The 243793-nt window shown below is 40.4% G+C and overlaps 9 protein-coding genes and 1 long non-coding RNA gene across 18 annotated transcripts; 4 read left to right on the top strand and 6 right to left on the bottom strand.

The window, feature by feature from the left end:
• Positions 1-1218: 1218 nt before the first annotated feature.
• sez6l2 (seizure related 6 homolog (mouse)-like 2) lies at positions 1219-18314 on the bottom strand. Its single transcript, XM_051388400.1, has 19 exons — positions 18176-18314; positions 17338-17418; positions 17019-17147; positions 16714-16929; positions 11423-11556; positions 10499-10691; positions 9599-9784; positions 9328-9511; positions 8757-8920; positions 7847-8041; positions 6122-6260; positions 5192-5388; positions 4858-5052; positions 4201-4395; positions 3909-4100; positions 3688-3726; positions 2883-3000; positions 2658-2769; positions 1219-2573 (listed from the first exon to the last, which is right to left on the bottom strand). Exons 2-19 carry the CDS (start codon positions 17393-17395, stop codon positions 2544-2546), a joined length of 2676 nt encoding a protein of 891 aa, XP_051244360.1. The 5' UTR covers positions 17396-17418; positions 18176-18314; the 3' UTR covers positions 1219-2543.
• A 65-nt stretch (positions 18315-18379) lies between these two features.
• On the top strand, positions 18380-23813 carry asphd1 (aspartate beta-hydroxylase domain containing 1). Its single transcript, XM_051388401.1, has 6 exons — positions 18380-18476; positions 20175-20636; positions 20903-21109; positions 21908-22115; positions 22571-22684; positions 23007-23813. The coding sequence occupies exons 2-6, from the start codon at positions 20184-20186 to the stop codon at positions 23114-23116; spliced, it is 1092 nt and encodes a 363-aa protein (XP_051244361.1). The 5' UTR covers positions 18380-18476; positions 20175-20183; the 3' UTR covers positions 23117-23813.
• A 1722-nt stretch (positions 23814-25535) lies between these two features.
• On the bottom strand, positions 25536-31616 carry cabp5b (calcium binding protein 5b). The gene is made up of 6 exons (XM_051388398.1): positions 31335-31616; positions 30083-30113; positions 29842-29985; positions 29097-29206; positions 28816-28963; positions 25536-27731 (listed from the first exon to the last, which is right to left on the bottom strand). The coding sequence occupies exons 1-6, from the start codon at positions 31383-31385 to the stop codon at positions 27703-27705; spliced, it is 513 nt and encodes a 170-aa protein (XP_051244358.1). The 5' UTR covers positions 31386-31616; the 3' UTR covers positions 25536-27702.
• A 330-nt stretch (positions 31617-31946) lies between these two features.
• LOC127356561 (phosphoinositide 3-kinase regulatory subunit 6) lies at positions 31947-42407 on the bottom strand. 5 transcript variants are annotated; one of them, XM_051388394.1, is made up of 20 exons: positions 42207-42407; positions 41974-42066; positions 41278-41390; positions 41047-41115; positions 40807-40942; positions 40647-40716; positions 40194-40380; positions 38947-39094; positions 38754-38846; positions 38281-38644; positions 37497-37593; positions 37279-37398; positions 36515-36622; positions 35628-35733; positions 35462-35535; positions 35278-35368; positions 35110-35162; positions 34893-34993; positions 34626-34803; positions 31947-33696 (listed from the first exon to the last, which is right to left on the bottom strand). In XM_051388394.1, exons 1-19 carry the CDS (start codon positions 42220-42222, stop codon positions 34659-34661), a joined length of 2184 nt encoding a protein of 727 aa, XP_051244354.1. In that variant the 5' UTR covers positions 42223-42407; the 3' UTR covers positions 31947-33696; positions 34626-34658. The 5 variants fall into 5 exon arrangements, with proteins under 5 accessions (XP_051244354.1, XP_051244355.1, XP_051244353.1 ...); XM_051388395.1 differs by having other exon boundaries at positions 31947-33502; XM_051388393.1 differs by having other exon boundaries at positions 31947-34803.
• Positions 42408-42504: 97 nt separating this feature from the next.
• On the bottom strand, positions 42505-53949 carry LOC127356560 (phosphoinositide 3-kinase regulatory subunit 5). 3 transcript variants are annotated; one of them, XM_051388391.1, is made up of 18 exons: positions 53779-53949; positions 50276-50390; positions 49621-49721; positions 49457-49525; positions 49199-49337; positions 47301-47370; positions 47009-47183; positions 46741-46912; positions 46516-46584; positions 45562-46415; positions 45235-45360; positions 44528-44659; positions 44259-44352; positions 44080-44156; positions 43878-43971; positions 43680-43762; positions 43452-43570; positions 42505-43284 (listed from the first exon to the last, which is right to left on the bottom strand). In XM_051388391.1, exons 2-18 carry the CDS (start codon positions 50382-50384, stop codon positions 43137-43139), a joined length of 2631 nt encoding a protein of 876 aa, XP_051244351.1. In that variant the 5' UTR covers positions 50385-50390; positions 53779-53949; the 3' UTR covers positions 42505-43136. The 3 variants fall into 3 exon arrangements, with proteins under 3 accessions (XP_051244351.1, XP_051244350.1, XP_051244352.1); XM_051388390.1 differs by lacking the exon at positions 53779-53949 and having other exon boundaries at positions 50276-50703; XM_051388392.1 differs by lacking the exons at positions 49457-49525; positions 49621-49721; positions 50276-50390; positions 53779-53949 and having other exon boundaries at positions 47009-47178.
• An 8898-nt stretch (positions 53950-62847) lies between these two features.
• On the top strand, positions 62848-106871 carry LOC127356372 (netrin-1-like). The gene is made up of 7 exons (XM_051388057.1): positions 62848-63107; positions 63282-64326; positions 88587-88775; positions 93858-94007; positions 95796-95849; positions 98059-98133; positions 104267-106871. Exons 2-7 carry the CDS (start codon positions 63312-63314, stop codon positions 104584-104586), a joined length of 1803 nt encoding a protein of 600 aa, XP_051244017.1. The 5' UTR covers positions 62848-63107; positions 63282-63311; the 3' UTR covers positions 104587-106871.
• Positions 106872-116174: 9303 nt separating this feature from the next.
• LOC127356373 (uncharacterized) lies at positions 116175-126925 on the bottom strand. The gene is made up of 3 exons (XR_007881975.1): positions 126877-126925; positions 125958-126026; positions 116175-117097 (listed from the first exon to the last, which is right to left on the bottom strand). It is a non-coding gene; the product is annotated as an uncharacterized LOC127356373 (long non-coding RNA).
• Positions 126926-133628: 6703 nt separating this feature from the next.
• Positions 133629-195227, top strand: LOC127356371 (ubiquitin carboxyl-terminal hydrolase 43-like). 2 transcript variants are annotated; one of them, XM_051388055.1, is made up of 16 exons: positions 133629-134605; positions 140224-140376; positions 155395-155492; positions 162301-162393; positions 166449-166584; positions 166929-167073; positions 175342-175504; positions 177874-177985; positions 184763-184866; positions 187821-187898; positions 188016-188145; positions 190284-190626; positions 190748-190906; positions 191292-191465; positions 191988-193130; positions 193614-195227. In XM_051388055.1, exons 1-16 carry the CDS (start codon positions 133979-133981, stop codon positions 193622-193624), a joined length of 3669 nt encoding a protein of 1222 aa, XP_051244015.1. In that variant the 5' UTR covers positions 133629-133978; the 3' UTR covers positions 193625-195227. The 2 variants fall into 2 exon arrangements, with proteins under 2 accessions (XP_051244015.1, XP_051244016.1); XM_051388056.1 differs by lacking the exon at positions 133629-134605 and adding an exon at positions 136883-137192.
• Positions 195228-204821: 9594 nt separating this feature from the next.
• On the bottom strand, positions 204822-206343 carry LOC127356357 (melanin-concentrating hormone receptor 1-like). Its single transcript, XM_051388033.1, has 2 exons — positions 206126-206343; positions 204822-205870 (listed from the first exon to the last, which is right to left on the bottom strand). Exons 1-2 carry the CDS (start codon positions 206301-206303, stop codon positions 204840-204842), a joined length of 1209 nt encoding a protein of 402 aa, XP_051243993.1. The 5' UTR covers positions 206304-206343; the 3' UTR covers positions 204822-204839.
• A 1312-nt stretch (positions 206344-207655) lies between these two features.
• Positions 207656-241282, top strand: LOC127356358 (growth factor receptor-bound protein 2). 2 transcript variants are annotated; one of them, XM_051388034.1, is made up of 6 exons: positions 207656-207837; positions 209400-209653; positions 229397-229494; positions 234890-235012; positions 235586-235754; positions 237762-241282. In XM_051388034.1, exons 2-6 carry the CDS (start codon positions 209576-209578, stop codon positions 237954-237956), a joined length of 663 nt encoding a protein of 220 aa, XP_051243994.1. In that variant the 5' UTR covers positions 207656-207837; positions 209400-209575; the 3' UTR covers positions 237957-241282. The 2 variants fall into 2 exon arrangements, with proteins under 2 accessions (XP_051243994.1, XP_051243995.1); XM_051388035.1 differs by having other exon boundaries at positions 207662-207837; positions 237771-241282.
• Positions 241283-243793: the final 2511 nt, after the last annotated feature.

The raw sequence follows: 243793 nt of genomic DNA, 5'->3' as shown, positions 1-243793 counted from the left end.
TTTATTATTTCCTACTCTTACTGTTTTTATACTGGTTTTTTTTCTCCATCCACTTTGCTGCTGTAACATTGGATTATGGACAAATAAAGGAATATCTTATTTAATCCTCGGTGGAGTTTATGTTTATGTGTTTACAATCTGTGTATTTAGTATGCACTGCCCTCCAGTGGTCATACTGAGGAACTGCAACACATCTAAATCTCTAAATGGGCTCCTTTCTTCTTTTTATTATTATTTTTATTATTAATATTAATATGTACAACTCATTGCAAATAACAGCAGTAAGATCTTCAGTCTACTCTTCTCTGAGGAACCGCACCATTAAAGTTATCTCAAGCTAGCGTCAATACAATAATCAGAGCATGCTACCACTTCCGGTACATACTTTCAAAATAAAGTGGCCAAACTAAAGCAAAGGAATTTACATAATTGATCATGAAAAAATCCTCTACTGGTCACTATAGACTACAACTACACATTCTTCTGTGGGATTACCAGCGTTGACAGTGCTAATATCACTATTTGTAACTTATATATGCACTTTTTATTAGTGTGATTACTACAAATATAAGGAGGAGCATCAGTATCGAAAATAATTGTATTGATAACGAACTAGAAGATGTAAAGGTAGCGTCCATGAAACCACAGGAGCATGCTGATACTTCCGGTGATTACCTTCAAAATAAAATGACCAAACTAAAGCGATCAATTTACAAAAATCATGTTCATTGTCCTATTGTGCTGTATTGTCATATTTTGTCTCTGTGCCGACTACAACGCCACATTCAGTGGAGATATTACATCTCTATTACTATTATTATTGTTATTATTATTATTGTTGTTATTATTATTATTGTTAGTAGTAGTAGTAGTAGTAGTAGAGTATCAATAAGGATTTTAAAAGTCATGTTGTTCTTTAATGACTTGCTCACACTTGCGGTAAATACTTTCAAAATAAACTAAAGCAATCAATACGAATAGAAATTACCATTAAGTAAATAATAGTACATATAAATCAGGGCTCATCACTAATTAAAAAAATTAAATAGTAATTTGCAAATCATATTACAGTCAATCTGTATTTTGTTAGCTATCGAAAAAGCCATAAAACCTCAAAATGATCTCCAAAACGTCGGCATTACTTTCCCATTGTGCTATTCCGTATCAATACAGTATATGTTTTGTGTATTTGGACAAATAAAAGCTAATTTCTACAAGTTTTACACCATTCAACAGAGACTTTATTTCCAGTTCAGCAAATAATTTACTGCCTTCAAAAGAGTGTATTCATATATGAAGCAAAGAAATGCTACTGATGATAAGAGAAGAATTAAGTCTACAAAGCAACAGTCTCCAAGATCCTTCATTTGGCACAGTGAATGAAACTACATTCACCGTTCAAACAATCAGTTGTAAATAAATACATAATGCATCACAGCAAGCAGCCAAGTTTGTAATTTTTCATCAACATAGTGCATACAACATCAAATCTGATAACGATGATAACTGTCAATAACTATAATGATAATGGCAAGATTGAGCAGAAGCAATATAATTTACAATCAGTGCATGCTCTAAGCATAATGACATTCATGTCCTCACCTTTTCGTATATGTCATGTGACACTGGGTGACAGTGCACTCCAGAAACAGCGAAGAATAAAATAAACACTGTCTTTGTAAACAGTATTGCAACAACAGATGAAACACTTAGGGACATTAAATTATTTAACATTATATTTTGGCACTGAATTTTCATTACATATATAATGAAAATATATAACCTCCCACCACCTTGTATAAGTGTATATATGAGGCTTATATATATAATTTAGTATATATATATATCAACCTCAATCAATATTAAGTCAGATATTTACATTCAATTTGTGTGTGTGTGTGTGTGTGTGTGTGTGTGTGTGTGTGTATTACAGAGAGAGAGAGAGACCAAGTGAGGAAGAGAGAAAAAGACTGTTGATATCAAACTTTTTCTCATGATAGAAATTGAAGTATTCTTCCCCCTTTTACTGTATCACATTGTAAAATATAACATGAGCCACTGTAAAAAAAAAATTAAATAAAAAAACATTCAGTGTGTGCTGTATGCTCATGATTGTAATGTTTAATAGTTACTAATAAAGTACTGCCAAGTTCTCTAATGTTTTGGCCTCTTAATCATTTTATGTAATAAATAAATCCATATCCCTTCACCCTTCCCCCCTCTCCTGTTCTAATGCCTCCCACACTGTTATTTTTCTCTTTGCTGTCAATTTCTTACCCTTCATAAGGCACCAGTCCTAATGATACAGAAAGTTGGACCGTGAAGTAGGACCCATATTTGGCAGACCATCGTATCAGTGCAATAAATCAAAATAAAGCAGATCCACAATTAATAAGCCAGAAATACACTGATGGTAAAACAGAAAGATAATTAAAAAATAACCATAAAAGGGGAGTGAGGCCTTATAATACCAAGGAAATTTGTTTCCCAAAAGAATGTAATCCTTCTGTGGTGTTTTTACTCTCACCAAGACATTTTCTCCTTTAAATGGATACTTCATACTCCCGTGTGTCCTGTGGTCAAAGTAAGAAATCAATCAGTAAAAAAATCAAGACTCGGAAATTGACAAAATATAAAAGTATTAGCCGTATACTCACCCCCGCCTCATAAAGAGGGTTGTTGAAATCGGACTCCACTGTAATGGGACTGTAGGAGTGTGTGTGAGAGAGAGACTTCCAGAAGAGTGGCTTCCATTCTAGTCTGCATATGCTGTGAGAGAGAAAATACAACAACGTACAACAACATGAATAAAGGCTGCAGTGTTCAAAGAGTGTTACACTTGTACAGATGGATGAGTGTGTGTGATTCACTTTGGTACTTACTTTGTATAGTACATGTAAATTCCTCCAATCAGGAGGATGACCAGGATGATTGGCAGAATTATTGCCAAAGCAATGTTCTCACTCAGGATCTGATGGGACGGCTCGAAGGACTGGGACACTGTGAAATAGTCAAAAAGTCATCACAAAAAGATTTTAGTGTTTCTGTTCACAACGTTCTCTGGTTATTAATCAAACATGCCAAACACATCAGAAATAGGCTGTTAAATCTGGAGAAACTCTACATTTTTAGTACACCAATTAGCACTTACATCACATTTACATATTGTGATTGTCTATCTATCTAAGACTGTTGACTGTTGTTGTATAAAGTGTACAAAAAACAAAAAGACATGTTTATTTTTGTACCAGCGTCTATCACAGCGTCACTCATAACGATGGTGACAAAGTAAGGAATTCTAATTCTTCATGTAGTGGCTTTAAAGGTCCAGTGTGTAACATTTCAGATGACATATTGACAGAAATTGAATATAATATTCACAGGTATGTTTTCATTAGTGTTTAATCACCTGAATATAAGAATCATTGTGTTTTTCTAACCTAAAATGAGCCAATGTTTCTACAGTAGCCCAGAATGGACAAACCAAACACTGGCTCTAGATAGGGCCATTTGTGTATTCTGTGGCCATCATAGTTTCTCCTACACACTTTGGAGGCTGAGCTGCATTCAGAGGGGTTGAAATCTGCAACTTCACCACTGGATGCAGCTTAATTGTAAACACTGGTCCTTTAAATATCATGTTTGACTTTAAACACATCACAAATAGGAGCAGAGAAAAGAAACCACCTTCTAATTTGTGATCATCCAAAAGCTCCTCATATGCCACTGTGTGAAATGAAGATAAGAGAAAGAGAAATAAAAGATTATAAATTACACCTGGAAGTCCTAAATGCACCTTCATCTCATCACCATATCTTTATGTTGATCTCTAGTCTGGAGCATAATAACTTAATCAACAAATGCTAAGGTCCAGAGCAGTGTATATAAGAGACCATGAAAATCTTTACCTTTGCAAAAGGGCGGTGGGCTGTTCCACTGAGAGGGATGGCCGGGAACGCAGCTGATAATGACCTCACCGATAAGTTCATAGCCCTCGTAACAGAAGAAACGCAGAGTTTCTCCTGCCTGGTAGCTATGCTTGTACAAGGTTTGGTAACCATTGTCAGGGACACCAGGGTTTGGGCACGGGTCATATTTCACTGCTCAGAGCACACAGAGGAGGACAGTCATGAATTGGCAGTTAATTATGGTAGTTAAAATCATAAACAGATAGCCAAGGTAGCAGAGTGCAAGACTTACAGACACATTTTGGGCTGCGGTCACTCCATTTTGGGGTGCCAGTGTCTCGCCCATGGCAGGAGATTTGGCTGGGACCTTCCAGTTGATAACCCTGGTTACAAGAGAAACGGACAACCGTTCCAACTGCAAAACCTGCCTCAGGGCGCACCGAGCGTGCTCCGTTCACCACCTCTCCTGGATCAGGACACTGCTGGACTGTGGGGGGAGAAGTGGGACACTAGATATGACAGCATTTAACCTGATCCTGCCATTGGTCTTCATTAAAATAGTTAATAATAAATAGAAGACAAAGATCAGAGAAGCAACATAGATAATACATTAATACAGCTCTCAGGTCTGTACAGTTATGATGAAGCTACAGCTATATAGCAATATATTATATTATATATGGGGTACTTCATGCCTGTATTAGATAACAATGGTATAGAAATAGCAGAAAACGAGGAAGATGTGCAACGACATGCAACAAAGGTGGCAAGAAACAGAAACAGGGGGAGCAGCCAGCCTGGCTCTGTCCAACATAAACATCCTTCCAACATCTATAAAACTCAACAATTAACATAGTATATCTATTTGTTTCATTCTTACAAAAAATAAACCAAAAAACATACATCATCTAAATAACCTTTGCATACAACGGTCACATTTCTTGGCTACCTTTAACACATGTAGGTGGGCTGCTGCTCCAGGAGAGGTCCCACTGGCAGGTGATGATGTCGGAGCCACTGATGTCATATCCCGGTTGGCACTGATAGGTCAGCACACTGCCTCTCACAGGGGAGGAGTGGGACGAGCTGATCCAGCCAAAATCAATTTGAGGGAGGGTAGGGCAGGTGTCGTTGGGCTCAACCTCTGCACGCCACAGAAAGAGAGAAATGAGATGAGATTAAAATGGATTGCTCATGATCTTCTCTTCAGTAGTGACAGACCTCAGACCTACAGATTTTCACACTTACATCCATGAAACCAGTTACTGAAGGAGTGTACTTACCACGATAATGAATGAGGAATCCCTGACTCAGGATGAAACTGGAATCATCTGGATCACTCTGAAACTGAATGGTGACCTCTGACCCCCCAGACACAACCTGGAAACGCTCCCTGGAACCCAGGTATTGTCCGATCACATGGGACATGAGATCACGTCCGTCGAAAACGGTCAGCACATCAGTGTGGCGGATATTTAAACTTAAAGAAGGAAAGACGAGAATAAAAACGAGAAATTTGATTTTACTTCTGTTTTTTAAGACGAGCAGGGGCATTTTATCAGTCAGTACACAACACAGAGAGGAAAAGGCAGGAGAGATAGAACATAATATAAAGCTGCAATATAATATTATCGTTGTTGGAGGAAAATAAAAGAGAATAACATGAGTTGGATTGGATCTGTGGTGGACGCATGAGTTGATTTTGACATCTGAATTCTAGTTAAACTGATGTTTACTTATTTAAGTAAAAAATATGTTGTTGATGTTTAAGCTTCACTGTGCAGAATGATGAATGTGCAGAGTTGGTCCTGGTCCAGTAAGCAACTTGTACAGTGTGATGTATAAAAGGCTCCAGTGCACATACACTGAGAACTGACTTTACAGTGAAGCAGCAGGAAAACTTTAGAAATGAACAAAATTTGCATATTCATAGTTTCTGTAACTTTTAATTAGGCAGGAGTTGATTACTTTTTAAGGGTTATAATGTGGAAGTTATACTTTTTTATGTTTTGTTCCAAACAGATTTGTATATTTGTCATAATAAATGTCTGGAGGGGACCTTTTAAGATTTTTGCAATTCATTTGGCAATCAAATGAGTGATGACCCCATTACTCTAAGGGGAAATTAATTACACAGTAAGTCAGAGCGCAGTGATTTTGCAAACAACAAATACCATTCTGGAACAACATCAACTTAAATTTGCAATACTCACATCTGGACATCCAATTCAATGCGCTTCTCCTCATTTCCATGGATCTGCCAAACACAGTCGAGGCCCTTGGAGTAGCTCTGGGGCCAATCAGGAGATAGGATGGTACCCGAGGCCTCGGTCAACTCCCCCCCACACAGAGCTGACAGAGCAGAGGAGAGAAACCGAGGTGAGGACGTGGATTGGAAGACAGAGACAGTGATGAAACGGGTGATGTAATAACAAGAGAAATTGGAAAACAAAAAACAACTGGAGAAAAAAAAATCTATTAATGAAGGGAGAGAAAATAAATAAAGACTTTAGTGGGCACTTAAAGAATCGAGATGTGCTTTTTGTTTCCATGGCATCATTAAAAACGGTAGTTAGCTCTTTTGTAGCTTGTCTATCATTCTGCAGCTATTAGGCAGATCAATTATAGAATAGGATCAATTAAAGAATATAAAGAATGAGCGCTTTGACACTATTACCATATTACTTCACATTTAACACAGCATCTTGTAGCCCTGGCAGAATAAACCCCCAATATAAACAGCTATAAAGGTGTGTAAGTCGGGAGGTGACAACTCTAGGGTGCAAATTGCAGCGATAGCAAGCCAAATGCAGCGCTTCTGTTGCCATGCAAACCCACAATTTTGCCACTGAGAGCACATTCAATTAGATTTTGTTTGGAGGAGCACCTCCTATTAAAACACCCACACATAAACACACACAAACACACATACACACACAGGCGTCCAGCTGTGAAGTGAATCCAGGATTGTTCACAGAAACGTGATGGAATCAAACAGCGCATGAAAACAGTTACATCCTATACAAACATAGTGGGCAAATGTGAGCAGAATAACACTATCAGGACCGAATACTGGGAACCAGGTTTGCTTTTGCCATTTGGGAGAGATCTATAAAATATTACCAGTCACAGATACAAGCGCTCCCGACCACCTGCTGATCCCTCATCATTTAAGCAGTTGAACAGTTTCGAGAAAGACAGCCTCTCCACTCATACGTGGATCCTCAAGACATCCATTAAAGCTCCGACCTCTTCACCATACAGAGCACTCGCGTTACTGATCTCCCTCTACCCACCTCCCTATACATTACTGTGTGTAAGCTAAACACCACACAGCATATGGCTTTCAGTCTGTCTTTAACGCTTGGTTGAAACTATAGCACCTGTGTTTTCAGTCAGTCCCTGGCCCCGGAGCAAAGTCTCTGCCAGTTTTATATCTGCCACAGTCTCTCAGTTTTCACAGCACGCCAGCAAACTCAGCAGATGACACAGCCAGCATGGCTGTAGTCTTCATGCTACAACATCTTGACACTTCAGGCACACATCTCAACACAGTTCAGATTGAATATCAAGGAATTACTTTCTCACTTCACGCAAAATCTTACAAATCTCTATGTGTTAAGAGTAGATTTCGCTTTACTTAAACCTACAACAAAGAGTTTTTAACTGGTTATGAAACAGTTTCCATTTAATATTGATGATTCTATATGACCTACATAAACACACAAGACCATCAGCGAGAAGACTGGCTATTTTTATATAGTCATTCTGCCAACAGGTCAGATTTGGTCGGATTCCCCTTGAAATAATAAAATGAGGTGGTGGAAACGCTTTTGCTTCTGCCAGAATCAGCAATAAATGAAAGTTCCTTGTTGCTGCTTTAAATAAAAAAAATAAATTATTCATTGCTAGCATGAAGGTTGAATCCTGAAACGTACCTTTGCACACAGGCTCGCTGTCATTCCAGTGGGGATTGCTGGGGTCGACACACTCAATCGTCCCAGAGCCCTGTTCCATGACAAAGCCTGGAGAGCAGGTGAAGGTAACCGTGGTGCCCAGCTGATATGTGATGTCACTACTGCTGAAATTTCCATGGGGTATGTATGGCTCCCAGCAGTGTTCATCGTCGAAAGCTAAAAGAAGACAGAAAAAGAAATTAGACGCAGTGAGTGCACGTGTATATAAAAGTGTTTTCCCATTCTCTGGATTTTGTTTTTGTATTCTAGTAGTTGTTCTCCTGCTTGACAACATTAAGCAACCATACACATTTAATTGAGGAGGGAGTGTAGCTTTTCACTTGGGATGACCCAGAATCTCCTCTTGGCTAGATAAAGCCCAGGTGTAAAACGCTAAAAGCTTAAGCAGTGAGCATCTCCAAAGCCTAAAATAAATCCCACTGAGGCATGAGCACACTGTAAGGACTTAATAGGCTCATTATGCTCCTTTATAAAAACAAACTAATGAGAAGAAACCCTTGGTTTTCAGGAGGGCTGTAGTCCATTCAGCTCCCTTCCTACTTCATATATAATATATAACACATAAAGAAAAATCTATAATTTATCAAGATTAGAAAGGTCAACTTTGGAGGATTTTTTAGATTAAAATAACCTGTAACCACTCACCTCCAAGGCTTTTGAATTCTTATAATTGTTGATTTCTAGCAATTCTATAGTGAATCATATCTAACTTATTTTCAGGCAGAATGCTGACCCAGCTATTGAATATTATACAGTAATGAGGTTAGAAGGATGTACAGCTCCGCCGCTGCCTTTGTGTTTCGCTGAATAAGGCAAAGACGTCATTTAAGGAGAAGGATGCAGGCTGAGTATCTGAAGCCTCTCTGCTCACCCTCGTATCGCAAGGCCAGAAGCAGAGGGATGGAGGAAGAATCAGCTGTGAGCTCCAGGTACAGTGTGGAGCTCTCACTCAGCAACCCACGCTCTGGGACATCATCCAGGTCTGAGTCAAAGAGCGGTGAAGACAGGGAAGTGTTTCCACTGCGCACAATTAACCTGAGAGGAACAAAACACAAAGACGCCCGATGGTAAGCTATTTGCATTATGGGTAACAGAGAAAGAAGCATACTGGGAATAAAGGGTAGGATATCAGAATAGCATAAAGGTTAAAAAAAAAAAATTGTCTATTGCCTGTCAATCCTAAATCCAGTAGCTTTAGGGATGTGACAACGTACAACGTGACAAGTACACTTTAATAAACCATAAAAACAAATGAAACAATATTCAAATGAGTTATAGGGAAGGCTGCTCTGATTTGACTGTAAACTGTATTTGTCACCAAACAGAGCACTGGTGATGATATGTGCATTCTACAAAGTTTTAAATCAACTAGCGTACTCTCTGCAGTCCTAATAACCGAAACAGATTCTGTGACACACAAACCAGTGGAAACATAAACTTACTTATCATCATCCTCATCCAGTGCAATCCTCTCAAAGTGCAGGTGGAGTCTGTGTCCCTCTTTGGCTTCTATTAACCAGTGGCAGCTAAGGTTATTTCCATTACTGTGGTTGCTGACAGATGGAGGGGGTGGAGACAGTATCCGGCCCACTGTTGCATTACGAATCCACCCTCCACAAGACACAGCTGAGAAAAATAACATCCCAACACATGAGTTTCCAAAGACTAGCCAGTATTGTAACACTTAATTCAAATCTAAATCAGCTGACTGACCGACACATTGTGGCTCAGGAGTGCTCCAGTGTGGTTGTGTTGTGTTGACACAAGTAGCCACCTCATGGCCGCGAACCTGGAAACCTGGATCACAGTGGAAGTGCGCTTGACCTCCGGGATGGATGTCTGTCACTGTCACTCCACCGCCCTCGGGAGACAGAGGAAACGGGCAGGACAGTAGAAAGGCTGTTGATGAAACAGGAAGGAAATTTAATTATTTTTTAAAATGGAGGATCAAAAGTTGAGGTTACAGGTTATTTTCTGAATTATCATAAATTTCCAGCACTCTTCTTGTTCACAATTTTCTTGTGTCACTATTTCTGACCTTCACATCACCTTCACATTCTATGAAACAATCAGCTGGAGGTTAATTGATGGATAAATCTTTGTGACGCTGTCGTTCTGGCTTTCCCTTCATCTCCCACATCACCGCCATGATCAGCAGATTGTCGCAGGTGATTAGGCTGAGCAGGTGTCATCTTCCACAGGCTGTCTCTCTCTCCACCAACACAGGCATCGTCTATCACCATGGGTCCTCATTTTATGGAGATTCTACTGAAGTCTAATCACCCAAACCTCTCTCTGTTGCTTTCTTGATTCCTAATAAATGGTTTTATTCATTTGTAATTTATTTCTCCACAGTTTAGAGCTCAGAGTTGTTTTGCGAAGGTTAGGGATACAGACTGAAGAATGTGCAGAACTGTAGTCCGTTTCTTGACAATTTCTATTGGAACCAAATCTACAATAAATATGAAGGTTTGCAGGTTCTCATCCGAGCCACATAGCAAACATCAATCACTAAGTTTATTATCTCACTGTTAAACCAAAAAATAAATCCAAGGTACAAATAAAAGTCCTGGTATTTCTACTTATCTTATGAAACCTGAAGGGTTAATTTACCTTGATAATGGAGGCTGAACACGCCATGGTTGTTCTGTCGGAGACTGCGATAGTGTATGTACACCTGATTGGTTGTACTGCGAATCACCTGACCCTCTCTCATCAGGGTCTCATTGGCTAAGAGCTCTGGTACCAAACCTCCATACCCCATGATCGTCAGGGACTCTTTCTTAGAAAGGTTCACCTTCCTCACCTAAGGGGAAGAAAGAGGAAACAGTGAGATGCAACCTGTTCTGGCAGCTGTCTTTAATAAATAAACTGATTAATAAATTAAATTACTGATCTACAGCCTTATCTAACTCATGGCACACTGCACTGTTAGGATCTTTCTATGCAAATGTTGCTCCTTTAAGATAACCAACTGAAAAAACATAAATAGCTCAAACATTCCCCTTGGGCCTCGTTAGCTAAAAGTTAAGGTGTGTAGCTGATTGATCACACTGCTGCTCTAACATAGTAACATTGTTACTATTAGAATTACAGTGTACTCCCATGTGATTACTGCTGCATGTTTTTCTAAATATGCAGTTAATTATAAATGGTTTACAGTCTCAACATACACCACCAAACTAACCACTATTTATTAGATCGAAATTGTATCACGCTGGCTCGAGCAGTTTCAAAATGTGTATCTAATTTGCCAGATATCTGAGATCACATGAAATACAAGATCTAATTAGGTTTCTACAGGTTAGGTTTCTGTCATAGGCAGACATTTTCTGAGATTTTCACTCATAGATTAGCTATACTTTCTTTCAAAAAAATATTCTCATTTTTATACTGTGCGTATACTCCTGTCAGCAATTAGAGTATACTTAAGCACAGCCTCAGCTCAAAGAAGAAATTAAAATTGACAAATTCAAAGTGGAAAAATGTCTTTCGAAAAACGTTGTTTATGGACTCATATGAGATCATGTACATTACCTGAATTTCCACTCCATAACCTGCGTACACAGTAATGCTGTAGGTGCATTCAAGAGGCGAAAAAGAAGACGTTGATGCAGGATCTGGTGACTCCACAACATCCTCCATTGCTGACAAGGTCGCATTGCATTGTACTGTGAAAATAGAGAAAGGGCAGGAGAAGAAAACTTAAGAATGTGTCTAGAAATAAATCTAATGCTTTTTAAATTCACTTCATACAGGAAACATTTAACAAACATACAGCAAACTCACATTAATATAGTTAAGTTTCTTTGCTCAAGGGCTTCTTGGCAGTTTCTGAGTGATGAGAGATCATAGATTGCTTTTTTGATGATATTTTCACACCCTGTCAAAGGATTTTTGGAATCAAGGTGCACCGTGCAAAGGCCAGTCAACATTCATGTAGCCCAGTGGCCTTGCGGGATGGTGACATATTTACATTGCCAAAGAAAGAAAGAAAGAAAGTGCACTTTTGGTACAGTGGGAAATGAGATGGCATTAGAAGAGATTAATGCATAATAATAATGATCTCTTTTGTTGGTTGCATAAGGTTATATTTGGCTACATTTGTTCAGGCACCAAAATTGCACAGAAAAAAGCAGATGATGTTGTTGAATCCCAGGAACCAGTTTTATTTTGGATGAGGATAAGTGGGAGCGATTGCTGCTGAGAGCATTCAGTGTTGTGAAGATGAAAGAGAAGTTACAACGTCTTTTATTGTACACTGAATGTCGAAGATGCCTCCTACACTCCTGATGATCTACATTGCATAAACCTGGGAGAAGTCCTAGTTATCAGCAAAATGTTATATGAAGCACATACAGTAGCAAGCACAATATTTGGTGCTGGTTGCTCACAATTTATTCAAGGTTTAGCATTAATTGAGGTATGTGTACTTTTGCTGGAATTTAAACAATTATATGGAAGCTGGAATACTGACAAGAGTTATAACTATACAGGTCAGACTCTGCTTGGCTGCCATTATTACTATAATCAATGTATCTGTATTTCTGGTGTGCATATAAACGCATTTACTGTTTGAGGAATGTATAAAAACAGACAATAATAACATGCATAGAAGTGTTTTTGTGATTTTTGGGTGTGTATCTCTCAATGTAAAAAAGCACAAAACACAGAATGGTCCTGTGCTGTTCACGTCAACGTTCAAGTAGGTCAGTGGTGAAAGATGCAAATCATAGTAATCCTTGACATCATAATAGCCGTGCACTGCTAGATGTGACACACCTCCTACAGTGCAAATCATCAAAATATCAAATGGATCAAGGGAAACATCACTGAGCTCCAGGAAAATCCCGCTGAAAGTTGTCTATAGTTTTATGAAGTTGTATGCAACAAATGGTTATAGCATCCTTTACTCCAAAGTAACAACTGCTGGACATGTGTGCATTGTTGGTAAGAAATGTTTTTGTTGGACTGTTTTTTTTGTTTTAAAATGCATGACCAGCTACACTCATTTCCACCTATTTTCAGACACATTTCTCTGTACAGATTAACAGCCTGAATGTTTGAATGTGAGGGTCATTTGCATGCAAAATGAGTAGGCTGGATCACTTCGCCTTAGACTGGTCTTGCCTGCTGTCTTTATATTGGTACTGTTGCGTATTGGGAGCCAGTCCCTAACAATGGATGTTGTGTACAAGAGCAAAACTCTACACCAGTGATTAATTAGGGGTATTTGTATCACAAGGGGACACTTCAGCTACTTCTTCTACTTCATGGAAAGATTGTGGAATAGCTCAGCTAATCTGAAAAAACATTGAAATTATGATTTGGTCAAAAAATGTTCACATATATATTAAAATATATATATATTGTGAACAGACGGCGCACTGGAATAACAGCAGTATCTGCTGTATGTGAATTGCCTGTGGCCTGAGAGGTCACAGGTTATAACGGCAGGCAGGGTCCAGTAGTGGCTAGAGTCAGTTAAGTATTATGGGTCTCTAGGAGCCTTGTTTTTACGACGACGCCACAGCAGTTGCAGTGATAAGGGTCGAGCTGTACCACACGTTCCCTGTAGGATGAAATTAGAGTTATTGCACAAGGTCAGACTGGCTGTCTCTCCACATAGAAGTAGTGCAAGGGAGGGATCATTCAGAATTGGGTTGGCATTGCACTGTGCTTGTATTGCTGATCTTATTCTCCTCCGCAGGGCCTCAATAAATTCTACTGTGTAAGTCAAGATCTCCTGAAATCTTCTTTGAGTACGAGTGGTTTATCTTTTAACTTTTTAAGTTTTCCATCACAAATATAATATAATATTTATAATATACAATATATATATTAGCGTGAGGTTTATCTTTAGTATTTATTGTCACAATAACCAATAAAGCAACTACAGTAAGTATATTACTACATATATCTCAGACAAGGAAGGAGCATCACATTTCTGCCTCCTCTTTGTGCCTGTGGGGCAGTGAAATAAAATATGAGCCTGATAATAACAACCTAGCTTATCGTCACTAAGGGGCAGTATGCAGTTGTCAGTAAGAGTACACCAATTAAATTGGTAACTGTTACCAGTGAGTACTGGCTGAAGTGCTGCCTTGGGTGAAGTAGTGAAGTGTTGGACTGCCCCGTATTAAAATTATTTTTGACTGCATCACTGACTAAAACTGGCAGAATCAAATTATTGACCACCACTTGTAATGGCATCTGGAGAGGAAAAGGCTTTACAGTCCATTGATGGTCCATTTAACAGTCAACAGCACAAAAAAGTATTAGCTAGGAGCATCAATAAGAGGAAATACTTTTCACTTATATGGTAGATTTAAAAAAATTGCCATAAAGTAATTGAGTTGAGTGTTGAGCACGCAGACAGGTAGGAGTAAATGAAAAATCCAGCCACTTAAAAGAAGCACCTACCTGCAATTGTAAACGCAGACGGGATTGAGTGTAGCAGATACACTTGTGTGTTGTCACATAATTCTTTCATAGAAGACCACATATAATAAGTTGTGTTCACCGCACATATTGAGCATTTCAGAGTTTAAATTGTTTTCAAAAAAGATAATGCAATAGTTTAACAATTTGGGAAATAAGCTTATTTACTTTCTTGACATTATTCTTCTTTCTTTATGGTAAATATAGTAAGCAGCTGGTAACTTAAAGACGGGAGACAGTGGAAAACAGCTGGTCTAGCTCCGTCCGACGGTACCAGCACCTCTAAAGCTCGCTTATTAACAGATCATCTTGTTTATTTAATACTCTGTACTCTGGGGGGTTGTGTGCTGGAATATTTCTCAGTTGGGGCTGGTAAATTTCCTGGTATCCCTTCTGGTTGCCCGCTAATTGGTTCCAGACAAGTGGCAATCTCCGTGCCTGGCAAATGAAGCCAACACGGGAAGTGGCAAAAAACATGAGTTTATCCAACGGCCACGTGAGGCTGGCTACAGAAGTGACTCAATCTCCAATGGTGACCCAATGAGCCAACTTCACAACAGAAATAATGGTGCGAAAAACAGTTCGGTCTCTATAGCTAAACTCCCTTTCATGACAACTGCACAGGGGAGAATCTTTATATAACTCACCTGTTTAAGTTATATCAAGGCTTAAAAATAGCGCATAACAACTATTATTTGTTTATTTTACTCTTTGTTTCTTGTACAGATGAAACAAAAAAGGTATAACATGTTAATTAGTGAGCTTTTTATTACCCCTGGACATGGCCAGGCTAGCTTTCCCCCTGTATCCAGTCTTTGGGCTAAGCCAAGGTAATCAGTTGCTGGCTTCATATTTACCATACAGAGAAGACAGTGGTATCAATCTTCTCATCTAACTCTGCAAAAAAGCAAAATAAGTCTGTTTCCAAAAACGGAATGATAGTACGATTGTGTGAACATAAAATTGCCTTGCAACTTGGAGGGTGTTTTATAGCAGGTTAAATGACAACTGACCCACCTCCTACCCCCTCAATCATATTTCCTCCTGTAATGGTTTCTTTTATTTCATGACCAGAATGAGTAACAGCTCTCATTCAGCTGCAGTGAGAGATGCACAGGAACACCAGCCTAACGTTGTTTCACTTAAGTCTATTTCTGACAATCATTCATACAAGGTGCTATTCTGTTCTTCACCACTCCCTATTAGTATTCTGGTCACGATGCCATTGTTGACTGGCTGATTTGTCAAATTAATACTTCTCTTCATATGATATTAAGACCATAACAGTGGTTATATTAGTGTTTATGGCTTCACTCGGTTGCTCATTATTCAGTTAATAAGTTGTTTTCATGCTCACTAATTAGATGAATTTGTTTGTTGTAATTGTATCTAAAAGACAAAACATATATTTTGACTTTATTCTCAAGAATTTTCTGGATACCAAACTTTTCATGTGACAGTGTAAAGGACACTAACAGTGAATGTGTTGCACGGCAATAGACACATCGCATGTACAAACTTTTTGCCCTCTTGTATGTTTCATATCTCACTGGTTTCAAAATAGCATAAAATGGCATCAAAATATTCTGTTTCTTTTTATCTCCATACAGTGACTACTTCAAACAGGAAAGCAGGAGTGCACTTCTTCATCACCATTCAGTGTATACACTCCAAAAGTCTAAAGCATGAATCCTGAAATGTAGAGATACGAGGAGCACATTATTTTTGCAGAAATAAGACCAGAAGCATAAATGAAAAATGTGTGTTCTTTAGACTGTTCTCAACTCATATTGTTAGCAAACATATATGTTCAAACTTTAGCAATAACCTAACAATCTGAAATTAACTGATAGGGAATATGTGACAGAATGTCACTGACACATTATTAGCAGGTAAATGGTAAATGGCTGCATTAATATAGCAGGTAGCTATGTTGACTCCATAGCTAGCCTAGACTTTAAACAGTAAAGACTGGTTATGTAATAGTGTTGCAATTTTCTTAAAAAAATATAAAGTACATGTCCATGTTTTTCTTTACAAGTAGCTCACATTGTACTGTAACCTGTTGATGTTTTATCATGAATATTTTATGACAGCATGTTTCACGTTACCTTGTCTGTCAAGATCTCCTTGTCACTCTGTCTTCAGAGCGAGGCAGAGAAGAGAAATGACTGAAGTCGCGATGGGAACCAAAGTCATTCAGTATGAATTAGTTGTCAGTGCCGGCGCCACCAAAAACTGAGCACCTCTAATGCCGCAGGTGAAATTCTGAATTATTTGTTCAAGCTTTTTTCCATATTTCTTTATCTGAACTATAACTTCATTACAGCAATCACACCGATAAACAACAGAGACTCAGAGGAAGCCAGGTGGGGGCATGCAAGTACCTGGCATGTGCATTGTGGTTATGGTGGTTGTGGTGATCAGAGTGGTGGTCGTCTCCTCCTCTACGGGCAGCGAGGACATGGTATTCCTTGATCCTGTCTGGCTGGCAGCAGAAGAGGAACTTAAAGCTGTGGTGAGCAGCCCTGGTGATATGACTGTCGCTGTCGCCTCAGTCTGCCCAAGCCCGGGCACAGCCTGCGTTGGGTTGGTGGTAGTACCTGCCGAGTCCAAAGGTTCAGTTTAATGTAATCACCAACATTGTACTGTAGCTTCATTAGCTAAGCTTTAAAAGCCTGTGTTAGTGTACCTGTGCCTGCAGAAGCATCTCCTAAGTACTCCTTACTCTGCAGAGCAGCATGGATCAGGTCACCCAGAGGGTAAGAGTCCGGGGTTGATGTTGGTGGTGTATCAGGCTCAGGAGTCATAAAGCTCATACCTGAAAAAGCCAGGACTAATTATTTTTTGTGTTATTATGTATAAAAACAAGCATAGTTGGCAGGACATGGCAAGCAAGCTGTTGTTTTTCAAGAGGTAAAAACAAAACACTCTGCATTAGTCCATGATTGTGGTGGGACAACAAATATGCATGCATTAGAGGACACAAACACACACACTCGTACGGTTACCTGAAACTAGGTGGATCATGGTGACAGACAGCATCACAGCAAGGCGTGTGAACCCCATGGCTTTGGATGAAACTGAATGACCTGAGGAGGTTAAAGTGAACAGATTGATTAGCAAACTGTTATGTGATCACGTAAATGAAACAATTACTGTGCCCTGTAATGTAATTGCTTATTAGTATCTTATAATTACTGCAGGTTGCACACACATAACCCATGTTGGCTGGAGTGATAATGAATAACACATTATTTGTCATATGATTTAAAATTCCATCCTAATTCAGGTACTGAGCATATGTTTACATCACACAGGCCACAATGACTCGGATTAGAGGATCATTGCGATGTGATACTGTAAAAGCTTAGCTCAATCAATCTGGAAGATACCCGTCTAGCTTCTACCATACAGACATGACAATTTAAAGTTTTTTTTTTTTTTTTACAGGTCTAGGAAAAGGGAGCAGGTACACATCGCACACGGTATAAGGTTAAACGTTCAGGTTTTACCCCCCTGCATTTTCTCACCCAAACCTGCAACAACATGCCCGAAAATGCGCTATTCTAAAATTCACCAAACGAGCCGACCGTCTCCGCAGGTAGACTCTGAACATTGTTCTATCATCAACCTGTTAATGTGGTAATGTGTCAAAAGGACTTCTTCGAGGCGTTTCCTCGATGAAATTAGCAGCCTGGTGTGTGACAAAATGATGGGGCTATACGAGGCAGCATCACTCGCACCTCCCCCGGCCCTCTTTGTGCGGAGGACGATATTTGGCATCAGTCATCACTACAGTGAGACCGACAACCGTCTCAGCGACGTTGAAAGGTGTCTGCCGCTTACCTTTATCTTCCAGGCTGCGTCCTGTGTTCTGTTACTCGGACTGTATCCTGTTGCTTTAGGCCCCGAGAACACGGCGGGGTATGTGCTGGTGAGATGCCCCTAGCTGGTTGCCGTGTGGTTGACGCATTCGGCTATGATGTGAGGGCATTTGTGTTGAAGCTTCAGGTGCGCCCTAGCGGCCGCACGCGGTAACTGCAGCGGCGCGCGGGAGATATCCACATTTTGTCTGTGGGCGCTGGAGGAGCTGTCCACCAGCACGGTGCTGAAGTGTGTCCGAAACAACGCTGCACGGTGTATCAAGGTAATCAGACAGAGATGTGAGATGCGGCACGCAGTGTATGTTTGCTCATTTACAGGCCTGCATGTGCCATATGGTATGCATGGCGAACATTTTCGTGCCGTGGTTTCCTGTAATGGGTGGATGTGTGCGGTACATGGAACATGAGCCAGCTGAGCTGTGGGGGCTGGTGCAGAGCAAAAACAAAATGAACGCTGAAGCGACTGTTATAAAAATGACCCAAGTCCACAATTTATGGAACACCTTAATGATGCGTAACCGTGCTGTAGCCTAATAGGTGTTTCCAGTGGGCAGTATCATCACTTAGCATGTAATTGATTGAACTACGAAACGAATCCGTTGAAATAAGCCTATTAGGAAAGAGCCCTCCCACCCAAAACACACCCGCACGCGTGCGCATGCACATGTTTTCTACTTGTGGGAAACAGTAAAAAAAAAAAAACTCTATCTGTCTGACTCTGTATATTTCACAAGCACGCACGGCACACTCACAAATGCACACTCGCACGCACGCATACACACACACACACACACACACACACACACACACACACACACACAAGGTAGGCTATCTTTAATGGGGTGTAAATATATTTTCCAGGACAGAACTTGGCCTGCTCTGTTATCTTCTGCCTTTTTACTGCCAGTCATAAAGTCACAGTTGTGGCAGAAATGTGATTTATATACAATCCGAATACAACATTTGGTCCACTTTGGCACTGGTTACACAGACAAATACATGTCTGTGTCACAGGGGCTCTATGAATTATTTGTACACTTTACATTTGAAGAGATATACTACCCATGTTATGTTATTTATTATCTAAACTGGTTTTAACACTGTCATCATCTAAAATTACATTTATTCTCCCAAAAGTCAATATTTATATAAATGACCAATTGTATTAATGTCAACAGCAACAAGAGTGCAAAGTAAGAGAATGGAGACAATTTGTTTTCAACTAATAGGAAAGAGAGCATTATTATTATTACAGTCAATTACAATGAGTTGTCTGTTCATAATGCCAGAATCATAATTAGATACAAGTTGAGGCTGACAGAGAAAACTATAAGTAAATAAGCAACAAATATCATCCTTTCATAAGGGTCACTAGAAAAACACAAAGAATTCAGATAATTAAAAGGGAGGAACAAACATTATCAAAATTAGTAGCCCAGGTTGAAGACTGTAGATGGAAAGCATCAGTATGATTTCAGAATATTACCTGCTGTGAAATCTTTAGCTACATCCACAGCTAGCATGAAGTCAGTCTCAGAGGCAACTAAACCAAAGGGTCAGTGGCTCTGTGATGGATGGCAACCTGTCCTAAATATTTCACTAATTTCTTCCAAGTGCATGCCGGGATAGACTTCATTGTGACCCTGAAAGGGGATTAAAGTAAAGAAAATAACGAACACTGGGGTGTTTGAATCCAGCACAGTGCATTATTCCCCTTAAGCTTGTTGGCATATATGAGCCGCTCCTTCTGTACTTTGTCAAGCCACTACTTTGTTTGGTTTTGTGTATATTCAGAAGAAATCCCCTTAATTAAAAACAACACCCTTAAGTCTAATGGTTTGGTGTGTAGAAAGTCTGGAGTCACCTACAGAATTAGGCCAGCAGAAACTCAGTTTTTAATTTACGCAAATGCTTCATAATCTGAGATTGTTTATCATAATCTCACTCTGTTTCTCTTTCAGATTTAAAGGATGCACTGGTCAATGACCACACTGCCCTTGCCTCCATATGTTGAGCTGGGTGTTCATTCGCTGAGTGGCCTTCTGTGGACTCTACTGCTACTTTTTCTGTGGCACTGTTATCGGATTGGCTCCGACCTGCCAATCCCAGGCCACACACATGCTGGAAAGCTCAAGTCAGGCTCAAGGCGGTCCATGATGTCCCGTGGTGGTAGCTGTGCTGGAACAAAGTGTAATGCACGATCTAAGCTGTTGAGAAGTGATCAAATTTCTCCATTTATTTCCATGGAAACAGAGGAGGATGAGGAGCAGGGACAGGGCTACCTCACTCCAGTGCTGAGTCATGCCTTGTTCCCAGCCCAGGCATCTGCAGAAGCCAAGAAACTGTACGCAGCGCTGCAAGAGTATGCCAAGCGCTACAGTTGGGTGGGCATGGGCCGCATTCATAAGGGCCTCCGTGAGCAGGTACAAGTTTATTCCACACAAGCAATAAGCTGGTGATTCCTACGTAAAGTAAATATTGTGTATATTAGTTGTTTATTAATGTACTACAATGAACTGCATTGTGGTCGGTTTGTTTTCAAAGCATACATAACTGCATAAAAGTAATCATCCTAAAACCTGATTTGGTCTGAAAAAATTGTTCAACTGAAAAAATTGTTCCTCCAAATGATAGCGGAAGGAAACATTGTCAAGAACAGATCAGTGATTTCTCATTTTTCTCCCCATAGGTCAGGCTGAATGATCACTCTGCTATACAGAAGCCTCATCTCTTCTTCTTGCCAGATGTCCCAAGTGTTCCTTTCTTCCCACGGGATGCTCATCGGCATGACATTGAGGTCTTAGAGGCCAACTACTCTGTAATCTTGGCTGAATTCAAAGCTGTTTACCAGCGGGGCATTGACCCAAAATTAGGCTGGACCTATCTGGGACCAAAGGTACACAATAAAATTGTTCCAGCCCACAATGAGTCAGGGGCAGAGCAAGCATGCTTTGTATGAAATAGAAATATAAAGAATATAAAAATATTGGTTGTGCAAAGTACTGTGTGAAAGAAACTGGCACAATGCTACAGCTGAAACCAACTGTAGCATTGTGTGGATGGAGAAAGAGGGTCATTTTTTCTTGTGTTACAATTGATTCAATTCAACATTAATTTGAATATCCTGATATTTCGGTTGCAGAGCTTTAGTTTCTTTGCACTTAACAATACTACAAAGCTTGTTATTACTTATGGAATCAATCTATGGAATAAAACGTTTTAAATGTTATTCAAATTTGTATTAAAATAAAGTTTCTAAGTTTAAAAATTACACCAATGGTCCCCTTTAACTTAAAACCTTAACATACATAAAATATCAAACACTGAAGGTCTCCACCAGTTTGTTCCATAACTGCACAGCCAAAGTGTTTTGATTTCAGGACACTTCCAATTTCTTATGTACAACATTAATAAAAAAAAACAATACTCTCTAGGTCTGTAAGTATAGTATAGGCAATTGTCATTTATTGGATTGTACATAAGGATGGTTCAGTCAACCTCAAGTGAGCCAAATAAAAATAGTCTAAACAAAAGTATAATTTATGTATTGATTTTATTGTTAGCATTGTTCACATTTTCTCAATTTAAAATCCAAGCTCTGATATAGGAGGATACATTGATTGATGCTGTTTAATTCTAATGTTTGTGTCTCATCTGAGTCTTGTGTGAATTGTGTTCCCACTGTCTGTTTTAGGGCCAGGCAGTGTTTCCTCTGTACACTGCAGGTGTCTCTGTGGCAGGAAACTGTCGCTCCTGCCCCTGCACCTACAGGACACTTCTCTCTCTACGTACTTTTATAAGCAGCAACTCACTGGGATCTGCTGGATTTTGGCTGCTGGGACCCGGAGCAACGTTGGGGAGCTCATATGGACCCACCAATACACGCCTACGTTGTCATCTTGGTGAGTTAAAGAGTTACACTAGTAGTTTATCAGCATTGATCTGCATCTTAAGACCAGTCCTTGACCCTTCCAAAAAAATCTACTGAATCATACTTTAGCTTTACACACTATACTGGAATTAACTGCAGAGCAATCCCTAGCTTACATGAAACTCAACAATATGAACCGGAAAATGATCATATTATATGACCAATTCAACTAATATGATATTGATGTCAGACTTTACTTAAAAAGAAAAGAAAAGAAAATGACCGGATAAAATACTAAACCACTGCATAATGTGGTACTTTGTGGGTCAGGGTTGAGGTTCATTTCCCCATAGTCTATTTTGTGTAGTGATCCGTCTGGCTATAATCCTTTAAACATCGACAGGAATAGAGTGCAGTGCCTTCTTAGCTGAGGGATAACACAATATTTTTGTTTCCAAAGTTTAAAAACAGAAATCACTTTTGTAGGTTTGCAGACTCCACCCTCGTGTGAGCTGGTGGTTGGAGGGGAGCCTCAGTGCTGGTCAGAGGGACACTGCCTCCTGGTTGATGACTCGTTCCTTCACACTGTCTCCCATAAGGGTTGGTGAATCACATACAACTTTGAAAAAATATTTTTTTTGTAATTTGTGACCGTATATTGTATTTCTGGGTGAGATAATGGCATTTATTCATTTATAAAATGGAATTTCAGTGAAGTCAACACAATATTTTGTAAGATTTTGTAATACATCAAATGTAATGGGAAACAAATGCTTTTTACATTCTACTCTAATTCTCATTATTAAACCAAGCACAAAAAAAAAAAAGCGATGCAATGCATTTACCTCTATTTTTAAGTGATTCCATTTATTGTTGTTCTTCCCAACAGTTGAATCTAAATGGCTTGTTTCTATTTCTAAAGGACCTCCAGATGCTGGACCCCGAGTCATTCTGAGTGTGGACCTCTGGCATCCAAATGTGGCTGCAGCCGAGAGACAAGCTCTGGACTTCATGTTCAGCCCCGACCTCTGAATGTGCTCCTGCACTACCAATATACAGCATGCAGGGATGCCTTAAATTAGCCCTGCTTGTTGTGGGTCATGCATCTCATTCCAGTCGATGAATCACTGTGTGAATCTGCCCTAAGAATTACACAAGCCATCAGCCACGCTTTCAAGTGGTGTTTGATTTATGGTCTACACCAGGAAGTGCCACATGAATGCGTCAATATGGATGGCGTTAGACGAGGTTACATGCTAGACAATTAGGCCGCAAACTACGAACTGACATCACTTGAAAGCACAATGAGAGCTAACCTAAGAAGAGCAGATGTAGTGTTAACTATTGTAAATCGTATTACTATGCTAGTAAATGCTACTTGCATGTGAAACATATCTATCCTGATACTGGTCTTTGTTTTGAGCTGCTGATGCATGTGCTCATGTTATGGTTCAACCAAAAAACTGTGAAAACATGAAAATCATATAAATGTAAATTTAAATTTATTTTTGTTTTCCAAAATGAATGCCAAACTTATATAAACTTTTACATACTGTGATTAATTTTACTCTTTGTTTTACTATCCTCAATATATGCTTGTATGTTTCTATCTATAAATCTATTTCTTGTTTATTTATATAATTGGTTGTTTACATATTGCACACATCAGGGTTTTGCCAGTTCTGTTTTTCTTGGAATCTAAATAACAAATAAATAACAAATCAATCAATGTTGACTCAGTGTATAGATTAATAGAGTGATAGAGTTATACACTTTTGTTGATGCAGTATGCATGGAGCAGAGCTGATTGTTTTGAGGACTCAAAATACTAATAACTAGTATTCAAGTATATTATCTTTATTAGAGAAACTAGCCTGTTGACTACTTAGTTTATTAAAAAATAAAAAATGAAATTTAAATGTGTTCATTTCCCATAAAACTCTCAAATGGTCAGTAGTGTCCGTTGATTTAAACACACTAAAACAACATTTTGAAAATACATTCTGGTTCATTAAGCTTGCTTTAAGCTTTTTATTTTTTATTTTTTGGTTACTTTTTTCAGTCAGTAGATGAGAATTAGAGTGGTGATTTTGTCTTATCTGCCATCTGTCCATCTAAGGGTCCCATGATGAGGATTATAGAGTCTGAACTAATCCACCCCAGAGAGGCAGATTATTCCTGAGATTGTTTAGATGTAGTTGTATGTATGTTGGTTCATGATGTATGATTCGTTCAACACTTGACAATCATTCTATGAGCTGTGTGGGACTAAATGGGAAGCTTAAAATCATTGACAAATTCACAAGCAAATAATATAACAACTCAAATGTTGAGAATAACTGTCATAGGTTAGCATTAAGGTATGACAGTCTTAAAAAAAAACCTTGTCTTAAATTTGCTCAACTATCCACCACATCATCACAGGGCAAGGTTATGTACCTTGCTGTGTCACTGCAATATTTTCAAAGCAGCGATGGCATTTGCAAATCCCTTGCACGATGTTTTATATCTTGCATTAACACTGGTCACCACATAGGTTGATGGAGCAATATTCTTTTGTTTCACAGCAATTGTATGTTATCACATTGATTCTACAACACACATCAATGTTTTTCACTGACAATCTTGACATTTTACTATGGCCTCAAAAGACTGTGACCAGCACATTTACTTAAAAGACAAAAATAGCTATTATCACTTTCAACAATTTTCATGTTGGCCTTTTGTTATGCAACAGCATTAGTGACCTTAGAGGGATTATTTTTCAGTGAAAGATGCCAAATGAACAAAGTGGTTGGCAAATAAATCTGTTATTATTATTATTGTTGGCAATGTGCCATTCAGAAATAATATCAGGCATCCTTGCTAAAATGTGGAATAATCTGCTTGGTAAATACAATACTCTATTAATTTAGGTTTAGTTAAGATGTATTTAATAAGGCATATGGGCTTGTCTATTATGGTAAGTACATCCCATAAAGGAGCAATACTCCGGTAATCAGTTGTACTCAAATATTACTCACATTAAATGTTTATTATGGAGTTTTATTTTTGTTTTTTGCACACTCATGCCCCACAAAAAACACATGGATTAAATTAGTATGTGCCACTGAAGCCCACAACTCAGGCTTGAACAACATGCTGGTCAAATTTTGGCTCGAGTGCCAGACAAAATCATTACAGATGATCCTCTGGGACCTCATAATATCTACGCCAACCTGGAAGGCAGTATGTTGTTCGAGAACAAAGTGTTGGATAGATGGACAGACTGACAGATTAACTGGCTGACGCAATCTGCAGTTTTTCATAGCTTATTTTCCTTTTTTAACAGCCTTATTATCAAAAATGTATTTTCTCATAAATGCAGGTTGATCACACACAGATCTGTAAACTCCTAGGTCTCTGTGAGCTAAATGTATGTGTTGATGTTTGAAAATCACTGACGTAAGCATTAGTACTCATACCTTTAATATTTTGATTTAACATTTACATACCATAGTTTAATGACTTCATAAGCCCTGAGCAAAATGTCTCTTTGCAAGATCAAGCTTCTTGATCACAAATAAACAATTTATTATCAGACCTATTTGTCACCCCTGCTGCAACAAGTGGAGGCGGAGGATAAGGGTTAGACATTACATGTAATTTACAATGAAAAAAAGGACAACTAACAAACATCTGAGAAATAACTTGCATTTCATTTTTATCTAAGTATGATCATACAAAAAACTTCCAGCAAACACATTTATGAATACACTATTGAAGAAAGTTCAAGCAGATGGTGGACTGCCTTTACACCCTGTTGGGACAGAGGCCTGGGAGGTGAAGAAGTGGCAGCAGAGGACACTTGGGCCTGCTGAGATCCTGTTCTCCAGGTGCCACTGGGAGGACAGATGGTTTTTATGCCAGGGTCAAGGCTGCAGTCACATCAAAGGGACTGTGTCAGAGTCAACCATTACTTTTGGGAGGTCAGTGCTGAACATTCTCAGCTGATTGATAATGTCCTCTTATTTGTTGCAGACACTCCTTACAGTAGGTGAAGAGCTACACTGAGGAAGATCTGTTGTCACTGTCCACAATCAAAATACTAAAATGGGAAAATATCAACTGATCATCCTCAGGAAGAAGCATGCACACAGTTCATTTTCTCTCCCAGGTCATCCACACATCATTATCTATGTTCGATAAATGCTATGGGTTCATCTTCCTTATTATTTTTTCCCCCAGTGGAGTTAAGATGGGTGGGGTTTGCTCAACTGTAACTTATAAAGAGAAGCAGACCACTCATTGGCTTGTCCTCAGCCCACACCTGTGTCCTTGTAGAGTCCTGCCATTCTACTGGTTATTATATTTATGAGTGTCCGACTTTTAATTAGTGTTCATGTCAACATCTTAGTTGTAATTACGACTGGGAAGCTCCAAAATATCTGACTTAGTGCTTAGTAATATGGAAGTTCCTGACAGGTGGACACCTCATGTCAGCCAAAGTCTGTTCTTCAATATAATTAAACCAAAGTTTAATGAATATAGTGCTATTGTCAAACCACAGTATTCTTAAATCCTTACATGATCAACTATGTTATCATACAACAGTCTTGAGTTGTCAATATACTTGTAAGTCATAAACATGAGTCCTTACCATCCATCCCATAGGAACTTGGCATGAGCTTCATATCCCACAGACCAGTAAAGAAAAAAGAATTATGTTTTTTTTTTTTTTTACATCCATATAAGGGTCATTCAAGATCCCAGATCCCAGCACCTTTGAGACAATGTCCAGTCTTAAAATAGGGAGCAGATATGGAGAGGGTTGTGTAGTTTACCCAAAGTAATTTATTTCTGTGCTCAGACATATATCACTGTGCCAGTTAACTAGACTAACAGTGCTAAGTCTTCGATCATCCAGGTGTTAGTCTATATTCTATATATATATATATTTATATATATATATATAACTACTTGTATTTATGGAGGGAAGAAAGAGGGCAATGTCCAGTAAAAGATACTCATATCACACACACACACACACACACACACACACACACACATACTTCCAACATGTAACATTATAGCATGTTTAGTAGTTCCCTGTTCCAAATGTAATCCAGATGTTCAGTCCATCAAAAGAACAACACATTTTTACCATTTGCTTTTGCTTTAGTTCTCCAAGGCCAACCCACAATGCAGCACACTCATCATCTCCAAATTTCCAAAATGTGCTTCAACTTCTGCTGACATGCAAATATCACAGACACCTCTAATTTCAGATATTTATTTGTTCTTCCTCTTTGAACAGTCAACAATGATGTGTACACTCACTGCCCTGTGGGACAGGTCTGGGGGATTCAACAACAAACCTTTCATATTTGCTCAACTGAACATTTGGCAGTTTAGAGCTACCATTTAAATTGTAATGATTTCATATCATCAATCTTAACAAAAAGAACAAACGTTTTTTACTTGAAACTAAGGAGCTCCACACAAGTGTGTCTGAAGCAGATGCTAATTAAACAACAAGAAGAAAAGGTAAAATTAGTCATAAGAAGTAGGCTATCATCAGCATACAATTCAATAAAAAAATGCTCTCCAGTCACAGTCACCCATTCATTCTGTTGTCCTCATTTCTGCGACATCATTTTAACAAACTCTGTAAGAGAATGGACAAGATACTGATTAGCTTAATTCTTGTAGGTTTGTAGCAAACACATAATGATAAGCTAGAACTCCAAACTACATATACTTTCTGCTTCCCCATTCTACCTAGCAAATTACAAATATTAATATATAAATAAAAACAATAAGAAAACTGGATATTTGAACAAAAATCAAATAACATTTGACAAAACAAATTATTTTAACAAAGGTTTTTTTTATCATGGCAGTTGTTAACTTTGCAAGGCAGCTGGTCTCACAAAATCCCAGGATCACATCCATCTTGCTAGGTTTCAATCAATGTGCTTGTGTCCAAACCACTGTGGTTAAGACCAATCAGCGTCCTTTGAGGAACTACTGGCAGCTATGGCATGGGCTAGGGTCATGGTTTAAAGCTAGGTGTGTGTGGACGACTTGTGGGGGAAGTGACTGTTTGTTCAGTAGATGCTGCTGGTTTCAGTTATATCAGCAGTGTATTTCTTCATCGAAAGAAGAGCACAGAATGGCACTGAAGGCTTTTCTCAATAGAAAAGATGTTTTAGATGTCTTCTCCCGACTAACTTTGGTAGGAGTTTGACTATCTTATATGATCTGTTGATCTGATTGGTTGAAGTTCACCCGTGAAAGATGGTAAGAGACCGATGGTCCATCCAATCACCAGCTAGTATTTTCTTAAAGTGCCTGCCCTTTTCCTAACAGTTTACAACAACAACTTCCCAGATGGATCCAAGTAACAAACCATCTGGGGCAGTCAGGCTAGTTGTGACTTGTCATAGCAGCAAAAGCACAGGTGAAAATAATAACAAATACGGCTCAGATGCCTTCAGGTGTGAAGACACACTTGTGAGGCAGCTACAGTACCAAAGCCCTGTTATTTTCTTATTTTCTTTATTTGTCTTTATTTAACAACACTTTTAAAACCGCAGCTATTTATATTAACCAAAGATTATTGATTCAATTAATGTTACTTCAAGGCAATAAAAAAAGACTAAATTAGTGTGTGTGTGTGTGTGTGTGTGTGTGTGTGTGTGTGTGTGTGTGTGTGTGTATGTGTGTGTTTATATTTCCTTGTATCTCACCCTCAAAGTCAACTGTTCCATCCCCGTTGTTGTCAGCTTCTCGGACCACTGCCTCAATTTCATTTTTGCTGGTTTGTTCTCCTAATAACTTTATCATGGCATGTCTCAGCTCATCAGATGTGATAGAACCATCACCGTCTATATCAAACTGTAGGAGAGAGGAGAAATATATTATATTGCAGTCATCTTTTTGCCAGATTTCAGTTTTTACAGTATGTTCATTTAATATCCACCATGGGGTGCCAAAGACCAAAAGGAGAGAATAGGTATGTTGAGCTCACCTCTTTAAATGCATCTTTAAGTTCCTTCAACCCAATCATCCCTGCTGTTTCAGCCAGAAGTTTGGGGGTCATTAGTTCCACAAAATCTTCAAAGTCCACCCGTCCTCCCACTGTGAAAAGACAAATGATATAACTATAGGCAGACACTCTTGCTGGCCAATTATCTTTGAATCTATTTGAACTGACTTAATTTAAAGTCTCAGTGGGGTGAAATGCTGACAGTGTTGAGTCAGGTTTCATAAATGTTCATAGGATGGTTCAGATTCAACAATGTGATATACAAATACATGATAACTAAGATGATTATCTGTGCCTTGCTGTACAATTTATGTGAACCACTCACAAACAATGAGTCTACAGACAATGTTGGGAAGGCTTCTTTCAAGAAAGAAATATGCACGTATTGTCTCCAGAGACACGCCTGAAAAACACATTTCCGGAAACTTTCAAAATGATAGTCTTGAAGATTATATTTTGATGTTCTAGCAAAAATAAAAATAGTAGTTTATTAGTTTTAGTAGTTTAGTTTTGTAATTCTCTAAAACATACAAAACTGGCTTCAAAATGATTTTGTTGTATCTGTCTATCCTTGTGTAATGCACTGATTAAAAAAAAGGGAAACACCCATATTACAACGGATTATGTTTTTAATCACTTTTATCAGCCCAACATAATCTTAGTAATGAACAACAATGGAGTTTGACATATTTAGTTATTTCCACTTAAATTACAGGACGTTACTCACAGTTCATGTTGATGTTCTGGCTCAGTTCTATGAGCTCCATTTCAGTCGGCATGTAACCCATGGTCCTCATCAGGTTCCCCAAGTCTTTACAGCTTATTAAACCATCCTTGTCTTTATCAAACTCTACAAAAGCTTCACGCAACTCTAGAGAACATACGGAGACAAAATTTAGAAAGGTATGTGCATGCAACATTATACAGCACTCTATATCGGTATCAATATATCTGAAAGCAGCAGTTACCTTCAATCTCATCTTGTGTCAGAGCTCTTGTCTGCAAAACAATAATGCCAAGGACATAAAAGTTAGTGTGTTTTATACACAGTAGTATATATGGTTATAGCCACAGTTATCTACATTGTGTATACAAAAAATAAAATCTAATTTCTCTATCCATACATAAATATATACATATGTATTGCAGATGAAATGTGTAATAAACACACTCAACACACTTGTCGAAATGGTGAAATTGCCCACATATCACAGCTAGAGTTTTTAGTTTTAATTTAGTTTAGATGCACTTCATTTTTACCATTGATCAATATGTCACATTCTTCCCCCCAAAGTTCTCTAAATGACACAGTATGTTCTCACTGTAACTCCTGATATTAAGATGTTTATTGTTTTGCATAGGCTTTTAATTTCTGTGCCTCTATAATATTGTTGTGCTTATGCATATATACTGTACATATACAAGTGACAATATAATAATATTGTAAAATAATTCAAATCAAAGACCAATTCTGAATATGTGAGTGGGTTTATATTTCTTTAGCACTGTCCACAGAAAGGATGCTGGACTATAATATATTACATCATATATAATATATCATATATAAATCAGCCTGCTGTTTCTGATTCACACACATTCATGTGTATTTCTGTACATTCTGTGAACACGTGCTGGCAATAATATCCAGACACATTTCTGTTCATGTGATTCTAACATCTGTAAATATGACATTTGTTAAATCCTTGCTTATATATGTTTTTTTTAGGGCAGATTCCTTATAAATTTCAATTACTGGTCAAAAAAGAGTACAACCTATGCAAATAGGTTTTCATATATATATGTGTGTAATATAAGTACTGAAAACAAATGCATCCACCTAATGCACCAGCTAAAAAGTTTGCCCTCGCACCTCTACTCCACGCAGAGTACTCATCTAAGCTTCTTTTCCCATTAACCTCAAATAACACCATATAAGAATGACAATAAGAACAAAATATTATTTGTGTCATAAATGTTTAACAGATGAAAGTAAGATTTATGTTCCTGGTAAACCAATGAAAAACACAATAATGACATACAGTATAGATATACCTAATTCATTAGAAATTTATAAAACTCTTAAGCTAAAGACAGGTAAAAACAGTAGAAAATACAAAACAAAATAAGAAATCAAACAAACAAAAACACAACAAAAATTTAATAAAAACGAGCATAAAACCACGACCTGTACTGTAAAACCCTAAAATCATTTTGACTCACATGTCTCCTGGTTCCTCCTCTGAGAAAGATGCAGGCTTGTTTAAGACTCATGATGAAAACCTTAGTTGGGATCCTGGGCTTCTTGGATTTGTGAATATCTTTTTTATTTCTATATTGTTCAGTTTAGTCCTTCCTGTGCGAGCATGTGTATGTGTGTAAAGCGTGATCAGCAGTGATCTGTGTATGCCAGAGAGGAGGGATGAGGTCTCATATGGATTATCTCTGCAGCTTTGGTCCTGAAAAGCTTAATGCTGTACATATACACAATTTCATATACACATTCAGACATTTCTGTTGTTTTTAAAAACCTTTTTAATAAAGAATATCGGTAAATGCATCTAAATGTCATAAATGCATTTTACTGTCATAAGAATAATTTGTTTACTAATGATTCAAATAGCTATCTCATCTTTCAAACTTTATTCATCTGGAAATGTAGAATAAATATCTGTCTGCTTATTGTTTGCACTCCTTGTTGACTCCTTTAATGTGGTGCTAGTCAAGTAAATGACTGCCTGGATAAAGCTTTCTATCCGTCATCACTAAATTAAACAAAACTGAATACAACAGATGTGAAAGTGGAGAGGGAAAAAGTCTAGTCTTAGAGCCACATACTGTAGTAATTCCTTTAAATATGTGGAAAAAAATAAACAATAATGTTATAGCCAGAAGTTCTGATTAAAATGTGGTATTAATCAAAACAATACAATGCTGTATAATCTCAGCATGCAAGTTATCTCATTATCAATAAATGACTGCAGCACATACATCATCAGCCTATTATATGCTTTGTCAAAATTAGAAGCTATTAGAAGCTATTCTCTTCTCAATCGACACACAGTGATCACATTTCAAGCTGAATAGTTTGTTGTGTTGCATGAGAAGCCCATGAATGAAATTAATGAGCACATGACCAATTTGATTCCAGAAAAAAACATATTCAGTGAAAATTAATTTCCAATAGTGAATTTATTCTGTCTGTATCCCCATTATCTGATAGCATGATCCAGATAATGCCATGAAATCAGTTTTTGCACATTTTGTATGTTGTGTATGAACAACACTGATCCTGTTCATGTATGTACTCTACATACAGACATATTTGATTCACACACAAAATAAAACATAATTTCTCTTGCAATGTAAGTGACAGACTTTCATGAAAAAAAAGTTTAATAAAGTGGTATTTATCTTCTCTTTTGAGTTACATCATCCATTTACATGGAATATATTGGCAGAGTGAGGTTTTGAATATGCTCTGTCCACTTAAAGAAACATTATGAGATAAGAAGACCCAGTAGCATGTTAAACAGGAAGGTGGTCAGAGTCCATGTTTGCTGAAAAACACATTAAATTCAGCTTGACATATTTTAATCTGACAGATGTATTTGAAATATATCAAATATATCAATAAGCCCCTCCTTTACCAAATCCCAATGCAAATCCAGAGCTTTTAGAGGATATACTTCTGGCGTTGCACTGACAACCATGGAGAAATGCACACAGCCTGTATTCAGAATGATGCCTTCAAATGAGCCGCCAGGACGTCCATAAGGTTGTGATGTCACAATTATATAGCCACCACCATCAGTCACGCTCCCAGCACGGCCCACCCTAAGCTACAATCCGCAAAGAATGACGCTGTAAAATACACCAATTGCAAATGGTGACCCCAAATGAAGTGTGTTGCTATTTGCAGCATTCATGTATGACTGGATTATTCGAGTAACCCACTGATCCAATAACATTATAATATAATTCTGAGTCTTGTGCTTGTTCTTACGGTTGATCTTTTTTTTTATAGCCTGTCAGTGTCCTCGTATATGCAAACTGTCTCACTGAGAGACTGACAGTATGATCACAGCACACTGACCGTTCACTGGTTTAATATTCAACATGTTTTCCTCCACAGGTGTGAAGTGCCATGACAAATACAGATATGGACACAATGGATGATGATTGCAGTAAATGCAAACAACTCATTATTAAGTGCAAATGTGAAGTGTATCAGTCAGTAACATCAGTGGTGTAGATGTGAGTGTGTGAGGAATGTGAGATGTAGGCGTTGGTGGGGATGGATCCAGATGAGAGAGAGCCAGAGCATAGCTTTTATCCTTTGGGATTGCTTGGCCCAGGTGCTCCAAATGTGGCTGGATGCTGCATGGTACCTTTGAGGACACATAGGAAAAACAGTAACTTGTCCATCACATCCGCAGCAGCTGATTAGGCAGGGGCCGTCACAGAAGTGTGAACAATAGACACAGTCAGAACTCTGTGACTGTGCAGCCTGGTCAGTGTCTGACTATCACCTGTCAGGTCTCCTATTCTCTGGGCAGCTATCCCACAGGTTGGATCAGACAGCCTGCAGGGAAAGGACTGGAGTGGATCAGAGGGCAGGTGTTGGATGGAGTACATATTACAAAGATTCACTGAAAAACAAGTTCAGTATTGACTTAGACAGCCTGAAGACTCTGCTGTGTATTACTGAGCCAGACAGCCACAATAACACAAACCATCAGTAGACCTGAATACAAACTCTGTCTGAACACTCAGAGGAGGAGCTCTCAGCCCACTAATGATTTCAACACTAGTTCACAGACACAGACACAGAATTTATTTTAAATAGACAGCTGTATGTTCTTCCACAGTGAAAACTACACGATTCTCTTCTTCTGTTACAACTGAGAGCATGATATCAAGTCTTTATAACAGACTGAGGAAGTTCACTCTAGGCTATAAAAGAAGGATCAACTGTAAGCATAAGTACAAGACTCAGCATTATATTATAATGTTATTGGATCAGTCGGTTACTCTAATAATCCGACTGAATCCCATCCGTGACAGGCATTAGGAATAATTATATAGAAATAGCCAGTCTTCTCGCTGATGGTCTTGTTTGTTTATATAGGTCAGAGGCATCAGTATTAAATTGAGACTGTTTCATAACCAGTTAAAAACTCCTTTTTACGCACATGTTTTGATCTCATATTATAAATCGTTACCATAAGAAGAAGCATGAGCTAAAAATTACAATAACAAAGGCATTTTTTTTTTTTTTAATTACATATTTTTCATTGTTTATAACTTCTGCTATTGTATATTACTAAAACAATGTGTTTTACTATATTGTCATTCATAATTATACACTAGTCTCTTCTGGGTGTCAACAGCAGGACTCACAGTTTTTGACAAATATATTATAAACACATACTAACATATCTGCTTACAACTAGTCTGAAATAGTTACCAAATGTTCTGTCACTGACCACTGTGTAACACACAATAACTCACACATGTATACATGAAGTCGACAGCTTGTGTCCCTCAGAGGTTCACACCAGTGAAGGTGTTGATTGGCAGTGACAGGACTTTGTTCAGATACTTGCTCAACGGCAGCTCTTGTTTGCTGCTGACACCTGACCTGGACCGGATGTTGCATCCTGGGTCCAAGCAAGGAGAGATTTCTATCCTGTTAAGGGATGACAGTAAATTGTATTACACTTTAATTTAGAGTACAAGAAAAATTATTATCAGAAATGTTGTAGTGTCCTAAATGACCTTTGGACATCAGTGTATGTCCTGCAAGAGTCCTTGTCCAGGCACACAGAGAGTGTTCGATGCTCAAACGTCTTGATGCTGATGTTTCGGGTTTGGATTGTCTATAATCAAAACAGAAAAGGTTTAGTACGTTTAACAATTTGCATTAAAGGTTCAGTTACTTCAACTAAATAATCTAATTAGCCCTTTTCCCAATTAGAGATAAATAACTTCTTACTGTGTTGTATCCTGGGTTCACACTGTCAAACCTGACAGAAAGGTAATCCTCACCTGCACAAAGTGACAATAATTACTGAACATTTGTTGTTCTTTGAAGGCTTCTCCTTGCATTAACATAAATCTGCTTTTTAATTTATTATAAATACAAATCCATAGAAAGGTTAACCTGATGTTACAGTTGCCGGCTCTGATGTGATCACCACGCCATATGTCATCGGTGCCTCTCCATTTACAACTTCTCGTTTGCTTAAAGAGGTCTGTTGAGGAGGTAATAGTTAGCCTAAATCCTGCTGCTAATGCTAAATGGAAAGTATTACAATATTAATAATGACCACTAAAAATGACTATACCTTTGTATAACTGACTGAGATGACCGCCCCAAGGACTTCTACTGTTGACTTCTTTCGGCGTGCGGAGGGCTCCTCTGTCAAAGACAACACCTTATTTTAAGTGGTAGTATCTTTACACTCACACACACACACACACACACACACAGAAAGAGATTCAGAAACATACTTGAGGACTTTTCTTTAAGGTGCCTGAACTCTGGGATATCTGCCTCCAGATGAGACACAAACACATCCTCCACCACAGAGGTCACATCACAGCTGGAACAGGTCATCTAAACATATATGGTATTTCGTCAAAACAGGAAGTACATGTGTAGCATCAATAAATCAGTGCCGCATTTGTTTTGACACAGCTAGAAGACTCTACCAGTATCTACCAGACTCTACAGTGCAGTGCGCACAACCAGTAATGGAAAAGGTATTACATTCTTTACTTAAAGCTGCATCAACCTATTTTGTTTGTGGGGGTAGTGGAACTTGTGTTATGGAGTAAGCTGGAGTTGTGTCTCTGTTCACCTGGTGAAGTCCAATATTCTCTCCCTTTAGCTGTTTTTGTCCTCCACCAAAGAAAAATATCTGTCTCTTTAGCAGATAGATGTTCCACTTTCTCCACCAGCTAGATCCTAACTTTGTTTGCCGTTAAGCACTAGACAGAGTGTGTTCAGTGACTCTCTGAGCTTATTGGCTGAAATCAGCTGCCTGCTGTGGCTGGAAACGTGTCTGACGAGAGCAGAGTTGAAAAAATCAGAACGATAAGCTAAAAGAAGGAAAAAAACCTCTGTAGAGTTAAGAGAAATCCCAGAGTTGGGTGTTAATTGTCTTTGGGTTCACCACTACATCCGACACCACTCATCAGTTTTTAATATAAAGAATAATTGATTAGAGCAGCATTAAATAAAAGTAGCAACAACACATTATATGAACACAACATTATGTCTTTAACAAAATGTACTCCTACTCCTGTGTATTTCTGCTGCTTCAGTGGAAGCTGTGTCTTCGACATTTGCATGTATGTCAATTTTAATATCTGTACACGTGACAGTTGCACTGTACCTTAACCGAGTAGATCGGAAGGTTAACTGGCTGCGTCCCACAGCGTAGGTAGTAACACAGGGTGTCCAGTAGAAAGAGGTTTTGCGATGGCTCACTGTGATTAGAGTGCTGCAGTAGACAGAAGGAGGAAAGTATCAGATGAACCATTCTGCTGATCTTGTGTTTTATAGGACAACTGTGTAGGATTTAGTAGCATCTAGTGGTGTAGTTGCAGATTGCAGGTTCCTTATTATTATATATTGTTTTTTTCTATGCTGTTTTTTATTTAATGTGTATTTTCTTATCTATTGTGTTGTGTTGTGTTGTGTGGAGCTGCTATGTAAATTTCCCCAGTGCTGGATCAATATAGTCTATCTTATCTTACTTGCTGCAAAAATGCTAACTAGAGCCAGTTTTTGGTTTGTCCATCCTGGGCTACTGTAGAAACATTGTAGTTCAACATGGCGCCTTAATGTAAGACGAGACGCATCTTCTGTAGGTAAAAACGGCTTATTATGGTAACAAAAACACGATTCTTATTTTCAGGTGAAAACATATGAAAACATACGTATGACTATTATTATTATTATTATTATTACATTTTTGGAGTAATGGTGTGGCGCTATGACAATGCTGGTCACTGGTTTGGCCTCAGCTATTCGCTAAAAATCTGCATGTTAGCATTGTCCTTGTTAGCATTAGCATTCAGCCCAAAGCACTGGTGTGCCTAGAAACAGCCTCACAGAGCTGTATTGCTGCAGACTATTGATTAAATCCACGGTTACCATTCTAGCCAGTTTGGAGATTTCAGCTTCCAGACTGTTAATGTTGCTGTTGTACCATGGATCCACTGTTCCCAATAAGGAGGCGAGTGACCGTCTGCCTTCCTTCTGACGTGGGCTATCCTGTGAGGAATAACAGGCGTTGCAGGGTCATATAGAGTCTTCCACATTTATACAGTACATTCAATCACTGTTGCTTTGAGTGACTCAGTGTAACTCACTGGTAGACTGAGCGAAGGCTCCACATCAGTGACTGGGATGTAGTACAACTGTAGGTTCAGTTTCTTGGTCAAAATAAGACATTTTGACTCCTTTTCTCTGTTGAGAAATATGTGAAAAACATTAATGGAAAGCTGAATCATTCACAAGTACACACACACACACACACACACACACACACACACACACACACACACACACACACAAACAGAAATTAGAGCTTGAACGATATATTGGCATATTGGCCAATCCAGATATATCTGTATCAGCATGTGTTATCCAATGTGCGCTGATATGAAGCCTACTTTCATTTTTTGGGGGGGTAAATGCAGAAAAAAATGCTTGTGAAATTATATTGGTGTCACTTAAAATTTTGTCCAGCAGAGTGCCATGTGAGCGAGCAGCAGAGACTAAGAAGGAAGAAGCAGCTTTCAGCAATGTCAGCAGGAAGTGGTTGACAATGTATATGTTAAACTCTTTGACATATAATATTTAACTTAAATATTACTTAATAATTATTTGTCATCTGTTTTAGAAAGCAGCTTTTTGAGTCACTTCACATTATCATATTGGTGCAATATTAGTGGAAAATCCACGTAGAAAAGGTCTATATTCATTCCAACATCAGTTTGGTCATATTGGTTGCCGCCATATTGGTACTCAGTAAATTTTCTTTTCTTCTACTCGTTGGGCCCTAATGAAATTAAAGAAAAGGTTTTAGTAACATACACCACTTTGCTGTAGCACTATTGGGAAGAGGGTATTCATTAAAACCCAGCTGCTCACCGAATAGAGTGATAAGCCCGGGAAAGTCTTCCCAGCACTCGATCGTCTCCCATCACCACTACCCGCGCTGTGTGACGCCTCCTGTCTTCTTTAAGGACAGGAAAGCTTCCAGGAAATGCTTCTATCTTCTCCCTCATTAGGCTCAGTTTATCTGCTGGCTTTATGTTCTTAAAGGCATTTCTCCGATTGAATGCTGGCCCAGGATTTCTGACTGGAGTCTGCTCTCCGTCATCAAAGTCACTCTCCTTTAGATCTGTCTCTGTGCCACTGTACTCAGATTCAACTGAATGTCGCTTGTTCTTTACTTTTCCATCAACACCAGAGTTAGGGCAGCAACCCAGGGCGAAGTCTGTCAGTAGATTCCCTTCAGGAAAGATACATTTAGTTTACATTTTTACTGCAGCAACTGGATCCCTTATTAACAGACATGTAAAGTAGTGGAAGTTTGTTGTTTGTTTGCCTGACTGACTCACACAGATCCTCTTCATATTTCCACATGAGGAAGTTGATCTCTGGAAAGGGCATCGCAGGGCCGCACACAGTACCGTGATCTAACTTGGTTATTTCTGTGCAAACAATGTAAAGATAACACAGCAATCCTGTCAAAATGATCTTATCCCTGTTATTATTAATCTGTACAACAATAGCAGAGTGCAGAACACACACCTTCTTTGGAGGCAGTCAGGATGTCTCTGTATATGTCTTGTAGTTTGCTCAGATAGTTTGCATGACCACCTGCACCATGCTTTATACTCTGCTCAACAGCTAGAACCACTTCCTGAAAATATTTCTCTATCATATGGTCCTCTAAAGCCTGAAATACACAGAAGACACATGGTTTGATTTAAACCTGGAACAAAGATATCTACTTAAAACTGAAGTTAAGTGAGAATTAAAATGAAGACCATACAGCCATGCCATGCAACTCTGCATTGAGCTAAATGCCACTAGCATGGCAATGTGCTCACAATAACAATCCTAACATGCTAATGTTAAGCAGTTATAATGTTTACCACCCATCTTAGTTTAGCATGTAAGCATGGTAGCATTTCTAATTAGAAGTAAGCACAAAGAACAGCTGAGGCTGATGGGAATTTCATTAGTTTTGGACAAACAAATTTTAACTGATGATGGCTTTAGAGGAAGGGTCACCAAAGTTACTCTGTTGTTAAAATTCATCCTGAGAGGGAAATGAGTGCTGTACCAAATTAAATGGTAACTCAATCAAATAGTCTGAACTTTAAGTCTGAACTTTAAGGTTGGGGATTAAAAATAAATAAAAAATCTAGAGGAAAACGAGTACAAAAGAGGGTTCTGGTTTACACATCTGCTCTTTATATTAGAGAAAGCTGTTTTTCATACATGTCCTTTTGTCATTTGAGTAGTTTTTTAGTTTCAACATATTTATTAATTTAACAATTGCATTTTTGGCTATGACCAGTAGGGGGTTCAGTGAGCCCCCTGAACCTGGAGTTCATGAGTGATTGCGATCATAAACACCTCTGCGCAAATTTCTCAAGATAACTCTAATGCTAAAAAATCCCTTTCTCATGTAACACAGGAAGTCTCTTAGCGATGCACTGTTGCATATGCTATCTGTACTAGCCGCTGCCACTGGCTAGTTGGCAGTCCTTTTAGCTGACTGTCCCCGGACTTTGAGCTTGAAGTGCCGGTACAGGTTTCTTTACATCACTATAGCATGGCCAGAATGAGCATAGCCAGAGTCAGGCAACACTGAGCAAAATGTTCAGTCTCCTCGATGGTTGTTCTGGCACATTCAGATTAATTACTGCTTTTCCTGTTAGAATTTAAAAGGCAGCTGTTGAAATATATATATTTAAATGATTCAATTAATATAATAAACATTTGACAACGAGTCGACTGGTGGCTTTAACTAACATAAACCTGCTTACGTCCAGAGACTGAGCCAGTCTGGAGCTTTGGCCGTTCATCGTCCCCAGCGCCGTCTGCAGCACACGTAGCACCACATTCTTCTCCATTGCTGGTGTGTTCCTGAGAGAGCTGGAAACTTCCAAGTACGCTCTTATTGTTGCTTCCAGTCGAACAGAAAACACAGCTGGGTCAGCAAGCACAAACACCCTGGACAAATCGGCAGACAGGGAAGGAGACAGTGGTTGTGATAAAATAGCTTATTTAGAGTTAATGTCTGCACCATTTTCATAAATTCAAGTTCAAGTTGATAGTCATTCAGAGGATGATTCACAGCCCATTCTATCTTATTTCGGTAGTGTATATTACATATTACATTACATTATATCTTTTGTTTCTGCCTTGCTGCTGTGATGAGTGAATTTCCCCGTTGTGGGATGAATAAAGTATAATCTAATCTAATCTGATATACTCACTTTTCTTGCAAAGTGAAATGCTCATTCTTCAGGTTTTGCTCTGCAATAACTCTCATCTGATACAAGGAGCCTGTTGAGTGAAAGATTAGTTTATTTTACAGCATCAAACAGCACTGGATTGTGTTTCTGAAGGTGTGTGCCCTGAGATAATGTACAATACCTGGTGTGATCATTTCCACCTTGATGCTCCTCAGAGTGCTCAGGGCCACAGCAGAGTAAGGTAAAGGTAGTATCAGCAGTTTTATCAAACACTCATACACCACCTGGTACAGACTGGTAGGGATCATGGCACCTGACTGGAGAGACACAATAAGACAACAAATACTTACTTACTTACAAATAATGCATACTCAGTAGTGTGTTGGTCCACAGTTATACGCTTTTTTTCTTTGTGCCTTACCTGAATAACCACATAGTAGAGAGTGTGCAGCACTGGGATGACATGCATGTAGGATTGTCTTTTATTCATCTGTATGGAAACAAACATAAAAACAAAGTTACATTAAAATTAGCTTTATATGCCGTTAAAGAAATCTTTGACGACAAAGAGAGAAACATACAAGCTTTTGGAAATCTAAAAGAAATGTTGAAGTTGACTTTGAAATGTGAAAGCAGAGTTGAAGGAGCAAACCTGGCTAACACCCTTTAGCTTCTTCTCCAGCTCTTTGACCAGCTCTCGGATCAGTGAATCGCTGCGGGATGGATCGCCCTCCAACTTCTTATGAAGACTCCATCTAAGCCTTCCTGAAGAGCAGACAAACAGCAGTTTGCTTTATAATTATCCGTGCACATTACACAGTGTGAAACAAATTTAGCTAATAATCTAGGGGCATGCAGTCCAGAGTTGATCATTTCACTTTTTGCAACAAATTTAAAATATCTTATTACTTTAATTATACAAATTAAATCATCAGAGATCCACGATATTGTGAAACCTCAAAACTTGAAGCCACAAAAGCTTTTGAAGGAAATTAGTTCTTTAATGCACTAAACTAAATTATACATTTTCTGTTTTATTATATAAAATCTGAAATATTGGAAAATACACTTATTTGCTTTCTTGCTGAGAGTTAGATAAAAAGATACCACTCTCATGTCTGTCCTTTTATTATAAGGCTAGAGTGAGCAGCCGGTTAGCTTAGCTTATCATAAACACTGGAAATTGAAGGAAACAGCTAGTCTGGCTCTGTCAGAAAGGTATCAAACCGGGGCAGCCTGGTAGTTACTGAAGACATGAGAGTGGTATCATTTTTTTTATCCTTGTACTATGTTATTGTTTCAGGCTTTCAAACATTCAAACTTATTTGCCACTAAGTGCCTTACATACCTTTCTGTGGAGCACTTTGGCTGTTCATCTCTTTGAGAAGAGTCTGGACGTTGCTGTGCAGGCTGGACTCCACACTCGGAAGAACCACAGCAGCTACAAGTGAAGATTACACACTTATCATGATTAACCACAGTCAAGTTGACATTCTACTACTTCAAGCTCCAACCTGCCGCAAAACGACTTTGTCTATTAGAGTAATTTCAAACACTTAAAGAGGAAATAAAAGCACTTACCTGTAGGATCAACCATCTCTTCTGCTCATTAGAATCAATCTAATGAAACTAAGTTACACAGTCTGCAGCAATTCAGAGATTACCATTGTATGTTGTATTATATTGTATTCTATGTTTCTAAATGTCGGAGAAGAGTTTCCTCTGGAGATTTCTCCACTGCTGCTACCTTTATGTAAAATTATGTGATAGTAGCAGGTTGTGTTTCTTGTATGAGTGAGACAGGGCGTGAGTGACTCATAAGAGGAAGTTCATTAAAAGTAGTCGCTTCTAAACAGGGAAAACAAAAAATAAACAGAGCTGACTGAATGATGATTTTATTGCAATTGTGTAACATACAAAAACATAATTAAATGTAATTTTTGAAAAATAAAAATAAATAGCTTATTTTATTATGCATTTCTTTAAAACAAAAAGGATTTACTCTGTCATGGATCAACAGACCGTACACAATAGTAATCAAGTAATCAGTTTTATGCTTCTGACAGCGGATTATTGACTGACAAGTAACATCCCTTTAAGACCCTGTGAAATCCTCCAAACAAGAACACCAACAACAGCAATTAATAGACATTCTTGTGCATATTTCAGCAGTGCAAGTTCACTGGTAAAACTGTGTTTCTCCAAAATGTATTCAAGAGCCCACCGAGCATTGCTAAAACCATCTCATCCAGTGACTGCAGCAATCAAAGATGTGATCAGGGGAAAAAAAAACTGGAGGCTCAAAAGTAAGAACTCCTAATAACAAAGTGACACACCTTGACATCAGCTACTGGATAAACCTGAAATCTATGTGAGTCACTCTTTTTATTAGTACTGTTCTTTGCTTTCATTTTGACAATCTATTTAGTATCTTCTGCATCCCATGTTGCTTTGGTTTAAGCCTCCTTGTGTAAATCACCTCCATGGATTTGTTTAGTAGTAAACAGTATGTCAGGGATATGAGGCAGAGAAAGAGGTGATGGGAAGGCAGAGCAGAGAGCAGTAGGACGGGTGCAGAGGCTGGACTTGGCCAGGTAAGGGCTTGTAGGACCTCCAGTCTGAACTGCTTCCTGGTTTACAGCACACAGACACCTCACACCTGCACAAACAGAAGACACAGAGTCACCGTGTATGGGTCTGATAAATTCATGCACAGGTTATGACTCTAACAAGTCAAGCTGAGTGAAGGACTAGTCTGTTTGTTTGAATACTGTACTTAGTTAAAGGTTTAAGCACGTGATGGTCAGCGATGATGCTCTGTTGTACCTGGTGACACTTTGGATGAACTTCTTCTCATCCTGATCCAGACACACAGCAAACGTTGTCCCATCGTCTCCACCGTTCACCTGCACCCTGTCCACCTTCACCTCGGATATGGAGATGTGCTGCCAGAGGACACGTGCAGGGAAAAGAGGTGTAAGAAGGGGGTGTTTCACAGGGAGGGTGTGCATTAGATTATAGTGATTCATTTCAACACGTAAAAGCACTATTCACCTGGTTGTAGCCCTTTTTAGACTTGGAACACTGCCTCTTCAGGACTTCTGTCATTGTCAGCTGAAGACTTTCTATTTTTGTATCTGGACGGAATGGACAAATCTTTACTTAGAAATCACAACGCAGACACAGAAACCTACTGCTACATTTGCTGGCACATGATTAAAAGCCTGGGACCGCTGTATCACTGTCACACACCTAACTGCTCAGGTTTCCTGCAGGCTTTGTAAAGATTTATTGATGTGCAAACCATCTCCGTCTGGATCCACTGACTCCTCCCACTAACGGCCACCTGTAATCCAGACGGGGCAGATGTGAAAAAATAGCTCTGGCTGTGAACTTCAATGTATATATTGTTTGTGTTGCAGGAAGTCTGTGGGTGTCAAAGCAGGAACTTTACCTTGTTATAGGCAACACTTAGTGTTAAAGGGACAGCCTCCCGTTCTTCATCAATTCCAAACCTCTTACTGGCAGCACCTACAAAAAGACAGCAAACATCAGACAATATATGTGTGGGTGTTTGTGTTTGTCTGTATGCTATTGTGGCTGCCTGGGTGCGTTTGTCAGAGTGTTACTCACCCATGGCCTTAACAGCTCTGGTTCCAGCAGTGTGTCCGAGCTCCAGAGAGTGAATAAACACTTCCCTTCTCTTCTCTCCTCCCGCCAGGGTAAGCTGTGTGGAGGAAGAAACCATATCTATTTGTTTATTATTTCACACAGGTATTCACTGGAGTGAGAGACTGTGTGTGTGTGTGTGTGTGTGTGTGTGTGTGTGTGTGTGTGTGTGTGTGTGTGTGTGTGTGTGTGTGGGTGTGTGTGGGTGTGTGTGTGTGTGGTGCTCCTCTTACCTCAGCCTGGTAGAGCTGCACCAGAACAGGTTGGTCTGCATGTCTACAGTAATAAAGCACCAAGTCAGCCAGCAGAGGAAGTCTGTCCATGCTGCCACTGGTCTCTGACACATCGCCTTCCTTACAGGCAGTCTGGTTCACACACATATGCGATCACAATGAGATTGTTGTGTGCATACAGTTCACAATACAACCAAACCCACATGTGGTATGAGGTGTATAGAACCAGCGTTTGATCTCTGAAATGGTAAAATACCACCATTGTGTGGGAGTAGAGAGGAGGGGGGACTGAATTTTATATCTGTTTTTAAAAAATAGAAAGACCCTTATATTTTTTATATTTCCTTTTAGGGTGAGTGAACAGAGCACATGCAGTGGTTCCTAGGATATTGTGGCTTGAGCACCACAATTTTTACAATAAATCTTGAATGAGAGAAAGTTAAAAGACCCATCCGTGATCCTCCCCTACATACATAACCCTCTCTTATCAAACGCCTCTTCTTCTTCTCTAATAATTTTTATATAGTCCCTAAGAAGACAACACTTTTTGTCTGTGAGGTGAGCTGTTTACTGTCCCTACATTATTGCTGAATGTCGGAACTCATACAGTTGCTTCTTGTCGTTAATAAGAGTAAATCAGCTACTCTCTTCCCTTATTATGTAATGTATGGACCAGAGAAAGGTGATGATGCCAGTATGGAGGGTACCTGACAAAGGACGTCAGAGGACAGGCTGAGCAGACTGAGGACGTTCCTCTCGTACCAGGGATCTATCGTACCCAACATCTGGGCTATATCAGTTGTACTGTCTTCCAGTAGACTGCCATTAGACTCCTGTCAGAGTTAAAGAATTATCACTGATCTTGAAAACACTAGTAAATCATTTATTAACGAGGAATAAAGCCATTAGTTATAACTTATACACCCATTATAAAGGGTGCATCATTATAAAAAAGGGAATTCTGCTGTATCTGTGAATGTTAAGTGTAAACAGCTGAATCAGCCGACATGTGACAGAGTGTTAGATATTCTCACCACAGAGGCAGCAGCTTTGGTTATACTTCCTGTCTGCCCTTCAGTCGGTGTGTGTCCTCCTCCTGCACTTCCTGTTGTTTTCCTTCTGCTGGGAACAAAGTAAAACTGCAGTTTGCAAGTCTTGGTGAGTCTGGGACATTTACTCTCTTTCTGCTGCAGGTCATTGTATGCTCTGGCCAGCCTGCCAGCCTCCCTGTCACCTCCAAATACCACCACTTTGACCAGGGTGGGCACCTCTGCCACATCGCCTTCGTCACAGCTCAGGATCGGCCTCCTGAGGACACACATATGCTTCCGGGGGGAAAGAGGATCCAGGACAGCAGTGGATGCATGCATTGGATTAACTTTTTTGGACAGGGACCTGGAGTGTTTGAGCTGCAATGCAGGTCTATGAAAGTCTTTGGTAAAATCACTACGGTAGCCCATACTCTGGGCACGGCGGCATATGCTCGGGCTGCCGGGACTCTTAAAAAGCATGGAGAAGCGCTCCACGCCCAAGAGGGATCTGGACTTCTTTTTGGGTTTCTTTCTAAGCTTTGGTTGGCCATGTTGTCCTTCCTCTGTGTCCTCTTGTGTTGTGTCCTCACTGAAGTCACTTTCCACACCTGATGAGCCAGACGGCGTGGAGACAGCAGACCAGCTGGAAGAGAGGGAGTAGCTCGAGTCCCTCGAGGAAGAGGACGCAGTGGAAATCCGGTGGTTCTGAAACTCATGGTCCGCCTTGTTCCCCTCCAGTTCATCCTCCTCATCCACACTGGTGTCATTGCTATAATCCTCCTCTATTTCTGTTTTGAGGAAACAATCTGGAGGTGAGTCCAGGTCTGACTGGCTTCCGAGAATGTGATTCAGAATATCTAAATGAAGAAAGGGACAACAAAAAGTGAGAACAGTTAAAGAGAGATGTCTGGTAAATAATGTCGGCATTTTGAGAGCTGTTCAAACTGAACGAATTACCAAAGTTGTCGTTTTCCCAGGTGCATGTGTGACATTTCGGGAAGGGCAGCATGAAAGTCTCAACATCCTCTAATGAAAGAAGGAGACACTCAGATGAAATAAGGACTACTGTCTTGAAAAGCAAGTTCAGCATACAGGAAACAACTACTTTTCCTTATTGCACAATAAGCAAATGGCATTCTCCCTCCAGTTTATCAATGGCATTTCATGTTAATAGTTTCTTACCAGTATCCGGGCATCCATCAGCAGGAGCAGAGATAGCAAGGCTTTCTTTGAGCCTCTCCATGCCGTGTAGCAGACCTTGTCTAGCTTGGGCGAGGTCTGCTGTAGAGGCTGCTGTCTCCATGCTGTCAGTCACTGCCTCCATGAGCTGATCCAGCTCCTCGGGCCGCTTTGCCTGGAGGAAGAGTTGGGTGTTTGTTTTAGGAAGAGACTGGGAAAAAATAAAGAGGAATTGTGCATTCAAAACAAGTGGTAGACATTGATCAGTCACCTGCAAGGCAGTCTGGAGTCCCTGCAGGCCGTGTTTGGTGAGAGCAGCCTTAAAGCTGTGCAGGAGGAGGATGATGGTGACGTCTCTGTTGGAGTGCTGGGTGCTGCTCAGCTGCTCGGAGACAGACTGGATCTCTGGAGGGACGTCTTCATCTGGGCACACTAACAGCACTGTTCTGATAAAATAAACACACACACCATACACAAGGAGGACAATGATGTGAGAATATGTGTGTTAATTCAGTATTTGATAATATACTTAATAGCTAGCATTAAAGTTGGAATGGACTTACATGGTTTTAGAGGAGTGGACCTCAGGGGAAACACCATGCTCTGTCCTTACCAATCTTTGAAATGAAATACCTGAAGCAAACATAGGCAGATAGTTTAGTATATCTCAGCAGATAAACACTGCCCCCATGTGGTCACACTGATACATGACGAATAATGGTGGAGGAAGTAGTCAGTACCATAGAAAGTAAAAGCATTCAATTACTTTAGTAAAAGTACAAAAGTATTAGCATCAAAATATTCATTTAAGAATAATATACAGTATATAATATCAGTGGATCATAATTAGTGATGCATTAATGTGCAAACATCACTAATGTTGCAGCTGGTAAAGGGTTAGGCTATATTTATTTTATACATGATATACTTCTGGGTATCATCATTTATTGGTTGATTTATATTTGTTATATATAATCTGAATCTGTAAAGTAACTAGTAACTAAAGTTATCAAATAAATGTAGTGGAGTAGAAGTATTGTTATAATATATTGTTACAGTATTTTTTCTGGGGATTTTTTTACATTAGTTGAGCTACTGCACAATCTTCCCATGTACCCTCTGGCAACTGCAGAAGTACAAGTACCCCTGATGGGGAATGACTAGTGCAGATTAGCAGTGATGGGAATAACGGCGTTACTTTTTTCAGTAACGAGTAATCTAATTGATTACTCTTCCCAGCTTAATAACGCCGTTACCGTTACTGCCAAAAAATGCGGCGCGTTACTATAATTGAAGCTGTTTTTTTCATCAGACCAACTAGATCTCTAAGCCGAGAGGCAAAGACTTTTTTACTGTTCTTCCTTGGTTAGTGGGCATTGCACGAGACAAGTGCATAAATGCTGACGATTGGCTGAGGTTGAGTAAAATTTCATGGTAAGCCAATCAGAGGTAGAGTTGGGCGGGTGTTCGAAAGTACGCATAGTCGGACACACAACGAACAACACAAGCGAGTCAGTCAACGAGAGACAGCTATGGCGAGTTGTGTTGCATCTTATTACATTTGCACTAAAAAGAGTGTAAATATTGTTTGAATACATTTTTGGTACATTGCTTAAAAAGCATCATTTAATTTAGATTTATTTGTTGGCTGGATGCAGCCTCTTGAAGTGAGATTGTCAATGGCCAGAGAAAGAGATTTATTTTTATGGAGATGTATTTTTTATTTCTTATGTATTACCTATTTATATTTGGATTCCTTAGTTTTGCTATACATTGTACTTTTCGGTTAGATCGAAAGCACCTCATATTGTTACACTGTTGTACTTTTTCGAGGAAGAAAATACTTGAAGTACAGTATATCTACCAATTGTATGAAGTTTTTTTTTATTTATTTGCACTACAAAGAGTGTATATATTTGTTATTTATTTTTGGTATAGTGCTTAACAAGCATAATTTAATTTTGCCCAGTTGTGGCCTGTTGAGGGGCAATAAATATCAAAAGTTCCAAAACGTCTATTGTGTTATTTGTATCGATCCACTATATAAACATAATATCTACATACACGGCATTTGATTGGAGGCTAGTCTCCCTTTGTCCCACAGCAACATTAAAATAGTTTAGATTTGTGTACATTGTTTCTGTTAATAATGTATTGTATTAAGTGTCCATTTCATTATAATATTCAGATTTATCATAAATAATTGAACATGCACATGTATTTTAAGTTCCGTTAAAGAGGGGTGGAGGTGGGGTCACATTTGAGCATTTAAAAATTTACTTGAAAGTAACGCAATAGTTACTTTCTGAAGTAACTAGTTACTTTTATAATTTGTAACTGAGTAACTAATTTAGTTACTTTTTGGAAGAAGCAACCAGAAACTGTAACTAATTACTTTTTAAAAGTAACTTGCCCAACACTTAGGCAGATTAGATGCAGTACATAAGAGCTTCAGTGCTACCTGGTGCTCTGAGCTCCTGTTGGATGAGTTTCAGCAGACGTTTACTGGCAGAGCTGCAAGGCTCAGGCCAGGCCAGGAAACTATGGAACAACATGTAGGCCTCCTGCAGCACGCTGCAGTCTGAAGCCACATGAGGAGCCTGCAAGAAGAAACAATTAACCAGGTAAAATTAGAAATAGAATAATATAAATATCTTAATGTGCAATGAATACCCATCAGCCCACTTTCCTCTACTGATTATAAATGAAACCCGCTCACTTTTAGAAGGGTGGAAGAGAACAGGAGAGTGAGGGGAACCACCAGTTCATACCGACACTGCTCTAGCACCTGTAAAAGACAGAAAAACTGAATTGAAACACACTACCATTCATGATATTACGCTGAACTGACTGGATAATGGTGTTGGTGGTTCAGCTCCTGACCTCTTTTGTTTTCCTCAGTATTTTCTGTAGAAGGATGAGGAAGTTGTGGGCATCTCTTTTGACAAGTTCCTCCAAACACCAGCGGTTTATGCACAGCCCAGCTAGTCAGACAAACAGAAATACACAACTTGAATTTATTTCTCCTTTTAGGTTTCATTCTGACGACAGGCAGTATTGACACATTACAATACACATTAACAACTAATATTCAGAAATGCGCTGAATGAAAGCAAAATGATTATGCTGTCCCCCGCTGCCAAAGTTCTGAATGAAGTATTTCAACATGATCTTGCATTAGCCAACATTATACTCCCTCATGCTGTCTCTATTTCTCATTCTCTGTGTCAACACTTTCAATTCCCATTTGTCTCTCTAAGATAGACAGTATGTTCGCAATAGGTTAGCTGGGTGTTGGTTATCACAATTTAACAAGATAAAAATCTTCTTTCTGCCTCCATTATTCAGTTAATTCCGCAGCAGTGTGTCAGGAAATGTACAAACTGTTTCTAACAACACTAGTTTTAACACACATCTGCAGCCTACTTTTTTTCAGATGTAAATTTCTGAACTGAGGACCCAGGTTGTGTTATCTGTATCATATTTTAGCCTTGTTTCTGCATTGTGTTAACGTTAAAGCTATGGGATAGGGTCTTACCGTTCCAGAGTTGTTTGTCAGGAGTATCGAGACCGAGGTCACAGAGGCAACGCTCAAGGACATGCTGGATACGATCCTCTGTGCAAGAGCTCTGCTCCATCTTCTGCATGCTCTTCTGCAGAGGCATCCCAACGTCCACAGAAAAACACAGAAGATAAACAACCAGGAAGTCCCAAAATAACAACAAGAATTACACCTATTATTGTGTTCCGGTAAAACAACATATTATGTCTCTTCAGTAGTCCAAACTTCCTGTTATTGCTCTTGCCAACACGTTAACATCATTATTGTCCCCCTCCAGAAACAATCAAACGCAATCCAGCGTAAAAGCTGCTCCCTCGCACTAAATGCAAACACAAATGTCCACGGCAAAGACGTCAAGGAAGAAAATACACTCTGCCACTTCCTACCAAAACCAGTGAGTCACTGACTGTGCGAGTGGACCGGAGATGAGCTGGTCGAAAACAGCAGCCACAACTTCTACTTTTTCATTCTTAATATCAGCTGCTGACACCAGATTTCATATGACTCACAAGATGCATGGAAATGAATCTTTCCAAAGGACAACTTCCTATTCGATCCTTATGAGTTTTGTTAACAAGTAAAGACAAGAATTTAAGGGGTTTATAGCAAAGATGAAAGAATCATTCAACTATGTTAAAGCAACGAAACCCCATCAAGTAGGGGAGACTGGGGCAAGTTGAGCCACCCCTTGTTGCTAGGAAATGGTAAAAAACATTGATCATGTTACCAAATAATTAGGAGGAAGGCATCATTTCATGGAGTCTGTGAATGTAAGATCCACATGGGTAAAGTGGTTACTTCTAAAAAAACATTTTTCACTCTTGAAAGTGAATTTTGTCCATCATGAGTTTTCATGAGAATTGTGTTTAGACCAAAGAAGAACATTTTAAATTTGTTTTATACATCAATTGTGGTATCTATGAGCTACAACATGAGGTCATAAACCTAGCATAAAAGTGCACCATTTTAGCTGTGGGGACTAATAAAGTCAAAATCTTAGCTCTGCGGTAAGTTGACCCATTTGGCCAGGGGTAAGTTGAGCCGGTGGCTACAGCCAAAATATACTTAATAAGTGTATCCAAAAACATATTCTGTGTATATTCCAGAAACACAGCTGTTAATGTTCTCTTCCTAAGCGCACTTTAAGGCCTTCTCATGTTAAAATGTTTTTTTACAAAACAGCTGTTTAGCAGTAATATGCAATAATAATAAAAAAAAGTTATTGTACCTGTTGAATTGTGTATAATAAATAAAAATACACATGAATGTGAAGAAGTGAGTGTTATTTAGGGAGGGAGAAGGTGAGGGAGGGGTGGGGTGGAGGTAGGGAGGAGGGTGGGGGGGGCGAGTAGGGATACGGCTCAATTTACCCCATACACAGGGTAAGTTGAGCCACGAGACCACTTTCTTTGGACATGCTATATTATCGAAACAGTTATGTTTACACTCATTCTGTTTTCATCCTGAAATATATGCAGATATATTAGTTAGCGACAAAACTATGATTGCCTTGATGTAGTGATCCTAAATATGAAAAATGGCTCATCTTACCACAGTCTCCCTACAACAGTTATGAACAAAACACAGAATTTCTGGAATTTGCTGAAAGACCACACACCTGTGGTTAGAGTCCAAACACACAAACAACTAAAACCACACTGAGCAAACAATGAAACAGACCATTTTTTGGAAACAACAACATTTCATTAGAGATAGGAAAAGTAGGCAGGTTTTTTTCTAGGCAGGGTCTGTAGCAGTGCCTGCTATGATTAATTAAAAAAAAAAATCAAATTAGACTTCCACATCCTTCTTAATGAGAAAAAATATTTTCCCTGGTAAGTATATTTGGCCTCCAGGAAGTGCATACGGAAGCAGTAATTGTGCCCAGCTGTGGCAGATGTGTCACTGTGACCAGTGTTGAATAATGGATGCAGTGACACAACTGGAGAACTGGGGTCACCTGCGCCCATCAAAACAGGAAAGGCCTTCCGGAAAGCAAACGAATCCTTCAGTTGCTTTCTTAAGTCCAGACAAAGGCAGAAACTGCTTCTTTACCAGCTGAAGTGTACGGTCAGTGAAGAGTATGTATGTGAGTAGGGCAGTGGTTTCCAGTATCTTTCTGTCTGCTGTACCACCACAACCTTGTCTGATGAACTCAAGTAGCCTACTCTTTCACAACACCACCAGTCAGGTTCCAAATATGTTCATTTAAATGTTTCTTAAACTGGATGTTATTTTACACTATCAACTACATACAAGTAGATATTATTACAGTACTTTTTCATACAACTGTCAGAGATAGTATTTTTCTTTTTTTAACTAGTGGAAGAAACAAACAATTCAACCATTAATCCATGAAGTTTAGTTAACTATTTATTTGTCCATTACTTTTAGCTGATTCACATATTATACATCAGCTGGACCTAACCCATTCATTACTTTTAGCTAACTATTTTAACCATTGTTCCAATACTTTTCAGCTTTTTAACTTAACTTTTTTCCTTTTCTAATTCTCTGCTCACTTGCAAGCCAGTTTTCATGTGGTCTCATTTGCAGAATGTGGGTTTTCCGGCTTTCTCAATACGTGGAGCTATCTCCAAATTAGAAGCTAATTTCTATCTTTTTCCAGACTTGTTGATGTGCCGTGCACACCACAATTCTTCCATAGAGGCTAGCCCTCTAGCATGACAGTCAGCCAAGATTGATGTATGAGTCTAAGAGTAAAATAAGTTGAAACTCCTGAACTGCAAAGCACAAAATGACTACCACGGACATACAACATGTTGAACCACGAAGACAAGCAAATCTTACGTGCAGCAGGGCAACACAGGCAAATGCTTAATCCATCTTCTGCAAGCAAGCCTGTCAATTGTCTACTGAGGAAGCAGGTGTTATTCCATTGTATTATGTTAGGCTACATAATCCAGCCCTGCCATGCAAAAGTGACTGTTACTGACACAGTGCAAAATTAGTGCTCGGGCTTCTTTAAACATTAAGAGGATTTAAACACAGGTGTTGCTTTAATTGCATATGTCAAAGTGAAAAGACAAACAAGCACATTAAGAGGTGTCCCCTAGACTATAAAGAGACCTTGATTATACTTATTACACTATCTTTCAATAAAGCTAAATTTGTACTGCTGAGGCTCCTTTCAGCACCTCATTAATCTATTTAATACTAAACATAAGTATGCTGTGTAACTCTGAATACACTGATATGAGCTTTTAAAAGAAGAGGAACAGGAAATCTGCAGAGGTTGAATAATACTTTGCAGTTAGATCTGATGGAAGTTGTGTAACAGAGCCTTGTTCCTACTAAAGAGAGAATATATGAAATTAAAAAATATATGAAATGGCACTCTGGCCAACTTGACACGGGCAGGGGACATACAGCTACATGGAACATAGTGTAAAGATTGCGAAACATAAAAAGAGATAAAAAATGAAGAAGTAAACAGCAGTGAGAAATATAAGTCTTACCGATATCTGCAGTTATCAGTGTCCTAGATCATCCCAGATCAACCGCAGATGAGGCACGCCAGCGGAGGGAAACAATACAGAGACCACATCTTCCTGTGTTGGTGCTTTTCAAAAACAGACCCTCTGACTAAAGTCAAGAGAGTGTTCGCTGCAAAACAGGAACTGAATGAGTGTTCATGTTGAGCTGGTTTACATAAGACTTCACCAGTGCTATAGGAGGAGTTTGATGGTGCTGACTATCTATGTTTAACAAATGTTGTGTCTTTGGAGATAAGTTGCCCAAGTATAAAAAAAAACTAAACTGTCAGTCCTACACAGCCAGAAAATCATCAGAAACAAATACTGTTTTACTTGTATATGCTTAAATGAGGAATGTGATTAAATTAAGTTTTATTATATGTTTACTATGATGGATTGCCATGAAATGTATCACTTTAATGTTGCAGCTGCTAAAGGTGGAGCTCATTTTAATTACTTGATATATTGCTTGGTAGCTTGTGAATTTACCCCCTGAGGATCAATAAAAGGTCATCTTAATCTATAATAATACATCATAATTTATTAGTTCATTATTTTCCTAATCTGTTCTGATTCTGCAAAGTGATGACAAGTAACAAAAGTCAAATAAATGTAGAATGTAAATAAATGAGTAAAAGGTGTAATATTTCCCTCTGAGTTGTAGTGGTGTAGAAGTAGAAAAGGGAAAGTACCTTAAAATTGTACAATACTTGGGTACTAAATATATACAAAGTGAATTTGATACATTTCACCTTCGTTTTGGTTTGAATAACTGAATAAATATGTTCATATATGAAAAGTCATCCGGTTCAGATAAAATATATGTTATATTTTATACAGAAGAAATATTCAACTAATTTAGTAAAAGTACCATGTCAATAATGTAAAAATACTCTGTTATAAATACTGTGTTTTCAAAATCTTGCTCAAGTACAGAAGTATTCAGCAAAATGTACCTTGTATCAAAGTAAAAGGACCTGTTTTGTCTCTGTGACTGATGTATTATTGTAACATTATTATCAGGCAACAATGCTAAAAGGTCTAAAGATGAAATGTGTCTTTGTAGCTGCAAACAACTGAGATCTGAAATGTGACAAGGAGCCCCAGCTATATGTGCTAGAACAGTGTTAATACGTTTTGGCACTGATAAAACAATTTCGCATTGAAAACAAGTCTTGAACTAAATAATAATTATAATAAAAAATATATATTGTTTTACTTTTTGTATTTTGTTTTGTGTTTTTGAATGTCAACTTCAGATTTGTTTATGTCTGTCCCTGACAGTGACAGTTTGACAGTTTTTTTTTAAGCTGTCAGTTTTTTTGTCAGCATCCCTGGTTTTCAGTTTCACCTTTATGTCACCATTTCGGTTTGGAGAGGAGGGGTTTGAGGGGAGGGGCAAGAAAGCCTGATTTACATATCTGCATACTGATGCGAAAACCTCACTCCTCCTCTGAAGGTCTGAGCTCTGATCACACACTCACTGTAGTGTAGCCAGCAGAGGGTGCAGAGGGTGCTGCTGCCTGACTGAACATGCATGCAAGTTTGTTTTGGGCGTCTTGATTCCAGCAAAAATAAAAAGTTAGCTCAATCTGTCTGCTGCAGCAGAGAGGGGCCCTGAGCCCCGCCAAGGCAGGAGCCAGCACCAAGGGGGGCACTGTAGCCTGTTTGTATTGTCGCTGATTCCACCCCCTTAGTACCCCCTTAAGAGGGCCCTGCACACCCACTGAGTGTGGGCAGAGATTCATATGCCTGTTGCCTTGTTTCAACCAATAGCCCAATAGCTGCTGTTCCCTTTTCTTGGTTTAAATGTAATACTATGATGGCGAACATGTTCTGCTTGATATTTTAATAACTACTCATAATAACTGTAACATAATATTTTTATTATGATTTAATTTTAGTCAAATATATTAATTGTCCACAGTAAAGATGTTGTTGTGTGGAGGGGAGGGCCACTGTTGCTGTACAGTGTCAGGACAGGGCTCAAGCTGCTGCGTCACTGGGTGGCACCTGTCTGTGGCACCTGCCGGTGTTTGAACCAGTGCAGAAGGCGAGGCCAGCGACGTGGACGCTGTTATTGGAGCTTCAAGCAAGGAGGCAGGGCTGAACTCATCCACCTGTGGCAAACGACACATGTCACACACAGGCACGGTCACTACAGCCTGTGTGTGAGGAGCCTCCATTACACCTGTCTGTGTGCAAGGAGCCTCCATCACTCCTGTCTGTGTGTGAGGAGCCTCCATTACACCTGTCTGTGTGCGAGGAGCCTCCATTACACCTGTCTGTGTGTGAGGAGCCTCCATCACACCTGTCTGTGTGTCCTCTTTAGGTCTAGATGAAAACACTGCAACACAAACAGTGGCAAAACAATAATATTAAATTAAATTACATTTAATTCAGATTTCTTTTGTAAAAATATATAATTCAGGCTTCAGTTGTTGTTCACTTTGTGGGGAAGCTGTTTTGTAACATTTATATTAAATCATACAGTTGACCTTCTGTAATGACCATGAATTTCAACTTAAAAGGCCAAGTGAGCTGGTTCCTCCTCTACAGTCTCTAATGTACATGTTCATGTTTAACTACTTCAACTAAATCAATGCAATTTACCAGTCTGTGACTTAACCTAGTCAAAGTGTCAAGGTGTTGAGCCACCAGAAGAGTCTCTGGAACACTGCTGGAGAGATGAACACCATTCTTCCAAAACCAAATTTCCTCTTTTTCATTTTGATGCTGGTTGGTGGACAGCACTTTTCAAAATCTCTCTCTTTAATTGGGCTTGTTAAAATAGCCACCTTTACTAACATGATCACTCAGAATAACTTTCTATTGATTAGTAGCAACTATTCCCTCTAAGAGGACACGTGGACCCAAACCATACCAGGAAAATGCTTCTGACCTACATGGAAGCATTTGCAGTTATTATATTTTCCCACTCATTTATTCAGGTTTTTCCTTTAATTTGTCACCCATCTGTAGGCCCCAGCGTTGTCACACATCATCTAGTTTTCATGCTGTGATTCACAGAGATATTGTCTTACCATTAGCCGTGGTGGGAGCCTTTCTCTTCAGCCTGAACTTCTTTTTGCCCTACAAAACAACAAACACATTACACTTTCCCTCTGATTTGCGGTGATGTGTCTACTGCTGTAATTGTGTATGATCTGTGTGAAAGCAGGATGTACTTACGTAGTTATCACTGCCGCACCATTTGGGGTGTCTCTGGGCATGGAGCAGCCTTTCTTTTTCGGCCTGCTCGTAATATTTGGCCTGGTCCTCCTTGGTCAGTGACTTCCACTGTAGACAGACGACAACATAGAGTCAGTAAGCGCACTGACACAAAGCTACAGGACGGATATTGCACATGCACAAACACGGATAAAAACATATTAACAGACACATAAATATGCACATAGATAGGAATTTATTGAGTGTATTTCTGCTATAAAAATAAAAGCACAAATCACTGTGAAGATTTAGAGTTTAGGGGACTTCAATCAAGTTTGTAACAAATATGTCTCAAACATACAGAAAACACTTACCCTCCGGCCCAGGACTGTATTTACGGCTGCACTCCCTCTGCTGCAGATTTCAGCCTCAACATTTGGCCTCTGCTCCTTCATAAAGAGCATGAAAGCATTTGGTGGCTTCTTAACATACGGCCTGTCGTCCTCCTGCGGGGTTGGACGCTTTCTCCTTCTCCTGGACAGAAACAGAGTAAGAGCTTGTGTTACCATTGTGTAGAACTGTGAGGAAGGAAGTCCTTTCAAATGAATAAGATAAGCAGAATAATTCTAATAAAAAGATATGTGCGGAGTTGTACATTAAAAGCCATTAAAAGATTGATTATATGACAAATAACAGACACTTGAAATCAAAAAACAGCTGCTAGAGAGTAAATATGAGATGATTATGATTGGAAATGGTCTGGCTTATTTCTGTAGACCACTACCATAGATCATGAGCCAGTAACATGAAAGAGAGAGTACACTTTGACCAAAACTGTCCAGAGCAAACTTACTTTGGTTTGAAGGTGTTGGGTGGAGGAGCAGCAGAGACAGGAGGAACAAAACCCTGAGCTGGAAGCTCGTACAACAGGTCTCCATTCCTACACAGATAAAGAGAGACAGAAACACACATTAGATCGTGGAAAGAGTGAGTGACGATGCAAACTGTAACTCAATAGCTATGTTAACCCGTCTGTTTTGTTACTTACAGCATTCCAACACATCGCAGGTTCTGGTCGAGGCCTCCAGGAAGCCTCATCGCTGGTGCATCGTTATACTGGAGACACAAACACACACAGAAGGGTTGATTAGACAAGCTGCAATGGTGCCTGTCCACCAGGTGTCAGTACAGTCTCCCTTTAAATTGGACTATGAGCTGCTGTGACATGTGTGGATTAAAACACATCTGGAGCATCTACCACACACAGGTATATAGCCTTAATATGAATGAATATTTCTGCTGAGAGTCACAGAGGACTCATGTGAAGGTACAAAAAGCCAAACAAGGGCCAATGTAATGTATTAATGAGTCTCAACTTAAATCTCAGCTCCAACTCTGACTAATAAAAAATGACCTTTCTGCTGAAATAACATGCATCTGTGAACTGTTGGTTTTAGATTTCAGCTCATTAAAGTCTGAATATTTTTGGATGACAGACTAAGATTTTGCTTAGAGAAATGTTGCTGTTTTACTGATCTAATTAACCTCCCATTCAGTTTAACTTTAAGCTGTACTTGAGTTCAGCCTGACACCTGAAACTCATACTGCAACTGAGCTTCAGGAGTACACAGCTTCTATTTAAATTGTTATAAAATGTGTAATTTTTCTAATGGAGTTTTGAACTGGAACGGCAGGATTAAGTCAAAACATGTGTGTTTGTTCTGTACAAAGCTGTGACTGTTCCAGCCTTGACATCATTCTCCTACAGCAGTGGTTCTCCACCTGGGGTCTAGAGACCCCCAGGCATCCTTGAGGTGTTCCAAGGGGTCCAATGTATATCAATCTGGGGGTCTTTGACACCAAAAAGTTTAAGAACCACTCTCGTACAGCAGTGCTACTAAACCTGCCGTCTGCTACAACCAAACAGTGACGACGTGCAGAGTGTGTGTGGTCAACCAGGGTCTCACTGTGTGTGGAGGAGCAGCAGGGTGACCGACGACTGCTGTTGCTACCCGGACGTCAATTACCGGCCACCGGTTAGGCAAGTACTGTGGAGTAAGAGGCGAAAGGTTAACCCACCCATAATACAGACCAATGTACAGTTTCATAAGCCCAAACTCCCAGAGTATTCAAATCTTCAGCAAATATTATTGTTGCTAACACACATTAAAGCAATAACTGGAGACTTATGACATAAAAGTGCATTCTACTTTGGTTTCTTATCCAGTAAAGTGTCAAACCAGAACAAAGTTACAGCTGCAGTTGATTAAGCCTTTAATGAACTGTTCCCTGTGTTTGGTTCAATGTGATATGAGTCAAAACTCTCTTCACAGGAAAAAGATATTTTGGACTGTAATGAGTAGGGGCTGCAACTAATGTTAAAGATTTTCCTCATTGACTAAACTGCAGATTATTCTCTTGATCAAGCATTTGGTCTGTAAGAAGTCAGAAGATTAAAGAAAAAAATTTCCAAAACCCAAAGATAATCGTAGTAGTTCTAAGCTAGACCCAATCAATATTTGGCATTTTTGCTAGATAGAAATCACTATAATAACAGAGTCAACCTATTATCTAAACAGTTGCCAATTATTTTTCTGTCTGACGGCTAATCGATTAAATGTCTGAGCTCTAGTAATCACCAATGGATGTTTTCCCCTTCATTATATTTTCAGGACAGCCACATAACAGCTTCACTTCACCGAGCTCTCTTCAGCTGTTGTACAATATATTATTTGACAGATGAAGGGAAGTGATCTTGCATTAATATGAGTATATTTTCTTTCTCTTATTTGGCATAAAGAATCCACCATTGACATGTTTCTGTATCAATAGGTACTGATCTACTTCTAATGCTACCTATCCCTGACCTTTACTTAGTATCTTACCTGTCCCTGGCTATAAACACCTGCCTGACTGTATAGGTGAGCTGGCTGCATGGTGTTTTCTTGAAACACTGGTCCACACGGATACATGGTGGGAGTGGACATCAGTAGACTTTGGTGCTCAAACACATGAAGAGCTGCTCTCATGGGGATACAGCCACTATATCCTCCACCTAGACGGTTAACTGACTGAGGGTGGGTGTTGAGTTCCAGCCCAGCAGGTACGGGAGGAGGAGGTGGAGGGTTGGGCGTGTCGGCCAATACTTCTTGTAAGGCTGCCTGGAGAGTGGAAACCACATCTTTCCACTCCATCTCTTTTACAAAATGGTCAATCTCTGCACTAACATCCATTTCGGCAGCAGAGATGTGTTTGTTGTCTCTGAACTTGTCCAGAAGATAGATTGTCTGATTGTCTTTGGTGGTTATTGGACTCCTGTCACACACATTGATAGGAAGTCAAATATCATAATATACTCGTGTTGTATGTTTTAGTTCTGACATATATGTGACAGCTATGGTTTGAGAATATGGATTCTAAATGGATTTAACTACTCAACAATAATGTATATAACACATATTGGAGTATTATTGACAGGAGCATTGAAAAGAGCCACTCTGCATGATGGGTACTTTTACATTTCTGTGCTTTTATCTCAGTAAGATTTGAAAGTAGCTAGGAGATTTACTTGTATTATGAAATATTTTGCATTAGTATTTTTATTTAAGTAAAATATAAAAATGAATATCAGTGGTATACACTGCTACTTTATTCCACCACATTTCAAAGGCATACATTTATATTAGATACTTTTTTCTAGTCCACTATATATATTTATATTTATTTTAAATACTTTACAGATCAAGATTTTACGTACAAAACCTATGATCACCTTATAAAATGTAATGCCTTGTTATAGATTTAACTATCCCAACAACTGATGCATATAACACCAGTATACTGTATAAAAGTATCTTCTTCGACCAGCTCCAACATTAAAATACTGTTTGCAAGTTCATGCACCAGGATTAATAATCTTATAATATATAATAATAGCCTATAACTCTGAGGGGAGCCCCTATGAGTACTTATACTTTCTTTACTTTAAGTGCAATACTTCCTTACTTTTAGTTAAGTTAAATGTTGAATTTACTTGAAGTATATTTACATTATTAGAGGTATTAATGCGTTTATTGAGAAGGGTGGGAATAATCCTTCCATCAGTGCACCATGGGACATGAGTGTCACTGTATTAAAATGTCACACATACTGCTGTATGAACAACTAACAACAAGCTTTAGAGGAAATATTTAGCTGTGTGTGTCAGCTGAGAGCCAACATTATCCAAGCCTCACCTCTGAGGGAAATATCTGTACTGTACTAACTGAATCTAAGTATGACAGAAGCCTAACAGCTAGCAGCTTAATTACTTACCTTACAGCGTTTGCGTTTACTGTCGGTTCAGTTCGCTAGCCTGTCTTTGAACTCTTTTGTATGTTGGTTTTGTCGCTCTGAATATATGTTATATATGTTATATATGTGTGTAGTTCACAAGGTGAACCCTGCTGCTGGCATTATTTCTGCTTCTAGAATCTCTGCTTGTGTCGCACCTTCTAGAACGTCCGTTAGAATATTCCATTCTCTGACTTCATTCGTCAATCAGCCATAACCAGTTCATACAGTGCACTGCTAACCATTACAACCATTATCAGTGTGACCATGGAACAATCATTGTTTCAGTAGCAATAATAAACTTCATTATATACGACACTTTATACATAAGATGCAGCTCAATATGCTGTACATGAAAAAAAAAAAAAAAAGATCATTAAAAAAGAAAATGTTTAAAACAATGAAACAGATTAACAAATGACTTAAAGTGCAATAAAACGGAGCAAAAACACAAGATATTTCAGTAAGGTTTAATGGTAAACTGTGATGGAATTGTAATTGACAGAGGCTAACTAATTGTCTGCAGCCTGTATGGCACTGCGTTATATTAGGGAGCACCCTAAGGACACTTTATGTTTTATCTATCATAGGGCCATCCAAGCATTTTTGCATTTAACATCGCCTCCTCTGGTGCCCCCTGTAGTCAAAAAAATCTGACAAATATATCCAGAATTAAGGCGTGAACCACCATCAACAGACCAACATAAGAAACAACTTGCAATGAGCATCATTAATATTATTTCACCTCACCATGAAACATGCCACTGTATAAGATTTTTGTAATGAGGAATATTCAGAAGTCAGATCCAAAGTCAGATCATGTCACATTTATCTTCGACGTTCCCATCTTATTTCACCACTTCAAAAACGGGAAAATCAGTAAATCTGTAAATGCAAAGTGCTCAAACCTTCCACTGCCACTGAGATGTTAGCTGTGTGCAGCTTGGAACTATTTATAGCCACACAGTTGTTTTAATTAAAACTCAACTGTGATGTCTTTTGAATGAAAGTTCCCAAGACGGTTTGCGACCAGGTTTATATTTTATCCTGGGATATAATAAGAATAAATTATATCAAATTGTGTTATCTGAGCCCAAATTATTTGGAAGGAGTGACACTGACCTTATTAGTTTTAAAAATATTTCTCCAGTTTATAGTTAATTTTGTTCAGATGTACAGTTTGTATTTCAGTAAATGGTGCAACAAATTCACTATGCACTTTCAAAATAAGTGTGTATTACTGCAATTGCTGCAAGTTGAAAAAAGAAAATAATTATTAAAAGGAAAGGTAAGGTAATTACGCTATAAACACACGTGTTACCCTTATTATATCTTCAAATCACAAGATTTCATTGCATCATATTTCTCTCCAATAGCCGCGTAATTGTGACTAAAGAAGAGTATTTCTAACATGTAGTACACACAATCTGCCGGGAGAGGTCGCCGCTCCCTCTCCCTCCGCACAGACACTCAAAAGGCTCCGACTCCTCTCCTCTGAGTGAGTGGACCCCCTTTTTTTCTATTATAACAGAGAGGGAATGGGACAGACAGAGATAGAGGTGGGCAGAGGTGTAACTGAGTGGACAGACAGAGGCAGAGGGAGACTCGGAGCCAGCTGGGCTTTTGCCATATCTTATTTTTATTTAGGGATTGTTTCACAGAGGGGGGGGAAGGCTGAGGTACTACAGCAGCAGTTTTCCGTGCGTAAACGGGATAGGTTGTTCTCCAAATTCTTAGGAGTTGTGCTACACTTTCAGACTGAGCAGTTTATTTGGAGGTAGTGTCCTGGGTGGAGTTTTCTTTGCCTCGTAAGAATATTTTATTCACATTTAGTCTGTTACATGCTTCGCTTGTGCGTCCAAGTTTTCCATCTATCAATCTGAGCATCATTTATTCCAACTGTTTTTATGCTTGTCTTGGTTCTGTCTTTACTTCACTCTAGTGTCATTAACTCTGATGATTTTGTCTCCATCACATTTCAGCGCAAGAGTCCCTGCGGCGCACGGATTACAATGCAAAGGATTTTGGAGGTTTGGGTCACCTTGGTGACAGTTTCTGCGCTAACCAAGGGGGTCTTTGGAGGATACGGGCTGAGCATGTTTGCTGCACAGTCCTCCCCTCCGGACCCGTGCTACGACGAGAACGGGAACCCTCGGAGATGCATCCCCGACTTCGTTAACTCCGCGTTTGGTAAGGACGTGCGCGTATCCAGCACCTGCGGCAACCCCACCGCCAGGTACTGCGTGGTGACCGAGAAGGGAGAGGAGAGGACGAGGGACTGTCACACGTGCGACGCCGGGGACCCCAAGAAGTCTCACCCTCCTGCGTATTTAACAGACCTCAACAACCCTCACAACCTCACCTGCTGGCAGTCTGAAAACTACGTGCAGTATCCGCAGAACGTCACGCTCACCTTGTCGCTCGGGAAAAAGTTTGAGGTCACCTATGTGAGCCTGCAGTTCTGCTCACCCAGACCTGAGTCGATGGCAATCTACAAGTCCATGGACTACGGCAAGTCGTGGGTGCCGTTTCAGTATTATTCCACCCAGTGCAAGAAAATGTACAACAGGCAGAATAAGGCAGCAATCACCAAGCAGAACGAGCAAGAGGCCATCTGCACGGACTCCCACACGGACATGCACCCTCTGACAGGTGGACTCATCGCCTTCAGCACCCTGGACGGCAGACCGTCGGCGCACGACTTCGACAACTCTCCGGTGCTGCAGGACTGGGTGACTGCCACCGACATCAAGGTGATCTTCAGTCGGCTTCACACTTTCGGGGACGAGAACGAGGACGACTCGGAGCTGGCCCGCGACTCCTACTTTTACGCCGTGTCGGACCTGCAGGTCGGGGGACGGTGCAAGTGCAACGGGCACGCTTCAAAATGCGTCAAGGACAGAGAGGGGAATCTGGTTTGTGAGTGCAAACACAACACGGCGGGACCAGAGTGCGACAGGTGCAAACCTTTCCACTATGACCGACCCTGGCAGCGCGCCACGGCCAGAGAAGCCAACGAGTGTGTCGGTAAGTCATCCTCTCTTTTGTCCTTCTTGGTGGAATTAGCTATTTGACCTTTTTTAACTTAATTATATTATTCGATTCCTGTAAAAGCTGCTGTAATAAGTCAGTATAATCACTATGTCCTGCCGTTACGCACAAAATGACGCACCAGCCTGACGTTTATTCGTTCATGTCAATTTTGTATTTACTTTATCTTCTTACTGGGAGAAATACAGAAACAACTCTAGTCTGAAAAGATTTGTTGTAAATAAATGTTTATGCTATGGGCACAGCAGGTGGGGATCTGACCTTAAATTAGATCATAATTAATTTGGTTGTGATTTAAAAAATCTATTGTTGAGGCAAAGAGAGAGAAGAAGGCCTCAAGCTGAAACCCCACGACCTAAACTGTAAAAGAACTTGCGTGATGATTAAAACCAAGAGACTGATTCATTAGTGAAACATTTAAACTTAATTAAACAAATTATATTACTTGTTCGAAAATCAAACTGTCTCCTTGGTGGTGTTATTATAACGTTTTGTATGTCAACAAAAATAAACTACTGCTGACACAAGCACAGAAGAAGGTGACATATATTTACATAAAATCTATTCTCTAAATGTAAATACATTAAGTAAGATTTAGGCTTAAATAAACTGGAAATAGCTTAAATAAATTGTTGCATTCAGTAATATTATTTTGTAAGAGAAACTGATTATATTTATAAAAAAAATGCCATTTTAAAGAAACCTAAATGCACAATTTAGCTGTCATAATAAACATTTTTCAAACCGAGTATTCTCCTGTATGCCAAGATAAAAGAGAATAATTTAAGTGTTGTTTCCCAAGTTTAAGAAGCTATATATTTAGCTCAATAAGAAATGCATGCACTTTGTTGACCACTGATTTTTTATCAACACTCAGAAGAAAAGAAATAGCAGGAAGTCATTTCAGCAAACAAAGTGCGCTGGTCCGAAAGCGTAATGGCGTTCTGACCCGTGTTTCCGACTGTAGTAGCGGTTTTATAGGAAGGAAACATTGCAGCTGTACAGATAGACTGCAGGGGCGTGTTGTGTTTCCTTAAGCAGGTGCTATTACAGATCGGATGGGCGATTACGGCGGTTTTATTGACATTTTTGGCACGTAGAGTATAAACTCCCACCTTAGAGCCAGTAAACTATTCAGAGAGGAGGACAAAGCGCGAGGTAATTTGAAGCCAGATCTGACTTTTTTTATTCTAGCAGCACCGAGCGAGTGTATTTGATGCTTATTTTCAGTAGGGGGGGGCTTATATCAACAGCTCAAGCCCCCCCTGAGCCACAGCGAAACAAACCTGGAAAAGTAACAAGTTCCGACGGTGCCATGGTTTGCTCAACCAAACGGAACAAGTGAACAAGTTGTTCTCCTTGGCCTCCGCCTTTTGCCTCTGCAAAGCCAGCATCTCGGTGTATTTTACTAAAACAAAAGGTTGTCACTTGTGACATCCATCTCGCTGTCAGTGTCTCCCCCCGCCACCCTCCCCCTCCCCTTTCACCATCCCGCTTTTTGTGTGTGAGCGGTGTCATCAGATAGAACCGCAGAAAAGCCAGACTGAGCATGTCTTCCAAAGAGGAAATAATAAGGGGGGCCTGACACCTAAGCATAAAAGAAGAAGACCCAGGGGAGGGTTGTTTTAATTGAGCGGTGGGTCCATATGGTCTGGCAGTGGGGATGCACAGTGGTTGGTGCTAATGATCTGCCTGGATTCCTGCTGTAGGACATTCAGATACTGAGGAGAGGTGTGCTTATGGAAGAGTAGTTTCATTCGCTGGTGGCAGGCATCAAGGAAGTAAGACAATTTCCCATGACTTTGCATGCGGGGTTGCCATGATTTTGTCAAGAGGCATTTGTGTTGGCAGCAGCAGCTTTCACATTCCTCGCTGGAGTTGATTGACTTACAAATTTGTCCATAAAATCACGGCTGGGGCTGTAGGGGTGGCCAGCAGTGCCCAGGGGTAGCATGGGCCATCATGAGTCAGAAGGTGATAAGTAGTTGGCTTGTTAGTATCATGGCCAAATGGAGCCCCTGGACTAGAACCTCTGTATGAAGTGACTGTGAACATTTCTTGTTGGAAAGTCAGTAGAATGACTACATACCCAGTGATGCTTAACAGCCACAAAGAGACGCAAAATAAGAGGCAAAACACAACATAAAACGACTAAGAAAAGACACGAAAATGACCACAAAGAGACATAAAACAACCACAAAGACACGCAAAATGACCACAAAGAGGTGCACAATGACTACAAAGACATGCAAACTGACTACAATGAGATGCAAAACAACCACAAAGTGACACAAAACAACCACAAAGTGACACAAAACAACCACAGAGACACAAAACGACTACAGACACAAAGTAGATGGGGAGTGGCTTTACAATGTCTATGTCCAGGTGGCTGCTATAGGCTATTTGGAGCAGCAGTTATTTCCTATTAGTTGTTCATTTGGCATTTATTTATTAATGTAATATAACTATTAATAATGTGAAGTCTATTTTTTGCCAACCACCAGGGCTTTAAATGTGAGTGTTAACATATTTTTTGTTAATTTTATTAACGTATTCCCCCTTTCAAATATTTCTGAACCCACTGCGCCATACAACTTGCAAATGAAAAGCTCTACACTTGTTTAATACATTAATGCATGACAATGTTTGACCACGACCCATAATCATTTATGTAAAGGCTTGAATAAAGTTGAGAAACACACACACACACACGCACATATGGTGACATGTCAGGCTCTCCTGTCCCAGGCAGCTGCTTCATATTCTCTCCATGTTCAGCGTAGCACTGACCCCTGACAGTCAGGCCCCCGCTCCTCTCCGGCCTGACTGATGGGCTGTGAAGGGAACTGTGGGAAACTCCTGCTTGCCAAGTGGGTTTTGAGGCAAGTTGAAAATGGTAGCCTTAGTCACTCATATGTGTAATTTTGCACATTTGTTCAATTTCAACTTTGTTTTTGCTGTCACTCTGCCATGCGATGTTCTGTTTTACAATGGCTGAGAGTCAGCTGGAGGTTCAATCAGTCTGGCTGCCTTACACTTTTGATGTGCTTTTAGAGGAAACTCTCACCTTTACATGTCTGCTCTTACCATTGGCAGGTGTTTATCTGGCTTTAGATGCGTTTGATATGACAGAAAATTTAAAAGAGAGCAAGGCATCCCGTCTGTGAATCTTTGATCACACTACTGTCTCTCTTAGTAGAGAGCATATTGTTTTGTGCTCTTCTCAAAGTATTTTATCATTTATTAAACCTACACACAAATCTTTGTGAGGAAGAGACAACGTGTTTGCCACCCACAAGGTAGCTGAATTAGGATATGATTGTATCAATTGCCTACTGGCTCTGCTCCCAGTCTGCACAGCACATACTGGTACTCTCTCCAACAGCTCTAAAAATAGAGAGCAGAATATAGATGCATGCTGACAATTTTTTTAAAGAACCAGCAGGTTTGATGATAAATGTGGTGGAAGATATTCGGAGCACAAATGTGAGGGGGCATTTGAATGTTAAAATCAATACTATAGCAAGCTTAAAGTCGAGTCTAGACCAGTGGTTACCAAGGTTTTTGGTGTTCAGGTGCTTACAGCCAACTCAGTATGTTTATATATATATATGTTTAAATTGATTTTAAATTTCTATTTGTTTCACCAATCTTACCCCTGGTTATGAATCACTGGTCTACACCACTGGTTCCCAACTTGGGGGTCGGGACCTCCACTAGTGGTCGCCAAAGCTTCACAGGGGTTCGCAAGGCCTTCTTAATTTTAATAAATTTTAATAAAAAATAAAACTTTAAAAAATATATACAGTAGGCATATATCTCAGCATTTCATTGATTTTGGTCAAGACTAAATTACTTTGTAAATTAAATTGTTATTTTGAAGTTTAGATTATTATTTATTTAAGATAGAAATATCACAGGATAAGAGCACAGTTTAAACACCATATTCACAGCGCCTTCGCTCTTTGCCTCGTCCTGCATTAGAAAAGAACAATGATCAAGTGTCAGGGAGAAAAAAAACACTGAATTTCTCAAACCTATGAAATATATATGTTTGTTTAAAAAAACATTTTATCAATTTTAATTTCAATTTTATAAAAAGTTCCTAACAATATCAGGAAAACTAATCTCTGATCCATATTCACAGGAAATCTGCTCAAAATTAATTTTCATCGCTCACTTTATACAAGTAACAACACTTGAGTTCACTATTTGGGTTAATCGCACAATTTATCCGTTGCTCTGAACTGTTACTGTTATGCATTCAATATAATATGAAATATCTATAAAATATGTCTCTTATAAAATATGTCAGGGGTCGTCACTGTACTTAACAAAAGAAAAGGGTTCTCTTTAAGAAAAATGGTTGGGAACCACTGATCTAGACACCTCAAATCAGTCAAGACAAGAGTTCTTTGAGAAAACAGCTTAATTTTTTTCTTTGAACTACAACCACTTGCATGACAGCAGCTGAGAGAAAGAGGGGAAACACTGGTACAAGCAGGAGGAAACCAGACCATTATTGTACAAGGACACCACATTTAACACGGTCTGTTTTACAGAAACACACCACATCTAAGATTATCTTTGCAGTTTAGTTTACAATTGACGATTTGAAGCACAAGATGTAGGGATGCAGGCTGACAGCATCTCCGTGCTGGACCAGTCGTTGTCCATGTGGCTGCCCAGGACCATTGACACAGTTTTCTGCTGACGGTGAATGTGCTGCCTGCCTCCCCTGGGTTGCCAGGTTGGGCCAGGCCAGGCCTGCCCACCATCTGGGTCTCATTTCAGCTCCACGGCAGCGATTCATGTGACAGGAGAGAAGAATTAAAAGCATGATGTCATGGATATTCTTGTAATAGAAGTTGCTCTGTCTCTCTCATCTCCTCCTGTAGTTCCATTTTTCTCTCGCTGTCGTTCTCTGGCCCATCAACTGTGTGCCAGCGCCAGGGGACAGTCAGCCATTTCCATTTAATTTGTAAGCTGAGACATATTTGAGGGTTTTGATTTCTCACATGAATCTAGTCAACAATGGCCAGAGGACATGGATATTTCTGGGATTGTTTCTGTTCTGTTGACTTCTGTTTTGATGGGTCTCATGTTTAAATGCATGTTCTTAACATATTGTATAATACAGTAATGAAAACAGGCTGCATTTGCAAAAGTAATGTAACCAATAACGTTCAGTTATCAGAGGATGAATAAAGAAGCAAAGTAGTTTAGTGATGAGACAGACTTGGTTCAAGAAGAAGAACACCTTGGTTCAACACCTTTGACAGCATGTGTCATGAAGCACGCATGAGTCTTCATCAGCTCCTCAGGTTCTGACTTTTGACTACGCTCTGGTAGGCAAAGAGAAATGTAGAGATGAATTTAAGCATGAAAAACACAAATTTGTCGACATCCAGTAGTAAACATTTAAAGAAGACTTTGGTCGTGCAAGAAATAAAAACCCGGCTGAAAGGAACGTATTACTGAATGAGAGAAAACACAAAAATGAAAACAAATAAATGTGATTGTAAGCCTCTTGTTCTTGATGTGGGCTGTTTGTTTGGGTCCTCATTAGTGATTACAGGGGTAACAGTCATTTCCCCCGAGGTCCACAACAACCCTTAACAACATTACAATCTTCAGATGTGCTGTGCAAGTAGTCTAAATAAGACCAAGACCTGGGCGCAACACTACAAATTGCATCTCATAAAGATTACATGGAAATAGTAGTTGAAGTAATAAGAAGAAAATAAGAATGAACACAAGTATGTGGAGGAAAAATATATTAGGTGAAAAGAAACACAAACTCTGGAGTGGTTAAGAGTAAACAGGTGTGTTGCAGGTTAGGAGACATACAGGAACTTTTTCGGCATTACAGCAGCATGAAAAGCCCCTTGAAAATCCAGCAGAGTGCCGTGTAGATGGACTGACGAGTTTCAGTCATCCAGAACATGTCCATGCTTGAGCACAGCTCGGGGGCGCTGGAGAGGAAAAATCAAAAGGTTTGACCAATGGGAGTTCAGAGAAAGTAATGGCAGGAGATAGTGACCCTAAAGCATAACAATATTAAAACCAATGCGTTTCAATCAATAAAAATCTAATCTAATTATCCTTGTGTGTTTTTCTTATGAGCATGAAGAAAGTATCTAACAATGTCAGCAAAACTGAGTCTCTATAACAATCAGGAGTCGCGTGACAACTTCCTCTGGAGACAAACTGACCTAAACCAGCAACAGAAAACTGGAGATGGACTTTTTGGAAAATGTGACAGGAACCATTGTCAGTGACAGGGACTGAGGCAAACTTTGTTGTTACTAACAATTCTGCAAATCAGTCACAGGGAAATTGCTCAAGATTTGCAAGGGCTGCACTCTCACGTTCATAAAAAAGGACTGGACTTTTGTTTTTGCATCAAGTTTGAGACACTTTAAAAGACTGTGCTGGTAGTCTTGCATGTTTTAGTCAATAAACAAATCAGCTTTGCTTTGCATTACTACTGACTACTTTCCAAAGCATACACAATTAAACGTTGAAATATTCTTTTCTGTCTCTAAGTTTTATCTTTGTGTACTACTGCAGTTCTATGAAGATTGAAATGAGATTTGAGTGCAGAAAAATAACCAAATTCACAATACTTTGTTCAATATATATTGATTATTTGTTTTGTCTCGTATGTATATATCTAATAATTTTCAGTCTCTCACAAAATAGTGTTGAAAATTGTGATGATTCTGCCCAAACTGCTTCTGTAGTTGCTGCTCTCCTCTTGCTCTTTGCTTTCTTAGGCTTCTTATTTTTACTTTTCAATTACTGTAACCTTAACAGAGTGGTAGATGCCTGGATGGTTGTTAATCTACGGTATGTTTTAGAAAAGTGAGAGCAATGATAAAAAGACAATTGGCAGTGAATGGGGTAAAAACATGCATAAAGCACAGTATAAAAACATGACAACTAGACATGACTTCAACATAGGAGATGTAAAAGGGATTCTTGTATACAGGTCACCTAGCTATGTACTGACATACCAAAAAGCTGTGCTCAGTGGGACTACATTTCTGCGATGTTGTTCACACACTAACAGCGATAACTGCGGGCGTAGTTTTGGGACATATCCTAAAACATCCTTTAACTCTGTCACAATTACAAACGGAGAACAATACTTCTGAAATTGGCCTTTACTGTGTCGCCTCCAGTCTTTCTTGCAACATAAGCCTATGTGACTTTAGTAAGTGGTTTCTCTGTATACAACCAAACCATAAAACAAAGAGATGTATTTGGGGGATCTTAAAAAAAAAAAAAATCTATGCTCTGCTACAAGCCAGTGTCCTCTGGGTAAAGGCTGCATGTTTTGAGGATTTTGTTTTGTTGAGCTCATAATTCAAGACAGACATGATGGTTTGAGCCAGAAAGGTTTCACACAGGCTTTTAAGAGCACACTGAAAAATCTTGTTCTGTTATGTTGTGGACGGCGGTTTGGAGAGGTGACTCAATGTTATGAGAGGAGTATGTTAGCTTTGATTTAATGTTCGGATCCTTCATGCATGGGCTGTTGGATATCATGGCATGAATGTTGACCAGTAGGGAACATATACAGAACACAGTGGGTTTATTGGACATATACAGATTATTGTGTTTAACATTTGAAAGGTGATAACTCTATCAGCCATGATTACCAACTGTAACAATGATGCACGCGTCATCATAAGGGATGTACACTAATACAAATACCTTACTCGTCAAAATGTGAACAAATAGGCGATTCCTAAAAAAAAAAACATGATCGGACCAGTATTATAACAAGATGTTTTCACATTATAAATGTTATCATGTTATAAGGTTTCTATTATACCAAGAAAAATAGTATATTGTTTAGAAACATTTCTTGTTAGAAGATTGTATGTAGTAAAAAACATAGACATTTCTTGTTATAACAATAGATATATAAATATACATCTACATATTTTTACCGGATTTGATGTTCAGTGCAGGATACATCCTTACATCACATTTCAGAGTTCACAGTTTATCTCTTTATACGACTTGAAAATAGTCGGTAAACTGATTATTTGAAGTTGGGGACTGTCTTAAAAGTGCATTTAATTTGGCCAAATTGGACCTTTTCAGATTTTTACCAATAAATTCAAATTTTTAAAAAATTAGTTACACTTCACACAACAAAATGTATTTTCTTATTTCATTTGGTCCTCCTAATGATGCATGCACATGCACACTTTGCACACAAATTATGAGATATGACCCAATGAGAAAACCTTTATCTAAAATAGGTCATTAACCGTACAACATTGTTGTTGTAATGTTATTTTATATATTTGTGAGCAGAATACACACAGAAAATGAAGCAATATAGACTTTTTTCAACTATGGTATAAATCGAATATAGATATTTTTGTGATATTAACAGATACAGATACAGAATGTAGCTTTGTGTTACACCCCTAGTCACTACTGATGAATTTATTCAGTGAGTTGAGTGGGCTAATATGAACTGTGACTGTAAAAGGGCAAGGCTATTATTTGGGCTCTGTTTCATTGACATTCATTTCATTTGTCTGTGCACACTTAAACACAACAGACAACATCTTATGATGCAGTAAGTGGATCTCAAATGACTGGGACAGTTCAAATTGTTTGTTTTCTTGGCTGTTTGTTTTAGTTTGTTCATGGGTTTCCTTGTTGTTCACTGATTCAAGATGAAAAAGATGCACATGTTTGTGTGTATGTGTGGATGCTCTACTCTTTGTGTCCACTGTCTATCTACATGGAGCTGACTGCTGGGGCTTGCAGGGTGGCATCAGGACCACCTAGTGCGTGCACATCGAGCCCCTTTGAGGCGCTAAAGCAGGGCAGGCTGGGAATGATTAATGGGGCAGTGGAGTGACACGCTCCGCAGCTCAGCTTCAGACCCCCAGCCAGCTCCCCTGCTGCGCTGCCACCCGACACAGCCAGCTCAGTGACAGCGTCGTTTGTACGCCCACACACAACACACTTCCTCAGTGTCACTTACCCGACTCACCCCCTGTGCCACTTCCCCCTCTCCCCCCAGAAAGCATTAAGGAACTCTGCAGTGGAGGCATAAGCTCCTTTGGTTGGTACCATCCTCCCTGCTGCGCTGTCGACACAGGGGTCTTTTTACTGGAACACAAAGGCAACAACTGACAACTGGATCAATTATAGTTGAATAAAGTCTTGATCCTTATTAGAATGACACTTACAGTAAGTCTTCAGGGGCTTTTCCTATAGTCTTAGGGGAATAGTTTGGAGCCCTAACATGTAAACTAAATGAGACTGCTGTTTAAAAGCCCAGTGTGTAAGATTTAGTGGCATCTAGTTGCAACCTACGGAATAACTACATTGGCCGTGAAACTCGCAATAAACATGAAAGTCCCTATCTAGAGCTAGTGTTGGCTTTGTCCATTTTAGGCTATTGTAGAAAAATGGCGGTTCAACAGCGTAGACTCGCTCCCTCCGTAGATAAAAACTGCTCATTCTAAGGTAACAAAACATAAAGATCCCTATATTCAAGTGAATATATACACTGATGAAAACATACCTATGAATATTATATTTCATTTCTGGCAATAGATCCTCCTAAATGTTACACACTGGACCTTTAATACTCCACCGAGGATCAGGAATGTGAGCCACTAATTACTCCGCTCCGCTTTTCATTAACCGCCACTTATCTCCAGAACACTCTAAAACAAACAAAGTGTAGACATAATAAGCCTGCCTTGAAAAGGAAATGGAGATGTTGGTTCCAGTTTCATATTTATTTTTCCATATAACTTCAATGTGAGGCTGTCCAAGAGTCTCTGTTGCTCCATAATGGATTTCTACATCCTCCTGTGCTCTGCCTCCATCTTCACATACCCCAGTGACCAATTCTTCTCTCAGAGAGAATGAGGAACCACTTATTGGATTTGAGGGGATATCCAGCAGGATAGATAGAGGAGAGGAGAACACACTGGCTACCAGACACCGGTCTCCACATGACTATAAATATCCCAGGGTTCCAAATCTGCTCAAAGGGGGGAAAACCTGGGGATTCATCAATTGCAATCCTCCCTCTGCGCACTGTGTGTTTGAGTGTATGTGATTGAGGCAGATCTCTTGGTCAGACTAGGAGCAAAGGCAGAGGATTAAGTTGCCTTCCAGTCTTCCATAATTCTTCCAGTCTGAGTGGGCACGTATAGACAGAGCAGGCCGCCTGCTCCCATCTTCTTCTCATCTCTTGTCCTAGTCACCTGAGCTACTGTGGAGCAGATGGCTCACAACCCCTTTACATGCTCACACCAAACAGTAGAGAGTCACTTCCTTCCTCTCCTGATCGCCAAAGCCCTGAGACATACATCAGACGGTTTCCTCCCTTCTCTGCCTGCAGGAAAACCTCAGGCGCTGAGAGTGTGATGTAAACTCAGGCAACATGGAGCAGCTCATAGCATGCATACATGTGTATGTGTGTGAAAATGTGCCATGTGGTTTATTTACACAGATAGTGAGGCTCAATTTCTTGTGATAGCAAGTCAGAGATAACAAGTTGTATCTGGTTCCCACTTAGGCAGGCAGCTGGGGAAATAAATTACCTCAGAGCAGTGAGCCCAAAGACCATGTTAGATTACCCTGTACAACAACCTTGGAGTGCCTGGGCTCTGTTATAGCGGGTTTTTATGTCCTGGAGTGACAGGAATCTGAAAATACCTAAACAACAGACCTGTTACACTGAGTAGAGGACAGGAAAAGATACAAAGGTGCCTGCAAGGCATCCTGGTTGATTTTGCGACATCCATGGTAACTGGTGGCAACAGCAAATGGTTTACTACTACACTCAACACTTCTAGAGCAAAAATACAACAAAAGAGCAAGATGAATCTGTTTACAGTGCAGTCAAACAAACAATTGGCATAAGGAGTTTTCCACACAACAACAGAGCGGCAACAGTGCAGTAGTAGGAGTTGGTTTCATTGCCTTGGTTTCACTGCTCACTGTGGCTGCTCATTCTTGTTCCATTACTCCCATCATTTAAAAGTGATCCACTGACTAAAAATGTCAAAATTGGTGAACTAGTTACAGTCAGCGCAAATGTCAGTGACTAATACATTGAGTTTTTTGTGAGTGCTTCACAATTAACCTCACCCTGTGTTTTGCCAGTTGAATACTTATAATGTAAAACCGTAGAAGTAGAAAATGTTTGGTTAGCATTAGCAGTAACTTAATACCGGCTCTGATAAGGCGTTACTATAGAGTAAACAGTGAATCTGTTATCAATGAGATAAAATAACAAAAAGTAATGCTGGATTGCTTGCTGCATCATTTCCTGCCAACCACTCCTGAAGGCAATTTGAATTCAGTGCAGGAATGGCGGACTCTGCCACTAACAATAAAAACTACATATAAAGGTCAACAGAATGTAAATGCATTGAATGGCTATTGTGAAAACATTGCTAACCATGAACTCTTGATGATTATAACTTAAAAGGGGTTCTGCAGCAATTTAGTATTTTACTTCCATTAAGCTCGCAGAATTGCGTGTGACAAATTAAAGAATGGTCATAATGTATGCTTTTGGTCGCTAAATGCTGGATACAAAAATTATTTTTAGTGCCCCTTTAAACAGTACACAGTACACACTATCATGAATGAACTGCACCAGTCCAAACATCTGTGTCGGATGGTCTTCATTAATCTGAGGTTCATAGCATAGCATTTATTTTACTCATTACTACTGTAGTTTAAGGTTCACTGGGTTCCTGCTAAGATCACCAACAGTTGGCGTGCTTCAGGAAGAACCAACCCTTTTCCTCTTCATCTCATTACCATGTCCTGGAAGACACCTAGCAACCAGAACAAACTTTGGGATAAAAAATGAACACAGTAGTAAGAAAACCTTTACAATGACCTCTCAGTGTTTCCACAAAAACAATCATTAACCATTAATTCCCTAACATTTTCCTTCCTATACAGAGACAATGTGACTACAATGTTCAGGCTGTGGCCTTTTTCCTTAAGGTTTCCTGAAGTCATATTATGAGTTGAACACTTGCTTGAGTAGAGAGCACACACCATATTACTGCAAGGACTCAGTCAGTGTCTCTATGAACTAAAAAAAAAAAGAAGAAAATAACTGCACTTGAAATTAATGTTTGAGCAGTGAGTTATAGGGTTAAATGTTTTGATGCAATCTAAAAACACACGCGGGAGAGATATTTTTGACATGGGGATGTGGCTTGTTATAAATAGGCCCGTGGAGAAAAGGGGAGAAAAGCACAATAAACATGCCACAAGAACGATGGATTGTCACCTCGGCTTTATGATTTACAACCTAGTGGCTTCCTGCCTCCATCTCCCTTATTCCCTCTGCACAGGGGAACACAGCGGAGAATGCACGTGCCAGAGTGTTAAAATAACCTCCCTGCTCTGTGGGGAAGATTTGGACCTCAGCCTAACACTGGCCAGCAAAGTCCCACAGCAACCTGGCCCTGTTTAGATGTTTCATACAGGTTTAGTCTGGAGAACGTCCCCTCTGACCACAAGCTCAATTATGCTGCATTCAGGTTTACTGTAAATACAAGCTCCCAACTGGAGAAAACTATTCAGGTCAGCCTCAAGTTGGTGATTATGGTTAGGATAAGTGGGTGATTTTCAGATGTCTCCCAATTGTATCAACACTCAAACCAAAACCCCTATTATCCAAATTACTCATAAGACACAAGGAGTAAGGATTTTACAGTAATTTAGACAATTTGGTTCAAAGGGTAGAATAGGCACAGAAACAATATGGTGCCACTAAAGACTGCATTACTCACAAATTTTATGCTACATCTGTCATCTGTCATACCGCTTTTTTAACCAACTAAACTTGTGAGTAAACTTAAGGATCCTGGCAACCAGAGACAATGTTCCTAAACTAACGAGTCTTGAATACAGCCTAGTGAACTCCATATTAGGTGGGATAAATGAAAATGTATGTAAATAATTTGATAGCTATGTGGATGAAACACTGTGCATTAAGAAAATACTTTAAAACAGTGGTTCCCAGCCAGTTGCACTTGTACCAAGCCCCCATGAAGCTCTGGCCTTTAAAGCCAATTTCACAACCAGGCACAAAAAGGCTTTTTTCTCAATAAGCTTACAGGGTGAAAGAAGCAGCTGTAAAACGGTGGATACATTTTTTTCTAAATGTAACAAGTAAACAACTGACACAACTTAAAAGTACCTAAAATATTGAATAAAAGGTCACACTCACAATAGTTAAAAGTATTGCATATACAGTTCAAATGGTTAGCTAAAAGAATGATTAAATGGTTAAAATAGATAAAAGAAAGGGGTAAACAGTTTAAGTAAGGTTAAAAAAAGGACTGTAAGGTACGTCTGAAAAAGAAAGATCGAACCACTGCTTTAAAGCCTGTTTGTATCCATTAAGTACACCTATCCAAATACAGTAAAAACTTTTAAAACTTTTTCCTTTAGAAACAGAACAGAGGGAACAGAATCTGCTTATCGAGCTTGATGACCGTGGACCTTTTCATCACCTCTCCCATAAACTTGAGGAAATAAACTTGAGGAAGGAAAGGATCAGCGCTCCAGTCAGCCTGTTTCCACACCTACACTGTGGGAGCAAACCAGTTCATCAAGGAAAATATACAAGGCATCAAACACAAACTCACAGATAACAGAAATTAATAGTAAGCTTTTATGAGATTATTACTCAAGAGAATATTTTAACAACAGTCACAGCAGGCATGTGTAATTGCTGACGGAGCTGTATGTCTGGTTGTGCGCACACACACACCAGACACATAAAGAGGAAGTATTCCCCAGTCAACGCCCCAAGCTCCTGCCAACCAGTGACAGCAGGATGTTCCTCCACAAATCCATCAGCTTTATGCTTTAATTGGTCATTTTAAGTCTAGTGGTCGCCCAGGAAACAAACCTCACATCTGATAAAGTGACTCAATTCAAGATTTGGCTAAATGTAACATTTAAACACACAACCTCTGCTGTGGTGTAAAAGGATCAGGTGTAAGCGAGGCTCTGAGAACAGGCCCAGACATCTGAAGAAAAGCTAAATAAAAAAGCTAATAGCCGACACTAATATACATGCTCTTCTTTCCCCCTCTTCTTTGTGTCCCTCTTTGTCCCATTTGCTGCTATTTCTTCCCATTTTTTTTCATGCCATTGCTGCTTTAGTTCAGAGTATAGAAAGACAAAACAAATGGGTGATAGAAAACGAGTGACATGCAACAAAGATCCCAGGCGAGATTGTTGCAATTACATGGCATACGTTCCAGCAAACTGAACCAGCAGTACGCCCACTCCCGCCTCCCCTGGACAGCTCCCAACCCTCCAACAAGAGGATAAATGGGCTGAGATATGCCGGCCATTATGCATTATTATTCATAAGAGAGGGTGTGTTATCATTGGCACCACCTAGCAGCGGCTGTTTAGAACTTGGAGTGAATAACTCTGGTCATTACTGATTGCACAATTACAAAATGTTGCTGCTACAAAATGTCAGCTCTATTTTCCTGTGTGTAAAAGGGGTCATGGTTCAGATCACTCAGGGCTCACATACTGCATAGGGGTTGTGACATGTTTCACTTCCTACAAATGCAGTACATTGTGAATGTGAGGGCATCTAATATGTATGCAATACACAGCAATTCTCAGAGCAGATATAGTTGGTGTTATTTAGGGTATACGGTCAATGCAGATCAACCTGCTGTCATTAAAGCCTGTTTGAACTACTGTTGTCGTCACCGTCACCACTAACAGGTCATTAATAAGACCCACACACGTTATTACCACCTAATCTTAAATTACTTTGGCTAATGGTACATTGCGTAAGCTGATGTCACATTGCATTACCTAATGACATAAGGTATACTGTACCGAGAAGGAGTCTGGAGTGCTACTTTGGCCAGGCTGACTTGGGTGGCTGTTTATGTTGAGGCAGTGCATTCCCCGTTCGCCAGGCAACCAAACGGTTTACGAGCAGTTACTCACACAAAAGCACGGGGCGGGCTGATTGCTCAGCTAATTGATCTCCACCAGAGATCACAGAGCTGCACTCGTAAAGAAAGGGAACGCCTCCCATGACATCACCGCTTGCTACACGGTGAGACAAGGCGCACAAGTCAGGGGGAGAGACTCATTCCCACACTGAGGGAAGCAGTCTGCAGAGAGGAGAGACAAAGTGTCACGTGGAAAGCACACATTCACACATAGACACACACACACACACACACACACACACACATACACACACACACACACACACACATACACACATATGCTACAACAATCGACAGTTACAACAAGCATTAGGCAGAGTACTCTGCTACTTGTCCCGAGAGGTTGGTGGCATAAAAACAACCTTATTAGACCTCAAAAACACAAACTAACATACCCATGAGCTGCAAAGCCTGGGCAATGTTTGTAATTCCATATTACTTACAGTGTAGTGCTGGCAGTACCATCTTAAAGGATGTTTCCAACCAAAATGTTAACTATTCTTAATATCTATCTATCTATCTATCTATCTATCTATCTATCTATCTATCTATCTATCTATCTATCTATCTATCTGTATGGGGAAATTCCTGGGAGGTCAGAGGTCAGACTTATCTACAGAAGCTCCCACGGAGCTGATAGGTATTTATTGTCTTCCTCAAGGACCCAACACAAGGGCTTGAACTCAGGTTGTCCGGTTAAGGAGGTCTCACTAAACACTATAGCACCCTGATGCCCAGGATGCAGGAGACAAATCATGTGTAGTGGAATCCAACCATCATTTACATTTATAGATATTACTAAATTATTCCCAATTCAGTTGTTGTGACAAAGAGCTGCTTGGATTGCAATCAGAGGCAATGATTTTTGAACAAAGCACTACATTTATCTGTCGGGGTTCACATCCACGCTCTCATCTGTGGGATCTATTTCTATATTAAACCAGCCCATGATCTTTCCCTAAATGCTGCCAGTACCAATGGGGGGGCGGGGAATACTTGCCAGATACATTAATTAACAACATTTCCCCATTATGTTGATATGAAACGTTATCCAGTCTGCAATACAATTCTTTCAAAATGCATTTGCTGTTGCAAATTAGTTTTATATAAACACAATTTCTAGGAGACAGAGTTATATTTTATTTTTGTTGGAGCTGCCATATCCTTGTTGTGTTTAAAGACATTTACAAGAGCATACAGGTCTCTGGTAAAATGTTTGATAATGATCTGCACATTAATGAATATATTTTTCCTTGTTTTACAACCAAACCCTTATGTAATAGTAATAATAGAACTGGTATAGTACATAACAGTGAGCTGCAAAAAAGCTTCATGAACAAGATCTTTCATGTCATAAAATTCTAGTTATCCTACCCTACCTTAAGATTTCTATCTGATATGGCAAGAAAATTGATAAGATCAGTTTATAGCTACACTAAGGCTAGAACTGGACAAACAGAGTGAGCAACAGGTTTTTACACAGACACAGGAACGTGCTCAGACCTGGGTGAAGTAGAAAGAGTGAGATGGCTTTAGATAGCCTTTCATCATGGGGATAAGTCAATTCATTAGCTCAGCTTATACCTTTTCATCTCTTATCTGGTCTCAGGCACAAAGTGCACTCTTGTGTGGTTTGGCAGCTCCTTAGAGGTGAAAGGTGAGCTGAGTGATGGGTCATTATGTTTCTCTGTGTGCTGTTATGGTAGCAGAGCAGACACAACTCCCCACAGGGAACAGAGGTGTTGCTGCCAAATTGACCATGATGGCATCATTAGATTGATAGCATCTGTCCTAATACAACCAGGCAGATGCAGCTAAGCTGCCCTGTTAGCCTCTGCCCTTGATATCAGCTCTGGAGTGGACAGCAGTAATGGATGCTGTCAGAAAAAATCAATGTGTTGTCATATAAAGTTTTCTGAAAGGATGTTTTGAAGCCTTAAAGTTTGTGGTTGCTGCTGGCTGCATCTGGTCAGTTGTTACTAGCCAAAAAGATGCAAATAGGCAGAGGTTGACAAAATTGCATCACTATCATACATCAAGCTTGATTCATTGCTGGACTCAAGCCAGAACAACATGTCCATGGATTGACACACTAGCCCTAAACAAGCCAGAGTGCTGCTAACAGGAGCAGAGTTTCATCCCAAATCTGCTCTCCCAATACTTAGCTCAATCACCTTTAGTGCCAGAGATCAGCTCAGAGTGCTGATTGTCTGCAATCAACCTGAGTGGGCTGGCCACCTGGGTGGGCAATGTGCTGGAGCCTGAAACAAATGCGATGGATCTAAGGGATCAATCAGTCATGTCCAAATGAAATAAAAATTGATTTTTGCTAAGAAATTAGTATATATATGTACTGTATATATGTGGTGTTTGCTTAGCTTGTGTATTCAAATTTTTATTTTTTAAATAAGTTTTATTGATTTTTTTTGCCATGATAGCACCCCCTACATGTGTGTTCACCAGTGGGTGGGACTTTTTGATTCTGGCTGACTATTCGTAAACTGGTGATTAGATTGGTATCTGTGTCGGCAGCACTAAAAATAGTTCATACTTTAATTCCGATGGCCTCACAGGTGGTAGCTTCAACTTTTCGAGTCAACTTTTCGAGTTACAACAAACGTACACTGGGTCCTCCCAAATGTCCACTTTTGCAACACTGACATTAAGATCCTTTGAACTGCAAATATTAAACACATCTTGTAGGTTATTAACGTTTGTAGGTTATACAATCTGTGACATGCTCTAGTCACGAAGGTTGACAGCCATCTCTTAGCAACGCCAGCCCTCAAATGTCAGTTAATGGGAAACACCCACTGAGAGGCTTGAAGTTTCAAGACCACAAATAAATGTTTCTTGAGAAAAACCTGCAGATTCATTCATTCATACAAACTTCTCGTGAAAGAAAACTTGACTTTCTTGTCTTTCAGCAGGGAAGTTTGTGTTTTTTCTGTTTTTTGTAAGCTACCATCTAGTGGCCATTAAAAGAACTGCACCTAAAAGCACCTGTAGATTGGCTTTAACTTTCACTTGTTATTCACTTGCTGTTTGACAGGCCATAAAGTAAAAGCTGGTTAGTGTAGCTGCAGGGCTGCAGGATCACCATATACAGTTTTCGTCAGTAATAACTACTATACTACTACTACTGTAATAACTTAACGATTTTTGGAGGTTTTCATTCCAACTAAAGACTTTAGAGAATCTGATTTTCATGATTACCTTCAGCCAGAAAGAAGGAACCATTACTTGATGCAGTGTGATGTTTGATGGTCGCCTGTTCCTGTGCTAGAGGGACAACAGAAGAAGTCTGAAACACTCTGATGGAATGACGTGATAGAAATTTCTACAAAAGCCCACAAAGCTCAGCTCGTCAGCACGGAGGCAGGTGCTGCAAAGTGAACCCAGTATTCTCATTTTTCAAACATCCTCCAACCTCTAATGTGTGTCTCATTAAAATCATCACATACACTTACTCCTCATGTTCCCACTCTGTTGTTTGTCTTTGCCATGCCATCTCTCTTTTAACTTGATCAAAGAAGGTCTTTAAATCATTCACATATTGGCACACGTTTTGATGCTTTATTTGTTTACGTGACACCAAGGTGACGGGGGTTGTTATTGATGAAGCAGTCCTCAAAGGTCATTGCGTAAACCTGCTCCGTCCTGTGCGAGATAGAAATCTCCCTGTAACAGCTCCAATTCTTTTTCTTTCACTGTTTACATTCTTTGCCTCGAGTGAAATCATCAAACACAGTCCGGAAACTTGTAAAAGGATTCATCATCTGGAGAGCTTGTTGTAGAAGTCCTTTGTTGTTGTCTTCGCCCTCATCAAAATCACAGCTGCTGCAGTGATGTGTGATCGAAATATTTATTATGGGAAACGTGCGTCTTGGTGGAAGCAGGCCTAGAAGCAGCTGAGGGTGACGGATCGTAGCACTCGCTTTTTATGTTTGTGCATTACCGAGTCAAACGTGCTACATCAGAGAAAGTCCACGAATGCCGTGTGACAGAAATGCTTATTTGTGTTTGAGTGTTGGCCTCAATAAAGATGGGTCTCTGTGCACCCTTTTAGAGCCATGGCAGCTGATACCACTTTTCTATAAAACTCCATTTATGACAGTGATTTATTGAACCTTCACAGCGGAACTCATTTATGATTTACTTCCAGCTTTCCAGTATTATAATGATATATTTGTGCCATCTATTTTTATGGAATATGATGTGAGCAGCGACTCTCAGTGATGTCTTTATAATCCCAAGAAGGAATACTCCCAGAAAATAAAACATAATCACCGACTTAATCATTGCCTGTTCAGCGTCCTCAACCCTCATCCTCCCGAGTCATCACATACTGCAGCTTGGTCAGATCAAACTTCAAAATCTGACGCTGTAGGTATCGCTCTGGTGTCATTTCTGGACGCAACCACCATCAAAGTCAGGTCACGTAGAATAAAGAGAGAGGAAATCGGCATTTTGAGGTGGTTGGCTCAAACAAACACAGGACTTTAACCCAGGTTACTGACAATTTGTGGGCTGTAATCCAAAGCATTAGTTGTTTTTTTTTCAAATACAGCAAAATAAAAAAGTGCATTTCCACTTCATGGAAATTAATTAACACTTTTGACACTTCTGCAACATCACCCACATATACAATACAGCTGTTATATAAGCATTGCGTAATCTCTATATGCTTTGCATTGAGCCCTTGGAATCAAGTATATTTAATGCAAGTGTGTGTGTATGAGAGCTCAGGCAGTTAGGCCCACGTGTAGTAGCACTCTAAACAAAGTATGTCCCCCTTAAAGAAACACACAATAGTGTCTAACCCATAGAGACAAACACACATGTACAGTTTGTATATTTCTGTATGTGTTAATGTGTCTCTGAAAAATCTTACCACTAAACCAACTGTTGAATGAAAATATGGCTCTGTAATCTTTTAAGGGCCAAGTGTTGTCTTTTCCTCAGATTACAGGCTGTGATGAACTCTGTTTGATCTGGCACACGTCGTCAGCTCATGATATGAGTGACTGTACAGGATTATACACAGTGAGAGAGGAGTCGGTCCTGAGTAAACAATAATTGTGCTGGAATTCAATCTTTCTCCGTCTCTGAAGAAGCGATGCATTCTTTTCAATGCTGATCAAACCTGGCCTCCAGCCTCTTTCTCTCTTTCTCTCTCTCTCACACACACACACACACACACACACACACACACACACACACACACACACACACACACACACAATGTATGGTTAAACATCTGACACCTGTTGATAGGGTTGGTACATTTCTGCTGCTGCGGCACTGAATTACTCAAATCATCCATAACCAAATTTCATTAAAGATCATCATGTACAGACGTTTGATTGTTTCTGAAGTGTGCTCTCCTCTGTAGACGGAGCGAAAAACCGCCTCCACCAAGCTGTGGGATGCGTAATTTTCATCCAGTATGCACACCCACCACGAGCGCTTCCTTCGCTAAGCCTGATAGATGGCACTTGAACATAAATAGATTGGAATAGCATAGCTCTAAGTAGGCCCTTGAAACCAAATGAAAGCAGACCCAGAAAAGACATCTTGTTACTCTGAATGTCCAGCACAAAATCACAGTGAGCAGCTAATTTGCAGTAACCACTTCTTTATAAACTTATATTTGGAATTTCATTTCTGCTTTAAGCTAGAAAAGTTAACAAATTAGAAAAAACAGAAATACATTTAAAATGGAAAATACATACAAGTCTGCTGTAACACCTGAACACTATGGTTGCAATTTATTGTGTGGACTATTTAGTAAGTGAGTAAATAAGGCTAAACAGATAACTAAACATAATTGAAACAGATAGCTAAGAGTAATGGTTGAACAGTTAAAAAAAATAGCTAGACTATATAGATATTGGAGGGGTTTGTGATGCTCAGAAAAAAAGTATTTACCATTTTACAGCTGCTCCTTTTTCAGTGATTGTATATTGGAAAACTTCTGGGCCAGTGTGCATCATGGGATGACAGCAGAAGTTGCAATACCCCATGCAGCCGCTACGCCAAAATTGCATTAACGCCCAGCGCCGCTCTAGCTTCTGCCACTAGTAAATGCCAACCTGACCAAACCAATCTCTACACTGACTGGATGAAAACAAAAACATTGGGACAAAATTAACTTTTATACAGTTGACAGTATCAAATAGCACCCAGTTTAATTTTACTTTTTACTTTACTTAAATGAATAAGTTTGGGACATTACTAGCGGTGTTGATGAAGGAGTACTTGAGTTAACCTGACGAGGCTTCATTTAGTGATTTCACGTACATATATGAGCATCAGCAGTACATATCGTCTTACTTTGAGCAGTGTCTCTACACACACAGGACACAAACTGTTGAGGAATAAAACCAGAAAGGGTTACCACTGCCCTGGCTTTTCAATGGTGCATATATTCAGTTACTTGGCAAACGTGCAACAGATGTTGTGAGTAGCATTTAGAGCCTGTTGCTCTAAACATGGCTTATCAGCGCTCAAGCTATTGTCACTGCTGGACAACTACTGCAGTGACTGTGGGAGCAGAGTGGGGATGTGTGGATGAGATAGCGCAGCGTTCATTAGAAGGGCCTGGGGACAGCTGTGGAGATAGCGCTTATTAGTCTCATGATGCTGTCACACACACACACATACATACAGAATAAAGGACGTATTTTTACCTTTGAGAAACACCAGTGTGCAAAGAGTTTCTCCCAGAGAATCACTAACTTCATGTTTGTCTCTGCTGGAAAAAAGAAACCAATTATGATTTATAGCCTGCTTTTGGTTTTTTGTCTTTGGCTGTTTTTAAAAAAAAGTAATTGTGTTCTTTGAAGTGACTGCAGTGTTACAACAAACACATCTGTCTCTGAATATTTTGGAAGATGAAAGTACAGTACCAGCATTGGCTTTCTTCAGTACCGAAAACTAAGAGCATTCCATTTCCTCTTAATGAAAAAAACCCTGTTGCATTTTCCCTCACACTTCCCTTAAGTGGAGATAACATCTGGGATAAGAGAGCAGTAAAGAGTAAGAGGGAAAGGGAGGAGTGTGTGTGTGTGTGTGTGTGTGTGTGTGTGTGTGTGTGTGTGTGTGTGTGTGTGTGTGTGTGTGTGTGTGTGTGTGTGTGTTCTTCAAAGCTTTGTGTAGTGTGTGTGTTGGATCACCCTGGGGAGGGAAGTGAGGGAGATAAGCCTGTGACAGCTGCCAAACACCTCTGTGTGGTTTTTTTTGTGTGTGTGTCTGTGTGTGTGTGTGTGTGTGTGTGTGTGTGTGTGTGTGTGTGTGTGTGTGTGTGTGTGTGTGTACGTCTGGGCCCCCCATTCAGGAGGAGTGTTTCTGAATCCCAACCACCTGCCAGCTCTCGTCCCTAATGGCAGGTGTGAGTTGGTTTGTACGTGATTCAGACCACTGATGAACGTGGAGCATATGTGACAGTCTTATCGCCTGCATCTCCCTGTAATAACATTAAGACGGGCGCATTGATGGAGAGATTAGTGAAATGTGAGGAAGTTTGAGGGCTGTTCATATGAATGGTACGTGCCTGACTCAGACTAATAAAAAAAGGAGAAACTTAAAAGTTAAAACCTCACTAACAGGAGGATGGTGACAGTATAAAATATGGAGGAGTTTTCTGTATAAGTAATTATCAAATAACAAATCACATCAATAAACTGTATAAAAAACAATAATTTGTGAAATAATTTAAGAATTATTTCACAAATTAACTCAATTAAGAAATGTTATGTCATCGGTCTCACTTAAGTTTCATTGGAGTTTGTTTTTATTTGATAACAGACATTTTATTTCAAAATGCTCTTTCTCAAATGCCAGCTTTAATCTCGTAATGACATCTTTTCCCAGTGTTTTCTTTTTTGCCACTTTTTATTTCCTAATGTCACTTTTCATGAATTTGTAAATCAATGAATTTGTGAAAAGTGATCCTCACCTGACCCCACATTTAACCAGTTAGCTCCTGTTAGCTAGAGCAACAGCAATGCAAAAGAAATTCTGAAAACAACCAACCAGTCTGCTTTAAATAAACACAGACACAATCACTAACCTGTCATTACATGTATGTAGCTTGAAAAGCCTGCACACACTTCCTCGCTCGCCAGCTGACCAGCTAGGTTTGCATCATGATGAAGACGCGGTACTATGAGCTTACATTTAGTTTATTCATAATTACTTTGACAATGTATTTACTCTAGTTTAACTGGCTACATTTGGTAGTAGTTGATCTGCTAACTTATGAGAAATACAAGCATGTGATTGGCTAAGAGATAAAAGGGCCGGGAAACCCACACTCTTAAAAAGTGACATGAAATATTAACAGAGTTTTGAAAACGGGCATTTTGAAATAAAAATGTCTATAATTAAACAAAAATTTACTCCAATAAAAATCTAATTTTAAAGATAAATGTCAAACGTTTTGTATTAGTGAGATGAGCTTAATACTGACCACTTTCACATTCCATCAGAGAAATCGTGCGTGAGGAATATGAACTTTGGGGTCAATATTAACGAGAGAAAATAGCAATGACAATAAATCACCAGCCTCAGTCTCAGATGTGTGGGAGAGCGGAAGAAAGTTTTCCTGCCTGACATCACCAGAGTTCAGAGGTTAAATTCACAAGCAGGTGGCCAAGCGAAAGAGCCTGAACCAGGACGTTTCTTTTAGAGGCTCCATTATTCTCAAGCCAGACCACGCCATCTGTTTCAATAACCTGTTGTCTTAATATGACAAACTCATGCCAGAGGATGGAGAGTTTGTCTTTCAAGTAAATGCATTTTCTCAGGATCTTATCCGACGGCATTTGGCTCTGCACCACAATTACAAATGGGAGGGTCTGTAAACAGTGTGTGTTGAGTTCATTGCTGTGAGATAACAAGCTCATATTTCCAAAATGTCAGCTTTTCAGGAGCTAAGAAAAACAGCACTGTTTTGCAGCTTGATGACAATGCATTTGGTTTCATGAGTCTAAGAGTTTGGACTTTCTCAACTGACAGGGGACTGTGTAACCATGCAACTGGAGTGAAAACATGAAAATCAGCAAAACTGGAGTTCATGGTTTTCACATGGGATTGTTTAAATTTGAGTACTGAGCGTATCATTTCACTTAAAGGCATTATGACTAGCTGATCTGTAAAATGTCAAAGTACAAGTTCAGTGTGTCTCTCTCTCTCTCACCCCAGCCTGCCACTGCAACCTGCACGCCCGACGCTGTCGTTTCAACATGGAGCTGTACAAACTGTCAGGCCGTCGAAGTGGCGGCGTCTGTCTCAACTGTCGTCACAACACAGCGGGACGCCATTGCCACTACTGCAAAGAGGGTTACTACCGGGACATGACCAAGTCCATCTCTCACCGGAGAGCTTGCAAAGGTAACAAGATGAGACAACGGTTGGATGTTTTAACATTATCTGTGCACACTCACCAGTGTTCTCACAGTGTACATTTTTGTTGGATAAAAGAATTGGCATTAGATTCAACACTTTCTTCTAAAGTCATGGTTGAGGTAATGTTTTGTACACTTGTTGAAGACTTTTTGGCTTGTGAGCCTTTATGGAAAAAGTAGAGTCTAGTTGGGGCCACATGTCAAGTAACCTGGTTTCTCTGTGTAACCTGGTTTTATTAAGTGCATGTGAACATGTATTGTATGAATTGTTAGAAGTTCAACCAAACAAAAAACAGGAAAGATCAGAGGGAAAGTCGAAAATATAAAATATAAACACTAATTTATGTTGCAAACTTCTTTCCTCTCCCATTAATCCTTTCACAACCCCTCAGATTTATTTTGTGACTCTACATGACCTCTAGATTGAGAAACACTGGACTAAACCACCTAAATGTATATACAGTAGTTCAAACCAACTCCACCTCCATCAGCTACAGCAGTAGTTTTCATACTGTGGTCCAGGCACTAACAGGGGTCCTTGAGTGGGTTGTAGGGAGGCCCCTCTCAAATTGGAGACCCGTGGTCTGCATCTATTATGGAAGTCCTTGGCATGGAAAGTTTGGGTAGAGATCAGTCACAGGGGCCACTTTTTCTGCAAAATTATGTTTTACTTTTAATAGATAGTACATTTTGCTGATAATACTTCTGCATTTTCACTTAGGTATGATTTTGAATGCAAGACATTTACTTGAAATTAAGTATTTTTTTAGTATGAGTAGTTTTACTTAAGCAGAGGATCTGTGTACTCCTTCCACCACTCTCTATTGCACACTTCAGGTATTAAAGGAATTCTTTAAAAACTTGTGGAGAAAAGTGCCGACCTGTCTTGGTGTCTGCGAACTGACCCGTGCAGCTCCCGAGCTATTTGGGGTCCTCTGTGGATCCCTGACAAGACAAACATAACAAACAGAACAGAGGTGTGAGCTGATCCACCAAACAGAGCAGTGGAAACACCTCGCTAATCGTCCCTCTCCCCTATTCATACTTACAATACAGAGCATAGGCACACAGAAAAAAACAACACAGGTGTGAGCACATACGTCAGGTTTGAGAGCGAGCAACCAAGGATTAATGTGTGGGGAGACAAAAGCTGAGCTCCGTCTGTCTCTCAGCTCCTCAGGGAGTAAAGACAGGCTCCAAGGCCCAAAGCAAACAAACTGCTGTCACTCAGTCACTCTAGTTATACACTCACCAGCAAAATATCCCACAGATGCACAAAATATGTGTGCATATCTACGCCTGTCTCTCTCTGTGTGACTTTTCCTACAAACACTGACAAACACTGGTGCTAATGTGAGATGATTGTTGTTTTTGGAGGGAGTCTGTTTAAAGTCTGTTTATTTGGGAAAAATTAACCAACAACAAAAAAAACAACTTTTCAAATGTTACTAATTTTAAAGCAGTACTCGTTGGTTTTAAACAAAATTGGACCTATTGTACATTCACACCACAATTTCTTACCACATTTTAATGACAAATGAGTGAGTTTGGGCAGATGCACATATTGTGGTCTTTAGCAACATCCACCGCTGAGCCATGATTGGCTGGTGACAGTGTCTCTGGATGCCTATCCTCTGGTGCCCCTATCCTTGGTATACCACTGGCTATTTAAACACAGGAACAGCAACATGATATTTCCTACAGCATGCCACAACAGTCCTCCCCTCTTAATGCACTCTGACTCATTCAACTTTGCATGAAATGACAGAAAAGGCATGAGCAACGGGGCCTACAAAAGCGTTTTCAGAGTTGGGTATTATTTCATAAGAGACAGTCAGAGATCACTCTCAAACACAGCGCTGGGATTGATTTACTACATGTGGCTGTGTTGTGCAGAACACAAGCTTGATAGATCATCTGTACTGAGCTGAAAAATATGACAAATGGTTCTTTGCAGCACTCTGCCAGCCTAAACATTTTCACAAGCTATATTTGGGGAGTGGTTAGGTTCAGGGGGACAGAGCTGGGAGCAGGTTAGTGTAAGAGAGGTTCTCTCTTTGCCTAATGATGTAGCAACATCCATAGATCTCTGCAAAGTCTTTCCAAACAGCTGGATTAGTATCCTGAGAAGTTCAAGCCCCTTTTCCAATCCCCCCATATAGCGAGCTCAGAGCTCTGGGATCAAACCCAAACAGCGTGATTGCTGCCTTTCTCCTCAGGTGACAAAAACAGGGCGATGTGACATCAGTTAGAAACCTCTATATTTATTGTTCAAATCAGCCAACCATCCCACTCTGCTGTTGTTGGACAGGAAATACAGTGCTGTGCCAACACAGCCAGGAGGAAGTCTGCTTTCATTCCCCATTCCCCTCCCCCCCTCCCTCGCCAACACTCCACATCTCAACAAAATGTCCTCTCAACGATTTGCTTAATAGTTTCAGGTTTAGTGAAAAAAATGGCTCTTTTGCACTATACAGCGCCTACATCTCCAGTGGCAGCATGGAATGCCTCATGCTTTATTTCCCAGATTAACAACTTCACCCCTCATCAAGCGCAGTGTAAACATGGCTCTTGGAGAACCACAGTGCACGCCCCCCGCCCCTAACAGTTTGTTTTTTTTCCCCCGTCCCCTCATACGTTTGGCAGTCTAAGCCTTTAACTAGGCACAGCGAGTCCACAGAGATGAAGCTGGTACATGGCTCACTGCACCGCACTCCTCCGACCCCCTAGGCAACCATTCAGCTCCACAGGCCCCCCGCTGCAGATTGAAATTAATTAATGTGTCCAGGTTGTAGCACCTCCTGCGAAGGCAGTCAGGCTGTGGTTTTGCATTAGGGGACTTTTGAGATTTCAGTGGAACGAAATATACCTGTCATTACAAGTTAAAAAGATTTTTTTTAATACTTTTGACTGTACCAGTCTGATATGTTATTGCTTATATACCTTATTCAGTCTTTTGCTTTCTTACTGAGAATTAGATGAGAAGATTGATACCACTCTCATGTCTGTACGTTTAGCTTAGCTTAGCACAAAGACTGTCTGAAGGTAACAAAATCCAACTACCGTCCAGCCCTAAAGCTAACTAATCAACACGCTATATCTTTTAATTAAAGACCAAAGTGTAAAAATGCACAAGTTAAAACTTTTGTGATTTAACAACAACGATTGCTTGTTAGCCTACAAGAACTACAGTTCCCATCAAAACCCTTCCCTTCTGTGCTACCATAGAAACCCCAGTGATTATACACTTATGAATGTTGTGTTCCATTTCTGCCAAAGGAGCCTCCTAAATGTTACACACTGGACCTTTAAAGAAAAAAAAACAAAATACTAAATAAACAACAATATTAGATTCATGTTTATTCAGGATAAAACCCTTTAGTACAGCTGACTTTTGAAAAACAGACATCGCTCATTTACTAGACCAGGAGTCAGCAGCCTTAACAAAAAAAAAATGCATGTGGCTCTGGAGACAAATAAGAGAGGGGTTTTCACCTCATCACTGACAAACACTGATGCTAATGTGAGATGATTATCGTTGTTTTTGGAGGGAGGGTCTGTTTATAGTCTGTTTATATGGGAAAAATTAACCAATAACAAAAAACAACTTTTCAAATGTTACTAGTAGATTGTGCTCTTAAGCAACATCCACCGCTGAGCCATGATTGAATCTGAAATATTATTTGTAAAAGCTTTAGGAGGTGATGCTAACAGTATAAAGACATCCAAGCAAGCAGAGAGTTTACTTTCCAGATCTTTACTTCATTGATTTTTGGTAGATAAAACACTGTAAAAGAAAACCTTGTTGGTGGAAATGGTCAGACTGACTGAAATCTTCGCTCCATGACGTCATTTTTTAACTTTATTGTAAGCTGCGTTATGTGATGATTATTTTATTGCATTTGTAGTTTCCATTAAACAGCCCTCCCTCATTTAAAGCAAAGAACATACTCGTGTTGAGTTCTCAGAGGAAATTGACTTGATCCGTAAAAATTTCACCATTTGATTTCATTTCAACAAATGCATTTGGAAGAAGCTTTTATGATACAAATCAAATAGAACAAAAACAAAGAAGTAAGAACTTTAAAAAAAAAAAAAAAAAAGATTTAATAAGCATCTTGTTATGTTCTTGAAGCTCCATAAATTCCAACTAAAAGCAACTCCAACCTCTACTGGACCACTTCAAGCAAATTTCAAATGACTCTGCTGGTACATATAACACATGCAGGGCTAATAGGGAGGCTGGGCTTCCACTTCAAACACTGGCTTTATGGTAAACGTTTGGCAGAGCACACACTCACAGAGAACGAATTTCTCACATTTAACTTGCGATCCCCCCAACTAACAGCTTAAACAGACTTTGAAGTGCGTTCCACTCGTCCATTAATGGGAAACATTATTCAGGCAGTATTTGCGAGGAACCCTGCCAAAAAGCTTTACATTGGAAACTCAATCTGAAGAGCACACAGTCTGTCTGATCACAACGCTGCGGAGGACACAAAGCCTCCTCAAAGAAGCTCAAAGACACATGCACTCCTAAGCACACACACACACACACACACACACACACACACACACACACACACACGTGTAACACATACCCACATACATTTTGTATTAGTAGACTGATACTGCGAGGTGAAAGTGAAATATTATAATTTATCAAGTTATTTACTCTTCAACATTGCTTCCAGAGCAGACTTAATGAAGAATCCTATGCTCATTATGGGTGGAGGGAAGCACTGTAATTTGATTGAGGTTTCATGCTGGTGCAAGGCCCAGTTCCCCATCTGTGATGGTCTGGAAGGAAAACACAGTCTGCTCTAATGTGAATGATTTCTCACTAGGTTTTAGTGCTAAGATTACTTTTTACTGTATGGAATATGTAGAGTCAGCAGCAGAGGACAGGCAGATACATACTGTAGTCATTTGAAAGCTGATATTTGTTTTGCAACGGCACTGGTTTTGTAAACCACTCATGTTCACATTTTTCAAATAACAACTTGTTTACTTGGGTACAATCTAGCTTGATGTCCTTGTGCTTTTTTCCTCTCCTTTCCCTCCGCAGCATGTGATTGCCATCCAGTTGGAGCAGCAGGGAAGACGTGTAACCAGACGACAGGCCAATGTCCCTGCAAGGACGGAGTGACAGGAATCACCTGTAACCGCTGTGCCAAGGGCTACCAGCAGAGCCGCTCTCCCATCGCCCCCTGCATCAGTAAGCCCGACTTCTACCACCTTTACACACAATGACTGGATCCATATTAACAGCACAAGCAAAAACCTCTTTTAGAGCGTCTGATACAACTTTCTTAATAAGGGATACTTTATCATTTTAATAACAGTTAGCTATACAGCTTTATGAAATATTTGCTTCTAGGAGCTTGGTGACGTAGTGACTATTTGCTGGACTAATGAATGATCTACTGTATCTGGGACCTAACTGCTAACACGCCTGACAGTAGCACCAGCGTTATGGGCCGTCCACACCAAGAACTATAACTATAATGATGTGAGCATCCACACTGATGAACAATAACATTGTATGATCACGTAATAAATGCTCCAGTGTTGGCAGCTTAATTGGAAAATGTATAAAGATATAGATGAGCTGTGTTTCTGCTATATGCTGCACAACCAGAAGGATATGGGTTCACAAAGTTCTTCAAAGGCGAGAGGAGTTTGGAGAATCCGATTGTCACAGCCTAAAATTACATTATGTAAGCTTTGATAAGATGGACACCACAATATTGTTCCTCAAATTGCTCTGAAAGTGATCCATCTCTGACAGAAGTGGTTAAATAAAAGTTGAGGGTGACACACAGCTGAAAAACTATGCTAGCGCAGACTCTCTCCGGTTTGCCATTCCCTCAAAGATCAACTCTCTCAAAAGAGCAATCACGAGTATTTACTTCACCATCGCATTCTCTAACTGCAGCGGTTACATTCAAATGAATTGAAGGTGATATTTTACATATTTTTTAATTGCCGGTGTGACCATGCCTTTAGTTCAGCCAAACAGTCCGAGCTTTGATATCTAGACTCCATCAGCAAACATCAAATCCTGATTAAGTGCCTCAGGACATGGAAAGGACAGGAGGACATGCTAGTTCTGCATGAATTCATGGCTCACACTCATCTTGTGTTATTTTTAAGATATTCTGGATAGATATTTGGCTGTTTAAACCAGAGGCTGGATAAACAGACCATTAGAGCTTGCCTAACATGGCCTTGTGTGCCTTGAACACCGTTAACAGTCCGTCTCACAATAAATCCACAAAACGAGTCCAAGGGAATGATGGCTGATATGTTTATTGGCTGTATCTGCTGCCTGCAGATTCCAGGCCCTCGGCAATAAACGCCAACGCCCCACAGAAACAGAGATGGGTCGCTAGTAGCTGCTTCAGCTAGGAGCATCAAGTAGCTGCCTGGCATGAACAGATAAGATAACAGTGATGTCTGGGACAACATGTACACCCCTAACAATTGTCCACTGTGTCGTGTGTGGAAGTGTGAGCCAGAATCCACGCTGATAATTTAAACCTGTGAACCTGCTGGAGTAGGATTTCTTTAATTTTGCTGGGAAGGTAACAAATGTGGTGTAAAAGTTGGAGGAAATGGGGTTCTTGAGGAGTAGAATATATTTGGTTTCTCGTATATTTTTTCAGATAATGTCTTTTGGTTTTAATGGTATGATATTAAATTTTTGCGATATGCAACTCCCTGCCAGCTACGACTTTAACAAGACCGGCGGCCTTGGCTCTCTGTACCTACAACATACCACAATCAGGAGGGAGCGGAACATTAATAGGAAACTCGCAGCACATCTGCGTGTCAGAATCAGACGTCATTAACAAGACATCTCATTAAATCCATCCCTAAGTGTAATTCATGTACGCTCTGAGGTTTTTCACATAAGGTAAAATTCTGCTCTTAGGACAATAGCCAGGAAACTGAGCTACATATATTTCTACATCACATGAATCTATTCCTCTCTTTGTAACAGAAATCCCAGTTGCATCTCCGACAGCAACTTACAGCAGCTATGAGGAGCCGTCAGGTGAGTAACACATTCTGTTGATGAAACAACACAAAACATCTCTTGGATTTAAAGTCATATTTTTATGATGTATTCGGCTGTTTTCATGTATTTTAGTGTGCTTGATTCTTTAACCACTCTGCAACTAAACTAAAGCAACTGCTCCTCCATACACGTATTTATTTGTCCATTTCTGGCACCATTCCCATCCATTCAATCTCACTCCTCAACTAGACACAAGTCAGTGAGGTCTGACTGCTGCTGATGTAAACTCCAGATATTTTGCCAGTGCTCCCTGTTGCCTCGTTGCCTGTATTCCCAGCCTGCCCAGCAGCCTCCCCAGGGTCCGGCCCTAATCTGATTACATGCTTCATTTGCACCAGTTTGTATTTCAATCAAGGCTGGCTGCGCCGACAGTGAAGCCTGCCCGAACCCATTGTTCATGTGCTCTGACAAGGGTCTCCACGTTTGGCTGCAGGCTTTAGACGACGTGCAACAAAAATATTTACCTGCAGCTTTGGTATAATTTCTGTGTCTGTGCTTTTATGGCTGATTTGGATGACTTTTCATAAATTAGCCAGGAGCAAACAGACTGTCAAACTGTTGCTTTAGCTGTTAAGGTATGTATTAAATTACAGTTTATCACTCAGTGTTTACCACGATACAGGTTAAGTTAAATAGGCTGAGTCACCTCTGATCATCGATCAGTGTCTGATGAGAGTGGCGCCACTGACTTCATTCAGCTTTGTTGTGAGTCCCACTTCCTACTATGGTGACTGCTGAGGCTGTGTGAAGTTTGGATTCCTGTCAGAAACTCCACACAGTCACCACCCTCCAAATTAGGAGCAGTGTGGTCCCCAGGGACCCCGCAGAATGAACGTGGCACTGCTGCAGAGACACACAAAGGGGGCGTTTGTCCTCGCAGCAGGAGATTGGACCTTAATGAGAGCTGTGGGTGTAATGGCCCAGTGCGGCGATTGCGCTAAGGGGCTAATGGGCAACGTCAGCTATCAAAGGGAGGTATGATAAAGGCCCCCAGGGGCCAGCGGGAGATAAAGAGGCCCCCCGCCCTCAGCACTTCATTTACATGGAAATCAGGCATGCTCGATATGGACTCGTCAAATTCATTTACTTTGGGATTTCCTCTTTTCTTATTTCTCCCGCCACCCCAGAATGCAGCCAGGCATTCCAGCAGAAATGCTTTCTCTACATACATGAATTCGATCCTCATCCCACGTCCCAAACCGTTCTTTTTTTTTTTTTTTTGAGAGGGAGGAGAGGGGCGTTTTTTTCTTCCTCAATCATTACCCAGGCAACCTCATTCACACAGAGTATAATGGGGAAGAAAGGGGAAGACTGGACAGAGGGCTGGAAGAAATAATGAAGTTTGTCCATATTCAGGCTAGCTGAAAGGTCCCCTCTCTCTCTCAACTGCCCCCTCCTTTCTCTTCAGACTGCCCAGCCCAGCTTTCCCACCCCCCCAGAAAAGAGCACAAGGCTTATTGCTCTGGGAGAGGTGGAGTGGGAGGGGGGCAACACTCAGAGATGATCTGGTTCCAATTTGTGTCAGTCAGTGGAAAGTGGAGGGAACAAATGATTTCAATTTTCAGTTTGGCCTCTGGTCCCACCACCAGCTCCCTCATTACAAAAGGTACCTGGCTCAGTGACAGCGCGACAGCAGTGGCCATCGATAAAGCCCTTTGGCAAGCTAGCCCAGGTGCACATACACTGGTGTAAAGGATATACCGCTAAGACATTAATCATAAGTCTGTGAGCTCCTTTCTCTAGGGGCCACAGAACATTTAGCCTCGGCCAATGTTAGAGTATACACTGTCTTGCCTCACAAGGCTTAGATGCTGCTGAGGGTCCAGCTAATTTCCCCCTGTGACCTTCTTTTGTGCCGTTCTGACCTCGGTAGCCTTCAGAGTTCACACAATGCATGCCAGGACACTGACGAGGGAGCAGGCTGGAGAGGAAAAGTTGGGAGGAGGAGTAGAGTAGGAGTGTGTTGACAGACACAGGAGGATCTGTGTAAGCTATAATCCGTTTCACAGTGGCACTTTGAAGACAACTTGGAGACCCTGGGGGCACAAATAATTTAACGCAGGGGACCACATTTAAAGCCCATCTGGAAGCTGGCCTGATGATGCTGAAACACAATTTTTATAGAAGGGGGCCTTTTATCGCTATCTAACTGACTCTATCTTTCCCTCTCACCTCTTTTCCCTAGATTGTGAATCTCACTGTAAAGCTTCCAAGGGAAAGATGAAGATCACCATGAAGAAGTACTGTAAAAAAGACTACGGTGAGTGAGTCCAATATGCAGGAATGTGTGCTGCCAGACGTCAGCCAGCAGTCAAGAGGTCAGATGTCTCAATTAATCAGATCCCGAGCAAAGCCAATCCACACCCTGGTGCTGCTCTCCGTGTTTCGGTGATGGCTTACTTACACAGTCTGAGGCAATGAGCGCTAATACAGATTAATCTGAAAATATATCTTTTCTCTCTGATGTGGGCTTCCATAAACATCAAGATGACAATTCCCACCCCTGAAAACAGAGGTTTTCAAAAATGTTCTTCAGAGTGGATAATTTTGATGTCTGGACAGGGAAAACTGAGCTTTTGAAGACATACGACTGTCAGCCAACGTTCTGTCATTTGTATTTGCTCATTTTGTGTGCTGATACAGCTGATCTGATCTCACAGTACAGGTGTTTTGCAGAATAGATATTCAATTGTGCAAGGATTTGTTGTTAGCATGGGTCAGCAGGTACCATTTACCCTCAATCACATTACTATTAAATGCTTGTAAAGTCACACGACAACGGAAGTCATACTGTGATGATAGGCCAGTCAAAACACCTGTATTGTGTAATCAGCTATTGTTCACAGACAAGGATGGAGGTAAGAAGAAGGAAGCCCATCCCTGCTGGGACTGAACTGAACCAGGTCGCATTTGTCAAAATGATCTATAGATCTTTAGCCACAGTCTTCACCAGATGTTCGTGGTAGGGGCGTGGTTGTTTGCAAACTCAAATTAAGGGAAAAAACATTTACCCATTACTACAGTATGTTGCTTTGCAAATTTGTGGAAAAAGACCTGAAAATCCAAGTGTGCAAAGAACGTGGTTTGACATGCAAACACAGTCTTTAATTTAATCCAAATTAGTGTCGACCAGGCTCTTTCTCAGAGGAATAGTTCGACATTTTGGAATATACGCTCATTTGCTTTCTCTCATATGTAGCTAACTTCAGCTTTGTAGATTGGATACAGGGGAAACAGAGCCAGGCTAGCTGTTTCCCCCCTGTTTGCAGTCTTTAGGCTATGCGAAGCTAATTGACTGCTGGCTCAACCTACATATACAGAGATGAGAGTGGCGTCAATCTTCTAATTAAACTCTTGGCAAGAGAGCGAATAAGCATATTTCCTCAACTGCCAGAGTGCAGGGGAGCGACACCAGTTTGGTTCCTTTGAAATGGTTCTAGCAAACATGAAATATGAGTAAGTTGAATATATTTCCTGAAGGTCATTTTCAAAACTAACCGTACTAACCTCAGAATGTGTAAATGCTAACAATGTAGATAGCCTTAGATGTGCTGGTCATTTTCTGTACCTAAATACATTTAGTAAAAGCCTCTGCATCTCCTCGCCCTGTCCTCTTTCCCCGCCCTGCAGCACCCCCTCTCTGGTCAGTCATAAAAGGGTCAAAGTGTGGATGTCTGAACCATAGTAAACATATGGTAGCCTTCCACCCCTGTGTGCGCTCTAGAGCCTGTAGAAGAGGAACAGACCGCACAAGTATGGGGTATAAGCTTTGTCCAGCTAAGTCAGCCTGAGGCATTTGGCAAAACTTTCAGCCGTTTTAGAGCAAATCCCAAACTGATAAGAGAAGCCAAGACACACAGAAACCACATTATGTTGTCAATGAATCCACAGTACAAGTGGTGCAACTGAAATACATCTAACAATGTAGTGCCAGGTAAATAAATATCATGTTACAGGGTCTGAAATGATAAATTAAAACACTGGAGCCAGAATACAGCAAAGACAGCTGTGTCTCACTAGTCAATGACTTGGAACAAGAAAGACATTTTATATTTTTATGTTTTGATGACTGATGATTCTGATCCGTTATCCTTCCACAAAAAACACACAACAATATAAAAGCATCATACCTATAATTCCAACACAGCTGGATATACTGTGTAGCTCTGCCTTCACTCACATGGCCAATGATCCACTCTGCTCTTTGTGTTTTCTGCACCATTAATAATGACAATATAATGGTTTATCTAGTATCTGTGGATCCACATCTATAAACATCAGAGACAAGAAAACCTTTGGGGCAGATCCAGTGTTAAACAGGATGTATTCCCCTCTCAGCCAAGTATTGTATCCACTAAACACACAGTAAAAGTGTGCTTCTGGAAATAAAAGCTATGTTTTTCTTTGTTGAAATGATATAATTCGGAGGTGTATCATTAGTAACTTTTAGAATATCTTCCTATTGTTGACCAGCATATCAATCATTAAAGCCCCCCTCCACTTAAATATAGATTGCATACATCATTCTGCACAGTGAGGCTCAAACATCCAACTGATGTATGTGCAGAGTTTGACACTAGAAGGATGTTTTCACATTCATCTGCTGAAAGTGGAAAGATTTTAAGGGGCGGGGCTTATGAGCAGGATTTGTGACATTTTAAATAGTTTGAAAGTCATTCCTGGTCCAGTGTGCAACTTATACAGTGTGATGTAGAAACTTGAAGCCACCAGTGCACATTCACTGAGAATGGACTTTACAGTGAAGTAGGAGACATCTTGTGTCCAGCAGGAAAACTTCAGAAATGAACTTTTATTCATTTACATATTCATAAATTCTTGAAAGGAGTAGATGCCTTATTAAGGATTTTAATGTGAAAATGATACGTTTTTGCAGACATATCAGACACACATTATTGTTCCAAGCAGACCTATTGCATATGTCTTGATACAAGTCTGGAGAGGATCTTTCAGATTTCAGTGGACAGTTTATGTAAATTTGTGCTTGTAGTAGACGTTCATTGCTATTAGTTTTGCTAGAACCCTTTCAGCTCCCCTAACATTAATTTTGCTCAGAGATGACTAACTTGTCTCTCATTCAAAACCATCATCTGTGAAACTTAATCAGTCTGTCAGAAAAAAAAAAAGCTTCATATACTTTAAACGGCATCCAAGTGAAAATTGGCCAAATATATTTTATTCCCTCTTACAGCTGAGTAGACAGTAATTCAGGCCATTTGTTTCATTTTGCTAGGAAGCCAAATGCAGCCATTATTCATATTTCCACTGATTTAAATCTTAATCATCAGAGCTGAGACAGGCCCTGCATCTATAAATCAGTCAGGCTGATTTAAGCAAAGCGGGCGGTTCCTGTTGGTTTTCTCTGAAGCTCCTCTTAAAAGTCTGGAAGCAGATGATTCTGCCTGAACCGCGCAGAGGCGGTATGGCAGACATCATTGCTTAGCATGCATTCACTTCGCCTCTGTATAATTCATTTCTCAAGCCTGTCGCCGTGCTTTTGTGGGGCTTCAGAGTCTCTTGTCTGTTGTTTGGGGGCCACAACCCCCATGTGTGAGTGGTGATGCAGGCCCCCAAGGGTCACGGGAAGGGGCCCTCTGTTTAAACACAGTTGTGCACTGAGCATTCCTCGGGGCACAAACAGGTGGTAAATTAGGCAGACGGTGACGGATTGCCACCCCAGAGAGAAAGAAATATGTTTTGTTTATTCAATTTTTGTTTTTCATCACTGCCGTAGCTACGGAGACCGCGGACACAAAGGGATTATATTCTTGCCTGACACCCTCCTCTGCACACACGCACCCTCCTTCTCCCTGCCACCAGGAGGACAATGAATCAAAGCGCCGCGTGTTTACTGACGCTCCGGGATAGTGCTCAAAGGCAGGGCACCCCCCCCCAACGAGCTCCCTGGCCACCCCTCTGCGCTCACGCAAGGGTAACAGGTCCCTGATCATTCACCCAGCTGATAACCAGAGGGGACGGGGCCTCAGTGCAGTAATTAAGCAAGCTCTAATTTCATTAGCCCTTGCTTGTTGGTGGCATGCAGTGTCAAGCTGCAACACACTGCCCAAAGAAGATAAACCCAGTTGGAAGTCTGGCTGTGAGGGAGGCTCGGTTGGCAGCCATTGTGTGAGTGCAGGATCATCTCACACTTATCTCTCCTCTCTCACTGTCTATCTCACCGAACAGTGTCAGCACGCACTACTTTGTAATACATTGTTTGACACTGTGATCTCAGTCTCTCTCTGGTGTCTATTTAGCTCAAACCAAGTGGCAGAAGGTGTGTGCATGTAGATTTGTGTGTGTTTAAATACACCGCACAGAGTGAGAACATACTTGAGAAAGAAAGAAAAAGAGGCAGACACTGACTGAGAGACTGAGCCTGGATGCTGTAACCGAGTCTCCTCCTCAGGCCTGGAGAGGAGAGCGTTATCTCCGCTGGATTCTCACGCTGTGAAGTTGGATGGGGCTCTGGGAGCAGAACCCGGATAGCTCATGAGGTCGGAAACACATCCCGATTCTCCTGGAACTTTTTCTGTGGCTGGGAAGACAAATAGTGGCCCCTCCTTCTCCCCCGCTCACACACCCTTTATGTGTCTGGATGAAGGAGAGGGCTGCAATGAATGGCAGGGCTGTGAGAGCTCGCTCTACTCAGTCCAACAAACCTTCTTTCTTCTGAAATTGTGTGCAATTTGCTCACACCATGCATTGACACACATACTCAAACACCCCACTCCTCCGGTTCTCCTCATTCTTGGCAGTAATAGGGGACGACTGATGAACACCGAAAGTGATCATGCTCAGCCAGAAAGGCTGAAAGAAGGCTACCTAGCTATTTGAATAAAATAGGAAGCAAATACAGTTTGGAAATTATTATTATAAAGGTACTTGTTTAATTGTTAATAACTTGTAATAAGTGTCCCATGTCCCCACAATGTTTGACCCTTGTGTGTGCAACTAAAATCACAGGAATTGTTTAAGCATTATATGAGTTATAAGATAAATCGATGAATTTAAGAGTTGTTGCATATCCAACTGATGGTTTGAGTGAGTCTTTCCCAACATTTAATCCTACCTTCCCCAGATTCGATGAATTCTCACAATTGTTATTGAACTCCCACACACACACACTTAAATGTTAATAGCACATTCCTAGCTAAACCCACGGGGTAAAGCACTTCACTTCAAGCACAGATTAGCTCCATCTCTGTTGAGCTGTTTGCCTCTTGTTGCAATCAGTGTGATGAAGTAATAGCTGCTTCATCTGACGGAGAATCCGTGCAGGGGAGCTTCTGCGAAGGGAGCTTTACTCATTTCCTGGTATGAAAATATCTGTTTCAAGTGGTGTTCCAATAGTTACCAGGTTTAGCTTGATTTAGCCGGAGGTTGTCAATGTTCAGCTCAACACCTGATAGAACAATTGGAAAAGATTTGTTTCAGAAGGTATATTGTTAGCAGATGGGCCATTTTTCTATAAAAAATCCCTTTTGGACATTTATTTTTGCAAAAAAACAACCCATCATCCAACTCTCTCCCTCCTCAAAGTCAGGCCACCTGAAGGATAAGTATTTCTCTGCCCCTCACAGGGAAGTGTGCTTTCAGATGTTCTCCACCAACCAACCTTTGTGTTCGCACAGGGAGTGCTATGGCAACTGTTGCTGTAATAGGGAGTATGCTCAGGAGAACAACAAGGAAAGGTCATAGGTCAGAGATGAAGGGAGGGACCAGTGACATGCAACTAAGTCAGTAATTTCTGGGTCATGTTTATACAGCAGGTTTTATTGGACCTTTTATACAATGTTGTATAAAAGTGTTGGCATCTGTCTGCTGCCTCAGACAGATGCCAACACTTTAAAAAAGGTGTTATAGTTTATGTCCGTGGTTCCCAAACTTTTTTTTGTTTGATGTACTCCACAGCCCTGTTGGATGATCTCAAGTAACCCTTCATCAACACTACGTCATGTTCCAACTGTGTTCATTTGAACTGAATGAATGGATGTTATTTTTAAGCCACTGATCTGTCAGTTATTAGGTCTGTTTGGTTTGAATTCATACCACTGCCACTCAGAGGGGCAAAAATTGGAAGTTTTAGCTCTTTATTCATTACTTTGAGCTATTTTAACTGTTAATTCATTAAAACTTCTTTTAGCTAACTAATTAAACCTAAAACTATTAGTTTTAGTTACCTAATACAATCATTTATCCAGTACCTTTAGCTATTGCAATCATTCACCCATTACTGTTACTACAGATCTCCATTGCTAACATAGTTTTCAGGTGTTATATAGCCGATTCAATATGTGGATATTAGAGGTAAAAGAATCACTGGTTGGGAACTAGTTTATGACATGAATCCCTTTTCTCTTCTCCTCCACTAGCTGTCCAAGTGCACGTTCTAAAAGGAGACAAGGCAGGCGAGTGGTGGAAGTTCACGGTGAACATCATTTCTGTCTACAAGCAAGGTGAGCACCGCATCCGCCGCGGGGACCAGCTGCTGTGGGTGCGCGCCAAGGACGTGGCCTGCAAATGCCCAAAGATCAAGCCTGGGAGGAAGTACCTGCTCCTGGGTACAGATGACGATTCCCCCGGGCAGAGCGGCGTGGTGGCGGACAAAGGAAGTCTGCTCATTCCTTGGAAGGATCTGTGGGGCCGCCGGCTGAGGAAGTTCCAACAGCGTGACAAGAGGGGAAAGTGCTAAAAGTTGCTGGAGATGAGAGAGAGAAAGAGAGAGAGAGAGAGAAAGATTGAGGGAGAGGTGGAGGCAAAATAACGTCTCCACCGGGACGAATGCGAGGAAGAGGAGAAGATGAATGAAAAAAAAAAAAACTGGAAGAGTATAAGATAGAAAGACACAGGTGAAAAGTAGGAGAGATTGGGGGAATGACTGAGTGCTGCTGCTCTGAGTTGGAGCGAAGAGTTTAGTGTTTTTTAGGAACTTTTGTGAAGGAGCTCATTCTACAGTTGTTTTGTCTCTGTTTGTCTTTCAAGGTTGATTTTGTTGTGTAATTGCAGAGTTTGCACCTAATGTTACAGATATGTCACACCCTGACTATTTTGCCCATGATCTTGTTGTTTCGTTACAGTCCTGTGTTCAGTTGTTTTAAAGAGCAATGCATCTACTGTATCACCATTTTGTATTTTAAGAGGATCTATTTCCACTGTGCTGTGTAAAGCATTATCTAGTTCAATGAAGAGACACTGCATGGCGTTGAGGGACTCTACTCATTTATGACACGTTGCTCTTGTAACCTGCCAAACTTTGGATAAACTATTTCAAAAGCTGAAAGTGAAAAATTGTGAAATGATTCATAAGTGTGGTGCCATTTTGCCCGAGAGCTGATATGTGAGTGTTACCTCAGTGAAACAACTTGTGTTGTGGGAACAAAATGCCATAACGATCCTCTGCTCGTTCTGTATAATGATCATATGTCACATTACAAGCAAGTATTTTGCTCAGCGCTTATTGATATATCAACAGTATGTTGTGGTTGTGACCTCTGCAATGTAAAGTAACCATACGTGCATACATAGACATTATTTTTAGTAGATGATGCCATAGCATCAACTAGATGTAGAGTAGACAACCATGCACTTATTTTTACTAGTCAAAAGTTTTAGAACATATGAGATATGTTCACAATTTTAGCGTGGCATCCAAAAAAAAAAAAATTCCCCTACTGTATTATATGATGCAAAAAAGCTGTGTAATTCAAATCCTGCCTCCCTCACTGATGAGGGTTCTGTATGGGCAGATGTTTCTTGTTGACAGTGTTGTCACAACTACAGATAACTCAGAATTTAGTGTTTATTTTCTAATAAATAACTAAATGTAAGTTGGATGTCCCAAATATTTGGAAGTGAGAGAACTGATAAACTGAACCTTCTCACTTCATAAAAAAAAAGGGAGAATATCGACCTATCAAACAATCCTCATACCACTGACATAATGCATGCTCACTATTTACTGTAGCTGATTGATAGCTAACAATGATTGTGAATTATGTACACATTTAATTTGTATACAGTATTCAATGTTGTGGGAAAATAACCTGTGGAGTGATGAAATATCACAGATGTTTATTGTACAGTGCGTTAAGCACGCTGTGTCAAATGTTTGTCACCTCAAAGTGACTTTTTGAGGACTGGATTCCATTATTAAGACTTGGTACTCGACAAAAAGGCATGACCAATTGTCTACATGTTATATAGTTGTATAGTATTACTTTTTTATTTTTTGTTAAACATTTACTAGCTCTATCTCCATGTGAACTTAACCAGAGTTTTAAATACTAGAGGCTTAATAAACGGAAAGAAATAAATGAATGTCAGAGAAATGTCTCATGTTTACGTGAGCACCCAGAGGATCACACACTCTCTCACACACCGAGAGAGAGAGACTATGACTCAGTTTGCACATACACACAAAATCATACACAGTACATTAGCACATATGCAGGACCACACCCAAACACACACACACGTGCACACACATAAACAAATATACACATAAATTCAAGGGTACACCTCAGTACTCTGTGCATCATACTGTATGTCTTTGAAAACTACAACGCACTTAGAAAGTCTCTGCCAACACATCTGTACCGACACACTTAGACTTGCAGGCGTTTGCAGAAAGGTACTTCCTACCAGACTTCTGCTCTACATAAATATTATATCTGAATAATTATCTCTGCTCATGTTTATACATTGGCTTGTAAATGTTGTTTAGCTGTGTCCATTGCAAATGGTTGTGTAATGTCTTGTAATACTAATATATTATGTTTATCACAAATGAATATATTTAATGACACATGAAACAATGTGGCTTTTGTGGTTTTTATTTTTGATCCTTTATTTTTTACTTTTTGCATTGAATTGTAGATGGCTGTAATGAAAAGTATTGATAAGTGTTTGGCTATTGAACAGCCTGATAGAACTGAAAATTAATTCATCTGAAATAAAGCTGTGTAAAAAACCAACAAATTGAGGATGATCGAGCTGAAATGGCATTTTTAGTTATTTTCTCCTCCAGCAAGTGTCATTATTTTCACAACATTGCAACAACACCACGCACAGACATTTAAACCACTGTGGTTGCATTGACTCAAACAACGTGCTCCAGTACAGTTTTGAGGCACTGGTACTTTCACATTTCACACTCCACACGTGTTGTCAGTTGTAACTGTTAGCTACACTGCATTTTAAAATTTGGCACATTAAATATTAGCCCTACAATAAAATTATAATCACTCAAATAAAATAAAATAAGCCCATAGACTGCAGGAGATTTTCAGCAACACTTTAGGCAGCCCACAAATTAGTGTAATTGTTTAGTGTATACAGGTTATTAATAAAATACTTATTGGATACATATAGTATATAAATACAAGGTAAGAAAACAAGAGGTTAGGGAATTTGGGCACAACATATTGTATTTATGAGGACTGAGAGGGATGAATTACGCTTATTGTATTGCAGCATTTTAAGAAAAATAGGGTAATAAGTTAACAGCTGATGTATCAAAGACATTTGTTATGGTATCATTTATTTAATAACTATAATAACAATTTACATGATTTTTGCTGCTAAAAAAAAGAAAGCCATGAAGCAGCTATGTGCTGTCTTATCATCAGATCATAAACAATTAAGGATCTAAATACACATACTTACACTTAAAAACTAACTTTACTAAGGTTTATTGGACATTACATTACATTTAAAATAATAGCAATAAATACATTTAACAACAACATGTCCGTTTTCTCAGTTTTTACTTGCATCAGGAACTACAGTCAAGGCGATGAGGTCCAGGATACATGGGCTGTAAAATAAAGTCTCTTCATGCCAATTTTTCACTGTAATTTGTTGTAATTTGCTGGGTAGTTAAAATGAACTGACAGTGTAATTGAATTCTAAGTGCCCCCAAACGGTAAGTATTTTATTATATATTCATATATAAAAGATATTAACACTTGCTGGTTGTGATCTAAAGCTTGACAACATTTAATCTGCTGAAATGCAAGGTGCAGCAGAGTAACTGATAAACAGCTCAGCAGGTTCAAGGAGCACTTGTACGCACAATACAACAATAATGTAACACTATGAACGAGAAGGAACCATTACAGCAAATTTAAAACAAATGTGGGTTTTTTTTGGTCAGAAAAATAACACTACTTTTAACAAATTATTATCCCGTTGTAATGTTTATTCTTACTTAAATGAAGGATTTGAGAGCTTTTTCAACCTCAGAAAATATGTGAATTCTCTAAGGGGAAGTTGTCAGTGTGACATAAAAAATGTGAAGCCAATAGTTAGGCATTAGAAGTATGTGAATTAAAACATGCTGCCAAAGAACTTCAACCACGTCCTGCAGCGCAGATCATCATTTGTGTTGGATCCTTTGCCTCTATAAACTTCACAGACAATAAGGACTGGCTGTAAGATTGCTATAATGCAGGCATATTACTAAAAGGGTGATATCACCAACGTGTCTAATCCAAACCGCAGATGTTATTGTTGTAGCTGGGAGGTTCTGGCATCAGTGGAAACCCTTAACTTATTCCTATGGGAGTTTTACACAAAAACACAATTCTGAAACTGCTCCAAATGAGAGTCCATCTGTCTTGGCTTGAGGACAGGGTATTGATATACTGCTCCCACAATGCCCAGTGCAAAATACTCCAAAGGGGCCAACCAATTACACAGTCACTGCTGAAAGTTTAAGCTGGGTTCTCCATTAATTTAAGGCCACCAGGATTACTACCCATAAAACCGCTCTAACTATTGGTAGATGGAGGCAAGAAAGCAGGGGATCAAGAGGCCAGTGGATGAATGCATGTTTTAGTTCTTATAGGTTTTATTGTTAAAGGTACGTTTAACATGCCTGTTCAGGTTCCCTGGCTTCTCTGACAATGACATCAAGAGTCAAACAATTTCACTCCAGCCTATTAAGGCCGACTGTTGCACAAGCTCACTATGGGACTGCGATTTCTCTCATGATTAGGGCGGGATGGGAGAGTTGAAAAGAGATCTGGGTGTGTGAGAACTTCCCTCTCAGTATGTGCAAAGACGAAGCTGGAACAACAAACACGCGGACACGATATGACCAAAGTGTTTGGCATTCATACTACGCAAAAGTGCACCGAACGCAGGGGTCAGGTTTCCATCAGCAGCACCAAGTTGTGGAACTTTCCACACAGATGAATCCCCCCAGTCACACTGCCACCATTGTCTCCCTGTTAACAGTGAGAGTACTCGGAAAACAAAGTCAGGCAGGGCGGTGCTGATGATGCGACACGCTGAGGTTGTCCTAGCTTTGGTGGCAGGGTGGCCCTCTGCCCTCTGATTGTATGCTGTGCTGACAGCTGCCAGGAAATGGAAACAGCAAGTGGTTGAGTGAAATGGCTTAAACTCCCATGACATATATTCTATATGTCTACTGAGGAGTACAGGATGGAAAAGACGCTGATTTCTTTGTCAGATTGAGCCCGTAAAAACATTTGGAGGATCTGAATTTATTGCCTTTTCCTTTCTGATCCTTACATCCAGGTTTTTCCCTGAAAGGTAAGTGGCAAGTGTTACGAGACCGCTGCGGCTGTCTGCAATGTTGAAACAACATCACATCAGGGATTATGTGACTTCCATGCATTTAGCTGTGTTTTATAAGTCTGTGGGGACACAGAATGCTTCAAGGTCCTTAGACCCAAGTGACCCCAAATTAGTAAAGCAACAGGACTGCTTTACAAACTTTTCTCTTTCTAATGGTGTGTTCACACAAACGCAAAACTAAATTCACGCTTTGGGCTACTCGCACGGGTTCCGTGCCACCCAATACGCGTCATCGCCCAGTGTGAAAATTTGCATCTTTGCACTGATATATATAATCTCATCAGTCCAAAAAATTGCCTCATGTTCTCTGTGAACATGGCACAAGTTTTATGTAAAACCATAAAGAAATCAATGAATGACAAATCGAAAAAAATTAAATCTGTTGAACCAAATGACAACCATGTTGGGACAGGAAGGATCACAGGCAGCTTAATCCCATTCACACAGACTCATCAACAGGAATGATAAAACCTTCAGCAGGAAAGGAAAAGTCATAAAGGAGGAGTTCAAATTGTCCAATAACAATCTAATTAGCAGGTAATTACAGTGTATTGACAAGACATTCATTAACTTCAGTGTAAATTAACAATGTTTTAATGACTGTGATTGGTGTTTTATTACACAGGGAGGGGGAAACCTAATTATTGAGGTCTACCCAAATGAGTCTGGGTAGAGAGCTGAGAGGCCTGCGATACTTAAGTGGATTAGAAGAAGGAGGAACACCAGAGGGGATCACAGGGACTGATTTGTATTACCCAGCAGCCACGGACCTTTAGCGCCACCATTTCTAATCTCTATTCACAGACAAGCCCTGCACCTCAGGGGAGGTGACTGACATAGACGGACTCAATAATTTCAATCAGGCCCCGTCAGATTTAAAGTCTGATTTTATGCATGAGATCTATACTACTGAAACTTTGAGCAGGAAAACTATATGCAATCATGGTCTTTTGTTTTTTCTGAAACCCACTTGGCCTCCTGCTCCTTCTTCTTAACCCTCCGTAAAGCTGGAACTGCACCACAGATGCTGTTTTGTTTGCTCCTAAGCACCCGCCTAAACAGAGAACAATATAACACTGTGTTTTCTCAGCTGACTAAATGTATTTCCAAGCTCTGTTTGCTTTGTTTCTCTCGAAGATTGGGAAAACGATCACATAATTCACAAATGCAGAGTAAATTTCATTTCATGCAAATGTGCACAAAGACTGCCAGAACATATCAAATAAACAATAATCAATACCATCAAAATAAAGTCAAGAATTTGGCGTGACTTAGAGGAAACTATTGGACCAACGCTCTGCCCTCCTTCCCTGCTAAATGTTTTTCACCTGACACCTATCTGACTGCTACCTATACACACAACCAGGTGGTGTGCTGCATTTTCCACTTTCCATCTTCCATCTACTCTTTTGCTTCCCAGCCTTTATTCACAGTCAGGCTTCAGCAGAATGAGGGAATGGGGCTCCATGAAACAAAGCTTGAAGCACCTTTGGAGATGGAAGGAGGGCTTAAAGAGGTACTTGATATCGGCCCACTGTGTGACCACCGCATACACACAGACATGGGCACACATGGGCACAAAACACGCTCCCAAAAACATATATGTGCACATACACACACACACACACACACACACAGAAACTCAGACTCCAAATGTATTACACCCTCTGCTTTTGACACTAACACCTTCAGAGCCCTCCCAACCCCCGCCTCTTCACTCACTCATTCACTCTCTCCCAAACTCTCCATTTCCCTCTTTCTTGCAATGCACATGGTTCAAAAGCTGTATTTCTGGCTTACTAGATAGGAGCACAAAGGCTCTTCTTATGCATCCTGGAGAAGCCCCACTAGAGAGGCCTCGATCCCATCCTGGATAGTGAGAGTGCACACAGACAGAGTTAGTCCTCTTTTTTCTCATTACCATTTCCATACAGGATTAAGCCACTTGGCTTTTGGATGGTGTGTACTATATTTCCACCCACCCCACTCCCCCCACTGCATTCTCAAGGTCCGAGTTAAATGATCAGTTAGACAATCAGCTCATAAACTAGCTCTTTTTAAGGTCTATTCACGCACACTGCCGGGTCCAGGGGATGCCGGAGTGGATGGATCTCATTGGAGTCTGCGCCGTGAGGAGAGTCCTTCAGCTGCCTCACAGTAGCGCCCTGTTTTCATCCTCCAGGCTTTAACGGGGACATGAGCACAGCAAACAAAATTTAACAAACAATTTTATATTCTATAAGCTGTTTAAATGTGACTTTAAAGTTACAATCCTTACGATTTTGTGTGTTCACATCGGAGTCTGCCACTCAATCGCTGGATTCAAATTGTCTACTTTGCACAGACAAACAGATTCACAGGAAACAATGTAGCATGTAATCCAGTTTTACTGTTTGCAATTTCACCTCCGAGGGATCCGTCTTAAGACAGTTTGTTTATATTAGGTCTTTATGTTTTTAAAAACCGGGTTGATACATTGTCTGATTCTGATTCCCAAATATCAATATCAGTATTGACCAGCACCACTATATCGCCACTGTACAGGCCAGGATATAATATCACTAAGTTAATTTAAGCTTTGATTTGTGTTTATGTTAAATCCTATAATTAATGCTCAAGGATCTGAAAATTATTATTCTACTTAGATGTAACATAGAAGAAATAGAAGAAATTAGACGAAATATGGAAAAGAGACAGATATGTGGAAATCTGGAACTTTCCTCCTCACTGCTTGGCTGAATGCCCCTTTCCTTTCCCTCCTCCACCCTCCCTTGCTTTTCATTCGAATACATTCATATCTGAAAGTGTTGGCTCGGACCAAAAATACTCATGGACTAAACAAAGTGCAGAATGACTTCAGGGTCTGGGATCTTCAAATAAACCCTGCCTGGGTGTCATGGGGACCAGGAAGTGGAATTAACTGCTATATTAGCTGACCTTCATCTTGTTGTTTGTCCCAACCTGCCTGGCTGGGCCCCGGGCTGGCCCGTAACCACGGTCTCCAGGCCCAACAATGCGGGCATTTCCCTCAGCGAAAAAACACAGGGCTGGGGGTTTACTGAGCAAACAAGATGAGCCCTGCCAAACACTCCTCGCTCCCACATTTCACAATCACTTTTTCTAACGCCATTTTTCCCTCTTTGCTCTTGCCCATCCATGGAGCTCTGAGAAGCTACCAGACAGTTCTGGGTCGAGTGTAAGACAGAAATGTTGGAAAACAGAGCGCTGACCTATGTTGAGTTTTAGAAAGAAAACGTTCTTGTTGACACGGTAGGCCTGTAACTCTCAGGACGTCTCGCTTTAGTTTCCAAAGTGGCTGTGACGTAGATGTTAAACTTAATCTCTTCTAAATGACAATCTCAAAAAGATTTCCCCTTTACAACCTGATGTGCAACAGTTTCTAGAGTTACTGGTCACAACATCAGGAAACTATGATCAATATTCATACTTTTCCAGGATATAAACAATAAACAGCCACATGATCCAATGAACACATTTTTTTTCCCCCAAAATATCATAAAATGTAAAAATCTTAGGAAACACGCTTTCTTACCAAGACTTATCCTAGATGAGAGGTGCTGGTAGGCTGATTTTGTTACCTTTGTAAAGAGTCAGGCTAGCTGTTTTGCCTTGTTTCCAGTCTTTGTGCTAAGCTAAGCTAACTGGCTGCTGGCCATAGCTTCAGAGCGAGGTCAATCTTCTCATCTAACTCTCTGCCAGAAAGCGTTATAAAATGTTCTCTAAACGTTTTGCTATAACACTAAATCATTGAGTGAGTATATGACCAGAAACTGTTGAATTTTATTTCAACAAGCAGTATGTTTTAGAGGTTTGGGTCTGCTTTCACCATTAGTCAGTATGTTGTTCCATCCTACTGAACTTGACATAAAAGCAGAGTAAAAATAAAGTGGTCCTGTGCTGCTAATAAATCAGGTTCCTCACTTGCTCGGATTAATACAGGAAGACATCAAACGGTCAGGAAGCAGAAGTGATGTACAAAAACCAGTGGAGAGCTACGGGAAAAAACTTACATTTTACTGCAAGGCCATGCCTTTTTTGTATTTCCTGTGAGTTAAAAAAAACCAAAAAAAACACAGTATCAATTCGTCTCAGAGGAAGACAAAACTATGTCAACAGAAATAGAAAAACATAGCAGGATAATAAAATATAATGTTTCTGGGACGCCCTGGAAGCTCACCTGGTGGAGCGTGCACCTCTTGTACTAAGGCTGAGTGCTCAGCAGGCTCAGTGGCCCGGTTCGGTATATTATATTAATACAAAATATAGCATTAAAATATTACTATATTTCTGAGCTTTGAGGGTTGTAGCCCAAATCCTTCCTCACAGGGTATTAAACAGTGGAAACAGAATGTCAGAAATACGACAAATATCAATGCTCAGGATCAAAGAGAGAAGAAGGAAATCGCACCTCCTGTTTAGATACGAGGTCTGATGGTGCTATTTGGACGGTGTCTATGTGTGTCACAGAGGGTGGTTGGATTCAATCTTGTTGCGGCATCAAAGTGGGGTGGCCATCAAAAGCCCAGCATCAGCGCAGGGATCAAACACGTCTCAGTCACAGCAATCATCCACAGGGTCACAGGAGGAGGACCTGGGTCAGACCGCCAGCCAGGAGGAAATCTATTTACACATACCGCGATCACACACACACACACACACACACACACACACACACACACACACACACACACACACACACACACACACACACACACACACACACTCACCTTCAGGATGGTGACCTTGGGTTTCTTGCTGTTTTATTATAGATGCTGTTATTTGAATATTTTGATGGTTATTTTCAAAGAAGGATCCACAGAGGTTTTGTGTTACCTATTAATTTGTACTGTAAACCCAGAGTCACTTTTTGTAAAGGCACTTTGATTACATTTGTGTTCTGCAAAAGAAAAATCTTAAATCTTAAAATCTTTTAGTGACTTTTCCTGCACATACATAACGCATGCTGTGACAGGTATGTTTGTTGGAAATAACAGTGTATACCACCAGGCTGAATGATGTGTGTCTACTCTGTACAACTCAAATTAACAGTAACTTACTGGCAACAATTATCCAGTAGCTGCTGTATGTCATGCTACGGTAAGCATACTGTTAAATAAAGTACAGTATTATACTGTTATTTTACAGTGCTACTGTATAACCTATTGGTCTATTTAAGATCAGAATGTGGAGACTGCAAAAATGTTACACACTGATGTTAAGCAGGGTGAGGATTTCAGGTTTTAGGTATGAGTAATGGCTAAATAAAACTGTATTGGTAAATAAATGATGATGTCGCTAGATAGAGAGTTAAGGAAGTATAATTAATCCTGAGAGGAACATGATTGTGTGAAGTAATGTTCATGGAAAATCATCCAATAGATTTCAGTCTGGAACAAAGTGGTGGACCGACAGACCAACATTGCCATCCATAAACAACGCTAAACAAACATTAAACCTCCTACTGAGATACTTCAAATTAATTAAAGTAGCATGGTGATTTTCTAGCTGTACCTGTTCAGATATTATCTTAGAGGACTTCACAACGCTTTTGTGTCATCAGTCCAGTGAGGCCCACCCGCTCCCCGATCTCCAGCTAAGAGTTCATGTAGGAGCAGGTACACTTGCTGTACAGTGCATAGCATTAAATGTACAACAAAGGGTCTTTCAACATAAGTATAAAAGAATTCCTGCAGGCCCATCGAAGGGAAAGCCCTGTGATCCCTGCTGCGAGTGTCTGACCAGAGGCACAGACCGTCCAGCCCTTGGCATTACACTCGTCCTCTGCGGCCAGGAAAGGAAAACAGTGCTCTTGACTCACATTCTCTGCTCATCCAATCATGTTTAGGATTCCTGAGTGATGTGTGCTGTCTGCTTCCATCTGGACAGCAGCTCCTTTTTCCATGATGAAAGAGAGGACAGAATGTTGTGAACCTGCATGGGAAATTGATGTCTTTTCTTTTTGCTTTTTACCAAAAAGGACACCAGGACTGTGAAATACTACCATAATGGGCGATCACATCTAATGCGAGACTCGCCACACAGGCTGGTACATGCACGCACAAGATAACTTGCCATGCCTGTAAATCAACAGGTCCCAAATTTGTTTTGCTTGGGAAAACAAGCACTCCACGTCCAGACCAATTTAACAACTAAGCTGTCCTCATGCCGTTGAGGGAAACGTTGATAAACCGAGTACTTCTAATGACACGAACCCATTACCAGAGTGTGTCAGTGCATCTCAATACATGTACATCTCACAGGGGGAGGTGTGAATCTTTTAGCACCTTAATAAGCAGTGTCTAGACGCATGTGTACTGCAAATTACCTGCAATTAATTCTTTGTAAATAAAAAAAGCTTTTGACAATAGTACAGTGTATAATGCTGATGTATGCTGCTGTGCTGTAATGCTGTTGGAAAATATGCCTCATTTAAACACACTGACACTCAAACATGTATTCAACTAATCTCAAGGAGCTTGAAGTTGTCAGGGGCGGGGCCAGAACCAGGAGCCAGGATTTGATTGGCCCCCCTTGGTGCGCCTACCAGCATCAGAAGGTAATAGGTAGTTGACTTTTTAGTATCATGGATGGATTACTGAACTTATCAAATCAAATCAACTGAAGTGACACACACAAAACAACAAATATTAATGGAGCTCTTAATAATTATTTTAATTCATTTTTACAAATGAGTATAAATGAAAAAAGCTTCTTAACCTACCCCTGGAAGTTGTATAGTTTGTCTCTCAGACAACGGATCAGGATTGGGTCCCGTTATATTTCCCATCTTGCACTCATTCTATGACTCATTCTCACCTCTGTCTTTGTCATTAAGCAATCATTACAGACGCCTTGCTGACCTCTTCCTTCACTAATGCTTGTTTTTCCCTCCATGCAGAGCGCCTCCACCACTTTCAGCAGCCAAACTTTTCTCTCAGGCGCAGAGGAATCGCTCTCGCTAACAATCTTTGACGCTGAGGTAGCCCCCAGATAGTCACTCTGTGGGGTTTACTGAGGATGTGTGCGATCTGTCTCTGCTTTGATCCAGACAGAACTAGAGGATGTTATACACAAGCAAGGAAGAGGGTGGCGTCACATTATCTGTGCTCTCTGGTCTGCTCCAGTCTTCCAGTTTGGACAGGATGGGACAGCATGGGGACTCGTGACAGACACATTCCCTTTCAATTTCACATGGAGTTTTCTCACAACATAAGTGCTTAAGACTGCAGAGTGTGTATCAAGATTTTACTGGCCGGCCTGTCACGATATCTTGTTTTTTAAACCTTATGTCTTTTATTATGTCTATAGGCATTTGACAGCATCAGATCTGTTAAGTGTTGCTCATTTTGTTTGAGATCTACAAGGTATTTCTCATAAGCCTGAGTCTAATCTTTGCTTCATATCCACATCACTGTATCAGATTTGCTGTTCATGTTACATTAGATTCGACAGATGAGCTAATGACAGAGCATGCTGTGTCAACTTGGACGAAGAGATGCAGTCAAAACAACGTCCAGACCTTGACATCCACAGGAACAATCCTTCCGATGGAGCCGAGGGGAGGATTACCGGTGTGACAGCTGAAACACATTGAAAGATGGTAATCATTAACCACTTTAAATAAGACGTCAGATCGGAGAGGTCAAGACTGCATCAATAACATGGCGAACCGCAGGCACCAGAGCCTGTACGTGACTTTTACTGGGGCAGGCAGATCATATGGAATAGATAGATGTGAGCCCTGAATCCCTTTTATTAGACTATTTCACCTTGCGTTCTGCATCAACAAAAAGGAGAGTGGAAACAGTCTCCGTGTAGACTCAACAAACTAAAGGTGTGTGTGTGTGTGTAATAGAAAGCATTCCTGACTGTACAAAACCAAATGAACATGGTATGTGTATCTGTATACACTGATTTCAATGTCCAGCATGCGTGTGAAGCTTGACTGGGTTCCCCTCTATTCTCTCCAGGGGAGGTGTTGTGAAAAACTCGATGGACGTCTCTCTTCCCAGCATCTGGCTCTTAGAAGTGTCTGCGAACACATGGGCCCATTAGTTCCACCTCCGGGTGGACTCCCGCCCAATCCAGACTGATGTGATCTCACAGGGGCCCGGGCCAGCCCTCCCTGGGGACCCATAACCACCCAGGCACCAGAACAAATAGCTCAGCGCTTACGCACACTTCTTTATGGCAGGTGATTCCTTGCCCTGTTTCCAGAGCATACAGGAACTTCAAAGTCTCACACTCAGACCGTTGTTCTCACCCTTGGCTTCCTCATCTCTAACCTGCCACGCAGTTGGATTCTGTGCTGAAGCCAGGGTGAGGTCACTAAGGTGGGTGTGTAGGTGTGCTTTGATGCTAGAGAAAGGAACCGAGTACTAAAAATGTGTTCATATATACTGTAGGAAATAAAGGAAGTTACTGTGCTACTGTCCTCCATATAACTCCCCCTGTAAAACCACAATGGCAAGAAAATTGATAAGTGTATTTCCTACATTTTTGAATTATGACTTTAAGAACAGTTGACCCTTCACTAAACAACACACAGTGCAGTTTACAATGACAACAATGTCTGAAGTAACAATTTTCCCTAATTAAGCTAACGTAGCTTCATGAGTTGGAAAGCACTTATGGCTGGATACATGCTGGGGTTAAATTGGGAGTTGTTATGAGGCAGGTGTAGGAGGCAACGCATCTCTCTCGTCGCTCTCGTAGGTCCAAGCTGGGTTAGTTAAGCTCTTATCCAAGCCCTCTTCCTGAGGCGAAGCACCACTTGCAGTAACATTTTGACTGCCAGGTTTGGAGAATGCCGCGAGGCAGCGAACGTCTCACAGTGGATGTGTTAGTCAGCAACGAAGCATTTTCCAACATAACCTGCAATCCTTCAAAATAATGTAGTTACTTAATGATATACTTCTTTGCTTTGAAAGTAGTTACAACTATAGGTAAGCTAGTCGGCATGCTAACTGTTGCAACTTAACACTAGGAGCAGAAAACACACTTTAAACTCTTTAAATTCAGAACATAATTTATCCCCATGCACACCTCTACAACATGTGGAGCTCGACAGGCTTGTTGTGCCTAGTTACGGTTGCTAAGGGTGCAATTATTGGATAATCGCTGTTCGGTGGAACGGTCAGTTGTCTCAAGAAGCTAAACAGACTGATTAGTTCAGAATGTATTTTTCTTTCCTGTCCATCATGTTTGATTTAGTTTGACATTAGCTCATAGCAAAGGCTGTGTGCCACAGTAAGTCATGCTGACTGCCCACTGAAGTGCTGAAAGATCAGCCAGTAGGAGTCAGAGGAGAGGAAATGGATGGCAGAGGGAGAGATGCGTGAGGAGTGGAGGTTATCCACCAGCTGAGGAAACACATCGGCTGGCATGTCCAAGCTTTTGGTGGTGAAAATCAGCTCTGGGGCCAATGAAAATGTTTGTGTAGAAAAGTTTAAAACATCCACACAGGAAATAAGAAGACTACTCTTCACTGACAGGAAGCATACATCCTCTTACACACACATTAGACAAGCACAGCAAAGGACAAATTCTTCCTGACACCCGTGGGTAGGACTCAGTTGTAAATGTGCTGTATTTCCACCATAGGAATTAAATGTCACAATGGCAGAGTTAGCTGTTGAAATCCTTACACATTCACTGATTGAAGAACCAGATACAATCATTGTGTTAGACTCCACTGTTTTCTTTTTATTGTGGTATGATTTTTGACCCCTACTGTGCATCAGCGCAGCCTTTAGGGGACCACTAGTTTCATCTCATGCCAGAGCTGAATGGAAAACCATTTGAATACACGAAACTTGCTGGATATGTAATTCATTCATTTTTTTGTCTGTCATCGCACACTATGAAGGAGATCTTTCACAGTAAATATGTAAAAACCTCTCTGGTGTGTGGGGGGATCTCCAAAGTTACATTATAATTAATCCTGAGGAGGAACATACATGAACATACATACAGAACATGAAGGTCTGCAACAAATGTAATGGTAATCCATAGCTGTCGAGACATTTCACCAACACAACTAGTAGCTGTTGAGATTATTTTAGTTTAGACTGAAAAAGTGGACTGACTGACCAACATATAGAATGGCTAAACTTTGCCCTCTTACCTCACTCCAAGTCTCTGCTCTTAATTCAACCTGCTACTAGCTGCCATATTTGCCAGTGGAGAGAAAGGCATGTCGTTTTATCTGCTGGGTTAATAAACATGGCAGATTTAAATTTCCTGAGGCATGAATGGCAATAGAGAGGAGGCATTACAGCTAATGGAATTACAGAAACATGTCACAGAGAAGCACTAAATTTGTGTATGCCCCTTTTTTCTTTTTTTTCTAGATCAACTTTAAAGCCTTGTAAGGCCTGAACTGGACACCAAACAAGGGAAAATGTGTCTCAGTGTAGAAACCACGAGAGATTCAGGTCTGTTGAACCTTCACATATAATGGAGGTGAAACAAACAGAAACTGTGGACCTGGAGATGACATCACCAGCCAAAGCTCTGTTGCCAGACACTCAATGTAGGGAATATCTTTTTTCCAACACTTGGCAAGGGAAACATGTACACTCCAATCCCCTTTTATTGCTATTTACCTCTTTGCCAAGCTTTGTTGAAAGCACATAGTTTCACAAGATAAATGTGAAACTGAAAAAAGACTCTACAGCACAGCTTCCACCACCACCCAGCCCTCCCTCAGGTTTCAGCTCTGCACATTATCTGTGTGCTTCTAGTTGTCCTAAACCCAAGTCTTTTAGTGTTGATTCTTCCCACCTATAAAAAGGATTCAGCTTTTAGTGTTGTATCTCATTAAGCAGCCAGAGAGGTGCAGCAGCATGATAAGATAGCTCAGGTGGTCTGACCTGCAACAGAACAGCACTCAGCCACCCCACACTTTTTCTAAATATGTACACAAGTGCACAGGAGAGCGCCAGTGAGCCCAGAGGAGACCGTGCTGGCGCCCGCTGCTACACCCGCGGATCATAAATCCACCATCGGACAGGCAGGCTGAGCCGGAACGTTTAGACACTGTGGGCCAGGTGATTTATGGATCGATGTAACCTCTGGAGTTTAAAAATAACAAGAGCAAATCTCGCCTGGGATGGAATACCTCTACACTGCACTGATACTGTAAAACCACTTTAAAGACATTTCATCCACTCAACGGGAAAGCGTGAGTTAGAAAAATTGCATGAGTTATGTGATAGAGACGGTTATATATTATGAAAGACCCCCAGCCCCTATATTTTAATAAAATGCTTAAATGGAGCCGGTGTAATGCAGGGAGCTTATAGTCTCTTTTAGCAGCTGAAAACAGAGGGAGTTTAATGAGAAGTCGTTAATGGAAATATTATTGGAGCGCACTGTTAACAGCCTCTTTCCTCACTGCTCAGGCCAAAGCCATTTCCTTCTGACTTCTTTGTACATGCTGTTTAGATCGAACATCACTCACTCCCCACAAGAACCCCCCCCCCCAGTGACCTCCGCCAGCTCCCACCAGCTCCCTGCTACACAAACCAGCACCTGCAGGACAGAGGAGAGTGCCAGTAACTCACACTGAGGCAGATCCCAGGTCAGGCCTTTTTCTGCGTTAAGGCCTTCCTGCACATCGAGGATTTACTCTGATGACAGAACCCGCCACTTCCTCACTGGGCCTCACGTTTAATGGAGTGCAAAGTTTCCTTTAATATTTCTACAGGTGTCGGGGATGAGGATACTGTAGCTCAGGGGTCTTCTTTTAATGGAAAGCCTCGTAAAAATTTCCATAAAAGCTCCTTTTTAAGCGGACAGGGGATATAAAATATAGAGCAAAGGAAGATTATAAGAGCTTCACTTTTTGAGGGTTGTGTTATCAAACCGAGGGCAATCTGTTTGGCTTAATTTATAGTATTCCTGCGGGTTTGTTTGTTTAAGGAATTTGTATGTAGCTGTTCATCTAATTTAGAGCTCTATTGGATGTTTCACTTCTTGGGGCAGCCTGTTTTTCTTGCTGAAAAGAAGTAAACTAAGAAAACATGATCCTATCCGTGTTACATTACATGCTGGTTATACAGCGTGTGGTGAAGATAACCTCCTCTCACACACTTCATCACTCCACAGGACAACACAATTTGTCTTCATTTGCCTCCCCAGAAAAAGTCATGTACCCTTTGATACCAAAGACCGCAATTTCAACTTAATAATGAGGGAATGCAGACAGATTGCTGTTCTTCTGCTAGCACTTATTTCTGTGGCTCACACAAGAAGCATTCACTGTGGTAGGTGTTGTTATGTTTAAAGGCACTGAGGAACAATCTAGCGCTGTTTCCCCGACCGCATACAGCTGTCATCATCCCCCTTCACAAGGCCTAGATGAGCAGGAACACACTAATCATGTCATCACTGTTCTGCATAGGAGCGAGAGCCCTATTTAGCAAGATAGCAGCTTGTAATTACACTGTCCTCCGGGGCCGCGGCATTGTGGTGGGCCTGGCCAACGCCAAGAAAAGCAGTGGAGGAGCTGATTAACTTGGACTTGGCGTCTTGCATTCTTTTGCAATGCCTTGCTGCACCTAGTTGCTGGTGCGCTCCGAAAACGATCGCCTCGAATGGTGTTCATTAATGACAAGTTTATGTTCCTGAAATACCTCAAAGACCTCCGCGCGCACACAGCGTAAACACACAAATGGAAATATGGTGCCACACATAAATTTTTATGCCTGCAGTTTTTAAACACACAAACAAAGACAGGCACAGTCACATATTCAGACATTCTGCAGCAACCATTGCTGGAGGCTGACTCAACATTTTCATATAAATATGTTCATAAAACTACTTAGTACTACACTATGTATATTAGCGTGATAATATTTAGTAAACAAAATTTGAGGAATGGATGTCTCAACAAAAGTTTTTCTGGAAATCTATCCAATAGTTGTCAAGACATTTCACTCAAAACCACAAATGTGAACCTCATGCTGGTGCTAGATGAAAAGTCAAGAGATTCCCAGTGTCTTTGTGATTCATCCTTTTGGGACCACGAATATCTGTACAAAATTTTGTTTAAAAAAATTCACACATTATTGGGAAAAATCTTGAACCATTCTTCCACCCAAAGTACTTTTAGTCCCAGGAACTATTTTTCAAGGAACTTTTCGAGGAACCGCAAAGTCAGGTTTGCACACAACTGTATGTCAACGAGCGAAGACGAGCAATCGTAGGCCATCTGTTGTATGCTCGTTTCTCTAACTCTGTTGAACAAAAAGAAAAGAAAAAGAAAGAAAATGGTGGCTGAAACAAAATGCTGCAAGTACTCGACCAATCAGAAATGTTCAGCGCTGCAAGCCCCACCCTCCAAGTTCCTTTAGGGAATTGCTACCCCCCCAGCAGGGACTTTTCAGGAGTAAAATAATGCCCCTGGTACTTCATTTAGACCTTGGTCCCTGCAGTTGAGTTCCTCCACAGGTTCCTAGTTCCTGGGGAACTCGTAGAGCTCCTGCAGTGGAAACTCAGCGTTATGCACTGATCTGTTGTGGAGGTTGAGGGGTACAGCATAGATCTCCTGAAGACAGATCTCCCTCTCTCTTGAGAAACCCTTGAGAAAAAGTTTAACATATTGCCAGTCTAACATTTGAAATCGCACATACCAGACAATAACCCAGCTATCACTAGGGCCACCTAGTCTTATTGTTTTTGGGAAGACATGTAGACTATTTATTGCCTGGGTTGGTCTTCACCAGGACTCGCTCTGCCCCTGCTCTAACTCAGTCTCAAACAGATTTAGATCTGGTGAAATATACTTGGACTTGCTTCAGGTGGACTTCCTCACTGCACATTCTGCACACACATTCACAAGGACACCACCAGCAAATGGGTGACATGGAAAAAGAGCCACCACCCTTCCACACTGGGAATGCCTCGCAAGGATATCCTGGTACAAGCTGTTAGCATGGCATTCCTGGCCAGTATGCTTCCTATCGTTTGGATGTAATTTGTATACATTTTACAATATATATCACATTTCTAAATATCACCTGCACTGAGCAATACGTTACTGCACATAGTGTTTAAACTTAAACACCTTCTGACAAATAGAATATTTAGAGAGTAGGAGGACCAAGCATGTAATAATAATAAACAAGACCATCTGTGAGAACACCGTGTCGACGCAATCACAGTTATGGATCACAGTGCTTTACATGCATGGATTTTACAGCATAAACATCTCTGTGTTTTGTCAGTGGCGGCTGGTGAATGTTCATCGAAGAGCGCAGCTCAGCCAATGAGGTGAAAATTTTATTTTCTGGTTTTGTAAGAACTAAGCTGTGTGCTGTTACTACATCATGTGCAAGTCTTTGTAAACAGAGGTGATATAAGCGCATACCAGAGTTTTCAACACACACAGTATCTGCTTTATGTCCCCGCCACAATAACATCAAATTCCTTAATTCAAAAAACCAAAGAATACACAGTGAAAATACAGATTTTAAGAAGTCCTGTTTGCATCCCGTTTGATGGTTTTACAAATTGGCGACACTACAGATAAAACCTCCACAAGCTGTCTGCTTTTGGCACAACCTGTTTGTTGAAGTGTGTTAGAAAAAACAACAGCTCAATATAAACCTATGATAGATGTTTAACTGATTAATGCAACAAACGGTTTTATCCTGGGGTATCGATGTAATCCTTCACCTAGGATCCAGCAGCGTAGCGGTGGTGTGAAGATTAGAAGCTTATCCAATTAGCCTTGCGCTAAGACCGGCTGAGCCAATCAGGCACATCTAAAGGCCGCGGCCACACTGAAGTGCTGCCGGGCTGCCACAGATCAGTAGAGCCACAGAGAAAAGTGAGGGGCCTAAACACTGGAATAATGGGGTGATCTCTGTTTTTCACAAACTAATATTCAATTAACGCATTCTCAAATTGGTTTTGAACTCGTATTAGAGAGGGGAAAGCCTAGATAATTCAAGCGTGAATAATGCTATTGAAGCTTGCAGAGACCCCACACTGTCTTTCTCATTGTTCACACACAGACAGAGAAAAAAGGTAGATCCAATAAGAGTTTTAAGGTTTTGATTAAATTACTACGTTGTCTACACAAATTTTGTTTGATTCACATAGAATTTCAGGTTTAAATGAAACTCAACTTACCCAACAACACACTAAACTAAGACACTTCTTGCACTCGTGTTGGTGTATTTTCACTCATTAATAAAGACGGATGAGACTGGGCTTAATAAAACATCCTGCACATCAAGACAAATCACTGTGTTGGACTGACTCTGATATGCTAGCAGCACAAATGACAGCAAATTGCCTGAAGTCATTCATAATTAGGGGATGAGCTGTGCCAAAGCTTACGACATGATGATTGTGGGCCACCTCTGTGGTTTCCACTCATGGATACTACTCCGGAGTTTCCAGTAACATTTCCATGGGCAGTAATATCCTACCTCCATTCTCTTCTAAATACTGCCCTCTGCAGGGGAGAAGTGGTATGGTTCTACATGTGGGAACAATAAGTCTACTTTTGAATCGACGTGCAATAAAGGGAGACTGTTTTTTGGTCATGCTTCCTACATAGAGATTAATGTTACACGCAGGGAGCTTTAAAGGCATTTTGAATTGGAGTTTGGTGCCTTTCATGTTTGGTATAATTCACCCTGCTACGACACCACCCAGGAGGTCAGCTGCAGAGTGCAACTGAAGACTCTTTCAGTGAAGGTGCCACAGGTCATTTATGTCTAAGAGAGAATTATGACTATTTTTTCCTCATTTGTCATCACTGCAAAGCTCTGGGTACATCGTCATGAATGTGTTTCCACCCACACAGCTGGGTGGTCTGCCAAGCTGAATGTGACCCCAATAAAGACCTTTGAGCCGAGCGGCTCTGAAAAGCGCCTGCTCTAGCATGAACCTCACTTTTGTTGAAGTGTCAAGGGGCACTGATTCATGACACATTATGCAAAACACAAAGGTTTAAATGGAAGGCCTGTTTGCTACTGAAATATATGACAGCTGACTTTTATCATATCATATGAAATGTCACTCTCTTGTCTTTTTGTCCAGGAATGAAGATGACATGTTCTTTAGCTTTTGTGCCATCCAGGTCCTTGTGACAAACAATTAAAATCCAAATGTGTCAGATTCTTTGTAAAAACATCATTCATTCAAACGTCATTCAAGGCAGGTTATGTGAGTTGCAAGTTCCAAGTTCTTATCAGTCATGAACTAACTTTTTTAACAAAATAGTAAATGATATTCAAAGTTACACACAGCTGAGGTGGCCACTAGCCAGTGATGGGGAGAGTGCAGACAACTGATCAGTAATCAGAAAGATGTTGACACACCAGTTTCAGAAAACTGTGATTGTTTATGCATTATTGTCCAAATCCTTATGACAATGTGGAACTTTTCTCCATTGCTTCTGAATCTAAAATGTCAACTCACCCTCATCTTGGCAATAATCATACGGCGTCTTCTGGGACTGTTTAAAGGGGAGGGGAATCCAACACCTTCCTGCAAACAATTTATTTAGACTTAAATGTATACATATGAGTCAAGCAGATTAATGCATATTTATATTTTATTATACAAAGCTCAAGGTGAGCCCTCAAATGTATTCACGTTTTCTGTAATAGAGGACTACAGAAACCAGAAAATAATTCACATTTTGAGAAGCTGAAATCAGAGAATTTGGATTTTTTTTTTTTTTTTTCTTAAAACAATGATTAGAGTTGGTTATTAATCAATGAATCCTTTACTTGTTGCAGCTCAGTACAGAGTACACTAGGCTATAAAAACTATTCATAGCTATTGACAGAATCATCCATTTCAGTTCCTACATGTCCTGTACCTGAACCAGGTCTCATGGGGCTGTAGCGTGGACCCTACTGTATATCCCAGCATGCATTGCGTGAGAGTGGGCTACTGTACACCTTGGACAGGTTACTGGTTTATGACTTTGAGTCGGTAATTCATTGTAAGTATGAAATGTGACAGTCAACTTATACTCAGCCTACTGAGTGTGACAGTTGTGATGTAAAATAATTTAAACGCTGTCTTCGTAAATAACAGTACAAAGACACTTATATATATATATTATTACATATTACAGTAGGAAAGGCACATGTGTTACTAATAACATTAACGATTTAAGTGTCCCAGGAAGCCATAACAGTTAGCATGATGCTAATACACGAGAGGCACAAACTAGCATGTTGCCTAAAACCGAAGCAGCTAAAGATAATTCACTTTTACTTTAATTATTTACACCTGCGCCTTTCCTACTGTTTACATGTCAAAATGTCTTCCGTGAAAAAGGCCCATTTGTACTTAATGGCAAAGATTTTAGTGGAATATAACCTACCGCGTTTCCATGTGTGACAGGTGTATTAAACGAGGCTTACTAGAGACGGGTGCTGACTATCACCTGGAAGAAAGGACGTCAGGTGCATCAGACCTGTGGGGCTGAAAGGTTAGAGCATTTTAATGATTACAAAACACTCTCTTAAACACACTTACATATCTAATAGTCCATTTAGAAATATTTTTTAGTCTTCTTTGGCATCAGGAATGTTTCCCTCTTAAAAAGTAAATTAAATTTAAATACAATTACAGTAAGGGTTGACTTGAGAATTGATGTTAAGGTAGCTTTACTGCAACCTCTTACAAAAGTTAAATGACCTAAGGTTACTTAAGTTACAGTTACTAAATCCTTTATCCTTTAGTCCTTTAGTCCTTTAGTTATGATCAGGTTAGCCAAAATGGGATTTCCCCCTCTATAATTTGAATACAGTTATAATAATGTAAATTATCCTGTTATTCACAGGAAGAAATCTCTGGATAAATCCAGTTTTATTGCTGCAATAGTGTTTTTTTGCTCTTGTCCTATTAATTGCTTCTAGTCCCTTGTGACCCCATGCTTTTCATAAGGAAGATGTTTAATATTGTAAATGAAAGCACTGTTTGAGGTGAAGCACACTCTTGTAAGTCAGAAGTGATTGCTCACATTGGTATTACATTAACAAGTTATGAAGTAGCGTCTATGTCAGTCAGCTGCTGTTCTACACTGCGGCGTCTTCCCAGCTTCCCTGCACAGTTGCCTCAGAGGCTGATGTGACATGATACTGTATAACTGGTTCTGCCTCAGCCCTGCAGCCACTGAGAATATATCTGATTGACTCAACAGGAGGGATCATGTGTGGATGTGTGTATCATTTCATATAAATTCAGGAGGTTATAGGACAGTAGTAGGTCTTATCACCAGCTCATCTTCCTGACGGCCAAAGCTCTGAGGCTGGACAACACTGCAAATCGCCAGTGGAGATTAATGGCTTTTCTTGCCAACTGAGAGTAAATATAAAATGTTGTATTCAGTGGGGCTTTAAGCTCACAAATGCACATTACTTATTGTTTACTTTTATTGTCTGTGTACACTGTTGACAATTAACTCGCTGAACAGGCACAATGGTTGAGCCTCCTGGGTTTCAAGAGGCTCATTATTCTTAGGATGATGTATCAGGTGAAGTCTTGCACCTTTTTATAGAGATTCAGTCCAAGTACATATATGATTAGTGCATGCAAGCTGGATGTTTTGTAAATGATATAAAATATTATGCAACAAAGTGAAATTACAGTCAGTACTTTGTGGAGTGACTTTATTGTAAAGTTATCTGAGAACAGTTTTCATTGGCTGCATTCTTAGATTTCCTCCCTTCCTCCCTTCCTCCCTTGCACATTAGTTCATGTTCAGCCAAGTTGGATAGGGAGCATCATAGCAGCTATCATCATCAGCCAATAAATCTTTAATGGTATTCAAAACCAGGCTTTGGTCGTGCGGCTCAGTGGCTCCTACAGTCTTGTTCTGTTACCACATCAGTGTTGATTTAACTGTGTGTTGAAAAGATCACAGCCCTGTTGGAAAACCTCAATTTAGGATCTTGAAGGAGGTCTTCTTAGGATTATAACCATAACATCAGCATAAAAATAACCTTTATTAAGTATAATTCATTGAATCATGGTATGTGTCTTTGACACAATTTTAAAGGGTATACTGAATTATTGTGGCACAAATGGCTGTTTTACTGCTCTGTATGGAAAGTGGCAAATGCTGCTTTGACAGCTGACTGAGGTGTGATCAGAGGGTCAACATTTCAACAAATAGGCCTTTTTCACAGAAAGCATTTTAACATGTAGGAAAAGCATAAATGATAAAACTATTGATGGCTGAATTGCATTTTACTGTGACACTTGAACAGAACAGAGCCATTATCAGCAACTCCTGGTCTCTTTTCTTCTATGACAAATCAAAATGTCTGCCATGACAACGGCCAGTAAAGAGTCACACTGTCAAAATCTTCTGCCTTATACAGTATGAACAGCATTTATGGTAATGATTGAAAATGAAATTGCCTGGAAAATGTTGCATTTGTGACCTAAGTATTTAAAAGTTTAGTTGTAAACTTCTATCTTATAAGCTGTGTAGGTCTGTGACATAATCATAATCATTATTGATGAAACAGCTGGCATACTGGTATTTATTAGCTGCTGTTTCTTCACACCATCTCCTCCCAGTGATGGTTTTATAGTAAAACCAAAGCTTGAAGTTGCAACAAAGCCTCTACCCCTTTTCAGTAACAGTGCGGGGCTTGTGTAAGTAGCACAAAACTAGATGAATAGTAGTTTGTATTTTGTTGATGCTACAATGTGCGACCTCCAATTTGTATTGCATTTTTGTAGCGCGTGCTCAGCTGCACTAGCAGGTGCATGGTCAGAGTGTGCAGACATACTGATTCAGCAGAAACCTCCACCTGCACACGGGTACTTGGAGACAAATTCATCTCAACCAGCCAGAACAATGTTGTGGCCTGTCATGTGTAACAGATCCTGGTGCTGCTGTGAGTGGTGCTATGTTATCTGTGTGATCATCAGTGTCCCCACTGTTAACGCTGTTGAATATTCATTTGTTGTTTTGAGTCCTTTCATTAAGTTACACATCAGATTTAAATCTTACCAGTAGAGGGAGCTATAACACAAGTCATTTGAACATGTAGCGTCCCTACTGAAGTACTTTGTCTTATATTTAAAATAGTTTGTCAACTTGTGTGTATTCATTAAGCACCTTTTCCTAAATAATAAAAGTAATAGGGTTAAGAATATTAATGTTGTTGTCTTTGTGTGGTGTTGCAGTGGTACTTCTGACAACTTTACTTGACTTTCCCATAGATGGAAGCATCATTAACCAGCAGAGTGTGACCCTCTCAGTTTGACAGCCTTCTTGTAGTTCATCCTCCACTCCTTCAGATGCTGACTCATGTTAGGCCTTGTTCATAATTACCATCTATTCAAATGCACATACAAACAGCCAGCACTCGTTATTGTAGTTTTTTTAAACCATGAATGATGGAAAATTCATGTTTGCTGTTGGAATGGGAGAATGGGAGGAAGCTTCCTGTTCACATAACCTATAGCTTGGGACTGACAGCGGTTGCCACCACCTGAGATAGCAAGAGAATAATGAGGGAGGGGAGGAGAGATAAACCCACCAGGGCATTTTAACAAAAAGAATGTAATATTCATGGTTAGAGTACAAGCCCAGGAGACAGGAATAAGATAAAGTATTTCTGCTGCAGTGGTAAATGTGAGCTGGTTTGGTGCCTTGCTTCATGTGTGTGTTTAGTTTCCTGTTTCAACTGATAACAGTTTAGATACAGTGAAAGTAGGACTGGTTGTGGATGAAATAGGGCATGAATAGAAATAGCTCTGTAGCCTGGGCTCCAACAGTCTCCGGAGGGAGTGCTGTGTCAGTTGCCTCATGTGTGCTGTTAAGCCGATGGCTGTCTATTCTCCATCCAGGTGCATGTGTGTGTTTCTTAGCGTGTGGGAGATCCTGCCCAGAACTCAACAAGCTCCTGGAATCCATGAGAAAGCATAAGGCCTCTGCCAAATGCATTAAGATTAAAGGCATTGACAAGGAATGTGTTATTGCCAGCTCAGATGGGGCCTGCATAATCTGGGACCCGGTGGAAGCCAGAACTCGCCCACTCAACCCCTTCTGTTTCTTTTCTGCTGAAACTAATTCACATCACAGGAATGGTCAAATCAATTTACTTCTGATGAAGGCGATCGTCTTGTTAAACCGTGCAAAGCGCTTGTAGAACATCGCATTTAGTCAGCACTGTAAAAATACATAAAGCAGTATTGATTTCCTCCTGGCGCATGCTGTTTCGTCACTCTGTCTGTCTATGTAGGCATTTTGTGAGGCCTCGGTTGCTCTTCGATAACACTGATCAGCACTGTCCGCAGATGAGAAGCAGGTGATTATTAGTGACAGGAACAGATAAGTGCTCATCATTCAATGCGCTATATTACATGTAAGTTTAGATCCTCAAAACCTACGAATTAGTGTGTGGTGTGCTTACTGTACGCTCTTTCCTATGGTCCGGGCAGGGCGGTGTGACAGTCACAGTGCATTGTTCTCTTAGCTAAAGGAGTGTTTGTTCCCAGAGCAGGCGCCATATATGACTCAGGCGGCCAGATGGTCTCTGTTGCCTACTTCATCTTTGGGGTTGACATTTCCTTCTTTGCAGAGAAGAGCGTCACAGGCAAATCACCTCTCCATTTATAGGCAGAACATGACTTAACTATTAGGCTACGATGCAGCAACACTGATATAATTCTGAGAGCTGCAGCATTAGAAAAGAAAGAAATACACCTCCCTGTCTTCTTTGTTTGTATTATCATAACTTTAAGTTGGTACCACATTAATGTTCAAAGGGTTGTGCTTTGTATAAGATGTTCCCTCACATCAAAGACAGTAAAATATAGGCCACACATAGAGGAAAAAACACATGTATGTGTTTAGGATGGTGCAGCCCATTTTTATAGTGAGGGAAGAACTCGCATGTGATATAGAATTAGATGTCGGTGTTAGCCACGGGAGAAATCATCTCTGCAAGAGAAATATAAGATACTTGACTTTGGAAAGGAAAATGCAAAGTTGCTCTAAAAATAACATCAAATAACAACTGAAAGAGGAGGCCAAAATAAGAAGGAAACAACTGCCAAAGCCAGAGGTGATTATTGCTACAAACATCCACAGTGCTACCTCATAAGAAAGATGGCAGCAGCTCAGAGGTGTCCCTAGGTCATTATTGCCGAAGTTAAAAAACGTATATGTCTCATCTAGTCCCATTCAGTAGAATGATGAAAATACTCCAGCTCATTGCTTTTGGGTAGTTTCATCACGCCTTCCTTTCCTGTCATTAACCAAAAATTCATCATTAAAAAAAAAAAAAAAAAAAATACCATTGGAAGATTTATATGGCTTGGGTTTTCCGTGGCTGAGAAGTCATTAAAAATGTGGATTTCAGCAGGAGAGGATGATCAATTTAGAGTCGACCTAACATAATGTCAGGGAAGTAGAACTATGGAGTATCTCCTGCCCAAGTGGGGTATTACATTAAGTTTGGGGTCATTGTTTTAGAGTCCATTGCTGGAGGTATCTACATGCAGGCTGTTGGTTATTAATAAGTTCACCCGGTACTGTAGATCATCACAGTGGCTTAAAGCAGGTAAGACTTGCTGGTCTGCATCGGCACAAACGGTGAAATGTGAACCCAATTTCATGGAAGTTAGATTCACTTGAGTCTGCAGTGTTGGTTGGTTCACATGAACAGTTGGCTTGTTTGGTGCATGTTGTGTAAGAGAGAAGATTATTGTTTGCCTCCTTATCCTGGAGGCAGATGATGTTGGGAGAGGGGGCCTTTGGCGAGGCTTTTCTTGTTTGTACGCAGGCCTTCAAATTCAAGTTGTAGTATTTGAGTACAGGCCGTTCTGCTGTGTGCACTCATGGCTGTTTCTAACTCTCAGCTTAAAGTATTCTTGAGTTTCCTCTCTCTGGAAATTGAGCCTGCTGGTAGGATTATTGCTTCCCAACAACAACAGGTACTCCATACCATCATCAGCACCACTCTGAAGGCAGAGTGGGAGGCTTCCCTTCTGAGCAAAGACTTGGCTCAGACTCACTCTTCGGTTTCTATTAGCAGCGAGGAAGAGTCAGTCCTAATGCTTTGTCTCACTGCTGCAATAAATCTACAGTTTTTAGTGTTAGTAAGACAGCCCTGTGTGATTAAACATATCTATGTAGTGAGCAAAGGAGATAAGCAGTGCAGCTCCCATATACCGCATGGCCTAGGAATGATAATCCGGGACACCGTAACCTGTGATAAATGCCTTCTGAGGCTTAGCTAATGAATTTTCTCTGTAGGCTGCTGGGGTCACATACATACACACACACACACACACACACACACACACACACACACACACACACACACACTTCACACAAGATAGGCTCTCTTCCTGTAATTTTTATTCTGAATTGGCAGAAATCAGTACATTAGACTAGCGATTCTCAACCACAGTTGTAGCCCAGGGAGTACTTCTGCCAGATTCTACGTGGAAAGATTGATGAGTAGCTCAACTAATTTGAACAATTTTTTTTTTTTAAATTGATCTATGATTTAATTAAAACTATATATTCATATATTGAGTCAGCAATAAAATGGCAGTAAATACTTGAAGGATAGTAGGAATGCAGATTAGGCCAAACCAACCTAAACATTGACAGAAATGAATGCAAACCCACTTAATCACCTTACAACTCCTCAGATTAATCTTGTGAACTTTTAGAGGGGCCGGCCCATAAGTTGGGAACCACTAGAATGAACTAACTGTATACAAAGTAGTTCTACCTCCAGCAGCAACAGCAATAAATGTGCTACTTATGCTTTAATGCACCAGTATTAACAATCTAATAATATTTTATATAATTATGGGTCACAGGGGGCATTTTTCTGCACAATTAGTACTTTTACTTTTGAAACTTTCTGTATATTCTAATAATAATTATTTAATCCAGCACTTATAGTATTTTACACTATGGTATTGGTACTTTTACTCAAGTAACGGATTTTCTTTCCACCAATGATGCAAAGTAAATAAAAACATTTCTGTGTCAGAGTGGTTTTGAACGCTGACCACATGAATGCAGGCCGTACACTGCTCTGTTATCTCCTCCATGTGTTGGAAAGTGGGAGGGCGCAGTCACACAATCACAAGCCTTTTCCAGGCGAAGTTGGGAGCGATGGGAGGGGAGCGCTCAGTGCTGCAGCTGGACGGCGGAGCGGCTCGGGTTGTGCTGCTGAGCATGACGAGATGCTGCTTGTGACAGCGGTGTCTGACTAATAATGAACGCCTTCAGTAAGTGCTGGGATGGATGAGGAAGGTTTACCGGGTGGAATAACAGTGTGCTGTTGTGCCTCCTGGCTCCGAGATGGTGTCACCTCTGTGCGCTTTTCCCTCTGCTATCCGGACAGGGGACACTGGCAAGGAAGTGACACACCGGCGTCGGAATTTACACAATTATCAGTCTCAGAATAGACGGTGGAGGGAGTAGAGGCGCTGCCATGGAGAAACAGAGCAGAGTCAAGGAGGAAATGCCGACATCGAAGGAAGAGAAGCGCAAAGAGAGGAAGCCGAAACCTGGGAAGCTTTTCCGAAAGAAATCCTTGAAGTCTGTGGGGAGTTTTATGAACAGAATCATCAAAACTTTGGGCACTTTCACTCACTTTGGAGACGCTGACGCGCATGACGCGGAGGACGACGATGGGGGGTTTCGCAATGGCGCACCTTGCACCCTCAGCGCCGGCTCGGGGATCATCAAGGAGGATGTGCAGGTGGCTTGGGAACGCGTGGTGAAAAACACTTCGAGCACGTCTTCTTCTCTGTGTACCGGGCGAGAAAAACTCCTGTACCAATACGGAGACAAAATCCCAGGTGTCCTGGGGCTGAAAAACCACGGGAACACCTGTTTCATGAACGCCGTGGTCCAGTGTTTGAGCAACACGGACCTGCTCGCAGAGTACCTGGGGTTGGAGCGATACAAGCCGGACCTGAGTCAAAGCAGAATAAACGGGGTGGTGAGAAGTGACGAGACGCGGCTTGCCAAGGGAGAAGTGACGGAGCAGTTGGCATCACTTGTCAGGGCTCTGTGGACTCTGGAGTACACCCCACAGCTGTCTGTGGACTTCAAGGTACCCAAAGTACAACACCTCAGCTGAGAAAACACAGTCTGCAGGTGGATGGGAGCTCATTAATGAATGAACTTAACAGCACAGAGTAGGTTCAGGGATGAAAAGTATTGGTAACATTAAACAGGTACAGTTTCAGTGGTCATGAACTAAAACACACAGTCCGACACTATTAGTGCCTGCAGAGTAAGCTTACTGTTAGTAACATAATCACATGTTCTGCACACAGTCTGCCATAGTCTGCCATAAACACCACAGTGAAGTGCACCTGAATGTAATGGTCAGATAAAAGGGGGGTGTCACAAGTGTTACATCATTTGCTGTAGTTGCCAGCAGTATAGACACCATTCTCTTCCCACACACACTAACAATCCTACAGTGCTTTGCCCTTCTGTGACTTCAGTGTTTTGCTGCCAGGTGATAATGAGGCTGCTGTGTGTGTGTCACTGCAGTCTGAGGTCAGCAGGTGCCCAAAGTGCAGGGCTTCACCAGAAGACCCTATATAACAACACTAAAAAAACCTTATTGTTCACACGGGTGTTATTTTATGAACACACCCAGTTGGTGTGAGTTAATCATCACTTCTTAGCTGCAGCACTAACTACAATGTGTTTTGTTTCCTCTGATAACATGGTGACTGAAGTACAAGTGATTGCTCAAGGGTACATCACAGTGTTTATTTATATGTGCTGCTGTACCTTGCTATAGGACGCAGATTATTTACTGTAACTCTTTCCACTTAAGAATTTTGCTTCCCTGAGGATCAGGGGCTGTGGCAGAGCCCTATCAGGCGACCCTCAGGCTTTCCTGCTCTGCCCACGCTGAAGATGGGGGTGGGGGTGCAACCATACTTTATCTTCTTGCAGCTCTTTGCTCTGGATTTCTCTGAGCCATAGTTCAAGACAAGAAGCAGATAATATAGAGCAGCGAACAAAGAAACTCCACAATAGATCTATTCTTGGAAATGCTAATTACTGTGTAAGAAAAAGGGAATAAGTGGAATATCTTGACCCCCACTGTATGGGCACTTTTCCTCACACTTGAATATACTGTATTGGAAGCCAAAGGTTTACCTGAAAGCGAGAAGTGTTGTCAGTCTTCTGCTGCATGTATGAAATGCAGCGCTGACAGAATCAATTTTAACATTGATTCTGACCTTTCTCTTTTGCTCTCGCATCTGTGCTCTCTAAAAACCTACACTCTCCCAGTCAACCAGAATCCTTACTGCCAGTAACTCACTAGTCCCACACTTTCACTGCCCTCATATGTCACGGGACTCAGATATCAATTTTTTTCAGGACAACAATTGGAGAGAAAAGCATGGAAACATCTTTGCCAAGATTAAAAGATAGATTAAACGAGAAACACTAAACACTCCCTCTTGTGTGTGATTAGATACTTCCTGTGTCAAAGCACACACACACACACACACACACACACACACACACACACACACACACACACACACACACACACACACAAACACACACACTGCTGTGCCTGTTGGCTGTGGTTTGTGACCGTAGGAGGTCCAGAGTTCATGCAGTTTAGGTCTTCTGAAATTGCCTGGTGAGTAATACCACAGCTGCCTGGAGGGAGGTATTATAAAATGATCAGATAGCTCCAAGGCTTGTGTCTGAGAGGCAAAATTAACTCCCATTGCGGGAACCCCAGACAGCACAAACCACTTACAAACAATCCTCCAAAAAGTGCTGGTCTTTATTTAAATGCTCAATCTATTGTTGAATATCAGTTTGTTGTGGGCCTCTGAAAGTCAAGTGTCAGCAGGGCAGTGGCAAGGTTCAGCTAAAGCAGCCAGATTATAATGACTTAAAAGGACTCCCTATAGTACCCATCTTCACATCACAGGAAATTTGATGAAAAATAATAAAAAGTTGAAAGAGATCTCTTGTTTTGACCATTACCCTTTTAACAGCATGTACACTGTGGTTCATTTTTTATTTCAAATGAATAATGCTGTTCATGTACATCTCCTCTATAAATGTAGAATCATCCTCCTTTGTTCAAAAAGTTCTTGAAAGTTAATGAATCAGCAGTGGCCTCCTCACAGGTCAGTTGGCTGCAGAGTCCCAGTCAGGAGAAAAAACAAAACAACAAAGTCCTGCCGAATACCTGGCGCCCTGCCACATTCCAGTACCACCTGGCTTGTAGGACAAGAGAGGTGGAAGAAGAGAGGCAGCTTTTATAAAAGTTCCAAGCGCTATGATATAAGAGCTTCCAGTTCTACAGATGTGTCTCTGACGTTGCAGTTGAATGGGTTGAGTTTCTTCAACCTGGGAGCAGATGTGTGCTTTTGATCTGGACAGTTCTGGTGCGTTTTCTGCATCCCCCCTGGCTAGATGTTGTGTTTGCACAGAGGGGCCTGGACAGGGATGAAGCCTGAAACTCAAACAGTTACTCAACAGCCAATTTATCGGTTTCCATAACATGAGAGGCCTGAGAAAGAAGGGGTTTAGGGTGAGCAGGCTGGATGACTGAACAGGGATATCATCCTCCATACAGTGTATATTGATTGTTTGCCTGTTTTGGAAGCTAAATGTGTGGTGACGACAGTCGGTCTTGCTCACAGGTATGTGTCAATATTTGCCGCCTCTATGTTGATCTTCAATCATTATCTATGTTGTTGGTTGCAGTGTGTCAGACAGCTCACAGAAGATGTACAGAGGAGCAGTGATTCCTAACCAGTGCTACATGTATGAATGGGGGCCAACTTTGTGTTTCTACTACTACTTTCAGCGGGCATTTACCCCGAAAGTGTGTAAAAACAAGTTAGCAAGTGAGCAGAGAAGATTAAACAGTTAAACTAGTTAAAAGTAGTGCTGTCAAACGATTGTTATATATTAAAAATATTTAATCGCAATTAATCGCATTAATGTCATAGTTAACTCATTTTTATCTATTCTAAATGTCCCTTGATTTCTTTTTGTCCCATTATTTTTTCTCATTTTAATGCTCTTATCAACATGGAAAAGTGGGTCGTCTTGCTTTGTGCAAATGTTGTTTTTTATTATCAAAACGTAACGTCTACTACTCTTAAACAAGTGTGTGCAACGTGCCTGTTGTTTTGTTTCCGGTCTAGCTAGATCCGGTGTGGTGTTGTAGTTTTTCTAACGTTACTAGTTGTTGCAACAGCATGTGAAAAACTACAAAGTGTGCTAGGCCAAAAAGAACGTTAATCTTGCGATAAAAAAATTTACGGCGTTAATAATGCGTTTAACTGACAGCACAAGTTAAAAGTAACAAACAAATGGTAAATACAATAGATAACATTAATGGATAAACAGTTCAAATGGTTAGCTAAAAGTAATGTTAAATGAATGAAATATTTAACATTGGCTAAATGATGTAGAGAATAAATGGAAGTGTTTTCCTACTTTGTCTTTATCTTTCTGTTCGATGATTACACACATTACTAACTGGCCAGTGGCAATTATGTCACAGAGAGCAATAAAAGAACACTGCATTCTCCACAACCTCAATTATATTACTGAGACAATTGCCACCTTCAAAAGGCTGATGGTAATTACTGTTATTACTTTGCTGCACAACAGCTTTAGGCTAGTACGTGTCCATGGTTTTCATGGTTATGTCTGCAAAGCAACCCTGAATGTTTCAAGAGCATTTTAAAAAAGATCTGCTGTACTACACTGAATCTTCTCCAATCAGTCTGATTTTGATACATTGGTTGTAATGTCAAGTCTGACAGTTCAGCCATATTACATCGGCACTACAGATACTGTATATGTGTGTGAGAATACATCCACAACATGTTATATCTTATTCTGAAATTCACAGCAGAGCAAAAAGAAAGGTGAAAATATTATCATATTATTTTTGTAACATATTCTGGCTGTTCACAGGCTCTTGATATAATAAAAACATGGCTAAGCAATTGGCTTAAAGAATGGCTCTATATTTGTTAACCTTTCATATTTTATGACCAACTGATCTTGAAAGTATTGTAAGGATCCAGTGTTGGATGACAACGCTCATCACTTTTTGACTTTGAGGTCTATGAGGCAAAGGAAGATTCACTTTCAAGACAAGATCAGAAGAGAAGATTAGACAGCCTTTTTGCTCTGCCAAGATTCCACCAGCTTTTTTTTTTCTCTGTTTATGAATTTTTATGTTATGCACTTTTTGCTCTTGCACAGTAACCACTTCTCAGTAGATACTTTGAAGATGTAATTGTGGTTCTACTTCCAATGAGTTAATGCTCTAGTCAAACTGAACAGCTCTCTGTTTTGGATGTTGAGTATATGTTTTTCTGATCTGGTCTGTTTCTATTGTGTGGCACTGAGCTGCTGCGCTGGACAAGTGTTCAGCTACATGCTCCAGGACACTTAAATGCTGGCTGTTAAAGGAGCAAAGACTGTTTTAATTCTGTATCTCTGGCCATATTTTGAGAATTGAACCAGCAGCTCTTCAGTGACAGGCCTCTAACTTTGTCATTAGAGATCCCACATCACGTTATTATGGTGTAATAGCTATAAGAGGCATATCACATATTAGTGGATTATGAAGCAATGATTACAGTCTGCTGTTCCCTCTGCTATAATCTCTCATCACTGCCTTTGCTTCTCCAGGCTGCCAGCTGCGGTTCATGTAGCTAATTCCCGCCTAATTGAGTTTTGTGCCATTCACATCAGAAGTCACATTTATACTGTGTGTGAGCTTAAGTAGTCTTCAACCTACTTTTAAGAAGAATGTTACTCACACTTCTTTTTAGACATCAAAAATGTAGTTTCTTGAGAAGAAAAGGGGGCAAGACTATATGTTTAGACGGTGAAACTGTCTTAGGCAATGGCATATTTTGCAAATCCAAAAGCTGAAATGACTCTGTTTCTGTCAAAGCGTGGGCCAGGTGGAGAGGAGGGAAGCGTCAAGAGCGTTTGTGCAAATTTGCAAATTTAGGGTTCCTCTGATCAGCGTTCTGTGGAGAAGGCAGGGGTAGAGCTGCCCAACGAACACACCCGGGCTGTCAAAACCACTAAACACACAGTGCTTGAGATTCACATTTTCTTTGTGAGAGAATTCTTTGGAAAGGACATCTTAGCAAGGCAATTTGATTTGGCTTCTCCAGGTAGCCACTACGACTTTAATTCCAACAAGCTGTCAGATTATAAAAGCCAATTAAACCACCACTGTTTGTGTTTTCAGTGAAGTCACATTTATCTGCAGGGGCGGCTCTAGAGGGGTGGCATGGGGTGGCAATTGACTTATTGATTTATAAGGCCACCTTTACTTAAATACTTCTATACAATGCTTTACTGTGTGCCACAATCATGTTTTTGAATTTTAGTATCTTAATTTCCCCCAAATGAAGATATTAGAATTAAAAAACAAACACATATTACCACCCTTTTGCCACCCCATGAATATTTCTCTTGGTCCACGCCTGAATATCTGGATAGGATAGATATATTCATGGTTTTCAGAATGTTTCTCTGTGAAGTGGCTGCGTCATCAATACTTAACATGAGCACTGTTACAGCACTGAACCAGTTTGCTTATGAAATACATCTAATTAACCAAACTGTAATAATTATGCAGCTGTAGCAAAATGACACTTTCATCACATGTGCTTTTCCCCCTTCCAGACTATAGTGTCCAAGTTTGGATCACAGTTTCGTGGTAATTCCCAACATGACGCCCTGGAGTTCCTCCTGTGGCTGCTGGACCGCGTCCATGAAGACGTCAATCTGGCCTCCCATAATAACAACAACACCAACAAGACCAAAACTCCTGGAAAGGTAAGAGTCAGACGGGCTGTCGGCTCATGGTGCAGCAGAAAGAAAGGTCCCAGTGTCACTGTTCAGGAAACATCTCCCCCTTATACTGACATTTGTTATAAAGGTTCAAACTGCTTGCTTGATTAAATACATTAATGCATTATATATATATATATATTGATATATAGTGAAACCATTATTAGTTCATGTGATTGCATGGCATCTAATCGATCAGAATCTCAGACCAGTGCATTTCATATATATATGTATAGATGTTATTCTTCCAGTGCTTCATATTACTACTGTCCATGTTTGTGCTGTTTATTATCAAGCTAGAAAGTACAACTTCACTGATAAGTGTCATCATAGTTAACTCTCCAGAGGTTACCTCTAGGTCTTAAAATGGGTTCTGCAGTGCAGTTTTCATGCTTCTGAATCCAGTGTGGCAATCTAAGCTGTGCACCCTTGCTTTGTGTCTAATACATTGCCTGTGGACAAGGAGAGTACAAGTGTGGCGATTTAGTGTTTGATTTTCTCTCAGCACGTCGTCTCCTCAAGGTAGGCCTGGAGGCTCGATGCATCCTGATACTCGTTGAATGGAACTTTGAACTGCTCTGCTGTGATCCATTAAGGCAGAGTTTTCATGTATTATTAAATACATGTTTTAACTTTTGAAATAGACATCCCTCTTTTTTGTAGCTTTATCGGGGTGATAACCGGTGGCATAATTTATGAGAAGTACTACACTTACTGTTGGTGAGTCATTGCAAATAAATCCACTCAAACTCAGTGCCCTTTGTTTCCCGAGGTGCTAACTGCAGTAATTTATTCTGTTGTTTAATCATTGTGGGATCGGAAGATATCAAGATCAGGAAGTCTTACATTCCCAAGGCTATATATCAGATCATTTAAGACATAGCATCCCCTTTTCTATGAAATTGGTAGGACCGACATGCAACCTCGCATTGAATATTTGTATCAGTCAAAAGGAACAGAAGTGCATATAAATCATCTCCAGCCAAGGTCATATTGAAAGTTTTGGCTAGTCAGTGGACGTTTGCTCCTCTTTTCAACTGCCATTGATACTTGATCCATTAGCATGTGACTGATTAAATGAGGCAGTGAGACAAATTAAGAGATAGTGATAGAAATCTGTGTGTGTGTGTAGACCACAGTTCACCTTCATCCTCTGTGGGTGTCCAGCTCCCTATATTAATGTAAAATCTTACTTGACACCTCCCCCAAGTTTCTTTTGTTTCTATCTTTCACACTGAATACTCAAATGCACTAAGCTTCCATCTCCTTGCGAGCTGAGTTGCCCTTTAATTCAGGATGAGCGTGAACAATGGGATGAGGTTTGGGAGTCGGTGGGAGTCTGGACTCTGTCTTTGAGTGCACATGGCTCTGCCGAGGACATGACAGGAGGTTAGGACTGGAGAACTGCTGATAAGGTCTGTCATGATGAGTCTGCAGCACCCTGGGGTAAATGTCGCCGCACCTTGTTAACACCCAAGGAGCCTGTGAGGTGTGGAGGACATAAACCTTTAAAAAAAAATGTTGACTTAATCCAGGATGCTGCAATATGATGGTTTCAGCATCATGATTCAGTTGATTTGAAGGAGTATGTGGTCTCCTGTCTCTCAACATTTATCCGTCTTACCAATAGGATGACGATGCCCAGTAGTTTATTGTGAACTAAACAGGGACTGTGATTCCTATGTCCAAGACTACCTGATTGTCTACTATGCAAGCACTAGTGTCTTGGTGGCGAAATTCTTTGCTTAGTCCAAATGCCACTTGGTCCACCACCTACAGTTGGCAATTCATGTCCAAAATCAGCACTGGAACTGGAATGGTATCAGTGTATTTTACAATGTATTGATGCAGTTAGAGCTAAAACAATTGTAGATTAATCAATTAGTTGTCAACTATTAAATTAATCTGCAACTATTTTCTTTCTTTACTCCTTTATGACAATAATCGTTGGGTTATGGATGTTTCACCATTTTCTGATATTTTATAGAGCAATAAACTAATTGATTATCGAGAAAAAAAGAAACGAGAAATTAATCGATAATGAAAATAATAGTTAGCCTAGTTTGTCAGTGTCAGATGCAATGATGGCATTGATGCAACATGTTGTAGCTTTTGTAATCAGTTAACAGATGCATTGCAGTAACCTGTAGGTCGTAAGCTGCTGTAGGTACAGCTTTATAGGAAAAATTGCAGTATTAGCCTTCTTGTACAGACTATGATTAGTCAATTCCCTTGTTAATCATTGTGCCATTTCATGGGACCGTGACAACCCCTGACATGTTTAATTAGGGATCATTTCAAAAGAATACAGTGCTGTAATAGAATATTCTGCATATGAATAAATATCCCTTGGAGTGAGAGAGAGAGTGAAGAGGAGAGCAGCATTATGGCCTCTGTCCAGAGCAGATAATCTCTTGTGACAGTTGTCTCTTATGTTTGTCCAGGCCATCAGCCAGTGTGGGCTCTTTGCAAACACTAAGGTTGTTATGGATTTCAGTTTTATCAGCGAGGAAACATGCAGTCAGATATCTCACTATCAGGAACAGGAGGGAAATAATTCCGGTAATTCTTTCTCCCCATGAATCATAGTCCACTCCTTGCCTTCTTCTCTGCTGTATCTCTGTAAGAATGTACAGTGAAGCTGTGGTATGTAGTCTGCTATCACTGCTCCACCTACAATGGAGCTTTGTGAGGGGCATAGAGGGCCTCACCGAGGGCAGGAGAAGGGCAGATGTAAGAAAAGTATCTTTAAAGACCCCTACGGGATCATTTTTGGTCTGTGATGGCTGTTTCTTTCTCCTCTGCGTTAATCTCCCCTGCTGCCACCCTTCCAGAGCTGTGGTGGTGCTGGCTGGCTGGCAGAGTCATCCAGGGTCACAGCCAGGCTGATGGGAGACGTCAGCCCCGTTTACCACTCCACGCACATTCCCACTCACAGTTAAGGAGTCGGCAAGCTCCATCCTCTTCTGCTGCTAATTCAGGGGCCTGTAGGCCTATGCTAATTGTTTTTAAGCATGTGTTGTTAGTTACCACTTAGCACAGGAGAGCCAGAGCCACAACAAAAAGTTAGAAAGAGGGAACCCACCCCACGCTTCAGGCCCCCTCTCCATTCACAGCTATGGCTATGGCTATGTAGTCGCAGTCGAGTGTCAGAGTAGTTGGAGCCCCAGTGTTTTGTATTTGTAATGGAGGGTGACAGTTCACAATCCTGCACACACACAAGCAGACATACATTACACACATTCTAACATTTACCATTGACTCCCCATGGCTTTTACTCATGTAGCGTACATTCTCTGTTGCTTTGTTGACCATTTATCACTTAGGAAACAGTGCAAGTGTGAAGCTTACTCTCTCGCTCTGTCTCTCGGCTCTATGAATGTGGCTCTTTGTAAGTTGCAGGAAGAAAGAGACACTTGTGCAGCCCCAGTACAGAGACGGAGAGGTGAGACTGAGTTCTCTGCAAAAGTGTGGCAATGGATAGGGGAGCAGTAAGCAGTAGTGACAGCCAGAGAGATGGGCAAACAGAGAGAGAAATTACTTTCTACAAGACAAAAATTGCGGTTGAAATGGTAGATTGTGGATGTTTCACATTTACAAATGTGTCTAGTCAAGCACAGGCATTGTTTTTGTAACAAGGCCAGGTTCTCCTTGGACAGGATGTTTTGCCAAAACACTGAATTGCACATTTTATCATCATAAGAACAGAAGAAATAATGCATGTGAAAGTTTTTGCCTGTGCTTTCCATGTGACTGGATATACTTTAAGAAGTCTCACCTGCAGTGCAGACAGTAAAAGAAAGATACTATATAAGAAACCCTCATGGATTGGTAGATATGTAATTGAACTGGATTTACTGCCAAAGAAGGTTGCTCAGAAAATATATGACTTTTTTATAGATAGGTTGCCTCAGGTTGTAATGGAACGTGGGTAAGGACTAAGTCTACATGGGATGCACACTCTATTAGGGGCCTGTCCTCACGAATATGTTTTCCACGATTCCGGATAAATGCTTTATCGTAAAGGCCTCGCGTCCAGACTGATACGGCGTTTTCGGGGTGTGAAACGGGTACCAGAGTGGGAAAATCCGAAAACGCCGGATTGCCCGGAGTCATCAGGACAGCGAAACAGATTTTTTCTGAAACGATGACGTATTAGCCCCGCCTCTCTAGCCTTTAACCTCAGCAGCCGCCGCTAGACGCGTCATAACAACAAAAACAATGGCGGACTACTGCTACTTCTTTGTAAACAGCGCATGCTCCATGGCTTCTCTTCCTGTTTTAGTGTATCGGTGTGGTGGCGTCACAGCGCCACATACAGGCCTGGCATATGTACTACAGCGTTTTGGGTCGTTGTCAGTGAATCCGTGTGGACGCAGATATTTCTGGAGACGACGCCGTGTTTATGGAGATTTTTTTCGAAACGACATGGTATTGGGTGAGGCCGCGTATTCGTGAGGACAGGCCCTAGGTGAGCTACCGTGTACTCCAAGTTTATGACTTGTTTGCATTAGCATGGCGTGCAGTGATTTAGCTTGTTCTGTTGAAGTAGTAGTTTGGCATTAGCATGAGCCTCTGGATCGCTAATTAGCCCGGACAGCTGCTAGATAACAACTTGGTGGGATTTTCAGAAGAAGAATACACACCTGTAACACCATGTTGTTAAACAGAGAGAGGCATCGGCTAGTGACACAGTCCCGTACTACACCTTAAGTACGTTTTCTGTTTACATCACATGTCCCTCATTATCGATGTTATCAGTTCATCTACTTTTCATTGATTTAAGGACCAGTGTGAAGGTTTTAGTGGCATCTAACGGTGAAGTTGCAGAATGCCGCCCGTTACAAGCTTGTAGGAGAAATTTCAGCGGCTATGAAACTCGCAGAGACCATGAAAGCCCCTATCCAGAGCTAGTGTTTGTCTGTTCTGGGCTACTGTAGAAACATTGTGGTTCAACATGGCAGCCTCCATGGAAGGCTACTTATAGATGAAAAAGGCCCGTTTTAAGGTAACACAAAATTACCTTTGAATATTATATTCCCTTTCTGCCTATAGATCCTCTGAAATGTTACATACTGAGCCTTTAAATTATTCATGGCGATTAACTGATGAGTTAATGACTGACATCCCTAGGTGAGAATTAAGCTCAAACGATATAAGAAAGATTATCTATCCTAATGCAACTGTACAGTAGCTCTCAGAGTCAGAAGGTCTGTACTGTATGTTCTCTTTACTTCTTTATAGGGTTGATATGGCTGGTCCTTCTCCTCCTACACATGAACAGCACAACAATCACAGTGTGGCCCTTTTTTGTTTATTACTTGCACTCTTCTTCCCTTTCTCTGCCTGTAGATTTGATTTGCACTATGTGGGTGGTTATACCTTTGTACCAAGGTTTCAAACTTCTTTTCACTTATTCTAGCAGTACATGGCCCCAAATGCACCTCTAAACCCACAGCCGAGCAGTGCAGTTGCCTGTGTGTGGTCAGTGCTGCTTCGCTCTCTTGTCAGGGCTGGATGCGAATGGTTCTGTTGCCATTCTTGTGTGTTTTCTGTTGTGTGTGTGTTTCCTCTCTGCTCTGCCTTTGATTCTGCCTGCCTTGCCAAGCTGAAACGGCTTCCTGTGGCTCAGAGCCACCCAGCTGGAAAAGCAGCTTGGTGGGAAGGGTCCTAATATGACCATTCTGTGTTTGAGGTCCTCTCTCACCCCTCGACCCAGATCGATGTGGATCGGCTAAGAGCCTTAAACCCCCAACAGATGCTGAGATGAGAGTTGTCTGTGTGAAGAAATGAGTCTAAAATGAACGTATTGTGTTAATCTAAATATAGTCTGTATCTCTCTGTCAGTCATGAAGGTTGGATTTGAGGCCATGCTCGCGTTCTAAAAAAAGGAGCTGGTTTTGTTGGCAGGGGTTGGTCAATGTGGCACAGACACAATTAAGCTGCTACTGTCTGACTGCTCCAGACAACACAATGCATCACCACTGGTTTAGAGAACAGTTAAAGGACATTTCTATAAAATGCACTCATGCGCTACAGGGAGTCCAACCCGGAAAACATTTTCTCATTAAGTTGTGGAGTGCCTTAAAAGAAAAGGACACAAAATTACCATTTGCTTTTGTGGGATTTTGACTTATCGGAGAGGCTACATGGCTCTAGTTACCTAGAAAATGAAATATTTGCCAGTTAAACATATAAATCAGCAGCACACAAATCTTTAAGGGTCATTGTTTGAACTTGTCTTCAAATGTGCTTTGCCTGAGGAGAATGAAGCTCTTCTTGTTTCTTGTTTTGTAGAGAAATATAGTTAAATCAACAGACACACAAATTATTCCAACCTGGCTGGGTCTGATTGGCAGACAGCAACGACCCCAACAATTTAAGTGATTCAGATTTGCTGAGTGGAGGCTTTCCAGAGAGTGTGTCAATTCAATTGCCTGAAACCAGGCTGTCTGGAATGATTTAAACAGTTGTTGATAGAAATAATTTAAGCAGAGAGGCGTGCCTGTCACACCAAGTCCAGTTTTAATGTGTTATCTTGAGTTAAATTGAATCTGCCTGTGAAGATGAATGGATTTTTTAAAAAGCAATAATTATCAATCCGACCTCACCAAGAGAGCTTTAATCAAATATCCATAACAAATGTTTGTATTTCTACAATATTATACCTTTAATCCTGAACTTATTTATTGCTGTTTCTGATGGCCATTAAAACTCTACCAAACTGGCAGGTACCAGAGGCTCCTGTGTGTCTCTGCTGATTGATGTGTGTAGGCATTTCATCCTCATCTATGTCACCATAGTCATCAGCGGCAGCCGCAGAAGCAGGAGGGTAATAATAAACCTCATCAGCTCAGGAGGCTGACCCGCCTTCATTTGAATTAATTTCCCACTCAGCCTCTCCTGCTGCTCTCCTTAGGGTGGGATAAATCTTCTTAAGGGACATCTCGCAAAGTCATATTCACCAGTAAAATTTCAAGTGAATTTCCTCTTTGTTCTTAGATGTGAAGGGAACGCTGTTTAAACAGTCTGTGCTTGTGTGTGTTGTGCTCTCTTCCTCTTTGAGGACTGCAGTCTGGAGGCAGATAAACTTGGCATCAGTGAGCAGTGATTGGCTCCGCTGGACCTATTGGGCTTAAATGTTTGTTATATGATATTGATATGGCACACCGTTTCTCCATTGAAACAAGAGTATAATGTTGATTGCTGCTATTATGTTGATTGCTACATACCCATTTGGGTGTCTTATTTATTATCCTATAAAGTACCCTCATCACTAGTGATGCACCAATTCAACTTTATCTTCACTGATCCCGATACTGAGTGTGTGGCAGATTACTGATCTGATACCAGTACTCTGTGTATAAATACATTTTTATTCTCTAAACTTCAGTGTGTTGCTCATTGAGAATAAAAACATAGCTTCTCCACTTTTATAGTTCCACACTTTGGGAAATAAGCTAATTTGCCTTCTTGCTGAGAGTTCGATTGATAGTACTCTAATGTCTGTACGGTAAATATGAAGCTACAACCAGCAGCCGGATAACTTAGCTTAGCAGAAAGAGAAAAGGAAACAGCTCCTTCATTTTCAGCTGGTTGACTGGCAACCTCACTGTGACACAAGACCCCAGGAAGTTACTATGTCTGAATAAAAACATTCAAGGGCATAAACCCCTTAAAATCACAATGCGAAATTTTTACACCTCGGTGTTTGTACAAATTAAACCAACGTGATAGAACGTGTTAATTAGTGATGGTTGGATTTTGTTTGTTGTTTTCCCCTGTTTCCAGTCTTTGTGCGAAGCTAAGCTAACAACTGCTGGTGAAAGCAGCATATTTACCATACAGACATGAGAGTCGTGTTGTGTCTCTGCAAGGAAACAAATAAACATAATTCCAAATATGTGAAACTGTTTCATTAATAGGGTCTGTATTGGCCCTGATATGGTGCATCCTTATTCATCCCCGTTACTTATCTGTGACTACAGGTGGAATATCTGAAGGCAGATGGTCACTCAAATTCAAATTCATACGTGTGAGTAATTCAGAGCCTCCAGTCCATTTTTTGGATTGTGGTAAGAAACCATGGACCAGCCAGCAAGGCATGTACACTCGGACAGAGATCAGACAGTTGCAGGTAATAAAGTCTGGGTCATTCCTACTGAAGTAACTAACTGCTGAGAACAAATAGTGTTCAGAAGAATGGAAGGGAAAATGTGTACAGAAACCAGTCGCCAGAACTCATCATATTGTTGTCACATCTGAAGTTTCCACTTTTAATATGTTTACTCAAACTCTGTTTATTGCAGCCTCAGTAAGTGTCCTCTCTTTATGACTCAGTCTTAGGTCAGACCATTTGAGTGGTTAGAAAAGGGCTTTTGGTCAAGTCGATGTCATATTCAGTCATCACTGACAGCACTCGGCTCTTGGCCTACTTTTAAAATGTGACTCATTCACGCCCAAAACAAATATATCCAACTTGTTGTCTTATACGTTACCTCTGTGTTATAATGCTTCACATGTCAGTCAAGTGCGTTGACAGCACATCACGACTTTTTAGGCCACAAGAATAGAGCCTCCCTCCTGACTGGCTTCTCATTGTGGCTTCCTCGTGTCTCTGTTCCTGTCACCATGCCTGTCTGATCCATCACAGTCTCTGGGTCATTTCATTTCTCTAGCTGAAAGCCCTTTCATTTCCATCTGGTGATTATGAAAGTCATTTTGAGGCCTGTGCTCTCTTGTCATTAGGTTCTTGCTCTCAGGCTAGCAGAGACAGCAGACCCACTGCCTCCGCAATGGCTTTCTCCTCGCATACCAGCATTGAACCATCAAAACCGTCACACTTGACATCGAACTTGTACATCACATGTTATTCAGACGAAATTGAACAGCTTTTTCTTTTTGAAGAAGTAGTTCTTTGTTTTTTTTATTGTTTTGTCTTTTTACTGGTTGTGGGTTCACATTTTTATGGTTGGTTCCATGAATAAGGATTGTCAAAACTGTGGCCGCACCTCAGATAGTGAACTGATTGTCCTTTGTAGTGTTGGTGGTTTGACTCCTTCTTACCACATGCCAAACTCAAGGTTTTAAAATGCTACTCCACAAACCAATAGGTGATGTCACGGTAGATTCACACTTGGTCTGAATCAGATTTCCACCCACCCGATTCATTGTCAGGGAACCATGAATGCACAAAATGTGGTGCTAATACAACAAGCAGACATTAAGATATGGATATCTGTACCAAATTATATGGCAATACGTCCCATCTCTGTCAAGACATGTCACTAAAAACAGAAATGTCAACCTCATGGTGGCGGAAAATTCAGGGGATCACTAAAGTCAGTAGGGATTGTCATCTGGGGACCATGAATTTTGGTTCAAGATTTTATGGCAGTACACCCAACAGTTGTTGAGACGTTTAAGTGTGGACCAAACTGGTGGACTGACATTTCCATCATTGCCACTCGCATGGCTAAAAACTGCTCAGTAGTTATGTAATTTGCATCAAAATTAAAGGGCCATTTCACATATTCAGAGTTTAATTTAGGCAGCTTTGGCCCCCGTGGAGAAATTTCTATGGTGATCTTAAAGCGATTCCAAAGTGGCCTCAACTGCTTGGCAACTCACCTTTGCTCTGTAAACAAACTTGACTTTGTGATACTCTCTTGATCACTTTGGGAGAACTTCATTATGTTGTTTGTACCTTGGCACAGGGATGTCAAAGCACACAACAGGATCCATGGAGCCAGTGGGGAATTTGGTAATTTGCTCAAAGGCAGTTCATCATAGCAGTTACTTGCTCACAGGGAATTACCATGGTGTTAACAGGTGGTAATGTAATGCCAAAGTAATCATTTTCCTGTGGGTTAAGGCAAATTGAAGGTCTGACAACATTACAGATGCATTACACCTATTGTATATATTCTCACAGCTGTTAGATAATAGGGATCATCCATGACCTTACTGGTAGTTGCAGTAGACAGGTGTACCGACCTGCTTCAGAGCCAGTCTGCCCTTCGTCCTGTCCTGTCAGTCAAAAACGAGAGCAGACTAACCTTAATCATTCAGTTACAACCCTGAGGTCACTGTGAGTCCATGCACCGTTGTCTGGGCACTTTGCATGTCCATACAAAAAAAAACACCCCACCCGGAGCGATCGGCCACGGGGGATAATGGGCTGAAGGGGCAGAGAGAAAAGCTTCCATCGTCAGTATCATTGGGACTATATATAGATAGGTACGCACGCGACTGGAGGCAGAGTTGAAGGAGACTGTCCATTATTTATCAACGCTCTGTATGTGGCTACTACTTTGACTTTCTGAGTCATTCAGTTACTCAATAACACTCTGTTTTCTCTCGCTCTATATCCATCTGCCTATATGTCAATACGCACATACGTATGCAGTGTCTTTACTCCTGCCCCACATCTCTGTCTCTTCCTACTTCTCTCTCTATCGGTTACGATCACCACAGAGATTTAGGTGCTGTTGTGTCTTGTTCTCAATCACTCCACTATAGTGCTTTCTCCAGCAGCAGCACATGTCCATCCACGGCTTGTTTAAATTATTCACATCAGGGCCATTACTGGGATCACTCGTCCCCCTCCTCCTTTTACGATCTCCCCCCACCATCCCTGAAAACCAGGATGAGACAGGTGGTCTGAGGATTGGGGGGAACATTTCCTGGATTTTTACCACAGTGCCCGAGTTTATTTACAGTGGATCTACTCACAGAGATGAATCACTCCCAGCAACATTTTGGGGTGAATTATTGAAAGCCTCCCTGCTGGGACAGAGTGCACTGTTAATTTGTACGATTTCAGGCTTTCATACTGAAGCACAGATGACCAAGAGTCAACAGTCTCCTCATACATTTGGTAGTGAGCTGCTCATCTGTGTTTGCATCCTCCCTGCAGAAATGGATAATAAGTAAATGCAGTTTCCAAGGCTGTCAACTGTCTTTTTCAAGACATTGATCTCACTGTGGGAAAGCAAAATAAAAAGCCTAAAGAAGTGATTTCTTAGCAGATAACAGCATTAGCATTTTCTTCTCTTATTTAGTCAATATTGTTCATATTAATTCTGGTATTATTGGGGAAAAAAGAATCCTAATGAAATATTTGTCTGTCGGTATGAATAGCTATCTAAAAACCTTGATTCCCTAGATTGTCAGTATATTTCAAACTGGCATTCCCATTAAAATACACTCATTTCAGCGGGTATTCTCTATTGTTTTAGGAAAATGGCACTTTTGAGGCAGCTGTCGGATCTTCACCAGCCAGCCGCAAAACAATGTCTCAAGTCTAGCTCTCTCCATTCTCTCTCTCTCTTCCTCCGTAAATCAGCTTAAAAATCACAGTCTATGAACTCTGGCCTCCCGCTGACAGTGCTGAGCCAGCGGCCAGGCTCCAGCCCACCACTCAGTTGTCTGCTGTATCTTTGTCATTTATCTAAATCCCAGAAATCAATTACAGCACGCTAAGGTGCCAGGGTGAGGGATTTGAGTTTTAATTTTCTCCTTGCTCCTCGGGCACTGGCACACGCCCCTCTCCTGGCATTGAGGCTTAAGGATTAAGCAGAGGTAGACAATTCTCTGGCTTTACATATCTTGGATATTAGCAGCTGCACATTTCTGTGTTTATATTTCTGCATGTTACCTTTTCAGATATGAGTTGTTTTGGTTTGACCACAAAATAGTGCAGATTCATTTAATTTTAGGAGATGTGCTCTGCTTGGCCATCAACTTCAGTCCTCAGTTACAACTTACCACTGTTCCATAAATTTAGATCTTACAGAAACCCCATTATGAATGTTTGTAAAGTCACTGATTTGTACAAACAAGTCCACTGTGAATGTCCTTCAGGAGTGACTTGAGTGTATGTGCACCATTATCCCCATATTTAAAGAATTACCCCCCCCCATACCGCCCTTTGAGGATCAGCTTTTCACTTTGCCTTCCACTGTTTGGAACAGTTATAAACACATTTGCCTTCTGACGTGGTTGGTCAACTCTACCAGGCTTAAATAAGCCAGCCCTCCCCTTAGTGTCTCCCCCTCTTCCAGGCTCCACATTTCCTGGTTTTTGGTTTGGTGTTTGATTTTGCTTGCAGTCTAGGTGGGCTAAAAGGGGACCAAATAATTCCTTCTCCAACAAACTACCAAAGGGAAGTAGCTGGCACAAACAGAAGCATCCACATTCACCTCCAAAAATGGTTGGTGAAAAGCTCCAAAATAGCTGTGCCAAAAACAACAAACCAATCTGCAGTTGCACTCCTCCAAGATAAACCAAATCAGCAGCCACTATGTCTGCCGCAGGCTAATTTACTCCTAAATCCTGAAATATTTTTTACACGGAAGAGCTCCCACAAACCAGTATGTGATAATAAAGGGGGACAAACCAAGTTAAAGTGACGAATAAAATTCTTTAAACATACTGTTAAAGAAACATTTAAACAATAATCAATCTTAGAATTGTAATTACTTGGCAGTTATTTAATAATTATTGAATAAAGTTAACACAGAACAAAAATCAGTCAGCTGCATCAGTACTGTAGGAACTGTATGGCTGTGTGACTGGACATTCACACTGGGTATTGTACAGTATGTACAGAAGAAGAATACTAGTGTGTAAATGTAAAAGAAAATTCACACCCTTTGCTTTTCCCATTCCCCTGCCCTTGTGGTAGCCGATCTACCAGCCAGACCTGACTCCAAAAATAGCTTCTCTGGTTTCTTTTCCTCTATTGCCTGCCTGTTTAGTTACATTTTTATCAGTTTGAAGTTGGCATATTTTTCTGACAACCAATTTCAAAGATAGCATCTCAATTTCAGACCGGCGAATGGCACCTCTTGAGAAGGACCCCTGTTCTGTCGGGGTCGCTTAACAACCTGTAAAACAATTTCTTAGGCTAGTAGCAGTCACAGCTTACTCCATGGGATTCGCTATCTGTCTGCGATCATTTAGATGGCTGAGACCTTATCAGAACCACATGTCAGTGGGCATGTAACCTGTCCCACTTTCTCACTGTGCTTAAATGTCCACATCTTCAATAGCTTCTGTTAACACACAGCTGACGCCTTGCAGTCTTTTGACAGGGCAGAGCTGGGCATGGATTTCTGAGAAGTGATAAGACTGACTGTGTCTGCACTCTGTGGCCTCAATGTTGCTTTGTTATCTCCACATAAAGATAGCAATGGAATCCATTACCAAGTATGTGGAGGAAAAAGGGAGTGAAATACAGGGCTTGATGTCAGTGCTTTTCATTAGGAAAGAAAAAGTCTGAAGCGTTGCACTCTTAACCTCTATCACTTAATTTCTAACACTAAAAGTTGCATGTGTAGCCACTAACAAGATGATCAGCTGGGTTAGACCTCCCCTTTTGGCAGTCCTGACGTTTTGCAGGAGAATATGACTAAGCTAAAGAAAAAAAACCCTGACATCCATGCAAAGAAGAGTGAGCGAAGGGGTAGGCATTTGTCATTGTACATGCCTGTTGGAGCACAGTGCAGCAGGAAGGTCAGGTTTCAGTTTCGCGTTCGGGCTTTCCAAAGCTCAAACGCTCTTCGAAGAATAGACTCTGGATTTGAAATGGTGGTGAACTGTAAAGGACTCTCCTGTCCCTCTGTCTGTCTCTGTCTCGCACTGATTTCTCAGACGCACACACACGCCCTCCATTTCCCTCTCTCCCCTTTAGAAATTCTAATCCTCCTTTCAGCTCCGTTTGTGAGGGGAGGTCATGGTCGAGCTGCCAGCCTGGGAACAGTGGCAGCCAGTATGGGAGCAGGAGCTAGAAATCGGAGGAATAGTAAACAGAGAGAGAGAGTGTGTGTCAACAGAGAAGGTTCGGAGAGTGCATTTCCGTTTGGCCCGGCCAGCCCGGAGTAAAAGCACTGCTGAAATGATATGATGACTTAATGCAGTCTCAAGTACCTGACTTTTGCAAAGACTATTGTGGGACCGATAGTGTGCGAGCAGAGAAATGCTAACAAGGTGCTTGTATGCCTCATGATGGCCTTTTAAGCAGAACCACTTGGCAACTGAAAGAATGTTTTTCGGGACATTTTCCCCCGGCTGGAAGGTGTGAAATGGAGTCCGTACAGACACGTCCTAAGTAACACAGCATGACTGCTAATTATAACTATTACACTCTTAGATTTTAGCCCTCTGCACATGCATTTGAAAAATGAATAAAATAGACTTTTTCGAAAAAAATACATGAGAATATTGAGTCTGCTTGGAAAAAAAATTGAAAATCTGATACAATATTAAACTCTTTAAAAAGACATCTACTACTTCTACCTCAATAAAAATTCCAGAATCTATGAATATGAAAATTTTGTTCATTACTGAAGGTTTCCTACTTCACTGTCCACTTGTAACAAGATCTGCCGCGAGCACCTCTAAAGATCCCGAATGAATATGTTAAATCTTCTTTGTTACATCCTTCAGCTGGTATCAGTTTGCATACTGTATCCCTTTATCGGAGGATAAGATCTAGTTAAATGTGTAGTAAATATTATTAATATTAAGTCATGTACTGTACAACTGAGGTTATTCAATTAGTTGTGTGTGATTAACACACAGCGGTGTTTGAGAGACAGTGTCTGTGTGTACCATCCCACAAATTTGTTTTGCGACCTTGCAAGTCTTCCAGTGATCAGTCTCTGTTATGTTTTTTATTTATTTATTTTTTAGCTTTTTCTTTCCTCTTCTTTTATCTTCATTCAAGGCCAGCTTCCTCTGTGTTGTAGGTGAGTAGATGAAAGAATATAGTGGCTTCCCTTGGGGGTTATTTTTAGTTTACTGCTTTTCACCACTCATATCACTTTACTGCCTTGGCAAAGCTAGAATGTGCTAAATCTGCATTTTACAGGAGCTGCTGTAAGAATTCCTAATTTATTTAGCTTCCTCTCACACGGAGGACTCTTGACAACAGCAGCCTATGATGGATCTGACAGTGTGACAGTGTTGTGTTTATGGGTGGCCTCCTCTGTGCTGCAGGGCCCCAGTGGAGCTGAGGAGGTGCTGTCTCCTGACCCGTCCCAGCAGCCCGGAGTCCAGCACAGCTTTGTCCAGGAACATTTCCAGGCACAATACAAGTGAGTCTCAATTTTCAACATACCACACTCACACCTGCCATTAAAGACATTAAATCCACAAATGTAGCAACACGTTAGCGACAGGGCTCTTATGTCTTTGTTACCAGTGAGACTGTACAGTGATTCCTTGGGAAGTTTAATATCACCATGTGAATATGTTATGGCGTAACAGGCGACTATTCACTGAACCCTTCCCCTGAACAGTGATTGTCCAAGTAAACTTTGCGACAGTAAGCACGTCTGTAAAACGTTGGCTTTCTCTGCATGTTGAAGCTGTACACATGGTTAAAGCCAAAAATACTAGAACAAACATGTTAAAAAAGGGATTAAACAGTGTCTTTGCTTTAAAAAACACTGGGGTCCAGGGACCAACAGGGATCCATGAGGGGTCTCCAGCAAAAGGATGAATGGAATGGAACAACATGGGGAAGATATAGGGTCAGCCATTTTGATTGATAGTAATTTATGATCCTAGTTTTTGTAATACTAGGGCTAGCTAACTCTAGAGAACAATTCAGTTTCTTTATTTCCGTGTCTACATGGACCATCAGCTGGTGATAATGCAACATTTTCCCCTGGTACATGTAGCTTTAACCTCAGCCTTATGTTGCCATCAAATACATATGTAGACCAATTAGGGTTCATTTTTTAAATGAGTAAGCTTGAAACACTAAGCCTTTGTTTTTAAGACTGTGTTTAAAAATGTGTTATTAACCAAGTCATAAAGCTAACATTAGCTTAAATATGTAGCTAGGTAGCTGCATCTGATAAAATCTGCTAGCAGCAGTTGTCAATTTGGTCAAGAACCTGTTGTTTCAGAAAATGATTAAGACTTTTGATGGTGATTTCGATGGTCTATAACTGTTATCACTGTAAACTGTATGTAGCCTGACAGGGGTAGCAACAGGGCTTGGAGCTTGGCAAACAGTCAGTTCCCATATCAAATACAAGGGGCTGTAATTTCAAACTTTAAAGTGTAATTTATATTTGTACCTGTATACCCTACAAGTACGAAACAGAATAGCTAATTGTGTTTCATATAAACTTGTTTTATTATAATCTATAGTTTGCCCCATTATCTGTTTTTTTCTTAAATATAATGTAGGCTTTGCTGACTCAGTTTACCATACGCCTGTCACCAGGTTACACATGAGACAAGTACAGAGTCCAAACTGTAATAGGTGCCAACTTAATTTGCTGGAAGGTCTTACAGCTTCCAAAAAACTTTTAGTCCAAAGATGGCTGCCGCCTCACGATGTTAGTACCAGGAGATGGATGACATGTTTTCATGACATTGTGTTACTTGAGCTGTCTGCTGCACTAACTGCTAACTAAATCCTGTACATAGAGATGTGGTCACAGGCAGCAGTGCAAGTAAAGAATAGGCTCCATGAGCAGAGGTACACTATACATCATGCCTTTCTCAATAAACTATGGTTAATAGTTTGAGGGGGACCCCAGGGTGGGTGGTTGGGGGAGCTTTTTAGAGAGATGCTGCCATTAAGTGGTGGTTGCTTAACAACGAAGACGACTCCATCATCTCCATCATCCAACGCTACTTCACAAGGTCATCAATGTAATTGTGTAACACCTGCACAGAGACAGGTCCGCCCATGCTTATATGGTATCTAGGCTTCATTGATCAGATTATAGTGTAACTGCTAGATACAGCTGATGTAATGGGGATGTCATTATTTCTTTTACACAATGGTCCTCAGAGACACAGATGCCTGTCTCAAAGCACAAAACATCTACACGGCCCTTCCAGTAATTACCAGGCAGGCAAGAGCAGTAATACTAAAAAGGTCTGATGAAAAAGGGCCCTGGTACGCTAACCTCTGTGTCTCGGGGAACTAGAAACCCCTTAAGTGCAAGTACTTATTTAGAGAGTTCTTACCTTTTGTGCTGGGTGAAATAAAGCCATTTGGGTTGTTAGCTGTGCCAGTGGTCAAGTATTCTCCCCATTGTAATACCTTGTGAATGTGTCTGGTGTATTTTGGATCGCAGAGATTTTTCTTTTCCTAAGTTAGTTACTGTACGGCAAAGTGCCAACAGCAGGCTTTTCACCACCAACTGTATTATCACCATTTCTAATGCAGCTGGATGTCCTCATGACTCCCTTCAATCAGTCACCCAGGAGATAAAGAGGCAGTACATTTTTTACATAATATATGCATCTGTCAGCTGTGGCCGGCTGGGAGACCGTCATTCAGATGTCGCATTTATCTGGCCAACTAATCGACAGCATGTGCCATATTTGCAAGTTTTGGTCTGGTCTAAGTTTGCAGAGCAGATTTGTTGCAGTCACAGTCATGTTAAAAGCCATTGGTCAATTACTCACAGCTTTTTACAGCGATGTTTTGGCAAGTGCACCGAGTACTTTGCAGTTAGTCTTTTATCCGGACAGTTTAAAAATGTACTCCATCTTGGTTTGCGTCATCCTATCAGTTAGACTTCATGGGTTACAATTTTTCTTTTATACCTATGTAGATGCTGTTCTCTAATCAGTTCTTCCTTCATTCACATCAGTCAGCTGTATCCTCTGTATCCAGCTCCTAATGCTGATGCAAAATCCCAACATCACCTGGACACCACTGACCAAACTGAAAGATTATCCACGTCTTTGATTCAACACCAAAATCTGATTTATGTTTTAATTAAAACAGATTTAAAAAAAAACATTCCCTCCAGACTGAACTGCTAATATCTTGTTTGTCGGTACCATCCTCCTTTTGCCAATTCCTCGCAAACTTGGCAGCTCTGTGTGACTGCCAGTAATACATCTGTCAGAGCGCATCTCTTAATTGCTACCCTCACTGTCAAATGTTTCAGCTGTGACACCTTGGGTGTGTCTAGACAGGAAGCTGCAGTCTTCGCAGCCTGGCAGGCAAAATGTGTTCCTTTCACCCACTCAAATACTGTGCTAGCCAGGGAAAGTGGGTGAGATGGTACAGGAGGAATATATATTAAACATGACTGGGTTGGGTAAGCACAAACTTTACAAAAGAACCAGTAAATCCAGTAAGTGTACAGTCTGAATCTATTTTAACAGTTTAAAAAAACATACATTACAAGTTTAAATTTGTATTTAAATGGAGATGTGAATTTGAATGTATCATCAGTCTTGGTATTTCTTGACTAATGTCCCTCTCTTTTCCTCTGGCTCCTGAGGTCCCACCACTGCCAGTGTAACACTTCCCAATGCAGTGTCCAATGTGATACAACATCTAGGGTTGACAGACCGGAGAATTATCCTTGTAATAGCCCGGTTTGTCACTACGCAATCATCACAGCCATTATACGTGTTCAAACCAGTTAAGTCCAAGCAAGCCAAGCCAAGAGTCATTTGATCTTAATTTATGTTGTCTGTCATCACATGCTGGAGCTGATCAAAATCAGAGCTGAACTTAAGGTCAGTGTATATTCTGGCTTCGTTTTGTGATAAATCTAGTGTCATTTTCAGTATAAAACACACCTTTATTTCAGAAGATCTGAGTTCAGATGTATCGCTCTTCTCTTCCCCCTTTGATCTAATTTAAGATTTCCTTACTTGATCAAAGACTGTGATCTTTGTCTACATGTGGGTGAGTCACAGGCTGCAATGAAAGTGTCTGTCTGTCAAGCACTGTTCATTACAGTGAAGCCAAGTGACGGGCGGCCCACATTACAGACGTGGTGCTGTTTAAGTGGGAGTGTAGCTCATCGGACCGCGTGGCCTTTGATTGATCATATCTCCTGACTGATATGTTATGATTTGAAGAGCAGGATTGTACTTTTGAGTTTACAAGGCCAGTAATGGGTTTGTTTATTATGTGTATATTCAATAAGTGAATTATGAGGCGCACTTTGAGGTTTATGCCTTTTCCATTTCAGAGCATTCACTGTTCATGCCCCAACAGAGGATAGCTGCCAGGCTCAGTGAGAAGAATTAGCTGCCAATCTATTTCATTTGAACCTGTTGAGACTTTGTTTTTTTAATTGCCTCTCTTTGGAGAGAAAATCGATTAGCTAAAGATATCTAGGTGACGCGTTACTCTGAGAAATTCAAAGCTCTAGAATTGTGTGTTAGTGCAAAGCATCAAGGTCAGAGTCTCTTCAGCATGGCTGCACCTCCAGACAGGAAGGTACATACCTCTCAACCACTGCACGCTTCCTCCATTAGAGCATCACCAGAATATCACCTCTTCCATTGCTCCTTTTCTCTTTTTAAGTGTTTTAGAGCAGTGCAGGCCACATCTATGTTTTAGTGGAGCCTGAGTGTGATTTGTATGCATGGAGTGCAGTTACCCTCACTGTTTCCTGGCGAGAATAAGACATCCGTAGGGCAGCCATTCTGCTCTGCCAAGAGGGAGAGATCCACTAAGAGCCAGTGTCAGCTGGGTTTGCTTGAATAGAGCTTTATTCACTCCCCCCTCTCCTCCCCCACTGGGTCTGTCAGGTGCCTTCCTATAAGGAAAACACATTTGAACACTTCATCTATGGCTTAATTTCCCATGGTAGGATGGCATGTGAAGGTCGTAAAAGTTCGACACACATAAGCTTGGGGGAGTTAAAGTGTTCCTTACACAGACAATGAAAAATATATGAGAATTAAGAAGAGGATGGGGAGTATTTTTGGCATGGTTCATGACACCAAAAGGAAATTTGGCATTTGAAATTAATAATTTTTTCTCTATATGAGTGATGTTGAAAGTGTGAATTTTCTTTATGTGAGATTTAAGTCTCCCAGAGTCCTCGGTTTAGCTCTCTGTGTACTTTATTGCTGCTGGGTTATGCTTCACAAATCTATTAGGAATTTATGTGCAGCACTGTGCTTCCCATACTGTTACAGTAGCAGTGGTAAATCATATGTTATCTTTGAATGTTAAGACTGAGGAGTTGCACTCTCACTAACGGGGTGTCTTACTCAGAAAAGGCTTCTTCCTTTCCTATCCATTTTTTAATTCGCTTTTTTGAACTAAAACTTTTTTCCAGCTGGTTTTGAAATGAAACTGATGAGTTTCCATGCACAAGGTTGCTTCCTCAAACTCTAATATGGCCTCCAGAAACCACATTGAATTGGTTGTCTCTTCTAGATAGTGTGGAAAACATCCACTGAAGTGTGGTTGACCAAAAGAGGAAGGACCATTTAGTTGACTACTGCCATGGTTAAGATTGGTTGTTCCCAACCTTTTTTTGTCCTGCTGGGTTTTCTTCCATATTTATTCATTTGAATTGATGTTATATAACAGTACTAAATATATAAAAGTGGGTGTGTATTATTATACAATATTTGTTTATATCTTTTTAAATGTCAGTGTTTAGGTTGGTTTGGACAAGTTGGCTTTTGTACAGCTATAGCAAAATGTCAACCACTTATTGCTTTTAGATATTTATCCATTACTTTGAGCTGACTATTTATAGCAGTTTGTCTTTTCCTTTATCTATTTTAACCATTGATCCATTAGTTTTGGCTAACTGTTTTAGAACTGCAACGATTAATTGATTAGTTGTCTATTAAAATAATTGCCAACTATTTGACAATCTATTAATTGTTTTAAATGAATAATAAATGTCCAAATTCTCTGATTTCAGCTTCTCAAATTTTTTGATTCTTCTGGTTTCTTTAGTCCTCTAAGACAGTAAACTGAATATCTTTGACAACAAAACATTAAAGGAAAGGGGGGAAACATTTGTCACCATTTTATGGACCAAAGTTTTAATGCTCTCTCAATGGCAACATGTAGCTATCGTGTTTCAATACATGGATACACATTTTTTAATCATATCATTGTTTCTTTTCTTTTTTTTTCACATTAGGTGAGCTACTCTACAGTCTTTCTACATATCCCCTGGCAACTGCAGAAGTAACCTTTGGGGGGTATAAGTACCTCTGTCTGGGAATCATTGGTTTAGATGCTTTATTTAAAATTCTAATTTAATGCTATATTCAGTTTTATGTGTCTGGTTGGTCGATGTCAAATCCACTGTACTGCATTTTTGGTAATCCACTGATGCTACTAATTCTTGTAATCAAAGAGGAGGATCAAAAGCACCTATTCAAGATTCACTTAATTATCATATGTTTACAGAAAGTCTTATCCAGGAAATCCCGCACAGATTAACTCTAAATACTGGACAAAAGATTTAATTTAGTTGCAGACAAAATCACTTCCAGCAATCCGTCCATTAACTTCAGTGGGCTCTCTGACTCATTGTTCAGACAATTAGCTGACTGGAATAAGTTGAAATTAAGTGGGATCCATTAAAAGAAGTGTACTCATGAACAAAGGGGACTGAATGGAAAACTGTTGGAAAGAAAATCACTGCTGTACAAATCTGGACATTTTTCAGTGATTTGTGGCCTGTGAATGCAAATGCAGAGAAAGAAAGGCCATCACTTAGGAAAGCTCCCTATTTTTCTCCGCTCGGGATCCCGTAATGGCATCACATGAGCATTAGTAGCACTGGTGAGAGTGATGCAACAAGATGGAAACTGCCTCAGCTGGTTCCCATTTATAGCCCCGATCATCCTAGGGGGCTTCTTCTACTACTAACCTCACACCCCCACCCAACCCCAACTCTTTGTCTCTCTCATTCTCACCAGTTACATCACTCATCTTTTCCGTTCTCACAATCAGATCAAGGGTTTCTGTGTGGAACACCGTGTTCATTTTGACTGTGTTGTTCACTTGTGTAATAAGATTAAGCCATCTCCTTTCCTGCCAGTCTTAATCAGGACGACGTTGAGATTAATTTTGAAGTCTGTGTCAAGTCAGCACAGCTGGTTTTTAAAGACTAATGTAACTGTGTGCTTTCTTTTCCTCAGATCTTCACTGACATGCCCCCACTGTCTGAAACAGAGCAACACCTTTGACCCGTTCCTCTGCATCTCACTCCCCATTCCTCTTCGCCAGACCAGGTGAGCCCTGCTGTTTTTAATTCAGACTCATCATCATCTGAACTGGCTGCTGGCTGTGGTTTCATATTTACTGTATATGAAAGCAGTATCGATCAATATCATCTAAATCTTTGCATGAAAGAAAAAAAGTAAAAAGTATTTTAGTAAGATTGAGGTATTAAAAAGACGGCTACAATAAAAAAAAAGAGGCTGGACAACACCCAGCTTTGTTCATTCACTACGTACAGTAGGAACATAATTCATTTGAAAGATGGAGGGCTGGTAACAAAAGGAAAAGCTGGTGGAAAACCTCAGCATTGAGGAACAATGTCTTATTCCACTTTACATCACAACAACCACTTGGCCTCTGTGTCAGGTCAGCAGGGCCCGTTCAGGAAATCCTGACATTTTCAAGGGAGGAGACCCAATTCACTCTCTTTTTTTTCATCCATTACCTCTCTCACTTTAATTATGAGGTAGTCTCTTTGTCAAACACTCACAAAAAACCACAGTCTAAACACTGACTTTCACTTAAATACTCACAACATGCTTACAGTACTTGTTTCTAGTCTTTACTGTGGTCCTTCTCATGTTGTGGAAACTAAATCAGATACTTTGTCTCCCACAACTTGTGTCTTATCCTATCCTGTCCCTTGGACGTGGGCTGTTAGTAGTTGAAATGGTTGAGCTCCTGCTCCAATGCAGTGTCCTCCCAGACCCACACCGCCACACAAACATACATACCTCCCTCACCTCTACCCATACACAACTGCTACTAATGTGAATGAAGATCATTGCCTAACATTAGCATTTGTTCTTAGGTTTTTGTTTTTTTGTATGTATAACGGTGGGCATTTTTCAGCCCCAGTTTGACGTCATAGGCTGGGTATAAATACATTTGACTGGTTATAAACCAAATAATTCTAAAATTAACCTTAAAGCCTTTTATCTTGGTTAAGACCGGAGCCTGTCACCGTATCCACTGGGCAAGAGCGAGGTACATCCTTCCGACTTTTTCGGAAATACACTTACTCACTTTCTGAGGAAGAGTTAGATGAGAAGATATTTACCACTTTCATATCTGTAAATTCAATATAAGTCTACAGCCTGCAGCCGGTTAGCTTGTCTTAGCATAAGCACTTGAAACACCTACCAACACTTCAAAAGCTCACTGATTGTCAGCTTTATTTGTCCAGGAAGTTACTGCTCCTTTATGCCTCAGATTTTGCACAGATTAAACAAACCATATATAGCATGTTAATTAGTGAGCTTTGGAGGCTCTAGCTACATATTGAACATACAGAAATAAGAGTGATCATCAGTGGCTCATCTCATTCTTGACAAGAAAGCGAATACCATGTCTAGCCTCAATCTAAACACGATCATTTGGCAGCTTTTTAGGCTAAAATGTAGCTTCTACTCAGCGCAGCCCCTGTGTGCTAAGCTCCACTCTTTTACATGACTGACACACAGAGGTTTGTGGATCACTATTTTAAGGTGCCTGGGTTTCTCCTGGCTAGTTATTTCCTTCCTTGTACTTTTTTGTTTTTGAAATAGTTCATACAAGTTCAGCCAACATCCCCTCTAATTTGGGAAATTGTTTTTAAGAGCTTAGTCCTGACAGTGTGCCAAGTCGAGAGTATTTAGTTACCGTCCTTTCTTTTAACTGTGTGGCAGATAGGGTGAGAGAAAACACTTCAGAAGGGATAAACAGAGGAGAAAACAGATGGGTTGTCTTTTTAAAGCATTTTTTAATGCATTTGAATTCTCTGTGTGAAGAGTTCAACTCACTTCCAGCCAAGTCATGTCTGTAAGCCATAAACACATACTGTTTGTTACCAAACCAACATTTTCTGTGGCCAGCAGCACAAACACTGGGCTCTGTCACTTGGCAAGCATGTGCTCTTTGCATGTTGGATAATTTTTGTTTACACTATATGTAAAGCTTGCTCAGTGTCAGTTTATTCATTAACTGAGCAACATTTACAGGACTCTAATTATCTATAGGTAGTCTTGCTATTTACAGAAATCATTATTTTAGAAATCATCATTGTAACTAAATATTGTTTCATAAGATGGAAGCAAAAAAAGGGGTTGTAAGTGTAAAAAAATGGTAGTTATTGTCTCAAGTGTAATGCTGAAATAAAAGCCTGACAATCCAGTCAGCCTACAGAGTGGTTTAGCAGTTACAGTGTTTCGTTTTGTGGTAGGAAAAATGTAATTAGCATAAATTGGGGATACCTCCTTGAGCTGTGGCTTGATTAGTTCTGCCAATTACTACTCTCTCTTTATTGTGCTCTTTTGAAGTTTCCTGTTCCACAACCGAATCAGCGGGAAAGGAGTAAACATGTCGGTTCAGTGGTTACTGTTTTCAGACGTACAGATTTAACAATACTACTTGTGCATAACAAGAACCAGTAGAATTATGTAGATAACTCATGTTGTTAAATCTTTAAACTGGCTTCCAGTTAGTTACAGAACAGACTTCAAAGACCTGCTGCTGGTTTATAAATCATTTAATGCCTTTAGGCCAAAATACATTTCTGATATGCTTGAAGAATATAAACCCATTAGGTCCCTTAAATCAGAGGTTCCCATCCCCAGAGCTGTGGACCGGTACCGGTCCTCTGAACATTTGCTACTGGACCATGAGGAAACATGATTCGACAAAAAAAGCGAAATAATAATGATAAAGCTTAAGGTGTTATTACAGGCTAATTATAGAGTTATTACTTTAAACTTGCAGTATGTGGCTCAGTTCTTCTCATCAATGCCTCCAACACAATACATTATACATTTTATTATATTATATTATACATTTTTCAGTTGAAATAATACAGGTCATCCGTATGAAGTAACCAGTACATCACCTTTCAGCATTTAGCTGTGCCACATGAAATGTGTGAAGCCACACCTTGAGTGTTGCTGAGAGGTCTATCTGTATTTTTATTTTATTTAGTAAGTAACCACAATGAAATACAGAGCAAATAAAGTATTGTTTTATTTTTATTTTTACTCACTCCTTTGTCTGCTCCATCTTATCCGCCTTATTTGTGTGTTGGGAGGATAAATAGAGAGAGATCACCTTGGACCAAAACTTACATGAACTTACAGGTGAATTACTGCGAGACCCCCTGTCGAACTTTAGTTTCAGAATAATTACACTTGGCAATTCCCGTCTCTGGTCGGCTGGTGAGCAGGTCTGCAATGAAATAGTTGGTCCACAGTGCCAAAAAGGATGGGAACCCCTGCCTTAGATCTTTCTGAATCATACACCTTTAGTTTAGGATGCGAGCAACAAAAACAGAACCAGTTTGCAGGTTGAATTGCTGACTTGTGACCGACATTCATAGTATTGTGTTTATTCCTTACCAAGAGTACACACATTGTGAGCGTATAGATGTATTTTGCCTTTTATTTTTCTGTTTCAGAGGAAATGTTCTGCCTTTGGTGCACAATTGCAAATCAGAGTCTTAATTTTTCTGGTTTATATATTCTTTTTCTTTGTTACTCCCCAAGATAAATTTTTTAAGGTTACTTCTCTATCCTGTGCATAGGTTATTGTGCTTCCTTCTGCGGCTGTGATACTTTAGCATCCCTGTGAGGGATCAATAAAGTTTATCTCGCTCCATTATTTTTATTTTATTGAGGTGCAAAAAACCCCCCAAAGTTCCATTTCTCCATATAATGAGTTTTTCTATGCCACAAGCTACAGCCTCCAGGCCATAGACTCCCACAGGTACCTGATAGGGTCCCTCTCTATCTCCTCAGTGAGCTGTTATTCAAAGAAGCCATTATGTCCCAGCACCCTGCTCATGTCAGCGCTGCCTCAGGAGAGGTCAGAGCCAAGCGCTCCCTGTTTTTAAAAATGCAGTAGAGATTCCATTATTTGGCACACATAAAACTAAGTCCTAATGATCTATTATTAATGTTAAAATGTATTGATTTATTCATGAAAGTCTTCTTTTGTCCCTTCCTGGCCGTAGAGGAGGTTTCGATTAGAAATGGCACTGAAATCAAAACAGATGCCGTTCTGTTTCCCACCGTCCCTGATTGTGTGTCTTCATCTGTGGCAGGCCGCTGTGTGTGATTCTGGTGTTCAGCACCAAAGGACAGAGGTACCTGCGGGTCGGGCTGGGCGTGCCTCTGTTTGGCTCTGTGGCCTCCCTGAGGAGGATGGTGGCTGACGAGGGGAAACTTTCCCCAGACCAGGTAACATACAGCAAGAATAAATTCTCAGTGTGGACCCACATTCCTCATAGATTTCCCTTCTTTAAAACACAAACTACCGTAACAGAGCAGCACAGCTCACCTTGGCTGGCACGTGAGTATGATTATAGTGGATCTTATTAATGACATTTGTTTGCATGCCACTGGCTTATATTCACTCTTACTCACTTGGCTAAAATACATTAAGCTGGATCTGAGATTAGGGGGAATAATAGTGCAAAGGTTGGTGTTCCATCAAGTTCACTCTCTCAGGATTATAAGATTTATAATGGCACTGTTAAAATAAAACTTACACGTGTGTTTGTGCGTATTTGTTTCGTCTCCAGGTGATCCTGACAGAGGTTTACTCCACAGGCTTCCATCGCTCCTTCTTTGATGAGGAGGATCTGACCAACATAGCTGAGAATGATGTCATCTACGCCTTCCAGGCTCCGCCCCTTTACATCAGAGGAGGCTCTGCACGAATCTCAGGTATCTGCATGACTGAACTCAAAGTCGAACACACTATTTTTAAGTTCTAACACAGCACACATTTAATTTGAGTATAACTAGTTTGTGGTACTGCATTAATATTTTCCCTGCTTTAATGTGGCTGTACTCACAGATCTGTAAGCAAACAAACCAATATTATTAATGTACTTTGCTTAATGAAACCCTCAGGGAGTGCACCTTCCTGCAGGGGGCCCTTGGGGAGCACATTAAGAAGTACATAACTTCACATAAAGCTCTGTGAATTGCATCCCCCCTGTGAAGATTTCTCTTGCATCAGATTTATGTCTTCATTTCATCTGTTTTTCAGCTAGTGATGTATAATGTGTGCGCAGAAGTACTTCAGTGTATAGTATCCCCTTGTTTCTTGCGTTGTGGTGTAAACAAATAGGTCTGTTGTCCCCCCTCACTGGGCTGGAAGAGTAGTCCCTGCACTGTGTCAACGCTGCTGTTGTACCTGAAAAATGTACTTTTAGTGCTTCAATTTATGTTGCTCAATGGCCGCACAGAGCAGTGCTGCCTAAAAGGAGGCCCCCCTGACAGTCTGGCTGGTCTGCATGCTGGCACAGTCTAAACCCCCTGGGTTCTCACTGGCTCAGCCTGCAGGCGTTGATATGGAAACTCTACATCACCACTCAACACTTTTCTGTGCACTGCAGATTGTCCTGTCTTTCACACTGAGATGTTTGCGCTGTGAGAATACACGCAAGATATTTTCATCTTTAAAGGAACATTGACATTTTTAGGTAATATCTACTTAATAGGGTCAAATATGTTCAAAGGTAAAACACTCCACCACTTCTTATGATTTAATACCTCTCCTGCATCCCCATTATTTAATCTCCTTATGTAACTTTTTTCTGGCAAATAACTGAGCAAACCCAAACCTAAAAGGATACCAAAAGAGCAACATTAGCTTTATGTGATTTGTGTGATGAACTGGAAAGAACGTTGTACTTATATCTCACCAGGCTCTCTTAAATTATTTATGTACATAAATGAAATATCAAGTTTTCTGCCTTGCTGTTTTCGATTAATCAAAGCTATAAAATCACAATAGCATACGAGTAAACGATGCCAATAAAATATCTTATTAATGTATAAAATTCACCTTTATTACAGTTTTTCTACCCAGTCACACCAATGATCTGTAATGCTTTTAAGCTGTCTGGTACCATTAAAATCTAATCTTTATGCCCCTTCTGCAATTACTAAATCTAAAAGGTCTGATCCCTGAGAGACCCTTAATCAATTATCCATAAATGCTTAAATGAAAGTAAAGTCTTGTGGGTTAGATGTGAAATAGAATAACAAACTCTCACCAGAGGTCTCATTAGAGCTAAGCCTGGTAATCGAAACATTTTTATGTGCAGTGGTAGTGTTAAGCAAATGTTATCAATGTGGATTATGTCCTTATGTTAACTTAAGCCACTCTATAAGGAGGAGTGGAGTCTGTAGAAAGCAGCTTCCTCATTGCTTGACAAATGCAGTTCCAACACATCTTGTGGGCAATTAAAACAATAACACTCGATTGATTGAATTTCACTGGCATTCAGTAAATTTCAAGGTAACAGTTACTCACACACTGTTAGAGACAGCGTGAGGCACTTTGCAAAGAGCTGTTCAGTGTCTGCTGTGAATGAAAAAAGGAGATACCCTTGGATCATGCCAAAGGCAAACCAATGATGAGGTGACCTTCCCACTCTCAACCTCCCTGCTGTACTTAAAAATAATCTCTTACGTCATCTTCTCACCGCTGCATATACCACCTCTCCTCTACACACTGAAGTCATTATTTCATTCTTTTCCCAGAACGTCTGTCTTATAGGGTCATACTGGGTCACAGAAATATTGACTGGGCACTATGACTGTGACCCTATCACTTCTTTTATAGAGTGCTGCAGGAATGAGTCCTAAAACGGGGAAATGAGTTAGCATTTTTTTTACCTGTCTCTGTCCTTTCAAAGTTAATGTTTTTTTTTTCCTTTATGGGTTTTTGGTCAGATGCCTGAAATTAGGTCTGTAGTTAATACAAGCTTAAGAGATTTTCACATTTTGTTCTATGACATAAAATATGTCAATAAATACCCCACCCCTGAATTTGGACACTTTTATGTGTCTAAAAAAAGGCGGTTGGTAACAAGTGGCTATATGAGAGTACAGAGGTTGTCGGGGACATTACCCATCATCACGCTGAACACAGGAGCTTAGTGGTGGTTGAGTCATGCTCCCATGGTGTAGTTTGTTTATAGCCTAACATGATCGTGTTTATGCTTCAATCATAAAAGTGGTGTATCTTGCTGAACAAAATGTGTAAGTATCATAAAATGTGTTCACTACAGAGCTTAGAGATTTACTATCGAAATTTGTTGTAGTTTCTGGAACAACAGGTCTTTGATTTCAGACAGAGGTCGACAAAAGCCGGCTTCTCATGTCTAGCCAACAAACATTCATTTTGAAACTGAAGTGAGAACTATTGATGTCAGAATTTATTAGCTCTGGCTAACTTGCTAATTAACCTGACTGAATTTTCTCATGTTTTCAGCTGACTTGTTTTAAAAGGCGAACACTATAAAGTGGTGTTAAATATGCAATGATGATGCAAAAGCAAACAAACAAACATGTATTTATTTATTTTTTCAAGCTCAGGCCTGTAACAAAAACGTAATAATGTTACTATTAATGTGAAAAATAATAGAATTTCATTATTTAAAAAGAAGTCAGCATCACCGGCTATACAGAAGACATTGAAATGAAGAAACAAAATTGTTCTTAAACTGCAGAGCTATACTCCTACTGTTGTAACTGAAAAGGTTAATATATTATATTGAAAGGAAAAATGTATTCGTTCCAACAGAACCCTGTTTGACAGCCTGTTCACTTTTAGTGTCACAAAAAAAGGCTTTTAGAATGAAGAGTAATGTGTTTAGCAAATCAAACACTATCTCAGCTAACTTTGGCTGGTTGATGGAGTGTAAACATCCACAAATCCAATAAAGAGCAGGACTGAGCTGCTAATGTGCTAATGCTGCTAAACTCTAGTCTTTCACACAGTGGGGAAATACTACACAGTGGATGTACTAGTTGTGAACAGAGCTTTTATAACGTAACATTGTTACCCCACAGATGAATGTAGATAACCATAGCAGATCATGTGCCCCTTGTCTTTGGAAGCAATATTTGGTTACAGTTACTAGGAAGCTAATTAGCCACATATACTAACAAGTACAGCTCAGAGTGGAGCAGATAAACACACTGTTCAATCCATTCCTGAAACATTTGCTCAGGGCTAAGGAAAAAGACACCACCCTCCAAAATCTTTAAATGCAGAGCATCGCCCTTAGAGCCCCATACATACCGCTTCAAGATGTGGAGAAATATATAGGTTGACAGACGCCGTGCCTAGTTACGGTTGCTAAGGCTATGATTGGACAATCGCTGTTGGGGAAAGCAGTTTGAAACAGCTTGTATTATTGCATGCATTGGTTAACTTTAAGACTCTTCTTCTCTGGTGGCCTTATGGTGACGATGCTTCCATGTTGCAATTCAGGCTCACAAATCATACTGATGGTTGCACAAGCTGCATCTCATTAGAGTTTTAACTTCAGTCTGCAGTTTCCATTTCTTGACAGTAATACACAAATGATGACAGGTCAATGATTATCATGTTGCCTTTTTCCAGCCCTTCGGGTCACTTATATGTCCAGCTTCTTAAACAGCAGTTTTAGGTGATAAACAGACTACAAGTCCTTCACTCCCATAGAGTTGCAGAGACATTTTTAACATTAATTTGATACCCCTCATATCCTTCGGTGAATTGAGGACAGTGGAGGCACAATTTTGTGTTTGCAACATTTTCATATGTTTACCATATGGCAATCAAGTAATCAAGATTTACATTAAAAATGAATAATGTATAAAAACGTAAAGCATTGTTCACAAGTTTCATGTGAGAAAGAAGTCTTTTCTATTTGGGATTTAACAGTGCAGAAATGAGTAAGCACAATATCACTGTGGCGAGCACTGGTGCCAAGGACGAGACTTGAATAATCACCTGCCAAAGAATATTTGGAAAAGATAATTGGCTTTCACAGTTAAGTATCCATTTCACATTCTTTTATCTCTGTTACAAGCAGAGAACAGGTTCTTCCTCCTCTTCATTCATCGCCCAGTTTTTTAGTAAAATGATCTCATCCCTCACACTGTAGTTTGGACTCTGCTTATTTTTTTATGGACTGGTTGCTGTTTAACAATTTTACGTGTGATAATCAACAGAGACCACCATTGCTGCTGCAGTTTATTGTATCCTGCCAGTGGCCCGTTTCTCTCGGTTACAGACAGAAGTGCACACAGTTTTCTGGCAGGGGCATTTTTGACCTTTTTTTATTCCTTTATTTAATATAGTGAACTCATTTTTAAGTGACTGCCACAATGGGAGGGATTTCGAGAAACAACATTTATGTATATAATATTTGGTTGTTATACTGATATTATTTACTAGAAATTCAGTTTGTTTGTTGTTCAAGATTACTCCAACTTGAATAGACTGGAAGAAAAAGAAATCTACATTTATGGATTTGGAATTTAGCCTATAATCAAAAAGATCCTCATCGTATCACAGGTATAAAACAGGTGCTCTGTTGTTTCTACATTTGTATGGCACAGGTGACAGTAATCTACATCAAATTTAAATCTTGTTCTTATAAATTAGTTCGAGGGATACATTTTAATTACAGTTTTACATGTATTTCAGGAATTTTGTTCTTATAGCGACTGTTTATATTTTCCCAAGGTTTCTGACATCAAGAGTCATCATTAAACCAGGGTACATAGTATTTTGATTGTTTTTAAGTACTGTTTGAAGTGTGAATTTTTTGTCACCTTCAGCTAATAAGTTGCAGTGAGTTAGGTTGACACACAGTCAGTCAGTCAAACTCAGATGCCCTGATTTCTGTATTTCAGTGGTTGCTGCAAGGAGAAAGACTCCTGTACTCCTTTCTGTCTGCTGCATCCTGCTTCAGCACAAAAGATTCTGGAAACACTTCAGCACCAACCTGACAATACAGTCACTGCCTGCGTTTGTGTGCCTCAGTAAAATCTCTGACTGAGTCATTCTTATTATCCACGCTAGCACCATAGCTCGGATGACAATGTTGGTCGATCATGCAGTCCACCACTTTGGTTCACAACAAAATATTTTAACGACTGTTTGATGGATTGCCATGAAATTTGATTCAGACATTCAAGGTGCCCAGAGGATTATTTCAGGGTTTGAGTGAAGCCCACAAATCTCAACTATTGGATATGCCATAACATTTGGTACACATATTCATGTTCCCCTCAGGATAAATTGTAATAACTTTGGTGATCCCTTAAAGGGAATATTTTCCACATTTTATGTGGACGTCAACTCAGTGTTTATGGTAAATGCAGTCAGTCAAGCAATAAATTCCTCAGTGGGGGCTATATTAACCGAAAAACTTGCAGTGCCTACATGTACCGGGCTGCTAAGCTAAGCTAGCTGCTGGGTGCTATTCAGTTACACAAGCAAATAAATTCCTGTAGTTTAACCATTTCTTTTTCCCACGTAGCAATATTGTTACCTTTAAGCTCCAAGCTGAAATAGTCTGTAGTTCTTCCTGGACACCAAATACATCACTGTACATGTGCTGGTGCCGGAAGACAAACAGATTTTGCAGCTATTTCTCAGTCAGTGGGGGAGGGAATGTATTGCTTCAACTGACTACATTTACCATTAGCACTGATTGGACGTCCACATTGTTCAATTTACCAAACACCTGCAAAACAAATAACATTCCCATCGGCCTCAGCTGTACTTCGTGTGTCTAACGCACTACATTAAGATGTGAACTCCGTAAACATTATATCTGCTGAACATCAGTATGTTAGCGTTGCCATTGTTTGCATGCTGACATTACAATTGAGCATCACCGTGACAGCCTCACAGAGCCTCTGGCCTATGGACTCATAATCTTGTTTAACAGGCGATCAAATCTTATATCTGGGAGTATTACAATATTATTATTACAATTTATTTTCATCATCAGCCTGCCACACAATTTGTGCGTGAAACATTTGTCAAAAGTAAAATAAATCCAGTCAACTCACAGGGGCTGCGCTGTTCTGTTCAAACAGGAAAACAATAAAATGGGACAATAAAGTAATTTCAGAGACAAGATTATACATGAATGACATTAGTTTACTCAGTCACACAACCTAATATCTCACCACTAGTGATAATTTAATTTGGAGCACACAATCATAGAAGCATACACTTTTTAATAACCTAAGTGCTTATTAAGTGACATAATCTCACTCATCTTTGGCGAAGGAGCATCGTGTATCTCATTCTCAAAAGTCAGATAATGTTCATGTATTTGTCTGACCACCTTTTTTTGTTCAACTACGTCGAATATGACTGTGCAGATGGCTAATGGGATTGGGGGGTGACTCGTACTGTAGCTGTGGGTAGAGAAGATCCCTGGAGGACAAGAGGTGTTTAATTATGGGCTTTCACATAGTCTGTGTTTAGTCTGGCTCATGCCGTGTGTCTGTTTGACAATGAAAGAAGCCTGAGAGTGCAGAGGAATGATGAGTTCACAGGCTCCTGCAGTTTCCTAGAATTAGTTTGAGGGTTTTTGATAATAAGAGATTAGGATCAACAGGTATGTAGGGTAAACAAAGTTAACTTTTGGTGTGGTGTGTGTGTGTGTGTGTGTGTGTGTGTGTGTGTGTGTGTGTGTGTGTGTGTGTGTGTGTGTAGGTATGTGCATTGACCATTTTCACATGGTTGTTTTTACGGTGCCTTTTACAGTGCGGCTATGGGAATGGTCACACTCTACGCAAGTGGAAGCACACACACATCCCATAATTCCACCATTATTCATCCTGTAAACAAGGTAAAGAAAAAATCAGGAGAGAAATGACAGGAGCCTTGAAAAAATGTCTAGAAACTGTACAGTTTTTGACAGTGAGCCATAAAAAAAATGATTTAATGAGCGATGAGAGGTAGCTCCCTGTATAAATCTTAGCGAGACAGGCTAGGAGGTGACCCCGGCATTTTACTACTGTTTTATGAACATGTTTCACTGGGCATTTAAAAGGAGATTTCTTTTTCCCCATTAATGATTACCACAGCTGTCAGAGGTCACTGCTCATGTAAATTACAGTGTGCATGATTTAAGCAAGTTTTATCACTTGCTTGATTAGAGCGACATTAAGAAATGAAAATGTGCATACTTATTACTCTCATTCCCAGGGTCAAGACACTGCAATCAGAGGTTTAATGTTAAAGCTTTGGTGGGGTAAATGTAGACTTTGATTAGTTTTGAATAGGTCTTACCCTTCATACAGTGCACAGCTTAACGTCCTCACGCCAAAGTTATTTCTGTAAGAGCCGACACAGACGCTTGCTACTTTGCAAGAATCTCAGTAACAGGCTGCTCAGCAGTGGCATTTGCTTTGTCAGTGATGAATCATTCGTCAGGTGTACACAAGAGTGTTTAATGAAACGTTTGGGGAAGGCTCAGCCACCATGGTCAATCAATATCTTCTCATCTGTGTCTGTGACTCTAATTTACCATGTGATTTATCACCGTGAACTTCTGAGGGGCTGACCTGCGTGCTAAGGTTGTCAGCCGTGCGACGAGAACGCAGCTCTGCTGACGTCACATTTCACAGGGATCTTATAATCTCAGCTTTTCGCTCAGTCAGTCACACTCCTCTAAGAGACGGGGAGGGGGCGAACAGGAGAGAAGTGATGCTGCTTGGCACCCCACCAGGACAGGATGTGGAGCAGAAGCTGCATCAGATAATACCTCCTGCTGAGAGTGCAGGCAGCCATTGGTCCATCTGTTCTCCCCTCTGAATCACTGTTCCCCAAATAGAAAGCTGCTGTCTCGCCACTTTATATATCTCAATTCTCCTCCTCACTCCTTGTTAGAGGTGTTAAGTTTAATGATCAAGTTTTCAGGACATGAAATAAGTTTGTCTTCCTTTCAAGCTATCAGTGTAAGAAGTATGAGTCTATCTTTTAAAGTAAGCTGTTTACCAGACGAATGTGAAATTGCTACGTGATCAGCATCAGCAGGATTTACCAAGAAACTGTGATTGTCTCTATAGTAAAACAAAACTTGTATCTCCTTGTTCTCTCCTCTTCCTATGACTCCTTTTAGTATCTCTGTCCCCTTTGCTCTCTGATTTTCTCCTGTGTTCTTCCTCCTCCGCCAGGTTATCACCACAGCCTCCCATCATCACCGTACTCCACTGGTCCTGAGGGTCAGAGGTTACCTTCATCTGGCACGTTGTCGTCAGAGTTCCTCCACCAGGGTGTCCCTGTAAAGATTCTGCTGTTGGTGTGCAATGCTGCAGGCGCAGGCCAACAGACTGTTAGGTAATTATATCAATTGACCCTTTGCAAGCCCCCACTCCTGAACAGTGATTGTTGAATCAAAGCTTAGCAACCGTGACACATGTTTAAGTGGTGTGCGTGGCCTCTAATAGGTCTGATACTCAGTATTTCAAGACTTTGGAGGGTGGTGTCTTTTACCTTACCTTTTACAAAAACAAAGATCAAACTTTTAAAATGTATTTGTGCAAACGTAAACGTTGGCTAACCAGATTACTACCTACCGTGGTAGCCTAGAATTATTTCCAAAGCCAATAAGTGGCATGTCATTCGCTAACTAGAGGTTATGTTAGAAAAATGCTGGTTCAGGACCAGAACATCCACCCTGTTGTAGCCACGGTGCTATTATATCAGAGTTTAAGATATCTCTGTGCTGCTCTTGATTCGGTTTTGGGAAGGGCAACTCAGGTTGCCCTACCTGCACTACACGAACAATGCTGCCCTTTTATTTATCAACCAGTGATGATGCCAGGTCTTTTACCTGGGACAGGCAGCTTTAGCCTTTGTCTTTTAGCATTATATCAAGTATCTAGCCATATTTGTATCAAGGACCCTTTTACTTTTGTTTCCAAATAAATCAACTTTTTTCAACTAACTGACAGAGTTTTAGAGTAATCGTTAGTTTACACTAGCTAGCTACATCTGGTAAAAGTCAATTCAGGTGACAAAATCAGTTTTAAATCAGCCACATTTATCCATGTACACTGCACATGTGCCTTACAGGAACAGGCGTAGCAACAGTAAATTGAGCAACTTGATTGTTGGCCAATAAAGTTTTTATTGGTTTCACTGTTAACAGCTCCTCAACAGATGTGAGCTCTACATGCGGCTGCTCAGTCCACATTATATCTAGCCTGGTGGAGCACGTCAAGGTCATGTTGGCTCCCCATTAAAGAACAGACTCACACCTCACTGTGAGATGAGTTTCAAAATCAATCGACTGAGGAATCCGACATCTGGCACGATATAGAGATCAGCCACTCATCTCCCTGACAGAGTCCAGAGAGATCAATGTAGGTGAGCTGAGCTCGCCAACACGGCTGTGGGAAAGTCCAATCCCATCCATGTCTCAGTTTCTCCTTCAAACGCCTCACCATCGTTGATCAAACCACCCACCTATCTCGCTCTTATCAGAGAGACAGCTGGAGGACTTGTCTGTGCCAAATAAATGACATTGGAGTCACATACTTGTTTCTCACTCTGGTTGTCTTTAGGGTGCATCACAGGTGCATTCCTGAAAAACCAGCAAAGTGTGAAAACTCTTTTGTTTGTTTGCTAAAACTGTGAAACCAATGGATAGCAGTAGATAGGATTAAAGAAGGTTTCACATTTTATGTGTGAGACCCAAATGGTCACTTTTGCATTATTTCTTTTTAAAGTTAACAATTTACACTCATGACATTTTACTTTATCTTACATCTTTAAAGTGATTCTTGTGTCAGGCAGGTGGAAAATATGTATAGCTTACTGAATACTCCGAAGTAGATAATAGGGTTCACTGCATGGAAAATAATTCAGACTAAATGTATTCACTGCATTATGTGTAAATGTTTACGCTGGGAGAATGAGGAGCTAGACAGTTGTTGGTGTTAAAGCGCCTTTGAATTTAGCACACTAAGTCCATTTTTCACAAACCAAACCATACAGCAAAATAATGGAATTGTTTTTCCTCTTACTCCACTGCAGTTTCCAACAGAGTTAAGTCATTTTCCCTCTTATTTGTTGTGTATGTGGTCTCTTCCCGTGTCGTGGTCACTGAAGCTCTTGCTCCTCAGCCACCACAGAATGTTAATGGTTCCCATCCTGAACAGTAATCCAACCTAATTTATTTTGAGCATTTCCATGGTATCTATGTATGATGTAATGGCAAGATTGTGTGAGGATGTGTTTGTTTCAATGTCCTAAACAATCTGAAAAAAACAGATGCAACAACTCTTATTCTTCATTTATTACCCCTCTATTCCTACTGATTAATCTACAGTTCAATACCACCCCATCATCAGTCACCGTGTATGTGCCTGTGTGTGTTTGCTGCTAACATGGTCTCACACTAATAAACCTCAAGAATACAATAAAGGGCTGCCCTCAGTTAAATGTGTCTTATGATTAATGTGTCATGTGATCAATCCTTTCAGAGGGATGGTTTTCCCTCTCCTCGTCAGCTGTTTTCACTCCTTATTATCTCTCTCTGTCCTTCAATAGATGTGCTGTAATGAGAATCCATGCTGATAATGTAAATGATTAATACATCAGAATAGGATAAGGAGACATGAGAGCTGGTCAGGGCTAATGTGGGGTGGTTGAGTAGGGGAACTGTGAGCCGTCATCTTAAACCTTTTCTATTCCCATTCAAGGTTTGGACCTCCATTCCTAATGAGGGAGGACCGGTCTATTTCCTGGGACCAGCTGCAGCAGAGCATCCTCAGCAAGCTTTATTACCTGATGATCAATGGAGCTCAGGCACAGGTACTGGATGGCTACTATTGATAATGTCATAATTGGTACATGTAAGGAAACTCTATATGTATGTATGACAGTTTTCATTCCAACCTGGACATCTACTGTAAATTCTGCAACTTTCACAACATCATCAGAGTGGAGGGATTTATTATTATTATTATTTATTCTATTTTTTATTAACCACAACCAGAAACCCCTTGGACTGAAGTTGCAGTACAGCCCTGGGTAGTAATTCAATAGAGATTGCTCCATGCTTGTAAAAGGTATATTTAATAGCCGTGTCGTGTGGGCTGACATGTTTTGAGCACCGGCTGGAGGCAGAAAGGGGACATGGCTCCCTCCTGCTGTGCCGGCCGGCGCACCTGTTCCGAGACAGGTTTATTGGCCCGGGACAAAGTAAAGCATGCCCACACAATGACACTGTGCAGTACAGGTGGGGCAGCTTAAAGCACCAGCTGGAGGCAGAGAGGAACTAGTTTACTCTCACATGCCCCCACTGGCGCATCGGACCAGAGTTTGAGACACTCGCTCACTGGTACACACAAGAGCACTTACAGTGTACAGAGACACAGAGACACAGAGACACATGTGGCTGTTCTTGTTTCCTGTTTTGTGTATAGATTTTGGACAAAGCTTCTTCTGGAGAGGTTTGTTTAAAACCACTTCAGTGACTCTGTAGCACCGTTATGTTTGTTTTGCCAGTGCAGTAGTATTATTGGCCTGTTGCTGTGTCAGTCTCTGGCTGCAATCGCCCTCTGCCCTCTTAAGTATATTAAGTATTAAGAGTAAATATTTTTTCATTAAAGGCTCTTTAACAGACTTCAGTCTTAAGATGTTAATAAAGAGTTCTTTCCTGAACATGGGTTGGAAGTAGTAATCAAAACTGCCAATGAAAAAGAACATTAAAACAAATGAATAACTTTACAGAACACAACTTCAATAAAACTATTCACATTTAGTTGAATGCTAATAACCAGTGTGTGAAGCATTTTTAAAGCCGAGTTAAACTTCTCAAAATCTATCAGAGTTTTAATAAGGCCTTGTTGTTGGAGCTCCAATTTAATGATATTCTGACGGCAAAGGCTGGCAACCACTATTTAGGGACTTAAAGGTACAATTGGTGATCCAAAAGCATCCAAAAGTGTCAGCCCACCACTCAAATGCGGTAATAATACAACAGACACAGAGGCTACTTTTTATTTACAATAATCACGTCATTGAGTCTAAAAATACTTTATATTCATAATTTCATCTTTCATTCCCCTGAACTGCACGGATGAAATGAGAAACAGTTGTCTACACCAAATGAATCATTCATATTAGGAATTTAATTTAATTTAGTAATTGTTTTAATTATGAGTTAGTTGACTAACTCCCTAATTATGCAATGTTGTACAAGAGTAAAGCCTACTATATATTTTTAATAGTGATCATTTGATGAACACCCAAAATGCTGCATCCTAAGGTATGTTAATATGTTTAGGTACCATCCTGATTCACAATGTACATTATAATATATTTGCATATATATTGCTGTGACAAGCTGTAGGGCAGGCAGTGTGACTTGTTTGGGTCAGAAAGTGAGTTGTCAGCCTGTCAATCTTCCATGCACGGCTAAAAATATGCATGGTTGGCTTGTTAATCTTGCCACTACTGGTTTGACTACTGTCAAACATGGGACATAACGATAGAAATACAAACAGCATAGCTGGCTAAGATGTACCCGTGCTGTATGTCACTGTCAAATCAATTATTTACCAAAGGGTCAATTTTCTTGCTTGTTTCTGCTTGCTCACTTGCTTGTACTGTACATTTGCCTGTGTTTCAGCGTGATTGTGTCTAGTAGCATGCTGTTAATCATGTAGTCAAACAGATTTCCAATCAGTGTCTTTCTCTTTGTGAAGGCAGCTGACACACAGCTGCAATAAAGCGCCATATAGAGCATTGGTTGCACAAGAAAACTGTTGACCAGCTTGCTGCGTATTACCCAGTGTCCTTTGAGAAGTGTCAGGAGAGAGAAGAAGAGAAGAGTCAGGTGCAATGTTTTCAGTAACTCTGTTGGAGCTCTGTAGTCTTCTTTGTGCCCCATGCTGTCAGCCATTTAATTAAAACCAGGCTTGTACAGTATAATAGTTTGTTGGAGCCTACCTCTGCCAAGAAAGGAGCGATGCTCAGAGCAGATGTTTGCTCTAAATCTTTCATCTCGACAAAATCTGAAGTTTACTTGCATCAATGAATTACAGTCACAAGTGGATCTTTCCGCCTCTGTCTAATTTTAGCTTCAGCAAAGATGCAATTGAAAAACAAAAAGCACGGCCTCTCTGACAGCCATTTTTCCTGTTACTGACATCGCTTGACATCTTTATTCAAGCAGTGGCTGGCTTGATGCTCACTAAAGCACACCTAGCGATATAATGCGCTGCAGTACACTGATGGCTGCACATTCGTCTACAGTACTTATATTAAACGTCAAACATTCTCACACATTCACACCTTCTCTAGCTAGACTCCTGGTGCAAACCGTGTTCGTAGGACTACATTTTGGTTGAGACTGAACTGTTTGGATTTGATATGAGATGTAGTTGGACATGCAGCAGCACTAGAATCGAGAGTAAATGTAAACCGCTCTATACACGCACACAGTGCTCAAACTCACAACATAATGAAACACTGTTCATGGCATGGGTTGTAATTGGAGATCTTTTGCCTCGTCAGACACAAACAATGCCACAAACATTCCTCACCTCACACGACCCTCACTGAACACAAAAAGTGATTAACCTTGGTTGAAAGCAAGACCAAGGATTTTCTCATGGGGAACAAACGTTCGCGTTTACAGTGTCCATAGTGTCCTCACGCTCACGTGCTCCATCCTCAGATGACTTTTTTTCTCCTCCTCTTCTCACCAGTCGCGCTGATATGGGTGACATTGCCTGAGCAGATCTCAGATGCTTGTTTGTTCATTTATCTCCTCACTTATTACTCATTGTTACTCTCACATATTCCTCTTCATCTGCCTCTACTGCGTGGAAAATAAACATGTACACACAAATGCATACGTACACACAGAACAATATTTTACTGTACAAAGGTTTTTTGTCTGAACCTGAACAATCGCTTATTCATCAAGTCCGAATCCTATAAATTATTGTTGCTTTCTGTTCTTGCTCGGCAGTATGCAGTTTACAGTGCTGACGGTTGCTATCAAACAGTGGCAGATTGTTCTTGATTTCATACGTAGACAAAACCAGCCTCTCATTTCTAGCTGGAAAACTGTTGTTAGCTGATTTTATCAGCTGCATTTAGCTAGCTAGTTAATCTGGCACTAGCTTCATGAGAAAACTACATTTCCCAGGTCAAAAGTCAGCAGCACCCGTATCAGTTGATGATGGAAAAATGTAAGACAGTTCCTATTCTTATATTACTGTTTAGTTGCGTAACTTACATACTTGAACAAACAAGACAGAGGTTTAATTTACAATGAGTTTTAGAATGAAAACTAAATAAATGTACAGACTTTGTTTGGCTTGTTGTTTTCCGGGGTATAAACTTCCAAAATCTATTAAAGAGCAGGACAGCGCTGCTAATGTTAGCCTATATAGGGTTCCATACTGTGGGGTTCTTTTAAGAACCCATAACTTCACAAACTAATGTAGTATGAAATACCCCTGATAGAAACAGTGGTCACTTAACACTGTAGGTAGTAAGCTAGTTAGCCAGACATCCTAATGTTTGCAGCTTTTGTTAGCAATCACTTTTTCTGTTATTTTTGGTTAAAAAAGAAACTACCATCCCAACTCTTTAAAGTTGGGTGGTGGGGGTTGGCACATGGTCAGTTCAATCTGAAATATCTGTGTGTGTATACCTGGTGGATGCTTTTGTTGAAGCAGTCAGTGGGGAAATGTATCATATTTTAAAGGAATTTTCCTGTGGTTTTTGAAACAATAAGGAAAAAACCCTTTTCCTGAGAAATTGGAATTGGTAGGACTCTTTGGGTGGTCTTCACATGCACACACAAGCCTTTCCCTGGAGCTCACAGTACTGTAAGCCCAAGCAAGTCTGTAATGAAAAGAAAACTTATTTTCAGTTTACACTTGTCATCTAGAATTACATGTTTTTGCGCAGCAGGTTGAAAACACACAGAAAAGTAGATGAGTTCTTTGGAAAAGCACCACAGGGATGTTTGATGCCTGCAGTGTCCATAAACACATGATGCTGAAACCCAAAAAGAGAAGATAATATAGTATTAGTTACACGGCTCTGCGTGTGTAGTATTGCATTAGAGCAAAATGTTACTGGGACCAGTCAGCTACTGCAGTATTTCAACAGCTGATACAGCTGATACTTTACATTGTACTAGAAATTGCATGTGTGAGGCAGTAATCACGAGTATTTTGTAACTTTCCGTAAGCGTTATGAATTCCAGTGGGTTCATGTGTTCAGCATATCAATATTAATGTCTGCTTTGGTGTGCTCCTCGCCATCAGAAAGATCCTGCTGGATCGAGCTTTCCTCGCAGGACTCAGAGTGGGTGTTTGTGTTTGAGCTCAGCCAGCAGCTACACACTACATTTTACTGGAACAAAAGGAAATCAATTTCATTTTTGCAAAGCACTCCTGCATTCCTAAAGCACCACCAATCTAAGTAGATCTCAGAGTAATATAAGCTTGCTTCAAAAGAGGAGAGAAAGCTATACCTGTTCTTTCTTTTTTCTTCTCAACTTGGGTTTTCCAGTTGAGAATGATATGAGAGTAATCTGATTATCCATGGTTTTATTAATATTATTCTTCTCTGTAAAATAATACTTTGAATGCAAACAAAACTTGGGTTGCTACATGTTGATTCAAGCTGAACTGCTGTGAGCTCAAAATGTCAGGTGCAGGTCTTGGCCTACATTTCATGATGGCCCACTTTGTTCTCCTCTGTCTTCTTGTTGCTTTAGCCTGTTCACACAGCAGAATAGTTAAATATAACCCTGAGAGTGTAAAAATGTGCCAGTGTTGGTATGAACTCACTCCTAATTCAGCATTTTTAAATAGTTTTGAACAGCTGTCCAAGAGCAGATTGAGTGGACAAACAAGACTCCAATCAGCATGTGCCAACAACAAATGACTGTCACTAAAAAGAGCAAGAGTTGGCTGTAAAAGCTGATTATTATCATTAATTGTTCATGACAGTTCATTTGCCAGCACAGAATTACACAGAAAACCTGAAGCTTTTTGCCATGTTGTGTGTGCTACAGAGACTTATGAAAAGGAAAAGACTGACCAAACCTGATCCTTGGTCAATACCTTTGATCAGGGCGGGCAATGAATGTTAGAAAGAAATGGAGGTTGTTGTACCTTTTGAGATAGAGAATGAAGACATAGCTGAACCTAATGTCCAGAACACCTTAATTCACTATCTAGAAAATTGCACATTCTCTGCTTTGATCCCAAATGACACATCAGTACTTACACAAACCATATGAAAATGGCAGTCAGTTGTCTTCTGCACACGCATATTGGATTCATAAAACCATTTAAGCCTACATTTTTATGGTCAGAAGTCTCTGAACTGAGCACTAATTTTGACTGATCGCAGCAAAAGTCATGAGAAATGTTGCTGCTGCTGCTGCTGCTGCTGCTTCTTCAAAATCATGAGCTATGTGTTCTCATTTTGCCATAATGAAACTATCTCATCATAGTTATGCAAGGCCATGATGGGTGAATAACACCACAAAAATGCAAGCATCAACATTTCTCATAACAGTGGTGAATCAGTGTGTGGTGGCAGTGCTCATTTTAGACCTTAACAAGACTGAAGAGTCTACAGCCACGCTAACTGCTCTGTGAGGCTGTACTTAAGCACAGGGATGTTTTGAGCTAAATGCTATTGTCAGCATACTAACATGCTGACAATAGCTGCGGTTACATGCACACTTTTTTCCTTCCGATTGAAGATGTTAGGTCAACTGTTTACATGGGATGTGATCTAATATGTTCTGGTGTTTACATGCAAATTTAATCGTAACAATGTACAATTTTTCTTTTGATTGGTTTATGAAAAGGTTAAGTAAAGCAGGTATGATGTTTACCATGCTTGACATCTTCATATAGCATGCTAACATTTGCTAACTGGCACAAAATACAAATTACAACTGAGGCTAATGGGAATGTCATAAAGTGAATGAATGTTCATGACAATGTTGAGGCATTTGACCAAAAACCACTAATGGCAACCTAATGGTGGCGCTAGAGAAAAAAGGCTGGTGGATAACAAAAGTCAGTAGGCTTCATCCTCTGGGGGCTATGAATGTCTGAACCAAATGTCTTTGCAATATGTTCAATAGTTGTTGAGATAATTCTGTCTGGAAGTGGTTCACCAACCAACCAGCCAACATTTCCATTTGTAGAGCCAATGCCGCTAGCATTGCTAAAAATGTGATATAAAAATATTTTACTAAACTCGCCACCACATGGAAAAAGACAATATGAATATAAGACAATATTTGTCAGCCCAGTTAAGTTGCAGATCTACCAGCATCTTTACAGATTCAACCAAACCAATGTTGAGTACAACATGCCAGACCAGTGTTATTTAGTTTGCTGTACAACTGTGATCAGTGAGATCTAAAGGGTCTGCAATGTTTAAAACTTAGTATTTGACGAGAGGATAAGTGGAAGGTTTCATGTAGGAGACGTAAAGTCCTGAAAGTTTAATGTTGTTTATAGTCTTGAAAAGCAGAAATATCCTGATGCCATGTCTGTGCTTTACAGAGTTCTTGTTGTGCCCCTCTTCCAGAATACCAGAGTGCTGTTCAACATTCGTGTGGTGGGAGGATCAGCATTTTACAGCTACCTGTCACCTCAGGACGGACGGCCACTCTACCACCCCGCTGTCGACCGGTGAGTGTGGCGAAAGTACATGAAACATCAAGTTAATTCTGATGTCACACACACACAGAGCTGGTTTTTATGTTCACTAAACACAGTCAAACAGGTCCTGCTGTCACCATACATATAACTGACATTTCTTAACTTTAATTGCCTTTTGTCCTGTTGGAGGGGGGACGATTGCACCCCTGCTGAACCCTTAATCCTGAAAGGCTGTTAGACCAAATAGAATAGTACAAATAGTGTCTAACCATTCATGCAATACAAGGTCCTGATGCAAGTGAGTCTGATGATTTTTGGACAGAGTAGATGCACATTGTTCTGTATCCTCCTATTTACCTGGTAAAATATATTTCTGCAGGTGCAAACACTGTTGGCAGTTTAGAGTGATTGTTTGAGCTCGCTGGCTGTCTGGACACTACATTCTTCTATTATTAGACTAGAGGATTATTAGATTATTCTAAATGTGTTCTTTTGTTGTAGAGTAACTTGTATTATGGTCCAAATTTTCAACACTGAGATGACCCAATGTTCTCACAGGCTCATTTAAATTTGATCTAATGCAATCAATTTTAATGCAATTTAAATCTGCTCTAATCTAATAAAATGTTTCTTGAGAAAGGCTATAACTACAGGCAGGCAGCCAGTTACTGAAGACATTTTGACATGAAAACACATGTTACACACACACATTACTGACTGTAAAGTCCATCCGTTTTTGATGATTGGCAATGTCTATACACATATTTTGAAGTTGATGTCTATTAATTTGATCTTCTTTTCATGTATCTCATACCCACTGTAAAGGCTAGACCTGATTTTAAAGCATTGACTGACATGTGCAGACATTTTATTCTCTTTTCACAAATGCATGTCTGATGGCTTTTACTTGCAGAGAGGAATTGCTGTTTCAAAGGGGCCTTTTGGCAAGGTCCTGAAAGGACTTCCATTTGTGTAGTTGCTAAGAACACTTTATTCATTCAGTGAATGGTGCTGATGGGGGCAAAAGCTTTTGAGATCTTTTGAAACGCAAATGTGCAGCACACTGTATCCTAGAAACTAATGTAATGACAGTGTTTGAACTCTAATGATTCCGAAATATGCTCTGTTCCCAAGTCAACCCACATCAAACAGTACAAGAATGTTGGTCTACTGTTCGCTCCCATCAGCCTCTGTAAACTGTCTGTGTCTACGAGTAGTGTCATATTCATCACCAGGTCTTTCTGTACTTACCACATGACTTGTAATAGTTTGCTCATTTTTAGATGGATGGCAATGTCTGTTGATTGGTCCACCACTCTGATCCATACTGAAATGTATCAGCGACTATAGGATGATGAAATTTGGTACAGATATTCATATATATCAGCATGTTAACATTGGCAATGTTTTTTATTTTTCAAATATATATTGACCAACATCATACGCACTTAACATAAAGGAAACAAGAACATTTATTTAGCCTACACATTTTGCACACTTTCCACTATCATGGCTGTAGACTTGTTCTCTAATAGTCAGTGAATAGTGTCAAATATAGTTCATACAGTTCAGTGAAAACAGTTTGTCGATTAATACTCTCTCTCTTGGTAGCAATACAATTCTTTGATAGTGTATTTGAGGTGCTCCTTTAAGTACTTAAGTTATACATTACATTTTCTGTTACTGTGCCCAATAGCACCCAAAAGTTTACTCTTGATGAGTGTGATTCTTTGAAATAGTAGTTTGTAAAAATAATCATAACTAAAGATCCACTTATTAGTTTTTTCCTGAGCTTTCAACCACTTGTCACAATGGGATCTGATGATATCGTGAGATACCATTAAAGGGACACTGTGTAGGAATTTCTCCCATCTAGCGGTGAAATTGTATTTTACATTCAAACGAATAGTGCTCTCTAGTGCCTCGCGTTTTCAAATGCGTATTGCAACTATGGTAGCTGTTATGTACCAAGAAACCTACCTGTCGAGGAGAAAGCAGGCAACTTCAGCGTCCCTTTGAAAGTGTTTCTCCTCTTTCCACCTGGGAAAAGCTACCCCGATGTTTACCCTCGTTTTTTTGAATTCGCCGGTTACGTTACCTTTTTAATTCCCTTTTTCGCTTTTTTGCCGACGAGGATTCCTTCTCCTGTGGCTCGGCATAAGAATGATCCTCCATTATTAACTAAAGCGCAGTGCAGACTTTCAAATGTGCCGGGACAGTGACAAGCGCCTCTCACTGATCTCCTTCTCCGTTATAGCTGGTTTCAATCACGTGACGCTGGCTCTGAACGAAAACGCGTTGTGGATTAGCTAGACAGGTAGGCTAGTGCTTTATGTCCCTCTCGGCGATTATAGTTTTTCAAAATGGCAGAACGACATGGAAGCCTCCTTGGACTTGCCCGTCCAATGTTTATACAGATAAGAAATTCTTCGCTTACGAGGATAAGTCAGATCATTGGCAGAGGTAATTTTACACCAATGAGGACACATTTAGGAATGAAGGCATTGATTTTAGCTAATAAAATACTTAAAACACTACACAATGTCCCTTTAAGGATCCTGGAAAAGCTATTGAGTGGACCTTGAGTCAGCATTATTTTGTCAGCTTATTGTTGATGTGTTGAAGTTCAGCAGTGAACAGTGGGTAGTCCTTTATATTGTACTGTAGCTTATACATTTGTTTTCCCTGAAACATCCACAACTAAATCCCCAATACAATCCCACACAGTCACTCTCTCACACAAAATAAGCAACAAGCCACTATCATCCAGTGTTGCAGTAGTGTAGTAATGCTGACACCTAGTGGTTAAAAGGCATCTCTACAAGTGCACTCAAATGATTCTCTTAGGGTTGTTGTCACTGTGCTTTCACTGTAAATATCAAATCAAATCTGAGAAAGCATGGTATAAGTAAAACAGGTAATGTTAGACCAGTTAATGCTTCTTCCAATACACTGGATGACCTTTAACCTTTTATCTCTTTTAGAGCTCTGAAGCTCTGCGGCTCAGGAGGACCTCCACATGTGAAGCTCATCATTGAGTGGGAGCACAGAATCAAAGACTGGTCAGTTTTTTGTTCTATTACAAAATACCACCTATTTACTTCAGTGTTTTCCTCTATTAACCTAAAACTGCTTTCTGTGTGTTTTATATAACCACTTCTTTGTGTCCTGGGCCTCAGCCTGTTTGGTAACATTCATGAGGAGGTGGTGAAGGATGCAGAGAGCGTGAGGAATCAGCAGCAGCAGCACGTCCAACAGTACAGCTGCACCTTGGATGAGTGCTTCCAGCTCTACACCAAAGAGGAACAGGTACTCAATCTATCGTCATTTGGTGTCTGCAACAGCCAGTGGCTTCAATAAGAGCCATGAGTCCCGACACTGAGCTTCCCAAAGCCATATGCAATCGACCCTACCTGCTCCCATGTTAATACTGTTAATTACAGTGGCCGCAAAACTCCCAAAAAGCACAAAAAAGCCCTATCTAGAGCCAGTGTTTGCCATGTTTCTACAATAGCCCAGAACGGACAAACCAAACACTGGCTCTAGATAGGGCCATTCACGCTTTTTCATGTGTTTCGCAGCCACCATTGTTTCTCCTTCACACTTAGAAGAGGATGATGAAGTGAGGGATTTGCAAACTGCAGCTACAGACTCCACTAAATCCTACACATTGGACCTTTATGACTTTATGAATGTATTTTTGTCTCTATGAAAGGTATCATGTAGAATTTCTGTATACTAGCACATATTGATGAAGACCACAGAGGGCAGTAATGCATATAGACAGTTGGTGGCTGTGAAGGTAGCAATGTGACAGTAAAAGATGAGACAAAGAAGAAAACATTTTTTGAAAAGCTTTTTAGTAGATTCATGAGGTATGAAAGGTTTTTAGCATGTTCGTTCTAAAGAATGTACACAATGGGTTCAGTGAGAAATACTGAAGGAAACATGTTTGTGGAGAAAACACACATTCTCCTCAGGCTGTGTGCAAAATACAGAGTCAGCCTTTCTGTTTAGTTTTATCAGTTTCAGTTTAAAATATGTTACGCAGATAATGTGAGCTGGTTTCCAATCTATGATTTCCAGCCTGGTTGTAAATAGTTAAATAGCCTTGTCTAAAAGTCATTATACACAACTAATTATTTACCAGCCCAGCCTGAGCTAAACCAACATATATTTATAATAGTAAATGAGTATGGGGCTGCAGAACATTATGACCAACAGGGTGCCCAGCTGGTCATAATGTTATGACTGATCAGTGTAATATAGAAAGCAATGTTAACAATGAAAATGCAGCTCAACTTAACAGTTCATCTCACATGCAACCAAAACAATCACATTATAGCTTCAACTCGTGTATGAGAGCATTTCTGTCCCAACAAGAAATCTTTGTCACGCACAGCACCTACAAACAAAAAACACTAACAAGCCGTAGCATTACAATAAGTAGCTTTTATTCTTTTATTTTAGCCACATGTTCGCATCCACAACAAAGCGTATGCCGTCCTATTGCCCTGTCTTGCCCCCTTTCCTCACCTAGTACAAGTGTTTCATGGTGGTCAGTCAGAAATGAAATGTTGTCAGTGTTGTATGGCCCAATAATGAGTGGTTTATGTGTTTCTCTTTTCTTTCTTCAATTCTCCAGTTCTGGTGGTGGTGGAGTTTGACAGTGAGAAGAAAATAAAATTCGACAAATGTGGTCATTAAAGGCATTTTGTGTCAAAGCAATCAAATATTCTCCACAGTTTAGTCCACATTGACTGTTGTGTGTGTGACTGGCTGTGATATAGCTGCTGTTACCTTGTGTCACCACCCAGTGGCGCTGCAGGCGCAGGGATGACGCTGCTGTCTCTCTGCACTCACTCACAAGTGTCGCTCTGAATTGCTAATTAAAACAAACTACAGCACATTTCAGTCTAAATGAGCAAACCTCACTCATGTAGCTTTAGTTGCTCATATGTATGGGTGATAAACAGACACTTATTTTAGAATTCAAGTGTCATTCTGTCTCTCTAAGCCATAAAAGATAAAGATATAATGTAACACAATGTGAGTTATAGTTAAGTCTTGTCCGCACTGTCCTCATTAAACATTAAATGAATGACCTTGTTGAATACAGTGAATCATAGCTGCCCAGACTTCTAGATGGTAATCACACGAAGGCAGGAAAAGTGAACAAAAGTTAGAGTAGCCATGGCAACAGCTTCAAAATGTACTTCCTGTTCCAAGTGACGCTGATTAGGACTGTCATACCTCTATTTCAAGAATAAGGATAAGTGGAGTAAGAAACAGAAACTTAAAGGAGGTTCAGATTTTGATTTGAGTGGAGTGAAAGGAGTGATTTTTGAGGTTCTGTGAGGTGGATGGGTAGGCATAGTTGATCGATTCACTGCATTTTTTAAATCTATTTTGTCCTTCTTTCTCCTTGCCTCACTCTCCCCCATCAGCTTGCCCCAGATGATGCCTGGAAGTGCCCCCACTGCAAGCAGCTGCAGCAGGGCATGGTGAAGATGAGCCTGTGGACACTCCCGGACATCCTCATCCTCCACTTGAAGCGCTTCAGGCAGGTGGGAGAGCGGAGGAACAAGCTCACCACGTTTGTGCATTTCCCCCTGGCGGGCCTGGACATGGCTCCTCATATGGTGAACCGCAACCATGGCACCCATCCGCCTCCTCTCCAGCCTGGCTGGAACCAGTCCCGACGACCTGACCTGGCTCCTCCAGACTTCCTGTACGATCTGTATGCTGTGTGCAACCACCATGGAGGAATGCACGGCGGACATTACACAGGTCTCAACAACTTTCTTCCGTCTGAGGAAATACTTGTACAATTAATTTATACAGCACTTTTCATGTCATGTCATTTACTCCAGTCACACATATCGGTTATCTCATTCCATTGTTGTTTCAGCCTTCTGTAGGAACTCGGTAGATGGCCAGTGGTACAGTTATGATGACAGCAGTGCTGAGCCGGTTCCAGAGGCGGAGGTGTGCACACGTGGAGCCTACATCCTCTTCTATCAGAGGAGAAACACCATCCCCCCTTGGTCTGCCAGTTCCTCAGTCACCGGTCAGTCCTTTTAAATTCTCTGTAGCAGCTTGTTATACTGAGAACAGTCACATGTAATTCGCTTTACATCATTGTGACAAAACATAGAAATAATGGAGGGAATGGGGGTGTATCATTACACCTCATGCCATCATTATTTACAGCATGGCCTTCAAAATCATTATTTTTTTCTCTGTGTAATTTCAGTCTGCCAGAATTGTTTGATGCACTGCAAGAACATCAGCGTGCATTTTCTGTGTATGATACTGTGTGATCACATTCATTTTGCAGGGTTGTTTCTTTTCTCTGACCGTGACTTTTGTGAGAACAGTAGATATACATGTCTGTGACCGCCCAGGGCTTTAAATTGACGTGCAAAAAACATAAACTCCTTTCTCATTAATAGGTTCCACCAGCTCATCCACCTCTGACCACTGGCTGGTCCGTCTGGCAGGGGGCAGTAAGAGGGGCAGTGTGGTGTCAGGAGGGCCCACCACTGGCCCTCCGGGTCCCATACAGGCCCCAGAATCTCCTGAGCTGCCAGTGTTTGGAGACGAACCCCCAAAAACAGTAGAAACAAGTAGGTATCTGTAGTAGCATGTGTAGTATGTTTTAATTGTTTTATGGAATACACTTAAAATAGTTTGACTGCTTTACAATTAAAGACACCCTGTTTTTCACCATTTGAAACCATTGCCTGTGAAAATAGAATGTAAATATAATGAATGGCTTTTATTGAAAAAATACTAAAATAACTGTAAATATAATCAAAAACGGATTTGGATTTCATGAAAATCTTATGTATTATAACTTTTACATTTAAATTTCCCTTAAATAAACAGTAGGACCCATCTTTTGATGTTTTTGCACCCAAGTGAATTAAAATGCTCTTAAGTTGAAATATGCTTCCGCATACAATTATACCAATATTTCACTAGCTGTCAATGACAAATCAATGTTAAAACATATTGGTATATACAGTAGTAAGTATACCTTAATAGGTATAGTGGGATATAGGCTAGGCTTAATTAAGTAAGTAGTAGGTAGGTAGTAGTAACGTGTTGTATGCCGTATGTAACGTATAGTATGTCTTTTCCTCCAGATGGGTTTGAAGCCAAGCCGTTTGTGCGTGGGACCCAAGGCAGGAGTGTGAGTATGAGATCACCAACTAAGCCCAAGGAGTCTCTGAGCAAAGTTCTGCCACTACGGTGGTCTTTTGGCTCCAAGGACCGCATTAAACACCCAGTCCAGACCCAGCCTGGAGAGCTTGTGGAGTACCTGGAGTCTGGGCGCCGGCCACGATGTACCAAAGACCCTATCATAACACTGGTGGCCACCCCACCACAAAGGAATGCACAGGGAAGAGCCTTTGAAGTAGGACATGACTGCAGCTCACCTAGCGGTAGCAGTCTTAGTTGTACCGACAGACCCGGCTCCGACACTTGTTATTCTCCCAAAATACCAGCGGGACAGAGTAGACCTTGTGTGGAGAGAAGCGTCAGCCATGGAGCCTGTAACAGCAGCAACGGCAAAGCCAGGGATTATGGTTCTCTGAGGCAGAGGTCATCTAAGAGAGCAAGGCAGGACCAGGGCAGGACCCTGGACCTCCAGCTTCAGCTTCAGAGAGGGGCCATTCTAGTGGATCATATCAGCCACAGTGCACCCCCAAGCAGAGATTCCACATTGAGAAGGACCAAGGTCCATACAGGGGTGACCTTCAAGGCACAAAAAGACTTGTTACAGATGGTCATTCAACCTGAGGACGGGAGGGGGCAGAGGGGACAGGAGGGTCGCAGTCATGACAGCCTCTTATCTTTCTTCAAACCTGGTTTCATGAAGAAAGATATTCCTGGGTCACCAATCAGAGAGCATGACAGGCGTATGAATGGCAACGGACAACTGGCCAAGCTGGCGAGCAGTAACTTAGCCAAACTGTCGCTCTCCAATGGAACACTGACCACAGCGGCCCTAGAAGAGAGGAAGGCCAGTGTCATCCCGAGATGTGACGCCCACAACTGCAAAGTACAGCTAGTCAACGGAAAGGCTGGCAATCACGACCCTGTAGACATTAAGCGTGCTCACAGCTCCAGTAACATCCAGACCAAGCTGGATCTGACGTTTCGCAGGTGTGCCTCCCTGCAGAGGAATGGCGATGTAGTGGCCCCTCCAGCCCACCGCATCCTGCTGTCAGACAAGCCCAGCTATGCCACTCTGCAGCGGACTCGATATAGTACCACCTCTCTGGGTAGGCACACACCTATTCCTGAGCCTTGTTTTTGAGCCCACAGTGCAGGCTGAGCTAGGTTACTACACTATATATAGAATAATACAGAATTATAAGAGCTGTTAAGATGTAGCTAGGTAGGAACAAATTAGAGCACAGACTTGGAGTTTTGCAGCTATACAGCACATCACCTTTGTTTTAAAATCAGAAGCTTGAAACTCTGGTAAAAAAAGAAATCATGACTGAACGAATGTAAATAGGATTTGATTGGGTTGTTTGCCTGCTGCTGTGATAAGTAATGCAGCAATTGACAGCGTGGCATGAGTTCAGTCTGAGAGCATAAGTGGAAGGCTTTAAATTACAGTAAATGCAGCATTCATTTTCAATTCTAGTGTACAAATAATTTTATATAAATATAAATAAATGTTCATAAATAATATTATGATCATTAACTTACTTCACTGACTGATGGCTTTGTATTTATTTCTTTCTTTCCATTATAAGTGCCTCTGTGACAGCCCAGAATGACTGTTGAACACTAGGACCTCTCTACTGATTACTCCACACGGCCCCCAGAGAAGCTCCCAGCAGGACGCATCGCTGGAAAGAAAGTCTATCGTCTCGCTCCCCTCCATAGTACTGTTCTAAGTTCTTACCTGTGTGTGTCTTAAACTAAATCTATGCAGAGCTGAATTTACTGAGGAGAAATACTGCTGTAATGTGTTTTTTTCCCCCGTTGTTTTGTTTCACAAAGCAGTCTACTGTTAATACATGGTTTTATTTTTTGAGTTTATGATCGATATGTGAACAGCGGCATTTTTAGCCTGTTCTACTTCCAGAAAGCAAACATCTGTTCCGAAGATAGGAAAATGTGGTTGGTTAAAGTGGTTTGTATTCAGCTTATACAACTTACACATAATGGGCTAAAACATGTAAAACTATTAAACACAGCAAAAAGTACTAACACCTGCACTGTAAATTGGCTGCTACAACAACATACATCACTTGCTTTGTCATTTGCTATAATTCATGTTATATTATCAATGCCCTTTCTTTTTGAAAAAAAACCCCAACGTATTTTGCTGTATGACCATAGCTAATGTACGAACAGTTACACTGAACCAAACAGCAGAGTTTTATTTCTGTGTTTCAGCTATTGATGTTGCAACTGGTAACCAACGGATTGCTAAACTGTGGGACAGCTTTGTGGATTTCAAAAGTTGGAAACAGGGAATTGTGAAAACCCCTTCCCCTCAAATTTCTTTCTTCTTTTTTGTTCAGGTTTGTTCTGTGCATGAATGATGAAGAGTCGCGGCTATATCAGAAAATGAGTGGAATTGTTCTGACTAAATAGAAATCCATCTATTAACTACCCATGAAGCTTGCAGAGCAGTGAAAGAGGGCTTTTGTACTTCTACCTCTGCGGAGAGGGGATGAGAATTTATCTCTTTCACTTAAGCTGGGGTTGAATTCTTGCTGATAAAATGCAAAAGCAAAACTCAGTTTGAGGAGGTTTTTCTCAACTGGGATTGAAGGATTCACACACACACACAATCATTCTTTCTCTGCAGCCACAGAGATACGATGAGTCCAAATGGTAATTATGCTCTGTCACATTTAATTAATTACCATTTCTGTATCTGCACAACGCTCTTTTATTTACTTATGCATTGTAAATTTGTCACTGGGGATCATTGGGGAATGTAAAAGTGAGTGTGGATTGTTTGCCTACACTGTATTGTATCTGTGTTTCCTGTTGTGTCATTTAACATTACTGTTTAACAACACTCTTTACCAAAATGAAATAATAGTAAATGAAGGATGTTTCTGAGACCTTATGTGGGAAATATGGCTAGATTATATTTTATTATTAACTTTTTTAAAAGTCTACATTTTGTACCTGATGTGTAATTATGTAATTTAAGTACCAGATTAAAACTGTATGTTTCAGGTTGCTGTATAAACTCAGATTAATACATACTGTAAGCGGTTGAATGCTGTAAGGTTGAATTGGACACAACACACTAAAGTCCCTGTACTGGACTGTCTATAATGTCTGCTTAATGTACTGCAAGTTTGACGGATTGCAAATTAAACACAGCTTTTCTCACAAATGGATTCAGAGTAACAGCCTGTTCATCTCATCATCATTATCTCTGACTCAGCCATGGTGTTTTTAAGGATTCAAGACAGACATGCTTGTTATGAGTGAATTGAGGGCTCTGCTAAAGTCCAGACAACTTATCAACTAGAGCAGCATTAAGCATTTCAAAATTGTTTTCTTTTTGTTGGACCAAAAAAACAACCACAGAAGAGTAAATACACTGCAAGAAACAGCTCAATACAATACATAAGGGCATCAGTGTGAGATAGAAACTACATGATGATAAATACAATAAATAAATCATTGGTGGTGACATATTTGTGCCAACTTCAGCCAGAGATTGAGGCTGGTTTTAAGAAAAGACTGCTTCCTGAGTCTCTAATGTTTGTGGCTATGGAATTCCACTTTCTCATTTTCACAGAGAAAGTAAATTGACCGAAGGCCTGAACTGTGGTACCCAGTCAACCCTAGTGGATACACCATGGATAGGCCTACTCTCTATATGTACACATGGCCTGAAAATAATGTGTGATATTCCTCATCTAATTATTTTTAGCGTATTTATTTATTGTTCATATTCACTGTAAAACCAGATAAGTTTATTTAACAAAAAAAATATGTTGAAACTGATTACATCATAATTTTTAAGTTATAAAAAAATTTTTTTTAAGTTAGAAAACACCCTGATTAGGCTGCTTTCACTAGTAATTTTAAGCAGCACAAACTTGGTTTTGTAAGTTAAAGAAACATTCCTGATTAATAACTTTTTCCAGGTATTTTGTTTTCACAGTACAAAAAAAAACTAAATTAAGTCAATGTCGCCTAAAATGACTATAGCTACTTAATCAAGAATGTTTTTTTAACTTACAAAATGTTAGTTTTGCTTACAAATTTTGATGTAATCAGTTTCAACAATTTCTCGAGTTAAATAAACTTGTCTGGTTTTACAGTGTTGATAGATTGAAAGCTTATGCAAAACTGCTTATTAATATCAATGTTTTTATTTCCCTTGTGAGGGATATCCTGACATATATGAATGTGATTAGTTGATTTAAATGTCACTGGTAATTTTACTACATACAGTATATCCCTCATCGCCTTCATCTACTCGCTTTCCAGACCCCAGTGTGTTGGCAAATATCAGTTTCTCAGGTCATGTTGGACGACACCACCATCAGGATAAATTAGCCAATTCTCCGGAGGCAATATGTTGAACATTTCCATAAAGATGAATTATTCATAATTCCAGGGATTATATTCTCGCTGTCGAATCCATTTAACAATAACTACAGTATGTTATTCTTCATTGTGCACACCAGCCAACATGTAGAGAACAGAAATGATTCTGTATGCAGTGTAATGCCTACGCCTGTTTTAAAAGACCAGTGTGTAGGACTTAGTGACATCTAGTGGTGAAGTTGCAAATTGCAACTAACTGAATGCTGCTCACGTCTGTATTTGACCACCTGCGAATGAGAACGGGCTGTGAAGTGTGTAGGAGAAACTATGGTGGCTGCGAAACTCACAAAAAACATGACAGGCCCTGTCAACAACCAGTGTTTTGTTGGTTTTCTTTGGCGGTCATGGCGGACGCTGTGGAAGGCACCACACAGCGTCTGTAAAAACGGCTCATTCTAAGGTAACGAAAACACATCAGTTCCAGTATTGAGGTGATTATACACAAAGGAAAACCTGTGCCTGTACCTATGAATATCATTTTCCATTTCTGCCATAGATCCTACTAAATGTGACACACTGGACTTTTGATGGCCCCAGTTATCTGAGCGCACGGAGCAGCCACCATTATGATTTGAGAGCAGTTTGCACTAATTAATATATAATGATCCGTCGGTTGTTGCCGGCACTTCATGTAAATGAAATGCTGCAGATAATAGGCCTGTTAGCAGCTCCTGCACAGCGTTAGTTCGGTGTACCTTGTGCCTATAAGAGGCTCACTCTGTAACTTAATAACACCATAATGTCAGCCATAATATCGCTAATTGAGCCTCCAATCAGGGGGTCTGTATGCGCTTCCTATTTATTTGGTTGTTTATTTGTAACATACGCTTTTAAAGAACGTAATTTCTAATATGCAAATGTATGCATTTAGGTGCTCCAAATCTAATCACATCATTTACTTTAAGACCTGCTGTGCAGGTAACACGTTTCTGTTATGAATCTGTTTTTCCAGTCACTGTGTTGACAAACGCGTGTCTACCACACACAACATAATAATTTTTGCAATATTTGTTTTGGTAAGTTATAAAAGAAACATTAATTATGTCCTTTATCATTATAGTCCCAATCCTGCAGCAGGAGGACCAGCCTCACGGCAGGACAGGGAATTGCTTCCATTGTCACATTTCCAGAGGAGCTTTCGGAAAAATGGAAGCTAGCAGAGAGGAGGTGTGTTGGAGCAACACATATTAATCATCACACCGAGCCTCTGATGCTGTCTTTGATGTCAGTCGAAACAGTGTTCAACAGCAGTCAGTAGCCAGCTAGTTGCAAACATTTTTACCCTCTTTATCACCAGCACACACACATACACACACACACACACACACACACACACACACACACACACAATATACAAACAACCAATATAAAAGAGAATGCTTTTTATTTGAATGCGGGTCATTTAGAGACTGGACAAGTAAAGTTCAAAATGACATTTGCTACGCTGTCACTCAGCAGTGTGAAATAGGACTTCAAAGCACTTGTTAATTCATGAAAGTACATTTCTCACTATTGCAGCCAGAGTTATTCTCTGCACTGTAACGTCTTTCTCGTTTCATAACTGTGATAGATGGGTGGATAGAAAATGCACTGTTCTCAGATCTGATGTTGTTTTTTCTGTAGTTGACAGACGTGACAGAAGTCTCTTTTTCACAAAACCGACCAAACTGCTCCACATTTCAATCTGTGATTTCACAGGGAATGGAGGATATCGATACATATTGTTAATAACACAGACTTAATGCACCTCATTGCATACCATTATAAAGGTTTTAATCAGTGCAGCTGACTGAAGACATGTACAGAATCCTAATTTGAGTTATCTCCACAGACACATGTTCGAGTAATGCACAGTGATTTCCATTTAGATTGGCCAAGGGTAAACTGTCTCTGTTAAATCAGACTTCAACATTGGCAATCACATCAGTGTGTCAGGATGGATGAGGAAGTTGTGTTCTTTATAATTTTTTTTCATTTGCTTTGCAGAGCCACAGCCCTTGAATAACTCAAACTAAATGTTTATTGTGTTTTCAACCGGTAAAGTAAAAATGTACATATTAAAGGTCCAGTGTGTAACATTTCGGAGGATCTATTGGCAGAAATTAATTATAATATTTATAGGTGTGTTTTCATTCATGTATAATCACCTGAAAATAGGAATCGAGTCTAGATAAGGCCCTTCGTGTTTTTGTGCCACTACTACATGTTCTTAACAGCAGATGGTGCTTTTATAGAGTTTAGTTCTTATCTTGAACATAAGCTTTATATAAGTTACCATGGCGACGTACCCCAGTAAGAAGTAAACCACTGCAGTAGGCCTGAAAACCTCGCTAACCCCAAATCTTTCTTCAGGACTCTGGTAATCACTTGAAGCTCCTTTTGAATAATGTGCATTTCAGTTATCTCAAAACAAAAAAATTCTCTGTTTCTCTTCTTTCTTTATTGGTATAGATTTAATAAAAGAAGTCAAAAAAATGGATGGTCTTCATGTGGATTCAACTTTATCGCTCAATAAAAACATAAAGTGTTCCTAATATTTTGAACATTCATTGTATATCCACACACTTTGTGACCCTCAGTTTGACATTTTCACTAATTTGATTTCCATGATGAAGGTTTCAGGATATGAGTTTCTTGGCTCCGCTGTGCATTTAATTTTTATCAGCTCGAGGAACCTCTGCTTTTAGATGCCAGCATCAAGTTTCTAAGAGCAGCCAGCTTTCCTCAGTATGCTTCATAACTTCTTTATTTGTTGATTTCTATACTGATTTTCCTGGTTTCATTCAAATGTAATTTAGGGAAAACTCATTTGAGCCCATCCCAGACAATGGACAAACAACATTACAAACATTAGTGCAGCACAATGTCTCCATCACTCACTGTCAAGCCAAAATGATGGAGAAAACAGCAGAGACAAGCATCATTCCTTGTGCAATTTTATATAAAACTTCTATTATAAACCTTATCATTAATGTGAAAACAACAAACCTTAAGAAACTATATCATTTCACGTGGTGCTTTAGATGCCTGCAGAACTTCAGGGGCTCTAATATGAAACACAAGTGGGTGTCCACCCTCCCTTTGATTTTGAATGATAACACCCTTTGGTGATGGTGACAAAGCAACAACAGCAATAATGGCCTCAAGATAACAAAACAACACCAGCCAAAGCATCAATCTCTGCATGAGCAAAGACAATTACCCTCGCTATAATGAGTTGGGTGCTTTGGCAGCAACCAATCTCCAGTCCTGCTGTATCATGCTGACTATATTCATATCACAGAAGCGTGTCTGTGTAGCCATAGAAATTGATGTCAGGCCAGGTTACTGAGACCAACAAATGATGTGTCGATAATAAAAAGAGAGACAAAAAGAGTAAACATGAACACCAATCTGTGATCCCTGCTATAAATCGACAAAACGCAAAATACTTTTAAATATGCTTAAATCAGTTTGCTCGTAATAAATGACTATTCATAAATACACAAGGTTAAAGAAACTGTTCAACATTTTGGGAAATGTGCTCATTGACTATTAAAATATATAATATCAAGCTTTCAGATTTGAACTAAATCAAGTTTTTTTCTTTTTTTCTTTTTTATGTGAAAACAGGTGAAATTTTTGTTGCCTTTGTGTTTGTTGTTGTAATACTAATGTCGACCACAAGAGTCTGAAGTGCACCTCTATCTCATGTTATAAACAGACTAAAATTCATGTAAACAAAAATCACTGCCAACAATAGTCAGGTACTGGTAGGTTGCAGGACCATGTAGTAAGCAATCAGAATTGCTTCTTCAACCTGAGGAAGCTGCAAGCGAAACACAGTAAAGTTATTCCTGTGTGCGGTGGTCAATTCTGATTGCAGACTAAATATCATGTTTTCTTCAACGAGTTTTAATTTCTCTTAGCACCAATTAAAAGACATTTCTAGCCAATAGAACACTGCTTACTGACAGACAACTTGTACCTTGTGTTTTTCATGGAGAAATTAGTCGGTCCTGAGGCCTGTGCTACAAAGCTAATTCAACAAACCCACAATATCTTTTCAGGCTTTACAAACCCTAACATCTGTTTTGCATCTCTTTGTGGTAATTTTGTATCATGTTTTGCATCACTTTTTTTTTCACCTTTGTAGTTCTCTGATTGACTTTCCAACAAGAAATATGAACAGGTTACTTCAAAGAGAGAAAATGTTCAGTAATTCCTCCATGGGTACTCCTCCCGATCAGTGCCGCGGGCCTTTATTCTATCTTTTACACTTCCATTATAACTTTTCATGTGTGGAAATGAAAGCCGAGCTCAGGAATTTTTTCATGACTTGCCGCTCTATATGGTTCACGCTGACGTCAACATTTACAGTTTGCTGGAGAGAATACGGGGCAGAAAGTGAGGTTTGAAAGCTAGAAATCTATTTGCACAGTAAGATCCGCTGCTATTTTCCTCAGATTCTGCCAAAACCTGCTTTTATATCACAGACATTGTGTGCCATGAAAGACTAAAAATCTTATTACAAGAACAAACAAAAGTTTCCCCAACAGGGTATTATAAAACTATCTACTGTTGTATCACACCATACAGTATTAGAATTAAAGTTTTTACATTAAAAGGTACTATGTGAGTTAATTTACATAATAATTACTTTTTATTGCCAAAGTGTGAACGGATGGTAGCACAACTTAATGAGACCTTCGCCCAACTTTCTTGGTTGCCTATGGACTGACTTCAATGTAAAGGACTCAATTTTTATCCAGCAAAATCCAAAGGATGTAACGTTCATTTCTTCAGCTTCCCTACAGCACCAACAGTGTGTAACACTAGCTAACAAGAAATTAAAAATGGCGTTTCTAATATCAACAAACAACCAGCACCTGCAACATTTGTATCTAGTGAAGCCTGTCAGAGTAGGTTTTTAACGTAAATGTAGACGTCTCTGGGACTGGGCCTCACTGATTCGCCTTTATTATTCTTATCGTTCTTATAAATCATGCGTGCCTTTGTACTGGGTCCATAAATTTGTGCTACACCCCTGTACCCAAGTAATTACACTGTAAATTGGGCAGAATCGCATCTTCTGCACTATTTTTTACAGATTCTCAGTCACATTCACATTCTCAACCTGACTTGAAGCATATATATATACCACAAGCTGTACATAAAGCACCTGTGGAAAAAAAGAAGGAAATTCAGACCCAAACAATGTGAAACAAGGACAGAGAAACATTTATGTTGTTATTGACGTCATTTATGTTCCATTACTCAAAGGTAATCTTTCACCAGGGTTGAGAGTGAATAATCGCCTTGCTATTTACCATTGTCTCTATGGTTAAAGAATTATCATGTAAATGGCATGAAATCCTGGCTTTATTGGTTATTTTCGGGATAATTTGTGATACTTCGATTCCTGCCACCTCACATTTGGATGAGCGGTAATACAATGCTGCTTTCACCCTGTTAAGTCTGGGAAAAGAGTCAAACACATATTTTTCTGTTTTAAAGGCTTCCCACTCTATATATGACCTTGGGTACCATTGAATGGAGTCATTTCCATTGAAATCAACACTTTATTGACACTTATATATATATATATTATATAATTACAAGAAAAGGTTTACAATACAGTTTCAAAAGCAATGCAGATTTTCTTTTTGATTATATTGAAATTATTTCCTTTTATTAAGGAAATACCCAATTCGACCTCCTGATGAGATTCCTCTCATTTTAAACATTGTAAAGAGAATCTCCTGTTTCCCCTGCAATTAAATTCCTCACTTAAAACATACACCAAGTTACAATAGACACGCCAAATTGTACATTTCCAGCAATCACAATGGTGCACACAGACAAATAACTGCCACACAAGCCACACAGATACAGTATAATATCACTTTTTTACTACATGCAGATGCCTGCAGATGTTTGTGCAATAGCTTTAATGATGTTTCACTGATGGATACGATTGTTTTGACATTTCAAATACAATGACTGAATGAGTCTGTTAAAAGACACTGTTTTTCTGCCACAATATAGATAAAATTACAACATTTAACAGTCACACAAATAATGTGTTTTCTCTTACAGACTACTAGTGCCGTTGCTATCTAGTCACACTGCACTGTCAAAATGAATAACCGATGACTTACACTGCGAATTCTGTAATCCAACAATACTGACGGCAGGTTTCAGCATAAAACATATAACACAATTAAACACTTCAACACTGTTAATTAAAAAAAATAACTACTTATAAATTATACTTCAGACCATAAAACTTGTTACACTGAGGTGTAGAACTGTGTGATTAATATTAGGTTCACTGAAATAAAGGCACATATTTGGAAAAACATCTGATGATTTGGAAATAAAACTATTGATTTCTAACACCACATTCAGTTATGTCTATTTAATGATTTACTAATGCGCCACAATAATGTAATGTTTGTGAGTTCAAATATCTTCATTTGGGGGCTTTTTCCCTGCAGATATTCATATATGTGATTGAGCCCTCTTAACAGCCCCATGAATGTTTCTCTAGATCACAAAATTGCCTCCTGTTAGCTTAGAAATTACTGAGATAGCGTTGGTCATTTCGAAGGCAAATCAAAAATGCATGAAATGAATCAGAGGTACAGTAATGATTAATAAAGTTGCTATCCTCAGTAAACATCCGGGGGCTTTAAGTCACTCATTATGCTCTATTATGAATAAGCCTGTGTTATGTGTTTTCCATGTTGAATTGCTGACTTATTCTCTGTAGTTTACTGGGACTAAACAGACACCAGAAGTCATCTATTGTTCCTTTTTCTCTCATTTTGGTAAACGTGTGATTAGATAAGAATGTTACTCACATTGAACATCCTTGAAATGTCACTTATTATATCACTCCTTGGCACACTCATGTACTTAACGGGTTTAGTACAGTCACATTTGGAAAGGAGACCCCTCCTCCAGTATGTCTTCAAGGAAACAGAAGTGTTTGCTGAGGGAATAAGAACAGTCAGTAGTGGCAGGTAGCCATTTGTTGGCAGTGGTCATGGATGGCCAGTTAAAGGGGAACTTCAGCAGATTTTTACCCTAGTCTTGATCACTAGAGGTCACCGAGTACTGTCGATAGGAAAAAGAACGACCAGAATTGGTTCTAGCTAACTGGAGATCCTGCAGCTATTGGCCAGAGCTCCCAGTTAGTTATAATACACTTCTTGGGGGCATAAACTAAAGAGTGCCTTTTGCTCCTCTTAACAGACACAAAATGCAATTAAAATATCTGTGCAACATGATCAGGGCCCTTACGTGACAACAACATGCCTTTTCAACTCATACGTCGTGCAGAAACCGTACAAAACAGTACTACCGTCCACCCTCCTTCACCCATGTTAATAATCCTTGAAAAAAAGTTTATTTCCCCCAAAAAATGTGTTGCTGCACATCGCTTCTCAAGCCGTGTCTGCCAAAACGAAGAAATGGTCCTCGGAATGGCATTTCTCTTCAGCTGGCCTCTGCTGTGTTGTGTCTCTGTAGTCATCCTCCTAAAAATGTTCGCTGCAAATGCGGTGATCATTTTCGCATAGTACTTGTATGGGAGTTTGCACATCCAGCTGAAGAACAACTAGCCACAACTGCAGTATCTCATGGTCATGGAAAGGTAGACGATGAAAGTGTAGGCACTTGTACCTTCTCATTCTGTTGCCACCATTTGGAAAGGCACAAACGCGAACCATTTCTTCTCCACAGTAGATCAACAACACATGTTATTCTTACTCCAAGCTTTTTCACTTGTGAACACCTCCGATCTCCACTCATTTCCCACGGGACTTCAGCGCCAGAGCAGTCCCGCGCTGCAGTCCCGCTGAAGTCCCGCGCTGAAGTCCCGCGCTGAAGTCCCGTGGGATTTCACTTGTTGCAGGTAAACGCAGGAGGAGAAATTGTTGCAAGAAGTGTGCAAATCGGAGAGTAGTGTGTGAAGACATGGACATTTTTGAGGGGGAAATAAACTTTTTTTTGTCGCGAAGGCATTATCTCCGTGATCGATTATTCTGGGCTTTCGGTAAAGCGAGCGGTGGAAAAACAGGTAGGCGACAGTAATGTTTTGTACGGTTTCTGCACAACGTATGAGTTGAAAAGGCATGTTGTTGTCACGTAAGGGCCCTGATCATGTTGCACAGACATTTTAATTGCATTTTATGTCTGTTAAGAGGAGTAAAAGGCTCTCTTTAGTCTATGCCCCCAAGAAGTGTATTATAACTAACTGGGAGCTCTGGCCAATAGCTGCAGGAACGCCAGTTTGCTAGAACCAATTCTGGTCGTTCTTTTTCCTATCGACAGTACTCGGTGACCTCTAGTGATCAAGTCTAGGGTAAAAATCTGCTGAAGTTCCCCTTTAAGCGTCCCTCTCAGTGCACGGCCACAGTGACAGGCAGCATGTTTTGAAGTAGTTCCCTTGATGAGTGCGAGTGGGACGGATGAGAGCTGTCTGGTGCCGTCCTCAGACTCATGCTGCCATCAGCCAGAGTAGGGGCAACTCTGAAACCCCTGTGGGACGGCCGGATGGCTACAATGAACTGCCTCTTAAATGTCTCACTTAATACAATGTAGATAAAGGGGTTAATGCAGCTGTTGGCATAGCCCATGCTGATAGCAATGTTGTAGGCGTACAGGAAGGCAAAGGTGGGCCGCTGTACTCCAAGGTGGGCCAACTGCAAGATGTAGTAGGGGGCCCAGCAGGTGAAGAACGCCACACATATGGCCACTGCCATACGAGTCACCTTTCTCGTCCTCACCCTCAGGCTGCGCTGGGGCAGTGGGGCAACTGTAGCAGACATGTTTTGGAGAATCTTGAAGAAGACCCCACAGATGACCACCCAAGGCAAAGCGAAGGCCAAGAAGAACTGGTAGAGGGTGAACCAGTATGTATCTGTGGCCGGGTTGGGCAGCAGGAGGGCACAGCCGACTGAGCCATCCTTGAGACGCATGAGCCCTGTGTACATCCAGACTGGAGTGATGGAGACCAGAGAAAACACCCACACCAGAGCCACCGCTGCCCCAGCCACGAAGGGGGTTCGGACATGTTTAAAGCGGATGGGATGCACAGTGGCCAGGTAGCGGTCCAGAGTCATCACGGTCAGGATGTATGTGCTGACTATCTGGCTGTTGGAATCAAGCGCAGTGATGACGGTGCACATGGTGCCACCAAAGCACCAGGAGCCATTGCCCACCAGCTGGTGAATGAGGAAAGGCATGCCGAGGAGAAAGAGGAGGTCTGCGATGGACAAACTGAAGATAAATATGTCTGGCACTGTTTGCTGGGAGCAGAACTTGGTCTTCTTCACAATGGTGTAGATCACAATGCAGTTTCCAAAGATACCAAAGAAACAGATGACACCAAAGATGCTGGGCATGAGCACATTGTTGTACTGCTCATGTTCTGCCAGAAAGGACACACACAGATACTCTAAGTCAGTCACTTATACTGTATACAGTAAATCCTGCTGCCTGGAATTCTTTCACATATATATATTTTGTTTTTAATGATGCTTAAGCCACTGGATCTGACCAAAAACGGCCACAATGAGCACTGATCCATTCATAAATTATTTAACAATAATGTTGCATTTACATCGTGTGCTCGGTTAATTTGAAGGAGTTCATTTAAAAAAAGGAGATGAAACAAACAACCTACCTTGTTCTGTATTCCCGGGAGAACTGAAGGAGGAAAAAGATGAATTCGAAATGTGGGAAAAGTCCATCCCAAACAGCTCCTGGTGCTCTTTATCCAAAACAGTCTGATTATAAAAAGAATGATACGACTTATTTAACAGTCGAGCGAAATAAAGTTCAGTTAGACATAGAAACAGCATGAAAGGATTAAAAACAATAATTTTACTTCGATATTAGTTCATCAACGCCGCGCGCATGTTTGTGTTATCCAAAAGTCTTCATCAGTGCACGCGACAACTCAAACGCACCTAATGGGGGAAACAAGAAAAAAACGAGCTGACGTAACACATATCCGTGATGCTGTCAGACTGACAACTGGCACCCAGACAGACAGACAGACAGACAGACAGACTCTGGCTTCAACTGGATCCCTACCAACGCGTACAGGTATGATGTAGCAGTCCTCTCCTCTCCGGGGCTCACCATGCTCCATGCTGTCAGTGGGACCCCCCCCCTATTAATGCTGTCTCCCTTGTTTGTAAAAACATTTAGCCCCCTCCCTCTCTGTGTCTGTGACAGTGTATCTGACATTACCACAGCTCTTTCTCTCTGTCCTGCATCCTCTCCTGTTGGGGAACTTTTACCATGTTCAGCTTATGATGCATTAGTAAGTCCCCACTAGGTGTCAGCATTGTCAAGGTATTTAAATGCCCCTGTTGTCACAGACACCGCTCGGAATTAAAAGCAGATGTCCCAGAAAAAAAAAAAAAAAAAAAAACAAACAGAGAAAGACGGCCAAATATTTACTAAATAATGTGTTCTGTGGTGGGGATAAAGGTAGGAGCTAACACACTCCCCGCTTTAGAGGAAGAAGCCTAATATTGTCCTTTTTTATAGTGTAGAATCAGAGTAGTGTCTCTGCACTGAAGGCATATTTTGGGCTGCTTTGTATGAGACATATCCCTGCATGAATTTCTATTATTAATATGGTTCATTTTTAATGGGAAGAACCAGCAGACTACCTGCTGAAAACAGGTGGTTTATAAGGTGGATTATTTAATCAAACACACCCAATTACTTTCTGATATAATCCATCCAAGACTCTTGAACCTCATTACTAAGAAGTATATCAGAACATGGTGACTGTGTGCACCTGAGCAGTACAAACTAGCGCTGATGTGGCATTACAGTGTGACATTATTTCACAGCCATCAATCTGACAGCACTGGGATGCTCCACCTCGTTTTATTTCAACTTCACTTATTATGTAGTAACTGGTGTGCAGTCATTTATGTGATTTGTGTGATTGATGAAACACAAACTAGATAGATAGATAGATAGATAGATAGATAGATAGATAGATAGAAGTAGTACACTAGGTCTATATATATATATATATATATATATATATATATATATATACATGGTGGGTGAGTCAACCCCGTTGTAGGCGGCAGTATCAGTCAGATGTGTGGTGGGTTCGGCAGACAGCAGACTGACAGGGAGGAGCTCCAGTCCCAGCAGCCTGCAGACCCTCCCAGCACTGTGGAAGGAAGCGGAAATAAACGTCGTAAAGCTTATGCTAGTAGCTACGTTTAGGCTCCTCGGACGGGGTGTAAGCGACATCAGACGTACATCGTTTGTTGCCTCAAAAGAGGAAACAGGGAGTGGATAATTACACGAGAGGGTTTTTGTGTGTTACGGTGGCAGCATCGAAACGGAATATCTCGAGTGGTGAGTTTACCTTATTCTTTCTCCTTACATAAAAGTTGTGCACTCTTTCCCTTTCGCGACGCAGGCTAGGCAAGTTCAGTAACGTTAGCTGGGCTAACTGTGCCACTAAGCTAACGTTAGCAACAACAGCTTGCGCTATGAAAAAAAAAAAAAAAAAAAAGGTGTTTTCTTCCTTTCACATTTGCCAACGTGAAGCTAGCGTACAGGCCCCGAGCGTCAGTAAACAGCTCATGTTTATCGTGAAAGGGGACCCTTGTTTTAAGCGGTGTCATCGTCAGTCTGCCCGCTGTGCTGTATTAACGGGGTGAAGTTTGAGAGCCGCACCGCAGTTATTGTTGTCCGACTGTTAGCCGGTGTGCTAGCTGGAGCGCTCCAGAACGCTGGAACGGATTCGATCCACTCGAACTCGGTAAAAACGCGGTCCGGTGCTCAGTGTCCACATTAGTACCGGGTGGAGGAATCTGACAGTGGCAGTAACACATCAAGAGACGGTTGTGGATCCGAGAGAGGAGTTTAGAGGCAGTCTGCCCCCCCCCCCTTTTGGACTTCAGCTTCCCTTTCCATTACTTTACCCTAACTAACATTACTTCTGTCTCTTGTCGGCTGTGTTGTTCGCTTGTCTTCGCTCATAGTGGCCATGGGTTGACTTGTTGACAGTGGTATTACTGTAAACAATGGCTGCAGTCACATTTTAGGACTTGTTGTGTCCCTACTGTCAAATGACTTCTAGAAAAGTCATCGACTGTTCTAGCTAACCCATTAACTCATAGTCCGTGACGAGGTGATGTGGGTTGTTCTCCTGGGGGGGCGAAAGTTTGCCTTTACCGATAATTTGCCATTAACAGTTAGTTTGTTAGCATTCCCTGGTCATCTAGCTGTCAGATTTAAAGGCCTTATTCAGCGTAGAGCTGTAACGTTATTAGGGTGAACCCATCAGAGCTGCACGGTAGCATATTAGCAAACAACTTAATGAGATAACGTAGCTTTATCCATTTAACTCAGCAACTGTAGGTTTAGCCAGTGTATCACTGTCAGCTCTGCTTAAGTAGGCTACCGACTTAAGTTAGCTGTGGTCGGGCCAGGTGGCTGTAGGAATTGCCATTGATTGTAGTTCATTTGGCATCAGTATCCTCTTGTGCCCAGAGTAACAGCAACAAGAACACATAGGCCTTAATCCCTTTTTTATATAGGTTTGCCTCTGGAGATTGCCATTAGTACTTGTGTGCTATATTTTAGATATTGTAAATTCTTTAAGAGAACAAATCATGATGTCTAGATCACAATATAACTGTATCATGATTACAGGAAAACCACTTCTAATAGCATCTTATGAGCGTAACTAAGAGGCCCTGAAATAAGTGCAGACTTACAACTTGAATGAGAAATTATATTCACATTTTCCAGATATTCTGAAGGTTCAGAGCGAACCAAATTCATCTTTTGGGTGTAATTCGGGCCCTCTCGCTCTAGTTCTCTCTTTTTGAATGAGAATCTTCATGTGCAGTTGTGGCTCTACACTACATTTTAGCGTGATTGAGTACCACATCCTTTCTTATTTGCAGGCACCTCACTGTAACCTTTATGTGAGGTCTAAGCCCTAAAGGAGCGGGTCATAGACGGGAGGAGAGACTCGGAGAGAAGCATCTGGCCTCAGGAGCGTGGATAAGAGTTTTTATTTTTTATTCAGTCCCTGAAACACAACTACAGCCAAGCAGTTTTCCAGCACGCAACAACAACCATGGAGGCCATTGCCAAATACGATTTCAAAGCTACTGCTGATGATGAGCTTAGTTTCAAGCGTGGAGAAATCCTAAAGGTAAGTGACAACTATTTGATGATTTAATGTTCAGACATGTCTGTATTACTCATAACTATGATATGATGCCTGTACTTTCTCACTGTAAATTTATATCCTGTGTAATTAATCACATCCGTCCTGTGTTAAATGAAAGTGTCATCAACAGTTTCACGCAGTAATGTTTCTAGAATAAAACTACAGTGTGAAGTCTATATCTTACATTGCGGTCAGTGTGTTCTTTTTTTATTCCTATTTTACATTGACACACCCAACTTAAATCCACATTAATAAAATAAAAAGATCTCTAGACTTGTGCCTATAGCCTAGAATCCCAAACACTACTGCGTCATTTGATGCTACACATGGTAAATGCATGTGGCAACAGAACAACAAGATTTTAGGCCTTGATGGTGTGTGACCCATTGTATGATACTTCAGTATTCTAAAGGAGAAATGCATGTGTTTCTAAAGTGCTCTCTGAAACCTCAGGCATGCCCAGATCCCCGGTCATGAGCAGCTTATTCAAAGCCTTGTGCTTTCTGGTTGCCTGAAAAGCATGCATGTCATTCTCCGACCTTGATGAGATAGCAAAGATATTAGAAAGTACATACTGCAATTTTCCTACACAGTGATTCTCTTTGGATTTAAATGCAATCATCATAATCCCCCTGTCATAGTCAGGATGGGCAGCATGCAGAGGTGACAGTGCACTGAACAATTAGATAAACCTTCATGTTCCCTTATTTTCTAGGAAATGTCTTTAGTTATATACTCAGTATAAAATATCCTTTTGATGATACATGAGTTTAAGAGGTCCTCTTTCTCCCCACAGCTTTAAGGTCAGTTCTTATTTTACTAAAAAAAGACCGCCTACAGTTAAGATGATTCTCAGAAACACTGCTCTTAAGCTGTTGGCTGATAACAGAGTGAATAGCCCCTTTTGTAAAAGATACATTTCTAAAGGACCACACAGCTTTGTGTATTTTCAGTGTAACCTGTCATCCTGTTTTGCTCATAACAATAACTTGTTTTTACGGGCAACATCTGCCTTGTAAGACATGCAGGTTGATGGAAAAACACATCACATCATTTTGTATTTAATATTAATTTCATAGTTTGTTCCTTCAAAGTTCACTATCCAGTGTAAAAAATTAATGTTGTCACCACTCCCATCGTATTGGAAGTAACGCATTATAGAGTAACGGGGTTGCTGTAATTCCACTAACAACAAGGTAAATTTGTCTTACAGTGACACTTAAAGCTGACCGCTGTATGCATGAATAAGAAATTTAAAGCAGACATTTAATTTATGTAATGCAAAAATGTCTTTACATAGAGTAATTGGTAAAGTACTTCAATTACTTTTGAGAGGTAACTAGTAACTGCAGCTAAATACAATTTTCCTGTAACTTGGCCAACACTGCAACCAAGCCCATGACTGCTTTTGCTGAATGCAGACTGCAACCAGAGAAGGCTCCACTGTAGCCGTAGCTATTGTAACTGTAGCTAGTAATAAGGGATCAACAGCGAGCAGTAAATAAACATCCTCCAAAATAATTTCTCTGTCGTATTCCTCCCACAGGATCTTTATCTTAACTCTGAATGGGCTTTTGCTTTCAGTCCACGTGAGATGAGACTGTCGCTCTGCAAGTATTAGTGTGTAGTTTACCACAGTTGGCATCAATGTGGTGAAGTAGCTTGATTTTATACTATTATATAATGAAGAAGTCAGCTGTTGTGGATGGGTTGGCTGTTCTATCAGGGGATGAGTGTTTTTTCCCCCCCTGAATAAGAGATTTGAGTAGAGAGTTTTGAAACGATTTCTTATCTCACCAGGGGGGCCTAGAGGGAGGGACTGAAAGTCAGCTTAGGAAACGCTGAGCTAAATATGAGTTCTTATTAAATTTGCATATGAGAAGAGGAAGTACTGTACTTTTTCTCTAATTTTAACAGCTAGCTGTCTTGCTGGAACATCTCAAGCTTTTTTACCAGAGTTCCAGCCAAAATGTTAATGGGAAATGCCATTTTTTTCCTTTGAATTTAAATCATTAAGTTAAACAGGTCATTTTATGTAACTAAAAACTTATCTCTAAAACATAATTCTTCAGATTCAGTCTTGTCCTGTGTATGAAGCTCTACTTTGGCACCATGTGGCTGAAAAAATCCCCCACTCTTATCGGTGTGATGTAATTCATTTTGTAATTATAGATAAAGCAATATCCTTTTTTGAAAAACATTTAGTCTCACAGTGATATAGCCAGCCCCGTCTGACATACATTACCAGATGTTGTTAATGTCACTATGTGTAAGGCTAGAACATTTAAACCAGCTTGTGGGTAACATACTGTAAAGGACACAACCTTAAAAGCTACAAAAATGCTTAACACGTTATTTTTGGACGGAGAATGAATCTGAAATGGGGAAGGAAGGCCTGCATGAATGTTGCCTCTAGCGCTGTCCACATTTCATCTGAATCATTTGTTGGCTGCTTTGCCCAAAGGACCAGTTCACTTTTTCAGACAGAATGAATCGGCCCGATGTTCGTCAGATACCATCCCCCTCTTCATTTCTTTCATCCTGTTTTTTTCCTCTTTTGTTCCTCCTCACAGTGCTCATACATTAGTCTCAAGTCTGAATGTTTCCCCTCAGGTAACTTATGAGAAACAGGATGAAACAAGCTCCTGTCATTCGCCAAATCACACTGGTACACCGGTGGAGCCACGCTTCACAACTGAAAGTCATTTTAGTAATCTACTAGCAATGATTTGTGATCCGATGGTCATTTTCAAAATAGTTCCCATGTCCCACCAGGATTTCACAAAAATTGTGGCATAAAATAGGAAACCCTTCTTTAAAAAATGTAGAAATTCTGATAATCTTTGCATAATTGCAGTTAAGTTTAAAATTGCCTTGTTCATTACTGAAGATCCACCTACCAATACCTTTTTAAACAATGCTATTGGTTAGCCTGGTGTCAGCTGTGTGTGCCTGCTACCTTTGTGGCTGCCAAACATTTTTTTAATGCTAATTGCATTGTTACTTCAATAAACCTGCACCAGTTTGGTCTCTCTCGCTTCCTAGCTCACTCTGCTCTTTGCACTCTGTTTTTTTAGACCAGTTAGATATTTGGTTACATAACGGTTGTTTAAACGTCAATAATACTAAACTAAATCCCTCTCTCAATTGGCAACTTTACCACAAATACAAGAGCATGCTCAAGAAACAGATGAGCCTTCATGAACAGCACTAACAAGTCTGTTTATTTAGAACGGTGACAGTTTCTATACCTGATGCTGTACAGCACACGGTACAAAAGCATTTGGAGTAGTACATCTAAAAGAGAACTTTTCTGAGGTGGAGTGTGTTCATAGTGGCTCCTTTGCTCCCATCACCAGTGCTATCTGTCTGCTGATACTAATACTAAACAGCTCTGCTCTTAGCACAAAGGGTCCCTCTCATGAGAAAGCAAGCCTGTGTTAAGGCTTTGCTTGTATGTAGCATCCTTAATGTCTCACCATTTTCAGTATCACTGGGAGATGGTGGCTGTCGCTATCTCTAGCTCACACATCAGCGTGCTAGAAGATCTGTACTATTTTTCACTTCGCACCCCTACTCCTGCTTTTATTCACAATATCAGTAAGTGTTACCACACACTACAGCAGGGCAACTTTGTTAGTTGGTTACAAAATCTTAATTATAATTTGTTGTAGATACAAAAATGGGCAGTTGATTATTGCTGACAACAGAGCAGTGATTTTGTTTTAGTTTTCTATATCTGCATGTAGTATACATAGATGAAAGGAAGCCAGTGTGGTTTGGTGCTGTATACCTCTGTTAGCCTATGTAGGAAGTATGATCAGTGGCAGCAGTACAGCGTGAGTTACAGTTTCATTGACTCACTCACTACAACTATGCTGATAGTTCTCTACCACATTTTGCTGTCGTTTATGTTCAGGGAAGCTTCTCTGTCTCTCTCCGCGGCTTGTCTGGTCGAGGGCGGGGCTCAGCTCTTACTTACACACACACACACACACACACAGAGAGAGAGAGCGCAGACAGCTGGCTGCAGTGGTGAACTGGGTGACGTGAAGGGAGATGACGCGGAAAATGTCAGAAAGTAGAAAAGCAATATTTCCACTCTCTATGTTTGCAGGTGTTGTTTTACAAAACCACAGCATGCTTGTTAAGCTAATAACGAATTTCTCAAGCTATTGTTATCATAGAAACAAAATCCACATGCAGCGTTGTTTTCTCTCACTGCAAAAGCACTCCATCCCACTTCTCCCCAGCGCACTGTCACCGCTTTTCTGCCAGAAATGTGGACAGGACACAAGCTCACATGATGGACACATGATCCATTATTTTCTTTCTCACTACACACATTACCACGTTGCCACCAAGATCTGTAGTAATCAGGTTCCACAACTGTCCTCCAGCCAGCAAGCACTGCGCCTCTGTGACTCACAGCTGGTTGACCAGTCCAGGCTCCCCTCTTATTTTGCAGCCTTGAGTCATATGCCAGCATTTAGTTCTCTAGTTTGCCAGCTCATGAGTACTTAAGCAAACTGTCACATTATAACAGAGGCTCAAACCCCTCATCAGGTCTTTCTTAGTGTGAAAAACAGCTGTTAAGTAGCAGTTTGTTCACCTTTAAGGAATCCATCGTACTTTTATGTCACAGCCATTTAATGTTTCATACTGTATGTCTGATCTTATAATTAGGTGTGTGTGCTTTTACTCTGTATGGCCTTTGCTCCTTATCAGTAAATGGCACACAGAGCTGTTGCAACCACCTTCCTGTTTTATCTTTACAGACCGATTCAAGTTGTTTAACTGTTTTCAACTTCAACTGAACGGAACACGGAGCTCGATTTGTTGTTGGAGTCTTACATTTCAGATACAGAAATATTGAAAGTATTGAGACGTGGGCTTGTTGAATGTAAAATGTTATTGTACAAATGTGTGGGCCCATGACAAATTTGCATAATGCAGACTAGTTTAGTTTCACAATGTGATCTCCCATGATGCATGGACAAAAAAGGGGAAATTGCCACTGTTATGTTCTAACTGTATGCTGTAAGATTATTCATCTAGTGCTTTTAAAAAAATTAAATGTGGGCTCAATTACTCTGTGCAGGTTAAGAAATTGACATTGAACAGTGAGGTCTACACACTTACCTTTTTAACATCACCACTTCACATACTGAAAGTTGAAGTGTGCTCTTGAGATGCGGCAACCAGGAAAAAATCCCATTGACCTCTTTTATAAGTAATATTTTTTCTTAGAAGATCATTACTGGAGAAGATTTACTAAGATGATTGAAAAGCCTTTATTGAAGAGAGAAATCCAATGTTCTAAGATGTTTCAGACCCAGTTTTCATGTTATTGTAGCTTTTGAACAGAGTTGTATGGCACTCTAAAATCAATGACAGGTAAATTATTATTGCATTTACAACTGCCTCTTGGCTCAGATACATACACGCACTGTCACATGAGCATAAATTTGATACGAATCAGCCACTCATATCTGCAGTAAATGGTAACTGGGCATATCACAAACCACATTGTTGTTTTAAACAGTTTTATAATCAAATTTTGCCGCCTTCTGCTCCTTTTCTGTCAGAAAGCAGATCAAGAGGCAAAGCAGCAGGCATGTGGAGGCCACAGTAGAGTCTGGCCATTGCCCTGAGCACTGTACACTTGTTCTCATTTCCTCCTTAAATAAATAAGGATTAACAGCCCTGCTAGCTGACAGAATTAGCTGTCATCAACAGATCTTTGAACTGCCTGTGCAGCATGATCTAAGATCCGCCTTTCCACATCGCTACTTCTGCAAACTGTTGTCTACGGATTCAAATCATGTGTTGTTTAAACTCTGTTCAAGTCATACCACTCTGTCAATATTATATTGCAGCCACTAATTAAATGGTATGCCATAAAGCTCTCATTTAAAGTCAACCCAGGAATTGAATGAGCGCTTTCCAATAGATTACCAATTGAGCCGAGGCCTTTATGGAAAGAACAGTAACGTACTCGGTAGTAATTATACGAGGCACATGTCGAACTGTTGTAAATGTAAACTATTATTACACTGAGAAATGAAATATTCACTCATAGAAATGGCTTAATAAATAAAAAGTTAGACAAACATTAGAACAGAAGTTGCTGAATAGTAAAAGGTATATTGGACTAAACCAAATGTTTTGTTCAATCAGGCCAGTTTCAGTTAGCTATTCCACATTTTGGGGTATTTATATTATAGTGTTCAACACTGGCCTAAACTTTGTTGCAACTGAATGTGAATATGAAAGATTTTCCTTGAAAAAGACAGGATTGTAAACAACCGCCACCACCCACTCATCCTGCTGCCCCTAAACATTTTGAGCACACAGTCAAATTGCGCTTATAATCTCTGGTAAAGTTGTCTAGTCTGTCCCAACTTTAGTGTGTCCTTGTATCTGTGTATGCTTACGTTATGCCTCAGCTTTGCTGTTTTCACATCCTGTTTCATGTGTCTTCCAACCCCCAGCAACTTCCTGTGTCTCCACAGCAAACTCCAGCAACTCTATGGTGTGCACCACCTACCACACAGTGACGTGCAATACACTTGCAGTAAATTTACTTGACTTCAGCAACCGTTTTCATATTCACCCTGTGACAGACATCTTGTCCCTGTTTGAGGGGCGTGATATAGAGAAGGATGGAGCTTTTAGCCAGTTACTTCAACACTTTCTCTTTAGGCCCCGACCCTTCCCCCTGATTAATGGCTCCCTCATCGCCTATTAGTGCTTAAGGTATTGATTTCCCCTCCCCGTCCTCTTGACCGTTGAAGAGAGGAAAGTTGTATCAGCGGTGCCTTGTGATGCCCGAACGTCTTAAAAACCTCACTTGAAAGACTCATAAGCCGTCATTAGAGTCTGAGCTCCAATCCCAGATCCAAATCCCACTATTGGATTTTTCCTTTCCAAACACTTAAGTTGAAGTCAGCAGTGGGTTTCTGCAGATTTCCTGTGTAAAGCAGCAGTGCAGTTGACTATGTGTAGCTGAAGGGTCAATAAATTGCTGTTATGTTGCTCATTGTGCAGTTTTTTTGAGACTCACCCTACTTACACTGCCAGAGGCCTCCTTGAAGGATTTCACTTGAGTCCAAGAGACTGTGTTCAGTTCACATTTGTATTACAGCAGCCTATTTTCTAATTAAGTGCTGAATCTCTGGAGGAAAGCTTAGACAGTACGTTTCTTTGACTCAGTTTTTTTCCTCTTCTTTCTTTTGTCTAATTCCAACAGTGCGACCTTGTTACTGTAAGAGAAACTTCTTGAGGCTTTGCTGTGACCTATAGCCATAGGACATATGGCCCACAGTCAATGTAGGTATTAAAGGCAGTCTGTAACGCAAAGACAGATAAAGTGTCTCTCAGAATTTCCGTCATCCAATGTAATCCCCGTGCAGTACCCTAGTAAAGGTGTTGCTCTTGTTGTTTAACATTACCTCTATTTTTAGGTTGGTTTTGTCCTTACTAAAACAGTAGTATGCATAAGAGAGCAACACATAGTCTACTAATAGCAAGATTAGCAACCTATTTTCTGCTAGTGACGCCACTACCAGCATGCTGCTGTTCACAGGGCCAATGGAAGGAAATGTAGAAACTGCAAATATTGCCTTAGCTTAGTAATGGAGGAAAGTGTGTTTGCATGAACCTTTTTCCTACCTTTCTGCCTTTTAGTTGTTGTGCTTGTGTGTCTATATTTGAGGCATCTGTTCCTAGTCACTCCCAGCTCTAACCCACACCGGCCCAATAGCTGCTGCCCAACTGGGCAGTGTTTAATATGTCAGCACTCAAGCCTGCTGCCTACGATGAAGCTGAAACAAGCTCTCTTAAATTGACACTCTATTTCTGTGGACTTGCTTGCGTACAGCTTGTTAGACGTGTGTGTGTGTGTGTGTGTGTGTGTGTGTGTGTGTGTGTGTGTGTGTGTGTGTGTGTGTGTGGGACATACAGTTGTGTCACTCTTTCACTACTCTACCTATACTCTTGATAGTTTTACTCTAACATGAGAAATGAATTGACATTTCACTTATTAAACTTTGTCATTTTGTATCCTCGCTGTTTATTTTTTTTCATATTTATAAAATGCAACACATTGTATTGTGGCATTGTTAACAGAAAGTGATGTGCATGTAGTTGAGACTCTACTTTCTTCGTTCCATTATTAGATTTGGTTAGGGAACTAATATAGTGCATACATTTCACACTCAGATTTTGTACAAATAAAATGGCCGATAGTAAATCTAGTGTACTATGCAGTTAATGGAGAGCATGGCTAAAGCATGCTGTACTGAAGCTGTGAAAAGGCAGCTTTAGGGTGGAGTTTTGATAACCTGGTTGAAAGTCAGACATTTCCTGTTAACTAATTGACCATGAAGACAATGCACGCAGTTCTGATTCAGTTTGCAGTTTATCTCCTACGAGCCTAAGTTGGCAATAACCTGTATTTCCACTTTTTAAACGGTGCTTCTGAGTGCTTTAATATTATGTTTTTTAGGAGATAATTTTTAAGATATGACTAGTTCACATATGCCTTAAGTAGGTAGGCACCATAGACTCACTAATTCAATAATCCAACAGAAGCTGTGTAGCTCATTATAAGCAGTAGGGCTGCATGATATATCCAAAATCATATTTTGATTATTTTGACAATTGCGATATGATTCACGACTAGTAGGAATGATCATTTTTGCATAAAAACTTTAAATTGTGATGTGACATTGGTCACATCACATGTTTAATGTTTCATTTTGTAGGGTAGGGAATCTCTGCAGCACTACAGTAGTTCATTAAAATGTTTTGACGCACATTTTACCTTCATCAAAAAAGCTTCTTGCGATTTGAATATTGGCCCAATTGTGATTTCAATAATATTGCGATTACTGTGTAGCCCTAATAAGGGGCTTAGGTCTTTTTGATCAACACACCTGGACATAAACATCCCAATAGATGTCTAACACAGTGCCATCTGTGTCTTGCTGTTGGTTTTTGACTAGGCCTATGTGTGAAATACAATCTTTCAAAATGCAACTTTTTACCAACAATTTTCTATTTGTGTTGCCACCAATGTTTTTAGTACATCTTTATTCTCTCTGACATATTAAGAGCATAAAAAGGGAGGAAGAAATAACATTTCAGTGGCATTACTGATGCAGGTTAGATGTTGCATCTAATGGAAAGAGTGTGGGAATGAAAAGACAACTTTCCCTTTCAGTGGATTGATGGGGTATCACAAAAAGGCATTTAGCTAGCCAGCTACCACAGATGGAGGACAGTGCACTCCACAGAATAAAACATAGCTAGTTTGGCTGCTCTGAAAAAGAGATGCCCTCATTTCATGTAATTTGCCCCTGAGGAGTTTTCCTAAGCTGATCACAAGGAGTGTGATTCTTCAAAGTGGTCCTCTGTCTTCTTCTTTTGCTCTCTTTCTCTCTCTCACACAGCTTCTGTCGCTTTCTCTTGCTATTCATCTCTCTTGATCTGGCTTCTGTCTTGGTTTGTGCCTTGTTTTTTGCTCTTCTTCTCTTGCTCCCTCTGACTCTTTTCTCACTGCTCTTCCTCTGAGTGTTGAGTCAGAGAGGCTGTAATTAGATCTCACTCCTTCTCATCTCCACACCACTCCCTCCTGATGTGCCATAAAGTCGCTGACAACTGTATTTAAACCAAAAGTTATCATCCTTTTTATAAGCTTTTTTTCTCTCTTAAGTCAGTGAATGAAAATAAATTCCCCAAATTTTGGCAGACACTGATTAGCCAGTGTTTAATACAGTACACATACTAGGTTTTGGCGATATGTATTGTTTCATACCTTCATGACATTTCACCAGGATATACATTATATGGCGGTATTTGTGTAAAAAAAACCCAAAGATTTAAAAAAAACTAACTAAACTGATAGAAGCCATTGTAGCATGCCAGAGTGTTTCTTTTTTAACTGGCGAAGCTTTTGCAACCTTTACGGCACCAGTTTAGCGGCCCAGACTAATCTCATGTGACGCTATACAGCCAATCAAATCTGTGCATTGCGACAGTGACAGTGAGTGAGACACACACAGACACACACACGGAGAGACAGGGAAGATGCGATGAGAGACATTCTGAGAAATAAGCAAGTCAAAGAAAAGTCATTTCACGTGGCCTGCTCTGAAAAGAGAAACGTAGAGTAATCCTGAACGGACGGATTTATGCCTACCGCCAGGCTGTTTTAAAAAGTGTGTGAAGCGCCACTAACACTATGAAACATAGCTCAGAGTATCTTTTTAACAAACATACCCACTCAAATCCAAACTGAGTGGACAGAGAATAAACAACCTAAGAGCCAAATTGACAGATCCACCAGAAAGAGGAGCGTCTGTATTATTGACGGTATTGAAAGTCAAACCTTCAGGATTACTCTGTACCCTGGTACACCGTAATACCTTGATACCACCAAAGCCCTAACACATACATGCCTAATACGGCCAAACGACTTATATTCCTTGACATAACCAAGAAGGTGATTGATGGATCATAAACTTTTAGCTTACACAGACTTCGGATTGGGTGCCATTCGCGTATGGTTGGTTAATTTCTCCAACAACAGCTGGTGGAGCTCACATTGGCATCAGACAGCAACAAGCCCATTCTTAATGCAACATAACTGCAACAGTTGTTACTAAATGCACACAGTTGCCTAAGCTCTCTCATCTGTTTACTGCACAACAAAATTTGTCGCTTTTTTTTTTAAAAGCTTGAGTCATTAGAGGGTACTGCCAAAATAAAGTGCGTTGAGAATTCAAGCTGTGATAAACAACATCATGATGTAAGAGTGGATCCTCCCCCCAGCTGCCTGAGTCAAATTGATGTTGAGAGGAGAAAGGAGTGGGGCAGTGGGTATAAGCCAAAATTATCCTTCCACATCAATTATCACACTTAGACTGTAAATTAGAGTTTACCACCCATCTGGTTTGGCTGGTGGATTCATCTTTTCAGGCATTATGACTTAGTGTTCAGTCATCTTAAGATGGTCCTTTTATCAACTGCAGTATAATTCTTGGATTCCCTGTTGCATATTGTCATCATCCGTAGTCCAAAAAATGGTGAAAACATCATACAATCCTTTGTATTCCTTGATTATTTGTAATACAACACCCAACTTTATCTGTTTTCCTTCTTTTTAACTAGAAATATTCACTTACTCACTTGTTCTGTGGCTGTTTGGTAAGGATATAATATAAACACAGTTTATTGTAGCTCAATATATTAAATTTAATTGAAAATGGATGAATGAAATTAAATTCTCACTCATAAATACTTGCTATTCAGCTTCCTACTGATGTAAGCATACATATACCAGTGATTCTCATGCTTACGCTAAATGTTTTGTTTTTTTTTCGGGAAAATATAAGAATATACCTACAACAGAGGGGGTGTTTTTACGCTTTTACTTCAAGTTTGAGATCAAATACTGGATGGGAGTTTGTGGACTCGCAACCCACGCCTCAGCCTCTTCTACTGGGTGTCCAACCTTTGCTTTATCCCTTGGTCGGAGGTGTAATGTGTGTAATGTGTGTTTGAAGCTACAGTCTCTGTTCCATATAAAAGGCCTCTCATGTGGTAATGGACCCAAGCATTATTTTAATTACAAGAGTGTTACAAGCCTTTATTTACTGGAATCAAGTGTAATCTCTTTCTCTGTGACTTTCTGTATCTAGGTGGCACTCAATGCCTCCCTGATCCAAGTCTGCAGCCTCCCTGCTGGGAGCAAAGGAGGTCAGACTCATTTAGACGGCTTTTAATTTTTTTTCTAGAGCTGTTTTGCTAAACAAAGCAAAAAAAAGTGGACTGGGTCTTCACCACACCCCATCACACCCCCCAGCCTGCTGTCTTTTTGTCCGTATCTGTACTGTCAGTCTAGGGCTACAATTTTGTGAGAAGACATTCAGGGTGTGAATACATAACCCACCTTTTTTGAAGACTTGCTCCTGCAGTCCCTGCACACTGTCCTAGATGTACTGTTCATGGGGTGGAATTAGTTTGTCCCCTGAGTAAGATCTGGTGCCACCACAGGGGTCACTTCTGCTGCCAGTATGTCAAAATACCAGGCCTCAGATTCCATTCCTGCAAGACATCCACACAGTTGGCGCACACACACACACACACACACACACACACACACACACACACACACACAGAGAGACACAGATAGACAGATATGTTCAGGCATCACTACGTGTGTCATCACAGGCCTTCTATTCTTTATTCTCTATTATATGATTTTTTTCATTGTTGTCTTTTTTTTGAGGGGCTCAATGCTGTCTGCTAGAAATCGCTTTAGGACTGACCAAGCCACTGCCTCCACAGAGGCTTTAAAATCTTTCCCCATAGCAACTTTTTCAGGGTGTATAATCTGCAATTTATAAAATCTTATGACATCTTCATTCTTGGCCAGAAATAGGATTGGTATGGTCATGAAATTACCAGATTTGTACCATTTGAGTGGATTTCTTACATCAAGTTTTTCGTCCTTCTCTGTCAGAACATAAACTGAGGTCAGTTTTGATATTGCCCTTATTTCCTTATTAAAATAAAATAACCACTTCCTAATCTGAGCCGTCTGATTTTATGCAATAATTATTTATATTGTAGTGGGTGCTAATCATGATCTGCCATTTGCTTTTTGGGTTTCTTAAAAATGTTTATTTCCAGGGAGCTCTGGTAGCTCACCAGGTAGAGTGTGTACCACGTGTCATGGCTGAGTCCCTACTGCAGCTTGAGGCCACTTTCTGCACGTCATTCCCTCTCTCTCCCCCGCCTTTCCTGTCTCGTTCTACTCTCACTGTCAATATAAAAAAAAAATGCAAAATGCCAAAATAAAAACTTATTTCCTCCTTTGGTTCAATGGCTCTTCTTACCGGTAGCCGACTTTGACTTTGCATACTACCAGGTACATTGTTGTAACTGATAACAAACCGTGTTTGATGTTGTTGTCATGGTTGCCGTATGGTGTGCAAATAGATAGCAGAAGGGGCTCTATCAGTTTCATTAAACTTGGTGCCAGATCCAACAGACTTTGGCCTCAGAGGTTCTGATGAAGCTTTAGCCTGTCTATCTTTCTATCTGGCTGACCTGCCACACGCTCAGATTAACTCACACTCCAGGGTAATCCCTGCTCCTGATTTATTGCAATCCCATGACATACAGACATGTGGTTTATTTAGCATCTTGTTTTCTCTGCCGCCACCATTGCTATCCCTTACCTGACTCTCTACCTCCATTGTGTGTTAGGCAATGCCTAGTAAGTCAGCCCTATGTACCTATGTGTACAGTAATGACTTCTTGAGCATGGATACTTCTTTTATCGACATACATTTTTTGTGATAGTCAGTTTTAGGTGGCCAGGAAAGGGAAAGTAATGATTGCACTCTAATCTCATCATCGTCATCACTTAACACCCTGTCCAAATCATATAGAAGCAAAGAGCCAGCATATATTCAAGTTTGCTCTGCCATGGTAAAGAACATAAAAAGAACTGTAGGATGTGTGAGCCCTACAGAAATGGTTATAGGTATAATTTGTTCATCTAAATAATAGGGGTGTAACGATTCACCAAATCCACGGTTCGGTTCAGACCTCGATTTTTGAGCCACGGTTCGGTTCATACCGCGGTTTTCCCCGTTTCCCCATTTTGCAGAGAAACAGAGAGAGAGAGATGTTATCTGCTATTACATTAAGCATATACAGCAGAAATCTTACATTACGGAGCGTCAGTGAACGCACCACTGCAGATGTCACTCACTAACGTTAGTTTCGGTTTGGACCCACATGCGGCGCACTTGAAAACTCAATCACGGGTGAGTTTATGAAACGTACTGTTGATGGAGAAAGTCAGTAGAGACACACACAGGGAGAGAGAGACAGAAAGAGGCGGTCAAGCGGGCGCGTTTGCCGTGAGTGACCAGAGGCCCAGGCAAGGTGTGTGTTGTGTGAGTGTGGGGAGAAGAGAAAGGGAACAGATTAAAGTAGTAAATAAACACTAAAATAAGGTGGAAAATGACCTAGAATAACCTACTGTCAATACAAATACAATATAGGCGTACACCGCTACCACCCCACGGGCCACCGCCAGTTACACTGTCGTAACGAGAGCTCAACAGTCCAGGGAGCTTGTGTGTCGCTGTTCTGTCTCTCGGATCCGCGACACGAGACCCTGGACTTTTGTGTCGCGATGTCGGTCTCGGTTTCAGAACCGTTACAGCCCTACTAAATAACAAAAATACTTGTGAATAGAATGTAATTTGCTGCATTGGATTCTCATGAGATGACATAATAAAAGAAAAGAAATCCTATTATGTTGCATCAGTTTCTCCACATCTGCCTAAATAAATCTCTAGTGTAAAGACAACATAGCTTAGCAAGTTGATTAATAATGCTGAAACTCAGCAACCCCCGTTCATCATATGGGTTTACAACAGGATATTACATAATTTTATACTTAACTTGAACTGCTGAATTATTTAGTTGTGGACCTGTGTCTCTTGTGAATGATAGCTACTTGTGTTTAGTGTCACACATGGCTTTGTGGGTGGAAGTGCTATAATATTTTAGTGTGTGCGTGTTGGGGGGTGGGGGGGGTGGTCTGCAGTGGCAGCTGTGGAGGAGATAATCCCTGGCCTGGACCTTAGCCTCTTAAATAGAAACTCCTACAACTATTGTGGCTCAATCAGATTAAAAAGACAAAAAAAAATCTTCAGAGAGAGGGAGGGAATGCACATCGTCCACAGAAGTGCACGAGCACAATGCTGGCTCGGCTTGGAACAGAGAGACAGAGCTCAGTCAGACACAATGCTGTGGTTGTCTCCCCTCTATGGTTTAAAAAAAACTGCCAGCCAAGCAAATATTTTATTTCTGCTTTTCCTCACGGACGGCCCTTCTTTCAGTTTTGAGAGCCACCAGATAGACTCCAAAGCATTTTAGCCAACCATTTTCACTAAATATACTGTATATACTTTTTTAACATACAATTGCTTTCAGTGAGCAGTCGCTATTCTAATATCCAGGCTAGTGGTCTTATCTTTTTTTAACAGGTTGAGTTCATTTAAAAAAAAAAAAAAAAAAACACGTCAAGTTGGTTGCTACGGGTAGATGTGTCAGGTTTCAGTTTTGTTACGATATTTGTTAGAATATTTACTTTCTGGCTGACAGTTAGATGAGAGGACCCCACTGTCTGTATGATAAATATGAAGCTACAGCCAGTTAGCTTAGCTTTGTACAAAAACTGTAAGGCACTTCTAGTTGTAATAGTCCAGCAACCCATCATAAAACAAAAATAAAATGAATTGTTATTTTTACACATGGGTTTTTGTACGGATTAAACAAACAAGATTTTGTTGGGTATTTTAATCTGGTTGAAAACTCCCTGACTTTACAGTGTTCCCACGCTTCTGAAACCACCTACTGCTTGCTTTATGAGTAGTGATGATGTAGTAGTGTTTTTTAGTTTATCTGAAGTCAAAGAACAATTCCACATATTTCTGAGATGGAGCAGTTTATATACAATTCATGCCATGTTCTGGTTATGGACAATATGCTCTAACAATTTTAGTGTTGATCATAATAGTTACTACATAAAAGCACAAACATTTTGTCTATTTTTAGACAAAACTGAATTTATTCATACAAATCCCCTAGCGGTTATCATTTTGTAATGCCATTTCAACAAGACTTAAAATATTAAGATAGTCCAGATGCACCATTTTGATGTGTCGGGCTGGAAATGAGCCTTGGATTTTATGTCTGCACCAGTTTATTTTGCCTGGACAAGCTTCTTATTTGTTTGTTTAATGGAGCTTTAGGAGCCATGCTGCTGTTTGCCCTGCTGTCAGAATAATTGAAACACGGTGATCCCACAACAACACAACAGTGTATGTGAACATATCTGACTACACCAAACACAGGACCCAAATATGTGTCACTTGGATGTCAGCTGAGTTTTTACTGTGCGCTGTAATATTTACGTACAGAATGAGGCCTAAAATGTTTTCAGTGCACCACAAAATGTAATCTGCAAATATTGAATAATTATAATTGAACTGAAATATTACATTGGGATACCCCCCCAGTACAAACACTGGCTTGTTTTAGAATCGCCTGGAAATTCACTTAAGCATTTTAGCTAGGGATGGGGCCGATACCGATACCGTGTGTTTCAAGACTCAAATATTTGACATTTTGGGATTTTAATAAATATTGACATGACAATCAATTTGAAACCCTTATAGTTGCATATTTGTTTTCAGAATGGGATTTTTCCTGTTAACAGGGTTTCCTGTTTTTCTGACTTCCTTTTCTGACCTTATACTTACCTCAAGTTGCCTTTTGGGACATACATGCATACGTACATATCATACTTGCCTGCTGAGGAGTTTATTCATATTATCTCGATAATATCGGCCCTCCGATATTATCGGCCGATATTCACAAAAAAATGTAATATCGGGAATTATCGGTATCAGGTTTTTATAACCGATGTTTGTTCTGTAGGCTTCAGCATTTTGAGCCTGCAGAACGCAATGGGAGTTTACCGCGCTAGATGACGTATAACAACAACTACACACTAGACTGGTTGGTTCAACCGTGGCTAACAAGCAAACAATTTAAACGAATGATTTTAATATTAACACAAACACATTAACCAAAGCTAGCATTTAGCTAGTGATTAGCGCTTAGCTAGCGGTTAGCGCTCTTTTCAGTATTAATACAAATGAAAGTTGAAGTTGTTCTCTTATTTTGTACAGACAGTGTTTACATTTGGAGAGCCATGTTGCATTTATGTATGCATCCAGTGGGGCATCACAATAAAATCAGGCATAATGTGTTAATTCCACAATAGGAGATGTGTTATGTTGTTACCTAACAGTTTTTGTGTAAAAAGCCTGCATATATCGGTATCGGGTGATGTCGGTATCGGAAATTGAGAGTTGGACAATATCGGATATCGGCAGAAATGCCAATATCGAGCGTCCCTACATATAACGTATGTGCTCGGTTTTAGAGATGTGTCAACTATGAGACCTTTCATTTGACTTTCCTTGAACATGGTGGGCTCAGAAGAGGTGCTTCCTTTTTCTTAGAAAATGTAACGTGCAGTTCTTATTATTTATTATCTACTTCACAACAAACTTCACAATTTGTTTGCTTTCACCCGAGGGAGGTCAGAGTGCAGGGTCAACCCGAACAGCGCTGGTTGAGCTGATAGGGTTTCAAGGGCACTTCAGTGGAGTGGATCCTCCAACAAGTGGGCTTGAGCTTGGGTCGTAAGGACGAAGCATTGTCTCTCTGACTGCTCTGAACATTTTGTACTCTTACTGAATTTGTTGCTTTGCTTTTATGTTTGTTTTAAAGTATCTCAGCTACAAGTGCTGGAAGTGCTAGTTATGTTTGTGTTTATATGGGAAGAAGTTTTGTTTCTGCATTCCTGTATATTGAGAGTGTATGTGTGTGTTGTTGACAGAAAGTGTTAGGGGTTATTTGGAGTTCACAGTATCAGTAAGACATGTTAAGGCCCTGACACCCTATGCTGACGTTCAGCTTCTGGGCGGTCATTGGGTGTCTGCAGTCAATAATCTTACTTAGTTCTTGAAATGTGTGTGTTTCACTTGTTGGCACGAGCTTCCATTACTGGTGGCAGTTCGGGTAATTGAGCATGTTCAAACCAGAGAGGCAGTCAGCAAGCAAGATGACTGAATGACTGTTAATGACCCGATTTCTTCTGTGTGCTTTAATCTTGCGTCATCATCAGGGGAAAATGTCAGGTTGTCCAATAAACTCAGATTATGACTATTAGACCAGCTTAACATCAACATGCTAGCATTATCTTTAGCTATATTTCCACTACATGGTACAGTTCAACTCATCTCTACACCCTTTAGGTACCTCTACCTTGTTTTCCACGGCAGATATTATATGCTTTTTGTCATGTTATCCAATAGACCACAAGCACACTGCTGGTGCAAATGTGAGCAGAGAACTGCTTGTCGGCAGTCAGCTGGCCGCAAGGCCTCGCAGTGTTGTATCTGTCTGCCTTTGTAGGCGCTAGTTCTTAAAGGTCGGTTTGGTGTGTCAACATACAGCCCAGAGGCTAATGCCCTTTGTTTGAGTCTTGGCTCAGACAGCGCCACATTGACTAGCATAAACACACTCACCCTGTCTGTCTCTCCCCATCTCTCTGTGTATCACAGATGTACCCCAATATCTGTATGTAAGTCCAATGTGTTACATGCACTAATAGACACACCCAGCCCCCCCTTTTAGCCTACTTTATGTTTTTGGTCCAAGGCCACTCCCTGATCCAGTAATGCTGGTCTTGTGCAGGGTTAGCAGCTGGGGAGGGCCAGTGACAGCTGGCATTCTGCAGGCTCACTGGAGCAAATGGACCCAGGCCACTCACACTACACAGGGCCAATTGGACAGCTGTCTTGGGCTGGGTTAGAGGGAAATTATGAATTTAAGGGGAGAGGAGGAGGGAGGAAAAGAAACTAAATTGTGATTTTAGAAAATAGTGACTGAGAAAAAATGATTGAGTCTAATATGCATTGAAGATTGTCAACAGTCGTTTCTGTCTGATGCCTTCTCTCTCCAGTGAATCTGCGTTAAGGAAAGGCACACAGCCTTAGCCAGAAACGCTTTTTTCCTAAGAATTATTCAAATGAGTTGTGATCAAAGACATTGAAAGGAATGGCTTTTAACAAACTTGACTTCTGAGTAAAACTTGACTTCTTCAGTACAGTTCTGTCTGGATGTGAGGGGTGAGATTAATGCATTTACTTTAAGCTCCTCAAAGAATCAAACAAGTGACAGCTTGGTTTGTGACATGTGCATCTCATCCTTTTCTGTTGCTTTTCAGGCTTTATAGCCTGCTGGTCTGCGGTGGCTGTAAATTAGACTGAGATTAGGAAATAGGCTTTGTCTGCTTTTTGCAACATTATTGAGAAGAAGGCTGCATGACTCAATATTGTTGCTTAGTATTCCTTGGAAATTGATACATGTGTAGATGTTGTTGAAATGAATACTCCAGTGTTAAAATAAGACAATCCACATATAATGAGTGGCATGGCATTTGCCATTTCACTTGCGAGGGACATTTTACTACTACGGAAGGGGAAAATATCTTGCATTTCAAGTTATGAATGAAAGTTGTAAAAAAAAAAAAAAGCTCATGGGCGCCTTTTTTAGATCAATAATAAGCTGCTGCAGCATGAAGGTTATTTTCTTTCCGTACCACACACCTCTCAAAAGCTTTCCCACTCATAGACAAAGAAGCACACACGTACTGAGTTGGAAACACATGGATGCACCACCAGCCCAACACACACCTGCACTGTCGCCATACTTTGTCAGATATGAATGCCCTCGCAGCTGTCTGTGTCACTGAGGTGTACTGCTGAGCGAGTCTCTAATAGCTAAATGCACAGGTCACATGCAGACACATTGTTAGACGCTAGCGTTTTAAATTACATTTGTTTGATTGTATTTGCCTCCTCTCCTCTGCTGTTAGTTTTGTCGTTTCCTAATATTTACCAAGCAATTCTCTTTCATACAGTACATGCACCTCCTGAAGTCACAGGAAATTAAATGAAATGGCCTCAAGCTAAATTTAGGATGTTGGTTGCTTTCCATTGTTGACTTTTGTATGTGGCACTAACCTGAACAACTCTTTCTTTCTGTCAACACTAGGTATTAAATGAAGAGTGTGATCAGAACTGGTACAAGGCAGAGCTAAATGGAAAAGACGGCTTCATCCCCAAGAATTACATAGAGATGAAAGCCCATCCGTAAGTATTATGCATACCTGTTTCTCTAATGTTTTCTTTTCTGTCTACTGTTGGGACCAATCCACTTTTACAGTGATATCCAGTATTTCCCATATTTAAATTGCCTCCCAGAATTCTATGCGTTAGACGTACAAGCGGAGCTTGAGCTGGACCATGAACCCGTTGTAACGTGACATGAGAGAGTCTGCAACTGAGTTAGCTAGTAACAGTTGGCTAACTCAACATTTCCTCATACAGTAGGGCAGCTCCAGCTCAAATGCTGCAGCCAGAGTACTCACTGGGGCAACAAACATATTGCTCCAATTTACATCACTTCACTGGTTTCCAATGAAATACTGAATATTTCAAAATATTGCTCACTGTGTATAAATCACTTAATGGCCTACAACCTAAATACGTCTGTGTCCTGCTCACTGATTACTAATCTCAGACATGGCCTCCTAACAACACCTTTGTTATGGGACCACTCTCTGGAGCATCTGCATGATAATATCAGATGTACCTCAGCTGTGTTGTGTTTTAGAAGCGAGCTTAAGACCTACCTGTTCTGTCAGGCCTATGGCTAGCTAGGGCCATCTGTCTACCTGTCTGTCTCTCTTTCTCTCGCTTTCTCACTTTTTGGGCATGTGTTTAGGTTAGTGGGTGGGCAGGGGATGAATTACTTTAGAATGTATTTGTGTTTTATCTTATTTTGTTCATATTTGTTGTGTGTGAAGCACATTGAGATTCAGTTAGATATTTTAGTCTCAAAACATCAACTTGTGTGTAAAGCCAACGTTAGGAGGGGTGGAGGTTGTGCTGCATCGTACAAATCTACCAATTTAATTAAGCATCTACTAAAGGTATTGTATTGGCAGATATCCAAATTCAAGTATCAGAATCAGATTGGAACTGGGTAAGTGGATTGGTGCGTCTCTGCTTCTGCTGAAAGGTTAATTTGGGCATATTAACATATTGCTCAGGTTGGGCAGGCTTGAACTACAACTCTTATGAGACTTGATTGCATGTCATGCCTTGGTCAAGTGTGTGTGGTGTGCGTGTGTGTATGAGTTAGTGTGTGTTAAACCACTTCAGTGAACGCCTGGCAGGATCCTTGGAGGACGTTACCTCTGGACCTGCGTTCAATGCCAGATTAGCTCTCTCTTTATTAATGTGCTCGAGGCCTCTTACCCTTAATTGAATATTGACCTTATTGCATCATTGCTGTTGTTGCAGATATTAGATGTGCCCCTTTGTTGTGTGGGATTTGTATTGGTAAGAACAATTCTCAAATGTTTATAGTCTTTATTATGGTTGAGGTGAATCCATATTTAGCTGTGCCTCATAGATCTGTTTACACTGAACTTCTCATAATCTCAAAATTTTTGTCAAAAAAGTTTTTAGGTGCACCAGCACAAAATGTAGGTGCACCCAAAATTTCCATTGCGTCGCCTTTAACGCCGTAAGGTCACCTTTTTATTACTCTCCATAACACTTTCATATAATGTGAATGATTTTTAACAAGAATAAGGTGTAGAGAAATGCTTGTCTTTATTTGAAGCACAATTATTTATAAAAAGAAAAATAAAGTGTTTAAATTGCTTCACTGAGCTGAAATTGAACATTTCAAACTCAAACATTTCAAGTAAAATAATTATTAATGATAATAATAATGATTACTACTACCTGCCGCTGAAATGCAGCTGGGAGAGGGGCCACTTTCTCTACACACACTTGTCACGGCATATCGTGTATTTTTATACATGTTATGTTTTTTTAAAGTTTCGATATGAAACGTTGTTAACCCGCTCACAAATGCACTTTTTCTGGCCATATTCTGACCACACTGCTGACAGTACACGCAGTGCATTGCGTTACGTCCTTTGTTGTACCTCAGTCAGGGAAATTGTTTCAGCCAGTCCTTTCTGAAGGAATACATTTTTACCTTTTTAATTTGGGTCTCGGAGCCGGGCTCTATCCCAGACTCTGTTATCTCCTCCTCTGGTTCCGAGTCTGATGCTGTCGCTGAAGGACTCGGGGCTTGGTATTTCACCAGGGACCGAGGGCTCCGTGTCTTGACGGGATGGACTCTCAGTAGTGGGGATGGATGGGATTATAGTAATAGGGCTGGTTGTAGGCTTGGTTTTCTTAATGAAAAAACTTTCAATATTTCTGCCTCTCTTCATTTCCCCTCGTTTTTGTCGCGTCTATTTTATTTTTCCGTTTCAGTTAGTCAGCTACTCTCACGCTCAGGTCGCGCGCAATTTTTAACACACACAACTTAGTGCGGTGAACAGGACCACAGCCAATCAGAGGCAAAGACCCGCCCGAGCTCTGTGTCTTATTGGTTTAGAACACGATATGATCCTACCATGAGTGTGTGAGTTCGGTCACAGGAGAACACAGAGAGATGATGCGCTTGCGAAATAAATTTATGTTTTCACCCGGGCAGCGCCAGGTGCACCAGTGCGACCTAGAAAAATTATTAGTCGCACTCTTAAAAAGTTTGGTCGCATGTTCGACCAAATTGGTCGCACTCTGGAGCCCTGATACAGAAAGGCAGCATGTACCATATAATACAGCATAGCATTTAGTAAAACATCCTCTTGGTTGACCGGAGCACTGAAACAAGATAGTAATATCATCGTCTCATTACTAAAAAATGCTGTCATTATTCTTTACTAACGTCATTCTTTTTATTCAGCCTCTGTTCATTGTCCAAACATGTCAATACAAAATGGTCAAACTCAACTCTTTATGAAGATTAGCATTGATTCGCACCTTTTTAAAGACTGTAAATGTGAACTTTTCTGTTAAAATTGTTAATGGAATTAATTAGACGGTGAGACTAAATGATGATTTTGGAATATTTATATGTTAGCATATACCCCACCCGACAGTGTCATCAGACTCCATGAGAGACTTGTGCAAACAGTTTTCACTGCCTGTTGAGCATGTGGCATTTTACCCCTCAACTGATCATTACTTTATTATTACTTTGTCATCAGGGGTTTAAGAATACATTTACTGGCTGCCACTCATCTCGACCACATAAAAGAGAGCAGCAAAGGCTGTGCCATTTAGCAAGCTGCATGTGCAGGATCTGGCATTTCTCCCCATTGAGGATCGGACCTGGCAATTGGGTGGTGAAGTAGGGTATTGTATTACAAATTCTTTGTTCCACAGCAGGGTAACGGCCAATGAATTCAAACAAATTATTTTAAAATACATTTTAAATGTGGCTAAATCTATTCTCATTGCAGCACATAATACAGACAACAAAATGGGGGCAGTCAGCCTGGTCAAGGCTCATGTCATAGCCTTTTGCATTAAAAAACAGACCAAAAACCCCACCCAACCCCTCCTGAAGCTCCTCTCCTCAGATGTTGTTGTGAATCCGGTATAATTTGTGTCCCACTTGTCTTGAGGAGTAGAAGAATATGATGAACTACACTGTGATCCAATATAGTGCAACCTGTGGGAATTAGATTTAAGTGGAATGGTTTCTGTTAGAGCTGCAGCCAACTACTAATTAAATCAACAACTATTTTGATAATTGATAAATCGTCAGACTGATAATCAATGAAAAACAATTGTTGAAGTCCTAGTAGCCCAAGAATTTAGATGTACTGTTAAAAAAAAAAAAAAAAAAAAAAAGGAAGAAGAAGAAGAAGAAGAAAACCACCCAGAACAGTAATGGACTAGAAACAGTGGTAACAGGGCAATGAAGTGGCTGGAATTTGCCTTTGTCTCCCATTGTGGTGACAATGGAGTGCCATGCGAAAGCGCCAGGCACCCACACAGCTCAACAGACGTGCACACACAGCTGCACTATACAGCAGAGTACAATAGAGTATGGCTCCTTTCAGTTTGTACACATCTTTTCCCCTGCCCAACAGTAATTGTGTTTTTGTGGCTTATGCTTAGATTTGTGTGAAAGTCTATTAAGAATACGAGTGGTTCGAAGCAACATGAATACTCTGGAGCATCCCGCTCACAGTTGTGGAGGTGTAGGTGTGTATGTTGCTGATAGTACTGCCAGTCGTTCTCCTCCCCCTATCGTTTCCTTGGCTCCATTAATTGCTCTGCTATCACTTTTATCAAACAGGAAAAGGGACTCTGTGTGCAGGCTTGCTCTGCTGCCAAGCACAGATACAAAGCAGATCAAGAATTGGCCATTTCATTATTGATTTTCACCTACGTGTAAAGGAGCCAAGATGTCATCTTTTGGCTGACTACTTTTTAATTATTTACACAAGTAAAGAGCTTTTCACTGGCTAGGTCTGCCATTTGTCTCTCCCTCTCTCCATCCATCTTTATTGCTCTTCACTTAGTCCCTCTGTCAGGGCGTTCTCACAGTGACACATTGGTAGCATATATGCAACCAAAAATAAACGTATGCCACTTAGAGGTCCACTGTGTAACATTCAGGAGGATCTGTTGGCAGAAATTGAATATATTCATAGGTATGTTTTCATTAGATTTATAATCACCTGAAAATACAAATCATTGTGTTTTTGTTACCTTAGAATGAGCCCTTTATATTTACAGACGCCAGCGGTCGCCCTCTGTGGAGGCCCCCATGTTTCTACAATAGACCAGAGTGGGTGAACCAAACACTGGCTCTAGATAGGGGAGTTTGTGGTTTTTGCTGCCACTGTAGCTGCTCCTTGGTGCTTAGAAGGGGAGGGTGAACCCTACATACTGGACCTTTTTTTAAAGTGACTGAAATCTTGCCACCTCTATATCTCAAATTGTATCTGTAATTTGCACTCCTTTTTTTTTATTTAGAGACTTTGAAATACAGACTCTTGTGAGTGCACATTAGGACATTTTACAGAACAAAACATTTATTTTCTGTGTTGACTTTGCCACTGTAATTAGATAATAATTAACTACTTCCTGGTGTAGGGATGAACAGTGCAGTTTCATGGCCAGTGCTTGTATAATTATTTTCCTTACTTCCTGGTATGTACATACAGTACTTTTTCTCTTTGGCCCAAAGATCACTCAGAGTGCATTCAGAATTATATGTAGTTCTTCATTGACTGTCACCACTGGACAGCTTGGTGGTAAACACCACTGTCCCCACACTATTGCACCTCAGTTCAAACCTGTCAGCCAGCAGCAGGTGTGAAGTTTGTGTGATGTTTGCACACCCTCAACCTATCCTCTGCAAGGCTGTGGACACACGGAGGAAACTGTAGGTTAGCTGCACTAAATTTCTCCTAAGTGTGAATTTGAATGTATGTGTGTTCACTCTGTGGTACACCAACAAAGTCAAAGGTGTACACCAAAAATGGAGTGTCATCGCACTGCCTTAACGCTGCACTGCATTATTACAAAGTGAGGGTCTTTTGCAGTTTTGGGTCTGCTTACTCAGTGCTTACTTGTACCTGTTTTCTATCTCCTCCAGGTGGTTCTTCGGGAAGATTCCCCGGGCCAAAGCAGAGGAGATGCTAAACAAACAGAGGCACGATGGGGCCTTCCTCATCAGAGAGAGCGAGAGTGCACCAGGAGACTTCTCCCTCTCTGTGAAGTAAGTAGCACCGCACCAACGTCCCGCTCAGGGAAAATCATGATTCACACTCACACTGTGTTCTATAAATACAATTTCACATTATCTTTACATCAGTGTTACAGTTTCCCACAACTGATCAGGTTCATAAGTTTCCATACTTGGTATGTCTGAGTCATCAACACAGCTTCTCTCAGTGCTGCCCTCTGGTGACCAGGGTTGGCTGGTTGTGATCATTTGTACTGTGCGTTGGACGTCAGCCCTATGAGTACTTACTGTTTTAGCTGACATATACAGAGCTCATTTCCTCTTATCTGTCTCTCTCCATTCTGACCTTCCCAAAAGACACAGTTCAAATCAGTTCATGGCAGGTTACATGTAAAGTTGATGTCAAGATATGGATCTTAATTACTGTCTGGACTGTCCTGATTCCACTTAGTCAGCCTGTATTGAATGTCAGTCTGTTATTGGCGTGGCTGATTCATTTGACTAACACTTACCAGATTGTCACAGACACATCTAATGCATTTGATAAGTGAGGTTAATGTCCGAGTGTTCTACATCCTCATATTTTTCCTGTCTGTGACCTTGCAGGTTTGGAAATGACGTCCAACACTTCAAGGTTCTTCGTGATGGGGCTGGAAAGTATTTCCTATGGGTGGTGAAGTTTAACTCCCTCAACGAGCTGGTAGACTACCACCGCTCCACCTCAGTCTCTCGCAATCAGCAAATCTTCCTGCGAGACATAGAGCAAGTCCCCCAGGTAAGAACTCACGCCCTGGGAGAGAACACACTTGGGGATCTAGGCTTGAATTGGTGGCAGAAAAAAAAACAGTAAAAATGGCAATATAGTCCCTCTCATTTTATATATATATTTATATTTATATATATATATATATATATATATATTTTTTTTTTTTTTTTACAGAATGGTATGGTGTATATAAACCATATTGATGTGTTTTTATTTAAGGATTTAATTCAATATACCTTTCAAACTTAGTAGCACCATTCATGCTTCGATAGTGATCCTAATCTAGATCACTTGTGGGAAAGGTAAGTTCTTACAGACTCAGAGAGAGCAATGCTGGTCGTCAGCATAACCACATATGAACAAACTGCAGAAATGCTCTCTGCAGAAATGGTTTGGGAGAGTCTGAAAAGCTGCAGAGTGTAGCTAGTTACCACTATGTGTTCAAGAACAGTAAAACTGAATTATGGTCACAGAGAAACAGAATGAGAATCCCCTCTAAGCTGTATGTGTTTAAAATACTGATGCAGCGTTAAAGCCAGCTACATAAGTGATCCCAACTGAGGTATGAATGCACTGAATGCATTGATTTAAAAGGCAGGAGTGTGTCATCACATCCTCACTTAGACTTTATTAAATAACTTAACAACCTGTACTGCTTTCTAAAATGTGCTCTAAAGTACTTTACATAAAAGTACAACATGCTATATGGGTTACTTAGTTTGAATGTGGCTGTGGCTTTGTGGGTTAGGTTGGGAAGATGGTGCGTAAAAACATCTGTATTATGGTGAGAATTCATTTGAATGTATAAAATTGTATTTTATACACCCCATTTAATCCGGTTGGTACACCTTTGAAAAAGATTATTCAAAATCCTGCCCCACAGCTAGCTGGCTTAACAATAAACAACATGCTCCTATTGTTTTTTTTTTTTTTTTTTTTTCTAAATTACAAACACCAATTAGGAAAAACAGAATGGCTAAACAGGTGAATATAGATGTGCTGTATTGTAGTTCTGATGCAGTGAGAACCCCTGCATTACCCCAACTCCGTATCAATAAACAAAATCAACAGATTTATCTGAGTGACTGTGATTTCACTCAGAGTTCATATTAACACTGTGGGCCAGTAGGCTGATGATTGTGGTAATGACGTCTTTTGCATTAATCTCATTCATAGTTTCACCCAGAATAAACAAATTATAAGTCACAATCAGTGCAAAACTGTATTAAATTTCTCCCGACTGTTCAGTGGCAAATATTTTGTAGCCGTTTACCTTATCACCTGTATATTATCAATGTTATTAGGTTATCATAGATTTCTGCATTCTCGAGTAAGTAAGAAGGCTGTTGAGGCAAGTCACTGTGTGTTAGGTTTCCATAAAAAAACTATTTTGCTAGTTTAGTTTAACATCACTATTCACCGTTGCCAGTTAAAATTCTCTGATTGCAATGAACTTTTACAGTATAATCGGACCCCTGTGGCACAGGTGTTTGCTTACAGTACGTTAGTGTGCCAGTAGTAAACATCAGATAAAGACAGCATCAGTGAGGGTTAGCTTAAGAGCCTGGAGCTAGTAGCATTTATGTTACCTATAAAATACTCATAATAGCTTCTCAGTGAGAGCCATGCAGATTTAATTTCACGTGTGTGTGTGTGATATTTGCATGAGGAAGTTGGCTACAGTGAAGCTATTAGCCTACAGGTCCAGAGGGACAACTGCAGGGCAACGAAGAGAGGAAGTATGACCAAAATCACAGAGAAAATAAAAGATCTGAGAAGTTTCAGGTAAGACACAGGGAAATAAAAGCGGTGATAACGAGGAAATATGTCTGTACCAACCGTATAATCCCAGTGTCACACTGTGGAGTATTCCCAGTGGAGAACTGGTGACATGAAAGTTAGTGTGAATTAGTAAATATTTTTTGGGACATCCTGAGGCAAAGGGTCAGAAATTGGTGTGAATGTTTCATAGTTGCTGTTTTTATTCACATTGCGCCCTCTTTTTTCCCTCTTCTGATTGTACAGCATCCCACATATGTGCAGGCGCTCTTCGACTTTGACCCCCAGGAGGAAGGGGAGCTGGGTTTCCGACGCGGCGACTTCATCCAAGTCCTGGACAACTCTGACCCCAACTGGTGGAAAGGAGGCTGCCACGGCCTAACGGGCATGTTCCCCCGCAACTATGTCACGCCTGTCAATCGGAACATGTAAACAGTCAGACCATGTATACAACAACAACAACAACAACAACAACAACAACAAACCACCACCACCACAACAGCAACCACCACCACAACAGCAACCATCACCATAATCATCATCATCGTTCTTGATCTCATCAGCCCCCATCCAACCCCCCAACCACCCCTCCACCCCTCTTCGCCATCCCACAATAACAGGAGCAGACAGGAAGAACGTGAACAACCGAAAGAGAGAGAGAGATAGAGAGAGATAAAACAGGAGTAGTGCTGTCGTAGGCGTCACTGTGTGGGTGGCAGCTGAGAAAAATCAACTTTTACTTGTGCTGAGAATGTTCACCTCCCTAGTGAACGCCTCGGTCAGGATTGAACTGTCTTTGAGGGAAATCTAAATGCAGAGAAACTTAAGAGTAGTGCACCAACCGTGAAGATAACCAAATGATTCAACCGCTCCCACAGCTGCTTCTGTCTTCTCCTTAACTTCTTAACATTCTGCCTTTCTTTTGTTTTTGTTTTTTGTTTTTTTTGTTTTTGTTTTGCCGCATGTTGTTTTAATCACATAAATGAAATGCCTACCGATAAATCCTAACTCTGTTTTAAAGAAAAACAATTAAAAATATAAAAAAGAAGAAATGGTTTTAAAAATGTACAAAAAAGAAGAGAGAGAGAGAGAGAGGGAAAAAAAAAGATGCAATCTACAGTACAGCAAGTTTCCATGTCTGAGATCATTGGCACGTGAGCATTGTACATCAGCCATTGGCTGTATAAATAAATCAACTATAGAGAGAATCCATTTTTTAAGAATATATATTATATATTTGTATGTGTTTTGTCTGTTTTACCTCTCATCACAAATTGTATTTTTTTCCATTTGTAAATTATGTTCAATCTTTTGTTAGTCTGGATAAGACCTGGTAGCTCTAGAATGTGCTGAATTGTCAGTCAAGGTTTGTTTTTGTTTTTGTTTTGTTTTTCCTGAATCTATCTGAGGGCTCTCAGATAACACAGCATGATATTTAAGGGGTCATAAATTCCATTCGAAGAGGATTCTCTTGTCTATAATGCAAGGAAAGTAAAGTTAGTTCTTTGAGAAGAACCTAATCCTGTCAGGAAGCTAATGTTGACCAGCAAGTAGAGCCATGAATGCTGCAAGAGCTGTTGTATTACAAAGCCCTGTATAAAGGTCAGCCACCTTTTTCAAAGCCAATGTATTTATTGCAGCCATTTTACTTGGGCAGTGAATGTAGCTGACTGAGTTCATAGACATTAACATGAGGGAAGCAAGGTCGGAGAACTGAACTACACAAACCATGCAAGGGATTTTAAAAGACATGCTGAAATAGTAATGTTGTCAATATTCATTTATAAAGCGAGTGATGTATGAGGACATGTACAGGTAGTTAGCATGCACATTCACAAACATTCATGACATGCATGCATCGGCAGACGCTCTCCTCTTTGTTATACCTGCACGTAGCAGAGAGGCAGAGTTTGGATAATCACATTGTGTAATCACCAGTGCAGATCTGCAGCTGGCACAGATTAACAGTTGAGAAAACTGAGAGATTGTCTTTTATGCTAAAAGTTGAGAGATCAGCGTAAATGATGTAAACGTTTTTTCTCTTCCTTTTTTTTTTTTTTTTTTAATTCCCTCTTGCCTTTTGTCCAACTGGCGTGTGGTCAAGCACTTTTTTTTTGTCAAACATTTTGATTTCTGGTCTGGTCCCGTGTGTATGTGTGTGTTTGTTTACTTGTGTTGTGTTTTTTTTTTGGTTTGTGTTTTTCTTGTTCTCTCTGGATAGTGCCTTTCTCTCTGGTGTTTCAGTGTCTCCGACCTGCTACTTTGAGCCCCCTCCCTTTACGGGGCCTGCCAGTCCTGCAGTGACAAACAGTGTACATATTCCAACCTGTCCCATCCAACAACTGCCCCCCCTCCCACTTCCCCTCCTACATCAACCCGCCTTCACCTTTATCCTCACCAACATGGAACTCTTCTTATTTAAGTGTCTCTCGCCTTGTCTTACCTAATGATACTGTTTTTTTGTTTTTGCTCTTTTTTTTATTTGCATTTGTTTTTTTGTTTTTTCAATTAATAAAATGCAATTATTAAAAAATGAGAATATTTTTTTGTGGTGTATTTCAGAAGAGTCAGTCGTTGTCAGAAAGGTTGTACGTGTGCCGACCTGTGCCACCTTTATAACTACTGTTTTCTGACTGTGTGTGTGTTTAAGGTTTAACAGTTAAAGGAACAATCGCCTTCATGCCGAGTGTTGAGGAGATTATCATTAGTATCTAACGTGAAAGGGACTCTACAGGTGGAGTGTAGTTAAAGGGGGACGTTGTAGCTTTTGCTCTACCGCTGTGGCCACAGTTGGTAGTTAAAGGACCAGTGTGTAAGATTTAACGGCAACTTCCAGTGTAGTTACAGATTGCTACTCCCTCACTTCACCCTATCTCACGGTGGCCGCAAAAAAACACCAACGGCTCTATCCCGAGCTAGTGTTGTTTTTGTCTGTTCTGGGCTACTGTAGAAACTCTTAGGCTCTTTCTGAGCCAACAAAAACTACTTTTCTTTTCTTGTGATTATACACTAATGAAATCAGAATATTCAATTTCTACCAGTAGATTCTCCTAAATGTTACACACTGGACCTTTTTAAGGACATTGAACTCTCCTTAATTTCTGGTGAGCCTCATTGTGTTTATTTCCTGTTTTTACTTTTGTGATAAAACCATTAAAATGTTACATATGTAAATGTTATATGTGACATATAAAAATAATAATAATATAATAATTAGAACAGATAGGAGCTGTGTTGTAAGCAAACTGACTCACTTTTGTATGTTGCACAATATGTATGTGTATATAAAGTGTGCTAACATTAGCCATCATGAGCAGTGTGACCCCTGGGTGAGGGCAAGTTTGCGTTTTATTGCTCATGAACTTTTCATTTGTAGGAGGGAAAATGTTCCTTTTTTTTCAAATGTCTAGCTTCAACAATACTGCTGACCTTTAGTCAAAGTTTTAGATTCATAAATGCATCTTCCCACCTTCTGAGCAGCCGGTGGTTTCTATAAATGTCGGTGCAATATGATAATCAGCTTGCAAACTTGGAGCTTGCTTGCGATGAGTAATCCATCGCAGTAACTATCGGGCGAGCTGTTGCCTGTTAACGCAGTTGAAAACACAGATTGTTTTTTCATCAGTGGATGCTGGTTCGGTGTTTGTGGGCTGCTCAGGAAAAAACTGGGTTTTAGAGCTCCGTTCATTTGCTCCAACCGTGTCACAAAGAGAGAACAGCTTTTCAAATAAATCCATGCTTTCAGTTGTGCATCATGACCATCACTGTTTTATTCCTCAACAGTCAGTCAGAAACGGTAGACATACATTCAAAACTGTACAGAATGCTTATTTGACTAGTCACATAAGAGATTAGTCATGCTTGACATCCTAACCTTAGATCGTTTTACCGATCCAAACACAGTCTAATGATGCTGCCGCTGTCTTAAATCATCTATGTACATAATCTATATACGGTATCTGCAGACTACAGAATTAGCATCTCCAACGACCCGAAAGGGAACTCCTCCAGACAGCAGAGCAGTGACAGTGAGTCAGTCAGTGACTTTAGTGAAACGCCAACTCAACAGTCCACATTTCATTATGAAACACGCCCAAAGTGTCTTCTCTTTCTCTCGAGGTGCAAATGATGTGCATGTGTCAGTTGATCTGAAGAAGCAGTGAAGAGGAAGCTGATGATTTCATTTCTTGAAGGGAGGCCCGGGGAGCTCTGCATGCAGCACTCTGCTGCAGCCAAGTGAGATCTTTAACATCACGTTAGCCACGGTCTGGTGCACTGTCTGCTCCACATTTTGACTTTTAGCACTTTGGCTCTTCTCTTCAATCTGCTTTTCCCCCGGCCTTCATTTTTATCACGACTGCCTTAAGCAGACACTGTTACATCAGTGTTGCTGTCCCCTTTCTAGCCCTCTCATCTGGAATGTACTCTAGTTATGAAAGACAGCGGGCTGCTCCAGTGCCTCTATTCATCTTCATGACATTCACCAGTAATGTAAGCCAAAGAGACGTTTGCACTGTGTGTGTCTCCGCTGACCACTGGTGGCACTAGCAGTTATTCAAATAAAATGAATAAAAGAGATTTCCGGTGTACACTACGTATATAGAACTACATAAAATGATAATTGTGAGAGGCTTTTCTAAACTGTAAGGCCTGACTCTGCCCCCGGGGGTTTTACCTCTCAAGCTTGACTAGGCTGTTTGCCATATGGTGCCAGCATTAAAAGCCCACAGCTCTCCCCTGCGTGTGGAAATTTTAAGATGATTTGAGGATTTGCAAGTGAGGAGGACATTTCGTGCAGAGTTCAGAAGATTATTATCAGTGTGTGATCTAGTGACCGGTTTGTGCCCCAGCATCATTAGCATAGTATTTTCAGTTCAGTCTGGACACACACATGCACTGACAGGGTTGTTCAGGAATAGATACTGTTTGAGGTAAATAAAGTCAGATGTCTGGATTTGGTGGGTGTGAGACTTAAACCCTGATTTGGGAAACTGCATTTGCAGTTGTATGTAGGCATGGAAACAAAAACAAAGACCTTGTTGTTTACTGTATATCATGGGACATTATCTTCAAATGAGGACAAAAATAACAAAGATCAATGACTGCTTCCGGGGCCAGAGGGATGGCCACCCCTGGAACCTGATTGGCCAGCCCTGGTCCCCCTTTACCAGAGTCAGAAGGTAATAGGTAGCTGAGGTAGTTAGTATGATGGATATTTTACTGAACAGGCCGACTGGGTGCAGGCCCAGTGATATCAATCAAAGGGCTACAAAGAGACAAAAAACCACTACAAAGATGTAAAATATTCACAGAGGGACACCAAAATGACCACAGAGACACATTTGTACTCGGTTTGTGGGTGTATGTGAGGGGACTTTTACGTGTCCGAGAGCCGTTGTCTCATAATGTTACTGGCTGTGGGCTATTTGGAGTTATATTTTATTTATTATATTTAATATTCATTTATCACCCTGCGTCCCTCAGCTCGAGCTCTTCAGTCTATTTCAGCCCATGTTTACTGTTGTTAATGATGTCACCTGAGTGGGCTGCAGTCTGCCGCTGAGATTAAGTTTAACCCTCACTCCCTCATGTAATAATTGTAATTATGAACTCATGGAAACAATCTGTGTCCCTGTGTTGGTGTCCGAGATGTGATAGAGTTATCAGATCACTGGTTTTAACTGCAAGAGCGCAAGCATTTATCTGGCACGCAAAGGTTTTCCACTCCTCTCCCCACTGGCAGACACAGGTACAGGAGAGGAGCTGTGACACACACCTGCCCCATGTTGACCTTCGTTGCTGTTTTCAGCTGCTCTTCATGCAAATAGCCCGCGTATTGCAAACACTGGATTCTTTGTACCCCTGCCAGCTTGTTACTGTTGTTGCCTCACAAACAGCGAACAAGGCACACTGTTGTTTTAAAGTACAGGCAGCGCTGAGAGGTGACAGGTGGAAGGAGAGCTTATCCTCTTAAATAATGTCACTCTCACATAGCTGCAGATAAATGTTGAAATATTTCAATCCAAGTCTGTTTAAGATGACTTGGTACACTGAGACTGCTGAACTCTCTGTTCAGTCATTTATGGTATATTACTGCCACCTACTGGCTGATCTCCACATTACATGGAGATGGCAAGATTTGTGGCATCAACTTTCTGTAACTTTCAAAGATATTCTCTCTCAATAAAGATATTTCTTTAAATTACATACAGCCTACTTTGCAACAACAAGGTGGATACAGACAATACAGATGATTTTACAAAAGTGCA

The sequence above is a fragment of the Dicentrarchus labrax genome, unplaced genomic scaffold, assembly GCF_905237075.1.
Source record: "Dicentrarchus labrax unplaced genomic scaffold, dlabrax2021, whole genome shotgun sequence".
NCBI classification, from domain to species: Eukaryota; Metazoa; Chordata; class Actinopteri; family Moronidae; genus Dicentrarchus; species Dicentrarchus labrax.
This window is presented reverse-complemented; position numbering and strand designations above follow the sequence as displayed.

Excerpts from the sequence above, each read along its gene's own strand:
- LOC127356357 (XM_051388033.1), bottom strand. The coding sequence starts at position 206,303 with ATGCTGTTTCTATGTCTAACTGAACTTTATTTCGCTCGACTGTTAAAT. Across the intron at positions 205,871-206,125 it reads TCCCGGGAATACAGAACAAG|AACATGAGCAGTACAACAAT; the intron begins GTAGGTTGTTTG and ends CCTTTCTGGCAG.
- LOC127356371 (XM_051388055.1), top strand. The coding sequence starts at position 133,979 with ATGGAGAAACAGAGCAGAGTCAAGGAGGAAATGCCGACATCGAAGGAA. Across the intron at positions 134,606-140,223 it reads AGCTGTCTGTGGACTTCAAG|ACTATAGTGTCCAAGTTTGG; the intron begins GTACCCAAAGTA and ends TCCCCCTTCCAG. Across the intron at positions 191,466-191,987 it reads CCCAAAAACAGTAGAAACAA|ATGGGTTTGAAGCCAAGCCG; the intron begins GTAGGTATCTGT and ends CTTTTCCTCCAG.
- LOC127356561 (XM_051388393.1), bottom strand. Across the intron at positions 41,391-41,973 it reads CCAAAGTGCTCCACAGAAAG|GAAGGCTTAGATGGAGTCTT; the intron begins GTATGTAAGGCA and ends TCTGCTCTTCAG. Across the intron at positions 35,536-35,627 it reads CCTTAAAGAAAAGTCCTCAA|AGGAGCCCTCCGCACGCCGA; the intron begins GTATGTTTCTGA and ends TGTCTTTGACAG.
- asphd1 (XM_051388401.1), top strand. The coding sequence starts at position 20,184 with ATGCACTGGTCAATGACCACACTGCCCTTGCCTCCATATGTTGAGCTG. Across the intron at positions 21,110-21,907 it reads GGACCTATCTGGGACCAAAG|GGCCAGGCAGTGTTTCCTCT; the intron begins GTACACAATAAA and ends TGTCTGTTTTAG. Across the intron at positions 22,116-22,570 it reads ACGCCTACGTTGTCATCTTG|GTTTGCAGACTCCACCCTCG; the intron begins GTGAGTTAAAGA and ends TCACTTTTGTAG.
- sez6l2 (XM_051388400.1), bottom strand. The coding sequence starts at position 17,395 with ATGGGGTTCACACGCCTTGCTGTGATGCTGTCTGTCACCATGATCCAC. Across the intron at positions 8,921-9,327 it reads CTGGATGAGGATGATGATAA|GTTAATTGTGCGCAGTGGAA; the intron begins GTAAGTTTATGT and ends TGTTCCTCTCAG. Across the intron at positions 4,101-4,200 it reads CCGCAGCCCAAAATGTGTCT|TGAAATATGACCCGTGCCCA; the intron begins GTAAGTCTTGCA and ends TGCTCTGAGCAG.
- cabp5b (XM_051388398.1), bottom strand. The coding sequence starts at position 31,385 with ATGAGTCTTAAACAAGCCTGCATCTTTCTCAGAGGAGGAACCAGGAGA. Across the intron at positions 29,986-30,082 it reads GACACAAGATGAGATTGAAG|AGTTGCGTGAAGCTTTTGTA; the intron begins GTAACTGCTGCT and ends TATGTTCTCTAG. Across the intron at positions 28,964-29,096 it reads TTAAAGATGCATTTAAAGAG|TTTGATATAGACGGTGATGG; the intron begins GTGAGCTCAACA and ends TCTCTCCTACAG.
- LOC127356560 (XM_051388390.1), bottom strand. The coding sequence starts at position 50,402 with ATGCCTCTGCAGAAGAGCATGCAGAAGATGGAGCAGAGCTCTTGCACA. Across the intron at positions 43,571-43,679 it reads CTAAAAAGGGCTACAACCAG|CACATCTCCATATCCGAGGT; the intron begins GTGAATAGTGCT and ends GTCCTCTGGCAG. Across the intron at positions 43,285-43,451 it reads TTCATCCAAAGTGTCACCAG|GTGTGAGGTGTCTGTGTGCT; the intron begins GTACAACAGAGC and ends CTGTTTGTGCAG.
- LOC127356358 (XM_051388034.1), top strand. The coding sequence starts at position 209,576 with ATGGAGGCCATTGCCAAATACGATTTCAAAGCTACTGCTGATGATGAG. Across the intron at positions 209,654-229,396 it reads AGCGTGGAGAAATCCTAAAG|GTATTAAATGAAGAGTGTGA; the intron begins GTAAGTGACAAC and ends TGTCAACACTAG. Across the intron at positions 235,755-237,761 it reads ACATAGAGCAAGTCCCCCAG|ATTGTACAGCATCCCACATA; the intron begins GTAAGAACTCAC and ends TTCCCTCTTCTG.
- LOC127356372 (XM_051388057.1), top strand. The coding sequence starts at position 63,312 with ATGCAAAGGATTTTGGAGGTTTGGGTCACCTTGGTGACAGTTTCTGCG. Across the intron at positions 64,327-88,586 it reads AGAAGCCAACGAGTGTGTCG|CCTGCCACTGCAACCTGCAC; the intron begins GTAAGTCATCCT and ends CTCTCACCCCAG. Across the intron at positions 94,008-95,795 it reads TCCCATCGCCCCCTGCATCA|AAATCCCAGTTGCATCTCCG; the intron begins GTAAGCCCGACT and ends TCTTTGTAACAG.